General features: G+C 44.8%; 7 protein-coding genes and 3 pseudogenes across 14 annotated transcripts; 7 read left to right on the forward strand and 3 right to left on the reverse strand.

The window, feature by feature from the left end:
• Positions 1-4,750: 4,750 nt before the first annotated feature.
• LOC307102988 (leukocyte elastase inhibitor-like) lies at positions 4,751-79,196 on the reverse strand. Of its 2 annotated transcripts, none has more exons than XM_079776833.1 (8): positions 79,161-79,196; positions 13,352-13,422; positions 12,614-12,788; positions 10,791-10,928; positions 10,117-10,234; positions 7,357-7,499; positions 7,103-7,270; positions 4,751-5,687 (listed from the first exon to the last, which is right to left on the reverse strand). In XM_079776833.1, exons 3-8 carry the CDS (start codon positions 12,779-12,781, stop codon positions 5,286-5,288), a joined length of 1,137 nt encoding a protein of 378 aa, XP_079632959.1. In that variant the 5' UTR covers positions 12,782-12,788; positions 13,352-13,422; positions 79,161-79,196; the 3' UTR covers positions 4,751-5,285. The 2 variants fall into 2 exon arrangements, with proteins under 2 accessions (XP_079632959.1, XP_079632958.1); XM_079776832.1 differs by lacking the exon at positions 79,161-79,196 and adding an exon at positions 13,933-14,065.
• On the reverse strand, positions 70,917-79,196 carry LOC307102989 (leukocyte elastase inhibitor-like). 2 transcript variants are annotated; one of them, XM_079776834.1, is made up of 8 exons: positions 79,161-79,196; positions 78,578-78,648; positions 77,840-78,014; positions 76,018-76,155; positions 75,366-75,483; positions 73,506-73,648; positions 73,252-73,419; positions 70,917-71,856 (listed from the first exon to the last, which is right to left on the reverse strand). In XM_079776834.1, exons 3-8 carry the CDS (start codon positions 78,005-78,007, stop codon positions 71,455-71,457), a joined length of 1,137 nt encoding a protein of 378 aa, XP_079632960.1. In that variant the 5' UTR covers positions 78,008-78,014; positions 78,578-78,648; positions 79,161-79,196; the 3' UTR covers positions 70,917-71,454. The 2 variants fall into 2 exon arrangements, with proteins under 2 accessions (XP_079632960.1, XP_079632961.1); XM_079776835.1 differs by lacking the exon at positions 79,161-79,196 and adding an exon at positions 79,054-79,117.
• Positions 79,197-96,089: 16,893 nt separating this feature from the next.
• On the forward strand, positions 96,090-122,583 carry LOC307103768 (serpin B6-like). Of its 2 annotated transcripts, none has more exons than XM_079778277.1 (7): positions 96,090-96,871; positions 106,828-107,002; positions 109,549-109,698; positions 117,078-117,195; positions 119,268-119,410; positions 121,708-121,863; positions 122,081-122,583. In XM_079778277.1, the coding sequence occupies exons 2-7, from the start codon at positions 106,838-106,840 to the stop codon at positions 122,483-122,485; spliced, it is 1,137 nt and encodes a 378-aa protein (XP_079634403.1). In that variant the 5' UTR covers positions 96,090-96,871; positions 106,828-106,837; the 3' UTR covers positions 122,486-122,583. The 2 variants fall into 2 exon arrangements, with proteins under 2 accessions (XP_079634403.1, XP_079634402.1); XM_079778276.1 differs by lacking the exon at positions 96,090-96,871 and adding an exon at positions 96,934-97,129.
• On the reverse strand, positions 119,511-121,680 carry LOC307103773 (non-selective voltage-gated ion channel VDAC2-like). The gene is given in 2 exon segments (XM_079778282.1): positions 119,511-120,250; positions 120,252-121,680. Coding segments are annotated over 2 exon segments (882 nt in total). The 5' UTR covers positions 120,821-121,680; the 3' UTR covers positions 119,511-119,937.
• Positions 122,584-147,174: 24,591 nt separating the features above from the next.
• On the forward strand, positions 147,175-169,124 carry LOC307103770 (leukocyte elastase inhibitor-like). 2 transcript variants are annotated; one of them, XM_079778279.1, is made up of 8 exons: positions 147,175-147,232; positions 147,511-147,581; positions 148,145-148,319; positions 158,557-158,694; positions 159,260-159,377; positions 161,062-161,204; positions 161,291-161,458; positions 167,951-169,124. In XM_079778279.1, the coding sequence occupies exons 3-8, from the start codon at positions 148,152-148,154 to the stop codon at positions 168,350-168,352; spliced, it is 1,137 nt and encodes a 378-aa protein (XP_079634405.1). In that variant the 5' UTR covers positions 147,175-147,232; positions 147,511-147,581; positions 148,145-148,151; the 3' UTR covers positions 168,353-169,124. The 2 variants fall into 2 exon arrangements, with proteins under 2 accessions (XP_079634405.1, XP_079634406.1); XM_079778280.1 differs by lacking the exon at positions 161,291-161,458.
• Positions 161,465-167,992, forward strand: LOC307103765 (interleukin-6 receptor subunit alpha-like; annotated as a pseudogene). Its single transcript, XR_013815261.1, has 3 exons — positions 161,465-164,436; positions 165,469-165,523; positions 167,951-167,992. The product of XR_013815261.1 is annotated as an interleukin-6 receptor subunit alpha-like (transcript).
• Positions 169,125-173,840: 4,716 nt separating the features above from the next.
• LOC307102739 (serpin B9-like) lies at positions 173,841-179,103 on the forward strand (annotated as a pseudogene). Its single transcript has 3 exons — positions 173,841-173,865; positions 177,161-177,339; positions 178,695-179,103. The product of its transcript is annotated as a serpin B9-like (transcript).
• An 8,510-nt stretch (positions 179,104-187,613) lies between these two features.
• On the forward strand, positions 187,614-200,752 carry LOC307103771 (leukocyte elastase inhibitor-like). Its single transcript, XM_079778281.1, has 8 exons — positions 187,614-187,672; positions 187,903-187,973; positions 188,537-188,711; positions 190,398-190,535; positions 191,109-191,226; positions 192,904-193,046; positions 193,133-193,300; positions 199,790-200,752. Exons 3-8 carry the CDS (start codon positions 188,544-188,546, stop codon positions 200,189-200,191), a joined length of 1,137 nt encoding a protein of 378 aa, XP_079634407.1. The 5' UTR covers positions 187,614-187,672; positions 187,903-187,973; positions 188,537-188,543; the 3' UTR covers positions 200,192-200,752.
• On the forward strand, positions 193,307-196,284 carry LOC307103766 (interleukin-6 receptor subunit alpha-like; annotated as a pseudogene). The gene has a single exon. The product of its transcript is annotated as an interleukin-6 receptor subunit alpha-like (transcript).
• A 31,227-nt stretch (positions 200,753-231,979) lies between the features above and the next one.
• Positions 231,980-240,400, forward strand: LOC307103769 (leukocyte elastase inhibitor-like). Its single transcript, XM_079778278.1, has 7 exons — positions 231,980-232,128; positions 232,692-232,866; positions 234,554-234,691; positions 235,250-235,367; positions 237,299-237,441; positions 237,528-237,695; positions 239,102-240,400. The coding sequence occupies exons 1-7, from the start codon at positions 232,043-232,045 to the stop codon at positions 239,501-239,503; spliced, it is 1,230 nt and encodes a 409-aa protein (XP_079634404.1). The 5' UTR covers positions 231,980-232,042; the 3' UTR covers positions 239,504-240,400.
• The last annotated feature ends 7,465 nt before the right edge of the window (positions 240,401-247,865 follow it).

Genomic DNA, 247,865 nt, shown 5'->3' on the forward strand with positions numbered 1-247,865 from the left:
TTCTATATTTTTTTGTATAATTTTGAGGGCTTATTATTTGGTGCATACAAATTTAGAATTATTATATTTTCTTAGTGATCTGAATCTTTTTACCATATGAAGCGTCTGTCTTTATCACTAGAACAGGGAAACCTATTTTACCTAATATTCACAGCTATATCTACTTTTATGGTTAGTATTTGCATCATTCTTTTTTTTGTAATTCTATTTTTTTATGTTATAGATATATTTTCTGTAGACACCATACAATATTTTTTCAATCTAGCCTAACCATTTTTGTCTTTTAACTTGAGTATTTAGTCATTTCACATTTATTTTTTTTAAATATATCTTTATTGATTTAAGAGAGGAAGGGAGAGGGAGAGGGAGAGAGAGATAGAAACACCAATGATGAATCATTGATCAGCTGCCTCTGCACGCCCCCTACTGGGGATCAAGCCTGCAACCTAGGCAAGTGCCCTTGACCAGAACCGAACCTGGGACCTTTCAGTCCACAGGCCAACACTCTATCCACTGAGCCAAACCAGCTAAGGCTAGTCATTTCACATTTAAATAATTACTTAAATATTTGGGATTTAATGTGATGTTTTGCTATTTGTCATTCCTGTTCTGTGCATCTTTTTTCTTTCCCCTTTTTGGATTGATTGTGTAATTTTGTGGGGTTTTTCTCTTTGGTTTATTATGCAAATTATAAACCCTTTCACTATTCTTCTTTTGGTTATCTTAGTACGGAATACATCCTTGACTTATCAAAATCTAATATAATTGTACAGATATGTGCCACCTACCTTTGGGATATGTTTTAAGAAACATGTTGTTAGGCAAGTTTGTGGTAGTGCAAACATCATAAAGTGCACTTACACAAACCTAGACAGTACAGTCTACTCTAGACCTGGGCAATGTGGTGTAGCCTATTGTTCCTAGGCGAAAACTCTGTATAGCATGTTACTGTAAAAAACAGCATGAGATTAAGTCCAGCACAAGAGAAAATGATTCCATCAAGAAACACAATAAACACAAAATGTATGAGGCTGCTGCCATTGTAACATCCCATACTGTTTTACAGCACATTGTTCTTTCATAAATAGAAAAATTACCCAGTCTAAAATAATGAGAAAAGTTATAATATAATAACTACATTTACTATCATTATCAAATATCATGTACTGTGCATAATTTTATATGCTATGCTTTTCTATAGCTGGCAGTGCAGTAGGTTTGTTTACACTAGCATCACTACAAACACATAAGTAATGCCTTGCACTATAGTGTTATGGTGGCTACAACATCACCAGGCAATAGGAAATTTTCAGCTCCATTATGATCTTGTGGGACCACCATGGTAGATGCACTCTGTTGTTGACCAAAATGTCATTAAGCAGCTTGTGATGGTAATTGTACTTTTATTCTCTTCCAGAAAATGCAAGGACCCCAGAAATGTTACCGCTATTTTTCTTCCCCAACATCTATGGTATCCTTTATTTTGATTTTCTGTATGTTTGAAATTCTGCAGACATTATTACTATTGTTTTATATGGTCAATATTTATTTAAATTTATATTTAAATTTTTTCTTGCTCTTGTTCTTTTCTTACAGCTCTTATGTTTCTTTTGCATAAATAATATTGTCTAGAATTTTTTTAAGTCTCAGTTTTTGTTTGTCTGAATATATCTTAAGGACTATTTTTCCTGGGTATGGAATAATTCTGTATTGGCAGGAGTTTGGGGTGGTGTTTTCTCAGCATGTTAAATCAGTCTATAATCTCTGGTTCTCATAATTTCTGTTGATTTATGTATTGTCCTAACTGTTGCTCTTGTGAGGGTACTTTGTCTTTTCTCTTTGGCCTTTTTATTTCTTTCTTGATCATCTCTTTGGTTTTCTGTAGTTTCACTGGGATGTGAGTAGAGATGGATTTCTCTGTAGTATCCTGCTTGGGGGGGTGAGTAGGATTTCTAAAATCTGTGAATTGATGTTTTTAAATATAAGTTCTAGAATACATATTTTGAATGTTAGATCATTAAATGTTATTCTGCACCATATTGTCTCTTGCCTTATATTTTTCTGTTAAACATGTTCTTACTATTTTGACTATTCTTATCCTTCCTTTCATCTTTTCCATTCGTTTGTCCTTCTAGGCTTTACTCATTATAGTTGTTTTTCTGGAAGAAATTATGGGTAATTCTTTCTGGTCTGACAATTCACTTTTTTTCTGTTTAATTTGTTGATAAATTTATTTATTTAGTTTTTCATGCGTTGTATTTTTGAATTCTAGGATTTCTATTTCATTTTTGTTCTATTTTAAAAAATATTTTAAAATTAATTTCAGAGAGAAAGGGAGAAGGAGAGAGAAATAGAAACATCAATGATGAGAGAGAATCATTGATTGACTGCCTTCTGCACACCCCCAACTGGGTGTCAAGCCCATAACCCAGGCATGTGTCCTGACTGGGAATTGAAACTGACCTCCTTGTTCATAGGTCAACACTCAACCACTGAGCCATACCTGGCTGGGCTCTCTTTCATTTTTATTCAAATATGCAGTATCTTTTAAATTTTTAGTTATCTGCTGAAATGTTTAACCTTGGTTTTTATCAACTTGATAAAACAGTGTTGTTTTATAATTTGTGTATGATTATTCCAATATTTAGAGCCCCCGTACTTCTGTTGGCATTATCTGTTTTTTCGTGCTGATTTTTATTCATGTTGTCATAGCTCCTCTCCCATCCCAGATATCTTTGATTATGTGCTAAATAGTGTAGTTTAAAAAGCTGATTATAAAAATAACTAGTGGCCCGGTGAACAGATTCGTGCACATTGAAAGGGAAATAATTAGAAGAAATATTTTTTTAATATATTTTATTGATTTTTTTACAGAGAGAAAGGGAGAGAGTTAGAAACATTGATGAGAGAGAAACATCAATCAGCTGCCTCCTGCACACCCCGTACTGGGGATGTGTCCGCAACCAAGGTACATGCCCTTGACCAGAATTGAACTTGGAACCCTTGAGTCCGCAGACCGACGTTCTATCCACTGAGCCAAACCAGTTAGGGCAAGAAATATTTTAATATTGCTATTTGCCCTTTCTCCCTCAGCACCTGGGAACCAGGCAGAGGCTCTGCCACCCTCAACTTCAGCTTGTCACACCTGCCTTGGCCTGGTGCTTCCCACTCACCTGCTCCACCATCCCGCAGTGGTCCAGCTCTCGCTCTCCGCAGGGCCCATCAGAGCGGCAGTGCCTCCACTGCTGCCTGTTGCCAGTGCCACATGGCTGACGCCCACCATGTTCTGTGCTGCCCCCTGGTGGTCAGCGCACATCATAGCGAGCGGTCGAACTCCTGGTCTCCCAGGAGAACTCCTGGTGGAACCACCACCCAAGGGGAAAATTTGCATATTAGACTTTTATTATGTGGTATTTGAGATTTATGGGTAATCTTCCCCTAGGGATGATTTTGTTTGCTTCTTCCATATGCCTCTGGATAGTAGCAAACCAGAATAGATGTAATCCAATTCGAGGGACTGGAATTTGGGGGACTGTCCAAGGACTTACATCAGGGCTACATTCTGAGCTGCTTCAGTCATGCTCCTAGAGTGTAGTTCTTATGTTGCCAATTGAAAGCACAGGGTCACAATGGGGCCCCCATACTTGACAGGCCAAAATTCTGCCTGCCTGGCCTTGAACATCATCAAAATCCCTGCTTCATTCCCTTTTACCTCTGTGGGATTGGGAAATGCTCCTGGAGGAAAAGTGGCCCCAGTTTCCATAGTCACCAATATACCCCAGATTGCTGAGTACTTCTTCATAATCATGGCAGCTCCCTTGCCTTTGGACTCATGCTTGCTTGGTTTGGCTTTTTGGTTGTGTTAAAAGGTTTGAGTTACCTAGTTCACCATTACAAGAATTAGATGTTCTCCACATAAAATATTTATTGAATTCTAGTTTCTGCTCTGAAATTTACTAGTTGTTTTAACCTTCAATCAATTATTTATATTACACAAGCCTGTTCTCTCATATATAAAAAGGATTTGAGCAGAGTTGCATGAGGCCCTGCAGTTCAGTTTCTACCTGATTAGCACAATTTACTCTAAATCACTGAGTAGGATTTTATCATAAGAGCCCAAAGAGAAGGATTACAGAATGCAGTGACTTGCTTTTCTTGTTTATCCTATAGCTAAGAGAACCTTGAATATTGTAGAAGCCAGTACTGTAAGTATTTTAAGAAAAAGAGGAAGAAAAACTTGTTAACAGATTTCCTAAAATCTTCTTTTTCTTTCACGGAGTCACTGACTATTATCATGGATGTCAGTATTCTCAGTCCAAGAACCCCATTAGTCCTGTCTTTTCTGAGATCAGTTGGAAACAAGAAGAGGACTGAGATCAGTCTGGCTAGCAGAATCTTAGGAAATATTATTAGCTAGCCCACCAGCTTTGTGGGAGCAAGAAAATGCAGCATTTCAATCCCCATTCCAAGGAGTGCATTTGACTAAGTTTATAATGATCACAGAGCCCCTCCCCATCCAGCATTGCATAAAGCCATCCCATTGCTATCACAGTCTAGACTAGATGATGGAAATCAGGAGCCCTTATCAGAAAACACACAAGAAGCTGGTAACAGTGTGATCTTTGTATTCCCTCTTGCTTAACAGTCTCTCCTACTACACTTCCTTTTTTGTGGTTTCATGGCATCTTTTAAGATAAGACACTTACTTCTTCACTCCTTGTGATCCCACACAAACTACAAACCAGGTAGATAAAGGAAAATAAGCTCTTTACTAGTTTGAAGTCAGAGGGCCTATAATAGAATACTAATCCTGTAGAACAAAGGGTCAGAAACACTGGCCAAGGCAAATTTATCTTCATAATCCAACCCTTAATTGGGCTGCTCTCCTATATTTCAATTAAATGTCTGTTTTTAAACCTCCCTTCAACAATTAATGTCTCTCTATCATAGCTTCCAGAAGTCTATCTGTGAAATAAATTACAATATTATAATTTTTCTCATGGTTATCAAGAAAGTACAGCACTTTCTTAGTTTACTACACTGTCAATAATCTACATTTCTGCTTGGTGCATTCAAAAGCAATCACTGAATTTTTCAATATAAAGAAAGGAAAATAGATACCTATGCCAAAGTTAATGCGTGTAAACAGCCAACAGAGCTGATATTACAAAGGAAGTTAGAGATTTGTTGGGATGGTAGATTTGTTGCGGAAGATATATGAAAACTATCACCATTGAAAGGGCCAGTGATAAAGCTCTGAACTTGGCCTTGGATTTCCACAGTCTCTACGGAGAAGAAAGTCTGCCTAAGAACAGGATGTTAGTTGAGGGATTGTGTCGAATGAAAAAAATGAATGGATGGTCGGCCACAAAGTTTTCCTCTGGCATAAGCATGCAGAAGGTGGCAATTCCAGCTGTGGCAGCCGCTGCCTCTGTGCCCTCCTCATTTACTTCCACAAAAGACTTGTGGACAATTTTTGATATAAAAAGATCTCCGGCTCTTGACATGCCAGACAGATCAGCCCTGGTAGTAAAGAGATCCTCTATACCCAGGCTGGCCAGGTGAGAGTTGAGGTTGTAGCTCTCTTCCAGCTTGAACCTGGGCAGGTGGACGTTGACTTCAATGGAACTCAGATTCTCAGGTTTGGTCCACTCATGCAGTTTTTCTAAGGTCAATTGTTCTTCGATCTGAAATGAGAATGGGCAAAAGAAGAGGTGAGAACTACTTCACATAAACAAGGTAATAAACATTATTTACATGAATGGACTCATGTTATCAGTTGCTAATTAGTTTTTTTTATGTTTTGTACCAAAATAGATTCCATTTGGAGGATTTCATTTCTTTTCAGCAATTGGTGATAATAGAACAGAGCTGTGTTCCAAGCCATCAAGGGCCCAATTTAAAGGGACTTTGGACATCAAATGCTTCAACTACCCATCCATCCACCCACCCACCCACCCATCCATCAACCCAGGCTTTCCTAAACCCCTACCACACTGGATTACTGTGATAGGCCATGATGGCTGTTATTCCTTTAACTGGTTGATTGGTGCAAGGTAAAATTCAAAAGTTTTCTTCTATTTCTTCTATTCTAAACCCTACTGATCACTGTGGTTATCTGTGATCTCACTGTGCTGAAGTAATCTCTAATAGATTTAGCTTGTGGATAAAAAAAGAAAAGGTACTAGTTCCTCATCTAAAATTGGGAGAGGGTTAATAATAGTACCTACCTTATAGCATTGTTGTGAGCATTAAATGATTTAATGTGACACAGTAAGTGCCACAAGAATGTCAGCTATTATCATTAGCATATTACTACTACTATTGGACTAGAATGGACCCATCATTCTACTTGTTCTACTGCTGCTGATTATGTCTTTTATGAGGCTGGAGAATTTCTCTTTATAATCAGAGAAGAGACAAATATGAAAATACAATTAAAAGAAGAAACATACTGATTTTAATACAGACTTTATACATGCAAATAATTAATATTGGACCTCTTCCTGATAACAGTTTGGTTAGGGAGAGGGTAGAGAAAAACCACACAGCAGGCTAGAGACACTAAAGAAAACCATAATCTCCACAGATTTGCCTAGTCCTAGCCTGACAAGAAATGTCTTCGCCTTTAACTGAAATAAAATAGAAACATCATACAAAGTTCATATGAGAAAATAGGCTTAGCTTTCTTATGGGTCTTCTCTGCCATGTAGCTCTTAGACATTTAATTCACAACCTATATGAATTGTGATGAGAATGAGCAATGTAATAATAGGATCTCATAGTACAAGTTGAAGCTACGTACTATAAATTTTTAGGGATTTTTAATTTTAATAAATTTGTTTCAATAAAACAATTCTAATTTTACTGCACTTTCCCCTAAAGTTCATTTAAGAAAATTCCTGTGAGCTGCCACTGACATGTTAAATTTAACATAGATCCTTAGATGTCACCCACCACAACTGTTCACTGACAGTCACTGAAAAGTTAATCTTAGGGCTTCAGAGTAGCAAACATTTGTGGGCTACTACCACACAGTATACACACAGGCAGCACCGCTGGGTCAGACGGAAACATGAAGCATGAGCGTGGGAGCCGTTACCTTCTTCAGACCCGTGGCCTCGTCCTCGATGTCATCTGGCAGCAGGATGACCATGCTGAGCTCCCCGCCCTGGTAAGGCAGCTCCAGCACCCGGCACTTAAGGTCCTCGATGTAGCCAAATGGGAATGTGCTCTTCTGATACATCATTTTCACTGTTTTTGTGTCTTTCTGAACAGTCGAAAAAACCAAGTCACTCACATTATCATCTGCGTTCTCTTAGAGCAAAGAGCAATTTTGTAATTACATCATCTCACCTTATTCAATCTGAAAGGTGTATCGGTTGTGGCTTTTTGACTGAATTTCTCATGCCAGTTTCCTTTGAAATAGATGGCATTAACTAGCACAAGTTTAGTCATATTATCAACCACGCCTGGAGCCAACAATTCTGGAATTTTACCTAAAGAAATAAAGTAAGTTTTTTTTAAAAAATTCACATATCAGCATTCCGTTTTTGAACTGCATTGAAATGCAATTCAAATTCATACTTTTTATTTAATTCCCGTTAATGTATTAAGTTAAGGAAGCCCTTCCAGTGTGTTTCAACTGTAAATAAACCAACTAAAGGGTTTAAAAGCTGAAAACAGGAAATCTTCTCTGCATTATATGAGAAACAATGAGCCTTCTCAGTGAATGGCCATTCTTTGGCAGGCATAAAAAATATTTCTTAATGAAAATGATTTTTAAGTAAGTCATTTCTTCAAAGCCTCCAAGTGGAAGCTGCTCTCACAGAAAGTATTTTAACAGATATCCGAAGGTGAGGACAGTTAGTCCTCTGAAACACCAGTTCCCCTGTGACCACAGCATGGCCACGAAGAATGCCTTGGATGGGAGACAGGTGTTGGGTAAGCGCCTGGCCTCAGACCTTGATGAGGTTAGAGAGAGTTGTGGTGGAGAAACAGCTGAGATGGAGCCACCCCTGACAGCTTCGACAAGACATTTGCCATATACTTATGGCCACAGAAGTTTGTGTCACAAGTATGAGAATACTAGAGGCCCCATGTATGAAAATCGTGCAAGTGTCTCGCCCCCGCCACAGCAGCTGCCTCAGTCCCTGCCACCGTGGCTTTGTCCAGAAGGTCGTCTGGTCTAATTAGCATATTATGCTTTTATTATTATAGACTAGAGGCCCATTGCACAAAATTCGTACACTCAGAGGGGAGCAGGGGGAGTCCCTCAGCCTGTCCTGCACCCTCTTGCAGTTTGGGAGCCCTCGGGGGATGTCCAACTGATGGCTTAGGGACCCCCGACTCTCCATGGGGAGTGGGCCTAGGTCATTAGTCGGACATCTCTAGTGCTGCCATCGAGGCGGAAGAGGCTCCTGCTACTGCTGCTGCACTTACCAGCCATGAGCCCAGCTTCTGGCTGAGTGGTGCTCCTTGTGTGGGAATGCACTGACCACCAAGGGGCAGCCTCTTCGTTGAGCAGGATCGGGCCAAAAACTGGCTCTTTGGGCATTAGACTAGGCCGAGGGATCCCAACAGTGCACAATTGGGGCCGGGAAGGGATGCGGGAGGTTGGCCAGCCAGGAAGGGACCACAGGAGGGCGCCAGGGCATGTGTGGCCCATATCACTCAGACCTGATATGCCGGACCCCAGCAGCAAGCTAACCTACCGATCAGAGCTTCTGCCCTCTGGTGGTCAGTGCACATCATAGTGAGCGGTTGAGTAACCTTAGTATATCATTAGCATATTATGCTTTGATTGGTTGAACAGACGACCGACTGGATGACCAGACACTTTTCATATTAGGCTTTTATTATATAGGACTAGTGGCCCCATGCACAAAATTCATGCATGGAGGGGGGCAGCCAAGCCTGCACCCTCTCCAATCGGGGACCCATTGGGGGATGTCCGACTGCCGATTTAGGCCCGATCTCTATGGGCAGTCGGACATCCCTGTCACAATCTGGGACTGCTGGCTCCTAACTGCTCACCTGCCTGCTTGTCTGATCACCCCCAACTGCCTCTACCTGCCTGCCTGATCACCCCTAACTGTCCTCCCCTGCCGGCCTGATCTCACCTTCAATGGCTCTCCCCTGCCAGCCTTATCTTGCCCCCAACTGCCCTCCCCTGCCAGCCTGATCTCGCACCCAACTGCCCTTCCCTGCCAGCCTGATCACCCCTAACTGCCCTCCCCTGCCAGTCTGATCTCACCCCCAACTGCCCTCCCCTGCAGGCCTGATCTTTCCCCCAACTGCCCTCCTCTGCCAGCCAATTTGGTACTGATTGGTCTGTTTCTATGCCAGTCATCATCAAAAGATCTGCCTCCTAGGCAGTCATCGGTTCCTCACAGTTCACCCAGATTTGGTTCTGATTGGTCGGTTTTTATGCCAGTCAGCATTTCTGGGCCTACCAACAGGGTCTGATCAGGAAGACGGGGCTGATCAGCAGTCCTGGTGGAAGCCTGGAGAGAAATGGAGGCACGACTGCTGGCCAGGCCCAGAGAGAAAGAGAGAGGCAAGTGTTGATCAACAGCTGCCACAGAGGCTATGGATCAGACCCTGCTTCTCTCCTCAGGCCTCTCTCCAGGCCTGATTCTCAGCCCCCTCAGCAGTCAGTGCTGGGTCACCATGCCTGCAGCTATAGAAGTTAGTGCTGGGTCTCCACGGCAACACAGCGCTGACTGCAGGACTGACTTCTGCTTGGTTGAGCCTCCGGTCTTTGTGGATGTGATGGACCCAGGATTCTTTTCCATAATCTGGGCCAGGATGCATTTTCCTCAAAGCTTTATCCTTTTTATCCTACATTCAATGTTAGTTTTAATTTTAAAATGTGGTTTTGTGAATTTATGGGGAAAATATTTAGCTGCTTCAGTGAAAGCATGTTGAAGTTCCCACTTTGAGGAATTTTCACATTTAAAAGCTGTCTGGCTCTGGGCAGTGGCAGAGTTTAGCCCCAGCGAGAGGGTGAGGGCAGAGGAAAAGGGCAGGGAATCATCTGCAGGCTGGGAAAGTGGAAGGAGGAAAAGAACGGCCAGTGTGTCCTGAATGACTACATTCCGCCCACTCTCTTACCTTCAGTCTGCCCTTTGACCCACGCGTTTATCACCTTTCTTGCATCTTCAGAGGCTCGCTGAAAATCTACACTGGCCAGTTCTGCTCCATACATTTTCTGGGTTGAAGCTAAGAACTCCTGTTTAAAATAAAAAAGGTTAAAAAAAAAAAGAAGAACAACAACCCCCAACCCCCCAACGAATAATTTCTACTACATCCAGAAATGGTTTTATAAAATCCTTAAAAGCAATGGAAATTGTCCTAAAAGACATAAACTTCATTGTAACAAAAAGATTCTAACCCTTATACATTTTGCATCATAGTAAAAACCACATAACATTAAATTTACCACCTTAATCGTTTTAAGTGTACAGTTCAGTAGTTTTGGTGTTGCATAAAATTTACCAATTCTTTTCTAACATTTGGCTAACATTTTCAGAAATAAGTATACACTGATTGTTCTGGGAAGTGAATTATGGAATTCACTCTTGCTTTAGTAAAACAGCCAGGGTCAATCTTTTCCTGTGAAGACTATCAAATGAAATCAAATCTGTAATGGGGATACTGCCATATGTTTAAATTCTGTATTTTTTTCTGAATGTTTATAAAATAAAAACTGATGTCTGTGACTTGATTGTGCTGAAAAATGTCTGAACTGTTTCGTGAGTTTTAGAATGTGAAAGTAAAGTACTCACAGGGAGGATCTCATAGGTTTTCTCTCCATATAACCTGTTAGCAAGTTTCAGAATATAGGGAGCTCCGCGCTTGTTGATATCAGCATTCAGACTCTGGAAACTGGAATGAATCTCCTTAACCGCATCGAAGTGAAGAGTCTAAAATAGAGAAAACATTCTTTCTGCAGCCATTTATTTTGAAACAGATTCCTTGACATTTGCTCCTATCAAATTAAATTAATGCTTATATTACTAATTATCAATAATCCCAGCCCAATACTTTATTAAAATTTCATTGAAGAACAAAAGAATAGAAAATCTAAAATGTATAGCTTTGTGAGACATAATTACGTTATAAGGTCTTTTTATATCACTTCTTATTATAATAATAGTCCCATAAATATAAGTGGTTAATAGGCTAAGTATTTACCTATGTCTGCTTTTTCTCCAAAGAAAATCATAACTGATATATTCATATATAAGTTCTGTATCAAAGAGAGTTTTACTGAAAGTTCTCAGAAATAAACAGTAAAATTAAGAATCATCCCCTATGTGGGAACACAAAGATATTACAGAATTGAGGGGATTTTAAACTACGTTATCAGCATCAGTAACCTAAAAATAACATCTATAAAGTTAACATTCAGCAAAAGTTTAATTTTCATGTTACAAATCAAGAATCCCTTTATGGTTTTATGAGTCCTGGGCTGGTTCCTTATTTTACACACGAAGAATAAACTTACCCAATGTACAAAGTCCAGTTACTCACCAAGATAGGGAATGTTTGCACAGTTGCTGTGATAGATCTGCTTTAATGGAAAAGCAGGGGAACCCTTAAAACTATTTTCTGCAGAGGTACTACAGTGCCTGGATAAACCTCAAAATAGAAGCTGACATTACCCTGCAAGAAGCAACTAACCATTATTACTGGGGGTAAAATAAAAACTGGGCTTTGCAAAATATAAAAGTGCTTTCATGTCTGCAGTGGTAAAGAAGGTTGGTTGTTAAGATAATGCGGAAATAAAAGATTTGGAGCTGGAACAGATGGATAAACTTGAATCCAAGGCTGGACCTCCCCCGGTTACTGGTACCTTGTAATCTTTCCCCTACTTCAAGGAGAGCTGGAGTTCCCGTCTCAGAATTCAACAAAGACCACACAGCACAGTGGAGCGGCCCACACCCAGGAAGGCCAGGGGGAAGGCCAGGCATCACTGCTTCTTCTCGCTGTGACAGGGACCTGCCTTAGCACCCAGGGCTTGGCCCAGTCCCTGCAGCGGCCATACCTCACTTCTTTCCTCTCCTTCGGACCCTCCTACCCACACAGGCACTTGTGCCAGGCTCCGGGCTAGGCATCAGCATATACAATCCCACGATGGCCTGTTCCCTCAAAAAGGCAACACCGCCAACTTCTCCACTTGGTGCATTCCCTGTGTTACTTGTGCTGAAAGGTAACATTACAGAGCAGGCCTTTATTAATGAGTAGTGGGTTGCATGCAAAGCAGAAACTGGAAACTCTGAATGGAGACGAGATGCCTTCAAAGATTTGCCCACTGCAACAGAAGCAGCCACCACCGGGGCTTTCACAGCTTTCTTCACTGCTGTATCCTCAGCCAATCAAAAAACAGTGCCTGGCACATAGTATGTGCTCAGTAAGGACTCAATCATGAGTGAAAGCCTGCATGTAAATGAACTGTTCTTGGGGCTTTTCTGGAAGTCTGGCCTCATTGTGTGTAGCTGTGGAACACACAAGTACAGTGTTTAAAACACCCTGAAGAGCTCAAAGGCACGCCTTCTCAGTAGGGACTCACAGGGAACCCAGGCTCCTTTTGTTAGTTTCTGCTGACCTTGGACATCTGTGCCGCGGTCGTGCCTCTGGCCCCCAGAAAGACCATGGCCAGCGCCGAGGAAATGCTTATGGGGGAGATGAAGATGTTCCCGGAGGGGTTGTGGTCCTTCAGGGTGCGGAAGAGGTCCACTGCGAACCGGGTGTTGGCCAAGCTCAGCTGCTCCATGGTGAGGCTACAACACAGGACAGAGACCTAGCACACCAGCAAATTAGGCAATGACAGGTCTCCACATCTTCCCCGCCCTGAAACACCCGGAAACTTGTACTTCCTTTTCTTTTTCCAGGAGGGCAAGAGCACTGTCTCATGAGCTCACAGGTGGGAACTGGGCAAGGATCCATCAGAGACCCGGGACAGGACCCAGGGATCCTGGAGGGCTCTGACTTGCAGACTCAGCAGCCAGGACTGGGCCTTTCCTACTCAGCAGGGGAGCACACGCATTTCCCACCCTTTACCCGAAATGATACTTTTCTACTAGAAAATCATAGCTACCCACTCCGCATTAAAGCAAATTTCAGCAAAGTGATCAATTTTCCTCATTTTCAAGATTCAGTTGCGAATGTTTAGAGAGGTGAAGTGTCCCAAGTCTCAAGGCTGGTATAGGAAGTGAGAGATTGAAAACCCAGCACAGGCCTTAGGGTCGGGGTGCAGCCCACCAGGAGCAGGGGACAAGCATCCTCTCTGACACCCTCAGGTGCAGGTGACTGGCCTTCCTCCTCAGCCCAGAAGCCTGCTTACCAATCCTGACTTGTCTCACAGCTTGTTTCCACAGAGATGGGCAAGGAAAGATAGTTGTGCTGGCTGCTTCCCTAGAAGTAATACATTGAATTATTACTGTTGTTATTGGAAAGTAACCTCTAGGATCACATTGGCCTCCCCTCCCTCCCTCCATACCTTCCTCTCTCTCTCCCTCTCTCCCTCTCTTCCTCCCTCCCTCCACAGCAATGAAAAGCTGTGCCTCCAGGGCTGCCTAAAAACTCACAAACTGCTCAGGGAGGCAGGGAGTTGAGAAATAAATAAAAATATTATGATCTCAGGCTTGGCTCTGGCTTCCAGCCACAAGGCAGCGTCCAGTCCATCGCAGGCCCGCCAGCCTTTGCGCCCCCGGTTAGGGGGTGGGTGGAGGGTGTTTCCAGTGTTGCCTCCAGCTCAGATGAGCAGTGCAGGCAGCAATCCCAGCGAAAGGGCAGGGGCTGCGGGTACCCAGGGCACCGAAGGCCAGGGCTGAGCAAGGCGTAGGCAGCTGGCAGATCCCAGCCCTGGGCAGACCCCACCGGCTCAGTCCCACTTCCCTAATGGGCCTGGTGCCCGGACCTCACCGGTTGCTGGCTGCTTGGGAAGGACTTGGGATCTGGCAAAGCCTATAGCAGCAAGCACCGCCCTTATATAGTCCCTGAGGTGGGTGCAGCTCTGGGCAGGCAGGAGGAGGAACAGGGTGGGGGTTGGGAGGCAGTAGGGAAAGAGGAAGTAGGGCGGCGCTGGGGGGCGGGGTGCTGGGGCGGAGCGGCAGAAGGAGAGGGTGGGGCAGCAGGGCGGGCACAGCAGGAGTCTGGGCACTGCCAGTAGCAGCCTAGATGAGGGTGGACTACTCAGGAGATGAGCACCTTTTTGAGTCTCGGGAACTCAGATCTCTGGCAAGGACCTGATGGCCTAGTTCTTGCCTAAGTGTGAATCACTGAGATGACAATGTACCACCCCTTAGAGGGCAAACTAGCGCCTCTGAATCTCATCTGTATACTCCAAATTGGTTTTGTTTTTCTGTGCTTTCGTTTTTGTTTTGTGAGGTGGGGAGGGACCTCCAGTATAAGATAAAACAGTCCTGTCAGCTGATGGTCATCGGTGCCAGTTCAGTGCCACCAGGATTCCCCAATTTAGGGTGCAGTGAAGAAGGAAACTTTATTCAGTGCAAACATTTCAATTATGATGCAGCTCAGTTACTAGTATGAAGCAGCAGGTGGCAAGGTGGCAAGGTGGCCCTCTCTGGCTAGCAAGCTCTGCTCTGCTCTGGTCTGGTCTGCTCCACCTGCTCCATTCCATCTCTCTCTTCCTGTTTCTCCAGGAAACAATCTTGAGTGGAAAGAGAAAGTGTGCTCCCAGAGCCAGAAAGAAGCTGGCTTAAATAGAGAGAAGTCCCCATCCCTGGTCTCTGATTGGTTCATCCTCGTGCAAGACAAGACTCCAAGTCCTCAAAGTTTGATTGTCCAAAAAGCACTGTCCTGATTGGTCAGAATAGAGCTGCTCTGATTGGTTAGAGAAAATGCTGATAAGGATATAAGTGCACATTTCCAAATGAATGGGGAAAGCCTCAGTCTTAAAGACTGAAATCTATTCTAGGGACTCCTTTCTAAGGGCTGGCTCAGATGCAGGAGCACAGTGCAGGCAGGCAGTTCAGTGCAGTCTTCTCCTTGAAGTGCCCTCCTGGTGAGCCCCCTCCTCCCGTAGAAATGGCTGCAAGGGTCTGTCTTATCAATTTGAGTCGATTTAGCCAAAAGGAGTCCTTCTTGGTAGGTACCTGCTTTCTCAGGGTCCCCAGTTCCAAACAACAACCTTGATGTCACTATCTTTAGAAACCAACATGAATGTAGCCCCAGTATTCTTCTCACAGTGATGGCTACACCACTATTTCTGTGGGCCATTTGTTTGTTTCCCACTTTAAATGTCTGGGAATGTGACTTCACCAACCTTTATAGTGGTTGAGGGTCTGAAATATTTCTGCATTCATGAAACTTGTCCCCTATTTTCTTACAAATTTCAACATGAAACAGCAACAAAGAAAAAGTCCTATTGTGTGTGTGTGTGTGTGTGTGTGTGTGTGTGTGTTAGTATGGACAATATTGTGTGAAAGGGATGATAGATTTTTGTTTGTTTGTTTTTTACTCTGAGAACTTGTTTATCATGAGAAGAGTCAAGGAAGGTCCAATAATGAGTGATAAAAATATCTCCATAGATTTTCTTTTAAGCAGGAAGAGTTCAATAGTGAAGATTTTAGACTGATTTACAGCTTATTAAATAAAGAAACCAACACTCATTGAAAGCCACTTGTTGCTAAATTCTAGTGGTTTGATCAAACCTGTGAGCTCTCTGCCATTTCTCACAGAACCAGAGCTCCGCTCACCGGCTTCGACAAAGAGGTCAGTGTGGGAAAGTCAGGACAGAGAGGCTGCACTGAGAAGCTGTTAAATTAAAACCTGAGACATGTTAACTGAAGAAAAAAGTTTTCTGAATTTTATGTTTTCTCCTGGCATGTTGTATTTGGGTTAAATAGAAAACAAAGCCATTTCCGAAGTCAATGTGTATACTGTATATAAGGTTCAAACAAAATTGATCATTATACATCAATCAATCAGTACATTTGCTGTCTAGAGTTGAGGCAAAGTAACTGTTCCACCAAATAACATTGGAGTGTTCTCCTTGTGAATTTAAAATATAAATGGCCACAATCAAAGCTCAGAGATACTTACACCCTCAGGAAGGTAAGGTGTATCTGCCAAATGAGCACATGCTTACCTGAGCTCCCATCCAGGAATTTCCCCCCTGAGTGAAATGTGTGTTAGCATGGTCACCTGGAGACATGTACAAGAATGTTCATAGCCACATGCTTTGTGTTAGACCAGCATTTGGAACCCACTTAAATGCCCATCAGCAGAAGAGCAGTCTAGCTCAGTGGTCGACAATCTCATTAGACAACAGAGCCAAATATCAACAGTACAATGATGAAATTTCTTTTGAGAGCCAAATTTTTTAACCTTAAACTTCTTCTAACGCCACTTCTTCAAAATAGACTTGCCCAGGCCATGGTATTTTGGGGAAGAGCCACACTCAAGGGGCCAAAGAGCCGCATGTGGCTCGCAAGCCACAGTTTGCCGACCACGGGTCTAGTAAATACAACAGAATAATTTACAATAATAATAATGAGCAAACTACAGCAATGCACAGCATCTCACAGCGGCACTGTTGAATGAAAGAACAGCCACAAAAAGCTGTGTGGTTTGGTTATAGAAAGTTCAAAAACAGGCAGAACTAACCCTTAAGGTTTGAATCATGAGTGAGTTCTTTTGGGAGAGCAAGGGGGATTGTACTGACTGTGTTTTCTGTGTTCTCCGTGCTCTGGTAGTTGAGGCCTCAATTTTGGAGAGAGTGCTTCTACCAGCGCTAATTCCTAGAGATAGCGAATGGCCCCTGATGCCCCTGCGAGTGTACATTTGATATAAATTCAGTGACCACACTCTCAAATATCTCCTTTATCAAACTCTTACAGGCTAAGCCAATAGTCCCCCTACTCTAAACTACCCCCACACAGGTACCAAACCACTAGAGACCGCCTTTGTAGCCAGCTCACAGCCCCCAAATTATTTAAACTGTCTAATTTAAACCTAGTGTACCTGTCCTGCCATGCCCATTCCTTCCTGTGAGCATTCCAGAAGGCTGTGCCTTCACTCCTGCATGCCTCCTGGCAGACTGGGTGCTTCTCAGGTCCCATGTGGTGTGGTTTTGAATGCTTCTGATATTTAGGGATCTGTGAATATACATTCTTCCTTTGTGACAACCATTTCCATGTCAGATGTCTTTCTATACCTGATCAGGACAAATTCTGGGTCCATTTTTAACAGTGGGAATGGCTTCTGGAGTACTGATAATGTGCCATTTCTTTTTTTTTTAAAATATATTTTATTGATTTTTACAGAGAGGAAGGGAGAAGAATAGAGAGTTAGAAACATCGATGAGAGAGAAACATCGATCAGCTGCCTTCTGCACACCCGCCACTGGAGATGTGCCCGCAACCAAGGTACATGCCCTTGACCGGAATCAAACCTGGGACCCTTCAGTCCGCAGGCTGATGCTCTATCCACTGAACCAAACCGGTTAGGGCTGCCATTTCTTGTCATCTGTGGTTATACAAGTGTACTAGTTTTGTCATAGTGCATTGAGTTGTGCATATAATTTATTATTTTTCTCTAATTATTAAATAGTAGCAACAAAATATGTTAAACATGTCTGGCCTGTGAGATTCAGTGTTTGATCATTGATCTGTTAACCAGAAACGTCATGGTTGGATTCCCGATTAGAGCACATGCCTTGGTTTGGGGCTCAATAACCAGTAGTGACATGTAGGAGGCAGCCGATTGATGATCTTCTCTCATCATTTATGTTTCTATCTCTCTCTCCCTCTCCAATCCTCTCTGAAATCTATAAAATTTTATTAAAAATAAATTAAACATTAGTGATTGTTCTATTTCCCGTCTCTCCTTCCCCCTCCTTGCACACACACCCAACAGGATTAATAAGTTGGAAGCTACTGGGGCCCTTTGTGTCATCCAGCATGTCCACCCCTAACTCTGGTCAGTGGCTTGTGCTCAAATCCTTTCCTATATACTCTGAGTCTGGTGACACATCAATCACTGGTTCTAGGTATAGAATAAAGAAGATGCAGGATTAATTTGTCTCAGATCCACAGCTGGATTCATAAAATCCATTAGAAGGAGAAAATACCAAGCAGGCACTAATGGGTGTTTTTACACTTGCTATTGTCAAAAGTCCCTTAAACTATCCTTAGTTTTATTTCCTTGGTTAAGTTTATTGCTAAGTATTGCTGGGGGCTAATCCCAGCAGGTCATAAATGCAAGAAGTTCATCAAGAAGTTGGTGAACCTTGAGGTTTCAGCAGGGATGAAGATACATGTTATTGCCTGCTGCCAAACAGCTAAGGGCATTTCCCCAAACCTGAAAATCTACTTGTTATTACTTGATGCTGGCCAAATAGCTGAATAGCCAAAGGCAGTTTCCCCAACCTGATAATCTTACTGTTTACCAAACTTTACCTTTGATATGTACACCTGCTTTGCTATGGGCCAAAATGTGTGACTAAAAAGCCCTGGGTACAGAGATTCAGGGATAACTTGGTTACTGTAGCTAAGTCTCCTCTGGCTGCCCCCCCAGAATGCTTTCCAAATTTATATTTCATGTCTAGTCTCTTTACTAATTCACCACACCCCCTTCCCCAGATTCCTGAACCCTTCCAAATGCAGGATAACATCCCAGCATTAATGATGACTGAGACAAGGATGTCTGGAGAAGAAGTTTTACCTGAGCAAAGAAAAGAAATTAATCACTGGTAAAAGGTGGGTCACTGGTGAATACGGTGGGGAGATTCACTGCGTGTAAAGCTTGCACCAAGCCTTGGAGGTCATGAACCAAGGTGGACAAGAAAAGTCTTATGTTTTAAGCCAGACTATAATGGGGAAGAATTCGATTCAACAGCAAAAATATAATTGTAAATTTTTAGCCTATATGCTCAAGGATAAAGAAATTAGAATGTCAAAAGGTACATTCTAAAATCAGGCTCAAGGAAAAAGAGTGCTGTTATCATCTTTAACTATGTGGGTTCAAACTGTATTATGCCTAATTTTATCGGGGATAAAAGGTCTATAATAAGAAGAAAGCCTTGCCAGATCCTCTGCTTCTGGTGTGGAGAGCAGCTATAGAGGGTGGAGCTATCAGTTCTCTCACAGGGAGACTCTCTACTGCTTTGTTTAAAAATCACCATAGGACACGTTAGGACAGGCAGATCTTAGCAAAAATAACTTTAAAAGCTAGTCAATGCCATGGAGAGTGGAATAGGAAAAAATTCAGAATCTGACATTTTATTTCATTTAATATGTTTATTGTTATCTCTTAAGCATGCCTTTAATTTAATAAGAAAAGAAATTTGGCCAGGTTGCTAAACTTTACCAAAACAAACAGGATGTGGGGGAAGGGAGACACGTGGTGATCCTGTAAGATGGACGCCCACTCACGAGAATGCTATTTAAAAAGTCTCATATTCACCATTTTTTTTCCTTTTTCATAACTTAAAAGTTTTACAGAATTCAGGAATGTGTCTGGCATTTCTGTACTCATATAGAGTGAAAGCTGACTTAAGACAAACGTGCATTTGGATTTTAGATGGTTTTGAGCTAAACTTAACTCTCTTTATGGACACTACAGAATAAAACTCAAAGCTGTTTTTCCTGCAAAATAAAGAGAGAGGATATGACACAAAAGAAAGATACATACTGGTTCTAAGCAACAAGATTGGTGTTTCCATAATAGAGGGCAGTTTTGAATAATAATAGACTGCATTCCAAAGTTAACATTAAGACTGCCAAAAAGTCAGTAAATTATCTCTGTTACAGAATTTGCCAAAGTAAATGTCTTAGATAGTAATAATTAGCTTTAAAATCTCAAAATTGTCAAAACATCCTATATAATAAAGAGGTAATATGCAAATTGACCATCACTCCAAACAACAAGATGGCCACCACCATGTGTTCAAAGATGGCTGCCCCCCTGTGGACACAAGATGCCCACCACAAGACGGTCATCAGGGGAGGGCATTTGTGGGCCAACAGGCCAGCAGGGGAGGGAAGTTAGGGGTGACGGGGCCTGAAAGGGAGGGCAGTTGGTGATGATCAGGCCAGCAGGGGATGGCAGTTGGGGGCAACCTGTCCAGAAAGGGAGGGCAGTTGGTGGTGACCAGGCCTCCAGGGGATGGCAGTTGGAGGTGACCTGTCTGGAAAGGTAGGGGGGACCAGGCATACAGGGGAGGGCAGATGGGAGGGACAAGGCCTGCAGGGGAGGACAGTTGGGGGGGGGACCAGGCCTGCAGGGGAGGATAGTTAGGGGAAACCAGGCTGGCAGGGGAGGACAGTTAGGGGTGACTAGGCCAGCAGGGGAGGGAAGTTGGGGGCAATTGGGCCAGCAGGGGAGCAGTTAGGCGTCAATCAGGCTGGCAAGGGTGGTTAGGGGTGATCAGGCTGACAGGCAGAAACAGTTATGGGTAATCTGGCAGGCAGGCAGGTGAGTGGTTGGGAGCCAGCAGTCATAGATTGTGAGAGAGATGTCAGGCTGCTCGAGGGGTCCCAGATTGGAGAGGGTGCAGGCTGGGCTGAGGGGCACTCTGCCCCACGTGCAAGAATTTTGTGCACTGGGCCCCTAGTAGATATATAATATCCTATTTAATAAAAGGGTAACATGCAAATTGACCCTAAAGGCAGAATGACGGAACAATTGGTTGCTTTTAATGCGCACTGACCACCAGGGGGCAGACACTTAATGCAGGCACTGCCCTCTGGTGGTTAGTGTGCTTCCACAAGGGAAGCACCGCTCAGCCAGAAGCTGGCTCATGGCTGGCCAGCACAGCGGCGGTGGTGGGAGCCTCTCCCGCCTCCATGGCAGTGCTAAAGATGTCTGACTGATGGCTTAGGCCGCTTCCCCTGAGGAGTGGGCCTAAGCCATCACTCAGACATCCCCCACGAGGTCCCAGATTGTGAGAGGGCGCAGGCTGGGCTGAGAGATCAACTCCTGCCCCCCACATGCATGAATTTTCATGCACCAGGGCTCTAGTATTAATTATAAAGGTCTAAGTAGCCTAGAGAGAAACTGGCTTCACTCTTTGATAAAGGAAAGAGCTAGTTGCCCTTCCCCTTAGCAGAAAGAATGTGGCTATTTTACATTTAAATAGACCAGGCTAAGCCAAACCTATTTCGCCAGCTAGAAACGGGCTTTTTCCAGAACCTTTGGCAACGTAAAATTTTGGAGTTTACTGAATTAAATAATAAAACTTTTTAAATATCTGGGTATTTTGAAATGGCAAAATACTGAAATGTTAATCTGAATTTGCCTTGCATGAAAAAACTAGAGGATAGAATTGAATCTATTAATTAAATATGTCTTGTATTTCTTAAAATGTGAAGTTATTAATCTGAGAAATACTAAGCATTTAACTTGCCACCTAAAATTTAAGGCTTCTAAGAGTTTAAAGTTCAAATTAAATCAGGAGAAATCATATTGTGATAACAAAATGCATAATGAATAGAAATTTATTTTTGAGAAAATAATTCTTGTATTTTCACTAGAGAAATTAGTAATTCAAAATATATTGTAGTACGTTTGGTAAAATTTTAATCTAAGATATAATCCTATCCAATGAAAGAGTAATATGCAAATTGACTGTCACTCCAACACACAAGATGGCTGCCCGCATGTGGACACAAGATGGCCACCACAAGATGGCCAGCAGGGGAGGGCAGTTGGGAGGGACCAGGCCTGCAAGAGAGGGCAGTTGGGAGCAATCAAGCCTGCAGGAGAGGGCAGTTAAGGTTGACCAGGCCAGCAAAGGAGGGAAGTTGGGGGTATCCGGGCCTGCAGGGAAGGGCAGTTGGGGGGGACCCAAGCCTGTCGGGGAGAGCAGTTGGGGGGGACCAGGCCTGCAGGGGAGGGCAGTTAGGGGTGACCAGGCCTGCAGGGGAGGGCAGTTAGGGGTGACCAGGCCTGCAGGGGAGGGCAGTTAGGGGCAATCAGACTGGCTGGGGAGCAGTTAGGAATCAATCATGCTGGCATGGGAGTGGTTAGGGGGTGATCAGGCTGGCAGGCAGAAGTGGTTAGGGGCAATCAGGAAGGCAGGCAGGCAAGCAGTTGGGAGCCAGCAGTCCTGGATTGTGAGAGGGATGTCCCAGATTGGAGAGGGTGCAGGCTCGGCTGAGGGACAAACCTCCCATGCATGAATTACGTTCACCGGGCCTCTAGTATTTTATAGTGTCTAATTAAAAAAGGATTAATTCTATGGTCTCAACAAAATTTTAATATAAAAACCAGTTTAAATGTAATTGATATCTTTTAGAATAAAAAGTATATAATATAATCTTTGGGATATATATATATATATATATATATATATATATATATATATATGATGATCTTTCCAAGTTAAATATCAAGGCTTTAACCAAGGGATAGCTTTTGAAACATTTTATGGGCCCTGGAATGATTCAAAGAATTTATTCTCTCTTCTTAAAAGAAATATTTTTGAATTATGCTGATCTAATATACTTTAAATCATGTGGAAAGCTTTATCAAATTAAAATTAATAAATATATTTTATTTATATACATATATTTAAATGTTATAACCTTTTAACATCTGAAGGCAAGGCAAAGTTGCAGAACCAGATTTCTTTAGCAGCAGAATTAAAAAAAAAAAAAAGCAACAAAATTTTAAAAGACAAAAGCCCTAGAATTCTGCACTTCAAATAGGCTGGGGTTGGGGCAGCATTTGTGCCTCATGGATCAGACGTATAAAATTGCTTGTTTTGCTTTTTCTATAAAGATACCTACTTTAATTATTTAACAAATTAGCTTTACAAAATATAATCAAGGTCTCATATAAATTCAGTTATATGAGAAGCCAATATTTTTATAAGCAATTAGATTTAACAAAAGGCAAAGTACGCCCCTGGGTCCAGGTGAGGCTGGATCCCGGGACCGGGTGAGGCCGCACACACCTGGGTCCGGGTGAGGTCACGCGCCCCTGGGTCTGGGTGAAGCTGGATCCCAGGTCCAGGTGAGGCCGTGTGCTCCTGGATCCGGGTGAGGCTGGGTCCCGGGTCCGGGTGAGGCCTTGCGCCCCTGGATCCGGGTGAGGCTGGGTCCCGGGTCCGGGGGAAGCTGGATCCCGGGTCCAGGTGAGGCCGTGCACCCCTGGATCCTGGTGAGGCTGGGTCCCGGGTCCGGGTGAGGCCGTGCCCCTGGGTCCGGGTGAGGCCACGTGCCCCTGGGTCTGAGTGAGGCTGGGTCCCGGGTGAGGCCGTGCACCCCTGGATCCGGGAGAGGCCACGTGCCCCTGGGTCCGGTTAAGGCTGGATCCCGGGACCGGGTGAGGCCGCACACACCTGGGTCCGGGTGAGGCCACACGCCCCGGGGCCTGGGTGATGCTGGGTCCCAGGTCCGGGTGAGGCCACGCGCCCCTAAGTCCGGGAGAAGCCGCACCCCTGCATCCAGGCGAGACCAAACCAGAGGGAGTCGGACCTGCATTACCACCATTTGTCCACCATCCAGAGCTGAAAAGTCAGTGCCAACATGTACACATAAGGATCTGGTGGACATTGAAATTGGGTCTCAAAAGAACTGTTGGTCCAGAAAGAAACTTACTACAGACTGATTCATTTGCCTGTCAGCATAACTACTATTGCTCGTCTCACAGTCGGTTCTTATAAGTATATTTCTAGTAACACATGATCTCACTCATCTAGGGGAAATGATGAACAACATAGACTGATGAACAAGAACAGACCCAGAAACAAGGAGGCATCAATCGGACTGTCGGGCCTCAGAGGGAAGGTAGGAGAGGGTGGGGGGAGGGGGGAGAGATCAACCAAGGGACTTGTGTGCATGCATATGAGCCTAACCAATGGTTAAGGACAACAGGGGGGTGGGGGCATCCGTGGGGAGGGGTGGGGGATGGGAATGGGGGGATGAGGATAAATATGTGACACCTTAATCAATAAAGAAATTTTTAAAAAAAGCCAAAGTAAAAATTTGCATACCACCAGTCCTCTTAAAGTTACTGGGACTTCCCATGATCCCACTGTATATGCAAAATGAGTGCAAAAGAATGCTGTTTAAACGTAGATTTTTAAGCTTAATAAAAAGGAGAAATTTTTTAAATTTTTGGGATATTTCCCACTAGTATTTACAGGATAAACTGAAGGTTATTATTCAAGCTTTAAATCTAATCAATAGTAGTCACCATAACTATAAGAGAGTCACTTATATATAGGTATACGGCCACATCAGACAGCATCCAAGAAGCAGCCATGTAGGTTGCTTGGTGTAAAAGAAAGAAAAATGTTTTTAAAAGAAACTCTAAAGCTGAACTAGAAATTACTCTGGAAAGAAAGAAAGAGAGGTTTTCTTCAAATGTCTGGAAAACTGTAATTAAAAATCAATATATTAGGCCTCAGAAAAGAAAAATAAGTAACTTGTGTTTTTGCCTCCCTAAACAAAGCTTATGTAAAAATACTCAAAGACTGATAGGAGAAATTCAATTAGTATCATTTACTGTTCACAGCCAAGGACAGGTAAAATTAAAAAATAAGCCTTATTTCAGACTAATTTAAGTTGGCAAATTAAAATAAGTAAATATTCAGGGAAATTTAGTTGAACTAGGCAGGAACCTGTTCCTGAAACATTAACTAATATTTTTCTGGTGGTTTATCTTGTAGTAAAGCTGCTTACAATACAAGAAATCCAAAGCAGTCATATTTTTGTGCAGAAAATTAAAACTAAAAGCTATTAAAACTGCATTGCAAGATTTCCAAAAGCCTCCTAATAATATTTAAATTAAAAAGGGGGTGTAGTGGAATAATTCCCTGTACAAAAATTACATCAAGCCATAATTGCTTTAAGTTTTTCACTTTGAAAATTTTTTTCACTTGGTGTCAGAATAAGCTAAAGGAAAATAGTTTGGGCAACAATGAAAGAATCCCAAGACTAGTTTATAGAAAGGGTTCCTTTATTAACCTTTGGTTGAGAATATGCTTATATATTTCCAGAAAACTCCTCCAAGCCTATGTGGATTCCTGCAACAATGGATCAGAGAAAGGAACTAACCACACTACTCCAGCCACAGATAACAAGATTGGAGAAATAGTCCAGAGATGGAGGATGGTGTAGATGCCTTGCCATGGCTGCAGGTTGCCAAGGACAAGCCAAAGAAGGTCAGACCTGCATTGCTGTTTGTCCACCATCCAGAACTGGAATATCATTGCTGTCATATCATAGGGGACAGTAATTGGGAAGGGTACCCATGAAAAACAGTTGGACAATGATTGGAAAGAGGACTCAAAAAACTGTTGACCCAGAAAGGAGCTTACTGCAGACTGATTCCTTTGATGCCTGGCAGCAATTTAAAGGGACATGATAGAACTCTATCCTTTTCATTGCATTAAAAAATCTTAAAAGGACCCGAGCTCTGCAAATGACATACATTCTTGTTAAATTTATTAAAACAAAGAAGGGGGATATGCTGAGGTATAATCCCAGCAGGTCATAAATGCAAGATGTTCATCAAAAGGTTGGTGAACCTTGAGGTTTCAGCGGGGCTGAAGATACATGTTATTGCCTGCTGCCAGACAGCTGAGGGCATTTCCCCAAACCTGAAAATCTACTTGTTATTACCTGCTGCTGGCCAAACAGCTGAACAGCCAACGGCAGTTCCCCCAACCTGATAATCTTACTGTTTACCAAACTTTACCTTTGATATGTACACCTGCTTTGCTATGGGACAAAATGTGTGACTAAAAAGCCCTGGGTACAGAGATTCAGGGATAACTTGGTTACTGTAGCTAAGTCTCCTCTGGCTGCCCCCCAGAATGCTTTCCAAATATATATTTCATTTCTAGTCTCTTTATTATTACACCACAGCCCCTTCTCCAGGTTCCTGAACCCTTCCAGATGCAGTATAACACCCCGGCAAAGTATCTTAATTTTTTTGTTGCATTGGCAAATGGGATTATTTGTTTAGTTTGTCTTTCAGAGAATTCATTATTGGTGTACAAAAATGCCATTGATTTCTGAGTGTTAAGTTTTTAACCTGCTACATTGCTGAATTCCTTTATGAAATCTAGTATTTTTTGGTGACATCTTTAGGGTGTACAATATGATGTCATCTGCAAATAATGAGAATTTTATTTCCTCCTTTCCAATTTGGATGCCTTTTATTTCTTATTCTTGTCTGATCGCTGTGGCTAAGACTTCCACTACTATGTTGAATAAGAGTGGTGAGAGCGGACATCCCTGTCTTGTTTCTGTTCTTAGGGTTTTAGTTTTTTCCCATTGAGTATGATGTTGGCTGTAGGTTTGTCATGTATGGCCTTTATTATGTTGAGATATGGTCTTTCTCTTCCCCCTTTGCTGAGAGCTTTTTTCAAAAATGGGTGTTGGGACATTACCCATCTTTTCTTGCAAGCTGTCCACTTCTCCCTTACAACCCTTAGCATATTAATCTCAGTTATTTTAAATTCCTGTCCTGGGGTTGGAAAATGGCAGCCAAATAGGCATACATGCCATGCACCTCATCCCAGTGCGAGACTAGAAATACAACTAAATTGGAAAACATTCACCTGGAATTACTAACTGAGGTCCAGCCAAGGAGGAGGCTTATTTTTTTTTTGGGGGGGGGGGGGCGGGCTAGCAATCTGAATCTGTGCCAGTAACCTAATGTACATCCTTGATAGCCTATAATTAAGTCACTGCCCCTTTCTCCATAATCTGGTCTTGTAAGACCTGTTTACCTAAGTACTCCCATTTTACAGAGTCCACAAACCATGAACAATACACAACCCCCAGAGGGGGTTATCAGTGCTGACACCAGGCCAGGCCTTTAGGTGTGGTCTCATGACCCCCACCCCAACACATGGGGTTTTTAGAAAAGCCCGTGAGAGAACCCGAGAGGAGCCAAGATGGTGGCGGAGGTGAACGGCTGATCTGTTGCCTCGCATGGCAGTTTCGGAAATACAACTAAAAGATGGACTGGTGAGCGCGGCGACTCCTGCTCGCGTCTCCCCAGGCCGGGCGGCTGCTCCTCTCAGTTCAGCACCTCAGCCGGGGCCATGAGCTCGTGGGCGGCCGCGGCAGCTGCTGTGGCGGCGGCCGCGGACTCGGCGCAGTGGCTCTCGGTGACGGAAGAGACCATCTTTCTGCAGGACGGGCCCATCCGCGTCACCGACCTGGCCGAGCTACCCAGTGAGATCCTCGGGGCCCCGGTGGCCGCCGACACCGACTGAGAGGATTTTTAGGACTTCCCATCTTACATTCAAGTCCTTTAGCCATTTTGAGAGAGGAGAACCAAGAAGGCAGCAAAGTTAAACAAAGGAACTTTGCCGCGCACAGCAATTTCAAAAATACAACTGGAGGACAGAGCGTCTGCCACCCAGAACCACAGGAGAGCTGGCTGAATGGTGGATTTACAGCTAAGAGGGAAGAGGAAAGAGCGAACTCGGAGGGGATAAGATACAGAGGCGCGTGGGTCAATCTGGTGGCGGGGGAAGGGTCATGCGGCTTTTGTTCCAACCCTAGGGGAGATTAGCTCCCCATCACCCTGAAATCCAGCTTCTGGGGACGCGCGGGAGACCTAGACGCCTGCAGGGAGTGGCTGGACTCTCAGCCTTCGTGTCGGAGAGTATGAGTAACTTCCTTGCGGAGGTGCGCCCAGCAATCAGTGTTTGCTGCGCTGAAGTGCGGAAAGAGGGGGCTTAGAAACGTGGAAAGCAGAAAAAGCAAACTTGCAGCCATTGCGGTTCGCCACGCCATGGCCTGGTGGCGCCCTGAGTCCCCGCCCCGACCTGAGACCTGCCCTGCCCTGGGACCCACCCCGCACGTTTTGCAGACCCACCCCGCACGTTTTGCAGGCCCACCTGGGCTCCAAACAACGCCTTTTGCATGTGGGTGGCCTGCCCTGTGGCAGCTTGAACAGATAAACTGCGGTTCTAGTCGGACTGCTCCAGGGCCGCTCAGACAGGAGGAGGAAACTGCAGTTTTTGCTGTAATTCCTGCTGAGTGGCCTCAGGCAATAGCTGACCTACACTCCATTGGAGACCCAGAAATGAGGGCATCTAGTGGTCGGTGTGAGATGACACCAGATTTCAACCACTCACATAAGGGACACATTCAAGAGGCAGACTCAGTGAGCGCCAAAGCCTTGCTGCACCAAGACCCGGCCCATAAACGTGTCTCCTGCACAGCAACTCTTCCTTTATAGACACAGAGGGTCCGCATGGCCAATTGGCCTGGAGGACAATTCCTCCCAGTGACACCAACAACAATCAAGACTTAACTATACAAAGGAGGACCAAGATGGAGGCATAGGGCAGAAGCCTGATTGTTGCCTACCACAACAATTTTGAGACTACGATGGGAGAGCAGAGCAGACACCATCCAGAACCACCGGAGGGCTGGCTGAGCAGATGCTCTACAACTAGAATAAAAGAGAGGGGTACGCGGGATGATGCTGATGCCGGTGACCCAAAGATCACACTTTAAGAACTACGGCTCAGGCGACACAATGGCGGCCTGGAACGTGCTCGGCGCAGTTCCCCCAGCAGTCTCCGGCTGAGGGGACGGCTCCACTCGCTGCCGAGCACGGACAGACGAGCCCCTGGGAGACATGGGGTGGGAGATTCCGCGCTTGCTGACCTCCGAGTCCTTCAAGAATCTCAATGCCCCGGAAGCGGCCAGGTGCGCACGCTCGGCGACCGGCCACCGCTGCAGACCCAAGGGCCGACGCAGCCACCCCGGACCAGCCCGCTGCTGCCCACCGGGCACACTGGAGCTTCGCCGAGCCCGCCGCCCAACAAGTTCTGCGGCGGCTGCCCTGGAGCTCTGAGAAAATGGCCGAAGGAATTGTTGAGATGGAATTGACCAACAGGAATTGGGATCAAGAAGATGAAACCCCGCTGGGTCCCGGGTCCGGGTGGGGCCGCACGCCCCTGGGTCCGGGTGAGGCTGGGAACTGGGTCAGGGTGAGGCTGGGTCCTGGGTCCGGGCGGGGCCACATGCCCCTGGATCCAGGTGGGGCCGCGCGCCCTGGGTCTGGGTGGGGCTGGGTCTCGGGTCCGGGTGGGGCCGCCCCCCTGGTTCCGGGTGGGGCTGGTACCTGGGTCTGGGTGGGGCCGTGCGCCCCTGGACCCGGGTGAGGCCACGAGACCCTGGGTCTGGGAGAGGCCGCGCGCCCCTGGGTCCGGGTGAAGCTGTATCCCGGGTCCCGGTGAGGCCATATGCCCCTGGATCTGGGAGAGGCTGGGTCCCGGGTCCGGGTGAGGCCTCATGCACTTGGGTCTAGGTGAGGCCACGCGCCCCGGGGTCTGGGAGAGGCCACGCGCCCCTGGGTCTGGTTGAGGCCACACGCCCCTGGGTCTGGGCGAGGCCGTGTGCCCCTGGATCCAGGTGAGGCTGGGTCCCGGGCCCGGGAGAGGCCACACGCCCCTGGGTCCGGGTAAGGCCACGCACCCCTGGGTCCGGGGGAAGCTAGATCCCGAGTCCGGGTGAGGCCGTGTGCCCCTGGATCCGGGTGAAGCTGGATCCCAGGTCCGGGTGAGGCCATGTGCCCCTGGTTCCAGGTGAGGCTGGGTCCCGGGTCCGGGTGAGGCCATGGGCCCCTGGATCTGGGTGAGGCCACGTGACCCTGGGTCTGGGAGAGGCCACGCGCCCCTGGGTCCGGGTGAGTCCACGCGCCCCTGGGTCTGGGGGAAGCTAGATCCCAGGTCCGGGCGAGGCCGTGTGCCCCTGGATCCAGGTGAGGCTGGGTCCCGGGCCCGGGAGAGGCCACGCGCCCCTGTGTCCGGGTGAAGCTGAATCCTGGGTCTGGGCGAGGCTGTGTGCCCCTGGATCCGGGTGAGGCTGGGTCCCGGGTCTGGGTGAGGCCGTGGGCCCCTGGATCCGGGTGAGGCCACTCGACCCTGGGTCTGGTAGAGGCAACGCACCCCTGAGTCCGGGTGACGTCACGCGCCCCTGGGTCCAGGTGAAGCTAGATCCCGGGTCCGGGTGAGGCCATGTGCCCCTGGGTCCAGGTGAGGCCACACGCCCCTGGGTCTGGGAGAGGCCACGCGCTCCTGGGTCCGGGTGAGGCCATGCGCCCCTGGGTCCCAGTGAAGCTGGGTCCCGGGTCCAGGTGAGGCCATGTGCCCCTGGATCCGGGTGAGGTTGGGTCCCGGGTCCGGGGGAAGCCGTGCGCACCTGGGTCCAGGTGAGGCCATGCACCCGCTGGGTTCGGGTGAGGCCACGTGCCCCTGGGTCCGGATGAAGCCGTGCCCCTGGGTCTAGCCGAGACCCAACCAGAGGGAATCGAACCTGCATTACCACCATTTGTCCACCATCCAGAGCTGAGGGGTCAGTGCCGACATGTACACATAAGGAACTGGTGGACATTGATATTGGGTCTCAAAAGAACTGTTGGTCCAGAAAGAAACTCACTACAGACTGATTCATTTGCCTGTCAGCATAACTATTATTGCTCGTCTCACATTCAGTTCATATAAGTATATCTCTAGTGACACATGATCTCGCTCATCTAGGGGAAATGATGAACAACATAGACTGATGAACAAGAACAGAACCAGAAACAAGGAGGCATCGATCGGACTATTGGGCCTCAGAGGGAGGATAGGGGAGGGTGGGGGGAGGGGGGAGAGATCAACCAAAGGACTTGTGTGCATGCATATGAGCCTAACCAATGGTTAAGTTCAACAGGGGGTTGGGGCATCCGTGGGGAGGGGTGTGGGATGGGAATGGGGGGATGAGGACAAATATGTGACACCTTAATCAATAAAGAAATTAAAAAAAAACACAAATCGATTTATTGTCTAATTTTCAGAAAATTTGAGGAGATGAAAAGCAATGTAATAAATGCCCCTTATTGGAAAAAAAAAAAAAAAAGAAAAGCCCGTGAAAGGTCCGGAAGGCCCATCCATATTTGGGGGACAAAGAAACCAAAGGAGTATAAAGGGAGAGCTTCCTCCATACTGGGGGGCTCAGAAGTTGGTCAGAAACAGGCTCCCCTGAGTCACTGTACTAGTACATGTGGAATAGCTGAAAATAAATTGGTTTTTCCTGTATCTCTGGTACTCCTGTGTATTTTTTGGTTGCTTGGTAAATTCTGTAACAATATAAAGAAACTAGAGGCCCAGTGCACGAAATTCGTGCATGGGTTGGGGGCTGTCCTTCAGCCTAGCCTGCACCCTCTCCAATATGGGACCCCTCAAGGGGTGTCCAACTGCTCATTTAGGCCCAATCCCATCTAAATGGGCAGTTGGACATCCCTCTCACAAACCAGGACTGCTGGCTCCCAACTGCTCACCTGTCTGCCTGCCTGATTGCCCCTAACCTCTTCTGCCCGCAAGCCTGATCACCCCCTAACCACTCCACTGCCAACCTAATCGATACCTAACTGCTCCCCTGCCAGCCGATTGTCCCTAACTGCCCTCCCCTGCAGTCCTGGTCGCCCATAACTGCCCTCCCATGCAGGCCCGGTCCCCCACAACTGCCCTCCCCTGCCAGCCTGATCACCCCTAACTGCTGTCCCCTGCTTGCCTGGTTCCTCCCAACTGCCTCTCCTGCAGGCCTGCCCCCCCACAAACACCCTCCCCTGCATGCCTGGTCGCCTCCAACCACCCTCCCCTGCAGGCCTGGTCCCCCTCCAACTGCCCTACCCTGTAGGCCTGGTCCCCCCCAACTGCCCTCACCTTCAGGCCTGGTCCACTCGTAATGCCCTCCCCTGCAGGCCTGGTTGCCCCCAACTGTCCTCCCCTGCAGGCCTGGGTCCCCCCCAACTGCCCTTCCCTCCAGGCCTGGTTACCCCAAGCTGCCATCCCCTGCAGGCCTGATTGCCCACAACTGCCCTCCCTTGCAGGCCTGGTACCTCCCAACTGCCATCCCCTGATGGCCTGATCACCCATAACTTCCCCCCCGCCCTGCTGGCCATCTTGTGGTGGCCATCTTTGACCACATGGGGCAGCCATCTGTGTGTTGGAGTGTTGGTCAATTTGCATATTACTCTTTTATTAGATAAGATGACAGAAAACACCTGGAGGCCAGTAGGAAGGGCTAGGTTGTGAGAGGAGCCATCCCAGCTCTCAGACTTGGCAGACCAGCAGGCTGAGGGAGGAGGGAGCTCTTCTCACAACCTCCACAGCCCAGAGCACCACAGCCAAGACCCCCAGCACATATAACATCTAGTAGTGAAAGGCAAAGGGCTGCTGGCCACAGTGGAGTCTGGAGTCAGCAGAACAGAGTTGATGAGAGAGAAAGCTGCAGTTTAGGGGGAAAGGGGGATTGGTTGTTGCTTTGTTTTGTGTTTTTTTCCCCTCTGAACCCAGAACACAGGAATTTACATTTGCCACTGCTCACCTGAGGCTTTGGTGCAGGGAGGGAGGCACAGACATGAGGTGCTTGAGGAGAGGCTGGGGTGGGAAGCAGGACAGGGAGACGTGGACAAGCAGTAGCCAGGAGTCCAGCATTTGGTCGTTCACATGCAGTTTCAAAATGGCGATTTTTCTTGAGAGGAGCTAGCCCTGCTCCCCGTAACCCCAAGGCAGGTAATACATTCTGCCTCACCTCCAGGAGCCCTGCATGCCACACCCTGCATTTTGAGCTTTTCAGAGGAAACAAAGGCAGAGGCCAAGCTTGTGGGTCTGAACTGTCTTAGGAAGTCCTCAGTGACTGAATTGGAGGAGGGGCCATCCACCTCACTATTCTGAGACTCAGAATGATAAAAACTCCAGTTTCCCAGCTGACCCCATTGGTCTCCATACAATCTCTGTGCAGCCAAGTGCAGAGTACTAGTTTGGGCCAGTCTCAGCGGAGTAGCTCTGACACAGGAAAAAGTACCTGACTTATTCCCTGAAAGCTAAACAGCACCTCCCCAACCTAAAGCCCTTTCAGAAACAGACTTTTGAGTAAGATTGACAGCTGGCAGACGAGCAAAGGTGGGCAGAGGCGGAGCATGGGGACCAGGGGAAGTTTGAGGACCCAGCTCTGGGCTCCATGCTGCTAACAAACCTACTTTAGAGGACAGATTGGCCCCTCCTGCTTGCAGCCATGGCCTGTGCAGACAGACACAAGCAGTGGACTGGTGGGTCGCTTGGAGCTTCAAGCAGGTTGCTGAAAGCCAAAAGACAGTTCCTGGCAGTGGTTAGCAGCAAAGTACCTAACAGGAAGCCCAGAATTGGCAGAAGAGTGGGATCCAAAGTGAGTTCCCATGGGGCATTAAAAACATGGCTGAAACAAACACCACTTCACTTTCTTTTTTTTTTTACTTTTTTTCTTTTCTCTTTTTTTCCTCCCTTTTTTCTTCTCTTTTATTTTTCTTCGTTTTTCTCTTTTCCTTTTTTCCCCGTTTTTAAATTTATTGGTTTGTTTTTTTTATTGTCCTAAACTGTTAATTAGGTAAGAATTTTACAAACATTACTTATATTTGCAGTAACGGAGGAGCTGGAGAGTATTATGCCTTTTCCAAGCTGTATGGTGACAACCACCAATAGTATAGTATGGTGGAGTGTGTGGCCCTTCCCAAGGCACAGCTCTTGGGCCTGCAGATGTAAGGCCTCGCATCTCCCTGTGCTTGTGGACTGGTTTGGTGATCCATTAGGTGTCAGGATTTCTTCTGATAGCCTTATGGAAAAGAGCAATGAAGATAACCTCAAAAAATTTGTACATGGAATCTTGACAAACCCAGTAAGAATTCAGAGCCCCACAGTGGTGTCCAGCGCTCCTCAGCAACAGACTGAAGAGTTCAAGCAAACTTTAGCTGGTTACCACCATGACGGACAGGCTTGCAATAAGTTGCACTCATTGGAACAGGGCATTTGCAACCACCACAATGCACACTAATCCTGTATAATAAAAGGTTAATATTCAAATCAACCAAATGGCAGAACATGAGGCTCAACTCAGATGCTGCCCCCTGGTGGTCAGTGTGGTCGCATAAGGGGAGTGCTGTTCATCCAGAAACGGGGTTCATGGCTGGGCTGGAGAGTGCAGCGGAGGTGGCGCGAGCCTCTCCCACCTCTGCAGCAGCGCTAAGGATGTCCAACTGATGGTTTAGGCCTGTTCCCCTTGGGCATCCCTCGAGGGCTCCCAGTCTGCAAGAGGGACCCACTCCCCTCCCCATCGCCCCCCCCCCCCCGCCCCCAGTGCATGAATATCATGCACTGGCCTCTAGTCCAATATATGACATAATCTTGCTTGGCCTTTTACTTTTTCAAAAGTCAGTGTACTTTTTCAGGCTGGGTGGGGTGGGGATCCCTGTGGAGTGCAGAGAGCTGGCAGTACTACCGACAGCGCACCCTGAGAAGGAAGTGCATTACATCCAACTGCTTCTTCCTCTATAGTTCCTGGATGTACTAGTAAGTGCCCATTTGGGTTTACCTGCAGACATAAAGGAAGAGCTTCCATCCCACAATCCCCTTTGGTCTCTTTCAAATATATCTTCTTTATCTATCTACTTTATTGATTTGTTCTTATTCTAGTCTCTGTTGTTTCATTCATACATCTACATTTCCTCTTCCCTTTTCCTACTTAATTTTTCTTTCTTTTTTTTACTACACAATTTTTTTTCTCTTTTTTCCTTTCTCCTGCTTTCACATCTTTCTTCTTTTTCTTATTTGAGGTCTAAATACTTTCTCCTCTATTTTCCTTTTCAAACCATTTTTTCTTGTCTTTGCATTTCTTTTATCCCTCCTTTATTATAAACCATTTTCCTTCCCTTATTCCTCTAATTCTTTATTCTTATTTTCTTTATTTCAGCTCTGCACCTACATATTCTGCCTCCTCCCCATTTTCTTGTTGCTTTTGTTTGTGCTTTTCTGTTTGTTTGTTTTTACCTCAAACCTTTTTTTTTCTTTTTTTCCTATCATTCTTGCTCTCTTTTCTCTTTCCAAATTATCTCTCCTTTGTTGGTTGTTGTTGGTGGTGCTATAAAGGTCTTGTCTACATCTTTGTTTTGTTTCTACAGTTTTTTGTTTTCTCTTGTTGTATTTTGTTCTCTTTGGTCAGCATTTCCACAACAACTTGCAAGACATGGTTGTGGGTGAGCCACATAGCCAGCCAGCCTGAGAAGAGAATCCATCCACGAACAGGACAATAACATTTAAAACTCAACTACAACAGGAGCACACCATTAACTAAAGGGTCTTTCCTAGCGCATCCGTCTCAGGAGAACTAAGAGACTGTACCACTGGGTCTCACAAAACACCTACTACATAAGACCACCCCACAAAATCTGGGGGGCATAGCAGTTTGATCTAATACATAGAAACAAATACAAAGGGACAGTAAAATTGGAGAGACAAATAAATGAAACTCCCAAATGAAAGAAAAGGAGGAATCGCAAAAACAAACAAACAAACAAAAAAACTAAATGAAATGGAGGCAAGTAATTTGTCCGTAAAGAATTCAAAGTAATGGTTCTAAAAATGCTCAAACATCCGAGTGAGAATTTCAAGCAACTTAATGAGAATTATAAGAAGCTGAATGAGAAATATAACAGGAGTAAGAATGAAGAGGAAATGAAGAATGACATCGTTGTAATAAAGAACACACTGGAAGGATTCAACAGTAGACTAGAAGAAGCTGAGGATTGAATCAGTGAGTTAGAAGACAGGTAGAAAAAGACCCAATCAAAGCAGCAATTAGAAAAAAAAATTAAAAAGCAGGAGGAGAGTTTAAGGAAGCTTTGGCACAACATGAAACAAAACAACATCTGCATAATAAGGGTACTAGAAGGAGAAGTTGATCAAGTAATAGAAAACCTGTTTGAAGCAATAATGTCAGAAAACTCCCATGACTTGGGGAAGAAAAAAGTCACACAAGTCCAGGAAGCACAGAGTCCTAATCGACCTGAACCCAAAAAGGACCACACTAAGACAAATAATAATTAAAATGGCAAATGTTAAAGACAAAGAATCTTAAATGCTGCAAGAGAGAAACAGAAAGTTACCTACAAGGGAACTTCCATTAGACTGTCAGCTGATTTCTCAATAGAAATGCATCAGGCCAGAAGGGAGTGGCATGAAGTATGCAAAGTAATGAAAAGCAAGGGACTGAATCCAAAACTACTCTATTCAACAAGGCTATCATTCAAAATTGAAAGTGAAATTAGGAGCTTCACAGAAAAATAAAGGCTAAAGGAGTTTATTAGCACCAAACCAGCAATGCAAGAAATGCTAAAGGGATTGCTGTACTGAGAAGAAATTGAAAAGGATAGCGGAATACAGGTATCTATACTAATAAAAGGGTAATATGCCAATTAGACTGGACATCCTTCCAGACATCTTCCCAGAAAAAGCCACGGTGGCTAGGGCTGAGGCAGAGGTGGTTAGGGGTGATCAGGCCGGCAGGGATGACCAGGACTATCTAGCAATAACAGAGAATTTCAAACAGTAGTTTTTATACAAGATGGAGGTTACTATGCTTCACCTTCATTGTCCATTGTACCTGTCTTGGTCTTCTTGCTGAGTTTTTAATGCATGAGCTCATTTTCCAACTGGAAAATAGGGTCCAGATGTGTTGACCACTCAGGCCTGCAGTGCTTCTCTGTGTAATTACCCAGGGTTATAGCATTGCAGTTCTCTGTTCATGAAGTAGGGCCTTGCAGGGGTTCAGAAAAACTCAACCAATCTAACTTTTTCAGTGTCCTGGTTTAATAGGAAAATAATGAAATGCCAAGCATTATGATATGTTTTAAAATTTTATACTTAACAAATGAATGCTCTTTAAACTGCAGTGCAATATTGTTGTGCAATCCCCAAGCTAACTATAGGATTTATAAAATGTTGTCATGTAGTTTTTTATAGAAATCCAGTGCATGGATTCATGCACATTCAAAGGAAATTACTTAGAAGGTGGCCTGTGGGGCAGGACTGGTTGAGACAGGCCAAGCACACCCTGGAGCCAACCTCCCACGGTCCCTCCCAAACCAGCTGCACCTGGGGCGGCACCAAAGCTTGAAGAGCATCTGTGGAATGAGCAGGGTCCCTCTGGCAGGTGGGGTCCACAGCCTGGTGGAATCACCCAACCCCAGAAGGAATCTGGCTTCCTCCTCTCTGGTTCCAGGGTGCATCACCTGAGAACCACCACTGCCAAGTAACCTCAGCTGGGCAGCTCCTGCATTGAGCATCTGCCCCCTGGTGGTCAGTGCATATCATACCTACTGGCCAGTCGATAGTTGGACAATCGCTTAGCCATATCTATCTAATAATAGAGTAATATGCAAATCATCACTCCGCTACACTCACAAGCCACGCCCACCAGCCACGCCCCAGCCACGCCCACCATCCAATCTGAGTGAGTATGCAATTAAACTGAAAACATGGTGGCAGCCCCGCCCCCCAGCCTCTCCAGGTCTCTGGGAGTTGGAGAAGTCAGGCGCCAGCGCCTGAGGCTGGCTGCAGCCACAGAGACCAAGAAGCCGCCTGCCCCATGATCCCAGGCTGCAGCCAGCCTCAGAAGCTTCAGGTCCGCCTGCCCAACGTCCTGGGGAGACGGAGAAACTGGGCCCCAGCGCCTGAGGCTGGCTGCAGCCACGGAGACCAAGAAGCCACCTGCCCCATGATCCCAGGCCTCAGCCAGCCTCAGAAGCCTTAGGTCCGCCTGCCTCACATCCACCTGCCCCACGTCCTGGGAAGACGGAGAAACCGGGCCTTGCGCCTGAGGCTGGGTGCAGCCGGGAGACGAAGAAGCTGCCCGTCCCATGATCCCAGGCTGCAGCCAGCCTCAGAAGCCTCAGGTCCGCCCATCCCATGACCTGGGGAGACGGAGAAACTGGGCCCCAGCACCTGAGGCTGGGTGCAGCCACGGAGACCAAGAAGCTGCCTGCCCTGTGATCTCAGGCCTCAGCCAGCTGGAGAAGCGGTTCACCCCACGTCCTGGGGGAGACAAGAAACCAGGTGCCAGTGCCTGAGGCTGGCTGCAGCCCGGGAGACGAAGAAGCCGCCTGCCCTGTGATCCCAGGCTGCAGCCAGCAGCAGAAACCTCAGGTCCGCCTGCCCCACCTCCTGGGGGAGAATGAGAAACCGCGCCTCAGCGCCTGAGGCTGGCTGCGACCTGGGAGATGAAGAAGCCGCCTGCCCTGTGATCCCAAGCCGCAGCCAGCTGGAGAAGCCGCCCTCCCCACGTCCTGGGGGAGACAAGAAACCGGGTGCCAGTACCTGAGGGTGGATGCGATCTGGGAGACGAAGAAGCCGCTTGCCCTATGATCCCAGGCTACAGCCAGCTGGAGAAGCCGCCCACCCCATGTCCACCCGCCCCACGTCCTGGGGGAGATGGAGAAACTGGGCCCCCGTACCTGAGGCTGGCTGCAGCCCGGGAGATGGAGAAGCCGCCCACCCTGCGGTCCTGGGCACCAGCACCTGTGGCTGGCTGTGGCCTGGGAGACAGAGAAGCCGCCCACCCTGCTGTCCTGGGCACCAGTACCTGTGGCTGGCTGTGGCCTGGGAGACAGAGAAGCCGCCCACCCTGCAGTCCTGGGCGCCAGCACTTGCAGCTGCAGCACAGACGAAGCCCCCTGTCCACCATCTCCTAAGGCTGCAGCCAGCCTGGGCACCTATGGCTGACCAGAGGGAGGGAAGCCCGGATCCTGGGTGCCTGTGGTCAGCTGGAGGAGGGAATCCTGGGTACCAGGTGTGGGCCGAGGCAGAGGTAGTTAGGGGCAATCAAGCCAGCAGGGGAGCAGTTAGGGACAATCAGGCTGGTAGGCAGAAGCAGTTAGGGGCAATCAGGCAGGCAGGTGAGTGGTTAGGAGCCAGCAGTTCTGAATTGTGAGAGGGATGTCCAACTGCTGGTTATCCCATGTGGGGTCCCAGATTGGAGAGGGTGCAGGCCAGGCTGAGGGACACACTCCCCGCTGCCCCCCCCCCCCCCGTGCACGAATTTCGTGCACCGGGCCTCTAGTATATATATATATATATATATATATATATATATATATATATATATGAGCTTATATTTTACATTTTTTGGTATTTTAGTATTTTCTGTACAGCTTTTCAGTGTATCTATCTCTGTGATTTTACACATTATCTCATTAGAAATTAATTTCAGCAGTTTAACTTGGAGGCCCAAGATAAATGGCCCCTATCCACCAGCTTTGTTGTCTGGTATCTCAAGGCCTGGAAACTATACCAGGTCCCCAAGTTCCCTGCTGTAAGCTCCCATCAGCCACCTGGGCCCTACAGGCAGGTGTTGAGTTGTAAGTGACAGGTCAAAATAGAGTTGAAGTTAAAGAATATTTGAGTTTCTCATAACCCACAACTGGTTTAAGATGATGGCCAAGTTGATTTAAAATAGTTGGTTAGTTGCCCAGCCAGCATGGCTCAGTGGTTGAGCTTTGAACTATAAACCAGGAGGTCACGGTTCCATTCCCAGTCAGGGCACATGCCAGATTGTGGGCTCGGTCCCCAGTGGGGGTTGTGCGGGAGGCAGCCAATCAATGATTCTCTTTCATCATTGATGTTTCTGGCTTTCTTTCCCTCTCCCTTCCTCTCTAAAATCAATAAAAATATATTTTAAAAAAAATAGTTTACTAGTTAGCGATTGCTGTATAGCAGACAGTAAAGAATTTCTCATCTTCTTGAGCCTGTCACCTATTTGAGTAATTTTGAAGTGCTAAAAAGCTTTGTTCTTGGTATATTTTGTTTTATCTCAAAATGAAAACAAAACTTGGTCCCAAAAGTCTGTGCTATAATAAAATGGCCAAACAATTTATACCAGAAGGGAGCCAACTGAATTTTCAGGGGGAAAAACAATACCTAACTTTAAAATTAAACGCATAATGCATTTCCAGGAAAGAAGAGGTAAGAAGCCTACGTTTAGTTTGCTTACATAGATAATCTTCAAAGAGAGGCTGGTTGTTTTGGCTAAGCAAACATTGGAATGTTTTTGAAGTGTCCACAGAACAAGAGCTCCTCCTCAGAGCACAGGGGCACCTTTGAACTCCCTTAGACGCTGAGTTAGAGTTAGGGGGCTGAGGGAGACAGGTGAGTCCGCAGAAGGCGTGCTGCACAATCTTACGGGAAGAACTTGGTAGGGCTGTGCGGCTCAGTGTTTTGGGGAGGGCGAGGGATTGCAGGCTCTGGGCTGGTTTGGGGAAGCAGCAAAAGGGAACTGCCTTGCGGGAAGGTGAGGGTGGGAGGTGTGTGAAGAGAGGGTCTGCAGAAGAGATCATTGAAAAATGAGCAAAGTTAGCTGCACAAACATCTTTTAACAAAAGGGTCTCTAGCGAGAATTGGAAGAAACTGGACCCCTTGTACACTCTTAGTGGGAATGTAAATAATGCAGCTGCTATGGAAAACAGCAAGGAGCTTCCTCAGAAACTCAAATATAGAAGTACCATATGACCAGGACTTTCACTTCTGAGTATACGCCCTAAAGAATTAAAAGCAGGGTCTCAAAGAGGTGTTTGCACACCCACGTTTGAAGCAACATCATTCATGGTAGCCGAAATGGTGGAAGCAAGGCCAGTGTCCTCTGAAGGGGACGGACGAAATGTGTTGTACACATACAATGGAATGGTCTTTAAAAGGAAGGAAACGCTGACATACGCCATGACCTAGATGGACCTTGAGAACATTATGCTAAGTGGACTAAGCCAATAACAAAAGGACAATTACTCTGTGATTTCATTTTTATGAGGTTCCTAGAATAGTCAAATTCACAGAGACAGTAGACTGTTAATAGAAGGGTGGTTGCCGGGGGCTGGGGAAGGGGAGATGGGAAGTTAGTGTTTAATGGGCAGTTCAGTTGTGCAAGATGAAGATATTTCTGTGGATGGATGGTGGTGCTGGTTGCACAACCGTATGAATATACTTAATGTCTCTGAACTGTATGCTTAAAATTGTTAAGATGGTAAAAATTATGTTATATGCATGTATTTCACAATAAAAATTGGGAAAAAAAATCAAAAGATTAGTAAAGAAGAAAATAAAAGGGTTCTAAAGATGTGACCTCAGCCCTAACCAGTTTGGCTCAGTGGATAGAGCATTGGCCTGCGGACTCAAGGGTCCCGAGTTCGATTCTGATCAAGGGTATGTACCTTGGTTGCTGGCACATCCCCAGTAGGGGTGTGCAGGAGGCAGCTGATCGATGTTTCTCTCTCATTGATGTTTCTAACTCTCTATCTCTCTCCCTTCCTTTCTGTAAAAAAATGAATAAAATATATATTTTTTAAAAGATGTGACCTCAACTGTATCAGCCAAAGTATCTTCTTCTTACCCCTCCCATCCCCAAATACTATTTCCTGTTGTGTGTGGGGGGAGGGGCAGGGAGGGTGCAGCACTTGGTGTCATTGCTTCTGACCCTTCCCACTTGAGTCACCTGCAAAAGGCCAGGCTGGATGTGCCACAAGCCAGTGGCTGAGGTGGGGCCATGAGGCTGCCCAAGTCACTGTACTTCTGCCCCTCTGCCTAGGGCTGGCCCTTCTGCCACACTTTGTGACAGGACATTTTGTGGCTTGACTGCCAAAAAGCTACTTTTGAAAGTACCTCCTGCACACCCCACACTGGGGATCCAGCCCACGACCAGGTCATGTGCCCTGACTGGGAATTGAACTGTGACCTCCTGTTTCAGAGGTGAATGTTCAACCACTGAGCCACACAGGCCGGGCTCAACAGATATATTTCTTTTCGAGGTTTACACTACTTTCTTGTTTCTTTGCGGCTTTAGGATATTCTGCCTTATTATAGAATTTTAAAGGTTTGAGGTTGTAAGACATGTGAGCCTCTGGGGTGTCCACTCCAACTCCATTTTAAAGTGGCTCTGTTTATTTATCTTTTACAAGGAGAAGTGTTAATTCAGTGTTACTGATAAAAACAAAAAACACATGTTGTGCCAAGCCCTTCTTCAGTTTTGGACAAAATGGGTACTTTCTGCCTGTAGATCAGACAGCCCAGTGGGTGGGAATTTAAATGACCCTGTCATTGGTACAGACCACTCACTATAAGACATGGGAGGGAGCCCTAACCGGTTTGGCTCAGTGGATAGAGTGTCGGCCTGCAGACTAAAGGGTCCCAGGTTCTATTCCGGTCAAGGGCATGTACCTTGGTTGCGGGCACATCCCTAGTAGGGGGTGTGCAGGAGGCAGCTGACCGATGTTTCTCTCTCATCGATGTTTCTAACTTTCTAACCCTCCCCCTTCCTCTCTGTAAAAAGTAAATAAAATATATTAAAAAAAAAAAGAAATGGGAGGGAAAAGGGGGGATATATAAGTAAATTGTTTGGGGCCCAATCCAGCCAGGAAGTCTGGTGGGTCTTCCCGAAAATGTGTGTCAAGGAACAACAAATATAAACAAGAGGCTATAAACTACTTTTCTGTTTGCATGAGGGGATGGACATAGCCCAGAATTTCATTCCTGAGGTGGGAGGGGAGATTACTGCTGAAGTGGAAGAAAGGAACATGAAAAATTCCCCTTTTTAGGGCTCATCTGTATTTAGTCAACAAACCATGAATGATGTGGCTTCAAACGTGGGTTTCTTCCTATCTTTCCCTCCCTCCCACCTTCCCTCCATGTCTCTCCCTTTTTTCCTCCCTCTTTCTTTCCTTCCTTGCTCTCTCCTTCCCTTCTTCCCTTTCTTCCTCTTTTATTTTATATTATTTTTTTTTAAATCATGCAACTGAAAAAAAAAAGATAGTTCTGACTCAAGGTCTGCAAGAAATAGTTTAGTTAATTATGTTTTCTACAACTGACCACAGGCAGCTTCCTGGTCAAAACACACTGTCTTTTTGAGCAAACAAAGTGTTGTCAGTGGGTCCTTGCTGCATCACAAGGAAAGCATTCCAGGCGACCCACAGGGAGGATTGTGAATGCAAATTCAAAGGCGTTCCCTGGGTTCCCAATGTCCCATTGCTGTCCCTCCGTCGGAAAAGTTCAATCTTACCTTCATCAGGCCCAGAAATAGGGCCAGTGTCCAGATATTTTGCACCATGCCAAGGGTTTAGTCCAGTCCAGTCTTTTTCACCATCCGGCTAGCTTAGCCAGTGTTCCCAGCTGCACTTCAGCTGGGGACTGAGTTCCGAGTCCCACAGCCACTGGGGCTGCTGGCAGCTGCTAGTCCCACATGGCTGCTATGGAGAAAACATGCAGACAAATGGGACGAGAGCATTATTGGGTGAGAGTGAGAAATGGAAGGGCTTCTTCGTTAAGCTGATAATATTACCTCTGGTTTAGGATGGACCAGGTGTTTTTTCAAAATAACCAATCAACTTCCTGAGCTTTCCAGGTTTCTGATGGGTCCATGCCCTAACCAACCCACTCCTTCTAGACTGACAGGCCTCTCTGGGCACCATCTTGGTTTCTACTGCACATGTGTTCACCTGCCCCTTTATTGTTCTACTAGAGGCCCGGTGCATGAAATTCATGCACTTGGAGAGGGGGGGTCCTTCAGCCTGGCCTGTCCTCTCACAGTCTGGGAGCCCTCAGGTGATGTCCAACTGCCACGGAGATGGGAGAGGCTCCTGCCACCACTGCTGCGCTCGCCAGCTGGGAGCCTGGCTTCCCCCTGTAAGAGCGCACTGACCACCAGGGGGCAGATCCTGCATTGAACGTCTGCCCCCTGGTGGTCAGTGTGCATCATAGTGACCAGTTGTTCTCCCATTCAGTCGATTTGCATATTAGCCTTTTATTATGTAAGATCCCTTCCCCCAGTGATATGTTGAATGGTGGGTTTCTCTAGGGAGTGTGTGAAGCTGTAACTTCCTCCAGAACCAAGGAGGTTATACTCCTTAGGTTAATTGTACTTAATAATGTCTGATTCCCTTTGCTCCCTTCCTTTATTAATAACTAGCTACATATGCTAACAAAAGCACTATCAAGATGGATTTCCACTTCAGGTTCAGGCCCTCCTTACCTCTATGCCAATACCCACACCCACACCAACCTCTGTCCATTAGTGGATCATCCTCTGAACCAGGGCCTCAGTGGTTTTTACAATAAACATTCACAGTGCACTTTTGATCAACATATCAGGAATCAGGTGAGGTTTGAAAAAACAAGAATTAATAGTGGTCCAGCCTTCAAGGTTATGTTTCACCATTGACCATGAGCAATAGCCTGGAGTTAAGTACAAAGGCAGTATGATTGCAGCCTTTGCACCTTGGTCCTCATCGCTTCTCTGTCTCTTTGATTACCATTTCCTCTTTTCCTTTCCACACCATTGTCTTAGAACACTCTATTGGATGTTCAGCTCCTTAGTCTTTTTTCTGAGTTTTTCAGCTTAACCTCTATCTTCCTCTCTTGTTTGTATCTCTCTGTAATCAAACACCTACATTTTAGCCCTGAGTTCTGCCACTTACTATCTGCATTTTTTTAAAATTTATCTTTATTGTTGAAATTATTATAGATGCCCCCTTTTTCCACCATAAATCTCCTCCACCCAGCCCCCAACCTCCCCTAGCCTTCACCACATTATTTTCTTTGTCCATGGGTTATGCATATAAATCCTTAGGCAAGTTGCTAAACATTATTGTCCTGAATTCTTCTTTTTAAATTTTTTTTAAATTTATTTCAGAGGGGAAGGGATAGGGGAAGAGAGAGAGAAACATCAATGATGAGAGAAAATCATTGATCAGCTGCCTCCTGCACACCTCCCCACTGGGGATCGAGCAAGCAGGCATGTGCCCTGACTGGGAATCAAACTGTGATCTCCTGGTTCATAGGTCAATGCTCAAGGACTGAGCCAGCCCAGGCAGGCCTGAATTCCTCATTTTTAAATAAAGACAATGGTTCCTGCTTTGCCTATGGCCTGGGGTTGTTATAAAAATCATATATACATCCTAGCCATTGGGGCTCAGTTGGTTGAGGGTTGCCCCATGTACTAAGAGGTCACCTGTTCAATTTCTGGTGACCTTCATGTTTCCCACAGTTTCTAGCACATTTCAATAATCCTTCAGGCTTCATTCAGAGGATGAGCAGGGCCACAAGGTACCCACCTCCAAGGATAACATGCCCAACAAACATTCAATGTAAATGACACCCCCAGAGCTGTGCAGACAAATCAGGCCCTCACCTCCCTAAAACGAAGATCCTAATATCCCAGAAAATGACTAAGCCTTGCTCTGGCATGAGGGTAGTTGTATGTAATTTTTAAATAGTCTCTAACCCCCAAGAACAGGTACTCAGAAGGGGATGTTTTGTATGTAGGTATAGAGTAAGGTGACCAGATTTTAACATTGGTAAAGCGGGGCACCATTGACTGGGGGCGGGGGGGGGGGGGGTTCTTTTTTAAAAATATATATTTTATTGATTTTTTTACAGAGGAAGAGAGAGGGATAGAGAGTTAGAAACATCGATGAGAGAGAAACATCAATCAGCTGCCTATTGCACACCCCCTCATGCCAGAGCAAGGCTTAGTCATTTTCTGGGATATTAGGATCTTCGTTTTAGGGAGGTGAGGGCCTGATTTGTCTGCACAGCTCTGGGGGTGTCATTTACATTGAATGTTTGTTGGGCATGTTATCCTTGGAGGTGGGTACCTTGTGGCCCTGCTCATCCTCTGAATGAAGCCTGAAGGATTATTGAAATGTGCTAGAAACTGTGGGAAACATGAAGGTCACCAGAAATTGAATGTGCCCGCAACCAAGGTACATGCCCCTGACCGGAATCGAACCTGGGACCCTTGAGTCCGCAGGCTGACGCTCTATCCACTGAGCCAAACCGGTTTCGGCCTGGGGTGAGGCGGGGGGGGGAGGTTTCTTAATTAAAAATTTGGTCTATATTGTAATCGCTTTTGTTTTTTTTAATAAAAAGAAATTTACTTCTTAGATCATCGTTGAATTTGCATCCTCTTTTCTTACTCATTATGTTAAAAATCTAAAAAAAATAATTTAAAATTATATTATAAATTATTATATACATATTGCTTAAAAACACAGTAAGTAGGTATATAATTACATGAACATATTTTATTGTTAGTTTATAAATTAAATTAATTTGATTGTTATAAAGTAACTATATTTTAAAAATTATTTTAATCCTATATTTCTTTCTAAATAATAACAATACTAACTTGTATTATTTTTCCTCTGAATTTGCCATAACGTAAGAAGTAAGTGTCACTTTCAAGGCCGGCGCTAGACTTTTTGCCGTCACTATCTCTCTATATAAAAAGCCAGCGACTGGAATGCTGTAACAACCAGAACAACCGGTTGCTATGACGCCCACTCAGCCAGCAAACTGGCCTGATGGGGGGTTGGGCCACCAGCCAACCTTCCACAGCCCCTTCCCCCAGCTGGCCCTGCCCCTGATAAGCCTCTCCCACCCTGATCAAGGGGGGGTGGCTGGCCAACCCGCCGCAGCCCTTACCCCAGCTGGCCCCGCCCCGATGGGCACCCCCCCCCCATCAGCCTGCAGCCTCTCCCCCCGCTGGCTCCACCCCTGATTGCCCCACCACCTCGATCAGGGGCAGGGTCGCCAGCCAACTGCCTGTGGCCCCTCCCCCAGCTGACCCCACCCCCTATGGGCCCCACTACTCCAATCGACCTGCGGCTCCAATCTGCCCCAATTGGGGCTGGGCCAGCCAGACCCCATCCATGCACGAATTTGTGCACTGGGCCTCTAGTAAAATATAAATAATACGAGTACTAAATTCAAGAAAATTTATGTATTTATGAAATAAATTATTTACCTAAATTATCTGAATAGCTGATTTGTAATGACATCACTTGTTTAACTAGCTTACTAGCACGCAGTATGATGTGTATCGTCTGAGAGACAGTTACAAAATGTTTTCGTCGTTGCCAATCCCAAAAAATGCCATTGTTCATTAAGTCCAAACAATGGTGGTCGAATTCTAACAACTGATGGAACAATGCAAACTTTGATAAGCAGTTCTCAATAATCGGTTCTCAACAATTATTTGTTATCATTAAAGTTTAACATTATAAAATTAACAAAAATAATATAAAACTCATATCCTGGCTAAATAGCCACATGGCCGCCGAAAACCGTATATTCACTTCCCGTTCTCCCGCTGTTCCTTAGCTTGTCGTGCATTCTTTCCAAAAATCAGGACTTTTTTAAAACGCCGTGGGACGTGGGACAAATTGTTAAAAATCGGGACTGTCCCTCCAAAAGCGGGATGTCTGGTCACCTTAGTATAGAGAGCACAATTCCAAGTGATGACTCATGACATTTAATCCATATTGTTGTCAGAGAGGGGAATGATCGCACTCAACTTCCCAGCCACATGGGGAGCTGCAGGAACTGGGCCTGCACCTCCTATACATAAGACAGAAGAACCTGAGCTGCTGATATATCATCTCACCCATTTTTTCTAGTTCCAAAAGGAAGCAGATGTAATTGAAACCAGATGACTATGTATAAAAGAGGAGTTCTATGGGAGGTAACCTCACAAGTGATCTGATCATAATTTTTAATAGGGCAGATAAAAGTGGACATTTATGGCTCAGGGCTATAATTTCTTTAGTGAACATTTTTAAGCTAACCCTGTGTATGTTCTTGTGCATCTATGTTAACATATCTTAGAAATACCGGAAGTAATGTCCCTCAAAGGGGTAACCACCCTCAAGTGAACACATAACCTTAACTATCCTATAATGGATCCCTGCCTTGCTTTCTCTTACCTTTATGTAATCATCCTTACATTACATCCTTTATTCCAACTGTATAAAAGAAATTGCTAACTATTATTCTCTGAACCATCTGAGATCTTGCATTCTAACAATTGTCATTTTTTGCTCCAATAAACTCTTATAAAAATTTTCTAAAAGTTTGGACATTTCTCACATCAACATGACCACAAACACATGATCAAAAGGGGAAGGCAAAAGATCTGAACTTACGAAATATAATCTTGACCCAGAATATTTACATGATGTGGATAAAGAGAAAATCATCTATGTAGTTTAGGTACTCGTTTGCATTTTAAAAACCCAAAAGAAATCATTGTGTTTCCTGAAATCTGAATTAGTTTCTTGTGGCTGCAGAGTGGCTTAAACAACAGAAATATATTTTCCCACAGTTCTGGAGGCTGAAAGTATAAGATCCAGGTGACAGTAAGGTTGGTTCCTTGGAGGCCTCTCTCCTTGGTTTGTAGATGGCCATGTCCTCATGTGATCTTCCTGCTGTGTCTGTGTCCAAATTTCCTCTTTTTGATGAAAGCATCACTCATATTAGGTTAAGGCCCACCCATGTGACCTTGTTTTACCTTAATTACCACTTCATTCATTTTTAAAAATATTTTTGGGTGGTTTGATGATAAACTTCTTTTTTAAAACTAAATCTTTATTGTTGAAACTATTACATATATCTCCATTTTTCCCTTATTAATCCCTTCTAGCCCGCCCCAGGCCTTCACCACCCTATTGTCTGTGTCCTTGGGTTATGCATATTTGCATACAATTTCTTTGTTTGATCTCTTCCCACCCACCAACCCACCATGCCCCACATTCCCCCTAAGATACCGCAGTCTGTTCTATGCTTCTATGTCTCTAGATCTGTTTTTTTTTTGTCAGTTTATTTTGTTTATTAAATTCCACATATGAGTGAGATCATGTGATACTTGTCTTTCTCTGACTGACTTATATCACTTAGCATGATACTCTTCAGGTACCTCCATGCTGTCTCTCTTTTTTTTTTTCAAGGCAAACATACTTACTTCTACGTAGAAGGGTGCACACACATGGTCTGGAAGCACATGCACACCAAGAAAGTGGGCTGCTTGGGTTTATAATCCCTTATGCACCTGACATGTCCTTTGCTCTTGATTGGAGCTCAGGTGTACAGTCTTTCTTTATTTTTTTAAAAGAAATTTATGTATTTTTTATTTATTTTTTAAAATCTTCATTGTTCAGATTATTATAGTTGTTCCTCTTTATTTCCCCCCATAGCTCCCCTCCACCTGGTTCCCACCCCACCCCATCCTCTTACACCCCCCTCACTGTTCTCATCCATAGGTGTATGATTTTTGTCCAGTCTCTTCCCGCACTCCCCACACCTGTTTCCCCCTGAGGATTGTCAGTCCACTCCCTTTCTATGCCCCTGATTTTATTATATTCAACAGATTATTCTGTTCATCAGATTTTTAATTCACTTGATTTTTAGATTCACTTGTTGATAGATATATATTTGTTGTTCATAATTTTTATCTTTACCATTTTCTTCTTCTTCCTCTTCTTACAGAATACCTTTCAGCATTTAATATAATACTGGGTTGGCGGTAATGAACTCCTTTAGCTTTTTCTTATCTGTGAAGCTCTTTATCTGACCTTCAATTCAGAATGATAGCTTTGCTGGGTAGAGTAATCTTGGTTGTAGGTTCTTGCTATTCATCACTTTGGATATTTCTTGCACTCCCTTCTGGCCTGCATAGTTTCTTTTGAGAAATAAGCTGACAGTCATATGGATACTCCCTTGTAGGTAACTAACTGTTTTTCTCTTGCTGCTTTTAAGATTCTCTCTTTGTCTTTTTCTCTTGGCATTTTAATTATGATATGTCTTGGTATGGTCTGGTCCTCTTTGGATTCCTCTTGTTTGGGGTTCTCTGCACTTCTTGAACTTGTAAGTCTATTTCTTTCACCAGGTGGGGAAGTTTTCTGTCATTATTTCTTCAAATAGGTTTTCAGTATCTTGATCTCTCTCTTCTTCTGGCACCCCCATAATTCGGATGTTGGTATGCTTGAAGTTGTCCCAGAGGTTCTTTACACTATCTTCATACTTTTGGATTCTTTTTGCTTTTTGCTTTTCTATTTGGGTGTTTTTTGCTTCTTCGTATTTCAAATCTTTGACTTGATTCTTGCGATCCTCTAGTCTGCTGTTGGATCTCTGTATATTATTCTTTATTTCAGTCAGTGTATTCTTAATTTCTAGTTAGTCCTTTTTCATATCCTTGAGGGTCTCACTAAATTTATCGCCCTTTTCTAGAAAATTCTTGAAAACCCTTATAACCATGATTTTGAACTCTATATCCAGTAGTTTGCTTTCCTCCATTTCTTTCATTTGTGATCTGTTTCTTTGTCTCCACATTTTGGCTGCTTCTCTGTGTTGATAGAGTGGCTTTGTGTGTTAGGTGTCTTATAGGGCCCAGTGGCTCAGCCTCCCCAGTTACCTGAGGTGGACACTTTTGGTGCACCCCTTTGTGGGCTGTGTGCACAGTCTTATTGTAGTTAAGCCTTGATTGTTGTTGGTATCACTGGGAGGAATTGACCTCTAGGCCAATTGGCTGTGAGGGTCAGCTGTGTCTATGATGGGAGAACTTTTGTGCTGGAGACAACTTATGGGCAAGACTTGCTTCCGCGGGGCTTTGGTGCTCACTGAGTCTGCCCTCTGAGTGTGTCCTTTATGGATCTGAGGAGTTGTAATCTGGATGGTCCTACTCTCACCCCTGGGTACACTGGCTCTTGGATCTCTAAGGAAGTGCTAATTTAGCCTCTGCCTGAGGCCACCCAGCAGGAGCTACAGAGAGATCTGCAGATTCCTCTTCTTTGTTTGGGTTTTGGAGGTGCCCAGAGGAGGCCCAGCTGTGAAGCAATGCAAGCTGCTGTGGGGCCTTGGCCCATCTTTTGGATGTTCTGGGTCTCTCTGACTCAGCTGCAGTTTGATAGGTACCGTGTTTTCCAGCGTATAAGATGACTTTTTAACCCAGGAAAATCTTCTCAAAAGTCAGGGGTCTTATACGCTGGAAAATACGGTACCTGTATCCCCGCCCCCCCCCCCCCCCCCCCCCCCCCCCGCCAGTGCTGGAGCTGAGAGTGAGTACCGTATTTTCCGGTGTATAAGACCTCAGACTTTTGAGAAGATTTTCCTGGGTTAAAAAGTCATCTTATATGCTGGAAAATACGGTAAGTTTAGATTTCAAAAGACCAGGCCATTCATATGCAAAAGCCTTTGCACACAGCTTGGTTGGGACAGAGTCTCAGGGTGGAGCAAACAGCAATGGCTTCCCATCAGCCCTGCCCTAAGAGGCCCCTGGGTCTCAGTGTCCCTTGGTAATGGTTGTAAAGACCTCTGAGAGAAAGTCACCTTTGAGTTCTGCCAGCTGCAAGACAGACCAGTTTCTCCCTGTATGAGTCTGGGTCCCCAGAGTCTCGCCCAGAACTGGAGCTCAGAGCAGTCGGGAGCTTGTGTCTCCCTCTGGCTTGAAAAAGCCAGCTGCGTACTCAGTTGCCAGCCCTCTCCTTACGCGCGCTTCCATACCTCTGCACTTTACTTCTGCAGCTCCTCTGAGTCTCAGTGTGCTTTTCTCTTTCCTTTTGGTTGTAGAATTTCCACTTAGCCAGCCTTCCTGTGGTTCTGGATGATGCCTGTTTTGTCTTTAAGTTATAATTTTGAAGTGGTTTTGCAAGGCGGCAAGTTCGGGTGTTTACCTATGCTGCCATCTTGGTTTCTCTCCTCCATGCTGCCTCAAAGGGTAAAAGATTCTTATTTTTTTTACTTCTGCATAATATTCCATGGTGTAAATAAACCACAACTTTTTCATCCACTCACCCACGATGGACACTTGAGCTGTTTCCAGATCTTAATTACTGTAATTTGTGCTGCTATGAACATAGGGGTGCATACATTCTTTCTTATTGGTGTTTCGGATTGCTCGGGATATATTTCTAGAAGTGGAATCACTGGGTCAAATGGAAGTTCCATATTTAATTATTTTTTAGGAAACTCCCTACTGTCTTCCACAATGGCTGCACCAGTCTGCATTCCCACCAGCAGTATACTAGGATTCCCTTTTCTCCAAATCATTGCCAGCACTTGTCATTTGTTGATTTGTTGATGGAAGCCATTCTGACAGGTGTGAAGTGATACCTCATTGTAGTTTTAATTTGCATCTGATGATCAGTGACTTTAAGCATTTTTCATTTGTCTCTTGGCCATCTGTATGTCCGCTTTGGATAAGTGTCTATTTACGTCCTTTGCCCATTTTAAAAAATATATATTTTATTGATTTTTTACAGAGAGGAAGGGAGAGGGATAGAGAGTTAGAAACATTGATGAGAGAGAAACATCGATCAGCTGCCTCCTGCACCCCCCACTGGGTATGTGCCCGCAACCAAGGTACATGCCCTTGACCGGAATCGAACCTGGGACCTTTCAATCTGCAGGCCGACGCTCTAACCATTGAGCCAAACCAGTTTCGGCTTTTTGCTCATTTTTAAATTGGATTGTCTTCCTTTTGTTAAGTTGTAAGAGTTCCTTATGTATTTGAGATTTTAAGCCTTTATCAGATGTATCATTGCCAGATATGTTCTCACATGCAGTGGGCTCCCTTTTAATTTTGTGGGTGGTTTCTTTTGCTTTGCAGAACTTTTATTTTGATATAATTCTGTTTATTTTCTCCTTAGTTTCCACTGCCCTAAGATATGTATCCATAACATATTGCTATAAGAGATGTCTGAGATTTTGCTGCCTATGGCTTCTTATAGGATTTGTATGATTTCACAACTTATATTTAAGTCTTTCATCCGTTTGAGTTTATTCTTGTGTTTGGTGTAAGTTGGGGGTCTAGTGTACCTTTTTTGAAAGTATCTGTCCAATTTTCCTAACACCATTTATTGAAGAGACTGGCTTGACTGCATTGTATGCTCTTGCCTCCTTTGTCAAATATTAATTGAGCATAATGGCTTAGTTTGATTTCTGGGGTCTGTGTTTTGTTGGTCTATATGTCTGTTCTTGTGCCAGTACCAGGCTGTTTTCAGTACAGTGGTTTTGTAGTATAATTGAGACCTGGTATTGTGATTCCTCAAACTTTGTTCTTCTTTATCAAAATTGCTGTGGCTATTCAGGGTCTTTTTTTGGTTCCTATAAAATTTTTAAGTATTTGCTTAGATCTTTGAATTATGCCATTGGCATTTTAATAGTGTTTGCAGTGAGTCTAGATTGCTTTGGGTAGTATGGATATTTTAATGATGTTAATTGTATCAAACCATGAACACTTGTTTATATCTTTTCTATCATTTTTCAATGTCCTATCATTTTTTGAGTACAGTTTTTTACCTCCTTGGCTATATTTATTCCTAAGTATCTTTAATTTTTTTGTTGCAATGGTAAATGGGTTTGTTTGTTTAATTTCTCTTTCTGAGAATTAATTGCTGGTGTATAAAAATGCCATCAATTTTGGGGCGTTAATTATGTATCCTGCTACATTGCCAAATTCATTTTTAAACCTAGTAGTTTTTGGTGGAGTCTTTAGAGTTTTCTATATACCGTATCATGTCATCTGTGTATAATGAGAGTTTTACAACCTCCTTCTAATTTAGATGCTTTTTATTTCTTCTTCTTGTGTGATTGGTATTGATAGAACTTCCAGTACTATGTAGAATAACAGTGGTGAAAGTAGACATCCTTGTCTTGCCTTAGGGAAAATGGTTTTAGTTTTTGCCTATTGAGTATGATGTTGGCTGTAGGTTTGACATATATGGCCTTTATTATGTTGAGACATGCTCCCTCTATTCCCACTTTGCTGAAAGTTTTTATGAAAAATGGTTATTGGATTTAGTTGAAAGCTTTTTCTACATCTATTGATATAATCATGTGATTTTTTTCTTTCAATTTGTTTATATGATATATCATGTTTATTGATTTGCAAATATTATACCAACCTTGCATCTCTGGAATAAATCCAACTTGGTCATGGTGATGATCATTTTAATATACTAGAGGCCCAATGCACAAATTCGTGCACCAGTGGGGTCCCTCGGCATGGCCTGCAGGATTGAGCTGAAATCAGCTCTCTGACATCCCCCAAGGGGTCCCAGATTGCAAGAGGGCTCAGGCCAGGCTGAGCAACCCCACTGGTGCTTGATCAGGGCTGGGGAGAGACACAGGCGGTTGGCCAGCAAGGTAGGGACTGTGGGAGGGCTGCAGCGCATGTCCAGCCCAGTCTCTCTCTCACTCAGTCTCAATCATTCGAACTCCAGAAGCAAACTAACCTACCAATTGGAGCATCTGCCCCCTGGCAGTCAGCACACGTCATAGCAACTGGTCAACTGGTAAACTGTCTACCCCCTGCTGGTTAGTGCACGTCATAGTGAGTGTTTGAGTGACCTTTGCATATCATTAGCATATTACGCTTTGATTGGTTGAACGGCTGACCAGTCGACTGAACACTTAGCAAATTAGCCTTTTATTATATAGGATTGCTGGGTCTGACTTGCTGATATTTTGTTGAGGATTTTAGCATCTCTGTTCATCAGGGATATCCTATATAATAAAGAGGTGATATGCAAATTGACCTTCACACCCTCGCACAAGATGTCTGCCCCCATCTGGTCAAAGATGGCCACCACAAGATGGCTGACAAGAAAGGGCAGTTGGGGGCGACCAGGCCTGCAGTGGAGGACAGTTGGGGGCAACCAGGCCAGTAGGTGAGGGCATTTAGGGGCGACCAGGCTGAAAGGGGAGGGCCGTTGGGGGTGACCAGACCTGTAGGGGAGGGCAGTTAGGGGCAACCAGGCCAGCAGGGGAGGACAGTTGGGGGTGACTGGGTTGGCAAGGGAGGGCAGTTGGGGGTGACCAGGCCAGCAGGAGTGGGCAGTTAGGGGCAACCAGGCTGGAAGGGGAGGGTAGTTGGGGGCGATCAGGCCGGCAGGCAGAGTGGTTAGGGGTGATCAGACTGGCAGGCAGGTGAGTGGTTGGGAGCCAGCAGTCCCGGATTGTGAGAGGGGTGTCTGACTGCTGGTTTAGTCCTGATCCCTGAGGGATCGGCAGTCAGATATTCCCCGAGGGGTCCCAAATTGGAGAGGGTGCAGGTTGGACTGAGGGACACTCCCCCAGTGCACAAATTTTGTGCACTAGGCCTCTAGTTGGCCTATACTTCTCTCTCTTTGTAGTGTGTTTATCTGGTTTGGAATTAGGATAATGCTGGGAAGTGTTCCTTCTCTTTGATTTTTTGGAATAGTTTGAGGAGAATAGGTGTTAGTTCTTCTTTGAAGGTTTGGTAAAAATTCCCTGTGAAGACATATGGACAAGGCCTTTTGTTTGCTGAGAGTAATTTTTATTACTGCTTCTATTTCATCAGTTGTTATAGGCCTATTTAGGTTTTTTGACTCTTCCTGATTCAGGTTTGGAAGATTGTATTTTTTTAGGGACTAATTTCAGGTACATATAGTTAATACTTTAAATCAGTGCTCATATAAGGACATGATCCCTTCACTCTGAGATGTGGAATTTGGCAAGCTCAAAATCTCATTGTGGGTTCTTGTCCTACAAAGTTTGAAGAAAAAAATTCTCAAACTAAAAGATTTTTTTGGCAAAAGTGTGGAAATGTATTGTAATTTTATACAAACTACCCCTTGGGAGGGGTCCCCAAATTGGGAAACCCACACTGTCTCTAGTGGAAAAAAATCTAGTCCCCTGAGTTTCTTTGTCTATCAGTTTATGTATGTTGGTAACTTCTTTGTCTGAACATGATACTTTCTAATTGGATTCTTCCTTAATTTATGTCTTCCATGCTTTCCCAATTGGATACTTTCTCCTTATTCCTTACATGGTATTAGTTCCAAAGTTCATAGGTCACTCACTGCCCCGACCCCCTTTCTTCTTGCCCTTATCTTGTAACAATGCTGTGTCCTCTGTGAATGTAAGAGAATCAATCTGGTGACTTGGAGCTGTCTCTGCCCATTATGTATGTCTTCTACTCCCAAGGACCCCCATTCCCGAAAACGGCCTTTCCTGTCTCTAAAATTCCTTTCAACTCCACGGATGAAAGTGGTCACAGCCTATCCCTGACCAGCTCAGGGGAGGCCAATATGATGACCCTACAAACTATGAGATCAAAAGTAACCACTTGGCATAGTCTAAACATAAAAACTCCTAATTGAAAGTGGATCATGAGGGGTAGTCACATTCTAGGCCTTTAGCTTCCTTGACAAAGGCCAATTTTTGCCTTAAGTGAGCCTGTCTATTGTCTTTTTGAATCTAACTTAACATACCTTTGAAATGTCAGAGGAATCTCCTTTTCCAGACCCCTCAGGGCACAATTATTGCACCAGAGAACAAGAACTCCTCATTGTTATGTTGTTCTACAAATATCATCTCTATGTGCTATAAATGCTGTTAGCTATCCTGTACCCACCAATGTAATCATGCCTTCGTGATGAAACCTGCAGGAAAACTCCAAAATGACAAGGTTCAGAGAGCTTCCAGGTTGGTGAACATGTCAAGGTGCTGGGAGTGTGTTGCATGTGGAGGAATGTGGGAGCTCTGTGCAACTTTTCCCCAGACCCTATGTTCTATCACCAGCTGTTTCTGAGTTTGTCATTTATAAAAATCTAATAAGAGAAAGTAGAGCATTTTCCTGAGTGCTAGGACACTCTAACAAATTATTGAGCCTACAGAGAAGGTGTGGGAATCCCATTTACAGCTGGTCAGTCAGAAGTACACATGACAAACAAACTTGCAATTGGCATCTGAAATGGGGGAAGTCTCATGAGACTGAACCCTTAATCTGTGGGGTCTGAGCTAACTCGGGCAGTTAGTGTCAGAACTGACTTGACTTGTAGAACAACTAGTCAGTGTCTTGAGAACTAGCAAACTACTTGGTGTGGAAAAACGCTCACACTGGTGTCAGGAGTGTTGTTTAATAATGTAGAATGACACAGTGTTTCTCTTTGGTATGTATAAACTTCAATGCTTTACTTACATGCCATTCACAGTGTAGAGGAAAAAGTAGCGCGTACTATACCTGACAAGGTCATGTGAGGCCAGTATGGTGGGCGCTATAAACTCAGAGACAAGAAGTTGCCACACAGAATGGTATGAACATAAAAATTCCTGCCCTGGTAGGTTTGGCTCAGTGGATAGAGCATCGGCTTGTGGACTGAAGGGTCCTGGGTTCGATTCCAGTCAGAGGCACATGACTGGTATGCTGGCTCGGTCCCCAGTGGAGGGTGAACAGGAGGCAGCTGGTCAATGATTCTATCTCATCATTGATGTTTCTATCTCTCTCTTCCTCTCCCTTCCTCTCTGAAATCAATAAAAAATATATTTTTTAAAAAAATCCTAACTATAATCTGGTCATGGTGAATTGTCACATCCTGGGCTTGTAGCTTCCTTGACAAAGGTCAATTTTTACCTTGAGTTACCTGTTTATTCTATTTTTGCATCTATGATAACATACCTTTGAAATGACAGAGTAATCTTTTCTAGACCCCTCACGGCACAACCTATGGACCAGAGCACAGACTACAGAACCCCTCATTGTTATCTTGTTCCCCAAATACCATCTCTGTGTGCTGTAAATGTTAATTGTTACATATCCTGTACCCATCAAGGTAAAGGAAGTATATGTCTATTAATTTTACTTTTCTTTTTTAAAAAAAAACATGTTTTTATTGATTTCAGAGAGGAAGGGAGAGGAAGAGAGATAGAAACATCAATGACAAGAGAGAATCACTGATTTGTTGCTCCTGTATATCCCTTACTGGGATTGAGCCCTGAGCAGGGCTATAGTTTTACTTTTTGTCCAATCCCAGAGGTTTTCCTGCTCTGCTTTCTTTCACCTCCCTAATCTATCACCAGTGGATTTCATGAAACCCCTTTAAGAATCCTCTTTTGATTCTAACATATACATATTAATATTTTACCTTGTTCGTTTCTGTCTACTCTCCACACCTTTTTCAATAAAAAATAGAACAGATGCTCGGACAATTGAATAGCCCATATATAAAAAATAAATTTGGATCCTTATACTTAATGTCATATACATCAAAATAAATTAACATTCTAAATATAAAAGCTATAATTATAACAGTCCCAAACAAAACCATAGTTATAAATATTTATGGCTTTGAACTTGGCCACAAATTCTTAGATATGCCACCAAAAATATGAGCACCAACAAAAATGAATAGATACACTGGACACTAAAACCTTTTGTAGATCAAAGGGCATCCTAAAGCATGGAAGAGAATATTTGCACATGATATCTCTGATGAGAGCCTAGTACCCAATGGGGAAAAAAAAAAAGTGACACCAAAAAGATGAAAAACCCAATAAAAAATGGATAAATGACATGAGTACATTTTTCTCCTAAGAAGATATACAAATGGCCAAAAAGCACATGCAAAGATGTTGAACATTATTAGTCATGAGGAAAGACAAAACACCCAATAAAAAGAATTAATTTTTTTAAAAAAATACACAATGAGATATCACATCCTACCCTTGCCAGGGTTGACCAGCAGACTTTGACAGATGAAGGGATTACTCCAACACAACTATTTGCTGTGAAAGAGAGGGCTAAGGGACTGCCTGGCTAAAGGAACCAGACAGCCTTGATTGCCTGCCTTGTTAGGCTTTTACTGTAGCAGCAGTTTGAGATAAAGTTTATCTTTTAGATACAATCAGAGGGTAAGTAATCTTGGGAGGACACGTGTGTTTGCAGTGTGCTTTAAGCAAGGACACACAGATTAAGTATAAGGATCCCAGTAAACACCGGGGGTCTGCACATACACAGACTCGTGTGGAAAGGACAAGGAATCATTAGGGGCGCTGCCTTTGGCCCTCCCCTAAGTCAGAATTCTGATAAACAAGGTGGGCGGCCTTCCGTACACTTCCCTTTCCTCCGAATAGCCTCCTTACAAACTTTCCAACCAAGCCTCATACTTCTCCACACCCACCCACTAGGATGGCCATAAATTAAAAAAGAAAAATAAATAAAGGAAAATAACAAGTATTGGAAATGTTGCAGGGATGTTGGAACACTCATAGCTTGCCAGAGGGTATAAAATGGGTCAGCTACTGTGGAAAGTGGTTTGGTGATTCCTCAAAACGTTAAGCATAGAAGGACCATATGACCCAGCTATTCTCTCCTAATATATACCCAAAAAGAATAAAAAACAGTCCAGCCAGTGTGGTTCGGTGGTTGAACATGGATCCATGAACCTGGACGTCACAGCTCTATTCTTGGTTGGAGCACATGCCTGTGTTGGGGGTCGATCCCCAGTAGGGAGTGTGCAAGAGGCGGCTGATGGGTGATTCTCATAATTGATATTTCTCTCTCTCTCTCTCTCTCTCTCTCTCTCTCTCTCTCTCTCTCTCTCCTCCCTTCCTCTCTGAAATCAATAAAAATATTTATTTTAGAAATTTACAGAGCTCATCTATGACCGAATTACTTACCATGCACTATAAGTGGGACATAGATATACAAAATATAGTCTCAAACCTTGATGACCTTAAAGTCTAGTTAGAGAACAGAGATGATCAATAAATAAAGCAACTACAATAAGAGAAAAGTCCTTTCTTGTATCTAAAGAGAGGTCAAAGATGCATATCTGGTTATTCAGAAAAAGAATAATTTCTTGCAGAAGATGACATTGGAAATGAGTTTTTAAGAGTTGAATATTATTTTTATTGTTAGAGTTGTCATTGGAGAAACACAATAACATGAAGAGAGGTGTTTAATTACAAGGGGCTCACATGATATGTTTAATAACATCAGCTTGTCCAATTAGGTTGACATAAAAGCTATATAATTGGGGTGCAGGTAAGAATGACGAGGTGTCAAAGGATTCTACCTGTTTATGTCCCCACTTCCTGTTTGCACATACTTGATGATCAGGGAATGTCAATAAAAGATAAAATAAAAATGTACATTATAGAAACCTCTTAAGAAGTCCAAGCACTAGAAAAAGTATGAAACAGTAACAACAGCTCACAGGATATACTACCATGGAAGCAGTCTGACTAAGGCAAGTATGTGACAAGAAGCAAGTACAAGACAGAGCACAATGGGACAAGAATGCATTTCCAGTAGAATTAGTGAGAAATAGTCTGGAGCCATATAGGAAAACTTTGCATGCCATCCTATGGGGTCTGGCATGTATCATGAATAATATACTTGAAAACTTCAATATTTTTGCTCAACTCTAAGTCACACAATAACAGCAGTGGCACCAATGAGATTAATATGCATGTACTGTGTGAATGCATATTATAATAAGAGAAAAGCTGGAAATTCCCATATATCAAAAGGCTACTACCTTGCTGAAAACTGAAGCTATAAAAATGATTTACAAAAAAATCTTTGAAAATTCACCTGACTTAATACAACAGTGTTCACTGAAGTCTATTGCCCTATAATATTAAGTGGCATAATGAGTGGTTAGTACAGGGACAGCTGAGGGTGCAGAGGCATGGCCAATCATTCAGCCAGATGAGGCCTCTGCTCTCTCCTTTGCCCTGTGAATTGACTGAGCTGTAGAGTGAGATTTGAGGACACAGGAAGAGGGAAATGCTCACAGGCACAGTAAGTGCCCCCCTTATGGAGAGGAAAACCTGCCACAGAACAGAATGCAGTTGGCTTTGTTGTGCCTGAGGAAGAAAAGGAAGGGATGGTCTGTACAGAATCTTGCCGGGACAACACCACATTAGCTGATGGCCACGTCCGTGTCTGAGGCAGCTGCGGCCTCGGTGCCTTCCTCATTCACCTCCAGAAAACTTTTGTGCACAATGTTGGTCAGAAACAGCTCTTTCCTGACTGACACTGAGGGAAAGTCAGCTTTGTCCCTTGAAAGGCATCAGCTATTCCCAAACGCTGAAGCACAGGGGCCATGTCATAGCCCTCATCCAGCCCTCATCTTGGAAGGAAAACCTCAACGTCAGTGCTCCTCATCCAGGATGGCTTGGTCCAGGCTATGAATTCCTCAAAAGTGAGGTTTTTTTTTTTCCTCCTGAAAGACCAGAGTTTGCCTTTAGGATTCATACTTCAACACATATAAATATGCACACAGAAGCATTCACGTGCCCTTCCTCCTCCTATAGGTGGGTGCTGATGGTCACACAGGACTAGAGGCACCTTTACCTGCCAGGAGGGTTGTGAGATCTTGCCCTCGTGCTGTTACACATGTGGCTTCCATACCAAGCAGGGGCATCTCCAACCACCTAGAGGCACCGAGACCAGGCTGCCCTCCCCTTCCCAGGACTTCTGAGAGGCGTGCTCTCATCCCGACAAGAGTCGATGCCCAGCTGACTGTGCACTTGTTTCTTTTCACTCTGCTGATTCTTTTCTATTTTTAAAAAATATTTTTTATTAATTTCAGAGAGGAAGGGAGAGGGAGAGAGGGATAGAAACATCAATGATGAGAGAGAATCATTGATAGGCTGCCTCCTACACACCCTATACTGGGGATGCAGCCCACAACCTGGGCATGTGCTCTGACCTGGAATGGAACCTTGACATCCTGGTTCATAGGTTGACACTCAACCACTGAGTCACACCAGCAGGGAATGTGCTTATTCTTGAAGATGAAAAGACATTGCTGCGAAGCAACAAGATTGACTAATAAAGGGCTCACAGTACGTGCCCAGAGGGTAAGGTCAGCTCAGGGGATCCGCATCCTTGTGGAGAAGCAGCTTCACAGGAGAGGGACACAGGCAGAGCCAAGGGCTGCAGCCCCCTACACTCAGCCCTCAGGACACTGGACATCGCCCACCCAGGTGCTGGGCCAGAGCCTATTGGCAGTGGTGGATCCTCTCACCTGAAGACCTATGCTCACAGAAAACAAGGGCGGGGCGGGGGCGGGGGAGGGGGGGTGAGAGCCAGTGGGGACTGTTCCTGGCCCTGTGCCCTGAGCGCTGGCCCCGCCCTCCTCACCTCCCCCTCCTTAGGTTAATGCCTGAGCTTGTTCCCACCCACTGATTCAGGTTCTGAATAAAGACAAGGCCTTACTCTTTACAATATACCCCTAACAACAATGATCAGGTCACTGATAAGGATTCATTTAAAGTGGGCTTATCGCACAAGGCGATGTGCTAAGCTTGTCCGTGGATTACCCCCACTTCATCCTCATCAAAACCCTCAGGCAGACGTTCTTGTTCTGCCCGGTTCAGAGAGGAGAAAAGGGGAGCCCCTGAGGTAATAATTGGGAGAGGTCATACTGGAGAAGTGGGTCTTGAGTAGCAGGTAGAGTCCAAGCCCCCTGCTGCACACCGTGCTCCACAGCCTGTGGCCCCGTCACCAGCTTAAAGGCAGACACAGCTGGTGAGAGCTCTGTCCTGAGGAAGGGCACGGAGGGTGTCCCTGCTCACCTCACCTGGCTGAGGTCCACGTTGTGTTTAGGCAGCAGAATAAGCATGCTCAGCTCCTCGCCCCCAGAGGGCAGCTCCAGCACCCGGGCCTTCACCTCCTTTATGTAGGCGAGGTGGACCATGGCCTCCTGGAACACCATCTGCTCGGGGCTCTGCTCCTCCAGAGGGGAACAAACAGAGGAGCCTGAAGGAAAAGCACAGGTGGAGAAGGCAGTAACCTTCCCAGACGAGCGCAGACTCCAGGACAGTGCTTAGCAGCCGTGGTGGAAACAATATCCCTGCTCTAGGGAGCACTTCGGAAAGTCCCCCCTCCTTCCTCATGATGGCACGGCATCTGCTGTGAGCAGGTGTGGCAGCCCATGAGGAGATGTGTAATTCAGCAAGATCAGTGCGATACTCTGCATTTTCCAGAGGAACAAGCCACATTTTCCTTGTGTGAAATGTGCTCTGTAAATGTATTTAAGAAAACATGTGATCAAAGGATTCTATCTAGTCAGAAAAAGGGCTTCTGAAAAAGTGGGATGTAACTTCTAGTTTCACAGCATGTGACTGCAGTGTAGATGGACCTGCCCTGTCAGAAAATAGCCTCTTAGCCAGTACCCAGAACCAGATGTGTCTTCATGCATTTACATTCAATTTCCCAAGTCTGATACTCTACTCCCGGATGGTGATTTCTATATTATTGAAAGGTATATGCCTGCAGAAGTTAGTGGAAGTATTAGACTTATTAAACTGAATTTTTAAAGTTGTTATAGACCATCCACTATAAAAATTAACATAGTTTCTAAAGTCAATGCTAGAAAGTTTTCCACTCCTTGCTTTGCAACAAGAGAACTGATTATTTGAAGTACACCTTATCCAAAAAAGGTAAAAGAGGGGGATATTATCTGTACACATTTCCAATTTTCTGAAATGGTATTTTGCAGGGATTTCAGGATTGGTAAACTATTTCAATGTCTGCACTTATTGAGGATATTATATCTCAATGCAAGACTAAAGTCTTAGTTGTTATAATAGTAGCAATTTATAAATAATTTACAATTAATGATACATTAATTAACAGCAAGTCAAGTCTATACTTAAGTTTTAAAATACATGATTTAATGAATATGTTTTCACATTCACTCCCTCTATACCTCCAATGCACACAAGTATCATATTTCCTTACACCTGTGTGTTGTTGTTTTTTGCTTCCTATTTAACAACTTGCACATGAAGAAATACCTTAAGTTTCCAGAAACAGGTGGGAGCAATGAATGTATAAAAATTGACAGAGACAATAGGATGAGGAATGAAATGTAAAAAAATATTGTTTCCTTTAGTTCTGTTTTACTGAGTTTAAAATTCCACCCAGAAATGTGTTGTTTTTTACTATTTGAACCAATCATTCATGCTTTCACAAAATTAAAATTTTCCATTCAATTTTTCATCAAACTAGTAGGAATTTTGAAAGCTTCCCCACCTGGCTTATTTGAAAAGACATTTCCTTTGTGCATGTTTTCTGGAAGGTCCATTGCATCTTCCTTTGAAGTACATGGCGTTGACAAGAAGCAGCCTGGTCTCTTTTTTAATAGAGTTGTCTGGTAACAGGTTAGGAATTTTACCTTTTGGGAAAAGGAAAGAATATATCCAGTTGATTTTTATAAAGGCATGATGAATAAATCTGGATAACATTTATTGGCAGGTACTTTATTATTAGTCAAAAGCCGAACATTCTTTTTCATATTTGCAGAGTTTGCATTGTTACTTTCAGAAATGGAAAACAATGCATATGAGATGCATTCATGATCACCAATGCTCCAGGAACATCCACAGAGTTGATGGCGGTGAAAGTCTCCTGCATCACTCACGGAAACACACTGCCCCAGGCGGGAGGACAGGGAAGCAAGAACTGAGAGGTGGGCTGGAGGGGCCTGGGTTGTCACACTTGGGTAAATGGAGGCCTTTATCTAATCCCCCAAAGAGCAGTCCAGGGCCTCTCTCCAGGGAAGGCAGTGGTGATGGAGCCCAAGGGCACGACTCAGGGAAGATTTAACCATCAGTCTCCTTGCTACACAGATGATGGATTCACGCAGCATGCGAGAGATGCTGACCAAGTATGTTTCAGTGTAAGGTATAAAAAAGAAAATGGGGCCTAAGGGTTTCTTCAGATATTTACATCAGTCAAATAAATTCCTGAGAGAATGGACAAAAGTTACTCTCTGTTGTTGAAAACCTGAGCATGGGATTGGAACCTTGAGGAGTGGATAAAGTTCAAATATGCCACGCAGCCCAGCCCATCAACATTACTCTGATCATCTGAAACACTAGTAAAATCAGAGGAGCAGGAAGAGGGGGGAAGAAGGGAGAAGCGGGTGAGGATGAGGAGAAGGGAGAAGAGCAGGACTGGGAGGATGAGAGGGAGGAGGATGAGAGGGAGGAGGAAGAGGTGAAGGAAGAGGAGAAGCGAAGGGGGAGGAGGTGCGGGTGGTGCATGGGTGCTGACCTTCAGTCATCTTGGACACCAGGTGTTGATATGACTCCTGGCCCTTCTGCAGCTTCGACAAAGGGAAGCTGCTCCAGCTCAGCGTGATAGAACTGAAGACAGGACTCCTGAAAGGTCTTTGGAGACAAAAGTGTGTAACGAGGCTGCATTCCTAAAGAAAATATCAGCTAGTCTCCAAAAGAATCTGAATATTCCATCTTTTTATGAAAAGCAGCCTACATCTCATAAAGTGACTATATCTTATTGGACTAGGTATGAAAATATCAGAATTCATAAATGGGAAAGCACTAAGCCATGAATCGCCAGAAGTAGATAAATGCATTTTTTTGGAACTAGTCACATTTTAAACAACTCAAGGTACACTTAGAGAACTATGAATTTTTTAAAACTATGTTTACCATAAGTTTCTAGGGTTTCCTCTCAGACTCTATATTTTGAATACACCGTTTCTTGTTCTGCTGATTCAGCTTACTGAGAGGAATTCAAATGTCTTTTCTCCAAAGAGCCTGCTGGCCGATCAGAGCGGGAACTGAGAGCCTGGTCTGTTCACTTCCGCAAGAAGGGCGTGGAAACCCACATGAATGTCCTTCTCTGCGCTCAAGGACAGTGCCTGTGGAAGCATAACTTTAAATCATCAATATTCTCTTGTTGGTCTCAAAATGCTCCACAAAATTTTCCTTTGAAGGGCACAGCTTTTACATTTATTGCGTATTTAATACATGCTACAGAAACACCACCTCGTTGGGTGGAGGGAAGAATCAGAGGGGAAAAGACAGAGAGAAAGAGAGGGAGGGCAGGTGGGACGAAGAGAGAACACAGCAAAGGGGAGTAAAGGAGTTGGGTTTTCTGCCTCAATTGATCTATTTTGTTAGAACATGAGCAACAGGAAAAATGAAAAGGATGAGAGGGGTCCAGAAAGAGGTTCTTTTAAAATCTTGCATCCCAGGAAAAGCATAAGTATGCACTAAGTAGAAGAAAACATAGCCCTGAATTTTACCCCCAAAAATGCAATTAAAGTGTTAAAAAAATTGAAGAGAAATGGCCAAAGTACAGTAATTGTGGGAAAGACTGTGAGCCTCTGAGAGCTTAAACGGAATCCAAAGCTGATTTTGGATTCCCATCCGTGGTCTCCTGGGGCACTGGAGGGTCAGGAGCTCTGGTGTGGGAACCAGAGGTCTGGGTGCTCTAACCACTCCTGTGAGGCTCTCCGCCTTGTTCGCCTAAAACACCGGAAACCTCACTAGGTTTAAAGGACACCATAAACCTGCGCTCCTGCGTCCCATGCACCGGAAGGGATTTAAATGAGTGATTGCACTGAAGAGGATTCTCAGAGAGAAGGACCTCATATGGAAACAGAGTCCCACTGACCAACAGTCTACAGTGAAGGTGTGTGCATGGCCAGGAGCTCAGCTATGATGCCAGCTTGTAGGACTTGCCTCAGGCACCGCCTCCTGCCCCCCCCCACCCCCCCACACACCCCACCTTATAAAGCCCCAGGGAACAAACAGAAAGGAAACCTTCATCATTTTCAGATATTTACTGAGTATTTGCTAAACTCGCCTAACTAGCAGTTAGGATATCAGTATGTGTAATAAGTACATGATTTTCGCCATCTTTGCATATTTCTGTTTACACCCTTCCTGAGCTAGGAGGGCAAGTTGGTATATCAGTGACTTGAAGTAGACATTAATCTATCCTTCCTTAGCAAAGAAAAGTATAGTTCACAGTCTTTTATTCCAGAAATGAGATTAGATCTCAGCTGCTTAATGATTTCATTATCATTTTTTTAAATAAAGACAACATCATAGGAAAAGTTTTGATCATTTTACCAGGTTATTAATGAGAAACTTTTCCTAAAAATCTGAGGGATGGAAACCCCAGCCCTGCCCTTTGCATCTTCCCCCTGAGGCGTGAGGCTGGGAGACAACAGAGCAGAACACCTGAGAACTCAGGCAGCCGGTCCCCTGGCCACAGAGAGGCAGTTGACCTGGGCAATCTGGGCAGCGGTATTCCCTTTTGCCCCCGGGAGGACCAGGCCAGGGCCCAGGAGAGGCTGGCAGGAGAAAAGAGCCCGTTGTGAGAAGGGTTGTCTTCACACAGCATCTTGAAAAGGTGGAGGGCAAAGGTGCCATTTGCTTCAGAAACAGCATCCATGATGCAGGGTCTGGAGCCAGAGAATGAAGACAAGGTGGCTTCAATACCCCGCAGTGGTATGGCCCTGACACGCGTCAATTTTGAAGTGTATTTTTAAAAGAAATTTTAAAGCTCATGCATATTTCAGTGTAAGGAAAATCCATTTACTGTTCCTCTCCATCCCCAAAGTAAGCCCAAACTTTAAGGTAATGGGCTAAGTATGGCAGTGGCAGCAGATCAAACTGCTAAGCTCAAAGCTCCTTTAGTGAACTGGCTTCTACTCCACCTGGAGCGGCCCCCTGCTGCCACCCCTCGCTGCCCCCTGAAGCCTGCCAGCCCCACAGGGCACCTCTGTGCCCTGGAAAACACTCTACAGAGCCCTGACCCCTGTTCCCAGGTAGATGGCTCAAGCACCACATGCTCAGGGGGCACTGCTTCTTCCCCAGAGAAGGTGTCCTTTCACTCTTCCCCCTGTCCCAGCCTGGCCCCCCAGTCTTGGCCAGGATTCCTTCCTGCCTGGGATCACAGTGCATTCTGGCCAGGCTCCGCGCTCAGAAAGGAGGACCCGCGGGATGAATGTGCTGATGAATGAGTTCGGATGGACCAGCAGTGTTTGGATTTGTGAGTGGAAACTGGCTATTTAGCACAGAGACGAGGTGGGGCGGACATCATTCTGAGGGTCCCGGAACACAGAGGAGAGGTGAGAAAGTGGCGGCAGAAGGAACAGAGCTCTATACGGGGTGACCCCCTACAAAGGGGTGGTGACATGCATGGACGCGGCATCTGGAGAGCAGACAGAGACCCCAGAGGAGGGGTTAGTGAGGAGCAATCAAAGGACTGAGCAGCAGGCTGCATGGGGCAAGCAGGCCAGCAGCGGGAGATAGTCAGGAATGACCAGGCTGGTGGGAGGGCAGTGAGGGGCAACAATGCTGGCAAAGGGGGGCAGTGAGGGGTGATCCGGCTGGTGGAGGGGGGCAGTTGGACGTGACCAGGCCGTTGGGAGGGGCAGTAAAGGGTGACCAGGCCAGCGGAAGGAGTGCGGAAGGGGCAGTTGGGGGTGACCAGGCCAGCAGGGGGGGCAGTTGTGGGTGACCAGACCATCATGGGGGCATTTAGGGGTGATCAGGCAGGCAGGTGAGCAGTTAGGAGCCAGTGGTCCCGGATTGTGAGAGGGATGTCCAACTGGGATCAGGCCTAAACTGGCAGTCGGACATCCCCCAAGGGGTCCTGGATTGGAGAAGGTGCAGGCTGGACTGAGGGAGATATACCCCCTCCCGTGCCCGAATTTCATGCACTGGGCCTCTAGTCTAATATTATTGTACAGATATGTGCCACCTACCTTTGGGATATGTTTTAAGAAACATGTTGTTAGGCAAGTTTGTGGTAGTGCAAACATCATAAAGTGCACTTACACAAACCTAGAGAGTACAGTCCACTCTAGACCTGGGCAATGTGGTGTAGCCTATTGTTCCTAGGTGAAAACTCTGTACAGCATGTTACTGTAAAAAACAGCATGAGATTAAGTCCAGCACAAGAGAAAATGATTCCATCAAGAAACACAATAAACACAAAATGTATGTGGCTGCTGCCATTGTAGCATCCCATACTGTTTTACAGCACATTGTTCTTTCATAAATAGAAAAATTACCCAGTCTAAAATAATGATAAAAGTTATAATATAATAACTACATTTGCTATCATTATCAAATATCATGTACTGTGCATAATTGTATATGCTATACTTTTCTGTGGCTGGCAGTGCAGGTTTGTTTACACCAGTGTCACCGCAAACACATAAGTAATGCCTTGCACTATAGTGTTATGGTGGCTACAACATCACCAGGCAATAGGAAATTTTCAGCTCCATTATGATCTTGTGGGACCACCATGGTAGATGCACTCTGTTGTTGACCAAAATGTCATTAAGCAGCTAGTGATTGTAATTGTACTTTTATTCTCTTCACAGAAAATGCTAGGACTCCAGAAATTTTACCTCTGTTTTTCTTCCCCAACATCAATGGTATCATTTCTTTTATTGTTGTGTATGTTTGAAATTCTGCAGACATTATTACTATTGTTTTATATGGTCAATATTTATTTAAACTTATATTTAAACTAGAGGCCTGGTGCATGAAAATTCATGCACTGGAGGGGGTGGTCCCTCAGCCCGGCCTTCCCCCTCTCACAGTGCGAGAGCCCTCGGGGGCGGGAGGTGACCCAGTGATCAGAGAAAGGCGACACCCCATCATACCTCTGCTGCTGCCACTGCCAGCAGTGCAATCCCCAGCCTGCCCTGGTTACCTGAGCCTCAGGTGGCCCTGGGCAGCTGGGCAGCCACCATTGGAGGCTTATGTGCACCTTGGGCTGGCCCTGCACAACTGGGGGGCTGAGGGTACTGGGGAACTCTGGAGGCAGGCCGTTTGGAGCAGCCAAGCTGCATGCCTGCCATCCTGGTGGGGCTGAGGGGACTGGGCGCTGCCATCTTGTGGCTGTGGGCACCGCCATCTTTGAGGGCAGGGCAGTCAATTAGCATATTCTCTCCTTATGGGCTGTGGGCACTTCCATTTTGAGGGTGGGACAGTCAATTAGCATCCCACTTATCTTTGATTATGTGCTCAGTAGTATAGTTTAGAAAGCTGATTATAAAAATAACTATTGGCCCGCTGCACAGATTCATGCACATTGAAAGGGAAATAATTAGAATAAATATTTTAATATTGGTATTTGCCCTTTCTCCCTCAGCACCTGGGAGCCTGGTGTTAGTCCTGCCTCCCACCACCTCTGCTGGTCGCACCTGCCTTGGCCTGGTTCCTCCCATTCACCTGCTCCACCATCCCACCATGGTCCCGCTCTTGCTCACGTTGGGGCCCATCTGGGCAGTAGCCCCTCCACTACTGCCTGCTGCCACATTCCATGTTTCTCCCTGGTGGTCAGCGCACAGCATAGTGAGCAGTGGAACTCTTGGTCTCCTGGTCAAACCACCACCAGAGGGGACAATTTGCATATTAGAATTTTATTATGTAGGTTTCGAGGTTTATGGGTAACCTTCCCCTAGGGGTAATTTTGTTTGCTTCTTCCATATGCCTCTGGACAGTAGCAAACCAGAATAGACGTAATCCAATTCAAGAGACTGGAATTTGGGGGACTGTCCAAGGACTTACATCAGGGCTACATTCTGAGCTGCTTCAGTCATGCTCCTAGAGTGTAGTTCTTATGTTGCCAAATGAAAGCACAGGGTCACAATGGTGTCCCCATACTTGACAGGGCAAAATTCTGCCTGCCTGGCCTTAGGCATCATCTAAATCCCTGCTTCATGCCCTCTTTACCTCTGTTGGGTTGGGAAATGGTCCTGGAGGAAAAGTGCCCCAGTTTCCATAGTCACCAATTTACCCCAGATTGCTGAGTACTTCTTCATAATCATGGCAGCTTTCTTGCCTTTGGGCTCATGCTTGCTTGGTTTGGTTTTTTTGTTGTGTTTAAAAGTCTCAGTTACCTAGTTCACCATTACAGTAAAGAATTAGATGTTCTCCACATAAAAAAATTTATTGAATTCTAGTTTCTGCTCTGAAATTTACTAGTTGTTTTAATCTTCAATAATTAATTTATATTACACGAGCCTGTTCTCTCATATATAAAGAGAAGTATTTGAGCAGAGTTGCATGGGACCAGGCAGTTCAGTTTCTACCTGATTAGCACAATTTACTCTAAATCACTGAGTAGATTTTATCATAAGAGCCCAAAGAGAAGGATTACAGAATGCAGTGACTTGCTTTTCTTGTTTTTCCTATACCTAAGAGAACCTTGAATATTGTAGAAGACAGTATTTTAAGAAAAAAAAGGAAGGAGAGCTTGACAACAGATTTGGTAAAATCTTTTTCTTTCATGGAGTCACTGACTATCATCATGGATGTGAGTATTGTCAGACCAAGAATCCCATTAGTCCTGTCTTTTCTGAGATGAGATAGAAAGAAAAAGAGGACTGAGATCAGTCTGGCTAGCAGAATCTTAGGAAACCTTATTAGCTAGCCCACCAGCTTTGTGGGAGCAAGAAAATGCAGCATTTCAATCCCCATTCCAAGGAGTGCATTTGACTAAGGTTTATAATGATCACAGAGCCCCTCCCCATCCAGCATTGCATAAAGCCATCCCATTGCTATCACAGAGTGGACTAGATGATGGAAATCAGGAACCCTTACAGAAAACACGCAAGAAGCTGGTAACAGTGTGTTCTTTGCACCCCTCCTTGTTTAACTACTCTCCTACAATTCCCTTTTTGTTGTTTCATGGCATCTTTTAAGATAAGACACTTCTTCACTCCTCGTGATCCCAAACAAACTACCAACCAGGTGGAATGGAAAAATAAGCTCTTTACTAGTTTGAAGTCAGAGGGCCTATAATAGAATACTAATCCTGTAGAACAAAGGGTCAGAAACACTGGCCAAGGCAAATTTATCTTCATAATCCAACACTTAATTGGGCTGCTCTCCTTTATTTCAATTGAATGTCTGTTTTTAAGCCTCCCTTCAACAATGAATGTCTCTCTATCATAGCTTCCAGAAGTCATTCCGTGACATAAATTACAATGTTATAATTTTTCTCATGGCTATCAAGAGAGTACAGCAGTTTCTTAGTTTACTACACTACCAAGCATCTACATATCTGCTTTGTGCATTCAAAAGCAATCATTGAATTTTTCAATATAAAGAAAGGAAAATAGATACCTATGCCAAAGTTAATGCATGTAAACAGTCAACAGAGCTGACATTACAAAGGAAGTTAGAGATTTGTTGGGATGGTAGATTTGTTGCGGAAGATATATGAAAACTATCACCATTGAAAGGGCCAGTGATAAAGCTCTGAACTTGGCCTTGGATTTCCACAGTCTCTACGGAGAAGAAAGTCTGCCTAAGAACAGGATGTTAGTTGAGGAATTGTGTCGAATGAAAAAAATGAATGGATGGTCGGCCACAAAATTTTCCACTGGCATAAGCGAGCAACCCACGCAACTTGCAAATGTTGCAGCTGCTGCCTCTGTGCCCTCCTCATTTACTTCCACAAAAGATTGGTGTATAATTTTTGATATAAAAAGATCTCCGGCTCTTGACATGCCAGACAGATCAGCCCTGGTAGTAAAGAGATCCTTTATACCCAGGCTGGACAGGTGAGAGTTGAGGTTGTAGTTCTCTTCCAGCTTGAACCTAGGCAGGTGGACTTTGACTTCAGTGGAACTCAGATTCTCAGGTTTGGTCCACTCATGCAGTTTTTCTAAGGTCAATTGTTCTTCGATCTGAAATGAGAATGGGCAAAAGAAGAGGTGGGAACTATTTCACGTAAATAAGGTAATAAACAGTATTTATATAAATGGACTCATGTTATCAGTTGCTAATTAGTTTCTTTCATGTTTTGTGCCAAAATAGATTCCATTTTGAGGATTTCATTTCTTTTCAGCAATTGGTGATAATAGAACAGAGCTGTGTTCCAAACCATCAAGGGCTCAAGTAACAGGGACTTTGGACATTAGATGCTTCAACTACCCACCCATCCATCCACCCAGGCTTTCCTAAACCCCTACCACACTGGATTACTGTGATAGGCCATGATGGCTCTTATTCCTTTAACTGGTTGATTGGTGCAAGGTAAAATTCAAAAGTTTTCTTCTATTTCTTCTATTCTAAGCCCTACTGATCACTGTGGTTTTCTGTGAACTCACTGTGCTGAAGTGATCTCTAATAGATTTAGCTTGTGGGTAAAAAAAGAAAAGGGACTAGTTCCTCATCTAAAATTGGGAGAGGGTTCATAATAGTACCCACCTTATAGCATTGTTGTGAGCATTAAATGATTTAATGTGACACAGTAAGTGCCACAAGAATGTCAGCTATTATCATTAGCATAGTACTACTACTATTGGACTAGAATGGACCCATCATTCTACTTGTTCTACTGATGCTGATTATGTCTTTTATGAGGCTGGAGAATTTCTCTTTATAATCAGAGAAGAGACAAATATGAAAATACAATTAAAATAAGGAACATACTGATTTTAATACAGACTTTATACATGTAAATAATTAATATTGGACCTCTTCCTGATAAAATTTTGGTTAGGGAGAGGGTAGAGGAAAATGACACAGCAGGCTAGAGACACTAAAGAAAACCATAATCTTCACAGTTTTGCCTAGTCCTAGCCTGACAAGAAATGTCTTCGCCTTTAACTGAAATAAAATAGAAACATCATACAGAGTCCATATGAGAAAATAGGCTTAGCTTTCATATGGGCCTTTTCTACCATGTAGCTTTTAGAAATTTAATTCACAATCTATATGAATTTATGATGAGAATGAGCAGTGTAATAATAGGATCTCATAGTACAAGTTGAAGCTATGTAATATAAATGTTTGGGAATTTTAATTTTCATAAATTTGTTTCAATAAAACAATTCTAATTTTACTGCACTTTCCCCTAAAGTTCATTTAAGAAAATTCCTGTGAGCTGCCACTGACATGTTAAATTTAACATAGATCCTTAGATGTCCCCCACCACAACTGTTCACTGACAGTCGCTGAAAAGTTAATCTTAGGGCTTCAGAGTAGCAAACATTGGTGGGCTACTACCACACAACATACACACAGGCAGCACCGCTGGGTCAGACGGAAACATGAAGCATGAGCGTGGGAGCCGTTACCTTCTTCAGACCCGTGGCCTCGTCCTCGATGTCATCTGGCAGCAGGATGACCATGCTGAGCTCCCCGCCCTGGTAAGGCAGCTCCAGCACCCGGCACTTAAGGTCCTCGATGTAGCCAAGTGGGAATCTGCTCTTCTGATACATCATTTTCACTGTTTTTGTGTCTTTCTGAACAGTCGAAAAAACCAAGTCACTCACATTATCATCTGCGTTCTCTTAGAGCAAAGAACAATTTTATCATCACATCATCTCACCTTATTCAATCGGAAAGGTGTATCGGTTGTGGCCATTTTACTGAATTTCTCCTGCCAGTTTGCTTTGAGATAGATGGCATTAACTAGCACAAGTTTAGTCCTATCATCAACCACGCCTGCATCCAACAATTCTGGAATTTTCCCTAAAGAATAAAGTAAGTTTTTTAAAAAAATTCACATATCAGTATTCCATTTTTGAATTGCATTGAAATGCAATTCAAATTCATACTTTTTATTTAATTCCCATTAATGTATTAAGTTAGGAATGCCCTACCAGTGTGTTTCAACTGTAAGTAAACCAACTAAAGGGTTTAAAAGCTGAAAACAGGAAATCTTCTCTGCATTATATGAGAAACAATGAGCCTTCTCAGTGAATGGCCATTCTTTGGCAGGCATAAAAAATATTTCTTAATGAAAATGATTTTTAAATAAGTCATTTCTTCAAAGCCTCCAAGTGGAAGCTGCTCTCACAGAAAGTATTTTAACAGATATCCGAAGGTGAGGACAGTTAATCCTCTGAAACACCAGTTCCCCTGTGACCACAGCTTGGCCATGAAGAATGCCTTGGATGGGAGACAGGTGTTGGGTAAGCGCCTGGCCTCAGACCTGGATGAGGTTAGAGAGAGTTGTGGTGGAGAAACAGCTGAGATGGAGCCACCCCGACAGCTTCGACAAGACATTTGCCAAAATACTATGGTCACAGGAGTTTGTGTCACAAGTATGAGAATACTAGAGGCCCCAGGCATGAAATTCATGCAAGGGGCTCGGCCCCTGCTGCTGTGGCTGCGTAGGTCCCCACTGTCACGACTTCACCCGGTAGGTCTCCAGAAGGTCGCCTGGTCTAATTAGCATGTTATTCTTTTATTATTACAGACTAGAGGCCGATGCTCCAAATTCTGTCCCTCAGTCTGGCCTGCGCCATCTCGTAGTCTAGGAACCCTCGAGGGATGTCCGATTGCCAGCTTAGGGACCCCCAACTTTCCATGGGGAGTGGGCCTAAGCCATCAGTCAGACATCCCTATCGCTGCTTTGGAGGCGGGAGAAGCTCCCACTACTGCCGCTGCACTCACCAGCTGTGAGCCTAGCTTCTGGCTGAGTGGCGCTCCCCCTGTGGGAGCTCAATGACCACCAAGGGGCAGCTCCTGCTTTGAGTGGAATTGGGCCAAAACTGGCTCTCTGACATCCCCCAAGGGGTCCCGAATTGTGAGAGGGCATAGGCCAAGCGGATGGACCCCACCAATGCACAATGGAGGCTGGGGAGGGATGCAGGAGGTTGGCCAACCAGGAAGGGCCTGGGGGAGGTTGCCAGGGTGTATCTTCCCTCTCACCCTCTGTCCCAATCAACTGGACCCCAGCTGCAAGGTAAATAACCAGTCAGAGTATCTGCCCCCTGGTGGTCAGTGCACATCAGTCAGTGAGTGGTTGAGTGGCCTTAGCATATCATTAGCATATTACACTTGGATTGGTTGAATAGAAGACTGACTGGATGACCAGGCACTTTGCATATTAGGCTTTAATTATATAGGATTTATTTTTTCCATAATCTGGGCCAGGATGCATTTTCCTCAAAGCTTTATCCTTTTTATCCTACATTCAATGTTAGTTTTAATTTTAAAATGTGGTTTTGTGAATTTATGGGGAAAATACTTAGCTGCTTCAGTGAAAGCATGTTGAAGTTCCCACTTTGAGGAATTTCCACATTTAAAAGCTGTCTGGCTCTGGGCAGTGGCAGAGGTTAGCCCCAGCGAGAGGGTGAGGGCAGAGGAAAGGGGCAGGGAATCATCTGCAGGCTGGGAAAGTGGAAGGAGGAAAAGAACGGCCAGTGTGTCCTGAATGACTACATTCCGCCCACTCTCTTACCTTCAGTCTGCCCTTTGACCCACGCGTTTATCACCTTTCTTGCATCTTCAGAGGCTCGCTGAAAATCTACACTGGCCAGTTCTGCTCCATACATTTTCTGGGTTGAAGCTAAGAACTCCTGTTTAAAATAAAAAAGGTTAAAAACACACACACACGAATAACTTCTACTACATACAGAAATGGGTTTCTAAAATCCTTAAAGGCAATAGAAATTGCCCTAGAAGACATAAATTTCATTGTAACAAAAAAATTCTAACCCTTATACTTTTTTGCATTATGGTAAAAAACACATAACATTAAATTTACCACCTAAATCATTTTAAGTGTACAGTTCAGTAGTTTTGGTGTTGCATAAAATTTACCAATTCTTTTCTAACCTTTGGCTAACATTTTCAGAAATAAGTATACACTGATTGTTCTGGGAAGTGAATTATGGAATTCACTCTTGCTTTAGTAAAACAGCCAGGGTCAATCTGTTCCTGTGAAGACTATCAAATGAAATCGAATCTCTAATGGGGACACTGCCATATGTTTAAATTCTGTATTGTTTTCTGAATGTTTATAAAATAAAAACTGACTTCTGTGACTTGATTGTGCTGGAAAATGTCTGCACTGTTTCGTGAGTTTTAGAATGTGGAAGTAAAGTACTTACAGGGAGGATCTCATAGGTTTTCTCTCCATATAACCTGTTAGCAAGTTTCAGAATATAGGGAGCTCCGCGCTTGTTGATATCAGCATTCAGACTCTGAAAACTGGAATGAATCTCCTTAACCGCATCGAAGTGAAGAGTCTAAAATAGAGAAAACATTCTTTCTGCAGCCATTTATTTTGAAATGGATTCCTTGACATTTGCTCCTATCAAATTAAATTAATGCTTATGTTACTAATTATCAATAATCCCAGCCCAATACTTGATTAAAATTTCATTGGAGAAAAAAAGAATAGAGAATCTAAAATGTATACTTTGTGAGACATAATTACATTATAAGCTCTTTTTATATCACTGTTTTTATAATTATAGTCCCATGAACGTCAGTGGTTAATAGGCTAAATATTTACCTATGTCTGATTTTTCTCCAAAGAAAATCATAACTGGTATATTCATATATAAATTCTGTATCAAAGAGAGTTTTACTGAAAGTTCTCAGAAATAAACAGTAAAATTGAGAATCATCCCCTATGTGGGAACACAAAGATATTACAGAATTGAGGGGATTTTAAACTACATTATCAGCATCAGTAACTTAAAAATAACATCTATAAAGTTAACATTCAGCAAAAGTTTAATTTTCATGTTACAAATCAAGAATCCCTTTATGGTTTTATGAGTCCTGGGCTGGTTCCTTATTTTACACACAAAAAATAAACCTACACAATGTACAAAGTCCAGTTACTCACCAAGATAGGGAATGTTTGCACAGTTGCTGTGATAGATCTGCTTTAATGAAAAAGCAGGGGAACCATTAAAACTATTTTTCCTGAGGTAATACAGTGCCTGGATAAACCTCAAAATAGAAGCTGACATTACCCTGCAAGAAGAAACTAACCATTATTACCAGGGGGTAAAATAAAAAGTGGGTTTTGCAAAATATAAAAATGTTTTCATGTCTACAATGGTAATGACGATTGGTTTTCCATAAAATGCGGAAATAAAACATTTGGAGCTGGAACAGATGGATAAACTTGAATCCAAGGCTGGACCTCCCCCAGTTACTGGCACCTTGTAATCTTTCCCCTACTTCAAGGAGAGCTGGAGTTCCCGGCTCAGAATTCAACAAAGACCACACAGCACAGTGGAGCGGCCCACACCCATGAAGGCCAGGGGGAAGGCCAGGCATCACTGCTTCTTCTCGCTGTGACAGGGACCTGCCTTAGCACCCAGGGCTTGGCCCGGTCCCTGCAGCGGCCATACCTCACTTCTTTCCTCTCCTTTGGACCCTCCTACCCACACAGGCCCTTGTGCCAGGCACCGGGCTAGGCCTCAGCATATACAATTCCACGGTGGCCTGTTCCCTCAAAAAGGCAACACTGCCAACTTCTCCACTTGGTGCATTCCCTGTGTTACTTGTGCTGAAAGGTAACATTACACAGCCGGCCTTTATTAATGAGTAGCGGGTTGCATGCAAAGCAGAAACTGGAAAATCTGAATGGAGAGGAGATGCCTTCAAAGATTTGCCCACTGCAACAGAAGCAGCCCACCATGGGGCTTTCACAGCTTTCTTCACTGCTGAATCCTCAGCCAATCAAAAAACAGGGCCTGGCACATAGTATGTGCTCAGTAAGGACTCAATCATGAGTGAAAGCCTGCATGTAAGTGAGCTGTTCTTGGGGCTTTTCTGGAAGTCTGGCCTCGTCGTGAGTAGCTGTGGAACACACAAGTACAGTGTTTAAAACACCCTGTAAGAGCTCAAAGGCACGCCTTCTCAGTAGGGACTCACAGGGAACCCAGGCTCCTTTTGTTAGTTTCTGCTGACCTTGGACATCTGTGCCTCGGTCGTGCCTCTGGCCCCCAGAAAGACCATGGCCAGCGCTGAGGAAATGCTTATGGGGGAGATGAAGATGTTCCCGGAGGGGTTGTTGTCCTTCAGGGTGCGGAAGAGGTCCACTGCGAACCGGGTGTTGGCCAAGCTCAGCTGCTCCATGGTGAGGCTACAACACAGGACAGAGGCCTAGCACACCAGCAAATAGGGCAATGACAGGTCTCCACGTCTTCCTCGCCCTGAAACACCCGGAAACTTGTACTTCCTTTTCTTTTTTCAGGAGGGCAAGAGCACTGTCTCATGAGCTCACAGGTGGGAACTGGGCAAGGATCCATCAGAGACCCGGGACAGGACCCAGGGATCCTGGAGGGCTCTGACTTGCAGACTCAGCAGCCAGGACTGGGCCTTTCCTACTCAGCAGGGGAGCACACCCATTTCCCACCCTTTACCCTAAATGATAATTTTCTACTAGAAAATCATAGCTACCCTCTCTGCATTAAAGCAAATTTCAGCAAAGTGATCAATTTTCCTCATTTTCAAGATTCAGTTGCTAATGTTTAGAGAGGTGAAGTGTCCCAAGTCTCAAGGCTGGTATAGGAAGTGAGAGATTGAAAACCCAGCACAGGCCTTAGGGTCGGGGTGCAGCCCACCAGGAGCAGGGGACAAGCATCCTCTCTGACACCCTCAGGTGCTGGTGACTGGCCTTCCTCCTCAGCCCAGAAGCCTGCTTACCAATCCTGACTTCTCTCACAGCTTGTTTCCACAGAGATGGGCAAGGAAGGATAGTTGTGCTGGCTGCTTCCCTGTAAGAAATACATTGGGTTATGACTGTGGTTAATTGGAAAGTAACCTCTAGGATCACATTGGCCTCCCCTCCCTCCCTCCCTCCCTCCCTCCCTCCCTCCCTCCCTCCCTCCCTCCCTCCCTCCCTCCACAGCAATGAAAAGCTATGCCTCCAGGGCTGCCTAAAAACTGTCACAAACTGCTCAGGGAGGCAGGGAGTTGAGAAAGAAATAAAAATATTATGATCTCAGGCTTGGCTCTGACTTCCAGCCACAAGGCAGCATCCAGTCCATTGCAGTTCAGCATGGCCTCTAGTCCCAGATTAGGGGGTTGGGTGGGGGATGTCAGGTGTTGCCTCCAGCTCAGATGAGCAGTGCAGGCAGCAAGACCAGGGAAAGGGCAGGGGCTGCGGGTACCCAGCCCACCTTAGGCCAGGGCTGAGCCAGGAGTAGGCAGCTGGTAGATCCCAGCCCTGGGCAGCCCCCACTGGCTCAGTCTCTCTTCCCTAATGGGCCTGGTGCCTGGCCCTCACCCTTTGCTCACTGGTGTCTGGGAGGGGCTCAGGATCTGAAGATGCCTGCGGTGCAAGCACCGCCCTTATGTAGTCCCTGAGGTGGGTGCAGCCTGGGAGGAGCTTGGGAGCTGACAATGCCCACAGAGCAAGCTTTCCCTGAAGTGAGTCAGCTCTGGGCCTGAGGGAAGAGGAGAAGGGCGGCGCTGGGGGGCGGGGTGCTGGGAAGGAGAGGGTGGGGCAGCAGGGCGGGCAAAGCAGGAGTCTGGGCACTGCCAGTAGAAGCCTGGATGAGGGTGGACTTCTCAGGAAATGAGCACCTTTTTGAGTGGAACTCAAAAAGGGAACTCAGATCTCTGGCAAGGACCTGATGGCCTAGTTCTTGCCTAAGTGTGAATCACTAAGAGGACATAATGTATCACCTCTTAGAGGGCAAACTAGCCCCTCTGAATCTCATCTGTATACTCCAAATTGGTTTTGTTTTTCTGTGCTTTTGCTTTTGTTATGTGAGGTGGGGAGGGACCTCTGGTATAAGATAAAACAGTCCTGTCAGCTGATGGTCATCGGTGCCAGTTCAGTGCCACCAGGGATCCCCAATTTAGGGTGCAGTGAAGAAGGAAACTTTATTCAGTGCAAACAGTTCCATTGTGATGCAGCTCAGTTACTAGTATGAAGCAGCAGTTGGCAAGGTGGCCCTCTCTGGCTAGCAAGCTCTGCTCTGCTCTGGTCTGGTCTGCTCCACCTGCTCCATTCCATCTCCCTCTTCCTGTTTCTCCAGGAAACAATCTTGGGTGGAAAGAGAAAGTGTGCTCCCAGAGCCAGAAAGAAGCTGGCTTAAATAGAGAGAAGTCCCCACTCCTGGTCTCTGATTGGTCCATCCCCATGCAAGACAAGACTCCTAGTCCTCAAAGTTTGATAGTCCAAAAAGCACTGTCCTGATTGGTCAGAATAGAGCTGCTCTGATTGGTTAGTGAAAATGCTGATAAGGATATAAGTGCACATTTCCAAATGAATGGGGAAAGCCTCAGTCTTAAAGACTGAAATCTATTCTAGGGACTCCTTTCTAAGGGCTGGCTCAGATGCAGGAGCACAGTGCAGGCAGGCAGTTCAGTGCAGTCTTCTCCTTGAAGTGCCCTCCTGGTGAACCCCTCCTCCCATAGAAATGGCTGCAAGGGTCTGTCTTATCAATTTGAGTCGATTTAGCCTCCAGGAGTCCTTCTTGGTAGGTACCTGCTTTCTCAGGGTCCCCAGTTCCAACCAACAACCTTGATGTCACTATCTTTAGAAACCAACATGAATGTAGCCCAGTATTCTTCTCACAGTGATGGCTACACCACTATTTCTGTGGGCCGTTTGTTTGTTTCCCACTTTAAATGTCTGGGAATGTGACTTCACCAACCTTTATAGTGGTTGAGGGTCTGAAATATTTCTGCATTCATGAAACTTGTCCCCTGTTTTCTTACAAATCTCAACATGAAACAGCAACAAAGAAAAAGTCCTATTTTTTTTTTTTTGTGTGTGTGTGTGTGTGTGTGTGTTAGTATGGACAATGTAGTGTGAAAGGGATGGTAGATTTTTGTTTGTTTGTTTTTTACTCTGAGAACTTGTTTATCATGAGAAGGGTCAAGGAAGGTCCATTAATGAGTGATAAAAATATCTCCATAGATTTTCTTTTAAGCAGGAAGAGTTCAATAATGAAGATTTTAGACTGATTTACAGCTTATTAAATAAAGAAACCAACACTCATTGAAAGCCCTTGTTGCTAAATTCTAGTGGTTTGATCAAACCTGTGAGCTCTCCACCATTTCTCACAGAACCAGAGCTCCGCTCACCGGCTTCGACAAAGAGGTCAGTGTGGGAAAGTCAAGACAGAGAGGCTGCACTGAGAAGCTGTTAAATTAAAACCTGAGACACGTTGACTGAAGAAAAATTTTTCTAAATTTTATTTTTTCTCCTGGGTTGTTGTATTTGGGTTAAATAGAAAACAAAGCCATTTCCGAAGTCAATGTGTATACTGTATATAAGGTTCAGACAAAATTGATCATTATACATCAATCAATCAATACATTTACTGTCTAGAGTTAAAGCAAAGTAACTGTTCTGTCAAATAACATTGGAGTGTTCTCCTTATGAATTTAAAATATAAATGGCCACAGTCAAAGCTCAGAGATACTTTCACACTCAGGAAGGTAGGGTATATCAGCCAAATGAGCACATGCTTACCTGTGCTCCCATCCAGGAATTTCCCCCCTGAGTGAAATGTGTGTGAGCACCTGCACCTGGAGACATGTACAAGAATGTTCATAGCCACATGCTTTGTATTAGACCTGCATTTGGAAACCACATAAATGCCCCTCAGCAGAAGAGCAGGCTAATAAATACAACAGAATAATATACAGTAATAAAAATGAGCAAACTACAGGAATGCACAGGAACACAGCTGCATCTCACAGCGGCACTGCTGAATGAAAGACCAGCCACAAAAAGCTGTGTGGTTTGGTTATAGAAAGTTCAAAAACAGGCAGAACTAACCCATAGGGTTTGAATTCAGGAGAGAGTTCTTTTTGGAGAACAAGAGGGGTTGTACTGACTGTATTTTCTGTGTTCTCCATGGTCTGGTAGTTGAGGCCTTGATTTTGGAGAGAATGCTTCTACCAACGCTAATTCCTAGAGATAGCGAATGGCCCCTGATGCCCCTGCGAGTGTACCTTTGATATAAATTCAGTGACCACACTCTCAAATATCTCCTTTATCAAACTCTTACAGGCTAAGCCCATAGTCCCCCTACTCTAAACTCCCCCCACACAGGTACAAAACCACTAGAAACTGCTTTTGTAGCCAGCTCACAGCCCCCAAATTATTTAAACTGTCTAATTTAAACCTAGTGTACCTGTCCTGCCATGCCCATTCCTTCCTGCAAGAATTCCAGAAGGCTGTGCCTTCACTCCTGCATGCCTCCTGGCAGAATGGATGCTTCCCAGGTCCCATGTGGTGTGGTGTTGAATGCTTCCAATTTTTAGGGATCTGTGAATATACATTCTTCCTTTGTGACAACCATTTCCATGTCAGATGTCTTACTATACCTGATCAGGACAAATTCTGGGTCCATTTTTAGCAGTGGGAATGGCTTCCGGAGTACCAATAAGGTGACATTTCTTGTCATCAATGGTTACACCAGTGTATTAGTTTTGTCATAGTGCATTGAGTTGTGCATATAATTTATTATTTTTCTGTAATCATTAAATAGTAGCAACAAAAAATGTTAAACATGTCTGGCCCGGGAGACTCAGTGGTTGATCATTGATCTGTTAACCAGAAGGTTACGGTTTGATTCCTGATTAGAGCACATGCCTTGGTTTGGGGTTCTATACCCAGTAGCGGCATGCAGAAGGCAGCCGATTGATGGTTCTCTCTCATCATTGATGTTTCTATCTCTCTCTCCCTCTCCATTCCTCTCTGAAATCTATAAAATTTTATTAAAAATAAAATTAAACATTAGTGATTGTTCTATTTCCCGTCTCTCCTTCCCCCTCCTTGCACACACACCCAACAGGATTAATAAGTTGGAAGCTACTGGGGCCCTTTGTGTCATCCTGCATGTCCACCCCTAACTCTGGTCAGTGGCTTGTGCTCGAATCCTTTCCTATCTACTCTCAATCTGGTGACACATCAATCACTGGTTCTAGGTATAGAATAAAGAAGATGCAGAATTATTTTGTCTCAGATCCACAGCTGGATTCATAAAATCCATTAGAAGGAGAAAATACCAAGCAGGCACTAATAGGTGTTGTTACACTTGCTATTGTCAAAAGTTCCTTAAACTATACTTACCTTTATTTCCTTGGTTAAGTTTATTCCTAAGTATTACTGGGGGCTAATCCCAGAAGGTCACAAATACAAGAAGTATATCAATAGATTGGTGAACCTTGAGGCTTCAGCAGGGCTGAAGATACATGTTATTGCCTGCTGCCAGACAGCTGAGGGCATTTCCCCAAACCTGAAAATCTACTTGTTATTACCTGCTGCTGGCCAAAGAGCTGAACAGCCAAAGGCAGTTTCCCCAACTGGATAATCTTACCAAACTTTACTTTTGATATGTACATCTGCTTTGTTATAGGTCAAAATGTGTGAATAAAAAGCCCTGGGTATGGAAATTCAGGGAGAACATGGTTACTATAGATAAGTCTTCTATGGCTCCTGCCAACAATGCTTTCCAAATTTATATTTCATGTCTAGTCTCTTTATTAATTTACCACAGCCCCTTCTCCAGATTCCTGAACCCTTCCAGATGCATCTTGGAGGACCCACGGAATCAGTGTGTGCTGATGAATGAGTTCGGATGGACCAGCAGTGCTTGTATTTGCTAGAGGAGACTGGCTATTTAGCACAGAGATGAGATGGTGTGGACATCATTCTGAGGGTCCTGGAACACAGAGGAGAGGCCAGAAAGTAGTGGCAGGGGGAACCGGGCTCTATAAGGGGTGACCCCCGACAAAGGAGAGGTGACATGCATGGAAGAGGCACCTGGAGAGCAGAGACCATGGAAGAGGCACGTGGAGAGCAGAGACCAACTGAGGCTTGTTGGGGAGCCAGGAGTCGGGGTCCTGCGACCTGTCACAGGCAAAGCCCAGTTGTGCCGCTGACCACTGTGTCCCCAAGAGCCTGGGTTTCTGCCAACAAGAAGGCACAGCCCTGCCTTCTCGGGTTCGAGGTGGAGGAGATGGTCCTCTCTCTGTCCTCTCCTGTCTCTAAAGGGTCCTCTGAGGATTCTTCTACCGCAAACCCAGACCTGCCTGCGATGCCATACCTGCCCCCTCAGCACAGCCTCACTCTTCCTGCGCCCCCGGGGACCTGGATGCCAGGACCAGAAGTGCAGACTGGGCAACAGCACCTGGAAGCCAGCTTCCCTCCTGGGTCTGGGCCACCCACAGGCCTTATGGGGACTCTACACACCCCGCCCTCAATGTGCTGGCAGGGCAGGGCGGGGCAGATGTTGGTCAGCCAGGGTCTGGGGAGGCGGAGGCCACTCCCCCAGGGATAGGTCCTGGACTCCCACTCCAGGCTCTTCCAAGCCTGTGGACCCTCGCTGGACGTGGGGGCACCAGTGGGCTGGAGGCTCTCACTTCTCGCCCCTGCCAGGAGCGACTCTGAAATGGGATTCTGAAACGACAGCCGATTTATAGTGATTGCCCAGCGGGGCTGGAGCTCCAGGTGCCTGTGGTGTACCCGCTCTGCTTCCTCCAAATGAGGAAGTCACAGCCAGGAGGGGCTGGGAAGGTGCCTGAGCCCTTCGGAGCCTGGGCTTCTCTTCTTCCAGGGAGCAAACCGAGGTGGAGAGACAGCAGCCTGTTGGGAGCACTAGGTCCTGTGGACCATCAACACCCCTCTTATCTTACACAGATGAGGCAGCTGGAATGAGATTTCCTTTGGGGTCCCAGGACACATTAGCAGTGCTGAGCCAGACACAGAAGCCAGTTAGTTGTCTAGTGCCTGGGCCTGGGCCACTCCTGCCACTGGGCTTTGGTGCTCATGTGTGAGCAGCTCTCCAGGTGCCTGCACAGGGACAGAAACAGACACAAGTCAGATTGGCTTGGGGCCTGGGCTTCACAGGACAGTGGGCCTCTGGCTGCTTGAGGTAGGGCAAGGTTAGCAGGGTGACTAGGACCTTACTTAAGGGGGCATGCACTCTTAGGTGCCAATCCCTGCACTTGTGTGACTCTGAAAGTGAGTGCCTCCTTAAATTTTGCAACCTAGATGAATCAGTTCCCTTTTGAAAAATATCAGCTTTATTAGATAAAATGAACATCTCATAGTAGTCGCCCTGAAAGGCATACACTGTGGTTTTGAGTCTGTTCACGAAGTTGGTCAACTGTTGTCACTGTCTAGCTCCAGAAAATTTTCATCACCTCAAAAAGAAACAGTACACCTCTTAGCAATTATTCTCCATTTCCTCCTCTCCCAGTCCAGGGCAGCCACTAATCCATTGGCTGTCTCGACAGATGTGCCGACTGGCCATTTCATATTGAGGAAACCACACAATATGTTGTTGAGTTCTGTGAGGGCTTACTTTTGTTATAGGCAGTTAGACAGACTCAAGCACCACAAGGACAATGGGCCATGGACAGAAGGTCACCAAGTCAGAAAGCCCTGGGTGCCTAGCAAGGGGCAAAACTGGGAAAAGCAGGACCTTGTCCCCAGGGTTACCTTTCCTCCTATAGCATATCACTGGTCATGCCATTGGAACTCCTGGTCTTTCATATCACCATGCAGTTTAGGCCTCCTGACCTTATCCTCCCCAAGGACAGCATCTAGGCATCAGTTGTAGTTCAGCTCCAGACCTAGAAAAGCAGCAAAACCAGACAAGTGACACCCTGGCTGCCTCAGGACCAGCATTGACTAACGACCTTTGCTGACCAATCTGAGGACACTACGACCCTGAAAGAGCACACTGGGACAGCTGAGAATATTTTGCTGAGACCCTCCCCTAAGATTCCCACCTGCAAGAGAGAGAGAGATAAATACTCTCAAAACAAAAGACCCAGCCTCCTCTCTCCCCCAAGGGACTTTGCCCTCACCATTTCCTTTCTCGCTCTTCTCTATAAGGGACCCACGAGACTTGCCACCTGGGGAGCAATGGGCAGTGGCAGTTCACCCAGTCTAACCCCATGGACATGTCTCCACGGTGCCTTTTTTCTGACTTTCCAGGGAGCCAAAGCAGACAGCCTAGGCTCTCCCGTTGCTTCTTCTATGCCCTTCCTCGTTTCACTGTCCTACTTTGTTCTTGCTGCTGCCAATAACTTCTTGCTGGTTTGTGAGCCAATGCGCCTGGGCACTGACATCTGTTAAGGAGCCTGGTAGTGGTGGGAGGCCGAGCTTTGAGGTGATCACAGTGGAAAAAGCAGAAGGCTGGTCCTTGGGTCCCTGAGATGCTTCAAGCACACCCACAAGGTATGGGCGCAGCCTGGGCACACAGGGAGAGCAGAATCACTCAGGGCACCCCAAGTCCTCAAAAACATGCACACTCTTCTCAGCCCCACACTGCACATGTGTGAAGCTGCAGTCATTCCAGCAGCTCAGAGGTGCTCAACACAAACACGCACAACCACCCAGGTGCACACGCCTCTTTCTTTTGAACCACAGCAGGAATTTGGTCACCCAGATTTAAATTAAGGCAATGCACGCAGAAGGGAAAGGGGTGCATGGGCAGCAACCGGACCTCTTAATGGAGAAGAGACGCTGCCCGGTGAAGAGAAGGAAAGGGTGGTCTGTGAGTCTTGGTCCTGTTGTGCTGCACCCGGCATCCTGAGCACTGTGGCACCCCAGGCCTTCTTCACTGGCTCTGCCAAGCATTGTGCTTGACCCAGGACACATGCTTCTTAGTCAACATTCCAGAAAACTTGGCCTGGGCTTTCTTAAACACACCAGTTTCTCCTCCAGCTTTAATCTGGGGAGGAAACCTTGAACTTTACAGAGTTGTCTTTTCTGGATTTTTTCCAGGCTCCGTATTTCTCATAAGTAAGTGCTTTTCACACCTGGCAAAACAGAGTCAAATCTTACAGTCCAGATGCGCACCACCGCACGGATTACCTCACTGACTACGTCCCATCCCCACACCCTGATCCACTAGGTCAGTGATGGGCAACCTTTTGAGCTTGGTGTGTCAAACTTCGCCAAAAAACTGAGCATAACTCGGGTAGTGTGTCACTTTGAGGAAAAACTAACTCCAAGACTCTAGTCGCAAATGTTTCATCCTCAGGAGCAGCAAATGTTTCATCCTCGGCTTGCGGCCGCGTGTCATCAGAAATGGCTACGCGTGTCAGTGCTGACACGTGTGTCATAGGTTAACCATCACTGCACTAGGTGGTGAGTTCTGGTCCAAGACAATCCTCACTTTTGTTTTTTTTCCGCATAAACACACCAAGACTCTTCCCAAGTTCTCTTGGTTTCCCTTCCCTGTGGATACAAGACCACACAGCTAGAAAATATCTGAGACAACCAGAACTTTTTGAAAATACTATTTGCCCTAAACTCACTTAAAAGCTTTTTCAATTGAAAAGATTCTCATAACCAATTGGAGTATTTTGTAATACTCATAGTGTTCATCAGAAGATGGTTTGACAAAGGAGAGACAAAGATAAGGGCTCAGAACTCTGACTTCCAGGACAGGAGGGAATCAGGGACCATCTGCACAGGAAGAGTGTGTGCACGAGAAAGGGAAGAGCAGAAATGACAATCACAGGGCTGTTGCTTGGAATCCCTGTGTGCCCTCACACCCCACACTAGCTGCCTGCCCTGGAGTTAACCGTCAGTCCTCTAGCAGCCAGCACTCTTTCTATGTGTGCACAAGACAGAAAGAGAGGCAGGTGGAGAGGGGGCTTCCACTTGCACCCGCTCCTCCCCTCACCACCTGGAGCCCAGGTGAGTGACAGCTGTTTGGACACTCACTCTATCCCCAGCCTCTCCTTATTTTCCTCTTAAGTAGCTATGACAGATCTCATTTGAGATCCCATAAGGAAAGCTCCATCTGATCCCATGAGGGAGAGCAGGGAAATCAGGCAGGCCCACCTCAGCATTCTGTGCAGGGAGCTGGAGCTGGCTCCTACATGCAGCGAACATCATTCTTCTACTTCTTAGACATTCGCAAACCAGTAGTTAAACTCCTGGTAACCTAAAACCAGTCATGGTGAGAGTATGTGCACCAAGGGAACCCTCCAACTTCAAGAATGGGGCTTCCTCCTTTCCACCCTCCACATATCCCACCACCGTCTCTGGGTTTGCTGAGCCAGTTTGCAAGCAACACTGAGTCTACACCACCAACACAGGTGTTTACTTTCTCCTGTCCTGAATTCTCTACCTCTTCTCTGTGGCAAGAGTCCTCTCTCCTGTCTAAGGTAATATCTTATCTGTACTTTACATTTGTGCTACTCAAGGCGTAGCCCATGGTCCAGCCTCATCTGCATGATGTAGAATCTTGCTAGAAATAAAAACATTGAGCCCTAGCCAGATTGGCTCAGTGGATAGAGCATCGGTCTGTGGACTGAAGAGTCCCAGGTTTGATTCCGGTCAAGGGCACATACCTGAGTTGCAGGCTGATCAGATCCCCAGCCCTTATTGGGGCTCCTGTGACAGGCAACCAATCGATGTGTCTCTCTCACTTTGATGTTTCTCTCTGTGTGTCTCTCCCCTCTCTTCTACTCTCTCTAGAAATCAATGCCCTGGTGAGGATTAGCAAAAAAAGATAAAAACATTCAGGCCACACCCACACCTATTTTATAGATTTTCCATTTAACAAGATTCCAGGAGATTCCTATACATTAGTTGCTCAGGCTGTTATTACAGAAAAGCACACACTGAGTGGCTCAAACACAAAAATTAATTTTCTCACACTTCTGGAAGCCAGAAATAAAAAATCTTAGTGTCAGCTGGGTTGGTTTCTTCTGAAGTCTTTTTCCTTGCTTGTGGATGGGTGACTTTTACCTGAGTTCTCACATGGTCCTTCCTCTGTGCTTGTGTCCAGTCATACTGTCTTAGGGTTCAACCTAAAGACCTCCTTTTCACTTAGTCACCTCGTAAAGGCCTTGTCTCCAAATGCAGAAACATTGTGTGGTACTGGGCTAGGACTTCAACATATAAATTTTGGGGAACAAAACTCAGCCCATAACAATTCATATATACATTAATGTTTGAGGAGCTCTGCCTAGATCATCCCTACCCCACTGTGCAGGACTCCTGTTCAGTAATGATTGGGCTTTCAAGTATGCCATTTCTTCAAATAACGAATAATGTCCTTACAACTTTGGGACATTGTTAGGCCCATCAAAATGTCTCATTACCAACAATTCCACCCTTGGATACCCAAGAGAAACGAGTGTACATGTCTACCAGAAAACACCTAGTAGTGTTTATCTAGCACTATTTGTAATAACACAAACTTGGAAACTCTGTAAATGCTATCCAGTGGATGGATTTAAAGAAATGAGCTCAACCTCATTACTGGGTGCTTACCGTGGCCAGATGGGTGTTGTCATTGGGAAGCAGAATGGCCATGCTCAGGTCCCCCACCAACAGGTCCTGTCTATCTACCCTATTGTAAGCTTAGATTGGTTAAATATCAAATGAATTGTCTTTTCTCCTAATGAAAGCAGGAAATTAACACTAGATAGCTGAAGAAATGCAGACAGCTTACCAGAAAATTTATACATCTAACTTGAAGAATCCTTAAAGTAACAGATAAGAGAGTTTTTATGTCTATATGGTGATAAATATGAAATATTCATCAGTACATCCTAGTGTTGAGTACAACATGCTATTGTTCCCACAAATCACATATTATCTGGTGAGAGAGAATGGGTTGACAAATAGGGAGTCATTTAAGCTCTTTACAATAGTTTGGAAGGACTTGTGGATACTTTTTCTTTTGAGAAGTTGCATAGAGGAACACTCCCATGGACCTTCAAATTACTTCTCCAAATTTAGAGGAGAATCAAATAACATTCAGACACTTAGAAAGAAGATTATGGTTAGAAAAGACATTATTGGCCAGAGACATACATATATCCTGAAAAGCTGTCCCGTTATATCATTGGTTTTACATCTTTGGTGTTTTGGGGGAAGAGACATTGACAAGATGTGCAAAGTCAGCCAAATTGAAAGCTTGCATCAGGTATATTTATACTTTTATATCTTTGAGTAATATGTTGTTACTAGGGGCCCAGTGCACAAATTTGTGCACCTTGAAAGGTACTGTGGGCAACTAGGCTGTGGTGGGCACAGGGGCGGGTCTTGGCCCATCCTCTGTGCCCCTGCCTGGCCACTCCCTCCTCCGCTGCTCCCACTGTCCAACAGTTCAGGCCCCGCTCTCATCCCCTGACTGCATGGAGCGATTGGGGCCAGCGCCAGCAGTCGGTGCCAGCATGCTACCCCGATCACCCCTCAGGATCAGGGCGAGGTGGAGAAGCCCTCAGGGGTGATCAGGGCCCAGGGTCATCAGCTGCTGCTCACTGATGGCACTGAACAATTTGGACTGGTGCCGGGCACTGGCAGGGGGTGAGAGAGGTGGCTCCTGCGCTGGCTGCAGGTGTGAGCGGGACCGGCACAGGCAGTGGGTGCAAGGGGCGGCTCCAGCGCCAGCAGCAGGTGCGAAGGGGCAGTAGCTGGCAGTGGGTGTGAGAAGCGGCTGCCGGCCATGATCGCCCCTCAGGAACAGGGGGAGGTGAAGAAGCAATGAGGGGTGATCAGGGTCAAGTGATCTGGGCTGATGCCAGGCACTGGTATTGGGTGTGAGTAGCAGCTCTGGCTCTGGTGCCAGTTGTGGGTGTGAGCAGGGCCGGTGCCAGCAGGAGGTGCAAGCACCTGGCAGGACAGTGGCACGCGGAAGCAAAGTATTTTCTGTAACCACCAGTGGCTCGACCGGATGACAGAGACTGGAGCCCCAATCTGGTCTAGCATCCCCGCTCATCTGCTCCACCATCCTGCCATAGCCAACACCCACCATGTTCTGTGCTCTGCCACCTGCTGCAAACGCCCACCATGATCCACACGTGCCCCCTGGTGGTCAGCGTCATAGCAACCAGTTGTTCAGTTGTTTGGTTGTTCTGCCATTCAGTGTATTTGCATATTAGGGTTTTATATATATAGATTAGGTTGATGGAAGGCAAAGACATGCTACTGATGGCTACCATCATCACATTAAAAGGTAGTTTAGAAAGCGCAAAGTTAGCCTTCATAGCTGGGAACACTTTTTCCTTTTGTTCAGAATTACAGAACCATGAATTTTAAAGAAACAAATAGGCCTAGTTGTCACTGACATTTCCAGGAGGTGTCTGAGTAAATGAAGATCATGCATGATAGTATATTACAAAATGCTGGCTGCCTCTTGCTCCAAGTCTTACTAGAAACATCTAAAAAATTGAAATAATATCACCGGAGATAAAAGATACATTTGACTAAGGATGAAAAACAGAACTCTCATTATGAAAATGTTTGTAGTGATTTTCCCCACTACCCTCAATGAAAGATACACAGGTCCAATGAAGAGATTGTGAAATAAGCTATCTATTTTTTCAATCAAAATTGTTCCCATCTTGCCCAGCTGATGTGGCTCAGTTGGTTGAGCACACCCCCATGCATCAAGTGGTCACTGGTTTGATTCCCCTTCAGGACACATGCCTGGCTTGCAGGTTTAAACCCCAGTAGGGGGTGTGCAGGAGGCAGCCAATCCACGTTTCTCTCTCATCAATGCTTCTATTTCTCCCTCTTCCTTCCTCTTGCTCTAAAATCAATAAAAACATATATTTTAAAAAAAACTTTGCCATCTTATTTCTTTAAGTAGCCGTATATATAGAAATACTAGAGGACCTGCGGGGGTGTGTGGGGAGGAGTGTCCCTCAGCCCAGCCTGTACCCTCTCCAATCTGGGACACCTCGGGGGATGTCTGACTGCTGGTTTAGGCCTAATCCCTAAACCAGCAGTTGGACATCCCTCTCACAATCCAGACTGCTGGCTCCCAACTGTTCACCTACCTGCCTGACTGACTACCCCTAACTGCTTCTGCCTGCCAGCCTGATCACCCCTAACCACTCCCGTGCCAGCCTAATCGACACCTAACTGCTCCCCTGCCAACCTGATTGCCCCCAACTGCCCTCCCCTGCAGGCCTGGTCCCCCCAACTGCCCTCCCCTGCAGGCCTGGTCGCTCCTAACTGCCCTCCCCTGCAGGCCTGGTCTCCAGCAACTGGCCTCCTCTTCTGCAGGCCTGATCGCCCCCAATCGCCCTCCCCTGCTGGCCTGGTCGCCCTAACGGTCCTCCCATGCTGGCCTGTTCTCTCCTAACTGCCCTCCCCTGCTGGCCTGATTGCCCACAACTACTCTTCCCTGCCGGCCATCTTTGACCACATGGGGGCGGCCATCTTGTGTGATTGTGTGGTGGTCAATTTGCATATTACCTCTTTATTACATAGGATATTTCCTTATAAGGCTGATATAGATGGGTTTTGCCTGATAAAGGATAAAGGGGATTTCAAATAGAAAGCATTTTCCCGGATTTTCCAACAAGTTTAGAGGGAGAAAACTTAAGTATGTTTTCCAAAATTGCTATTTTATGACTCAGTTTGTAAGTTATAAAAAAGAATGAAATCTTGCCATCTGCAACAACATGAATGGACCTAGAGGTTGTTGAGCTGAGTGAAATAATTAACAGAGAAAACAAATGATGTGATTTCACTTATATGTCAAAACTGAAAAACAAAATAAATAATCAAGCAGAAAAGAAACAGACTCATAGATATAGAGAAGATTTTAATGGTTGCCAGATGGAGAGGGGTTGAACAGATGAGGAGAAGAGGTGAAGAGATTAAGAAATATAAAGTAGTAGCTACAGAATAGTATAGCACATAGGAGACCAAGTATGGCACAGGGGTATAAGTCAATAATCTATATATATAAAAGCCTAAGTGACCGTTATGACTGGTCGGCCAAACAACCAGTCCACCAGTCGCTATGCTGTGCACTGACCATCAGGGGGCAAACACTCAATGCAGGAGCTGCCCCCTGGTGGTCAGTGCACTCCCACAGCCAACCACCCATGGCCGGCCAACCTCCTGCAGTCTTCCCTCTGGCCAGCTGGCCAACCTACCGTGGTCCCTGCCCCTGGTGATTGGCCCCAATCAGGACTGGGCAAGAAGGCCCCGATCGCCCGCCAGGCTGAGGGACCGCACCCGTGCACGATTTCGTGCACCAGGCCTCTAGTACTGTAATAACTATGTATGTTTCAGATGGGTACTAGTTATATCAGGGCAATCAGTTTGTAGGTTATATATGTGTAATCACTGGTTTGTACACCTGAGACTTACATAATATTATATCTCAACTGTAATAGAACATTTTAAAAGTTATTTCAAAAATTACTATTTCATGATCTGACCAGCTCAAGAGTAAAAACAGAATTGTGGGCTGACCTGAACCCCAGGAAGTACACACACAAGCAGGTCTCCTCTAACCAGGTCACAGGGCCAACCTGAGGGGACGGCTCCCCACCTAGCTCAGCCCTGCCTTCCTAACTCTAAGTGGGCTGAGGCTGACCACTCACACTGTGCCTTTAGTAAAGGACATGCCTCCAGCTGTGCCTGAGGGAACTCGAACAGGATTCCTGCAGGCTTGTAAAACGCAAATCCTGAGATTGGTCCTATGATGCCAAAGTTCCCACAATTTTGAAAATATTTTTTTCCCTCTTAACATGTTTCTACCATAAATGCTTACACATGTCATGCTCCATTTAAAGACTCATAAACTAAGTCAACAAAAAAGTACTGACCCCCAGCCATGGGCCTGGCCCTGGCACCGAGCTGAAGACACGATCTCTGTCTGGGTGACACACAGTCTGATGAGCCTAAAAGTGCACAGAGGTACCTTTAAGGGTTCGCAGCCACACTCCAAACTTTCCAACAACATCCTGGTCAGACTCTTCACTTCCGTGTTAGCTTTCAGTTCAATCTTCTGTGTCCCCCACTAGACTGTAAGCCTTAGCACAGCCCGCTTCTCCTTTACTATTTTTGTATGAGTACCACCAACAAGTGGCTGAAACAGATTTGTTGAGTGACAGAGAGGCTTTGAGGTGATATGTGAATATCAAAAAATAGAATAGCTCTCCAATTAAATAAAGGTAATAACAGCATTTTATTTTATTTATTTATTTTAATATATTTTATTGATTTTTTACAGAGAGGAAGAGAGAGGGACAGAGAGCTAGAAACATCGATGAGAGAGAAACATCGATCAGCTGCCTCTTGCACACCCCCTACTGGGGATGCGCCCGCAACCAAGGCACATGCCCTTGACCGGAATCGAACCTGGGACCCTTGAGTCCGCAGGCCAACGCTCTATCCACTGAGCCAAACCAGCCTCGGCAGCATTTTATTTTTTGTTTGTATTATTTTGTTTTGTATAGTTTTGTTTTTAAATTTTATTTTTCATTACAGTTTCCATTGGATATTGTTTTGTATTAGTTTCAGGTGTGCAGCAGAGTGAGAAACAGCATTTTAGATCTGGATCCTGATGGTAACTGAGGAGAACAGAAAACAAAGAAGGTCCTCTGGGAATGGACGGGGATAGGTCTGCAGAGTGGGCTGTGTGTATGTGTGTGTGCGTGTGTGTAGGAGGGAAAGGGAGGCATTAGGAAGAACACATAGGCCTTAAAATGTAAGTTGGGGCCACATAAGGAAGCACCTGTACCCAATACTCTAAAACCCACTTATAATTTCCCTAGACACAATTACTTGGTTTCAGATACAAAGCGGTTGGCAATTGTCTCCCACTGTGCTCTCACCTCACATTCCCAAACATTTTACCTTCTCTAGAAGAAAGAGGAAGGAGAAAGGAGAGAAGCCAAACAACAAAGAAAGGTGACAGGTGGTTTCCTATGTCCCCAATATTTTCCAATATTAAAATATCAGGGTGATGTTAAACAAAATATTAATTAACCAGTCACCGCAGCCACCAAGGTGTTTTCATCAACACGGACTCCAGTCCCTTCACCACATTTTCAAGATGTGTCTTTCAGAGGATATGCATTTCTTTCTTTATTTTTTATCCTCACCTGAGGATATGTTTCCATTGACTTTTAGAGAATGTGGAAGAGAAAGGGAAAGACAGAGAGAAACATCAAAGTGAGAGGAACACCTTGATTGGTTGCCTCCTGCATGAGCCCTGATCTGGGCCCCGGCCAGGGAGGAGCCTGCAACCTAGGTTCATGCCCTTGATCAGAATCGCACCCAGACCCTGCTGTCTGCAGGCCGAGGCACTATCCACTGAGTCAAACCGGCTAGGGCAGGATATGACATTTCTTAGCCCTCCAGCAGCGGATCTTCATTTTTTTCTCCAGAAGTGTGGTGGAAAAACCCTAGACCACCTTTTTGGATTCTTATTACCCAAGTTACTAAGAATATTACCAGTGGCATACAGGAAGCTTAGCCAATGTGCAGTCAGAAAAGGTGTTTCCTCTATAGTTCACACCAATCGAGGGCTGGGCCCTGCTCAGGCCTAAAGCCTCTGGACGAAGCTTTAGGCCTGGGCAGGCCCCTCCAGTTCCCTCTGATCACCGGCTCAGCCCCTGCCCAGGCCTGCTCAGACCGAAAGCCTCTTGGGCAGGAGCGGACCCCCAGCTCCATGCGATCAATCGCAGGGGTTCCGCTCCTGCCCAGGCCGAAAGCAGACCCCCAGCTCCCTGCCCAGGCGATTGATCCAGACCCCCAGCTCCCTGTCCACTCTTGCACCAAGCCGAAGCAACCCCCAGCTCCCTGCGATCGATTGGATCAATTGCAGGGGGTCTGCTCCAGCACCAGGCCGAAGCGGACACCCAGCTCCCTGCGATCAATCGGAGGGGGTCCGCTCGTGCTCCAGGCCAAAGCCTCCGGTGGAGGCTTTCAGCCTGGTGCCAGAGTGGACACCCAGCTTCCTGCAATCGATCGCAGGGGGTCCGCTCTTGCACCAGGCCGAAGCAACCCCCCAGCTCCCTGCGATCGATTGCAGGGGGTCTGCTCTGGTACCAGGGCTTTCGGCCTGGTGCCGGAGCGGACACCCAGCTCCCTGTGATCGATCGCAGGGGTCCACTCTTGCACCAGGCCAAAGCAACCCCCAGCTCCCTGCGATCAATCGCAGGGGGTCCAGCAGAGGCTTTCGGCCTGGTGCTGGAGCGGACCCCAGCTCCCTTCGATCCGTTGCAGGGGGTCCACTCAGGGCGCCTAATGTATGCAAATTAACCGCCATCTTGGTTGGGTTAATTTGCATACCCACCCTGATTGGCTGGTGGGTATGGCTTGGGTGTAGCAAAGGTGCAGTCAATTTGCATATTACTTTTTATTAGGAAGGATTACAATCAAAAGAGAAGACTTGAGTTGGTTACATGAAATTCAAGGTAAAGATTAACCTTTGTCAGGGAAGATACGGGCCTAGGACATGACTACCTACCATATAAAGTTTTCATTTCAGACCATTCTTTGTGGTGATTTTAGGTTTCTGAGTTTGTATGGCTGCCAGGCAGGCCTCCCCTGAGGTTGTCAGTCTAGTATGTGGCTCCTTTTTGTCCCCAACAGCTTAACAAGACCAAACCGAATTTAATTTCAAACTATAGGAGCCCCAAAATAATGAGACTCAAGGACAAGTCCGGATTTCATAGCATTTGTATAATATTTCCGTCCCCTGGAAGCTAATTCACAGGCCAGAGGAGTGTGGGAGTCCTTGAATGCACCACAGCTTCGGGTGAGGTTTGCTCCTTTTAAACTTGTTCTGCGCTGTCAAAACTTAAGTCTGTGTGGGAGGAGCCGGCACTTTTCTGGTCACCGAGGGCATAATTTAGTTTCTGCAAAGCCACCACAACATGCTGGCGGGTCTCGCACTGTGGTCTCCGGATGGAAATCCTCGGGAGAGTCGGGACTTGCTTTGACGATGGTCTCCGGTGGCTCAGCGGGCGAGGTGACTACAGCCAGAGCAGAAGGACACGCGGCCCCTCCCGCAGGCGGAGCTGCTGGGTGCGGCTCCCGGTACCTGTGCTCACCCGGTCACCTCCGGCCCCGACCGGGTAGGGCCGCCCGGCTCCCGCCGCGGACTTCGCGCTGACTCGCCGCGCGACTCCGCCCCCCTCCCGGCGCCGCCGCTATTTGAGGCCCGGCGGCTCCGGCGCTCCCAGCCGCTGCTCCGCTCCCCAGGCGCCGACACTGCGGAGGGAACCCGCGGGAGGCCGGTGAGCGGAGTCGGGGCGGGCGCCGCGCGCGGGCGGTCCTGGCATGGGGGTGGGGAGCTTGCGGCTCGGGTTCCCTCTGCGAGCCCCGCGGCGGCTGCGGACGGGGACTCCACCGGCGAGTGGTGCGCGGCCGCCGGGCCCTGGAGGCGGAGTGTCGTTCCCTTCGGGACGCCCAGCACCGCCGCGGGGGAGGCGGCCGGCGGGCATGGGGACCGCGCGGAGCCTCGCCGGCTGCTGCCCGGGGGCCCCGGACCACAGGTGACGCCTGCGCACTGCCCCCCCCCGCCCTCGCCCGGGGCCGCAAGTTACCCCGCCCGCCCCTGGACCACAGGTGACCCCGCCCGCGCGGAGGACGCTTCCTGCGGGGTGCGGGTCGTGGGGAACCCGGAGGGTGGGGACGGGGCGAAGCAGGTTGGAGAAGGCGGGCGTGGGGCTGGGGCGCGCAGAGAAGCCGAGGGGTCGAAGCCGGAGGCGCCGCTCCCTCCGCGGCGCCCCGGCCTGGCCTCGCCCGCCGGGTGTGGCTCGCCCTGTGAGGTCATTCGGGCCTGCGCAGACAAAAGCGGGGACCATTCCAGATCTTGTCACGTCTCTGCCTTTTATTAAAATCACTGCGGGCAAAATATTACTGATTTGGTGTCTTCAGGGCTAAGAGGACTTGGGGAAACTTTTCATCCTACTTGGGGCTGTGGTGCTAGAAGTAATTAACACTTAAGCCGCTTTCTTCCCCCTCCTGCCCCTCTGCACCAGCTCCGCTTTGGAAAGGAGAAGTCTAGCAAGTTGAATTCGGATGCGCCCGGAATACTCGGTTGCTGCGGGGGGAGCTGGGTCCGCGCTGGGACGGTGCCTCCTGGGCCCCGTTGTACCTGATGACAGGGATGTGAGTCAGGGCTGCCTGCTCCTCCCCCGTGTGGTTTAGGGTTTATGTGGTGAGATGAGGATTGAAAAGTACCCTTTGGATTAACATCCTGCAGTGTTGTCTTGCTGGGCCAGGTAATGTGTACTGTGATAACAAGAGTTGCGGCTGTTATCAGTATTATGGGGTGTGTCCCAGTATTTCATGACTAGTGAGTAATTACGTCCTTCACTTTATGCCAGCACAGAGAGAAAAGGGTGCAATTGTAGTCATACTTGGGGCCAGTAGACCAAGTATTTACAATTATATGAGACCAATCCCAATCCAAGGAATTTATTACAATTCAGTTTATTACAGTTAACTCTAGCTAGTAACAGTAGAGTGCAATAAGAATGAATGAAATCAACATTGCTGTCTGTTTATACCAGCAATTTTCAACCAGCGTGCCCCAAGAATTTTTCAAAGATATTAGTCAGGGGTATCGACCTCTTTTCCCTTAGAATGTCAAATTAAAAAAATGACAACTGCCAACACAACAATAGCCTTGTGGTGTGAATACCCTGTCTTGAACCATAAATATATATAGGTCATATAATAGAGTTGCATCTTATTGGTCATGTCGCATAATAGGGTTGCATCTGATTGGTGAATTATTGGTACTAGAAATCTCTATATACAAATGTAGGCACCTGATTTTTTAAAAAGTGACTTTGGAGCAAAGAGGGTAGGTAATTACTGTTAGGGTCACCGTAGGAGGAATGCACGAGGCCAAAGGGGGTGAAGAATTATGAATTTATTGGGTCATCTGGAAAACCAGATGGGCTGAGCCCCAAAATGGCACCAGCCCCCAGGGACTGTGAGTCAGGTTTTTAAAGGCCTATAGCCAGGCTTTTTCTGGGTGGAGAATTCTCTGTGCAGGTGCGGATTCTGGGAAACTCTGGAGGGGAGAGATAACGGTCTTAGCAGGTGGAATGTGGTCTAAGCAAGTGAAATCTCCATTGTGAAGTGGCCTAAAGGTCAGTTCCCAGGGGGAAGGGGTATAGATTGAATTATTTGATCAGACCTAACAATTGCTATTATTGTTATTTTTTGTAAATCAAAATTATACCCATATTTTTTGTAACATTTTTTGATGTTGCAGAATTTTAGTAATTAGTTATGTGTGCCATGAGATGAGAAAGGTTGAAAATTACTGGTTTATACTCAGAAAACCCTATATCACATCAAACATATATTGTGTGACCCCCAGATGATCACATACCTTACATTCCCAAGTTTGCTGGACCTGAGATTAAACCTAGACATCAGAAGAAAGAAAATAATGTGTAATTTACCCACCATTTATTTACTACCCACTGTGTTAGGAATTAGTTTGTTTATTTAATGTTTATAGTAAACATAGACATAGAAGGAATCATCCTCTATTAACAGATTACTGCTGCTCAGAGAAGTTACACACACACACACACACACACACACACACACACACAAAACAAAGGGACAAAACAGGAGCCCAGGTCTCCATTAAACCAATCTTTGAATGGTTCAATTTTGTGGGACACTAAGGCATGCTTAATTCAAGAAGGCAAGAAGCACAATTAGTAACACCTTTAAAAAATTATTAAGACTTGATCAGTTGAATAAAATCAATTATGAACATAAACTGCTCCAAGTCACGAGTGGTGCTATAGGGAAAAATGGTGCTAGGGTAGATTTGTTAGACTTGTTTATATATAGTTGAAGTACTGAGGACATGCACATACATATATAAAATTGCTCATTAATAAAACCTTAATACCCAGTTTATATGCTTGTGAATAAAAGTTTTTAAAGTACTTTATGTAAGACCGGAGGCTGTATTAGGCAGTTGAGTTTATATGCCATCTGGATAAAGGCCAGAGTCTGGGATTTCCAAGGGAAAGCAGGCAATTTAAAGATAGATGAGAGCTCTGGCCAGTTTGGCTCAGTGATTAGAGCTTTGGCCTGCAGACCGAATGGTCTAGGGATGTGGTTCCCAACCTTTTCTTGGCCATGCCTCACTTAAGCCTTCCTGTGACATATAATTCTTATTCAAAAAGTGAACTCCTATTCACATGGAGGAAGCCTAAAAGGCCATTGACTTGGTCTAAAGAAGCTTCCAAAGAACACGGCATCCATGAAAGAGAAGAAAAAAGAACAAAAGGACAGTTGAAGTACTGAGGAAGAAATCACTAAGAAATTGTTAAAAAAATAATAATATGAAGTGATATGAAAAGATAACAAATAAAGTTTCAAAACATAAGAGAACTGAAATGCATAAATATGTCACAATATATATTTATATACTGTATATGAGGCTCCTAGAACCATAAGAAACACAAAATTTTCACTGTTAATAACTCTCAAATTGCCCCCCTTAAAAATCAAATTGCCCCCCCTGTGGGGCGTGTGCCCCCGGTTGGGAACCCCTCGTCTAGGGTTTGATTCCCGGTACCTTAGTTGCAGACTCTATCCCAGTTGGGTGCATTGGGAGGCAACCCATCAATGTGTGTCTCTCACATCGATGTTTTTCTCTCCCTCCTCTCTCCTCTCCCCTCTCTCTAAAAAAATATCAATGGAAAAAATATCCTCCGGTGAGGATTTAAAAATGAATGAATGAATGAATAAATAAATAAATAAATGAGAAAGAGCAAATATGTGGTAAGCAAATTCTTGCTGGGCCACCCAGAAACAATGGAGCACAGGGGGAGTCCCAACAAACAGGCTTTACTGGATCTCTTCCTTTGGTTTGTAATGTGGTGCTAAGGTGATGTTCCTTTTCTTTAAGCAGGTTTTTATATCTGAATTCCTACATATAGGTGAAAGGGCAAGGTTCAGAAGTTCTTTCTGAGTCATTTCTTTCTTTCTTTTTTTAATTCTCAACCCAAGGATATGTTTTACTAATTTTAGAGAGAGGAGAAGGAGGAGAGAGAAAAAAATATTGATGTATGAGAGAAACATCCATTGGTTGCCTCCTGTACGTGCGCCCACTGTGGATCAAATCCACAACCCAGGTGTGTGCCTTAACCAGAAATTGAACCTTTTGGTGCATGGGCCGACGCTCTAACCACTGAGCCGGCCAGGGTGAATCATTTATTTATCAATAAGCAGCTTAAAAATCAATATCCCAAAAGGCATATTTTGGGGTGGTAAAACTTTGGTCCCTCTTGACAGCATGATATATTAGGTAGTTGAAAAGGAAACTCCCCAGCTTTGTCACTGGTGTGGCCCAATGACAGCACCAAAACACTTAGGTTCCTTGAGGATTCAGGTCTTGTACTTTACAACCCCTCTATTAAAAGAAACCCAAGAGTTTCTTGATACCTTGTGTCTTTGGCCTAGAAAAAAATTCAAAATGGATGTGTAAGACCTTGCTGTTGCTGTAATGCAAGGATGTTTGAGAGCGCTACATCTCAAGATAAAGCAACAAATTAAAGAGAACCCCACCAGCCCAGTTATGACCACTTGAGAATCAAGGCGGAAAAAAAAAATAATCTAATTGAATTATTTATAAAAAGCCATGGGTCTATTAATAAGTTCAGATGAGGGGAATAGATATGCTTTAAAAAGGCACCAAAGAATTTTATGTTTCAGGAAATGCTGTGTGGTGATCCACCCATGTTTGCTATGTAAAAAGTTTGGTTATTCCAGTTTCCTAGGCTAATAAGCACAGTAGTTATACAAACTATCCTAAAGTCTGAAAAATTAAACTGAGGTTTGGTGAGATTTGTGTTTAGTTTAAAGCATTAAAAAGTTTTATCTATTAATATATGTATCCAGTACTTACATTTTTAAGAAAAAATAATTTATTTCTTTTTATTTTTTATTTTTTGTTAATCCTCACCTGAGGATATTTTTTCATTGATTTTTAGGGAGAGTAGAAGAGAGAAGGAAAGACAGAGAGAAACATCCATGTGAGAGAAACATTTAACTGGGGAGAGACAAATTTAAAATAAGGAAAATCAGTGTTAAGTGAAAGAAAGGAAATGCATTCTGAGTTATAAAGAGAATCTCGAATGGGAGAAGGGCGGGGGCAATTGATAAGACAAACTGTTCTTGTAGTATTGATATAGGCACTGTGTTTTGTTTTTGAAAATGTTGTTTTTTAAATACATTTTCATTGATTTCAGAGAGGAAGGAAGAGGGAGAGAGGGATAGAAACATCATTGATGAGAGAGAATCATCTATCGGCTGCACGCTCCCTACTGGGGATCGAGCCCACAACTCGGGCACGTGTCCGACTAGGAGTCAAACCTGCCACCTCCTGGTGCATGGAACTTCGCTCAAACAACTGAGCCGCACTGGCTGGGCGGTGGGCACTGATTTTTAAACTAAGTATATGTATATAATTTTGTAAAAAGAAATATCAACCAATCATCTAAAAAGAATTAGGAATGTTGTACAAAATGTGAACATGCAGAAAAATATAAAAAACTTGAAAATTTACTCATAAATCAGAAACATTTGGTATACAGTATTTCCATCCATTTTCTGTCTATAAATTATGCTTACATGTACTTTTCTTCCTAATTTAATTTACATAGAAAATATTTTGAAATTGTATTTCTAGTTTTATATTTTCTTTTAAAATTAATTTTATGTATTTCTTTGATACTAATATGATATTAAAACATTAATATCTCCATTAATATCCTATTGTGAATGTGACAAAATCTAAAGTGGTTCTCTGTTTGGGGGCACTTAAAGGTGTGTGTTTTCCCTGTAGCTTATGAAATACCTAATAGTTGTTTTTGTGCTTAGTATTGTTGCCAGTAAAAAATGGTTTCTTGTGGTGTGCGAGAAAGGAATTTCAAAGGGAGAAGTTTAAGCTAGTGCCAAGCTTTATTGGGTTGAAGGGAAATAATGCCCCCTTGGGGATGTAGAGGAGGGGCAGGCTCTAGTAGCAGCTGCTCTGAGAGTCCTTATAATGCTCCATAGATTTTCTTGGTTTTCGGGAATGAGTAGGCTTGCTTGCAAACTATTCAATATACTTCCTGGATATCTCCGGCTTGTGTTGGGCCCTCCCTCCAACCAGTCCTCTTTCCTGGATCCTCTGGGGTTCCCTGCCCTCATCTCCTCTGATCCTTTTCCCAGACTAGAGTCCACCCTTCTGTGTCACCATTTTGGCTCCCACTGCACATGCCCCAAAGATCTGCTTCACCATCTTGGCCTCTACTGTGCTCATATCTGGTAAAGGAATTTCCTTTGCTGTTTTATCCCTCCCCCTTGGCAGTCTCTGCTACTAGGCCAATTGACCCCTGGGGATATTGAAAAGCAGGAGGGGTGTTAATCCCCTTGGCAGAGATTTGGCTATCTGCTGGGGTGTCTGAAACTGTGACTTCCAGATTTAAGCCTGATTAAGTGTAACTTCCAGACTCTGTTGGGCCTAGCCAGTCTAGCTCTCTTCTCTTTTGTGAACTCTTAGCTGCTTAGGCTAACAGTATTTTCACCAGTACAATTTAGTGAAATTCCTAGTGGTGAAAGTGTGTGGGTGGTAAGAGTCTTGGATGGGGTAATGAGGGGACCTGTGGGATCTTTCCTTGGCTGGTTGAACTTGCAACAAACCTAATATGCACAGGGCCCTAAAACTCTGTCCTTTCTCAATTCACCTAGGAGCTAAAAAATGTAATACTTTCCTCCCACCTTCTAAGTTCTTCTGGCTGGGCGAATAATCAAGTTAACAAAGACAAATTAGCAGGAGAAAATCAAAGTTTTAATACATACTCATGGGGAATTCACATAGGCATGGAACTTCCAAAATGGGGCAAAATTTGGTATATATGTCATTTTGGACAAAGGGAATAAGAGGGGATGAGATCTTAGATATCAGATGTGAGAATTGATAGGTAGTTGAGGAAGAGAACACACATGGTAGGCAATTTTTTGCCTCAGTGGGACTCTGGGGTGATCTAGCTTCCAGGCCCCTGCTTGGTGCCTTTCTATACATCATATTTAATTCAGATTAGGCTGAGGTGAACACCCTGAGTTTCCTTCTTGACACAGCCTTTCCATCTGAATCTCTTAGGCAGAAAAGGTGGAGGTCAAAGGTGTTTTGTTTTTTTTTGAGTCTTTTGTTTATTAATAACCAGCTTAAAATCAATATCCCAAAAGGCAGCTTCTGGGTGGCAAAACTCTGATTCCCTTCACAGCTTTGGGGCCATATTCAGTGCCCACAGTTGTAACCAGCAAGGCCTGCTGGGAAGCATGGCTGATTCTGCAACCTCCACAGGCCTTTCGGCCAGGTGTCTCCTGCCTTCACCCTCCACTCCGTGGAAACAGCTGCTCTAGCCTTCCTCTCTCCTGGTCTGTCGGGCCCCACCCACTGCTCAGATGAGTAATTTCCTCAACCTCTGACTGGGAAATATGAGCTGGGTCAGTGTTTTAACTTGAGCTGCTCCCCACAGAGCCCCTCCTCCCTGGCCTGCTCTGCTGCACCTGCAACTCTGGACTGCCTGGGCCCCTCACCGCCTCTGTCCTCTCACCTGGCTCCTCCCAACACACTCCTCAGGCCCTTCCTCAAGTAATGGCTTTAGGGCAGCAGTCCAAAGACAGGGCATCGGCCCTGAGTTGAGCCTGTTCCTTAGCGTGTGACAAGAAAAATGTTGAGATATTCTAAATTAAAGTGACAGCAGTCGTAGAGTGAGAGAGACAGAATAGCGGGCCTATTAATAGCTGTGGCCAGCTCGACAAGAGACTGCTCATTTTCCTATGTATCTGTTGGAATTTAGGGTTAATTTCCAGGTGGCTATTTCTGAGATTATCCAAAAGAGAATAGCCAGGCCCCATCTCTCCCCTGGAACCTCCACTATCTTGACCTTAGGAGCCTCCACTTGTTATTTATTATTATAGAAAGAGGAAGGGAAAGAGAGAAAGCCCTGACTGGGTAGTTCAGTGGTTAGAGTGTCAGCCTGCGAACTGAAGGTTCGAGGGTTTGGTTCCTGGTCAAGGGCATGCACCTCGGTTGCGGGTTCGATCCCTGGCCCCAGTCAGGGTGCATGTGGAAGGCAACCAATTAATGTGTCTCTCTCACATCGATATTTATCTCTCTCTCTCTCACCCTCTCCTTCCCTCCCACTATGTCTAAAAAAATCAATGGAGAAAATATCGGCTGGTGATGATTAAAAAAAATAGAGAGAAACATCGATTTGTTGGTTCACTTACTTATGCGTTCATTGGTTGCTTCTTGTATGAGTCCTGAATGGGAGTCGAACCCACAAACTTGGTATATCTGGACAAACCTCTAACCACCTGAGCCAACTTTGCAGTCTGCTGCCCACAGCTCATTCATGGGAATGACACTTCCTTTCTGCCTCTGTGCCTTTCCCGGAGCTGGCCCCCTTCAGTTTCTCCCACCCCTTTTCTCTATGGTTAATGTCAGTCCTTTCACAATGGCTTACTACATCTCTGAAATGGAGTCTTCTCTTCTACATTATTAAAACATTCAACCAGCCTGGCAGGTGTGGCTCAGTGGTTGAGCATCGACCCATGAACCAAGATGTCCTTTGTTCGATTCCCAGTCAGGGCACATGCCCAGGTGGTGGCTCAAACCCCAGTGTGGGGCATGCAGGAAGCAGCCGATCGATGTGTCTCTCTCACTGATGTTTCTATCTCTCTATCCCTCTCCCTTCCTCTCTCTCTAAAACAAAAACATATTTTTTAAAAGCAAAATCCAATAAACAAAAACATAACTAAAAAACATTCAACCATATTTTCTTATGTAACTTGTGATTGTATTTGTTATTGGGGAAATTGGGATATCCCTTCCCCCCACTGAGTGCTGGGAGTGGAGTCCGTACAATATCTCAAGAAAAAGAATTTTCTGAGACTCACACGGGAGGATGAGTGATTTTTATTTGTATGGGATTATATTTCTGTGTTTCCAAAGTCCCATTTCAGTCATAGAAGAAGTGTAAAAGCAAAGCCAGTGTCCAGACTTTCCGTTCCATGTTGTAGCCAGGTCCAGTTCAGCATCCGGCTAGTTATGGTCCATTAGACATTGTGTTTGGGGGTTCACATGGGTGTGGGCCATGTAGACAAATGCCAGGGAGCAGGGGTGGGAGAGCTTGGTAAGCCTGGAGTCAAGTGCAACACACCAAGAGCAACCAAGGGTATAAGAGAGGAAGTTTTGTTCAGGAAATTAAGTATTCCAAATCTTCCTCCACTTACAGTGGCCATTCCCATTCTGGCCAATGACCTCTGTTCCCAAGTGTGACTGACAGACAAGTACCTTCCCCATGGCACCTCTACTTTACTGGGCATGTGTCTATCTCTCCTCCATTGGACCCCTGGGGAATGTAAAGCTTTAACTTCCTGGTGAAGCTGCCCAATGACATGCCTGTAATATTTGGCCTTCCCTTTGCTACTTTTCCGTTCTTAATAACATGGTATCATTATGAATGAATTTTAAATTATAAAGTAACTAGAGGCCCCGTGCACGTCAGAGGGGTCCCTCAGCCCTGCCTGTGCCCTCTCACAGTCCAGGAACCCTCGGGGGATGTTGGACATCCTTAGCGCTGCCCCAGAGGTGGGAGAGGCTCCCACCACAGCCGTGCTCGCCAGCCTGTGGGAGCACACTGACCACCAGGGGGCATCTCCTGCATTGAGCATCTGCCCCCTAGTGGCCAGTGCATGTCATAGTGATCAGTCATTCTGCCTTTCGGTCGATTTTCATATTAGCCTGTTATTATAGAGGATACATATAAGTTCACACAACACACCAAACAATGCAGAAATGGAACCAAAAGCCAATAACTCCTTTCCTAATGTCTCTCCCAGGAAGTAACTAGGTAAGAGGTTGAGTGTGTACTGTCCACACCTTCTCTGGGCTCACGGACATGTGTATAGATAGAAGTCCTCCTGCTTTCCCCCCACAAAACAGGATTCTATTATAAGCACAACTTCAATGTTTTTTCACTTAAAATTAGAAACACAATATAACTTTGAGGTTCCCCCAAAGGAATAGAGTTTTTTATGGGCACCTGTTTGCTGACTGAACCAGAGTGTCAGTGGTCACTGTTAACAGCGTGAAATGCAGTCAACTGTAAGCCTAGTTTTTGTGATACTGACGTTAAGTCCATCGTTTCAGACTCGCCATCATGGATACTCTTTCCGAAGCAAATGGCACTTTTGCCATAAACCTTTTGAAAAAGCTGGGTGAAGACAAATCGAAAAACGTGTTTTTCTCGCCCTTCAGCATCTCCTCTGCCCTGGCCATGGTCCTCATGGGGGCAAGTGGAGACACCGCGGCCCAGATAGTCCAGGTACGTGCTTGACGCCATTTCTGGGGAATAGGAAATACTGTTAATTTGTTAGTTAACTGGTCTTCCACCTTTCAAATCCCAAAGTACTGGCTCTCTATCAGTGTGACAGGGCTGTGGGTGGAATGCTGCCAGGGAAGGATGTGTCAGCCCTGGGCATATGCCCTGGGGCGAGTGCCTCTGACCCTCTACTTGGGAAAGCAATCAATTTCGCCAACCCCTGGTAGTGGTTTGTGCAGGACTTTGTGAGTAGACATAAAGCCACAGGGTCAGGTTGAATCTCACAGTAGTCTTTGGGTATTGTCAACTGCTTTTCAATTGTTAAAATTTTTTATTTTAATTTTCTTATTTAAGTGTACAATTTTTCAATGGTGTTTCAGTTCTTTGTTGTTGAGTGACTACCCCGAAAAAACTTAGAGCTTAAGGTGAAGATTTGCTCTGGGTGGACTGAACGGTGATCCTGTCCCGCTTGGCGGGGCTGTGTCACTGGTGTAGGCCTCAGGCCCCCTCCATGCAGGTGGCCTCCTCTGCGTGCTGCCTTGGCCTGGCCTCCCACATGGCCTCTCTTTGGCAGGGTGGCCTGGCCTGGCCTTCTGCATAGCACAGTTCCGAGCTTCCAGGAGGACAAGTGCTTTTCAAGCCTCTGCTCTGTCACACATCCTGATGCCCCATCACTGAAGCCAGTCCCAGAGTCTGCCTCCAGAGTGGTGTGCAGGGCCTCAAGACTAAGGCATTAGCTCATCGGGGTCCCTCCCTGATTGCCACAATCTGCCCGCTGGCTCCTAATGGTTCTCAGCCCTCCCATAGGAAAAGTACACTCACCCCTCCCACTGCCCCGGAGTCTGATTTCATCATGGGCCCGGTCCGGGTTTGAAGTCTAGGAAGAACAAGGCTATTGAGGCTCTTTGGTGTGGTTCCTGGGTGCAGAGCTTTGTGAACTAAAGACAAATTATTGCCCCCTCACCCCCTAATATACAGTGGTGACACAGGGTGGGATATCTGCAGTGGACACACCCTTCACACGTTGTAGGGCAGTGTCTCAATCTGCTACAGCTACCATAACAAGTACCACACACTAAGTGTTTGAAGCAACAGAAATTCATTTCCTCACAGTTCTGGAAGCTGGAAGTCCAAGAAAAGGTGTCGGCAGGTGTTATAAACAGTGGTGGGATATTGTATATATCAACCTAAATCTGCCTCCTTGAACAAAAGCACGTGCTGGGTGCCTGTTTGAGGCAGGACTCTGTGCTGGGGGACAGTGTCCTGAAGATGCTCAGAGGCTTCTCTGCCTAGCAGGAAGGTCTGTGTGGCACTTAATCTTTCTAAGGTGTTAACAAAATGAACTTTATTCTGCCCTTGAGGCCTAGCCCTTGAATTTACAATTGCCCTGAGGTCATATCTTACTAGTACTTTTAGAATCACTTGCCCACTGGAGAGGCTGGGAATAAGAAACATTTTTATTTTCTACCCCACAAATCCTAGGTTGGAAATACTTCCTTTAGATTTTGCTTGAAAATAAGCGATCTTTAGCTTACCTTTATGTTCCCAGGAACTGAAAGGAGCCACGTTCTTTCTGGACTTCTCCCAAACCAAATCTGGGGTTCACTAGCAAAATGTCTAACTTTTCCCATCATTGTAGATGACAGTCTGTCCAATTCTGCCAGTCCATGCCATGAGCTCCTTTCCTCCAGCCTCCAGTAAGAATTTCTTCACTGTCCTTCCAGCCTTTGCTCACAGTCTCCTTTCTTCCTTCCATCCAGCCTCTGACAGCTGCCTAAGTTCGAAACAAGTGCTATACACATATTAGATTTTTGTTATGGCATAACTTTATGTCTAGATTACAGTGTGGATTTTCTACTGCTGCAAAACAAACCATCCCAAACTTAGTGATTGGAAATAACAATGGTTGATTATTTTTCAGATTTTGTGGGCTGACTCCATGGTGTCAGCTGGGATCACTTATGACCCAAGAAAGGCTGCTGGCCGCGGGTGCCATTTGACAAGTAGCTCTCCCCCTGAGGTGTTGCTCTCCCAGGCTTTCCATGTGTCTGCCACAGGACAGCTTAGATATCCTTACACCATGGCGGCTGGGATCCAGGAGAGCAAATGTGGAGCTGCCAGGCCTTCGAAGGCCCAGTGTCCCTTCTCCTGTGCTCTGTTGGTCAGAACAATCACAGGGCCAGCCTGGATCCAAGGACTGGGGAGAGGCTGCAACTTTTGATATTAGGAGTGGCCTGTCTTCACTGAGAATTGGGGCCAGGCTGACAGCCTTATTTTCAGGCAGACAACAAGAGTGGAGCACCCAGAAGCTGGGTCTGCAAAGGGCATTTCTGCTCCTGCCAGTGCAGGCAGGGAGGGCTCTGACTCCTTGCAGGATGTGTTAGAGGGAAGAGTGACTTTCAAGATACTTCTGTCTTTAGTTGGATGACTATTCTTTTAGTCTGTAGTGAGGACCTGTACAGTTCTTAGGCAGAGTTGAGTGTTTTATCCAATTTCCTGAAGTCAAAGCATACTGAAGTTGTACATTTTTATTCTGTGTTCTATTTCAGGCACTTTATTTCAGTAAAAGTGGTGGCGGAAGTGCAGATGTCCACGAGGGCTTCCAGACGCTCCTCACCGAGGTTAACAGGGCTGGCACGCAGTACTTGCTTAGAACTGCCAACAGGCTCTTCGGAGAAAAGTCCTTTGATTTCAACTTAGTAAGTCGTAATTGCTGTTTTCACTAAGGAAGTGAAGACCACAGGCAGTGGGGAGGGGTCATGTGGTACAGCAGAAAGCTTGTGGGCTATAAATTCACACAGACGAGCATGAGCTCAGGTCTACTCACCTCTCAAACTTCCTTTAACTCTCATTCAGTTTTATACTCTGTAAAATAGGCCTTATAACAACTACTGTCCAAATACGAAGCTCAAGTGACTTATAAAAAAAAAGCTAACATGGAGCATAGTACAATTTAAGATGAATTGGCCAAAACAAAGAAATTATAAAAATGAATATTTCTAATCTTTTTTTTCTACATATTGGTAATTTTTTTGTGCAGTGTGAGGCATGTTTAATTTTTACACATATAAATATTTTTATTGTTTTTTCCAACACAGAATTTTCTAAAATTATATTTTTATTGATTTCAGAGAGAGGAAGGGAGAGATAGAAACATCAGTGATGAGAGAGAATCACTGATCAGCTGCCTCCTGCATGCCCTCTACTGGGGATCGAATCGAGCCCGCAACCCGGGCATGTGCCCTTGACTGTGTCTGCAGGCCAAGGCTCTATCCACTGAGCCAAACCAGCTAGGGCCAGAATATTTGTTTTAAGTGCTTATTTGTCTAAGTATATTGGTTCTCTTTATCTATAATGCTTTCCATGTTTTAAAAACCACTCAAGTGAATATAGTCGTGCACTGGTGGGGTCACTCAGCCTGGCCTGCGGGATCGGGCCTAAACTGGCTCTCTGATATCCCCTGAGGGGTCCCGGATTGCAAGAGAGTTCAGCCCAGGCCGAGGGACCCCACCGGTGCATGTTCAGGCCGGGGAGGGGCTGCGGGAGGGCTCCAGGGAGTGTCCGGCCCATCTCACCCAGTCCCAATCGGCCGGACCCCAGCAGCAAGCGAACATACTGGTCGGGGCATCTGCCCCCTAGTGGTCAGTGTGCATCATAGCAACTGGTCGAATGGTCGGACACTTAGCATATTAGTCTTTTATATATATGGATACTAAAGGAGGCAAAGAAAGAGCCCTTGCAGTTTCTTTTCTACAACCCATTGCTCCCTCCCCAGTGTAAGAGCTTTTAGAAATTTGAAGTGTATACCCCCATACATGTAGAAATTTGTTTTGTGGGGTTTTCCCCTATATAACATCATCATAACATCTTTTTTTTTTTTTTTTTTTTGTAATTTGTTTCTTTTCACTGAACACCATGACTTAAATTCTTTGCATCTCAGTATATGTGGATATACCTTACTCTTAATCTGGTATTCTTTTTCTGTTTTTGCTTTTTTTCTTAGTTTTTAATTTTTTTTTGTTTTCTTTCTTTCTATTATCTGGTATTATTAAATATGGATGTATTGTAATCATTCTCCCATTGACGGGCATTTAGGTTGGACCCAATCTGAACCATACAGACAGTAAATACCTATGATACTCCACTGTGGACTTGTAGAAGAAAGGAAGGGAGTAAAGTTTTAAGTGAATATTGTGAAATTACTGTCCAAAATGCTGTAGCCATGCCACAGTGTGATTTTTTTTTTATAACCTGCTTTACTTATTTTTATCAGTCTTAGCTACTTCCTAGGTTATCATTCTTTTATGAGCTTTAGATATAAAGAAAAAGAAAACTTTCAATAAAGACAAAGGGCTCCAAGATCATGTGTAATTACAACAACAAATTAAGGAATACACACAAACAGACACAACCAAAAGAAGTAAAAATAATGACAAAAACATAAATGTAGAGGGGGTGAGTAAAAATTGTAGTGATTTTAGAATGTGTTAGAACATAAGCCACCATCAACTAAAATGGACTGCTATTAACATAGCTTGGTATACATGAAGCACATCATAACCACAAACAAAAAATCTATACATGGTATACAAGAAATAAAGAGAAAAGAATCCAAACACAATATAGAAAGTCATTAACATAGAAGAGAAGAGAGCAAAAGAATAAGAAAGGAACAGAGAACTACAAAAACCATCAGAAAACAATTAAATGGCAATACCTATATACCCATGAAAAATTATTTTAAATGTAAATGGACTAAATGTGCCAATTAAGAGACATAGGGTGGCTGAGTGGATAAAAAACAAACAAGACCTGTACGTATGTTGCTTATAAAAGACCTGGCTCAGATTGAAAGACATACACAGACTGAAAGTAAATGAATGAAAAAAAATATTTTATGCTAATAGCAATTAAAAAAAGAAGAAGAGGTATTAATACTTGTATCACACAAAGTAGACTTTAAAACAAAGACTGTAATAAGAGACAAAAAAGGCATTTTCTTAATGATAAAACGATCAATCCAACAAGAGTCAATAACTTTTAAACATTTATACACCCAACATAGGAGTACCTAATATATGTCAAATATTGACAGACCTAAAGGGAGAGATCAACATTAATACAGTCATAGTAGGGGACTTGAACACCCCATTGACATCATGGGATAGTTCAGCCAGACCGAAAACTAACAAGGAAACAGTGGCCATGAGTGACACATAAACCAGATGAACTTAACAGATATCTTTAGAGCACTTCAGCAAAAAAAAAAAAAACACAAAAGAATATACATTCTTTTCAAATGAACATGGAACATTTTTTAGGATGGAACACATGCTAGGTCACAAAACAAGTCTCAACAAATTTAAGAAAATTGAAATCATGTCAAGCATCTTCTCTGGTCACTATGGTATGAATTTAGAAATCAGGTGTGAGAAGAAACTGAAAAACACACAAACGTGTAGATAATTAACATGCTACTCAACAATGGGTTGGTTAACAAGATCAGAGAAGAAATCAAAGTCTATCTTCAGAAAATGAAAATGAAAACACAATGATCTGAAGTCCTAGTCTGAGCAGTTAGTCAAGAAAAAGGAATAAAAGGCATTAGGAAAGGAAGAAGTAATACTGTCACTATTTGTAGATGATATAATATTACATAGAAAACCCTAAAGACTCTATACCAGCCGAAACCGGTTTGGCTCAATGGATAGAGCGTCGGTCTGCGGACTGAAAGGTCCCAGGTTCGATTCCGGTCAAAGGCATGTACATTGGCTGCGGGCACATCCCTGGTAGGGGGTGTGCAGGAGGCAGCTGGTCGATGATTCTCTCTCATCGATGTTTCTAGCTCTCTATCCCTCTCCCTTCCTCTCTGTAAAAAATCAATAAAATATATTTTTTTAAAAAAAGACTCTATACCAAAAAACTGTTAGAACTAATAAAGAATTCAAGAAGTTGGAACACATAAAATCAATAAACAAAAATTTATTGCATCTCTATACACTAAAAACAAAAAATTAGAAAGAAAGATTAAGAAACAATTCCAGCCCTAACTGGTTTGGCTCAGTGGATAGAGCGTTGGCCTGCGGACTGAAGGGTCCCAGGTTTGATTCTGGTCAAGGGCATGTACCTTGGTTGCGGGCATATCCCCAGTAGGGGGTGTGCAGGAGGCAGCTGATCGATGTTTCTCACCGATGTATCTAACTCTATCCCTCTCCCTTCATCTCTGTAAAAAAATCAATAAAATATATTTTAAAAAAACTATCTGTTCTTATAAAAAAAAAACAATTCCATTTACAAATGCATAAAATAGAACAAAATAATTAAGAATAAATGTATCCAAGGAGGTGAAAGACTTGTATCTGATAGCTATAAGACATTGATAAAAGAAATTAAAGAAGACACAAATAAGTCTAAAAATATTGCATTTTCATGGATAGAAATAATTAATATAGTTAAAATGTCCCCACTGCCCAAAGCAATTTATAGATTCAATGCAATCCCTATGAAAATACCAAGCACATTTTTCACAGAACTAGATCAAACAATCCTAAAATTTATATGGGACCACAAAAGACCCTGAATAGTCAAAGCAATCTTGAGAAAAACATAACAAAGTTGGAGGGAATCACACTCACTACCTGATATCAAACTATACTATAAGGTTATACTAATCAAAACAGCAAGGTTCTGGCATAAAAACAGACACATAGATCAAAGGAACAGAATAGACAGCCCAGAATGGTCAGTTAATTCACTATATGGTCAGTTAATCTATGACAAAGGAGACAAGAATATGCAATGGGGAAAAGACAAAAAACTGGACTGATACATACAAAAAAATGAAACTAGATCATTTTCTTACACCACGTGCAAGAATAAACTCAAAATGGAATAAGGACTTAAATGTAAGACCTGAAGCCCAAATAACTCCTAGGAGAAAATATAGGCAGTGAACTCCTTGACATCACTCCTGGCAATATATATATATATTTTTTGATACATCTCCTAGCACAAGGGAAACAAAAGAAAAAAATAAACAAATGAGACTACATCAAACTAAAAAGCTTCTGCACAGCAAAGGAAACAACAAAATGAAAAGACAACTAAATGGGAGAAGATATTCACCAGTGATACATTTGATTAGTGGTTAATATCCAATATGTATAAGGAACTCATACAGCTTAATACCAAAAAAAACAAAAAACACAAAAAAACCCCACACAAATCAAAACAAAAAACAATCTAATTAAAAATGGACAGAGGGCTTGAATAGACATTTCTCCAAAGAGGACATACAGATGACCAATAGACATATGAAAACATGCTCAACATCAGTAATCATCAGGGAAATGAAAATTAAAACCACAGTAATATATCACCTCACATCTGTCAGAATGGCTCTCATCAATAAATCCACAAACAAGTGTTGGTGAGGATGTGGAGAAAAAGGAATCCTTGTGTGAACCATGTCCAGCATGGCCAGGGTTGAACCTGAGGAGGGGCAGTAAAGGATTAAAGAAGACAGATAAGAGAATACAGTTGGGGTCAGATGGGACACTGTTCTTGGATGGAGAGACAGTGCCACAGCCTGCAAACTGTCTTTATTTTATAGTCAGATCCCAGGAGGCAAACAAAGGTGTGGTCAAGATGCTTACAATGTTCTTAATTAAATGCACCTGAGAACTCTATCCAGCTTTGTTTTGGCAGCACTTGCTGCACCTCCCGCAGCCTACATCACTCCACAGGTTCGGACCATAAGGTCAAGCTTACAACCATAGCCTTTGGCTATAATTGTGCTGGGAGGGCTTTGCCCTCCAAGCTGGGACCTGCACATGGCTTTGCCACGAGAGGACAGTGCCCTCTCATTAGTCCAAGGCTTGAACCTGTCCAAACGCTGTAGCCGCTCTCCACACTTGTGAACTGTTGGTGGGCTTCTAAATTGGTGCAGTCACTATGGGACACAGTATGAAGGTTACTGTTTAAAAATTTAACCATATGACCGAACAATTCTACTTCTGTGTATTTATCTGAAGGAATTCAGAACACTAATTTGAAAAGATATATGCTCCCCTGTGTTCATTGCAGCATTATTTACAATAGCCAACATATGGAAGCAATCCAAATGTCCATCTATAGATGAGTGAATAAAGAAGAGGTGGTACATATATACTATGTAATATTGCTCAGCCATAAAAAAAGAAAAGAAAAAACAGAATGAAACCTTGCCATTTGAGACAACATGAATGGAGCCTAGAGGGTATAATGCTAAGTGAAAGAAGTCAGACAGAAAGACAGATACCATATGATTACACATATATATGGAATCTAAAAAAATAGTAAATGAACAAACAAACAGAAATAAACACATAGATACAGAGAACAAAGTGATGATCACCAGATGTGTGGGGGTTGGGGGAATGGGTGAAATAGTTGAAGGGATTAAGAAATATAAATTGGCAGTTACAAAATAGTCGCAGGGATATAAAGTATAGCACAGGGAACATAGTAATACTGTAATAACTATGTATGATGTCAGATGGGTAGTAGACTTATGGAGGAATCACTTTGTAAGCTATATAAATGTCTAAATATTATGATGGACACCTGAAACTAATAGAATATTGAATGGCAACTGTAATTGAAAAATTAAAAACAACAGAGCAGTAAAATTGTTAAAGCATGAATTATGTGAATATTAAATGAAATATATCTAGATCATTTAATACAGTGTCTACAACATGCTAAGAATAGAATATTACATAAAACAGTACTAATGATAATTCATCTGGTCCTCACGGTGACCCTCTGAGATATAGGCACTGCTGTCTCCTCGTTTACAGGGTAGGTTAAGGAGGCTTAGGGGAGACTAAGCGGCTTTTTTAAGGGTGCGCAGCTAGTCATGGGACTTGTGTTCTAAGCTGTTGTGCCTCAGTGCTTCTCTTATGCCATTGGAAGGAGAAATGTGAAATCCTGTAATATAAAAACAAAACTGAAAAGTGGAATTAAGTATTATCTGCAATCTGTTAAAAAAAAAAGTTTGGGAAACAATTCCATAGTACACTGTCAACGAATTAGTTGTTCCAGTATATTTGTTTTCCATCAAATTGTCTACTTTTATTTGCCATAATGTAGGTGTTCATTAATATTATCATTTCATAAACTATATTAACAAAATATAGTTTAAACTTTTGGGAGGAGTTGCTTATGCTCTAGAACAATCCATCCAAAATGGTAGCCACTAGACAAATGTAGCTATTTAAATTTCAGTCTAATTAATTAAAGTGAAATACAGTTAAATATTCAGTTCCTTAGCAGAAGTAGCCATATTTCAAGTGCTCAGGAGTCACCTGTGGCTTAGATTTGGAACATTTCTAAAGTTGTGCTGGGAGTGGTTGTGTAGAATTGCACATTTTCTCCTCATTATATGGAACGATAGGCCCTGGTTCTGAAATGTAGAGGGAGCTGTGGCTCTTGCTGTGGGCAGAATGTCACTTAGCAAATGCAGTGGCCTTGGAGTGACACTGTCGTTTCTGCATCTAGTGTCTTTCTATTTATTTCACTGGTGCACAGCTAAACCCTTAAGGATCTAGCAATTTATGGTGTTTACTTGATATTCAGACCACTGTTATGGCCTGAATATCAAATGTAGGTGAAAATTGAGAAATTAAATTTCAGGTTAATTTCTCATTTACTTATTTCTCATATTATTTATTTATTCGTCAATATTTTTAAATTTAAAAAAGATATATATTTTATTGATTTCAGAGAGGAAGGGAGAGGGAGAGATAGAAATATCAATGATGAGAGAGAGTCATTGATCAGCTGCCTCCTGCCTGGGCATCAAGCCTGGGCATGTGCCCTTTACCGAATCAAACCTAAGATCCTTCAGTCCGCAGGCTGATGCTCCATCCACTGAGCCAAACCAGCAAGGGCACCTCAATATTTTTATTCCTTATATTTTTTATTCCTCGTATTACATATCATGAAATTATCTATGTTTTTTTTGTCACAGTTAGGAAGTAAGTTGGTGGTGTTGCTTGTTTTTGTGGCCATGCAATTGTGTTGTTGTCTCTCCCAGTCTTTCAAAGATTCCTGCCTCAAATTCTACCAAGCGGAGATGGAAGAGCTTGACTTCTTCAAAGCTGCAGAGGAGGCTAGAAAACATATCAACACCTGGGTAGCTAACAAGACAGAAGGTGAAAATACATTGTTATTCTATTTTATTAGTACTAGAGGCCCGGTGCACGAAATTCGTGCATGGGGGGGGGAGGTGTCCCTCAGCCCAGCCTGCACCATCTCCAATCTGGGGCCCCTCGAGGGATGTCCAACTGCCCGTTTAGGCCCGATCCCATCTAAACGGCCAGTCGGACATCCCTCTCACAATCCAGGACTGCTGGCTCCCAACCGCTCGCCTGCCTGCCAGCCTGATCACCCCCTAACCACTCCCCTGCCAGCCTGATCAATGCCTAACTGTTCCCCTGCCAGCCCAATTGCCTCTAACTGCCCTCCCTTGCCAGCCGGGTTGCCCCTAACTGTTCTCTCCTTCTGGCCTGGTCCCCCCTAACTGCCCTCCCCTGCAGGCCTGGTCCCCCCAACTGCCTTCCTCTGCCAGCCCGGTCACCACTAACTGCCCTCCCCTACAGGCCTGATTGTCCCCAACTGCCCTCCCTTGCAGGCCTGGTCTCTCCCAACTACTCTCCCCTGCTGGCCTGATCGCCCACAACTGCCCTCCCCTGCCGGCCATCTTGTGGTGGCCATTTTGTGTCCACATGGGGGTGGCCATCTTTGACCACATGGGGGCGGCCATCTTGTGTGTTGGAGTGATGGTCAATTTGCATATTACTCTTTCATTAGATAGGATTCTAATCGATATTACCATCAGTTTCTTCACAAGAACATCAAATGTAAACAAATGTTTTCTTCTCAAAATAAGAGTAAACTTTTAAAATCCACTTCTGAAATATTATCAATACACTAGGGGCCCGGTGCACGAAATTCATGCACTGGGGAGGGGTCCCTCAGCCCAGCATGCCCCCTCTCACATACTGGGAGCCCTCAGGGGATGTCCTACTGATGGCTTAGGCCTGCTCCCCATTGGGAGCGGACCAAAGCCGCAGTCTGGCCTCCATTTGCGGGAGGCGACCCGGCTGATCAGGGGAAGGCACCAGCCCCATCACCCTGCTGCTGCAGCCACTGCCAGTCACCACAGCCACCAAGGTGTTTTCATCAACACAAACTCCAGTCCCTTCACCATGAAAAAATGACAACTTTCTTTAGGCATTTTCAAGATGTGTCTTTCATAGGATATGACATTTCTTTCTTTATTTTCTTTTTTATCCTCACCTGAGAATATGTTTTCATTGATTTTTAGAGAATGTGGAAGAGAAAGGGAGAGACAGAGAGAAACATCAAAGTGAGAGGAACACTTTGATTGGTTGCCTCCTGCATGAGCCCTGACCTAGGGAAGAGCCTGTAACCTAGGTACATGCCCTTGATCAGAATTGAACCCAGACCCTGTAGTCGGCAGGCAGAAGCTCTATCCACTGAGCCAAACTGGCTAGGGCAGGATATGACCTTTCTTAGCCCTCTAGAAGCAGACCTTTGTTTTTTTCTCAGGAGTGTGGTGGAAAAACCTTAGATCACCTTTTTGGATTCTTATTACCCAAGTTACTAAGAATATTACCAGTGGCATACAGGGAGCTTAGCCAATGAGCAGTCAGAAAAGGTGTTTCCTCTAGTTCACATGGATAGCCAGCTTTGCCCCTGCCCAGGCCTAAAGCCTCCAAGCTGGGCGGGGCCCTCCAGCTCCCTCCAATCATGGACTCCAGCCCTGCCTAGGCTTAAAGCCTATGGCCTAGGCTTTAGGCCTGGGCAGGCCCCGCTCCCTCACTCCAATCCCTGGCTCCCTCTGATCGCTGGCTCCCTCTCCCTCTCCCTCCGACTGCTGGCTCCCTCTCCCTCTCGCTGGCTCCCACTCCCTCTCCCTCCGACTGCTGGCTCCCTCTCCCTCTCCATCCTGCACATATGATTTTGTTCATTTTATGTGTTTTATTTGTGATGGTATTTTTAAAGTTTGTTTTTTGTTTGTTTGTTTGTTTGTTTTTGCTGCTGTTGTTTTAAGGACCAGGATTCCTTTCCATGGTTATATTTGGGGGACAGTAAATTCCTTCATCTGTGTGCTTTGTCTACACAGGGAGATGGCCCTATCTGAATATTACCAAACCTCAGGACACTCGTAGCTAACTGGTTCTTTAATTCTTCTTTTCAGGTAAAATTACAGAGTTGCTGTCCCCAAATTCAGTTAATCCAGGTACTCCTCTGGTTCTGGTGAATGCCATCTACTTCAAAGGAACCTGGGACAGCCAGTTTAGCAAGCACCAAACCCAGGAGAGACCATTTAAAGTCAGCAAGGTGACTATTTTGCAATAACAAAGGAGGCTCTTGGAACCTGTCCCTGTGTCCAGGGGGCGTGCTTTCAGGTCTTGGGGGCATGCTCCCTGGGCCTGGTTTGCCCACAGACCCAGCAAGGGGCCCCTGTGGCTCTAGCTGTTGAGTGCAGGGAGATGGGAGCAGAGGGCATGGGGGACAAGCTCTTGTCACTATTGCAGGTTGCTTTAAGGACTTCAGTTTTCTTCTTTTTTTTTTTTACAGTTTTCATAAAGGTCTATTTCATTATGGGCGGGTAGCGCATTTAACAGTTAAATACATTAAATAACATATAGGTGACTGCAGGACTGCCGCATTGGTAACTAGATAACCAATTCAACTAGAAACCAGCTAACAAGCAACTGTCTACATACATATTTAAAATACAGCTCTTATTTAGCTCATCCTGTTTTGATCACCTTCTTGGAGGGAAAAAAGCCTGCTGGTCACACTGAAAATATATTAAGGCCAAATCTTCTGATATCCATTCCCAGAGGTTGCTTTCAGCTGGATTAAGCCTCCAACTCCAGGGCAAGCCCCAGTTTGTGGCCACCAGCATTAATGCTCTTCCCATCTACCAGAGCAGACAGTGTAAGCTTCATATCAGGCCTCAGAGTCTGAGGGTAGCCCACTCCAATTAAACAAGAGTTGTTGACTTTTGCAGAAATGGAAGCAGTAGGATCCAACTGATATTTAGCTGCAATACCAAAGCGAGTGCAGTTGGTACCCGAAGTCCAAGCAAGGTTTACTGAAGCGTCACAATCTTCACATACTTCCTGATAAATTGAGCCTCCAAATTCTGTCCCAACATTGACATTAGTGTGTCTGGAAGTCCCCAGTCCTATAGCCCACTGCAAAGTTATTCCTTGTAAGCTTTGATTTGGCACTGCCGAAGGTCATCTGGTATCCAGCAAGCCAGCCTTCGTAACCAAAGACAGCTGAACCATGGATTGCAGGTCCAGCAAAATCAAAGTCAACACCACATCCAAGGTTTATACATTCCCTCTTGTAAGAAGACTTGATTTTACCACTTTTCTTTCCTATGTTTGGTGAAAAGGTGGTATCAAATGTCAGTTTCAAACCTTGACAAATCTGGTCTTCAATTGCGATTTCTGTTCCCAGGGTGTTATCAGTGTTCCATTTCTCTGTGAAAGTCAGACCATACTCACACCATTTATATTTGGTCTCCAAGGTCCCAGTAACTTTACCAGTGTCTGTATTAGATGAACCAGATGTTGAGAATTTCACGCCACTGCATGACTTTGTTTTCACGTCCAGTTTCACCAACCCAAAACCAAATCCTTTGTTGAAAATATCTCTGGCAGCTTTGCCAAGGTCAGCATATGATGGAGGAATACACATTGGCCATGCGCAGCTCTGTCCGTAGGTCGCCATGGCGAGGCTGCTGGAAGAGTGGTCTAGTGATCTCCTGGGGGGGCCGTCCCACCGCTCCGCTCGCAGCTGAGGCCGCTTTGCTCGCTCGGAGTTGGGCGGCGGCTGCCCTGGTGGAGGGCGAAGTGAAGGAGCAGGACTTCAGTTTTCAGTCCCTGGGTGTGGAGGGGGAGCCACGGAAAGGTGGTCGGCCAAAGAGTGATGTGGTCTGATTGATGATTTGATTTGCCAGATCCCTCTAGCCACTGGGTGAAAAAATCACAAGGGGGAGGGGCCCTTAGGGAATGACTAAAGGTCATCCCAGTGAGCAGCACTGGCTGGTAGCAGTGCAGGTAGAAAGTACAAGTTGGATTTGCGTTATATTTTAAAAGTAGGGTCAAATGGTTAGCTAATGAGTCAGAAGTGGGGTGTGAAAGACAGGAATCAAGGGTACTCCAGGGTTTTTGACAGTGGAATGAAAGGCATCTATATCAGCTGAGGTGGGGAAAACTATAAATGGAACAGACTTGGAAGGGAATATGAGGAGCCCAGTGTGACATGGGACATTGGAAGTTCCTTTATGTCCAAATGCAGGTGTCAAGCAGTCAGTAAAATATATTAGTCTGGTGTGCAGGGGAGAGTTCCCAGTAGAAATAAAAGTTTGGGAATCCTAGTTAAAGTCACAAGACTGAATGACATCAACAGGGGAAAAGCAGTGTAGGATTTGAGCCCTGGATTCCCGTGTCTGGAGGTTGAGGCAGTGAAATCAAGCCGGCAAAAGAGGGGGCTGCTGTGGTCTTCTGGAGGCCAAAAAAGTATCTCCGGGGGCCCAGAGTGGCCAGCTCTGTTGATTTGTCCAGTGTGTAAACTGGTTCTTATTTCAGATTAACGTTTATCCTTTTTCTTTATAGAATGAGCAGAAACCTGTGCAAATGATGTTTAAAAAATCTACCTTTAATATGACCTACATCGGAGAAATATTCACCAAAATCCTGGTGCTGCCCTACGTTGGCAAAGAGCTGAACATGATCATCATGCTTCCTGATGAAAATGTCGACCTGGAAACGGTAAGAGTGCTGAGCCCTGATTGTGCTGGGAGGCAAGGGGATCACATTTGCTTCTCTGTGCAGCAGTTCTGAGCGTTGCCCAGGGAATGCTTCTAATGTTACATAACTTCCCATCACTGCCATCTCCTACCGTGCAGCAGCGAGCATTCACAGCGCAGCCCAGGTTCCACGGGGCAGCACTGTTCTAATCATAAACTCTTCAACCCTCCTCTTCTAGGTGGAAAAGCAGCTCACCTATGAGAAATTCATAGAGTGGACCAGGCCGGATATGATGGATGAAGAAGAGGTGGAAGTGTTCCTCCCTAGATTCAAACTGGAGGAGAATTATGACATGAAGAATGTCCTTTACTCTATGGGCATGACCGATGCCTTTGAGCCAGGCAGGGCGGACTTCTCTGGAATGTCGTCTGGGAGAGACCTGTTTCTGTCCAAGGTCATTCACAAGTCCTTTGTGGAGGTCAACGAGGAAGGCACGGAGGCTGCGGCTGCCACCGGCGCCATCATGATGCTTCGATGTGTGAGAATCACGCCGAGGTTCTGTGCTGACCACCCCTTTCTTTTCTTTATTCAGCACAGCAAAACCAACGGGATTCTGTTCTGTGGCCGATTCTCCTCCCCTTAGGACAATGGTCGGCCCTGCCTGTAGCCCTTCTCCTGTCTCCTCTGACACTTCACAGTGTGCCTGAACCCCAAAATAAAGGGCCTAGTTTTGAAGTTCCATGTTCAGAACTCCTTGTATATTTGTGTTCCACGTGTCAATGTTTTCTAGGGCCTGAAATTGCCGTTCGGGAGGGCCTGAGGTCACACTGGCAGGCTCAGTACTGGCTCTGAGAAGTGTCCTCCCATCTTCACTCTGGGCCCAGTGCTGCGCTCACGCTGGCCGAGCTGCTTTCCTCCAGGCACATGGGATCGGCGGCGCTCCTCTCCCTTCTGCACACATGGCACGATTAGTGTGATAATCAGGTGAGGAACTGTGGGAAGCAGGTCTCATGTCCTCAGCAGGGAGAGTTCGATTCCAAAACTTGTGAGCTCCCCAGAACCAGCACAGGAGCTGGGAGAGCAGTTAATTGGAGCCTCCAGGGAAACCAGTCCCATTTCCCACGCGTGTTTCTGCTCTTATTGTAGTTTGCATTCGTGATCTGTGGTCACATACCTGATAAAATACATAGCCATGCCTTTCCCTGAAATAGCTAAATTGCTACTAGGGGCCAGAGGTAGACAGGCCCGTTCACAATGATATAATTTAGGACAGTTTCATGAGTATACAGGCGACTTTCTATTTTACTGCAGGTATTAGGAAAGAGGCGGCTAAGGTTTCTGCAGCCACTTGTGCTACTGGCTGGAAATGTGATCCCTGTGCTCAGTGATACAGAAGCCAATTGACCTGTGAGGTTCAGTGGGAGCGCTGTGCTGTTTTGGGGACAGCCACCGGGACATCCACACTGGCCTACTTGCAGCCAGCAGGAGCCTGGTCTCCCTAGACCTGAACTGCTGTGATGCGTATTTGCATTGTGTCGCTGGTGCACTTTCTCAGCCACTTCGCCTTGGGAGTGACTGGGACTGAGGAAACACTGATACTGTGTGTGGGATGGGAAGAGGAAAGGGTTGTGAGGGGGGTGGCTGGTTTTGTCACCCGCCTCTACTCAGCATTAAGCATATTTGCCGTGTGCAGTGCAATAGTCCTCAGCATGCAGGTCCCTCAGCCTGCAGGTCTCAGGCATCTGTCTGCCCTTTCCCTGGATGGGAAGCTTCAGGTACATCAGTGGTAAGCTCTGAAAATGAAAGCCAGTAGTTCTGTTACAGACCTGTAGACAGGTAAGAACTTCACTGTGAAAAAGAAAACATAATGTGCGTAGAATAAACAACACGTTCTGCTCCAAGAGGCAATTTGGGTCTCATTGAGCTGTTTTACTTTAGCTGACTGTTACAGTGCCTTTGAAGAGTTATCACTTGATGCATGATTTTATTAAAAGGCACCGTCACCTGAATAAGCTTCCACATCTTTGATGAGATCGCAGCAGAGTACACAACTGTATGTTGTGCCAGGTTTCTACAAAACACAGTCCTCCCAGGGTAATGCTGGGAGAAAGTCGTCTCACCCATTCACAAATGTGTCCTGAGCACCTGCTTAGCATTAGTGCTTTCACTAGATGATTTTATTTAATCCCCAGCAGTGAGTAAACCCAGGAGGGATCTGAGGTCCTGGGCTAGCCTGAACAAACTTCTGGAAGCTAGCAAAGGGGTACAACCAGGGTCTACGGTCAGTACTGATGACTGTGAATCTCGCCTTCCTTTTGAGGGGCTGTGCCTTACCCTGAGCATCTGTATGAGAGGCTGAGTGGAGAAACCACACCTCCCACCAGTAAGACAGTTGTCAGCAAAGCAGAGCAGGAGAGATCCCTGTATTAACAGGAGTCTCCTTTCTCTGCTGTTTCCCATCTGAAAGGTGGGTCTCGAGCTGGACCCAGAACAGGGCTCTGGGTGTGGATCTGGGGCCCAGAGCAGCAGAGGCTCTTAGAAACCGAGCCACAGGGCAGTGCCAGAGGGAGGGAGGTGCTGTGAGCCTGGCCCCGCTGATCCCATTGCCATTCTCAGAGGAGGGGCACCAGGGTGACAGAGATAGATGGATGCCTGGCACCTGGATGTGTGGAGGCCCAGGGTCTGGGAGGAAGGGGCTGGGGCAGGAGGCCCATGCTCAAGCTCATGCATAACCTGATCTCATATGCTGGCTAGTGGGCAGCAGGGAGCCGGGGTATCAGGACTTGCCCCTGGGTGTCCCTGCCAGGTGGGTGTGGGACCACGAGCTGGAATGTGGACGCACCTCCAGAGGCCTCCCGAGCCTGAGCCCAGATGGGCTCCCTTCCTAGTGGGGGTGTCACTGAATTTATAAAGGTTTGTTCCACAGTGGACAGGACCCAGGATCTGGCTGCTGGAAGCATGTTGAGCAGTGATCCACAATCTCATTGGCTCCCAGGCACTAGACGAGCTGCAAGGCATCTAAACTCTGATATGTTTAAAGGAGGTTTCAGTATTGGGGGTAGTTTCTGCTTAATTATTTTGATAAATATAGTATGTTTAAATTTTTCTACAATGAACTGGTATTCTTGTACAATAAAAAATATTAAAAACCTATAGGAAATAAAAGCTTTCTGCTATATTTAAATATTGTGGGTGGGGTCTGTTCTTTTCTTTTCTTTTTAAAATGTAGTCACCATTGCCCTGCTGGCGTGGCTCAGTAGTTGGGCATCAACTTATGAACCAGGAGGTCACAGTTTGATTCCCGGTTGGGGCACATGCCCAAGTTGTGGGCCCAATGCCCAGTAGGGGGTGTGTAGGAGATAGCTGATTAATGATTCTCTCACCATCAATGTTTCTATTTCTCCCTCTTCCTCTCTGAAATCAATAAAAATATTTTTAAAAATAAAATATAATAACCGTGCTGTACATTACATTCCCAGGAATTATTTATCTTATACTGTAACTAGAAGTTTGTACCATTTGACCAGCTTCACCCATTTCACTCACCCACCCGCTCCAAGCAATCTGTTCACTGTATCTATGAATTTTTTGTTTGTTAGTTTGTTTTAGATTACACATAAAAGTGACATCACATAGTATTGGCCTTTCTTTGTCTAACATAATTCACTTAGCATAATGCCCTCAAGATCTATCCATGTTGTTGCAAATGGCAGAATTTCCTTTTATATGGCTGGATAATATCCCATTATATATATCACATCCCCCTTATCCATTCAACCACGTGGGCACTTAGGTTGCTCCCACGTCTTGGCTATCTATAATAATAAAAGCGTAATATGCTAATTAGACTGGACAGCTGAACAACTTTCTGGACGTCATTCTGGACGTCTTTCCAGATGAAGCCACTGTGGCAGGGTTGAGGCAGAGGTGGTGAGGGGTGATCAGGCAGGCAGGCGAGCAGTTAGGGGTGATCAGGCAGGCAGGCAGAGTGGTTAGGGGCAACCAGGCAGGCAGGTGAGTGGTTAGGAGCAATCAGGCAGGCAAGCAGAGGGGTTAGGGGCAATCAGGCAGGCAAGTGGTTAGGGGTGATCAGGCAGGCGAGTGGTTAGAGGTGATCAGGCAGGCAGGTGAGTGGTTAGGGGCAATCAGGTAGGCAGGCAAGGGGTTAGGGACAATCAGGCAGGCAGTCAGGCAGGTGAGTGGTTAGGAGCCAGTGGTCCTGGGTTGCGAGAGGCAGTCGGACATCCCCTGAGGGGTTCCAGATTGCGAGAGGGTGCAGTCCAGGCTGAGGGACCCCCCACCCCCATCATGCACAAATTTCATGCACTGGGCCTCTAGTCCTATATAATAAAAGCCTAATATGCTAAGTGTCCGGTTGTCCGGTCAGCCATTGAACCAAAGTATAATATGCTAATGATATGCTAAGGCTGCTCAACCACTCGCTATGATGTGCACTGACCACCAGGGGGCAGATGCTCTGACCAGTAGGTTAGCTTGCTGCTGGAGTCCGGATGATCGGAACTGAGCAAGATGGGCCAGACATGCCCTGGAGCCCTCCTGCGGTCCCTCCTCAGCTGGCCAAGCTCCTGCATCCCTCCCCAGCCCCAATCCTCCCAATTCTGCACCAGTGGGGTCCTTCGGCCTGGCCTGCGCCCTCGCACAATCCAGGCTGAGGAAACCGCCCCCCTCCATTGAGTGCATGATATAATAAAAGGCTATATAATAAAAGGCTAATATGCAAATCAACCGAACGGCAGAATGACCAGTCACTATGACCACACTGACACTCAATGCAGGAGCTGCCCCATGGTGGTCAGTGGGCTCTCACTACTGGCAGCAGTAGTGGTGGGAGCCTCTTCCACTCTGCAGCAGTGCTAAGCCGTCAGTCAGACATCCCCCGAGGGCTCCCGGACTGCAAGAGGGCACAGGCCAGGCTGAGGGACCCGCCCCAAGTGCAAGAATTTTGTGCACCGGGCCTCTAGTTGTAAGTAATGCTACAATGAACATGGGAGTCCCAGATATTTTTTCAAAATAGTGATTTCATTTCCTTCAAATAAATACCCAGAAATGGAATTGCTGGATCATATGGTTGTTCTAACACCAATGTGCATTTCCACCAACAGTGCACAAGGGTTCCCTTTCCTTCACCTCCTCACCAACACTGAATGTGAGAACAAGAAAAAAAAAAAAAAGGCCTTCCTTTTTCCTTGCTGTAGCCTTCCACAATTTATGAGAAGCACCTGGTAATTAAACTCCAAGATTGTTAGCTCCTCTGGTTCAAACAGCCCTTCTGTTCAAACTGCAAGACAAGATAAACTACTTTCAAGGCTACATTCTTGCATACCCCTCCTCCCTTCGGGTTTAATGACTCCAGGGAAATAGGGGTCTTGTTCATAGAAGGGCTCTACTCCCTCCCTTTCACACTCAAGCTGCTCACCTTTTGAACTCTTCATAACTTTCACTCTAGGAATGTTTACAAGTGCACAGCTGGCATGGCTTTGTGCTTGAGTGTTAACCTATGAACCAGGAGGCCAGAGTTCGGATTCCCGGTCAGGGCACATGCCTGGATTGTGGGCTGGAATCCCAGTAGGGGGAGTGCAGGAGGCAGCGGATAGATGTTTCTTTCTCATTGATGTTTCTTTCTCTCTCTCTATTCCTCTCCCTTCTTCTCTCTCTAAAAAAAAAAAAAAAAAAAATCAATAAAAACATTTTTAAAAATTATCCTTTCACAAGGTCCAATTTAACATATTAGTGTAAATTTTTGAAAATTTAAAGTATATTAATTCTCTAAATGTTTATAAATGAGCAGAATAATTATTGGTACACATTTAGATATTTTAATCTGTTTCTTAGCTGAATCTGCTTGTAATAAATATAACTGGTATTTTCTTAAAAATATTTTTTCAATATGTTCTTTTTAAAATTTTAAAATAAATTTGCCTGTACAATATTTCATGCATTGCATTGTTATCATCATCAATGACTCCTCCTGTCTGTTGACCAGAATTCTTGGCTTCCCAGGCATGTGACCTTTGTAGTCACCATTCAGGACCCTCTCAGAAGGGCTACATTTGGTTGAATTATCTTTTCTCATTGTCTTGAAATTCTTAATAATTTTTGAACACAGGTTCCTGTGTTTCCATTTTTGCACAGACCCTGCAAATTATGCCACCAGTCCTGCATAAACTAGAGCCCTTTTCAGTGAGGAAGCACTCCTTTTTCAGATGCTGAGGGACCTGGGAAGCTCACAGCAAATTCTGAGAAATGAAAGCTCTTCTTGATTGTATATTTTTTGTATTAAAATGTATAAATATTTGTCAGAATATTTTCATAGTTGTAGTCTTCTTGCCTCCACCCAGCATGTTTATTTTCCACATACTTTTATTGGACAAAACATATAAAATAATTTATCTATATAATTCTTTTGATATTTACACCAAATTTATATGCTATTTTTTTCCTTTTTTAGTTTTATTGCATTCTAATATTGACTGTAGATTTACCCAGTTATAAATAGGAACTCTATCTAAAGAGTCAAGATATTAAAAAATTCAATGATACAATTTTAGGATTAAGTCCTGTATACCATTGAGCTCATGTTATTCAATTTGTTTTCTTTCTCTCTTGTTTTGGTAGGTACAACTTTGTCTTCCTGTTCCCACATTTTGTTTTTTAAGATTTAGAAATCATTGCGAAATTAAAATTTGGGTACTTCACTCTTTGAATATTTTGATTCATTATTTTAATTGATTTTTAATAAAATGCACCTAGAATTTAAAGGACTCAGTTCAAAGAAGGTTTTCATCATAGAATATTTAGGCTAATTTCAAATAATTTTGCAAAAGTGCACACATAACTATATTCAATTTGTTCATGGGCAACAAAAAGGAAAGCATATACTGACATGTAGACATATTTTTTGTATTAACCAGCAGTTTCATCACAGATATTTTGTGATTGTAATTATATAAAGAATATTTGCAAATCTGGACAACTATGGATCCTAACTTGAGTGGAAGAATAATGCAAACAATGAATGCAATCTGAATTGTGTGTACATCGAAACCAACTCCAATGTTGCTTCCTCTCCAGAGGTTTTTAATTTACTAAGAATATTGCTTTTAAATAGGATTGTGTTCCAACAACATTGGACTCATTGTCATTACAAAATCTTCAGATGTACATTTTCGCTGAATTTATAACAATTTCATTCACTAAATATTACATATTTCACCTCTGAAAGAGCCAACTTCCAGAAGCTCAACTTTTATTTTATCCATGAATTAAATGAACAACTTAAATTACTTTTTTATTTGAAGCACTTGATGAAACTGGATTTAGCAAAATGTTAAGTTTTCCTTCTGCAAATGGAGCCAACACTTTCATGCATTGCTTTACTTTTTGAAAATGACAGAAAATAACTTAGAATAACAGTGAAATGAACTTTGTGCTTCATGTTGGTGTGTAAATGCACCCCTGTAGCTGCACTTGTTAGATTGTTGTCTTTGCATAGAATTTTCTTAAAATAACTGTTAACTTTTGCAGGAGATAGTGGTAGTCCCTTATAGAGTTACATCTTCTGGTCTTCACGTGGTGAGAGATAACACTATGCTACCAGTGGTGGGGGGCAAAAAACATTTAATGCACATTACACATTCTATTTCTTGAGATATGAAAATTCAGTACCTAATTTTGAGCTAATATTTGCTAAAAGGACTTATTGCAAAATAAAAAAGTATAACCAAACACTAAAACAAATGAATGTCTATTGATTTTTTACTCTACAATGACTGATGAATCCACTGTTGCCAAAGAGTTTAGATTTTTTCCTAGAATCCTCTATTAATGAATCGGCCATCCTCTATTTCCCTGTACATATTGTACATATGCCTAAATTATAATCTTACAACTTTTTAAAAATCTTATATCTTTTCAATTGATTCTGCCAAGTGATGGCTTCTACTAGACACAGCACAGACCATGACACAACCAAGTGGCTGCTGGGGAAAGCAATGTCAAATACTTCTCCCACCAACATGGAGTCCAGCAATTAGCTGTCCCTGGCTGCTGGGAACTAGCACATGTCGTTTATTCAGTAACTTAGTTCCTTATATGCTGTCCTTGAGAGGGGCGGGTTCTGCAAAGAAAGAGAAACCAATTCTCCTTTTCAGGTTTAACCCAGGAGAAAGTGAGAAATCTGCACTGCTTTGTCAGTGATCAGTGTACTCTCTCAGCTCTACTGGATCCACCTTTCTCTGGTACACTCTGCAATAATAGAGCTAGGCCCTATAAACATCCCAGTCAGCCCTTGGTATCTGGGGTTCTACAGTGGCTCCACCATCTCTGGATCAAAAATTTTGGGGGATGGTGGCTGGGGATGGGGATGGTGCTAATCCTCCTACAATCATAGGACATCCCTTCAAAGAAGGGCCATCTGACCCAATGTAAACAGTGCTGTGGTTGACAAAACCTGGGCTAGAATGAAATCAAACTCCTTTTTCATGTGGAACCCACATAATTTATAATTTTCTTTTTTATTCAACAAGAAATAATTTTTTTATTTTTTTGCATTGTTAATTTTATTTATTTATTTTTAAATTTTATTTTGTTGCTTAAAGTATTACAAATAGTAGTACATATGTCTCTTTTTTCCCCCCATTGATCTTCCCCCAGCTTCCCCTACCCCCTGTACATGCCCTCACCTCCTACCCCCCAGTGTCTGTGTCCGTTGGTTATGTTTATATTAATGCATACAAGTCCTTCGGTTGATCTCTTACCCCCTCCCCCAACACTCCCCAGCCTTCCTGCTGTAATTTGACAGTCTTTTAGATGCTTCTCTGCCTTTGTATCTATCTTTTTGTTCATCAGGTTATAATGTTCTTTATTATCCATAAATGAGTGAGATCATGTGGGGTTTTTTTTTCACTGCCTGGCTTATTTCGCTTAGCATAATGCTCTCCAGATCCATCCATGCTGCTGCAGATGGTAAGAATTCCTTCTTTTTTACAGCAGCATAGTATTCCATTGTGTAGATGTACCACAGTTTTCTAATCCACTCATCTGCTGATGGGCACTTAGGCTGTTTCCAAATCTTAGCTATTGTAAATTGTGCTGCTATGATCAAAGGGGTGCATATATCCTTTCTGATTGGTTTTTCTGTTTTCTTGGGATATATTCCTAGAAGTGGTATTACTGGGTCAAATGGCAGTTCCATTTTTAAATTTTTGAGGAAACGCCATACTGTTTTCCGCAGTGGCTGCACCAGTCTGCATTCCCACCAGCAGTGCACGAGGGTTCCTTTTTCTCCGCATCCTCGCCAGCACTTGTCCTTTGTTGATTTGTTGATGATAGCCATTCTGACAGGTGTGAGATGGTACCTCATTGTTGTTTTGATTTGCATCTCTTGGATGATTAGTGACTTTGAGCATGTTTTCATGTGTCTCTTGGCTTTCTGAATGTCCTCTTTTGAAAAGTGTCTATTTAGGTCCTTTGCCTATTTTTTTATTGGGTTGTTTATCTTCCTTTTGTTAAGTTGTATGAGTTGCCTGTAAATTTTGGAGATTAAACCCTTATCAGGGATAACATTGGCAAATATGTTTTCCCATGCAGTGGGCTTTCTTGTTGTTTTGTTGATGGTTTCTTTTGCTGTGCAGAAGATTTTATTTTGATGAAGTCCCATTTGTTTATTTTCTCCTTAGTCTCTCTTGCCCTAGGATCTGTGTCTGTAAAGATATTGCTATGACATATGTAGCATTTTTATGGTTTCCCATCTTACATTCAAGTCCATTAGCCATTTTGAGTTTGTTTTTGTTTATGGTATAAGTTGGTGATCTAGTTTCATTATTTTGCATGTATCTGACCAAATTTCCCAGCACCTTTTATTGAAGAGACTGTTTTGACTCCATTGTATGCTCTTGCCTCCTTTGTCAAATATTAATTGAGTATAATGGCTTGGGTCAATTTCTGGGTTCTCTATTCTGTTCCATTGGTCTATATGTCTGTTCTTGTGCCAGTACCAGGCAGTTTTGAGAACAGTGGCTTGGTAATATAGCTTGATGTCTGGTATTGTGATCCTTCCAACTTTGTTCTTTCTCAGGACAGCTGTGGCTATTCAGGGTCTTTTTTTATTCCAGATGAATTTTTGGAGAGTTTGTTCTAGATCTTTGAAATGTGCCATTGGTATTTTAATAGGTATTGCATTAAATCTATAGATTGCTTTAGGTATTATGGACATTTTAATGATGTTGATTCTACCAATCCATGAACATGGTATGTTCTTCCATTTCTTTATGTCTTCCTCTATCTCTTTTTTACAATGTCCTGTAGTTTTCTGAGTACATGTCTTTTATGTCCTTGGTTAAGTTTATTACTAGGTATCTGAATTTTTTTGGTGCAATGGTAAATGGGCACTGGAGGCTTCTGAAAGGCCTGGTGCACCAGCAGACAGGCACCCAGCTCCCCCGTGATAGAAAGCAAAAGCATGTAGGGGACCCTACACATGCATGATTCAATCATGCACTGGGCCTCTAGTTGGTGTATAAAAAGGCCATAGATTTCTGGGTGTTAATTTTGTATCCTGCTACAATGCCAAATTCATTTATTAGGTCTAGTAGTTTTTTGATGGAGTCTTTGGGATTTTCTATGTATAGTATCATGTCATCTGCAAATAAGGACAGTTTTACTTATTTTCAAATTTGGATGCCTTTTATTTCTTCTTCTAGTCTGATCGCAATGGCTAGTACTTCTAGTACTACGTCAAACTGGAGTGGTGAAAGTGGACATCCTTGTCTTGTTCCTGTTCTTAGGGAAATGGGTTTAGTTTTTGCCCATTGAGTATGATGTTAGCTGTATGTTTGTCATATAGGGCTTGTATTATATTGAGGTATGATCCCTCTATTCCCACTTTGCTGAGAGTTTTTATCAAGAAAGGGTGTTGGATTTTGTCAAATGCTTTTTCTGTCAATTGATATGATTATGTGATTTTTGTCTCTCAGTTTGTTTATGTGATGTATCACATTTATTGACTTGCAGATATTGTACCATCCTTGCATCCCTGGAATAAATCCCACTTGGTCATGGCGTACGATTTTTCTAATGTATTGCCGAATCCAATTTGCTAGAATTTTGTTGAGGATTTTAGCATCTATGTTCATCAAGGATATTGGCCTGTAGTTCTCTTTTTTTGTGGTGTCTTTATCTGGTTTTGGGATTAGGGTAATGCTGGCTTCATAGACAGAGGTTGGAAGTGTGCCTTCCTCTTGAATTTTTTGGAATAATGTGAGGAGGATAGGTTTTAGTTCTTCTTTGAATGCTTGGTAGAACTCCCCTGTAAAGCTGCCCGGACCAGGGCTTTTGTTTGCTGGAAGACTTTTGATCGCTGTTTCAATTTCTTCAGTAGTTATCGGCCCATTCAGGTTTTTTTATTCTTCTTGGTTGAGTTTTGGGAGCTTGTATTTTTCTAAGAATATGTCCATTTCATCTAGGTTGTCCTTTTTGTTGGAATAGAATTCTTGATAGTATTTTTTCATAATTGTTTGTATTTCTGTGGGGTCGGTTGTTATTTCACCTCTTTCATTTCTAATTTTGTTTATTTGGGTCCTCTCTCTTTGCTTCTTGGTGAGCCTGGCTAGAGGTTCATCAATCTTGTTTATCCTTTCAAAGAACCAGCTCTTGGTTTTGTTGATCTTTTGTATAGATTTTTTTTTGTGGGGGGGGGGTCCTCTATTCTGATCTTTATTATTTCCTTCCTTCCGCTTACACTGGGCTTTTCTTGTTGCTCTCTTTCTAACTGTTTGAGTTGTAGGGTTAGGTAGTTTATTACCATTGTTTCTTGTTTTTTGCAGTAGGCTTGAAGAGCTGTGAACTTCCCTCTCAAGACTGCTTTCACTGTGTCCCATAGATTTTGGATTGTTGTGTTTTCATTGTCGTTTGTTGCCATGATGCTTTTTATTTCTTCTTTGATCTCTCTGGTAATCCAGTCATTGTTTAATAGCATGCTATTTAGCCTCCAGATGTTTGATTTTTTTATTGTTTTTATTGTAGTTGATTTCTAGTTTTATGCCACTGTGATCTGAGAAGATGCTTGATATGATTTCTATCTTCTTGAATTTGAAGAGACTTTGCCTGTGACCCAATATATGGTCTATCTTTGAAAATGACCCATATGCACTTGAGAAGAATGTATATTCTGAGGCTTTGGGGTGAAATGTTCTGAAGATGTCAATTAATTCCATTTGATCTAGTGAGTCACTTAGGATTGATGTTTCTTTGCTGATTTTTTGTTTAAAGAATTTGTCCAATGATGATAGTGGGGTATTAAAATCCCATACTATGACTGTATTGCTGTCAATATCTCCCTTAATATTCTCCAGACATTTTTTGTGTGTATTTGGGTGCTCCCGTATTGGGTGCATATATGTTTACCAAAGTTATTTCTTCTTGTTGGATTTCTCCCTTTAGTATTATGAAGTGGCCTTCCTTATCTCTTGTTATGTCCTTCACTTTGAGATCTAATTTGTCAGATATAAGTATTGCTACCCCAGCTTTCTTTTTCATTTCCATTCACCTGAAAAACCTTTTCCATCCCTTCAGCATCAGTCTGTGTGAGTCCTTTGTTCTGAGGTGGGTCTCTGTTAGACAGCAGATATATGGGTCATGTTTTTTTATCCACTCAGCTACCCTATGTCTTTTGATTGGGGAATTTAATCCATTTACATTTAAAGTTATTATTGATAGGTACTTGTTTGTCACCATTTTTATTCTTTACACCTGTGTTCCTTCTTCGCTTCATTTTTCTTCTTTTTACAGCAGACCCTTTAGCATTTCTTGCATTGCTGGTTTAGCATTTCTTTAGCATTTCTTGAAAAACTCCCTTAGTCCTTTTCTGTTTGTGAAGCTCCTGATTTCCCCCTCTATTTTGATTGATAGCCTTGCTGGGGACAGAATTCTTGGATTCAGACCCTTCCTTTGTATGACTTTATATAATTCATTCCATTCCCTTCTGGCCTGATGTGTTTCTGTTGAGACATCAGTCACTAGTCTGATGGGGGATCCTTTGTAGGTAACTTTCTGTCTCTCTCTGGCTGCTTTTAAGATTCTTACTTTGTCGTTGGTGTTTGCCAATTTAATTATAATGTGCCTTGGTGTTGGTCTTTTGGAGTTCATTTTGTTTGGGACTCTGTGAGCTTCTTGGATTTGTGTGGGTTTTTTCTTCCCTATATCAGGGAAGTTTTCTGTCATTATTTATTCAAACAGGTTTTCTATTTCTTGCTCAGTTTCCTCTCCTTCTATTAAGTAGATGTTGTTTCATTTCATGTTGTCCCAAAATTCCCTTAGGCTCTCCTCCTGTTTTTTAAGTGTTTTTTTTCTAGATGCTGCTCTACTTGGGTATTTTTTCCTACCTTGTCTTCTAGCTCACTGAGGCGGTCCTCTGCTTCTTCTAGTCTACTGTTGATGCTTTCTATTGAGTTCTTCATAGCAGCAATGTCATTTTTCATTTCTTCTTGGTTCTTCTGCATTTCCTCTTGGTTCTTACACATATTGTTGAATTTGTCTTCCATTCTTTTCAGCGACCTTATGACCATTTCTCTGAATTCTTTCTCTGACATGTTGCTTGCCTCCATTTCATTTACTTCCTTTTCTGGTGATGCCTGCTTTTCTTTCATATGCGGGCTGTTTCTTTGTCTCCCCATGATCTCTCTTCTCTGGATGTCTGGATATGTAGCTTTCTCTCCTGCATTGATTTAAAGGCACAAAGTAAAACACAACAAGGCACAATGCACAAGGCACTGAATACAAATGTATTCACAATACTAATAACTCCAAATAAAGGTAATCACCAGAGAAAATAGAATTAGGGGATAAGAAAAAAAGGGGGGGGATTGTAACAATGATTTTGAGAAAAGGAAAAAAGTAAGAGAAAAAACAAAGAGAATTAAAAAAGAAGGGGGTAAAACTATTTGTATGGGGAGAAAACTCCAACAGAACAACCACTAGTCCCAAAAAATGCAAACAACAAACACCCAGAGATGAATACAACTACAAACAACAACTAATAACAAGTGAGGAGAGGTAAAACAGAAGCAAAAAACAAACAAACAAAAACAAAAAAACAAACAAAAAAAGAGAAACAATCTCACAAACAAGCACACAAAAAAACCAATCTAATCAACAATCAAGCAAACAACAACAATAGGACAGAAAGAAAGCAAGGCAAAACAAAACAAAATAAAACAAAAATACCTAGAACAAAACAAAACAAAAAACAATAACAACAACAACAACAACAACAAAAACACAAATAAAAAGGAAGAGAGAAAAAAATTTGGATAGTGAAGAAAGAAAAGAGAGAGGTGTATATGGACTTAAAGCAGGGGATAGGAAATTAGATATACATACAAGTAGGATGAATTTTTAATAGGGGCAAAATGAAGGAATAGGAAAAATCTAAAGCAGGCATTGGGTAAGAGAAACAGGACAACAAAAGGGGAAAAGCGAGGAAGAGAGTGTTGGTATAAAGGTAAAGTTGAGATAGAGTGAAATGATGCTAAAGGAAAAATGAAAATAGAATGTAGAACACTAATCCCAAAATAAAATAAAATAAAGAGAAAATAAAATGACACTTTAAAAAAAGGTAAAATAGTAGTAGTAATAATACTGATTAAAAATAAAAACATAATAATTAAAAAGGTAAAATCAAGTGAGGAAAAAGAAAAAAATTAGTTTCTTCAGTAACAGATAAAAAAGTTAAAATGTGCAGTAGTGAAGGTCATTCACTTCCTCTACTGTTCTGTTTGGCATGCCTGTTTCCTGTCAGGTAGTCAGGACAGTATTTATGTTCCCTGCATTCCACTGCTGCCCTGTGTTGTAAGCTACAGTCCTGATTTTCAAGCAGGCAGTATTTCTTTGTTTCTTAGACTCCTTTATTTGTGTTTACACAAGAGTCAATTTGTGATTCAACCCCTGGGTGGCAGCATTTCTGGATTGACCTCTGGGGCTATAAGTCCTCTCTAGCCAATATTTAGATTTTTTTTTTCCCCTGTGGCACTTAATACTGGTTTGGGAGAATGGACTGCCCCTAAGCTGGTTCTCTGATCCTTACTCCCCACTCTGATCCTCAGGTTCTACAAAAACAACTTTCCCCTGCAGTCTCTTAGAGTGTCCACAATTGGGTGATCCTATGTACTAGGCTTAGTAATCAAAAGCAAGGATTTAAAGAGAAAGAAAGAGCCAGAGTAAGTGTGTGAACTTGCGACGTTTACCTTCCAACACTGCGCGCAACTCTTTGAACCTCTCTGTGCACATCTTTTTTCCCTGGCTCTCAGCAGCTGGCACACTGGTAAAATTTCAGGTTGCCTTTTTGCTCCCAGTCCAGCTATGGGTTGATTTTTAGAGTTCCCTTCTGCCAGCAGCCCTGCGGATACCCTTCCACATATGTGGATCACACTAGCCCCAAAGGCCACAGATTTTGTGGGGCGCAGACTTCCCCCGAACCTCTAGATCCCACGCATTTCTCTCTCCAGCCTGGATCGCAGACCTCATCTTTCCCTAGGCAAAACCTGACCTTTCCGTGAGAAGGTGCAGAGCTCATCCGAGTCCGAGTCCGCGTATTCACGCTCCTTGAGATCTGGCGTTCCTGGGTATGCAGCTGGTCCCTGGGTAGTGTGGTTGGAGAGCCCCAGGATGTATAGGCTTCCGATAACAGCCACTCTCCCCTTCAAGATGACGTGGTCTCCGCGGCAAAGCTGGGCACTCCAGGAGAGATTTCAGTAGCAGTGGAGGCTGCCCTGTCAAGGGAGCCTGGTCCACCAGTCCCCAACAGTCCCTTGGAGTATAGCTGTCCCTTACCCACAAATATACACTCACCACACCACACGTCCACACACTCTCCTTTCGTTCTCTCACTCACACACTATCTTGCAGTCTGCCTTCCCGTCGGCAGCCATCTTCCTTGCACGCCATAATGTTCAGTCAGGCATTTGTTTGGAGGTCACTCCTGGGTATTAGAATGCAATGTTCAAAGTTGGGGGTGTTGTTTTTTGTTAACAGGCACTTTGTGTAAGCACAGGTGGGTTGTTCACCAAGGTTCCAGTCTGTTCTCAAGGAAGTTAACAACATGGCACGTAGCATTCTTAGATGAGCTGACAAACCCTTGGAGAACAAAAGTGGCATTTCCTTTCATTAAGTGGTATTAACACATTGATGAAAATAAAATAAAAGGGAAACTACAGGAGGGAAGACAGTGAATTATAACTCTCCTGCCTTAAAAATGGCTTAGAAATACAGTTTTATAATTTTGAATTTTAATATGCTTCATAATCATGTTGCTTTTCATTATTTCTGAAATATTTCTCCCTGGTGTCAGTCCCAATATGTCCATTCGCTGCACCCTAACCTGCCTCTGCCCATTGACTCCCTACTTTGCATCATGATGCAGAGGCAGAAGATCAGCCCTCCTGGGTCCTCCACGGTCTCCTCTCTGGATGTCAGGCTGGTTCCCTCTCAAGGTTCTTAACTTGCCCCTTTTCTGAGTTATCCTGCTATTGCCTGGGTTTACAGTCTCACCATATCTTCTCCACTATCATTTTAACTGCTTCTTAACTGGTCTCTCCAAGTCCAGCCTGGCCCTTTTCTCTGTCTCATAAATCCTCACCACTGACAGAATAGCCTTTCCAAATAAAATCTGTTTGTGAAACCAAGATGTTTTTGTTTTGTTGTTTTGTTAATCCTCACTTGAGGATATTTTTTTCCATTTTTTCTTTTAGAAAGCATGAAAGATTGAGAGAAACATTGAGGTGTGAGAAGCACATCAATTGGTTGCCTCTGCACACACCCCAACCAGGGCCTGGGCCAAGGAAAAGATTGCAACTGAGGTACATGCTCTTGACCGGAATCTAATTTGGGACTTTTTGGTCCACAGGCCAAAGCTCTATACAATGAGCAAAACCAGGTAAGGCTGAAACCAAGGTAGAGAATTCAGGACAGGAGAAAGTAAACACCTGTGTTGGTGGTGTAGACTCAGTGTTGGTTGCAAACCGGCTCAGCAAACCCAGAGACGGTGGTGGGATATGTGGGGGGTGGAAAGGAGGAAGCCCCATTCCTGAAGTTGGAGGGTTCCCTTGGTGCACATACTCTCACCATGACTGGTTTTAGGTTACCAGGAGTTTAACTACTGGTTTGCGAATGTCTCAGAAGTAGAAGAATGATGTTCGCTGCATGTAGGAGCCAGCTCCAGCTCCCTGCACAGAATGCTGAGGTGCGCCTGCCTGATTTCCCTGCTCTCCCTCATGGGATCAGATGGAGCTTTCCTTATGGGATCTTGGATGAGATCTGTCATAGCTACTTAAGAGGAAAATAAGGAGAGGCTGGGGATAGAGCGAGTGTCCAAACAGCTGTCACTCACTGGGCTCCAGGTGGTGAGGGGAGGAGCGGGTGCAAGTGGAAGCCCCCTCTCCCACCTGCCTCTCTTTCTGTCTTGTGCACACATAGAAAGAGTGCTGGCTGCTAGAGGACTGATGGTTAACTCCGGGGCAGGCAGCTAGCGTGGGGTGTGAGGGCACACAGGGATCCAAGCAACAGCCCTGTGATTGTCATTTCTGCTCTTCCCTTTCTCGTGCACACACTCTTCCTGTGCAGATGGTCCCTGATTCCCTCCTGTCCTGGAAGTCAGAGTTCTGAGCCCTTATCTTTGTCTCTCCTTTGTCAAACCATCTTCTGATGAACACTATGAGTATTACAAAATACTCCAATTGGTTATGAGAATCTTTTCAATTGAAAAACCTTGTAAGTGAGTTTAGGGCAAATAGTATTTTCAAAAAGTTCTGCTTGTCTCAGATATTTTCTAGCTGTGTGGTCTTGTATCCACAGGGAAGGGAAACCAAGAGAACTTGGGAAGAGTCTTGGTGTGTTTATGCGAAAAAAACAAAAGTGAGGATTGTCTTGGACCAGAACTCACCACCTAGTGTATCAGAGTGTGGGGATGGGAAGTAGTCAGTGAGGTAATCAGTGCAGCGGTACGCATCTGGATTGTAAGATTTGACTCTGTTTTGCCAGGTGCGAAAAGCACTTACCTATGAGAAATACGGAGCCTGGAAAAAATCCAGAAAAGACAACTCAGTAAAGTTCAAGGTTTCCTCCCCACATTAAAGCTGGAGGAGAAACTGGTGTGTTTAAGAAAGCCCAGGCCAAGTTTTCTGGAATGTTGACTAAGACGCACGTGTGCAGGGTCAAGCACAATGCTTGGCAGAGGCCAGTGAAGAAGGCCTGGAGTGCCACAGTGCTCAGGATGCCGGGTACAGCACAACAGGACCAAGACTCACAGACCACCCTTTCCTTCTCTTCACCGGGCAGCGTCTCTTCTCCATTAAGAGGTCCGGTTGCTGCCCATGCACCCCTTTCCCTTCTGCGTACATTGCCTTAATTTAAATCTGGGTGACCAAATTCCTGCTGTGGTTCAAAAGAAAGAGGCGTGTGCACCTGGGTGGTTGTGCGTGTTTGTGTTGAGCACCTCTGAGCTGCTGGAATGACTGCAGCTTCACACATGTGCAGTGTGGGGCTGAGAAGAGTGTGCATGTTTTTGAGGGTTTGGGGGGCCCTGAGTGATTCTGCTCTCCCTGTGTGCCCAGGCTGCGCCCATACCTTGTGGGTGTGCTTGAAGCATCTCAGGGACCCAAGGACCAGCCTTCTGCTTTTTCCCCTGTGATCACCTCAAAGCTCGGCCTCCCACCACTACCAGGCTCCTTAACAGGTGTCAGTGCCCAGGCGCATTGGCTCACAAACCAGCAAGAAGTTATTGGCAGCAGCAAGAACAAACTAGGACAGTGAAACGAGGAGGGCATAGAAGAAGCAACGGGAGAGCCTAGGCTGTCTGCTTTGGCTCCCTGGAAAGTCAGAAAAAAGGCACCGTGGAGACATGTCCATGGGGTTAGACTGGATGAACTGCCACTGCCCGTTGCTCCCCAGGTGGCAAGTCTGTGTGCTCTTTCAGGGTCGTAGTGTCCTCAGATTGGTCAGCAAAGGTCATTAGTCAATGCAGGTCCTGAGGCAGCCAGGGTGTCACTTGTCTGGTTTTGCTGCTTTTCTAGGTCTGGAGCTGAAATACAACTGATGCCTAGATGCTGTCCTTGGGGAGGAAAAGGTCAGGAGGCCTAAACTGCATGGTGATATGAAAGACCAGGAGTTCCAATGGCATGACCAGTGATATGCTATAGGAGGAAAGGTAACCCTGGGGACAAGGTCCTGGTTTTCCCAGTTTTGCCCCTTGCTAGGCACCCGGGCCTTTCTGACCTGGTGACCTTCTGTCCATGGCCCATTGTCCTTGTGCTGCTTGAGTCTGTCTAACTGCCTATGACAAAAGTAAGCCCTCACAGAACTCAACAATATATTGTGTGGTTTCCTCAATATGAAATGCCCAGTCGGCACATCTGTAGAGACAGCCAATGGATTAGTGGCTGCCCTGGGCTGGGAGAGGAGGAAATGGAGAATAATTGCTAAGAGGGGTACTGTTTCTTTTTGAGGTGATGAAAATTTCCTGGAGCTAGACAGTGACAACAGTTGACCAACTTCATGAACAGACTCAAAACCACTGTGTATGCCTTTCAGGGCGACTACTATGAGATGTTCATTTTATCTAATAAGCTGATATTTTTCAAAAGGGAACTGATTCATCTAGGTTGCAAAATTTAAGGAGGCACTCACTTTCAGAGTCACACAAGTGCAGGGATTGGCACCTAAGAGTGCATGCCCCCTTAAGTAAGGTCCTAGTCACCCTGCTAGCCTTGCCCTACCTCAAGCAGCCAGAGGCCCACTGTCCTGTGAAGCCCAGGCCCCGAGCCAATCTGACTTGTGTCTGTTTCTGTCCCTGTGCAGGCACCTGGAGACCTGCTCACACATGAGCACGCAGCCCAGCGGCAAGAGTGGACCAGGCCCAGGCACTAGACAACTAACTGGCTTCTGTGTCTGGCTCAGCACTGCTAATGTGTCCTGGGACCCCAAAGGAAATCTCATTCCAGCTGCCTCATCTGTGTAAGATAAGAGGGGTGTTGATGGTCCACAGGACCTAGTGCTCCCAACAGGCTGCTGTCTCTCCACCTCGGTTTGCTCCCTGGAAGAAGAGAAGCCCAGGCTCCGAAGGGCTCAGGCGCCTTCCCAGCCCCTCCTGGCTGTGACTTCCTCATTTGGAGGAAGCAGAGCGGGTACACCACAGGCACCTGGAGATCCAGCCCCGCTGGGCGGTCACTATAAATCGGCTGTCCTTTCAGAATCCCATTTCAGAGTCGCTCCTGGCAGGGGCGAGAAGTGAGAGCCTCCAGCCCACTGGTGCCCCCACGTCCAACGAGGGTTCACAGGCTTGGAAGAGCCTGGAGTGGGAGTCCAGGACCTATCCCTGGGGGAGTGGCCTCCGCCTCCCCAGACCCTGGCCGACCAACATCTGTCCCCACCCGCCCCGCCCCGCCCTGCCAGCACATTGAGGGCGGGGTGTGTGGAGTCCCCATAAGGCCTGTGGGTGGCCCAGACACAGGAGGAAAGCTGGCTTCCAGGTGCTGTTGTCCAGTCTGCACTTCTGGTCCTGGCATCCAGGTCCCCGGGGGCGCAGGAAGAGTGAGGCTGTGCTGAGGGGGCAGGTATGGCATCGCGGGCAGGTCTGGGTTTGCGGTAGAAGAATCCTCAGAGGACCCTTTAGAGACAGGAGAGGACAGAGAGAGGACCATCGCCTCCACCTTGAACCCGAGAAGGCAGGGCTGTGCCTTCTTGTTGGAAGAAACCCAGGCTCTTGGGGACACAGTGGTCAGCGGCACAGCTGGGCTTTGCCTGTGACAGGTCGCAGGACCCCGACTCCTGGCTCCCCAACAAGCCTCAGATGCAGCCCCTCCTCCGTGGTCTCTGCTTTCCAGGTGCCTCTTCCATGCATATCGCCTCCCCTTTGTCCGGGTTCACCCCGTATAGAGCCGGATTCCCCCTGCCACCACTTTCTGGCCTCTCCTCTGTGTTCCAGGACCCTCAGAATGATGTCTGCCCTACCGCATCTCTGTGCTAAATCGCCAGTCTCCTCTATCAAATACAAGCACTGCTGGTCCATCTGAACTCATTCATCAGCACACACTGATTCTGTGGGTCCTCCAAGATGCATCTGGCCTTCCTTTAGGAATCTGAAGAAGGGGCTGTGGTAAATTAATAAAGAGACTAGACATGAAATATAAATTTGAAAGCATTCCTGGGGGGAGCCATAGGAGACTTAGCTATAGTAACCAAGTTCTCCCTGAATATCCATACCCAGGGCTTTTTAATCACACATTTTGGCCTATAGCAAAGCAGAGGTACATATCAAAAGTAAAGTTTGGTCAGATTATCCGGTTGGGGAAACTGCCTTGGGCTGTTCAGCTGTTTGGCCAGCAGCAGGTAATAACAAGTAGGTTTTCAGGTTTGGGGAAATGCCCTCAGCTGTCTGGCAGCAGGCAATAACATGTATCTTCAGCCCTGCTGAAACCTCAAGGTTCACCAACCTTTTGATGAACTTCTTGTATTTATGACCTGCTGGGATTAGCCCCCAGCAATACTTAGCAATAAACTTAACCAAGGAAATAAAAATAAGTATAGTTTAAGGGACTTTTGACAATAGCAAGTGTAACAACACCCATTAGTGCCTGCTTGGTATTTTCTCCTTCTAATGGATTTTATGAATCCAGCTGTGGATCTGAGACAAATTAATTCTGCATCTTCTTTATTCTATACCTAGAACCAGTGATTGATGTGTCACCAGAGTGGGAGTAGATAGGAAAGGATTTGAGCACAAGCCACTGACAGAGTTAGGGGTGGACATGCAGGATGACACAAAGGGCCCCAAATAGCTTCCAACTTATTAATCCTGTTGGGTGTGTGTGCAAGGAGGGGGAAGGAGAGACGGGAAATAGAACAATCACTAATGTTTAATTTTTTTTTAAATAAAATTTTATAGATTTCAGAGAAGAATAGATAGGGAGAGAGAGATAGAAACATCAATGATGAGAGAGAACCATCAATCAGCTGCCTTCCGCATGCCGTTACTGGGTATAGAACCCCAAACCAGGGCATGTGCTCTAATTAGGAATCAAACCGTAACCTTCTGGTTAACAGATCAATGATCAACCACTGAGTCTCACGGGCCAGACATGTTTAAAGTTTTTTGTTGCTACTATTTAATGATTACAGAAAAATAATAAATTATATGCACAACTCAATGCACTATGACAAAACTAATACACTTGTGTAACCACAGATGACAAGAAATGTCACATTATCGGTACTCTGGAAGCCACTCCCACTGCTAAAAATGGACCCAGAATTTGTCCTGATCAGGTATAGAAAGACATCTGACATGGAAATGGTTGTCACAAAGGAAGAATGTATATTCACAGATCCCTAAATATCAGAAGCATTCAACACCACACCACATGGGACCTGGGAAGCATCCATTCTGCTGGGAGGCATGCAGGAGTGAAGGCACAGCCTTCTGGAATTCTCGCAGGAAGGAATGGGCATGGCAGGACAGGTACACTAGGTTTAAATTAGACAGTTTAAATAATTTGGGGGCTGTGAACTGGCTAAAAAGGCGGTCTCTAGTGGTTTGGTACCTGTGTGGGGGTAGTTTAGAGTAGGGGGACTATTGGCTTTACCTATAAGAGTTTGATAAAGGAGATATTTGAGAGTGTGGTCACTGAATTTATATCAAATGTACACTCGCAGGGGCATCAGGGGGCCATTCGCTATCTCTAGGAATTAGCGTTGGTAGAAGCACTCTCTCCAAAATCAAGGCCTCAACTACCAGAGCACGGAGAACACAGAAAATACAGTCAGTACAATCCCCCTTGCTCTCCAAAAAGAACTCTCTCCTGAATTCAAACCCTATGGGTTAGTTCTGCCTGTTTTTGAACTTTCTATAACCAAACCACACAGCTTTTTGTGGCTGGTCTTTCATTCAGCAGTGCCGCTGTGAGATGCAGCTGTGTTCCTGTGCATTCCTGTAGTTTGCTCATTTTTATTACTGTATATTATTCTGTTGTATTTATTAGACTGTTATTCTGCTGATGGGCACTTATGTGGTTTCCAAATGCGGGTCTAATACAAACCATGTGGTTATCAACATTCTTGTACATGTCTCCATATGCACATGCTCACACACATTTCACTCAGGGGAGAAATTCCTGGATGGGAGCTCAGGTAAGCATGTGCTCATTTGGCAGATATACCCTACCTTCCTGAGGGTGTAAGTATCTCTGAGCTTTGATTGTGGCCATTTATATTTTAAATTCACAAGGAGAACACTCCAATGTTATTTGACAGAACAGTTACTTTGCCTCAACTCTAGACAGTAAATGTATTGATTGATTGATGTATAATGATGAATTTTGTCTGAACCTTATATACAGTATACACATTGACTTCGGAAATGGCTTTGTTTTCTATTTAACCCAAATACAACATGCCAGGAGAAAAAATAAAATTCAGAAAACTTTTTTCTTCAGTTAACGTGTCTCAGGTTTTAATTTAACAGCTTCTCAGTGCAGCCTCTCTGTCTTGACTTTCCCACACTGACCTCTTTGTCGAAGCCGGTGAGCGGAGCTCTGGTTCTGTGAGAAATGGTGGAGAGCTCACAGGTTTGATCAAACCACTAGAATTTAGCAACAAGGGCTTTCAATGTGTGTTGGTTTCTTTATTTAATAAGCTGTAAATCAGTCTAAAATCTTCATTATTGAACTCTTCCTGCTTAAAAGAAAATCTATGGAGAGTATTTTTATCACTCATTAATGGACCTTCTTTGACCCTTCTCATGATAAACAAGTTCTCAGAGTAAAAAACCAACAAAATCCACAATCCCTTTCACACTATATTGTCCATACTAACACACACACACACACACACACACACACACACACAAAATAGGGCTTTTTCTTTGTTGCTGCTTCATGTTGAGATTTGTAAGAAAATAGGGGACAAGTTTCATGAATGCAGAAATATTTCAGACCCTCAACCACTATGAATTTTGGTGAAGTCACATTCCCAGACATTTAAAGTGGGAAACAAACAAAGGACCCACAGAAATAGTGGTGTAGCCATCACTGTGAGAAGAATACTGGGGCTACATTCATGTTGGTTTCTAAAGATAGTGACATCAAGGTTGTTGGTTGGAACTGGGGACCCTGAGAAAGCAGGTACCTACCAAGAAGGACTCCTTTTGGCTAAATCGACTCAAATTGATAAGACAGACCCTTGCAGCCATTTCTATGGGAGGAGGGGGCGCACCAGGAGGGCACTTCAAGGAGAAGACTGCACTGAACTGCCTGCCTGCACTGTGCTCCTGCATCTGAGCCAGCCCTTAGAAAGGAGTCCCTAGAATAGATTTCAATCTTTAAGACTGAGGCTTTCCCCATTCATTTGGAAAAGTGCACTTATATCCTTATCAGCATTTTCTCTAACCAATCAGAGCAGCTCCATTCTGACCAATCAGGACAGTGCTTTTTGGACAATCAAACTTTGAGGACTTGGAGTCTTGTCTTGCAGGAGGATGGACCAATCAGAGACCAGGGGTGGGGACTTCTCTCTATTTAAGCCAGCTTCTTTCTGGCTCTTGGAGCACACTTTCTCTTTCCACCCAAGATTGTTTCCTGGAGAAACAGGAAGAGGGAGATGGGAATGGAGCAGGTGGAGCAGACCAGACCAGAGCAGAGCAGAGCAGAGCTTGCTAGCCAGAGAGGGCCACCTTGCCACCTGCTGCTTCATACTAGTAACTGAGCTGCATCACAATTGAACTGATTGCACTGAATAAAGTTTCCTTCTTCACTGCACCCTAAATTGGGGATTCCTGGTGGCACTGAACTGGCACCGATGACCATCAGCTGACAGGACTGTTTTATCTTATACTGGAGGTCCCTCCCCACCTCACAAAACAAAAGCAAAAGCACAGAAAAACAACCAATTTGGAGTATACAGATGAGATTCAGAGGGGCTAGTTTGCCCTCTAAGAGGTGATACGTTATGTCCTCTCAGTGATTCACACTTAGGCAAGAACTAGGCCATCAGGTCCTTGCCAGAGATCTGAGTTCCCGAGACTGAAAAAGGTGCTCATCTCCTGAGTAGTCCACCCTCATCCAGGCTGCTACTGGCAGTGCCCAGACTCCTGCTGTGCCCGCCCTGCTGCCCCACCCTCTCCTTCCCAGCACCCCGCCCCCCAGCGCCGCCCTTCTCCTCTTCCCACAGGCCCAGAGCTGACTCACTTCAGGGAAAGCTTGCTCTGTGGGCATTGTCAGCTCCCAAGCTCCTCCCAGGCTGCACCCACCTCAGGGACTACATAAGGGCGGTGCTTGCACTGCAGGCATCTTCAGATCCTGAGCCTCTCTCAGACAACAGCCAGCAAAGGGTGAGGTCCGGGCACCAGGCCAATTAGGGAAGTGAGACTGAGCCGGTGGGGGCTGCCCAGGGCTGCAGTTTGTGACAGTTTTTAGGCAGCCCAGGAGGCATAGCTTTTCATTGCTGGGGAGGGAGGAAGGGAGAGAGGGAGGGAAGGAGGGAGGGAGGGAGGGAGGGAGGGAGGGAGGGAGGGAGGGAGGGAGGGAGGGAGGAAGGAAGGGGAGGCCAATGTGATCCTAGAGGTTACTTTCCAATAACAACAGTCATAACTCAATGTATTACTTCCAGGGAAGCAGCCAGCACAACTATCCTTCCTTGCCCATCTCTGTGGAAACAAGCTGTGAGACAAGTCAGGATTGGTAAGCAGGCTTCTGGGCTGAGGAGGAAGGCCAGTCACCTGCACCTGAGGGTGTCAGAGAGGATGCTTGTCCCCTGCTCCTGGTGGGCTGCACCCCGACCCTAAGGCCTGTGCTGGGTTTTCAATCTCTCACTTCCTATACCAGCCTTGAGACTTGGGACACTTCACCTCTCTAAACATTAGCAACTGAATCTTGAAAATGAGGAAAATTGATCACTTTGCTGAAATTTGCTTTAATGCGGAGTGGGTAGCTATGATTTTCTAGTAGAAAATTAGCATTTCGGGTAAAGGGTGGGAAATGCATGTGCTCCCCTGCTGAGTAGGAAAGGCCCAGTCCTGGCTGCTGAGTCTGCAAGTCAGAGCCCTCCAGGATCCCTGGGTCCTGTCCCAGGTCTCTGATGGATCCTTGTCCAGTTCCCACCTGTGAGCTCATGAGACAGTGCTCTTGCCCTCCTGGAAAAAGAAAAGGAAGTACAAGTTTCCGGGTGTTTCAGGGTGGGGAAGACGTGGAGACCTTTCATTGCCTAATTTGCTGGTGTGCTAGGCCTCTGTCCTGTGTTGTAGCCTCACCATGGAGCAGCTGAGCTTGGCCAACACCCGGTTCGCAGTGGACCTCTTCCGCACCCTGAAGGACAACAACCCCTCCGGGAACATCTTCATCTCCCCCATAAGCATTTCCTCGGCGCTGGCCATGGTCTTTCTGGGGGCCAGAGGCACGACCGCGGCACAGATGTCCAAGGTCAGCAGAAACTAACAAAAGGAGCCTGGGTTCCCTGTGAGTCCCTACTGAGAAGGCGTGCCTTTGAGCTCTTACAGGGTGTTTTAAACACTGTACTTGTGTGTTCCACAGCTACACACGACGAGGCCAGACTTCCAGAAAAGCCCCAAGAACAGCTCACTTACATGCAGGCTTTCACTCATGATTGAGTCCTTACTGAGCACATACTATGTGCCAGGCACTGTTTTTTGATTGGCTGAGGATACAGCAGTGAAGAAAGCTGTGAAAGCCCCGTGGTGGGCTGCTTCTGTTGCAGTGGCAAATCTTTGAAAGCATCTCCTCTCCATTCAGATTTTTCAGTTTCTGCTTTGCATGCAACCCGCTACTCATTTATAAAGGCCTGCTCTGTAATGTTACCTTTCAGCACAAATAACACAGGGAATGCACCAAGTGGAGAAGTTGGCGGTGTTGCCTTTTTGTGGAACAGGCCACCGTGGGATTGTATATGCTGAGGCCTAGCCCGGTGCCTGGCACAAGGGCCTGTGTGGGTAGGAGGGTCCGAAGGAGAGGAAAGAAGTGAGGTATGGCCGCTGCAGGGACCGGGCCAAGCCCTGGGTGCTATGGCAGGTCCCTGTCACAGCGAGAAGAAGCAGTGATGCCTGGCCTTCCCCCTGGCCTTCATGGGTGTGGGCCGCACCACTGTGCTGTGTGGTCTTTGATGAAGTCTGAGCCGGGAACTCCAGCTCTCCTTGAAGTAGGGGAAAGATTACAAGGTGCCAGTAACCGGGGGAGGTCCAGCCTTGGATTCAAGTTTATCCATCTGTTCCAGCTCCAAATCTTTTATTTCCGCATTATCTTAACAACCAACCTTCTTTACCACTGCAGACATGAAAGCACTTTTATATTTTCCAAAACTCACTTTTTATTTTACCCCCGGTAATAATGGTTAGTTTCTTCTTGCAGGGTAATGTCAGCTTGTATTTTGAGGTTTATCCAGGCACTGTATTACCTCAGGAAAAATAGTTTTAATGGTTCCCCTGCTTTTCCATTAAAGCAGATCTATCACAGCAACTGTGCAAGCATTCCCTATCTTGGTGAGTAACTGGGCTTTGTACATTGTGTAGGTTTATTCTTTGTGTGTACAATAAGGAACCAGCCCAGGACTCATAAAACCATAACGGGATTCTTGATTTGTAACATGAAAATTAAACTTTTGCTGAATATTAAGTTTATAGATGTTATTTTTAAGTTACTGATGCTGATAGTATAGTTTAAAAATCCCCTCAATTCTGTAATACCTTTGTGCTCTCAAGGGGATGATTCTGTTTATTTCTGAGAACTTTCAGTAAAACTCTCTTTGATACAGAATTTATATATGAATATACAAGTTATGATTTTCTTTGGAGAAAAAGCAGACACAGGTAAATATTTAGCCTATTACCAACTTACATTCATGGGACTATTATTATAAAAAGAAGTGATATAAAAAGAGCTTATGATGTAATTATGTCTCACAAAGCTATACTTTTTAGATTCTCTATTCTTTTGTTCTCCAATGAAATTTTAATCAAGTATTGGGCTGATATTATTGATAATTAGTAATATAAGCATTAATTTAATTTGATAGAAGCAAATGTCAAGGAATCTGTTTCAAAATAAATGGCTGTCAGGTCCAGCCTGACGATTGAACCGGGCTGAGGTAGGGAGGTGGGATTTGAGAAGAGAAAGAAAGACAGGACAGCGGGATTCAGGAGGACCACAGCTCTCGAGAAGCTCTGGCAACTTTTATTAGTAATACAGTGCTTTTTATACATAAGACACTAAGCAGGTAATCACTCACAAGGAAAACATTCTTTGTTTCTCTAAAATCACTATGGGAGGGATAAATTGAAGGACAGGTTTGTTGTTACAATAAATCTCACTAGTTGAATACATATTTCTTGGTAAGCCATGAAAGTAGCTCTTATCCTACTGATAGCAGTCATATAAACAAACCCTGGGAAAGCTCTGTAGGCAGGGGCTGCTCTCATTATACTGATTAATTGCCGTCCAAACAGGCCTGGGAAATCTGTGCGGGTAGGGTGCCAGCCTTGCTAGCCCCTACAGGTGCAAGGACCGTGTCAGCTTACAGCCCGTTCCCCACAGATCCCCCTTCTCTGTCTTTTAAGCAAAGTTCATGTAGTCCTATTTGCAGGGACGGGATGCTGGATCCAATGGTTCGGAAGCAGACTGGAATTAAACAGAGAATAACGAGAGCAAGGATAACAATAATTGACAGAGACCAGATAAATGATTGTAATCTATGAAAAGACATAAGGCTTAGAATTTTATCAAAAATATTCTGTGCCACTTTGCTAGGAGGCAACAGAGCAGAACCTGTATCATTAATAGCTTGAATCTCTCCATGTAATCTACTGATGTCTGTTTTTTAGGCTACTAATAATAAAAGTAAAATTTAAATATCAATAACAAAGCTCTAATATTAAAACAATGCCAATGCAAAATTAAATTATATACATGTTATCATTTTTAAAACTTGAATGTTAAGAGCAAAACTATGGCTATTAAATAATAATAAAATAATAAGAGAGAAATCAAAACTATGGACATATTAATATTTTTAGCTACTAAATGAAAGAAAGTCTCTTTTGCTGCTGGTGTTCCTGGTGTATATTTACTTAGAGTCTTTTGTTTGCCTGCGTAAAACTTTGCAGAAGACTGGCAGCTAATAGATGCTAGCATGAGCAGGAACATGGTTGAAGAAGTAGCTTCAACTTCTTGCTTTTCCATAATCTGCTGCACTTCAGTTGTTAACTTCTTCAGATGACTCTATGTTGGCACCTCAGTCCCTTGCATAGCTTTCAGTTTTCTTCTTCCTCTGCTTTGCTGTCATTAGGGCAGTACTTAGTCCTTTTGAGTGAAGGGATACAGGAGCTTGTCTGAGTCCATTTCGGTGACACACATAACTCTCTGGCACCCGAATTGGCTGCATTGCTCCTTCTGGAAAGATATAAAACACAACCTCTTCCCCTTTTTTGTTTTTTAGTAAATGATTGTAAGAGTATGAATGGTTCTTTCTACAATTGAGTGACATTCTTCTGCTAGATATGATTAGGTTTAAGTCCTTGGGGATTTACCCCTAAAGTTGGTATAGGAAGGTGGATAATATACTGAGAACATTACTTCTAATAAAATATAGAAATTGTTATTGTTAAATAATATTTTAAAGGCTGAAAATTAAATGAAAAATTCTTGTAAATTAGTGTGCCTTATAGTAGCTGTTTTAATAATTTTTGCTATACTTACTATATAAGTACTATTACTATAGGTTGATGGGCTTCGTAGTAAAATCTGTTAAGGCATAAATAAGAGCTTGTATTTCTACTGAAATATAAGGGGTTTGAAGGACCTTTGTTCCCCTGCTGTAGTAGATCTAGCCTTTCTAGAACTGGATCTATCTGAAAAAATGGTTAATGCCTGAGGTATAATATTTCTTTTAATGTGGTAGTTAATACTATTCCCTATGTTAGAAATAAAGTAAGCCTGTAAGCCAGGGTTCCCGGTAGAATATAAAATATTAAATATTTTGACTTTTATGTAGAAGGGTGTGTACATAAGATCTGGAAGTACGTATACTGACCTTCCTTGTCCTTGGTCCTGGGCAACCTGTAGCAATGTACAGCTGCTGATTGCTAGTATGGCAAGGCATCTTCACTATATTTATTTCTGGACTATTTTACCTTTGTTCTTGTGGGCCACTGCCTATTCTGTGGCTGGATTTAGATATAGGGCAGCTGCTGTTAGCCATGTCTCTGTTATCTGGGTCCTGATCTGAGCTAGGCCAAGTCTCTGTCTGTTACCTGGGTCCCAATCTGGGCTGGGCGTGGGAAGCACGAAGTATCTATGGGGGCAGGAGACCTCCCTCAGAAGGAGCTAGAGTTCAGGCCCCTGTAATGGTGGGGGGGGTGAGGTTCTGTGCCCTACCTCTGTTGACCCCCAAGTTCTCTCCTGATGGCCCCTCTGCGACTGTGCCTGTCTTAGGTTGTTCCTCCCTTGAGGAATCTTACCTGTCTTTGACTAACCAGCCATCCTCCGGGGCCAAGCAGGGTGATGTGAGGTTCAGTTCTGTCTCCTTGGTAGCTTATGCCCCTATGGCCTCCATGCCCAGCACCTGCCTTGGGATCCCTTCGCCTGCTGGCGGGGCCCCGGCATTGATCACATATCTTGGGGAACCCAGGTTTCTTCTCTAGAGAGGGCCGAGCTCACGCCATTGGGCAAGAGATAGATCTATGGTACCAGCCACTATGAGGCTTTAGCCTTAGTATGAATAGAGAGCTCGGGCAACAGCTGCGGGCAATTACATTGTGAGAAGAGGGTCCCTCTTGGTAAAAAGAGCAAGAAGGGCCAATATAGAATGCTCAGGTGCCTTTCTAGGGGGCCCTCCATATAGTGGAAGGGATTAAATCCTTTTATGTCCTTTTAAATTGCTGCCAAACATTCAAAAAATTAGTTTGTAAGTTTGTTTGGGATAAATGTATAATATGCTGTTGTAAAATATTAAAAAATTATAATGACATTGTAGAATAATATTATGTAAGGATATACTTTGCTCTAGGTATGGTAATTTAATTTTAAACTGGCTGTTAATTTCTTTTTGTATAGACAAGGCCTTAGTAACTTTCTTAGAATACTTAATTAAATTGCTTATAAAGATATTGGCTTTTCTTTAAGCTAAAAACCTTGATTATAATTTAATAAGCTAATATTTTTAAGTAATTAAAGTAGGTATCTTTATTTAAAATAAAGTAAATTACGTCTGATTTTATAAACTGTAAATGTTGCCCCGCCTCTAGCTTAATGTAAGAGGCTACATAAAGTTAGGTAGTAAGTAAATGGTGGCTTCTGATCTGTTCCTAGATTTTACTTGTATTTAATTATTTAAACATTAGTTTCTTATGTAACTTAATTTATATGAGATCTTGATTATATTTTAAAAGGCTAATTTATAAAGTAACTTAAGTAGGTATCTTTAATTAAAAAGTAAAGAAACTTATTTAGTAAAACTTATAGGTTTGATATTTTATTGGTCTGATCTAAAAGTATGGCTTTTGTCTTTTTAGAAATTCTACTGCTGTTGAAAAGTTTGGCTATATTTAAGCAATATATTGTTTTTGCCCTTCTTATAGGCAAAAACCTTTGTAACATTTAATATATATGTATAAGTAAAAAATCTTAATTTTTATTTGATAAAGCTTTCCATGTGATTTCAAGTATCAATTGGTTTAATTAAAAAAATATATTTCTTTTAAGAGAGAACAGACTTTTGAACATATCGGGGCCCTATGAGATGCTCAAAAATCACTCTTAGTCTTGAAATAACTTGGAAAGATTAAATATATATGCATATATTTATATATATGCTTTAAAAATTATATACCTAAATTATCTTAAAGAATATTAATTATATTTAAACTGGATTATAGAATTAATCCTCTTTTAAAATCAGACCAATAACTAATATATTTGAATTCTTAATTATTAGAGAAAACATAGCATTTTATTTTCTCAAACATATCTTACCTTATAATAGAGAAACATGCAAATTGACCGCACCTCCGCTATGCCCACGATTGGGCCGGCAGGAGGCTGGGGGCGGGACTCCGGGTGGCATATCCGCCTTTGAGAAGATCAAGATGGCGGTGCCCAGTGGCCGGGCCCATGCCGCCGCTCCCGGGGGTGCCTGGGCGATCGGCACCCCCGGGGGGCGTGGCCGGGCCCATGCCGCTGCTCCCCGGGGTGCCTGGGGCGATCGGCACCCCCGGGGGGCGTGGCCGGGCCCATGCCACAGCTCCCCGGGGTGCCTGGGGCAATCGGCACCCCCGGGGGGCGTGGCCGGACCCATGCCGCCACTCCCCGGGGTGCCTGGGGCGATGGCACCCCGGGGGGGCGTGGCCGGGCCCATCGGCACCCCGGGGGGCGTGGCCGGGCCCATGCCGCCACTCCCCGGGGTGCCTGGGGCGATCGGCACCCCAGGGGGCGTGGCCGGGCCCATCGGCACCCGGGGGGGCGTGGCCGGACCCATGCCGCTGCTCCCGGGGGTGCCTGGGGCTATCGCACCCCGGGGGGGACGTGGCCGGGCCCATGCCGCCCCTCCCGGGGGTCCCGGGTCGATCGGCCACCCGGGGGGGCATGGCCGGGCCCCTCCCGCCCCTCCCGGGGGTCCCGGGGCGCAATAGGCCACCCGGGGTGCGTGGCCGGCCCCTCCCACCCCTCCCGGGGGTGCGGCCACCAGGGGGGGCGTGGCCGGCCCCTCCCGCCCCTCCCAGGGGTCCCGGGGGTCGATCGGACACCTGGGGGGGCGTGGCCAGCCCCTCCCGCTGCTCCCGGGGGTCCCAGGGGCCGAGGCTTTCCGGGCCTTGGTCACCAGCGGGGAGCTTGCACCGATCGCTGAAAACCACTGGGGGTCGGCTCCTGTGATCGGTAGCAGGGAGGCTGGGTGCGGCGAGCCCAAGGCCAGGAAAGCCTGGGGCGGAGGCTTTCCCGGCCTTAGGCACCAGTGGGCAGCCTGCACGGATCGCAGGAAACCACTGGGGGTCGGCTCCTGCAATCCTTAGCAAGGATGTTGGGTGCCGCGGAGCCCAACGCCACCGCCCGGGGCCAAGCCCCGACCCTGAAAAAGGCAGAAGGCAGTGGCCACAGCCAAGGCCTGGGTCCCTGGTGCCGGCAGAAAACTGGTGCAGGCAGCCAGGTGAATGAAGGTCTATTGCACGAATTTTCGTGCAAACGGGCTACTAGTATTTTTATATATTAGGTAATATAATTACTATATTTATAATTTCTCCTAATTTAATCTGTACTTTGAACTTTTAGAGTTTGTAAATTAAATATTTTTAGTAGTTCTTAGATTGATGACACTTTTATATTTCTAAGAGAAATACAAGACATAATTAATGGCTTTAATTCTGTCCTCTAGATTTTTCTTATGAGGTAAATTTAAATTTTACTTTTTATTTGCTAGTAACTCTGCTGGGGGAAGGGCATCTACCCCTTCCTCTATTAACAAAGGGTGTAGTTAGTTATCTGGGCTACTTAGATCTTTATAATTAATATATTATTTATATTTTAATAATTTCTGAGATTCAAATCCAATTCTAATTATTTTAAAGTATTTATTTTGAATAAATTCTATGACAGAGATAAATTTACTTATATTTTTGAAGGCTTTAAAAGTCAACCTTTTAACACACTTTATTAGTATTTTAAAAACAGCTCTTTATTATGGAAATGCGAATCTTGTTGCTGGAATTAGCTTGAATTTCTTTTAAGAAGACTTTTTCGCCGTTTCTCTTAGGAAAAATAACCAGTTCTGGGTTTTTAATTTTCTATAGCTTTTGCAGAGAGATTCCAGCTGAAGACAATCTAAATGTCTGAAATCAGACTATGCGCGCATTCTGTCTTACAGCTAAGTTCTCTCCCCACCAGCACAGAAATTCTAGACACATTTCTAAATTTTTAAGGCTTTTTCATGGCGAGAAAGGAAACTTTAAATGTGTATACTGGGAGAGTGGGCATCCATATTGGATCGTCACGTGTCTCTTCCTTCCCCCATATCCTGCTTACTTCAGGGGAAATATTAGTAACAGATCTAGCCAAATTTCTGTTTATGCTTAAAAGAAAGACAGATCTCAAATTTTTTCTTTCTTTTATGCTTTCTGAAGTAATAACTTATACCTAATTTAGCCAAGATTCGAATTTCCCTGTAAGTTCTTTTATAATTCTTAAATGTAACTTTAAGTAATCTTATTGTAAGTAATCTTATTGCGGGAGAGCATATAGCCCTGCCCTCTCCTGCCACTCCTGGTGTAATCCTTTTATAGTTAAACTGCTTCTACCTAGTAAAAGGCTAAACATCCCTTCAGGAGTAGGTCTATATACCCCTGTAAGGATGGCTTGTGGTCCCAATTCTGGAGTTAATACATATCGCCTTATGGATCCAAGGTCCACGCCGGCACTTCCAGGGGTTGCTCGGAATAACTCTAGTATCCGTTTTGCTCCTGGGGCAGGCTGGATGCTGCGCAGCCAGCTGGCCTTGAGGCGGCACAGGGGCAGGAGGGTAAACAGATAGAGCCTCCATTATTTGCTGGGGCTGAGCTGGCCACTTTCGGGAGTTTCCCGACTGCTGCTGAGGCAAGGGATTTCCCTGGATATCTGTCTTAGATTTACACTCATTTGCCCAATGTTTTCCTCTTTTACATTTAGGGCACAGTCCAGGTTGTTTGGGACCTCTGCCATTTCTTTTATTAACCCCTTTATTAGAGGGACACTGTTTTGCCATGTGTCCTGTTCCTCTACAAGTGAAACACTTGTGTGTTTGACTTTTCCCTGTGCTGAACTGTTGCTGAAGAATTCCTTCAATGGTGGTTCCCTTTAATGCGGCTGCAATAGCGACTCCTTGTATATACGAGGGACCAATATCTGCGCAAATGCGGATATAATCGGAGAGAGTCCCCTTTCTTTGATAGGGCCGCAATGCAGCTTGACAGGCAGTGTTAGCATTTTCATACGCTAACTGTTTGACTATTAACATGCCAGCCTCTCCATCCACCACTACTCGGCCAACAGCCTGTAACAGCCGAGAGACAAAATCCTGATACTTTTCATCTGGCCCTTGAACAATCTTTGAGAGCTCCTCTGTTTTTTGACCAGAGGTGGGAAGCTTTTTCCAGGCTCTGATCCTAGCTCTATTAATTTGCCCATAAGCTTCCTGGGGGTATTGAATTTGATTATGGGTATCAGCATAGGCTCCTTCTCCTACTAGCATTTCATAAGAAATATTAATCTGGGCTGCTCGATTACGAGCAGCTTGCTCCTTAGCCTTTTCATCATATTCTGATTTCCACAAGAGATAATCCCCTCCTGATAAACAACCCTTGGCAATAGCTCTCCAATCATTAGGTGGGAGAGCTTCTGAGGCTATAGTTTCCAAGATAGTTAAAGTATAAGGAGAAGTAGGCCCATACTGAGCACAGGCTGTTTTTAACTCCTTCAGATTTTTAAAAGGAAGCGGGTCATAAGTACGCTCACGCTGTCCCGTGTTAGGGTTCACCCGTTCCATAACGGGGAAGGCGTGAATGCCTAAGTCCTCACCAGCCTTTCGTGCCTCCTGCAAAGCCATCTGGAGAGGGGAGAGTGGAACTGGCGCTGCACAGGGCAGCGGAGAGCCGCGGGACCGGCCCCCACGGCTTCTCTTTTTCTTGCCAAGACGCTTTAATACTTCTAAAAATTGTTCTAACACATCTTCCACATCACTACCCTCTTCAGTTCCAGCAGAAAAATAATCTTCCTCCTCTTTTGCCTGAACAACACCTGTATCATCATCTTTTTTAGACCCCTTTTTTGTGCCAGTACACTGCTTCTCTTTCTTTCCTGGCTTAAGAGATGGTTGATTATGTTCATGCCTGGGATCTAAACAATCCCGTATCAAATTCCATAAGGAAAATGCATCCTGAATGAATTAAAAAAATTTTTTTACTTGCTTGTCATTAACTTTAGTTTCTTTACTGTTGAGCATAGACTTTAACATTTGCCCATAAAGGGCATTTTCTCTAGATTCTAACTGTCCCATGCTTTACTCCCGACTATCAAAAAAATGCTCCTCCCTTACCTTATCGAGTGCACTCTTTATCTGGAGGAGTTCCTCACCTTCTGCTTCCCAAGTCCTCAGGTCCCTGGTCGGGCGCCAATTTGTCAGGTCCAGCCTGACAATTGAACCGGGCTGAGGTAGGGAGGTGGGATTTGAGAAGAGAAAGAAAGACAGGACAGCGGGATTCGGGAGGTCCACAGCTCTCGAGAAGCTCTGGAAACTTTTATTAGTAATACAGTGCTTTTTATACATAAGACACTAAGCAGGGAATCACTCACAAGGAAAACATTCTTTGTTTCTCTAAAATCACTATGGTAGGGATAAGTTGAAGGACAGGTTTCTTGTTACAATAAATCTCACTAGTTGAATACATATTTCTTGGTAAGCCATGAAAGTAGCTCTTATCCTACTGACAGCACTCAAATAAACAAACCCTGGGAAAGCTCTGTAGGCAGGGGCTGCTCTCGTTATACTGATTAATTGCCATCCAAACAGGCCTGGGAAATCTGTGCGGGTAGGCGCCAGCCTTGCTAGCCCCTACAGGTGCAAGGACCGTGTCAGCTTACAGACCGTTCCCCACAAATGGCTGCAGAAAGAATGTTTTCTCTATTTTAGACTCTTCACTTCGATGCGGTTAAGGAGATTCATTCCAGTTTCCAGAGTCTGATTGCTGATATCAACAAGCGCGGAGCTCCCTATATTCTGAAACTTGCTAACAGGTTATATGGAGAGAAAACCTATGAGATCCTCCCTGTGAGTACTTTACTTTCACATTCTAAAACTCACGAAACAGTGCAGACATTTTCCAGCACAATCAAGTCACAGAAGTCAGTTTTTATTTTATAAACATTCAGAAAACAATACAGAATTTAAACATAGGGCAGTATCCCAATTAGAGATTCGATTTCATTTGATAGTCTTCACAGGAAAAGATTGACCCTGGCTGTTTTACTAAAGCAAGAGTGAATTCCATAATTCACTTCCCAGAACAATCAGTGTATACTTATTTCTGAAAATGTTAGCCAAAGGTTAGAAAAGAATTGGTAAATTTTATGCAACACCAAAACTACTGAACTGTACACTTAAAATGATTAAGGTGGTAAATTTAATGTTATGTGTTTTTTACTATAATGCTAAAGTATAAGGGTTAGCATTTTTTTTGTTAAAATGAAATTTATATCTTTTAGGACAATTTCTAATGCTTTTAAGAATTTTAGAAATCCATTTCTGTATGTAGTAGGGGTTATTTGTGGGTTTTTTTTTTTTTTTTTTTGTGTGTGTGTGTGTGTGTTTTTTTAACCTTTTTTATTTTAAACAGGAGTTCTTAGCTTCAACCCAGAAAATGTATGGAGCAGAACTGGCCAGTGTAGATTTTCAGCGAGCCTCTGAAGATGCAAGAAAGGTGATAAACGCGTGGGTCAAAGGGCAGACTGAAGGTAAGAGAGTGGGCCGAATGTAGTCATTCAGGACACACTGGCCGTTCTTTTCCTCCTTCCACTTTCCCAGCCTGCAGACGATTCCCTGCCCCTTTCCTCTGCCCTCACCCTCTCGCTGGGGCTAACCTCTGCCACTGCCCAGAGCCAGACAGCTTTTAAATGTGGAAATTCCTCAAAGTGGGAACTTCAACATGCTTTCATTGAAGCAGCTAAATAATTTTCCTATAAGTTCACAAAACCATAGTTTAAAATTAAAACTAACATTGAATGTAGGAAAAAAGGATAAAGCTTTGAGAAAAATCCATCCTGGCCAGATTATGGAAAAATCCTATATAATAAAAGCCTAAAATGCTAAGTGCCTTGTCATCCAGTCAGTCGTCTATTCAACCAATCAAAGTGTAATATGCTAATGATATGCTAAGGCCACTCCACTGCTCACTATGATGTGCACTGACCACCAGAGGGCACACACTCCAACCGGTTGGGACTGAGGGAGACAGGCAAGATATGCCCTGGCAGTCTCCCCCAATCCCTTCCTGGCTGGCCAACCTCCTGCATCCCTCTCCGGCCCCGACTGTGCATCGATGGGGTCCATCGGCTTGGCCTATGCCCTCTCACAATCCAGCACCCCTTGGGGGATGTTGGAGAGCCAGTTTTGGCCCAATTCCACTCAAAACAGGAGCTGCCCCTTGATGGTCATTGAGCTCCCACAGGGGGAGACCCACTCAGCCAGAAGCTAGGCTCACAGCTGGTGAGTGCAGCGGCAGTAGTGGGAGCTTCTCCCGCCTCCAAAGCAGCGATAGGGATCTCTGACTGACGGCTTAGACCCACTCCCCATGGAAAGTTGGGGGTCCCTAAGCCGGCACTCGGACATCCCTCGAGGGCTCCTGGACTGCAAGATGGCGCAGGTCAGAACGAGGGACTGAATTTGGTGCACCGGCCTCTAGTCTGTAATAATAAAAGCATAATATGCTAATTAGATGAGACAACCTTCTGGAGACCTTCCGGGCGAAGCTGTGGCAGTGGGGACCTAGGCAGCCACAGCAGCAGGGGCCGAGCCCCTTGCATGAATTTCGTGCATGGGGCCTCTAGTATTCTCATACTTGTGACACAAACTGCTGTGACCATAGTATTTTGTCAAATGTCTTGTCGAAGCTGTCGGGGTGGTTCCATCTCAGCTGTTTCTCCACCACAACTCTCTCTAACCTCATCAAGGTCTGAGGCCAGGCACTTACCCAACACCTGTCTCCCATCCAAGGCATTCTTCATGGCTATGCTGTGGTCACAGGGGAACTGGTGTTTCAGAGGACTAACTGTCCTCACCTTCGGATATCTGTTAAAATACTTTCTGTGAGAGCAGCTTCCACTTGGAGGCTTTGAAGAAATGACTTATTTAAAAATCATTTTCATTAAGAAATAATTTTTATGTCTGCCAAAGAATGGCCATTCACTGAGAAGGCTCATTGTTTCTCATATAATGCAGAGAAGATTTCCTGTTTTCAGCTTTTAAACCCTTTAGTTGGTTTACTTACAGTTGAAACACACTGGTAGGGTGTTCCTAACTTAATACATTAATGGGAATTAAATAAAAGGTATCAATTTGTATTGCATTACAATACAATTCAAAATTGGAATACTGATATGTGAATTTTTTTATAAAAAAAAACTTACTTTATTTCTTTAGGTAAAATTCCAGAATTGTTGGCTGCAGGCGTGGTTGATGATAGGACTAAACTTGTGCTAGTTAATGCCATCTATTTCAAAGGAAACTGGCAGGAGAAATTCAGTAAAATGGCCACAACCGATACACCTTTCAGATTGAATAAGGTGAGATGATGTGATGATAAAATTGCTCTTTGTTCTAAGAGAACGCAGATAATAATGTGAGTGACTTGGTTTTTTCGACTGTTCAGAAAGACACAAAAACAGTGAAAATGATGTATCAGAAGAGCACATTCCCACTTGGCTACATCGAGGACCTTAAGTGCCGGGTGCTGGAGCTGCCTTACCAGGGCGGGGAGCTCAGCATGGTCATCCTGCTGCCAGATGACATCGAGGACGAGGCCACGGGTCTGAAGAAGGTAACGGCTCCCACGCTCATGCTTCATGTTTCCGTCTGACCCAGCGGTGCTGCCTGTGTGTATGCTGTGTGGTAGTAGCCCACCAATGTTTGCTACTCTGAAGCCCTAAGATTAACTTTTCAGCGACTGTCAGTAAACAGTTGTGGTGGGGGACATCTAAGGATCTATGTTAAATTTAACATGTCAGATGCTGGCCGTCCGCTGCGCGCTGCTCACCGCCCCGCTGGCCGTGCCGGGGATGCGGCGGCCCCGTGGCGCTGTCCGTGCTGGAGGTGGAGAGCGATGTGCTGACCAGCAGGCCCGGCGCCAACGTTACCCTGCCCTGTCCAGGCGGGAAACCGGGAGACAATGCCACGGTCCACTGGGTGCTCAGGAATCAGGGGACAGGCTCGAGCCACGACTGATGGGCTGGTCTGGGAAGGAGGCTGCTCCTGCGATCTGTGCAGCTCAGCGGCTCCGGGAACTGTTCACGCTACCAGGACGGCCTCCTGGTTGGAACCAGGCGCCTGCTGGTGGCGGGTCTTCCCGAAGAGCCCCGTCAGCAAAGTCGTCTGTGAGGGGAGCCCGCAGAGCCCCCGTACCGGAGCACCAGGGCCGTGCTGTTGGTGAGGAAGTCCCAGCACGGTCCTGCGGGAGACTCCCAGGAGCCGAGCCAGTATTCCCGGGAGTCCCAGAAGTTCCCCTGCCAGCTGGCAGTCCCCGAGGGAGACAACGCTTTCTACAGCGTGTCCCTGTGCGTGGCCAACAGTGCTGGCAGCTGGTCCAGCAGACCCCACACATTTGAGGGTTACGGAATCCTGCGACCCGACCCACCCGTCAACATCACGGTCACCGCCGTGGACCGAAACCCCCGCTGGCTCACTGTCGCCTGGCAAGACCCGCCCTCCTGGAATTCCTGTTTCTACAGGCTGCAGTCTGAGCTCCGATACCGGGCCGCACGCTCCAAGGCTTTCACAACACGGATGGTCAAGGAGCTCCAGTATCACTGCACCGTCCGTGCTGCCTGGACTGGCAGGAGGCACGTGGTGCAGCTGCGCGCCCGGGAGGAATTCGGGCACGGCCTGTGGAGCGAGTGGAGCCAGGAGGTTCTGGGCACCCCCTGGACAGAACCCACGAGCTTTTCAACTGCGCCCACGGTGGAGGTGTCCTCCACGAAGGCACCTACTACCAAGAAAGACGACGACAACATCTCCTCAAACTATCCCGCAAATGCAAGAAGCTTCCCAGTGCAAGAGTCTCCAGGACCACTGTACACACTCCTGGTGGCCGGAGGAAGCCTGGGCTCGGAGCGCTCCTCTGCATGGGCGTTGTCCTGAGGTTCAGGGAGACGTGGAAGCTGCAGGCCCTGAAAGAAGGCCAGACCAGCATGCACCCACCGTGTTCCTTGGGACAGCTGGTCCCCGAGAGGCCGAAGCCCACGCCAGTGCTGGTCCCCCACATCTCCCCGCCGGTGTCCCCCAGCAGCCTGGGGTCGGATAACACCTCGAGGCACAGCCAACCCCATGCCAGCGGCTCACGGAGCCCGTATGACATCAGGAACAGAGATTACTTCTTCCCCCAGTAGCTGGCTGGCTGGCGCCTGGCGGGCTGGGCTGTCAGACCCGCTGAAATGTGTGGATGACAAAGCACAAGCGGCTTCTCAGCGTCGTTTCAGCTCATCTCAGGTGCGTGGGGCCTCTGGCTGCGCTGTCACCGAGGGGCCTCACAGAAGGTTCTGGGTGAACACAGGTGTGCTGGCCTGATCAGAAGGAAGAGGTGGTTGAGTTTTTGAACCCCTCTTTCCCACAGCCCTGCCTGCAGGGGTTACAATGAACGTGGGCCCCATGCAGGGAGCGCTGTCGAGTCCACTGGACACTCGGGCGGGCAGAGCCGGGCGTCTGCAGAGGCCTCGGACCCTGGGCTTCGTGTGGACAAGCTGCCGGCCCCCTGCTCACCTGACCTGGCTCCACATGCCGCACCCTCAGGAGGTGGTATGGATTTCCAGCCAAAGACACCCCCCACCCCGAGTCACCTATCTCCTGGCCCACGGCACAGTTTCACCTTCTAGCTCAAACTCTTGAAGCCCAAGTGCCTTTGCAATTCAGTTTCCTAGGCCTGAGGCCGGCGTTTCTTCAGTCGCCCAGGCTGGGGGAGCTCTCCACTGTCTTGCCTCTCCTCCCCACACTGGATACAGCTGAGGGGGGCGTGAGTAGCATCTCAGGACCAGGTGGTTTGAAGTGGAATTGCAATGAGCTCCTCATTAGCATGTTGCTCAATGTGAATGTTAACCTTAAGCACCTGCTGAACCCAGAAGCCACTGCACTGACTCAGTTTCCCTCTCTGGATCCCAGGACATGAGGGGGAGAGAAACAGAGAGGGAGTAGGGGCGTGGCGACAAGGTCTCCACTCACAGTAACGGTGCTGGGTGAGACGCAGCCTCTGGAAACCACTACTCTCCTTCCTCTGTGCCCCCCCCCCCCCCGCCCTGAAAGGAGAACAGCATTGGGGGAGGGCTCCCGCCATGGGGTGGGCGGGGGTGCCAGGGAGACCAAACTGTTGGACTCAAACTGTTTATTGTGTTTTCACCTGAGCCTGAGTACCGAGGAGAGAACGTATTTATGTGAAAAGACATAAGAACCGGCAAGAATGTATGTGAACTTGGTCTTTACAGAAGCACTGACGTTTTCCCTGAGAGCACGGAAGGTCCGTGCCGGTGAGGGTCTGTAGGTAAACAACTCGGGCAGAAGCCCTCACTGTGTTTGGCACAAAACTGAGTCAAATGAGAAAGAGGAGGCGAAAAAAGAAATGATTTTCCCCTCTTAGAGAAGAGACTCTGGTTTCATTCTAAATTTTGTTTTTGTCTTAAAAGTGAAAGAAATTGCCTGCTGCTTCTCTAATTTAAGGGAAGAGCAGCTGTGACTCCTCCCCTCCCCGGAGGTTGGGAAGGACCGGCTTCCGGGTTGGTGTTGGGAAGTGGCCTCCCAGGGCTGCCCAGCAAGGTCAGTTGCAAACCCCCACCCACGACAGCCAGGAGCCCTGGTTATCCGGGGGCAGGGGGATTCATTGCTGCCCGCCCTCAACCCGTGCCTTCCTCTTCTTTAGTTCCTTGAATTTGATTCAGTTCAGCTAAATGTCTAGCCGTGACTCTGAGACTAACCCACTTCAGCTCACTTTTCTGTCCGGGCTTTGAAAATTCAGTGATGAGCGGGGTTCCCCAGACTAGTACCCTCCAGCATCATGGGGTGTCCCAGAATGAGGCTGTGATTAAAATCCGTTGGGTAACTGAGGACCAAAAATTTACCAGACCACAACCTTTTCTAGGAGTCTGCCCTTTCAGAAAAACAACCACCAGCACCGGGCAGGTGGCAAAGGATGAAATGACCGCCTTTTATTTGCTGTTTGCTGGGTTCAAACTGTTACTATGTTGGGCAAGTGGTGATTTTCATTGCTGGCTTTGACTCAAGTGTCAGACCCCATTGCTGCCTTAGGCAACTCTCTTAAGTGTGACTGAAGGCAGGCAGTTGTGTGTGTTTCTATAAAGTTTCTTTGAGAACAGCATGTTAAAGGGAAATATTTTAAAAAACAAACAAACAAAAAAAAATGAGACTGCCTGAGAAAGGGTGATTCTGCCCCTGGTTCTTTAATACTTTATAAAGGTTTTAACCACAACCTCTATTACCAGAGCCAGTAGGAGCCATGCTAGTGGGAGATGTGAAATCAGATAGCTCCTGATGGCTGAGAGCGAGGCAGCTTTGATCTCCAAATTGTTATTACTTTCATTATTATTGTAACGGAACTGCTTTTTTTTTTTTAATTGAAGAGAGTTTTTTTTTTCTTTACATTTTTATAAGCTAGTGTACATGAAGGAAAAGTGTTTGTCTTCTCTGGGTTGTGGGCTGTGCTCAGTGGACACAGGTGTACACCCTACGCTTTCTCTGTCCTCGGATCTATGGCCCGTGACCCTGTATTTTCAGCTCACGGGTCATTCTCACCTGTGTTTCTGCAGCTCACGCGCTGCCTTTTATCCTCAGCAAAGATGCTCCTCACCCAGTGCCCGCAGCAAGCTGCCACAGCCAGATGTGAAAGGTGGGCATGCTGACAATGGATAGTAAACATGACAACTTATCCTTCTGGGTTGGAAAAGTTACAAATATGCTGGTTCAAGATCTTAACTAAAGTGGTCATTAATTCGTGTAGCATTAAGAAACTGTTTGTTCAGATGTCCAGGGGGTGGCATTGGCTGTGCCTATGAAGCCATTGGTCACTCAGAGAGCTCTTTGCTGGGATGGGGCCCAGGCCCCGCTGGTTTTCTGCCAGGCTCTGGGCTCACTCTGTGTTGATTTCCCTGCTCTCCTGGGGAGAGAGGGTCGAGGCAGGAAAAACCTTCATTAGGTGTGGAATCTGCTGCTGGGACTGGGGCGGCAGTCCACCTGGTGGCGAACAGAGCCCTGTGGAGCAGGCCGGGAGTGACCATGGGGTGTGGGTCTCCTGCAGAATGCCCAGGAACGTCTTGCCCTGCTGCTTGGTGCTGAGCTGTATTGCCCCCTCTAAGGTTGACTCTGCTGGGGAGGAAGCTGGCATCCAGCTCCAGGTGGAGTTGGTGAGAAATTTCTGGTACCTTAATTTGGAGAAGCAGGGGCAACTGTTTGGTCTTTCAGACCATGAGCATGGAACCCAGTTTTCCCATGTGGGCAGCGGGGCTGTGACTGGAAGGCCTCCTGGCTCCGGTCCTGCACCAGACGCTCCTGAGCGTCCCCTAGAGGTCCTGCCAGCATCATATGCGTTCTGTGGTCTGGTGCTAGTGCAGGTGTGTTTCTATGGCAACCTTAATGATTTTTTTAAATTTGCTAATTTTTATTTTATTTTATTTTCGATTATGGCTGGCATTCAATATTATTTTGCAACCTTAATGATTATTAAGGAACATTGTCAGTTGTATGAACATATGCTCGAACCAAGATCTGCTTTAGAAGGAACGGATTGGAACAGCATGTAGCAAGGCTGTTAATTAATAGAGAAACCATTTTTGGATGGGGATCACACAACTGTTAAATACCTCACCTTTTCTTTTGGAGATGAAAATAATAGTTTTAAGTTTTTATTTTTTTTACCTAATTACCTAAGAGCAAATACCAAAGGCTGATGTCTGTATATGGGGCAAAGCGTCAGTATAATATGTATTTCAATGTTTTATTGTTTTATCAGCTATTTTGCATTTAAAGTGAAAATTGTGTTTGAAATAAATAATTTCTAAAGCTGAAAAAAAAATGTAACATGTCAGTGGCAGCTTACAGAAATTTTGTTAAATGAACTTTAGAGGAAAGTGCAGTAAAATTAGAATTATTTTATTGAAACAAATTTATTAAAATTAAAAATCCCTAAACAGTAATAGTACGTAGCTTCACCTTGTACTATGAGATCCTATTATTACACTGGTCATTCTCATCACAATTCATATAGATTGTGAATTAAATTTCTAAGAGTTACGTGGCAGAATGACCCATATGAAAGCTAAGCCTATTTTCTCATATGAACTCTGTATGATTTTTCTATTTTATTTCAGTTAAAGGCGAAGACATTTCTTGTCAGGCTAGGACTAGGCAAATCTGTGGAGATTATGGTTTTCTTTAGTGTCTCTAGCCTGCTGTGTGGTTTTTCTCTACCCTCTCCCTAACCCAACTGTTATCAGGAAGAGGTCCAATATTAATTATTTGCATGTATAAAGTCTGTATTAAAATCAGTATGTTCCTTCTTTTAATTGTATTTTCATATTTGTCTCTTCTCTGATTATAAAGAGAAATTCTCCAGTCTCATAAAAGAGATAATCAGCATCAGTAGTACAAGTGGAATGATGGGTCCATTCTAGTCCAATAGTAGTAGTACTGTGCTAATGATAATAGCTGACATTGTTGTGGCACTTACTGTGTTACATTAAATCATTTAATGCTCACAACAATACTATAAGGTGGGTACTATTATTAAACCTCTCCCAATTTTAGATGAGGAACTAGTCCCTTTTCTTTTTTTACCCACAAGCTAAATCTATTAGAGATTACTTCAGCACAGTGAGTTCACAGAAAACCACAGTGATCAGTAGGGCTTATAATAGAAGAAATAGAAGAAAATATTTGAATTTTACCTTGCACCAATCAACCAGTTAAAGGAATAACAGCTATCATGGCCTATCACAGTAATCCAGTGTGGTAGGGGTTTAGGAAAGCCTGGGTGGGTGGGTGGGTGGGGGGGTGGGTGGATGGATGGATGAGTAGTTGAAGCATCTGATGTCCAAAGTTCCTGTTATTTGGGCCCTTGATGACTTGAAATACAGGTCTGTTCTATTATCACCAATTGCCGAAAAGAAATGAAATCCTCCAAGTGGAATCTATTTTGGTATAAAACATGAAAAAAAACTAATTAGCAACTGATAACATGAATCCATTCATGTAAATAATGTTTATTACCTTGTTTATGTGAAATAGTTCTCACCTCTTCTTTTGCCCATTCTCATTTCAGATCGAAGAACAGTTGACCTTAGAAAAACTGCATGAGTGGACCAAACCTGAGAATCTGAGTTCCACTGAAGTCGAAGTCTACCTGCCCAGGTTCAAGCTGGAAGAGAACTACAACCTCAACTCTCACCTGGCCAGCCTGGGTATAGAGGATCTCTTTACTCCCAGGGCTGACCTGTCTGGCATGTCAAGAGCCAGAGATATTTTTCTATCAAAAATTATACACCAATCTTTTGTGGAAGTAAATGAGGAGGGCACAGAAGCATCGGCTGCCACAGTTTTAATTCTCAAGGGTTGCTCGCTTATGCCAGTGGAAAATTTTGTGGCCGACCATCCATTCATTTTTTTCATTCGACACAATCCCTCAACTAACATCCTGTTCTTAGGCAGACTTTCTTCCCCGTAGAGATTGTGGAAATGCAAGGCCAAGCTCACAGCTTTACCACTGGCCCTTTCAATGGTGATAGTTTTCATATATCTTCCGTAAGAAATATACCATCCCAAACAAATCTCTAACTTCCTTTGTAATGTCAGCTCTCTTGGCTGTTTACACGCATTAACTTTGGCATAGGTATCTATTTTCCTTTCTTTATATTGATAAATTCAGTGATTGCTTTTGAATGCACCAAGCAGATATGTAGATGCTTGACAGTGTAATACACTAAGAAACTGCTGTACTCTCTTGATAGCCATGAGAAAAATTATAACATTGTAATTTATTTCACAGATGGACTTCTGGAAGCTATGATACAGAGGCATTAATTGTTGAAGGGAGGCTTAAAAAAAGACATTTAATTGAAATAAAGGAGAGCAGCCCAATTAAGGTTTGGATTATGAAGATAAATTTGCCTTGGCCAGTGTTTCTGACCCTTTCTCCTACAGGATTAGTATTCTATTATAGCCCCGCTGATTTCAAACTATTAAAGAGCTTATTTTCCATTCCACCTGGTTTGTAGTTTGTGTGGGATCACAAGGAGTGAAGAAGTAAGGATCTTATCTTAAAAGATGCCATGAAACTACAAAAAGGAAAGTGTAGTAGGAGAGACTGTCAAGCAAGAGGGGGTGCAAAGTACACACTGTTACCAGCTTCTTGTGTGTTTTCTGTAAGGGCTCTTGATTTCCATCATCTAGTCCAGACTGTGATAGCAATGGGATGGCTTTATGCAATACTGGATGGGGGAGGGGCTCTGTGATCATTATAAACCTTAGGCAAATGCACTCCCTGGAAGGGGGTTGAAATGCTGCATTTTCTTGCTAACTCAAAGCTGGTGGGCTGGCTAATAAAGTTTCCTAAGATTCTGCTAGCCAGACTGTTCTCAGTCCTCTTATTCTTTCTATCTGATCCCAGAAAAGACAGGACTAATGGGGTTCTTGGACTGACAACATTGACATCCACGATGATAGTCAGTGACTCCATGAAAGAAAAAGATTTTAGCAAACTTGTTGACAAGCTCTCCTTCCTTTTTTTCTTAAAATACAGTACTGGCTTCTACAACATTCAAGGCTCTCTTAGCTATAGGAAAAACAAGAAAAGCAAGTCACTGCATTCTGTAATCCTTCTCTTTGGGCTCTTATGCTAAAATCTACTCAGTGGTTTAGAGTAAATTGTGCTATTCAGATAGAAACTGAACTGCCTGGTCCCATGCAACTCTGCTCAAATCCTTCTCTTTATATATTAGAGAACAAGCTCGTGTAATATAAGTAAATTATTGAAGGTAAAAACACCTAGTAAACTTCAGAGCAGAAACTAGAATTCAGTAAATATTTTATGTGGAGAACATCTAATTCTTTACTGTAATGGTGAACTAGGTAACTCAGACCTTTTAACACACACAAAAAAAAAAACAAAAAACAAGCAAGCATGAGCCCAAAGGCAAGGGATCTGCCATGATTATGAAGAAGTACTCAGCAATCCGGGGTAAATTGGTGACTATGGAAACTGGGGCCACTTTTCCTCCAGGACCATTTCCCAATCCAAGAGAGGTAAAGAGGGCATGAAGCAGGGATTTTGATGATGTTCAAGGCCAGGCAGGCAGAATTTTGGCCTGTCAAGTATGGGGACACCATTGTGACCCTGTGCTTTCAATTGGCAACATAAGAACTACACTCTAGGAGCATGACTGAAGCAGCTCAGAATGTAGCTCTGATGTAAGTCCTTGGACAGCCCCCAAATTCCAGTCCCTCGAATTGGATTACATCTATTCTGGTTTGCTACTATCCAGAGGCATATGGAAGAGCAAACAAAATCACCCCTAGGGGAAGATCACCCATAAACCTCAAAACCTACATAATAAAAGCCTAATATGCAAATTGGCCCCTCTGGTGGTGGTGTGACCAGGAGACCAAGAGTTCGACTGCTTGCTATGCTGTGCGCTGACCACCAGGGAGAAACATGGAACACGGCATCTGGCAGTAGTGGAGGGGCTACTGCCCAGATGGGCCCCAACGTGAGCAAGAGCGGGACCATGGTGGGATGGTGGAGCAGGTGAGTGGGAGGAACCAGGCCAAGGCAGGTGGGGTGGCGGGGGGCGGGACTGCCACCAGGCTCCCAGGTGCTAAGGGAGAAAGGGCAAATACCAATATTAAAATATTTATTATAATTATTTCCCTTTCAATGTGCATGAATCTGTGCACCAGGCCACTAGCTATTTTTATAATCAGCTTTTTAAAATACACTATTTAGCACATAATCAAAGATAAGTGGGATGGGTGAAGAGCTATGACAACATGAATAAAAATCAGCACGAAAAAACAGATAATGCAAACAGAAGTACGAGGGCTCTAAATATTGGAATAATCACACACAAATTATAAAACAACACTGTTTTATCAAGTTGATAAAAACCAAGGTAAAGCATTTCAACAGATAACTAAAAATTTAAAAGATACTGCATATTTGAATAAAAATGAAATAGAGCCCAGCCAGGTATTGCTCAGTGGTTGAGAGTTGACCTATGAACCAGGAGGTCACGATTCGATTCCCAGTCAGGGCACATGCCTGGGTTATGGGCTCGACCCCCAGTTGGGTGTGTGCAGGCAGCCAATCAATGATTCTCTCTCATCCTTGATGTTTCTATTTCTCTCTCCCTCTCCCTTTCTCTCTGAAATTAATTTTAAAGTATTTTTAAAAATAGAACAAAAATGAAATAGAAATTCTAGAACTCAAAAATACAACACATGAAAAACTAAATAAATAAATTTATCAACAAATTAAACAGAAAAAAAGTGAATTGTCAGACCAGAAAGAATTACCCATAATTTCTTCCAGAAAGACAGCTATAATGAGTAAAGCCTAGAAAGACAAAAGAATAAAAAACATAAAATGAAGGATAAGAATAGTCAAAATAGTAAGAACATGTTTAACAGAAAAAGATAAGGCAAGAGACAATATGGTGCAGGATAACATTTAAAGATCTAACATTCAAAATGTGTATTCTAAAACTTATATGTAAAAACATCAATTCACTGATTTTAGAAATCCTACTCACCCCCAAGCAGGATACTACAAAGAAATCCATCTCTACTCACATCCCAGTGAAACTACAGAAAACCAAAGAGATGATCATGAAAGAAATAAAAAAGGCCAAAAAAAAAAAAAAAAGACAAAGTACCCTCAGAGGAGAAACAGCTAGAAGGACAATACATAAATCAACAGAAATTATGAGAACCAGAAATTATAGACTGATTTAACATGCTGAGAAAACACCACCCAAATCTCCTGCCAATCCAAAATTATTCTATACCCAGGACAAATAGTACTTAAGATATAGTCAGACAAACAAAAACTGAGAGAGACTTAAAAAAAATCCTAGAGCATATTATTTATGCAAAAGGAACATACAACTTGTAAGAAAAGAAGAAGAGCAAGAATATGTTTGTATATTTTCAGAAAACAACTCCGAGACCATGTGGATTCCAGCAACAGAGAGGACTCGACAGGACTATTCCAGCCATGAAGAAAGAAGAGAAGCAGTACAGAGATGGAAGACGCCAACGTCGCCTTGCCATAATAGCAGTTAACAGCTGTGCGTCACTACAGGTTGCCCAGGACCAAACCAGAGAGGTTTGGACCTGCATCACCACCATTCGTCCACCATCCAGAACTGAAATGTCATGGCTCACATGTACACATAAGGAACTGTTTGACATTGAAATTGGGTTTCAAAAGAACTGTTGACCCAGAAAGAAACTCACTACAGACTGATTCATTTGCCTGTCAGCATAACCATTATTGCTTGTCTCATTTTTGGTACTTATAAGTGTATTTCTAATAGCACATGATCTCACTCATCTAGGGGAAATAATGAACAACATAGACTGATGAACAAGAACAGACCCAGAAACAAGGAGGCATGGATCAGACTGTCGGGCCTCAGAGGGAGGGTAAGAGAGGGTGGGGGAAAAGGGGAGAGATCAACCAAAGGACTTGTGTGCAAGCATATGAGCCTAACCAGCGGTTAAGGACAACAGGGGCGTGGGGGCATCTGTGGGGAGGGGTGTGGGATGGGAATAGGGTGATGAGGACAAATATGTGATACCTTAATCAATAAAGAAATATTAAAAAAAAAGAAGAAAAAATCCTCCTATCTAATAAAGAGGGAATATGCTAATTGACTGTCCCACCCTAAAAGATGGCGGTGTCCACAGCCCATAAGGAGGGAATATGCTAATTGACCGTCCTGACTTCAATAATGGCAGCGCCCAGAGCCAATAAGGAGGGAATATGCTAATTGACTGCCCCGCCCTCAAAGATGGCAGTGTGCACAGCCACAAGGTGGCAGCACCCAGTCCCCTCAGCCCTGCCAGGATGGCAGGCACACAGCCCGGCCGCTCCGCACGGCCTGCCTCCTGAGCTCCCCAGTCCCTTCAGCCCCTCAGCTGCCCAGGGCCGGCCCAAGGTTCAGGTAAGCCTCCAATGGTGGCTGTCTAGCTGCCCAGGGCAGCCCAAGGCTCAGGTAACCAGGGCAGGCTGAGGAATGCACTGCTGGCAGTGGCAGCAGCAGAGGTATGATGGGGCATCGCCTTCCCCTGATCGCTGGGTCACATCCCGCCTCTGAGGGCTCCTGGATTGTGAGAGGTGGCAGGCAGGGCTGAGGGACCCCCCCTCCAGTGCATGAATTTCCATGCACCAGGCCTCTAGTTTAAATATAAATTTAAATAAATATTGACCATATAAAACAATAGTAATAATGTCTGCAGAATTTCAAACATACACAACAATAAAATAAATGATACCATTGATGTTGGGGAAGAAAAATAGAGGTAAAATTTCTGGAGTCCTTGCATTTTCTGCGAAGAGAATAAAAATACAATTACAATCACTAGCTGCTTAAAGACATTTTGGTCAACAACAGAGTGCATCTACCATGGTGGTCCCACAAGATCATAATGGAGCTGAAAATTTCCTATTGCCTGGTGATGTTGTATCCACCATAACACTATAGTGCAAGGCATTACTTATGTGTTTGCGGTGACGCTGGTGTAAACAAACCTACTGCACTGCCAGCCACAGAAAAGTATAGCATATTCAATTATGTACAGTACATGATATTTGATAATGATAGTAAATGTAGTTATTATATTATAACTTTTATCATTATTTTAGACTGGGTAATTTTTCTATTTATGAAAGAACAATGTGCTGTAAAACAGTATGGGATGTTATAATGGCAGCAGCCTCATACATTTTGTGTTTATTGTGTTTCTTGATGGAATCATTTTCTCTTGTGCTGGACTTAATCTCATGCTGTTTTTTACAGTAACATGCTGCACAGAGTTTTCACCTAGGGACAATAGGCTACACCACATTGCCCAGGTCTAGAGTAGACTGTACTGTCTAGGTTTGAGTAAGTGCACTTTATGATGTTTGCACTACCACAAACTTGCCTAACAACATGTTTCTTAAAACATATCCCAAAGGTAGGTGGCACATATTTGTACAATAATATTAGACTAGAGGCCCAGTGCATGAAATTCGTGCATGGGATGGGGGGGCGGGGGGAATGTCTCCCTCAGCCCAGCCTGCACCCTCTCCAATCCAGGACCCCTCGGGGGATATCCGACTGCCAGTTTAAGCCTGATCCCAGTCGGACATCCCTCTCACAATCTGGGACCACTGGCTCCTAACTGCTCACCTGCCTAACTGCCTGATTACCCCTAAATGCCCCCCTGATGGCCTGATCACCCCCAACTGACCCCCCTGCGAGCCTGGTCACCCCCAACTGCCCCTTCCGCCGGACTGGTCACCCTTTACTGCCCCTCCCCCCCCGCTGGCCTGGTCGCCGAACTGCACCCCTCCAACAGCCAGATCGCCCCTCACTGCCCCTATCTGCCAGCATTGTTGCCCCTCACTGGCCCCCTACCAGCCTGGTCATTCCTAACTATCCCCTGCTGCTGGCCTGGTCGCCCCACGCAGGCTGCTGCTCAGTCCTTTGATTGCTCCTCACTAACCCCTCCGCCGGGGTCTCTGTCTGCTCTCCAGGTGCCGCTTCCATGCATGTCACCACCCCTTTGTCGGGGGTCACCCAGTATAGAGCCGTGTTCCCTCTGCCACCACTTTCTCACCTCTCCTCTGTGTTCCGGGACCCTCAGAATGATGTCCGCCCCACCTCGTCTCTGTGCTAAATAGCCAGTTTCCACTCACAAATCCAAACACTGCTGGTCCATCCGAACTCATTCATCAGCACATTCATCCCGCGGGTCCTCCTTTCTGAGCGCGGAGCCTGGCCAGACCTCACTGTGAGCCCAGACAGGAAGGAATCCTGGCCAAGACTGGGGGGCCAGGCTGGGACAGGGGGCAGAGTGAAAGGACACCTTCTCTGGGGAAGAAGCAGTGCCCCCTGAGCATGTGGTGCTTGAGGCATCTACCTGGGAACAGGGGTCAGGGCTCTGTAGAGTGTTTACCACCCGCACCTCCTCCCCCTTCACTTCTCCTCTTCCTTCACCTCTTCTTCCTCCTTCCCCTCTTCTTCCTCCTTCCCCTCCTCCTCTCTCTCTTCCTCCCAGTCCTGCTCTTCTCCCTTCTCCTCATCCTCACCCTCTTCTCCCTTCTTCCCTCCTCTTCCTGCTCCTCTGATTTTACTAGTGTTTCAGATGATCAGAGTAATGTTGATGGGCTGGGCTGCGTGGCATATTTGAACTTTATCCACTTGTCAAGGTTCCAATCCCATGCTCAGGTTTTGAACAACAGAGAGTAACTTTTGTCCATTCTCTCAGGAATTTATTTGACTGATGTAAATATCTGAAGAAACCCTTAGGCCCCATTTTCTTTTTTATAAGTTACACTGAAACATACTTGGTCAGTATCTCTCACATGCTGCATGAATCCATCATCTCTGTAGCAAGGAGACTGATGGTCAAATCTTCCCTGAGTCCTGCCCTTGGGCTCCATCACCACTGCCTTCCCTGGAGAGAGGCCCTGGACTGCTCTTTGGGGGATTAGATAAAGGCCTCCATTTAACCAAGTATGACAATCAGGGCCCCTCCAGCCCACCTCTCAGTTCTTGCTTCCTGTCCTCCCGCCTGGGGCAGTGTTTTTCCCTGAGTGATGCAGAAGGCTTTCACCGCCATCAACTCTGTGCATGTTCCTGGAGCATTGGTGATCATGAATGCATCTCATATGCATTGTTTTCCATTTCTGAAAGTAACAATGCAAACTCTGCAAATATGAAAAAGAATGTTCGGCTTTTGGCTAATAATAAAGTACATGCCAATAAATGTTATCAGGATTTATTCATCATGCCTTTATGAAAATCAACTGGATATATTCTTTTCTTTTCCCAAAAGGTAAAATTCCTAACCTGTTACCAGACAACTCTATTAAAAAAGAGACCAGGCTGCTTCTTGTCAACGCCATGTACTTCAAAGGAAGATGCAATGGACCCTTCCAGAAAACATGCACAAAGGAAAAGCCTTTTCAAATAAGCCAGGTGGGGAAGCTTTCAAAAATCCTGCTAGTTTGATGAAAAAATTGAATGGAAAATTTTAATTTTGTGAAAGCATGAATGATTGGTTAAAATAGTAAAAAACAACACATTTCTGGATGGAATTTTAAACTCAGTGAAAAAGAACTAAAGGAAACAATATTTTTTTACATTTCATTCCTCATCCTATTGTCTCTGTCAATTTTTATACATTCATTGCTGCCACCTGTTTCTGGAAACTTAAGATATTTCTTCATGTGCAAGTTGTTAAATAGGAAGCAAAAAACAACAACACACAGGTGTTAAGGAAATATGATACTTGTGTGCATTGGAGGTATAGAGGGAGTGAATGTGAAAATATATTCATTAAATCATGTATTTTAAAACTTAAGTATAGACTTGACTTGCTGTTAATTAATGTATCATTAATTGTAAATTATGTATAAATCGCTACTATTATAACAACTAAGACTTTAGTCTTGCATTGAGATATAATAACCTCAATAAGTGCAGACATTGAAATAGTTTGCCAATCCTGAAATCCCTGCAAAATACCATTTCAGAAAATTGGAAATGTGTACAGATAATATCCCCCTCTTTTACCTTTTTTGGATAAGGTGTACTTTAAATAATCAGCTCTCTTGTTGCAAAGCAAGGAGTGGAAAACTTTCTAGCATTGACTTTAGAAACTATGTAAAATTTTATAGTGGATGGTCTATAGCAAGTTTAAAAATTCAGTTTAATAAATCTAATACTTCCACTACTTCTGCAGGCATATACCTTTCAATAATATAGAAATCACCACCCGGGAGTAGAGTATCAAACTTGGGAAATTGAATGTAAATGCATGAAGACACATCTGGTTCTGGGTACTGGCTAAGAGACTATTTTCTGACAGGGCAGGTCCATCTACACTGCAGTCAAATGCTGTGAAACTAGAAGTTTCATCCCACTTTTTCAGAAGCCCTTTTTCTAACTAGATAGAATCCTTTGATCACATGTTTTCTTAAATACATTTACAGAGCACATTTCACACAAGGAAAATCTGGCTTGTTCCTCTGGAAAATGCAGAGTATCGCACTGATCTTGCTGAATTACACATCTCCTCATGGGCTGCCACACCTGCTCACAGCAGATGCTGTGCCATCATGACTGACAGAAGGAGTGGGGACTTTCCGAAGTGCTCCCGAGAGCAGGGATATTGTTTCCACCACGGCTGCTAAGCACTCTCCTGGAGTCACTGCGCTCGTCTGGGAAGGTTATTGCCTTTTCCACCTGTGCTTTTCCTTCAGGCTCCTCTGTTTGTTCCCCTCTGGAGGAGCAGAGCCCCGTGCAGATGATGTTCCAGGAGGCCACGGTTCACCTCGCCTACATAAAGGAGGTGAAGGCCCAGGTGCTGGAGCTGCCCTATGGGGGCGAGGAGCTGAGCATGCTCATTCTGCTGCCTAAACACAACGTGGACCTCAGCCAGGTGAGGTGAGCAGGGACACCCTCCGTGCCCTTCCTCAGGACAGAACTCTCACCAGCTGTGTCTGCCTTTAAGCTGGTGACGGGGCCACAGGCTGTGGAGCACGGTGTGCAGCAGGGGGCTTGGACTCTACCTGCTACTCAAGACCCACTTCTCCAGTATGACCTCTCCCAATTATTACCTCAGGGGCTCCCCTTTTCTCCTCTCTGAACCGGGCAGAACAAGAACGTCTGCCTGAGGGTTTTGATGAGGATGAAGTGGGGGTAGTCCACGGACAAGCTTAGCACATCGCCTTGTGCGATAAGCCCACTTTAAATGAATCCTTATCAGTGACCTGATCATTGTGGTTAGGGGTATATTGTAAAGAGCCTTGTCTTTATTCAGAACCTGAATCAGTGGGTGGGAACAAGCTCAGGCATTAACCTAAGGAGGGAGGGGGTGAGGAGGGCGGGGCCAGCGCTCAAGGCACAGGGTCAGGAACAGTCCCCACTGGCTCTCATCTCCCCCCCCCCCCGCCCCCGCCCTTGTTTTCTGTGAGCATAAGTCTTGGGTGAGAGGATCTACCGCTGCTAATAGGCTCTGGCACAGCACCTGGGTGGGCGATGTCCCGTGTCCTGAGGGCTGAGTGTTGGGGGCTGCAGCCCTTGGCTCTGCCTGTGTCCATCTCCTGTGAAGCTGCTTCTCCATAAGGATGCGGATCCCCTGAGCTGACCTTTCCCTCTGGGCATGTACTGTGAGCCCTTTATTTGTCAATCTTGTTGCTTCGCAGCAATGTCTTCTCATCTCCAAGAATAAGCACATTCCCAGCTGGTGTGACTCAGTGGTTGAGTGTCAACCTATGAACCAGGATGTCAAGGTTCCATTCCAGGTCAGAGCACATGCCCAGGTTGTGGGCTGCATCCCCAGTATAGGGTGTTTAGGAGGCAGCCTATCAATGATTCTCTCTCATCATTGATGTTTCTATCCCTCTCTCCCTCTCCCTTCCTCTCTGAAATTAATAAAAAATATATTTAAAAAAATAGAAAAGAATCAGCAGAATGAAAAGAAACAAGTGCACAGTCAGTTGGGCATTGACTCTTGTCGGGATGAGAGCACGCCTCTCAGAAGTCCTGGGAAGGGGAGGGCAGCCTGGTCTCGGTGCCTCTAGGTGGTTGGAGATGCCCCTGCTTGGTATGGAAGCCACATGTGTAACAGCACGAGGGCAAGATCTCACAACCCTCCTGGCAGGTAAAGGTGCCTCTAGTCCTGTGTGACCATCAGCACCCACCTATAGGAGGAGGAAGGGCACGTGAATGCTTCTGTGTGCATATTTATATGTGTTGAAGTATGAATCCTAAAGGCAAACTCTGGTCTTTCAGGTGGAAAAAAACCCTCACTTTTGAGGAATTCATAGCCTGGACCAAGCCATCCTGGATGAGGAGCACTGACGTTGAGGTTTTCCTTCCAAGATGAGGGCTGGATGAGGGCTATGACATGGCCCCTGTGCTTCAGCGTTTGGGAATAGCTGATGCCTTTCAATGGGACAAAGCTGACTTTCCCTCAATGTCAGTCAGGAAAGAGCTGTTTCTGACCAACGTTGTGCACAAAAGTTTTCTGGAGGTGAATGAGGAAGGCACCGAGGCCGCAGCTGCCTCAGACATGGACATGGCCAACAACTACTGTGGTGTTGTACCGGCAAGATTCTGTGCAGACCATCCCTTCCTTTTCTTCGTCAGGCACAACAAAGCCAACTGCATTCTGTTCTGTGGCCGGTTTTCCACTCCATAAGGGGGGCAGTTACTGTGCCTGTGAGCATTTCCCTCTTCCTGTGTCCTCAAATCTCACTCTACAGCTCAGTCAATTCACAGGGCAAAGGTGAGAGCAGAGTCCTCATCTGGCTGAATGATTGGCCATGCCTCTCCACACTCAGCTGTCCCTGTACTAACCACTCATTATGCCACTTAATCAATATTATAGGGCAATAGACTTCAGTGGTCACTGTTGTATTCATAATACATGCCAGACCCCATTGGATGGCATGCAAAGTTTTCCTATATGGCTCCAGACTTATTTCTTACTCATTCCACTGGCAATGAATTCTTGTTTCATTGTGCTCAGTCTTGTACTCGCATCTTGTCACATACTTGCCTTAGTCAGACTGCTTCCATGGTAGTATATGCTGTGAGCTGTTGTTACTGTTTCATACTTTTTCTGGTGCTTGGACTTCTTAAGAGGTTTCTATAATGTACATTTTTATTTATAAATCTTTTATTGACACTCCCTGATCATCAAGTATGTGCAAACAGGAAGTGTGGACATAAACAGGTGGAATCCTTTGACACCTCGTCATTCTTACCTGCGCCCCAATTATATAGCTTTTATGTCAACCTAATTGGACAAGCTGATGTTATTAAACTTATCATGTGAGCCCCTTGTAATTAAACACCTCTCTTCATGTTATTGTGTTTCTCCAATGACAAGCCTAACAATAAAAATAATATTCAACTCTTAAAAACTCATTTCCAATGTCATCTTCTGCAAGAAATTATTCCTTTTCTGTATAACCAGATGTGCATCTTTGACCTCTCATTAGATACAAGAAAGCACATTTCTCTAATGGTAGTTGCTTTATTTATTGATCATCTCTGTTCTCTAACTAGATTTTAAGGTCATCAAGGTTTGAGACTATATTTTGCATATCTATGTCCCACTTATGATAAGTAATTTGGTGATAGATTAGCTCTGTAAATTTCTAAAATAAATATTTTTATTGATTTCAGAGAGGAAGGGAGGAGAGAAAGAGAGACAGAGAGAGAGAGAGAGAGAGAGAGAGAGAGAGAGAGAGAGAGAGAGAGAGAAATATCAATGATGAGAATCACCCATCAGCTGCCTCTTGCATACCCCCTACTGGGGATCGACCCCCAACACAGGCATGTGTTCCAACCAGGAATAGAGTTGTGATGTCCAGGTTTATGGGTCCACGTTCAACCACTGAGCGACACTGGCTGGACTGTTTTCTATTCTTTTGGGTATATATTAGGAGAGAATAGCTGGATCATATGCTCATTCTATGCTTAATGTTTTGAGGAATCACCAAACCACTTTCCATTTTATACCCACTGGCAAGCTATGAGTGGCTGACCCATTTTATACCCTCTGGCAAGCTATGAGTGTTCCAACATCCCTGCAACATTTCCAATACTTGTTATTTTCCTTTTTTTATTTTTATTTTTTAATTTATGGCCATCCTACTGGGTGGGTGTCGGAGACCTGCTCAGACAGAGAACAGGGTAATCCTGAAAGTAGGAGACGGTGACGAGGAAAAAGAAAGAGAGAGAAGCAAAAGCGGGGGTCAGGAGGACCAACAACAGTGATGCTGCTGAAGGCAAGTTTATTCACAGAGAGCAGTACATTTATATCCCAAATTTTGGCTCCCCTCCCGAACTCCCGGGCGTCGTGCTATAAGTCTGGGCAGCGAGCCACACGCACCTCCTTGTGGAGACAAAGCAATCCTTGAGTCATGGACTCTCAATCCAATCTTCCTTGAGCAAAGTTCACTCCAAAAACACTTAATTTCAATATCTGTTACTATTACAGTTTGCTTAAATAACATTCATTTGACCCCTTTCCAAGGACAGGCAATCACGCAGCTGCCTTGGAATAAGAACACCAGTTAGAGACAGACCCTTTTCAAGGCCCGTCTATCCAGTGCCCTTATAGGGAGCCCCATGAATTTTCCCACAATTCCCCCTTTTTAATTTATTATAAATGAAGAAAACTTTGCTCCTTTTCTTGCTGCAGTTGCAGCCTTTTCATACTAATCATGATGTTAGCAACCTGAGTTGAAATCTATCTGCAGCCCCAAGGGATAAGACATAGCATAAGTATAACCCTTAAGCCACGTCGGGATTTCGTCGACCTTGACTGCTGTGGAGGTGGTCCTTTCCAGGTAGGAGTCAGTCAGAGTCACCAGGGTGGAAGGATGGACCGGATCAGAGGTTGGTATACATGCTTCTGGACTGCTTTCTGGGTAGACTGTAAAGCCTGTAAGAACTTGAGTAAAGATTGGTTATGGATTTTAGCTTTTCTAGATTGGGTTTCTATGTAAGCTGGTGAGGTGGGTAGGTCAGGGTTTGGAAAAGTTACTAGAATCTGTAGAGGCCCCACTGGTTTTAGGGCAGCTTCCCGGGCTGCTTCATCTGCAGCCTCGTTCCCTCTTGCTTCTGGGGAGTCTCCTTGTCTCATATAGGTAGAGATGGAAAGACTCAATTGCATCTGGTAGTGCTAGTTGGCCCATTGTCCTTGTGCTGCTTGAGTCTGTCTAACTGCCTATAACAAAAGTAAGCCCTCACAGAACTCAACAACATATTATGTGGTTTCTTTGACATGAAAAGCTCACAGTAGGCACATCCATAGAGACAGCCAATGGATTAGTGGCTGCCCTGGGCTGGGAGAGGAGGAAATGGAGAATAATTGCTAAGAGGGGTACTGTTTCTTTTTGAGGTGATGAAAATTTTCTGGAGCTAGACAGTGACAACAGTTGACCAACTTGGTGAACAGACTCAAAACCACTGTGTATGCCTTTCAGGGCAACTACTATGAGATGTTCATTTTATCTAATAAAGCTGATATTTTTCAAAAGGGAACTGATTCATCTAGGTTGCAGAATTTAAGGAGACACTTACTTTCAGAGTCACAGAAGTGCAGGGATTGGCACCTAAGAGTGCATGCCCCCTTAAGTAAGGTCCCAGTCACCCTGCTAGCCTTGCCCTACCTCAAGCAGCCAGAGGCCCACTCTCCTGTGAAGCCCAGGCCCCGAGCCAATCTGACTTGTGTCTGTTTCTGTCCCTGTGCAGGCACCTGGAGAGCTGCTCACACATGAGCACCAAAGCCCAGTGGCAGGAGTAGACCAGGCCCAGGCACTAGACAACTAACTGGCTTCTGTGTCTGGCTCAGCACTGCTAATGTGTCCTGGGACCCCAAAGGAAATCTCATTCCAGCTGCCTCATCTGTGTAAGATAAGAGGGGTGTTGATGGTCCACAGGACCTAGTGCTCCCAACAGGCGGCTGTTTCTCCACCTCGGTTTGCTCCCTGGAAGGAGAGAAGCCCAGGCTCCGAAGGGCTCAGGAGCCTTCCCAGCCCCTCCTGGCTGTGACTTCCTCATTTGGAGGAAGCAGAGCGGGTACACCACAGGCACCTGGAGCTCCAGCCCCGCTGGGTGGTCACTATAAATCGGCTGTCCTTTCAGAATCCCATTTCAGAGTCGCTCCTGGCAGGGGTGAGAAGTGAGAGCTTCCAGCCCCCACGTCCAGCGAGGGTCCCACAGGCTTGGAAGTGCCTGGAGTGGGAGTCCAGGACCTATCCCTGGGGGAGTGGCCTCCGCCTCTCCAGACCCTGGCTGACCAGCATCTGTCCCCATCCGCCTCGCCCTGCCCTGCCAGCACATTGAGGGCGGGCTGTGTAGAGTCCCCATAAGGCCTGTGGGTGGCCCAGACCCAGGAGGGAAGCTGGCTTCCAGGTGCTGTTGTCCAGTCTGCACTTCTGGTCCTGGCATCCAGGTCCCCGGGGGCACAGGAAGAGTGAGGCTGAGGGGGCAGGTATGGCATCGTAGGCAGGTCTGGGTTTGCAGTAGAAGAATCCTCAGAGGACCCTTTAGAGACAGGAGATGACAGAGAGAGGACCATCTCCTCCACCTCGAACCCGAGAAGGCAGGGCTGTGCCTTCTTGTTGGCAGAAACCCAGGCTCTTGGGGGCGCAGTGGTCAGCGGCACAGCTGGGCTTTGCCTGTGACAGGTCGCAGGACCCCGCCTCCTGGCTCCCCAACAAGCCTCAGATGCAGCCCCTCCTCCATGGTCTCTGCTTTCCAGGTGCCTCTTCCATGCATATCGCCTCCCCTTTTTCCGGGTTCACCCCATATAGAACCGGATTCCCCCTGCCACCACTTTCTGGCCTCTCCTCTGTGTTCCAGGGCCCTCAGAATGATGTCTGCCTGGATGTTTACCTCATCTCTGTGCTAAATCGCCAGTCTCCTCTATCAAATACAAGCACTGCTGGTCCATCCAAACTCATTCATCAGCACACACTGATTCTGTGGGTCCTCCAAGATGCATCTGGCCTTCCTTTAAGAACCTGAAGAAGGGGCTGTGGTAAATTAATAAAGAGACTAGACATGAAATATAAATTTGAAAGCATTCTTGGGGGGAGCCACAGGAGACTTAGCTATAGTAACCAAGTTCTCCCTGAATCTCCATACCCAAGGCTTTTTATTCACACATTTTGGCCTATAGCAAAGCAGTTGTACATATCAAAAGTAAAGTTTGGTAAGATTATCCATTTGGGGAAACTGCCTTGGGCTGTTCAGCTGTTTGGCCAGCAACAGGTAATAACAAGTAGATTTTCAGGTTTGGGGAAATGCCCTCAGCTGTCTGGCAGCAGGCAATAACATGTTATTGTATCTTCAGCCCTGCTGAAACCTCAAGGTTCACCAATCTATTGATGAACTTCTTGTATTTATGACCTGCTGGAATTAGCCCCCAGCAATACTTAGGAATAAACTTAACCAAGGAAATAAAAATAAGTATAGTTTAAGGGACTTTTGACAATAGCAAGTGTAACAACATCTATTAGTGCCTGCTTGGTATTTCCTCCTTCTAATGGATTTTATGAATCCAGCTATGGATCTGAGACAAAATAATTCTGCATCTTCTTTATTCTGTACCTTGAACCAGTGATTGATGTGTCACCAGAGTGGGAATAGATAGGAAAGGATTCGAGCACAAGCCACTGACCAGAGTTAGGGGTGGACATGCTGGATGACACAAAGGGCCCCAAATAGCTTCCAACTTATTAATCCTGTTGGGTGTGTGTGCAAGGAGGGGGAAGGAGAGACGGGAAATAGAACAATCACTAATGTTTAATTTATTTTTAATAAAATTTTATAGATTTCAGAGAAGAATGGAGAGGGAGAGAGAGATAGAAACATCAATGATGAGAGAGAACCATCAATCGGCTGCCTTCTGCATGCCGCTACTGGGTATAGAACCCCAAACCAAGGCATGTGCTCTAATCAGGAATCAAACTGTGACCTTCTGGTTAACAGATCAATGATCAAACACTGAGTCTCACGGGCCAGACATGTTTAACATTTTTTGTTGCTACTATTTAATGATTACAGAAAAATAATAAATTATATGCACAACTCAATGCACTATGACAAAACTAATACACTTGTGTAACCATAGATGACAAGAAATGTCACATTATCGGTACTCTGGAAGCCACTCCCACTGCTAAAAATGGACGCAGAATTTGTCCTGATCAGGTATAGTAAGACATCTGACATGGAAATGGTTGTCACAAAGGAAGAATGTATATTCACAGATCCCTAAAAATCGGAAGCATTCAACACCACACCACATGGGACCTGGGAAGCATCCATTCTGCCAGGAGGCATGCAGGAGTGAAGGCACAGCCTTCTGGAATTCTCACAGGAAGGAATGGGCATGGCAGGACAGGTACACTAGGTTTAAATTAGACAGTTTAAATAATTTGGGGGCTGTGAGCTGGCTACAAAGGCGGTCTCTAGTGGATTGGTACCTGTGTGGGGGTAGTTTAGAGTAGGGGGACTATTGGCTTAGCCTGTAAGAGTTTGATAAAGGAGATATTTGAGAGTGTGGTCACTGAATTTATATCAAAGGGACACTCGCAGGGGCATCAGGGGGCCATTCGCTATCTCTAGGAATTAGGGCTGTTAGAAGCACTCTCTGCAAAATCAAGGCCTCAACTACCAGAGCACGGAGAACACAGAAAATACAGTCAGTACAATCCCCCTTGCTCTCCAAAAAGAACTCTCTCCTGAATTCAAACCCTATGGGTTAGTTCTGCCTGTTTTTGAACTTTCTATAACCAAACCACACAGCTTTTTGTGGCTGGTCTTTCATTCAACAGTGCCGCTGTGAGATGCAGCCATGTTCCTGTGCATTGCTGTAGTTTGCTCATTTTTATTACTGTATATTATTCTGTTGTATTTATTAGACTGTTATTCTGCTGATGGGCACTTATGTGGTTTCCAAATGCGGGTCTAATACAAACCATGTGGTTATCAACATTCTTGTACATGTCTCCATATGCACATGCTCACACACATTTCACTCAGGGGAGAAATTCCTGGATGGGAGCTCAGGTAAGCATGTGCTCATTTGGCAGATATACCCTACCTTCCTGAGGGTGTAAGTATCTCTGAGCTTTGATTGTGGCCATTTATATTTTAAATTCACAAGGAGAACACTCCAATGTTATTTGACAGAACAGTTACTTTGCCTCAACTCTAGACAGTAAATGTATTGATTGATTGATGTATAATGATGAATTTTGTCTCAACCTTATATACAGTATACACATTGACTTCGGAAATGGCTTTGTTTTCTATTTAACCCAAATACAACATGCCAGGAGAAAAAATAAAATTCAGAAAACTTTTTTCTTCAGTTAACCTGTCTCAGGTTTTAATTTAACAGCTTCTCAGTGCAGCCTCTCTGTCTTGACTTTCCCACACTGACCTCTTTGTCGAAGCCGGTGAGCGGAGCTCTGGTTCTGTGAGAAATGGTGGAGAGCTCACAGGTTTGATCAAACCACTAGAATTTAGCAACAAGGGCTTTCAATGTGTGTTGGTTTCTTTATTTAATAAGCTGTAAATCAGTCTAAAATCTTCATTATTGAACTCTTCCTGCTTAAAAGAAAATCTATGGAGAGTATTTTTATCACTCATTAATGGACCTTCTTTGACCCTTCTCATGATAAACAAGTTCTCAGAGTAAAAAACCAACAAAATCCACAATCCCTTTCACACTATATTGTCCATACTAACACACACACACACACACACACAAAATAGGGCTTTTTCTTTGTTGCTGCTTCATGTTGAGATTTGTAAGAAAATAGGGGACAAGTTTCATGAATGCAGAAATATTTCAGACCCTCAACCACTATGAATTTTGGTGAAGTTACATTCCCAGACATTTAAAGTGGGAAACAAACAAAGGACCCACAGAAATAGTGGTGTAGCCATCACTGTGAGAAGAATACTGGGGCTGCATTCATGTTGGTTTCTAAAGATAGTGACATCAAGGTTGTTGGTTGGAACTGGGGACCCTGAGAAAGCAGGTACCTACCAAGAAGGACTCCTGGAGGCTAAATCGACTCAAATTGATAAGACAGACCCTTGCAGCCATTTCTATGGGAGGAGGGGGCTCACCAGGAGGGCACTTCAAGGAGAAGACTGCACTGAACTGCCTGCCTGCACTGTGCTCCTGCATCTGAGCCAGCCCTTGGAAAGGAGTCCCTAGAATAGATTTCAATCTTTAAGACTGAGGCTTTCCCCATTCATTTGGAAATGTGCACTTATATCCTTATCAGCATTTTCACTAACCAATCAGAGCAGCTCCATTCTGACCAATCAGGACAGTGCTTTTTGGACAATCAAACTTTGAGGACTTAGTCTTGTCTTGCACGAGGATGGACCAATCAGAGACCAGGAGTGGGGACTTCTCTCTAAGCCAGCTTCTTTCTGGCTCTGGGAGCACACTTTCTCTTTCCACTGAAGATTGTTTCCTGGAGAAACAGGAAGAGGGAGATGGGAATGGAGCAGGTGGAGCAGACCAGAGCAGAGCAGAGCAGAGCTTGCTAGCCAGAGAGGGCCACCTTGCCACCTGCTGCTTCATACTAGTAACTGAGCTGCATCACAATGGAACTGTTTGCACTGAATAAAGTTCCCTTCTTCACTGCACCCTAAATTGGGGATTCCTGGTGGCACTGAACTGGCACTGATGACCATCAGCTGACAGGACTGTTTTATCTTATACTGGAGGTCCCTCCCCACCTCACAAAACAAAAGCAAAAGCACAGAAAAACAACCAATTTGGAGTATACAGATGAGATTCAGAGGGGCTAGTTTGCCCTCTAAGAGGTGATACGTTATGTCCTCTCAGTGATTCACACTTAGGCAAGAACTAGGCCATCAGGTCCTTGCCAGAGATCTGAGTTCCCGAGACTCAAAAAGGTGCTCATTTCCTGAGTAGTCCACCCTCATCCAGGCTTCTACTGGCAGTGCCCAGACTCCTGCTGTGCCCGCCCTGCTGCCCCACCCTCTCCTTCCCAGCACCCCGCCCCCCAGCGCCGCCCTTCTCCTCTTCCCACAGGCTCAGAGCTGACTCACTTCAGGGAAAGCTTGCGCTGTGGGCATTGTCTGCTCCCAAGCTCCTCCCAGGCTGCACCCACCTCAGGGACTACATAAGGGCGGTGCTTGCGCTGAGGGCATCTTCAGATCCTGAGCCTCCCCCAGACATCAGCCAGCAACGGGTGAGGTCCGGGAACCAGGCCCATTAGGGAAGGGAGACTGAGCCGGTGGGGGCTGCCCAGGGCTGCAGTTTGTGACAGTTTTTAGGCAGCCCAGGAGGCATAGCTTTTCATTGCTGGGGAGGGAGGGAGGGAAGGAGGGAGGGAGGGAGGGAGGGAGGAAGGAGAGGCCAATGTGATCCTAGAGGTTACTTTCCAATAACAACAGTAATAACTCAATGTATTACTTCCAGGGAAGCAGCCAGCACAACTATCCTTCCTTGCCCATCTCTGTGGAAACAAGCTGTGAGACAAGTCAGGATTGGTAAGCAGGCTTCTGGGCTGAGGAGGAAGGCCAGTCACCTGCACCTGAGGGTGTCTGAGAGGATGCTTGTCCCCTGCTCCTGGTGGGCTGCACCCTGACCCTCAGGTCTGTGCTGGGTTTTCAATCTCTCACTTCCCCTACCAGCCTTGAGACTTGGGACACTTCACCTCTCTAAACATTAGCAACTGAATCTTGAAAATGAGGAAAACTGATCACTTTGCTGAAATTTGCTTTAATGAGGAGTGGGTAGCTATGATTCTCTAGTAGAAAGTTATCATTTCGGGTAAAGGGTGGGAAATGTGTGTGCTCCCCTGCTGAGTAGGAAAGGCCCAGTCCTGGCTGCTGAGTCTGCAAGTCAGAGCCCTCCAGGATCCCTGGGTCCTGTCCCGGGTCTCTGATGGACCCTTGTCCAGTTCCCACCTGTGAGCTCATGAGACAGTGCTCTTGCCCTCCTGGAAAAAGAAAAGGAAGTACAAGTTTCCGGGTGTTTCAGGGCGGGGAAGATGTGGAGACCTGTCATTGCCCTATTTGCTGGTGTGCTAGGCCTCTGTCCTGTGTTGTAGCCTCACCATGGAGCAGCTGAGCTTGGCCAACACCCGGTTCGCAGTGGACCTCTTCCGCACCCTGAAGGACCACAACCCCTCCGGGAACATCTTCATCTCCCCCATAAGCATTTCCTCGGCGCTGGCCATGGTCTTTCTGGGGGCCAGAGGCACGACCGCGGCACAGATGTCCAAGGTCAGCAGAAACTAACAAAAGGAGCCTGGGTTCCCTGTGAGTCCCTACTGAGAAGGCGTGCCTTTGAGCTCTTACAGGGTGTTTTAAACACTGTACTTGTGTGTTCCACAGCTGCACACGACGAGGCCAGACTTCCAGAAAAGCCCCAAGAACAGCTCACTTACATGCAGGCTTTCACTCATGATTGAGTCCTTACTGAGCACATACTATGTGCTAGGCACTGTTTTTTGATTGGCTGAGGATACAGCAGTGAAGAAAGCTGTGAAAGCCCCGGTGGTGGCTGCTTCTGTTGCAGTGGGCAAATCTTTGAAGGCATCTCCTCTCCATTCAGATTTTCCAGTTTCTGCTTTGCATGCAACCCGCTACTCATTAATAAAGGCCTGCTGTGTAATGTTACCTTTCAGCACAAATAACACAGGGAATGCACCAAGTGGAGAAGTTGGCGGTGTTGCCTTTTTGAGGGAACAGGCCACCGTGGGATTGTATATGCTGAGACCTAGCCCGGAGCCTGGCACAAGGGCCTGTGTGGGTAGGAGGGTCCGAAGGATAGGAAAGAAGTGAGGTATGGCCGCTGCAGGGACCGGGCCAAGCCCTGGGTGCTAAGGCAGGTCCCTGTCACAGCGAGAAGAAGCAGTGATGCCTGGCCTTCCACCTGGCCTTCATGGGTGTGGGCTGCACCACTGTGCTGTGTGGTCTTTGTTGAATTCTGAGCCAGGAACTCCAGCTCTCCTTGAAGTAGGGGAAAGATTACAAGGTGCCGGTAAGTGGGGGAGGTCCAGCCTTGGATTCAAGTTTATCCATCTGTTCCAGCTCCAAATCTTTTATTTCCGCATTATCTTAACAACCAACCTTCTTTACCACTGCAGACATGAAAGCACTTTTATATTTTCCAAAACCCACTTTTTATTTTACCCCCGGTAATAATGGTTAGTTTCTTCTTGCAGGGTAATGTCAGCTTCTATTGTGAGGTTTATCCAGGCACTGTATTACCTCAGGAAAAATAGTTTTAAGGGTTCCCTTGCTTCTCCATTAAAGCAGATCTATCACAGCAACTGTGCAAGCATTCCCTATCTTGGTGAGTAACTGGGCTTTGTACATTGTGTAGGTTTATTCTTTGTGTGTAAAATAAGGAACCAGCCCAGGACTCATAAAACCATAAAGGGATTCTTGATTTGGAACATGAAAATTAAACTTTTGCTGAATATTAAGTTTATAGATGTTATTTTTAAGTTCCTGATGCTGATAATGTAGTTTAAAAATCCCCTCAATTCTGTAATACTTTTGTGCTCCCACATAGGGGATGATTCTCAGTTTTACTGTTTATTTCTGAGAACTTTCAGTAAAACTCTCTTTGATACAGAATTTATATATGAATATACAAGTTATGATTTTCTTTGGAGAAAAAGCAGACACAGGTAAATATTTAGCCTATTACCAACTTACATTCATGGGACTATTATTATAAAAAGAAGTGATATAAAAAGAGCTTATGATGTAATTATGTCTCACAAAGTTATACTTCTTAGATTCTCTATTCTTTTGTTCTCCAATGAAATTTTAATAAAGTATTGGGCTGATATTACTGATAATTAGTAATATAAGCATTAATTTAATTTGATAGAAGCAAATGTCAAGGAATCCGTTTCAAAATAAATGGCTGCAGAAAGAATGTTTTCTCTATTTTAGGCTCTTCACTTCGATGCGGTTAAGGAGATTCATTCCAGTTTCCAGAGTCTGAATGCTGATATCAACAAGCGCGGAGCTCCCTATATTCTGAAACTTGCTAACAGGTTATATGGAGAGAAAACCTATGAGTTCCTCCCTGTGAGTCCTTTACTTTCACATTCTAAAACTCACGAAACAGTGCAGACATTTTCCAGCACAATCAAGTCACAGAAGTCAGTTTTTATTTTATAAACATTCAGAAAACAATACAGAATTTAGATATATGGCAGTATCCCCATTAGAGATTTGATTTCATTTGATAGTCTTCACAGGAACAGATTGACCCTGGCTGTTTTACTAAAGCAAGAGTGAATTCCATAATCCACTTCCCAGAACAATCAGTGTATACTTATTTCTGAAAATGTTAGCCAAAGGTTAGAAAAGAATTGGTAAATTTTATGCAACAGCAAAACTACTGAACTGTACACTTAAAACGATTAAGGTGGTAAATTTAATGTTATGTGTTTTTTACTATAATGCTAAAGTATAAGGGTTAGCATTTGTTTTGTTAAAATGAAATTTATGTCTTTTAGGACAATTTCTAATGCTTTTAAGAATTTTAGAAATCCATTTCTGTATGTAGTAGGAGTTATTTGTGGGTTTTTGTGTGTGTGTGTGTGTGTGTGTGTGTGTCTGTGTATGTGTGTTTTTTAGCTATTTTATTTTAAACAGGAGTTCTTAGCTTCAACCCAGAAAATGTATGGAGCAGAACTGGCCAGTGTAGATTTTCAGCGAGCCTCTGAAGATGCAAGAAAGGTGATAAATGCGTGGGTCAAAGGGCAGACTGAAGGTAAGAGAGTGGGCCGAATGTAGTCATTCAGGACACACTGGCCGTTCTTTTCCTCCTTCCACTTTCCCAGCCTGCAGATGATTCCCTGCCCCTTTCCTCTGCCCTCACCCTCTCGCTGGGGCTAACCTCTGCCACTGCCCAGAGCGAGACAGCTTTTAAATGTGGAAATTCCTCAAAGTGGGAACTTCAACATGCTTTCACTGAAGCAGCTAAATATTTTCCCCATAAATTCACAAAACCACATTTTAAAATTAAAACTAACATTGAATGTAGGAAAAAAGGATAAAGCTTTGAGAAAAATCCATCCTGGCCAGATTATGGAAAAATCCTATATAATAAAAGCCTAATATGCTAAGTGCCTTGTCATCCAGTCAGTCGTCTATTCAACCAATCAAAGTGTAATATGCTAATGATATGCTAAGGCCACTCAACTGCTCACTATGATGTGCACTGACCACCAGAGGGCAGACACTCCAACCGGTTGGGACTGAGGGAGACAGGCAAGATATGCCCTGGCAGTCTCCCCCAATCCCTTCCTGGCTGGCCAACCTCCTGCATCCCTCTCCGGCCCTGACTGTGCATCGATGGGGTCCATCGGCTTGGCCTATGCCCTCTCACAATCCGGGACCCTTGGGGGATGTCAGAGAGCCAGTTTTGGCCCAATTCCACTCAAAACAGGAGCTGCCCCTTGGTGGTCATTGAGCTCCCACAGGGGGAGTGCCACTCAGCCAGAAGCTAGGCTCACAGCTGGTGAGTGCAGCGGCGGTAGTGGGAGCTTCTCCCGCCTCCAAAGCAGCGATAGGGATCTCTGACTGACGGCTTAGACCCACTCCCCATGGAAAGTTGGGGGTCCCTAAGCCGGCACTCGGACATCCCTCGAGGGCTCCTGGACTGCAAGATGGCGCAGGTCAGAACGAGGGACCGAATTTGGTGCACCGGCCTCTAGTCTGTAATAATAAAAGCATAATATGCTAATTAGATGAGACAACCTTCTGGAGACCTTCCGGGCGAAGCTGTGGCAGTGGGGACCTAGGCAGCCACAGCAGCAGAGGCCGAGCCCCTTGCATGAATTTCGTGCGTGGGGCCTCTAGGATTCTCATACTTGTGACACAAACTGCTGTGACCATAGTATTTTGTCAAATGTCTTGTCAAAGCTGTCGGGGTGGCTCCATCTCAGCTGTTTCTCCACCACAACTCTCTCTAACCTCATCCAGGTCTGAGGCCAGGCACTTACCCAACACCTGTCTCCCATCCAAGGCATTCTTCATGGCCAAGCTGTGGTCACAGGGGAACTGGTGTTTAGAGGACTAACTGTCCTCACCTTCGGATATCTGTTAAAATACTTTCTGTGAGAGCAGCTTCCACTTGGAGGCTTTGAAGAAATGACTTATTTAAAAATCATTTTCATTAAGAAATAATTTTTATGTCTGCCAAAGAATGGCCATTCACTGAGAAGGCTCATTGTTTCTCATATAATGCAGAGAAGATTTCCTGTTTTCAGCTTTTAAACCCTTTAGTTGGTTTACTTACAGTTGAAACACACTGGTAGGGTGTTCCTAACTTAATACATTAATGGGAATTAAATAAAAGGTATCAATTTGTATCGCATTACAATACAATTCAAAATTGGAATGCTGATATGTGAATTTTTTAAAAAAAACTTACTTTATTCTTTAGGTAAAATTCCAGAATTGTTGGCTGCAGGCATGGTTGATAATATGACTAAACTTGTGCTAGTTAATGCCATCTATTTCAAAGGAAACTGGCAGGAGAAATTCAGTAAAATGGCCACAACCGATACACCTTTCAGATTGAATAAGGTGAGATGATGTGATGATAAAATTGCTCTTTGCTCTAAGAGAACGCAGATGATAATGTGAGTGACTTGGTTTTTTCGACTGTTCAGAAAGACACAAAAACAGTGAAAATGATGTATCAGAGGAGCACATTCCCACTTGGCTACATCGAGGACCTTAAGTGCCGGGTGCTGGAGCTGCCTTACCAGGGCGGGGAGCTCAGCATGGTCATCCTGCTGCCAGATGACATCGAGGACGAGGCCACGGGTCTGAAGAAGGTAACGGCTCCCACGCTCATGCTTCATGTTTCCGTCTGACACAGCGGTGCTGCCTGTGTGTATGCTGTGTGGTAGTAGCCCACCAATGTTTGCTACTCTGAAGCCCTAAGATTAACTTTTCAGTGACTGTCAGTGAACAGTTGTGGTGGGTGACATCTAAGGACGTATGTTAAATTTAACATGTCAGATGCTGGCCGTCCGCTGCGCGCTGCTCACCGCCCCGCTGGCCGTGCCGGGGATGCGGCGGCCCCGTGGCGCTGTCCGTGCTGGAGGTGGAGAGCGATGTGCTGACCAGCAGGCCCGGCGCCAACGTTACCCTGCCCTGTCCAGGCGGGAAACCGGGAGACAATGCCACGGTCCACTGGGTGCTCAGGAATCAGGGGACAGGCTCGAGCCACGACTGATGGGCTGGTCTGGGAAGGAGGCTGCTCCTGCGATCCGTGCAGCTCAGCGGCTCCGGGAACTGTTCAGGCTACCAGGATGGCCTCCTGGTTGGAACCAGGCGCCTGCTGGTGGCGGGTCCTCCCGAAGAGCCTCCGCTCTCCTGCTTCCCGAAGAGCCCCGTCAGCATCGTCTTCTGTGAGGGGAGCCCGCAGAGCCCCCGTCCCGGAGCACCAGGGCCATGCTGTTGGTGAGGAAGTCCCAGCACGATCCGGCGGGAGACTCCCAGGAGCCAAGCCAGTATTCCCGGGAGTCCCAGAAGTTCCCCTGCCAGCTGGCAGTCCCCGAGGGAGACAACGCTTTCTACAGCGTGTCCCTGTGCGTGGCCAACAGTGCTGGCAGCTGGTCCAGCAGACCCCACACATTTGAGGGTAACGGAATCCTGCGACTCGACCCACCCGTCAACATCACGGTCACCGCCGTGGACCGAAACCCCCGCTGGCTCACTGTCGCCTGGCAAGACCCGCCCTCCTGGAATTCCTGTTTCTACAGGCTGCAGTCTGAGCTCCGATACCGGGCCGCACGCTCCAAGGCTTTCACAACACGGATGGTCAAGGAGCTCCAGTATCACTGCACCGTCCGTGATGCCTGGAGTGGCAGGAGGCACGTGGTGCAGCTGCGCGCCCGGGAGGAATTCGGGCACGGCCTGTGGAGCGAGTGGAGCCAGGAGGTTCTGGGCACCCCCTGGACAGAACCCACGAGCTTTTCAACTGCGCCCAGGGTGGAGGTGTCCTCCACGAAGGCACCTACTACCAAGAAAGACGACGACAACATCTCCTCAAACTATCCCGCAAATGCAAGAAGCTTCCCAGTGCAAGAGTCTCCAGGACCACTGTACACACTCCTGGTGGCCGGAGGAAGCCTGGGCTCGGAGCGCTCCTCTGCATGGGCGTTGTCCTGAGGTTCAGGGAGACGTGGAAGCTGCAGGCCCTGAAAGAAGGCCAGACCAGCATGCACCCACCGTGTTCCTTGGGACAGCTGGTCCCCGAGAGGCCGAAGCCCACGCCAGTGCTGGTCCCCCACATCTCCCCGCCGGTGTCCCCCAGCAGCCTGGGGTCGGATAACACCTCGAGGCACAGCCAACCCCATGCCAGGGGCTCATAGAGCCCGTATGACATCAGCAACAGAGATTACTTCTTCCCCCAGTAGCTGGCTGGCTGGCGCCTGGCGGGCTGGGCTGTCAGACCCGCTGAAATGTGTGGATGGCAAAGCACAAGCGGCTTCTCACCGTCGTTTCAGCTCATCTCAGGTGCGTGGGGCCTCTGGCTGCGCTGTCACCGAGGGGCCTCACAGAAGGTTCTGGGTGAACACAGGTGTGCTGACCTGATCAGAAGGAAGAGGTGGTTGAGTTTTTGAACCCCTCTTTCCCACAGCCCTGCCTGCAGGGGTTACAATGAACGTGGGCCCCATGCAGGGAGCGCTGTCGAGTCCACTGGACACTCGGGCGGGCAGAGCCGGGCATCTGCAGAGGCCTCGGACCCTGGGCTTCGTGTGGACAAGCTGCCGGCCCCCTGCTCACCTGACCTGGCTCCACATGCCGCACCCTCAGGAGGTGGTATGGATTTCCAGCCAAAGACACCCCCCACCCCGAGTCACCTATCTCCTGGCCCACGGCACAGTTTCACCTTCTAGCTCAAACTCTTGAAGCCCAAGTGCCTTTGCAATTCAGTTTCCTAGGCCTGAGGCCGGCGTTTCTTCAGTCGCCCAGGCTGGGGGAGCTCTCCACTGTCTTGCCTCTCCTCCCCACACTGGATACAGCTGAGGGGAGTGTGAGTAGCATCTCAGGACCAGGTGGTTTGAAGTGGAATTGCAATGAGCTCCTCATTAGCATGTTGCTCAATGTGAATGTTAACCTTAAGCACCTGCTGAACCCAGAAGCCACTGCACTGACTCAGTTTCCCTCTCTGGATCCCAGGACTTGAGGGGGAGAGAAACAGAGAGGGAGTAGGGGCGTGGCGACAAGGTCTCCACTCACAGTAACGGTGCTGGGTGAGACGCAGCCTCTGGAAACCACTATTCTCCTTCCTCCGTGCCCCCCCACCCCCCGAAAGGAAAACAGCATTGGGGGAGGGCTCCCGGCTTTCGGGGGGCGTGGGTGCCAGGGAGACCAAACTGTTGGACTCAAACTGTTGATTGTGTTTTCACCTGAGCCTGAGTACCGAGGAGAGAACGTATTTATGTGAAAAGACATAAGAACCGGCAAGAATGTATGTGAACTTGGTCTTTACAGAAGCGCTGACGTTTTCCCTGAGAGCACGGAAGGTCCCCAGCCAGCTGAGGGTCTGTAGGTAAACAACTCGGGCAGAAGCCCTCACTGTGTTTGGCACAAAACTGAGTCAAATGAGAAAGAGGAGGCGAAAAAAGAAATGATTTTCCCCTCTTAGAGAAGAGACTCTGGTTTCATTCTAAATTTTGTTTTTGTCTTAAAAGTGAAAGAAATCGCCTGCTGCTTCTCTAATTTAAGGGAAGAGCAGCTGTGACTCCCCCCCCCCCGCCCCCCAGGTTGGGAAGGACCGGCTTCCGGGTTGGTGTTGGGAAGTGGCCTCCCAGGGCTGCCCAGCAAGGTCAGTTGCAAACCCCCACCCCCGACAGCCAGGAGCCCTGGTTATCCGGGGGCAGGGGGATTCATTGCTGCCCGCCCTCAACCCGTGCCTTCCTCTTCTTTAGTTCCTTGAATTTGATTCAGTTCAGCTAAATGTCTAGCCGTGACTCTGAGACTAACCCACTTCAGCTCACTTTTCTGTCCGGGCTTTGAAAATTCAGTGATGAGCGGGGTTCCCCAGACTAGTACCCTCCAGCATCATGGGGTGTCCCAGAATGAGGCTGTGATTAAAATCCATTGGGTAACTGAGGACCAAAAATTTACCAGACCACAACCTTTTCTAGGAGTCTGCCCTTTCAGAAAAACAACCACCAGCACCGGGCAGGTGGCAAAGGATGAACATGACCGCCTTTTATTTGCTGTTTGCTGGGTTCAAACTGTTACTATGTTGGGCAAGTGGTGATTTTCATTGCTGGCTTTGACTCAAGTGTCAGACCCCATTGCTGCCTTAGGCAACTCTCTTAAGTGTGACTGAAGGCAGGCAGGTGTGTGTGTTTCTATAAAGTTTCTTTGAGAACAGCATGTTAAAGGGAAATATTTAAAAAAACAAACAAACAAAAAAAAACGAGACTGCCTGAGAAAGGGTGATTCTGCCCCTGGTTCTTTAATACTTTATAAAGGTTTTAACCACAACCTCTATTATCAGAGCCGTGCTAGTGGGAGATGTGAAATCAGATAGCTCCTGATGGCTGAGAGCGAGGCAGCTTTGATCTCCAAATTGTTATTACTTTCATTATTATTGTAACGGAACTGCTTTTTTTTTTTTTTAATTGAAGAGGGTTTTTTTTTTCTTTACATTTTTATAAGCTAGTGTACATGAAGGAAAAGTGTTTGTCTTCTCTGGGTTGTGGGCTGTGCTCAGTGGACACAGGTGTACACCCTACGCTTTCTCTGTCCTCGGATCTATGGCCCGTGACCCTGTATTTTCAGCCCACGGGTCATTCTCACCTGTGTTTCTGCAGCTCACGCGCTGCCTTTTATCCTCAGCAAAGATGCTCCTCACCCAGTGCCCGCAGCAAGCTGCCACAGCCAGATGTGAAAGGTTGGCATGCTGACAATGGATAGTAAACATGACAACTTATCCTTCTGGGTTGGAAAAGTTACAAATATGCTGGTTCAAGATCTTAACTAAAGTGGTCATTAATTCGTGTAGCATTAAGAAACTGTTTGTTCAGATGTCCAGGGGGTGGCATTGGCTGTGCCTATGAAGCCATCGGTCACTCAGAGAGCTCTTTGCTGGGATGGGGCCCAGGCCCCGCTGGTTTTCTGCCAGGCTCTGGGCTCACTCTGTGTTGATTTCCCTGATCTCCTGGGGAGAGAGGGTGGTGGCAGGAAACACCTTCATTAGGTGTGGAATCTGCTGCTGGGACTGGGGCTGCAGTCCACCTGGTGGCGAACAGAGCCCTGTGGAGCAGGCCGGGAGTGACCATGGGGTGTGGGTCTCCTGCAGAATGCCCAGGAACTTCTTGCCCTGCTGCTTGGTTGCTGAGCTGTATTGCCCCCTCTAAGGTTGACTCTGCTGGGGAGGAAGCTGGCATCCAGCTCCAGGTGGAGTTGGTGAGAAATTTACCTTAATTTGGAGAAGCAGGGGCAACTGTTTGGTCTTTCAGACCATGAGCATGGAACCCAGTTTTCCCATGTGGGCAGCGGGGCTGTGACTGGAAGGCCTCCTGGCTCCGGTCCTGCACCAGACGCTCCTGAGCGTCCCCTAGAGGTCCTGCCAGCATCATATGCGCTCTGTGGTCTGGTGCTAGCGCAGGTGTGCTTCTATGGCAACCTTAATAATTTTTTTAATTTGCTAATTTTTATTTTATTTTCAATTATGGCTGGCATTCAATATTGTTTTGCAACCTTAATAATTATTAAGGAACATTGTCAGTTGTATGAACATATGCTCGAACCAAGATCTGCTTTAGAAGGAACGGATTGGAACAGCATGTAGCAAGGCTGTTAATTAATTAGAGAAACCATTTTTGGATGGCGATCACACAACTGTTAAATACCTCAACTTTTCTTTGGAGATGAAAATAATAGTTTTAAGTTTTTATTTTTTTACCTAATTACCTAAGAGCAAATACCAAAGGCTGATGTCTGTATATGGGGCAAAGCGTCAGTATAATATGTATTTCAATGTTTTATTGTTTTATCAGCTATTTTGCATTTAAAGTGAAAATTGTGTTTGAAATAAATAATTTCTAAAGCTGAAAAAAAATTTAACATGTCAGTGGCAGCTCACAGAAATTTTCTTAAATGAACTTTAGAGGAAAGTGCAGTAAAATTAGAATTATTTTATTGAAACAAATATATTAAAATTAAAAATCCCTAAACATTTATATTACGTAGCTTCAACTTATACTATGAGATCCTATTATTACACTGCTCATTCTCATCACAATTCATATAGATTGTGAATTAATTTCTAAGAGCTACATGGCAGAGAAGACCCATATGAAAGCTAAGCCTATTTTCTCATATGAACTTTGTATGATGTTTCTATTTTATTTCAGTTAAAGGAGAAGACATTTCTTGTCAGGCTAGGACTAGGCAAAACTGTGAAGATTATGGTTTCTTTAGTGTCTCTAGCCTGCTGTGTGGTTTTTCTCTACCCTCTCCCTAACCAAACTGTTATCAGGAAGAGGTCCAATATTAATTATTTGCATGTGTAAAGTCTGTATTAAAATCAGTATTTCCTTCTTTTAATTGTATTTTCATATTAGTCTCTTCTCTGATTATAAAGAGAAATTCTCCAGTCTCATAAAAGAGATAATCAGCATCAGTAGTACAAGTGGAATGATGGGTCCATTCTAGTCCAATAGTAGTAGTACTATGCTAATGATAATAGCTGACATTCTTGTGGCACTTACTGTGTCACATTAAATCATTTAATGCTCACAACAATGCTATAAGGTGGGTACTATTATTAACCCTCTCCCAATATTAGATGAGGAACTAGTCCCTTTTCTTTTTTTACCCACAGCTAAATCTATTAGAGATTATTTCAGCACAGTGAGTTCACAGATAACCACAGTGATCATTAGGGTTCAGAATAGAAGAAATAGAAGAAAACTTTTTAATTTTACCTTGCACCAATCAACCAGTTAAAGGAATAACAGCCATCGTGGCCTATCACAGTAATCCAGTGTGGTAGGGGTTTAGGAAAGCCTGGGTGGATGGATGGGTGGGTGGGTGGATGGATGGGTAGTTGAAGCATCTGATGTCCAAAGTTCCTGTTACTTGGGCCCTTGATGACTTGAAATACAGGTCTGTTCTATTACCACCAATTGCTGAAAAGAAATGAAATCCTCCCAATGGAATCTATTTTGGTATAAAACATGAAAAAAAACTAATTAGCAACTGATAACGTGAGTCCCTTCATGTAAATAATGTTTATTACCTTGTTTATGTGAAGTAGTTCTCACCTCTTCTTTTGCCCATTCTCATTTCAGATCGAAGAACAATTGACCTTAGAAAAACTGCATGAGTGGACCAAACCTGAAAATCTGAGTTACACTGAAGTCAACGTCCACCTGCCCAGGTTCAAGCTGGAAGAGAACTACAACCTCAACTCTCACCTGGACAGCCTGGGTATAGAGGATCTCTTTACTACCAGGGCTGATTTGTCTGGCATGTCAAGAGCCAGAGATATTTTTCTATCAAAAATTATACACCAGTCTTTTGTGGAAGTAAATGAGGAGGGCACAGAAGCATCAGCTGCCACCGATTTAATTCTCATGAATTGCTCGCTTATGCCAGAGGAAAATTTTGTGGCCGACCATCCATTCATTTTTTTCATTCGACACAATCCCTCAACTAACATCCTGTTCTTGGGCAGACTTTCTTCCCCGTAGAGACTGTGGAAATCCAAGGCCAAGCTCAGAGCTTTATCACTGGCCCTTTCAATGGTGATAGTTTTCATATATCTTCCGCAACAAATCTACCATCCCAAACAAATCTCTAACTTCCTTTGTAATGTCAGCTCTGTTGGCTGTTTATACCCATTAACTTTGGCATAGGTGTCTATTTTCCTTTCTTTATATTGAAAAATTCAGTGATTGCTTTTGAATGCACCAAGCAGATATGTAGATGCTTGACAGTGTAGTAACTAAGAAACTGCTGTACTCTCTTGATAACCATGAGAAAAATTATAACATTGTAATTTATTTCACAGATAGACTTCTGGAAGCTATGATAGAGAGACATTCATTGTTGAAGGGAGGCTTAAAAACAGACATTCAATTGAAATAAAGGAGAGAAGCCCAATTAAGGGTTGGATTATGAAGATAAATTTGCCTTGGCCAGTGTTTCTGACCCTTTGTTCTACAGTGTTACTGACCCTTTCTCCTACAGGATTAGTATTCTATTATAGCCCCGCTGATTTCAAACTATTAAAGAGCTTATTTCCCATTCCACCTGGTTTGTAGTTTGTGTGGGATCACAAGGAGTGAAGAAGTAAGGATCTTATCTTAAAAGATGCCATGAAACTACAAAAAGGAAAGTGTAGTAGGAGAGACTGTCAAGCAAGAGGGGGTGCAAAGTACACACTGTTACCAGCTTCTTGTGTGTTTTCTGTAAGGGCTCCTGATTTCCATCATCTAGTCCACTCTGTGATAGCAATGGGATGGCTTTATGCAATGCTGGATGGGGGAGGGGCTCTGTGATCATTATAAACCTTAGTCAAATGCACTCCTTGGAATGGGGATTGAAATGCTGCATTTTCTTGCTCACTCAAAGCTGGTTGGCTGGATAATAATATTTCCTAAGATTCTGCTAGCCAGACTGTTCTCAGTCCTCTTCTTTCTATCTGATCCCAGAAAAGACAGGACTAATGGGGTTCTTGGACTGAGAATACTGACATCCACGATGATAGTCAGTGACTCCATGAAAGAAAAAGATTTTAGCAAACTTGTTAACAAGCTTTCCTTCCTTTTTTTCTTAAAATACAGTACTGGCTTCTACAACATTCAAGGTTCTCTTAGCTATAGGAAAAACAAGAAAAGCAAGTCACTGCATTCTGTAATCCTTCTCTTTGGGCTCTTATGCTAAAATCTACTCAGTGGTTTAGAGTAAATTGTGCTATTCAGATAGAAACTGAACTGCCTGGTCCCATGCAACTCTGCTCAAATCCTTCTCTTTATATATGAGAGAACAGGCTCGTGTAATATAAATAAATTATTGAAGGTTAAAACACCTAGTAAACTTCAGAGCAGAAACTAGAATTCAATAAATATTTTATGTGGAGAACATCTAATTCTTTACTGTAATGGTGAACTAGGTAACTCAGACCTTTTAACACAACAACAACAAAAAAAACAAACCAAGCAAGCATGAGCCCAAAGGCAAGGGATCTGCCATGATTATGAAGAAGTACTCAGCAATCCGGGGTAAATTGGTGACTATGGAAACTGGGGCACTTTTCCTCCAGGACCATTTCCCAATCCAAGAGAGGTAAAGAGGGCATGAAGCAGGGATTTTGATGATGTTCAAGGCCTGGCAGGCAGAATTTTGGCCTGTCAAGTATGGGGACACCATTGTGACCCTGTGCTTTCAATTGGCAACATAAGAACTACACTCTAGGAGTATGACTGAAGCAGCTCAGAATGTAGCCCTGATGTAAGTCCTTGGACAGTCCCCCAAATTCCAGTCTCTTGAATTGGATTACATCTATTCTGGTTTGCTACTGTCCAGAGGCATATGGAAGAAGCAAACAAAATCACCCCTAGGGGACGATCACCCATAAACCTCAAATTCTACATAATAAAAGCCTAATATGCAAATTGTCCCCTCTGGTGGTGGTTTGACCAGGAGAATGAGAGTTCGACCGCTCACTATGCTGTGCGCTGACCACCAGGGAGAAACATGGAACACGGCATCTGGCAGTAGTGGAGGGGCTACTGCCCAGATGGGCCCCAACGTGAGCAAGAGCGGGACCATGGTGGGATGGTGGAGCAGGTGAGTGGGAGGAACCAGGCCATGGAGGTCCCACAAGATCATAATGGAGCTGAAAATTTCCTATTGCCTGGTGATGTTGTAGCCACCATAACACTATAGTGCAAGGCATTACTTATGTGTTTGTGGTGACGCTGGTGTAAACAAACCTACTGCACTGCCAGCCACAGAAAAGTATAGCATATTCAATTATGCACAGTACATGATATTTGATAATGATAGTAAATGTAGTTATTATAACTTTTATCATTATTTTAGACTGGGTAATTTTTCTATTTATGAAAGAACAATGTGCTGTAAAACAGTATGGGATGTTACAATGGCAGCAGCCTCATACATTTTGTGTTTATTGTGTTTCTTAATGGAATCATTGTCTCTTGTGCTGGACTTAATCTCATGCTGTTTTTTACAGTAACATGCTGCACAGAGTTTTCACCTAGGGACAATAGGCTACACCACATTGCCCAGGTCTAGAGTGGACTGTACTGTCTAGGTTTGTGTAAGTGCACTTTATGATGTTTGCACTACCACAAACTTGCCTAACAACATGTTTCTTAAAACATATCCCAAAGGTAAGTGGCACATATTTGTACAATAATATTAGACTAGAGGCCCAGTGCATGAAATTCGTGCATGGGATGGGGGGGGGGGGGAATGTCTCCCTCAGCCCAGCCTGCACCCTCTCCAATCCAGGACCCCTCGGGGGATGTCCGACTGCCAGTTTAAGCCTGATCCCAGTCGGACATCCCTCTCACAATCTGGGACCACTGGCTCCTAACTGCTCACCTGCCTAACTGCCTGATTACCCCTAAATGCCCCCCTGATGGCCTGATCACCCCCAACTGACCCCCCTGCGATCCTGGTCACCCCCAACTGCCCCTTCCGCCGGACTGTTCACCCTTTACTGCCCCTCCCCCCCGCTGGCCTGGTCGCCGAACTGAACCCCTCCAACAGCCGGATCGCCCCTCACTGCCCCTATCTGCCAGCATTGTTGCCCCTCACTGCCCCCCCTACCAGCCTGGTCATTCCTAACTATCCCCCGCTGCTGGCCTGGTCGCCCCACGCAGCCTGCTGCTCAGTCCTTTGATTGCTCCTCACTAACCCCTCCTCCGGGGTCTCTGTCTGCTCTCCAGATGCCGCGTCCATGCATGTCACCACCCCTTTGTCGGGGGTCACCCAGTATAGAGCCGTGTTCCCTCTGCCACCACTTTCTCACCTCTCCTCTGTGTTCCGGGACCCTCAGAATGATGTCCTCCCCACCTCGTCTCTGTGCTAAATAGCCAGTTTCCACTCACAAATCCAAACACTGCTGGTCCATCTGAACTCATTCATCAGCACATTCATCCCGCGGGTCCTCCTTTCTGAGCGCGGAGCCTGGCCAGACCGCACTGTGAGCCCAGACAGGAAGGAATCCTGGCCAAGACTGGGGGGCCAGGCTGGGACAGGGGGCAGAGTGAAAGGACACCTTCTCTGGGGAAGAAGCAGTGCCCCCTGAGCATGTGGTGCTTGAGGCATCTACCTGGGAACAGGGGTCAGGGCTCTGTAGAGTGTTTACCACCCGCACCTCCTCCCCCTTCACTTCTCCTCTTCCTTCACCTCTTCTTCCTCCTTCCCCTCTTCTTCCTCCTTCCCCTCCTCCTCTCTCTCTTCCTCCCAGTCCTGCTCTTCTCCCTTCTCCTCATCCTCACCCGCTTCTCCCTTCTTCCCTCCTCTTCCTGCTCCTCTGATTTTACAAGTGTTTCAGATGATCAGAGTAATGTTGATGGGCTGGGCTGCGTGGCATATTTGAACTGGGGGCGAGGAGCTGAGCATGCTCATTCTGCTGCCTAAACACTACGTGGACCTCAGCCAGGTGAGGTGAGCAGGGACACCCTCCGTGCCCTTCCTCAGGACAGAGCTCTCACCAGCTGTGTCTGCCTTTAAGCTGGTGACGGGGCCACAGGCTGTGGAGCACGGTGTGCAGCAGGGGGCTTGGACTCTACCTGCTACTCAAGACCCACTTCTCCAGTATGACCTCTCCCAATTATTACCTCAGGGGCTCCCCTTTTCTCATCTCTGAACCGGGCAGAACAAGAACGTCTGCCTGAGGGTTTTGATGAGGATGAAGTGGGGGTAATCCACGGACAAGCTTAGCACATCGCCTTGTGCGATAAGCCCACTTTAAATGAATCCTTATCAGTGACCTGATCATTGTGGTTAGGGGTATATTGTAAAGAGCCTTGTCTTTATTCAGAACCTGAATCAGTGGGTGGGAACAAGCTCAGGCATTAACCTAAGGAGGGAGGGGGTGAGGAGGGCGGGGCCAGCGCTCAGGGCACAGGGTCAGGAACAGTCCCCACTGGCTCTCATCTCCCCCCACCCCCCGCCCCCGCCCTTGTTTTCTGTGAGCATAAGTCTTGGGTGAGAGGATCCACTGCTGCCAATAGGCTCTGGCCCAGCACCTGGGTGTGCGATGTCCCGTGTCCTGAGGGCTGAGTGTTGGGGGCTGCAGCCCTTGGCTCTGACTGTGTCCATCTCCTGTGAAGCTGCTTCTCCATAAGGATGCGGATCCCCTGAGCTGACCTTTCCCTCTGGGCATGTACTGTGAGCCCTTTATTTGTCAATCTTGTTGCTTCCCAGCAATGTCTTCTCATCTCCAAGAAGAAGCACATTCCCAGCTGGTGTGACTCAGTGGTTGAGTGTCAACCTATGAACCAGGATGTCAAGGTTCCATTCCAGGTCAGAGCACATGCCCAGGTTGTGGGCTGCATCCCCAGTATAGGGTGTGTAGGAGGCAGCCTATCAATGATTCTCTCTCATCATTGATGTTTCTATCCCTCTCTCCCTCTCCCTTCCTCTCTGAAATTAATAAAAAATATATTTTAAAAAAATAGAAAAGAATCAGCAGAGTGAAAAGAAACAAGTGCACAGTCAGCTGGGCATTGACTCTTGTCGGGATGAGAGCACGCCTCTCAGAAGTCCTGGGAAGGGGAGGGCAGCCTGGTCTCGGTGCCTCTAGGTGGTTGGAGATGCCCCTGCTTGGTATGGAAGCCACATGTGTAACAGCACGAGGGCAAGATCTCACAACCCTCCTGGCAAGTAAAGGTGCCTCTAGTCCTGTGTGACCATCAGCACCCACCTATAGGAGGAGGAAGGGCACGTGAATGCTTCTGTGTGCATATTTATATGTGTTGAAGTATGAATCCTAAAGGCAAACTCTGGTCTTTCAGGTGGAAAAAACCCTCACTTTTGAGGAATTCATAGCCTGGACCAAGCCATCCTGGATGAGGAGCACTGACGTTGAGGTTTTCCTTCCAAGATGAGGGCTGGATGAGGGCTATGACATGGCCCCTGTGCTTCAGCGTTTGAATATAGCTGATGCCTTTCAATGGGACAAAGCTGAGTTTTCCTCAATGTCAGTCAGGAAAGAGCTGTTTCTGACCAACATTGTGCACAAAAGTTTTCTGGAGGTGAATGAGGAAGGCACCGAGGCCGCAGCTGCCTCAGACACGGACATGGCCAACAACTACTGTGGTGTTGTACCGGCAAGATTCTGTGCAGACCATCCCTTCCTTTTCTTCGTCAGGCACAACAAAGCCAACTGCATTCTGTTCTGTGGCAGGTTTTCCTCTCCATAAGGGGGGCACTTACTGTGCCTGTGAGCATTTCCCTCTTCCTGTGTCCTCAAATCTCACTCTACAGCTCAGTCAATTCACAGGGCCAAGGTGAGAGCAGAGTCCTCATCTGGCTGAATGATTGGCCATGCCTCTCCACATTCAGCTGTCCCTGTACTAACCACTCATTATGCCACTTAATCAATATTATAGGGCAATAGACTTCAGTGGTCACTGTTGTATTCATAATACATGCCAGACCCCATTGGATGACATGCAAAGTTTTCCTATATGGCTCCAGACTTATTTCTTACTCATTCCACTGGCAATGAATTCTTGTTTCATTGTGCTCAGTCTTGTACTCGCATCTTGTCACATACTTGCCTTAGTCAGACTGCTTCCATGGTAGTATATGCTGTGAGCTGTTGTTACTGTTTCATACTTTTTCTGGTGCTTGGACTTCTTAAGAGGTTTCTATAAAGTACATTTTTATTTTATTTTTTATTGACACTCCCTGATCATCAAGTATGTGCAAACAGGAAGTGGGGACATAAACAGGTGGAATCCTTTGACACCTCGTCATTCTTACCTGCGCTCCAATTATATAGCTTTTATGTCAACCTAATTGGACAAGCTGATGTTATTAAACTTATCATGTGAGCCCCTTGTAATTAAACACCTCTCTTCATGTTATTGTGTTTCTCCAATGACAACTCTAACAATAAAAATAATATTCAACTCTTAAAAACTCATTTCCAATGTCATCTTCTGCAAGAAATTATTCCTTTTCTGTATAACCAGATGTGCATCTTTGACCTCTCATTAGATACAAGAAAGGACATTTCTCTAATGGTAGTTGCTTTATTTATTGATCATCTCTGTTCTCTAACTAGATTTTAAGGTCATCAAGGTTTGAGACTATATTTTGCATATCTATGCCCCACTTATGATAAGTAATTTGGTGATAGATTAGCTCTGTAAATTTCTAAAATAAATATTTTTATTGATTTCAGAGAGGAAGGGAGGAGAGAAAGAGAGACAGACAGAGAGAGAGAGAGAGAGAGAGAGAGAGAGAGAGAGAGAGAGAGAGAAATATCAATGATGAGAATCACCCATCAGTCGCCTCTTGCACACCCCCTACTGGGGATCGACCCCCAACACAGGCATGTGTTCCAACCAGGAATAGACTTGTGATGTCCAGGTTTATGGGTCCACGTTCAACCACTGAGCCACACTGGCTGGACTGTTTTCTATTCTTTTGGGTATATATTAGGAGAGAATAGCTGGGTCATATGCTCATTCTATGCTTAATGTTTTGAGGAATCACCAAACCACTTTCCATTTTATACCCACTGGCAAGCTATGAGTGTTCCAACATCCCTGCAACATTTCCAATACTTGTTATTTTCCTTTTTTATTTTTATTTTTTAATTTATGGCCATCCTAGTGGGTGGGTGTGGAGAAGCATGAGGCTTGGTTGGGAAGTTTGTAAGGAGGCTATTCGGAGGAAAGGGAAGTGTACGGAAGGCCGCCCACCCTGTTTATCAGAATTCTGACTTAGGGGAGGGCCAAAGGCAGCGCCCCTAATGATTCCTTGTCCTTTCCACACAAGTCTGTGTATGTGCAGACCCCCGGTGTTTACTGGGATCCTTATACTTAATCTGTGTGTGTCCTTGCTTAAAGCACACTGCAAACACACATGTCCTCCCAAGATTACTCACCCTCTGATTGTATCTAAAAGATAAACTTTATCTCAAACTGCTGCTACAGTAAAAGCCTAACAAGGCAGGCAATCAAGGCTGTCTGGTTCCTTTAGCCAGGCAGTCCCTTAGCCCTCTCTTTCACAGCAAATAGTTGTGTTGGAGTAATCCCTTCATCTGTCAGAATCTGCTGGTCAGCCCTGGCAAGGGTGGGAAGTGATATCTCAATGTGGTGTGTTTTTTTTTAATGTAATTTTTTTTATTGTGTGTTTTATTTGTCTTTCCCTCGTGAGTAATAATGTTCAACATCTTTGCATGTGCTTTTTGGTCATTTGTTTATCTTCTTTGGAGAAAAATGTATTCAAGTCATTTATCCATTTTTTTTATTGGGTTTTTCATCTTTTTTGGTGTCACTTTTTTTTTCATTGGGTACTAGGCTCTCATCAGAGATATCATGTGCAAATATTCTCTTCCATGCTTTCGGATGCCCTTTGATCTACAAAAGGTTTTAGTGTCTAGTGTATCTATTCATTTTTGTTGGTGCTCATACTTTTGGTGGCATATCTAAGAATATGAGGCCAAGTTCAAAGTTATAAATATTTACAACTAATGTTTTTGTTTGAGGCTGTTATAATTATAGCTTTTATATTTAGAATGTTAATCCATTTTGATGTACATGACGTGAAATATAAGGGTCCAAATTAATTTTTTATATATGGGGTATCCAATTGTCCCAGCATCTTTTCCATTTTTTATTGAAAAAGGTGTGGACAGTAGACAGAAAGGAGTAAGGTAAATTATTAATATGCATATATTAGAATCAAAAGAGGATACTTAAAGGGGTTTCATGAAATCCACTGGTGATAGATTAGGGAGGTGGAAGAAAGCAGAGCAGGGAAACCTCTGGGATTGGACAAAAAGTAAAACTAATAGCCCTGCTCAGGGCTCAATCCCAGTAAGGGGTATACAGGAGCAATGAATCAGTGATTCTCTCTCATCATTGATATTTCTATCTCTCTCCCTCTCCCTTCCTCTCTGAAATCAGTAAAAACATATTTTTAAAAAAAGTAAAATGAATAGACATATACTTCCTTTACCTTGATGGGTACAGGATAGCTAACAATTAAGATTTACAGCATACAGAGATGGTATTCAGGGAACAAGATAACAATGAGGGGTTCGGTAGTCTGTGCTCTGGTCCATAGGTTGTGCCCTGAGGGGTCTAGAAAAGATTACTCTGTCATTGCAAAGGTATGTTATCATAGATGCAAAAACAGAATAAAGAGGTAACTCAAGGTAAAGATTGACCTTTGTCAAGGAAGCTACAGGCCCAGGATGTGACAATTCACCATGACCAGATTTTAGTTAGGAATTTTTAAAAATATTTTTTATTGATTTCAGAGAGGAAGGGAGAGGAAGAGAGAGATAGAAACATCAATGATGAGAGAGAATCATTGACCAGCTGCCTCCTGTTCACCCTCCACTGGGGACCGAGCCTGCAACCCAGGCATGTGCGCCCGTCTGGAATCGAACCCGGGACCCTTCAGTCCACAGGCCGATGCTCTATCCACTAAGCCAAACCTACCAGGGCAGGAATTTTTATGTTCATACCATTCTGTGTGGTAACTTCTTGTCTCTGAGTTTATAGCGCCCACCATACTGGCCTCACATGACCTTGTCAGGTATAGTACGCGCTCCTTTTTCCTCTACACTGTGAATGGCATGTAAGTAAAGCATTGAAGTTTATACATACCAAAGAGAAACACTGTGTCATTCTACATTATTAAACAACACTCCTGACACCAGTGTGAGCGTTTTTCCACACCAAGTAGTTTGCTAGTTCTCAAGACACTGACTAGTTGTTCTACAAGTCAAGTCAGTTCTGACACTAACTGCCCGAGTTAGCTCAGACCCCACAGATTAAGGGCTCAATCTCATGAGACTTCCCCCATTTCAGATGCCAATTGGAAGTTTATTTGTCACATGTACTTCTGACTGACCAGCTGTAAATGGGATTCCCACACCTTCTCTGTAGGCTCAATAATTTGTTAGAATGTCTCAGAACTCAGGAAAATGCTCTACTTTCTCTTATTAGTTTTTATAAATGACAAACTCAGAAACAGCTGGTGATAGATATATAGGGTCTGGGGGAAGTTTGCACAGAGCTCCCACATTCCTCCACATGCAACACACTCCCAGCACCTTGACGTGTTCACTAACCTGGAAGCTCTCTGAACCTTGTCATTTTGGAGTTTTCAGGGAGGTTTCCTCACATAGGCATGATTGATGATTAACTCAATCTGTAGCCCCTTTTACATTGGTGAGTACAGGATAGCTAACAGCATTTACAGCACATAGAGATGGTATTTGGAGAACAAGGTAACAATGAGAGTTCTTGTGCTCTGGTGCAATAATTGTGCCCTGAGGGGTCTGGAAAAGGAGATTCCTCTGACATTTCAAAGGTATGTTAAGTTAGATTCAAAAAGACAATAGACAGGCTTACTTAAGGCAAAAATTGGCCTTTGTCAAGGAAGCTAAAGGCCTAGAATGTGACTACCCTTCATGATCCACTTTCAATTAGGAGTTTTTATGTTTAGACTATGCCAAGTGGTTACTTTTGATCTCATAGTTTGTAGGGTCATCATATTGGCCTCCCCTGAGCTGGTCAGGGATAGGCTGTGACCACTTTCATCCGTGGAGTTGAAAGGAATTTTAGAGACAGGAAAGGCCGTTTTCGGGAATGGGGGTCCTTGGAAGTAGAAGACATACATAATGGGCAGAGACAGCTCCCAGTCACCAGATTGCTTCTCTTACATTCACAGAGAACAGAGCAACGTTACAAGATAAGGGCAAGAAGAAAGGGGGTGGGGACACTGAGTGACCTATGAACCTTTGGAACTAATACCATGTAAGGAATAAGGAGAAAGTATTCGATTAGGAAAGCATGGCAGACATAAATTAAGGAAGAGTCCAATTAGAAAGTATCATGTTCAGACAAAGAAGTTACCAGCATATATAAACCAATAGACAAAGAAACTCAGGGGTCTAGATTTTTTTCCATTAGAGACAGAGCAGGTTTCCCGATTTAGAAACTCCCTCCCCAGGTGTAGTTTGTATAAAATTACAATAAATTTCTACACTTTTGCCTAAAAATCTTTTAGTTTGAGAATTTTATTCTTCAAACTTCATAAGACAAGGACCCACAATGAGAGTTTGAGCTTGCCAAATTCCACATCTCAGAGTGAAGAGATTATGTCCTTATATGAGCACTGATTTTAGGTATTAACTATATGGACCTGAAATTAGTCCCTAAAAAAATACAGTCTTCTAAAACTGAATCAGGAAGAATCAGAAAACTTGAATAGGCCTATAATAACTGATGAAATAGAAGAAGCAATAAAAATAATTCCCAGCAAACAAAAGGCCTAGTCCATATGTCTTCATAGGGAATTTTTATCAAACCTTCAAAGAAGAACTAACACCTGTACTCCTCAAACTATTCCAAAAAATTCAAGAGGAAGGAACACTTCCAACCTCTTTTGATTAGCCCAGCATTGTACTAATTCCAAACCATATAAGCACACTACAAAGATTGAGAATTATAGGCCAACTAGAGGCCCAGTGCACAAAATTCTTGCACTGGGTGGGGATGTCCCTCAGCCCACCTGCACCCTCTCCAATCTGGGACTCCTCGGACATCCCTCTCACAATCTGGGAATGCTGGCTCCCAACCACTCGCCTGGCTGCCAACCTGATCACCCCTAACCACACTGCCTGCTGGCCCTATCTCCCCCAACTGCCCTTCCCTGCTGGCCATGTAACCCCCATCTGCCCTCCCCTCCTGGCCTGGTTGCCCCTAACTGCCCACTCCTGCAGGCCTGGTCCCCTGCAACTGCTTTCCCCTACTGACCTGGTCGGCCCTAACTGCCTTCCCTGCTGGCCTAGTTGCCCCTAACTGCTCACTCCTGCTGACCTGGTCCCTCTCAACTGCCCTCCCCTGCAGGCCTAGTCCCTCCGCACTACCCTCCCCTGCTGGCCATCTTGTTGCGGCCATCTTTGACCACATGTAGGTGGCCATCTTTGACCACATGGGGTCAGCCATCTTGTGTGAGGGTGTGAGGGTCAATTTGCATATTACCTCTTTATTATATAGGATATCCCTGATGAACATAGATGCTAAAATCCTCAACAAAATATTAGCAAGTCAGACCCAGCAATCCTATATAATAAAAGGCTAATATGCTAAGTGTCTGGTCGACCGGTAGGCCGTTCAACCAATCAAAGCGTAATATGCTAATGATATGCTAAGGCCACTCAACCGCTCGCTATGATGTGCACTGACCAGCAGGGAGCAGACAGTCTACCAGTCGACCAGTTGCTATGATGTGTGCTGACCACCAGGGGGCAGACGCTCCAACCTGTAGGTTAGTTTGCTGCTGGGGTCTGAACAATTGGGACTGAGTGAGAGAGACTGGGCCGAACATGCCCTGGAGCCTTCCCAAGGTCCCTCCCCTGCTGGCCAACCTCCTGTGTCTCTTCCCAGCCCCGATCATGCACTGGTGGGGTTCTTCAGCTTGGCCTGCGTCCTCTCACAATCTGGGACTCCTCGGGGGATGTCAGAGAGCTGGTTTCAGCCCGATCCCGCAGGCCATGCCGAGGGACCCCACTGATGCACGAATTTGTGCACCAGGACTCTAGTATATTAAAAAGATCATCACCATGACCAAGTCGGATTTATCCCAGAGATGCAAGGTTGGTATAATATTTGCAAATCAATAAACATGATACATCACATAAACAAATTGAAAGACAAAAATCATGTGATTATATCAATAGAAGTAGAAAAAGCTTTCAACTAAATCCAATAACCATTTTTGATAAAAACTCTCTGCAAAGTGGGAATAGAAGGAACATGTCTCAACATAATAAAGGCCATATATGTCAAACCTACAGCCAACATCATACTCAATAGGCAAAAACTAAAACCATTTTCCCTAAGAACAAGAACAAGACAAGGAAGTCTACTTTCACCACTGTTATTCAACATAGTACTGGAAGTTCTAGCCACAGCAATCACACAAGAAGAAGAAATAAAAGGCATCTAAATTGGAAGGAGGTTGTAAAACTCTCATTATATGCAGATGACATGATATTGTACATAGAAAACTCTAAAGACTCCACTAAAAAACTACTAGGTTTAAAAATGAATTTGGCAATGTAGCAGGATACATAATTGATACCTCAAAATTGATGGAATTTTTATACACCAGTAATTAATTCTCAGAAAGATAAATTAAACAAACAATCCCATTTACCATTGCAACAAAAAAATTAACTTAGAAATAAATATAGCCAAGGAGGTAAAAAACTGTACTCGGAAAACGATAGGATGTTGAAAAATGATAGAAAAGATATAAACAAGTGTTCATGGCTTGATATAATTAACATTATTAAAATATCCATACTACCCAAATCTATAGACTCACTGCAAACCCTATTAAAATACCAATGGCATATTTCACAGATCTAGGCAAATACTTAAAAAATTTATAGAAACCAAAAAAAGACCCTGAATAGCCACAGCAATTTTGATAAAGAAGAACAAAGTTTGAGGAATCACAATACCAGGTCTCAATTATACTACAAAGCTGCTGTACTGAAAACAGCCTGGTACTGGCACAAGACCAGACATATAGACCAACAAAACACAGACCCCAGAAATCAAACCAAGCCATTATGCTCAATTAATATTTGACAAAGGAGGCAAGAGCATACAATGCAGTCAAGCCAGTCTCTTCAATAAATGGTGTTAGGAAAATTGGACAGATACTTTCAAAAAAGGTACACTAGACCCCAACTTATACCAAACACAAGAATAAACTCAAAATGGATGAAAGACTTAAATGTAAGTTGTGAAACCATAAAAATTCTAGAAGAAACCATAGGTAGCAAAATCTCAGAGATTTCTTGTAGCAATATGTTTATGGATACATCTCCTAGGGCACAGGAAGCTAAGAGAAAATAAACAAATCGGATTACATCAAAATAAAAGCTCTGCAAAGCAAAAGAAACCACCCATAAAATGAAAAGGGAGCTCACTGCATGTGAGAAAATATCTGGCAATGATACATCTGATAAAGGCTTAATATCTAAAATACAAAAGGAAGTCATACTACTTAACAAAAGGAAGAAAATCCAATTAAAAAATGGGCAAAGGACCTAAATAGACACTTCTCCAAAGTGGACATACAGATGGCCAAGAGACATATGAAAAATGCTCAAAGTCACTGATCATCAGATGCAAATTAAAACTACAATGAGGTATCACTTCACACTTGTCAGAATGGCTACCATCAACAACTCAACAAATGACAAGTGCTGTCAAGGATATGGAGAAAAGGGAATCCTAGTATACTACTGGTGGTAATGCAGACTGGTGCAGCCATTGTGGAAAACAGTAGGGAGTTCCCTAAAAAAAAAAAAAAAAAAATTAAATATGGAACTTCCATTTGACCCAGTGATTCCACTTCTAAAAATATATCCTGAGCAACCCGAAACACCAATTACAAAGAATGTATGCACCTCTATGTCCATAGAAGAAAAATTTACAGTAATTAAGATCTGGAAACAGCCCAAGTGTCCATCATGGATGAGTGGATAAAAAAGCTGTGGTTCATTTACACCATGGAATATTATGCAGCAGTAAAAAAGAAGAATCTTTTACTCTTTGAGACAGCATGAGGAGACCTGAAGAGTATCATGCTAAGTGAAATAAGTCAGTCAGAGAAAGACAAGTATCACATGATCTCACTCATATGTGGAATCTAATAAACAAAATAAACTGACAAACAAAATAGATCCAGAGACATAGAAGCATGGAACAGACTGTGGTTTCTTAGGGGGAATGTGGGGGATGGTGGGTTGGTGGGTGGGAAGAGATCAAACAAAGAACTTGTATGCAGATATGCATAAGCCAAGGACACAGAAAATAGGGTGGTGAAGGCCTGGGGCGGGCTAGAATGGGTTAATAAGGGAAAAATGGAGATATATGTAATAGTTTCAACAATAAAGATTTAGTTTTTAAAAAGTTTATCATCAAAACCCCCCAAAAATATTTTAAAAAATGAATGAAGTGGTAATTAAGGTAAAACAAGGTCACATGGGTGGGCTTTAACCTAATATGAGTGATGCTTTCATTAACAAGGAGGAAATTTGGACACAGACACAGCAGGAAGACCACATGAGGACATGGCCATCTACAAACCAAGGAGAGAGGCCTCCACGGAACCAACCTTACTGTCACCTGGATCTTATACTTTCAGCCTCCAGAACTGTGGGAAAATATATTTCTGTTGTTTAAGCCACTCTGCAGCCACAAGAAACTAATTCAGATTTCAGGAAACACAATGATTTCTTTTGGGTTTTTAAAATGCAAACGAGTACCTAAACTACATAGATGATTTTCTCTTTATCCACATCATGTAAATATTCTGGGTCAAGATTATATTTCTGTAAGTTCAGATCTTTTGCCTTCCCCTTTTGATCATGTGTTTGTGGTCATGTTGATGTGAGAAATGTCCAAACTTTTAGAAAATTTTTATAAGAGTTTATTGGAGCTAAAAACGACAATTGTTAGAAAGCAAGATCTCAGATGCTTCAGAGAATAATAGTTGGCAATTTATTTTATACATTTGGAATAAAGGACGGAATGTAAGGAAGATTACATAAAGGTAAGAGAAAGCAAGGCAGGGATCCATTACAGGATAGTTAAGGTTATGTGTTCACTTGAGGGTGGTTACCCCTTTGAGGGACATTACTTCTGGTATTTCTAAGATATGTTAACATAGATGCACAAGAACACACACAGGGTTAGCTTAAAACCTTTCACTAAAGAAATTATAGCCCTGAGCCATAAATGTCCACTTTTATCTGCCCTATTAAAAAATTATGATCAGATCACTTGAGAGGTTACCTCCCATAGAACTCCTCTTTTATACATAGTCATCTGGTTTCAATTACATCTGCTTCCTTTTGGAACTAGAATAAATAGGTGAGACGATATATCAGCTGCTCAGGTTCTTCTGTCCTATGTGGAGGAGGTGCAAGCCCAGTTCCTGCAGCTCCCCATGTGGCTGGGAAGCTGAGTTCGATCATTCCCCTCTCTGACAACAATGTGGATTAAATGTCATGAGTCATCACTTGGAATTGTGGTCTCTATACCTACATACAAAACACCCCTTCTGAGTACCTGTTCTTGGGGGTTAGAGACTATTCAAAAATTAAGTACATCTACCCTCGTGACAGAGCAAGGCTTAGTCATTTTCTGGGATATTAGGATCCTCCTCTTAGGGAAGGGAGGGCCTGATTTGTCTGCACAGCTCTGGGGGTGTCATTTACATTGAATGTGTGCTGGGCATGTTATCCCTGGAGGTGGGTACCTTGTGGTCCAGCTCATCCTCTGGATGAGGCCTGAAGCATTATTGAAATGTGCTAGAAACTATGGAAAACATGAAGGTCACAGGAATTAGACAGGTGACCTCTTAGTACATGGGACAACCCTCAACCAACTGAGCCCCACTGGCCAGGCTGTATATATGATTTTTATAACAACTCCAGGCCATAGGCAAAGCAGGAACCATTATCTTTATTTAAAAACTAGAGGCCCGGTGCATGAAATTCATGCACGGGGGTCCCTCAGCCCGACCTGTACCCTCTCCAATCCGAGAGCCCTCAGGGCATGTCCTGCTGACGGCTTAGGCCCGCTCCCTGTGGTTCTCTGCTCTCTGCGGGGCTTGCTTGCGATGGGCAAGCAAGCCCTGCTGGGTGCTGCCTGCAGCTGCACTTGTCTGCTTCCTGGTCACCGCGGCAACAGCCAAGCAGGCCCTGCTGGGTGCTGCCTGCAGGCCCACTTGCCTGTTGTGGGGCGGCAGCAGCTACAGCCAAGCAGGCCCTGCTGTCTGCTGTCAAGCTGCGCCGCTGGACCCACCCCCAGGCCCACCCTGAGGTTGCCTGTCCAGCCCTGCCTGGCTCCCCGGGTCCCACAGCAGCTGCGGCCGCTGGGGTCTAGCCCTGCCTCCCTCTTTGGCCCTTGAAGCAGCCTTGGCGGCTGATGACCAGGCCCTCCCCCAGTGCAGGTGCATGGAGGCCACCCCCCCCCCCAGAGAGACCCCTCAGCGTTCGCGGGTCGGAGTGGTGGCAGCGGTGGTGGCGCCCCCAGACACACAAATGTTGATGGGGGCCGGTCCGGGCGCCGCCGCCGCCACCACCACCACCACCGCCCCCGGAGAGACCCCTTAGCGTTCACGGGTCCAGGGGAGCCACCACTGCCGCCACCGCTCCGACCCGCGAACGCTGAGGGGTCTCCCTTCAGCGGCGACGGATCCGGCCATTGAGAGGCCACCCTAAGTCCCGCCCCCCAGCCTCCCGCTGCCCAATCGTGGGTGTAGCGGAGTGATAGTTATTTGCATATTACTCTATTATTAGATAGGATGAGGAATTCAGGCCTGCCTGGGCTAGCTCAGTCCTTGAGCATTGACCTATGAACTAGGAGATCACAGTTTGATTCCCGGTCAGGGCTCATGCCTGGTTGCTCAATCCCCAGTGGGGAGGTGTGCAGGAGGCAGCTGATCAATGATTTTCTCTCATCATTGATGTTTGTCTCTCTCTTCCCTTCTCCCTTCCTCTCTGAAATAAATAAATAAAAATTTTTAAAAAGAGGAATTCAGAACAATAATGTTTAGCAACTTGCCTAGGAATTTATATGCATAACCCATGGACACAGAAAATAATGTGTTGAAGGCTTGGGAAGGTTGCAGGTTGGGTGGAGGAGATTAATGGTGGAAAAAGGGGACATCTATAATACTTTCAACAATAAAGATAAATTTTAAAAAATTGCACAGATAGTAAGTGCCAGAACTCAGAGCTAAAATTTAGGTGTTTGATTACAGAGAGATACAAACAAGAGAGGAAGATAGAGGTTAAGCTGAAAAACTCAGAAAAAAGACTAAGGAGCTGAACATCCAATAGGGTGTTCTAAGACAATGGTGTGTAAAGGAAAAGAGGAAATGGTAATCAAAGAGACAGAGAAGCGATGAGGACCAAGGTTAAGGTGACCAGACGTCCAGCTTTTGGAGGGACAGTCCCGATTTTTAACAATTTGTCCCGCGTCCCGTGGTGTTTTAAAAAATCCCGATTTTTGGAAAGAATGCACGACAAGCTAGGGAACGGCGGGAGAACAGGAAGGGAATATATGGTTTTCAGCAGCCATGTGGCTATTTAGCCAGGATATGAGTTTTATATTATTTTTGTTAATTTTATAATGTTAAACTTTAATAATAACAAATAATTGTTGAGAACTGATTATTGAGAACTGCTTATCAAAGTTCGCATTGTTGATCAGTTGTTAGAATTCGACCACCATTGTTTGGACTTAATGAACAATGGCATTTTTTGGGATTGGCAACGACGAAAACATTTTGTAACTGTCTCTCAGACGATACACATTGTACTGCGTGCTAGTAAGCTAGTTAAACAAGTGATGTCATTACAAATCAGCTATTCAGATAATTTAGGTAAGTAATTTATTTATTTATTTCATAAATACATAAATTTTCTTGAATTTAGCAGACAGTACTTGTATTATTTATATTTTATAGTGGCGGCAAAAAGTCTAGTGCCAGCCTTGAAAGTGACACTTATGACTTACGTTAAGGCAAATTCAGAGGAAAAATAATACAAGTTAGTATTGTTATTATTTAGAAAGAAATTTAGGATTAAAATAATTTTTAAAATATAGTTACTTTATAACAATCAAATTAATTTAATTTCTAAACTAACAATAAAATATGTTCATGTAATTATGTACCTACTTACTGTGTTTTTAAGCAATATCCTACCTAATAAAATGGTAATATGTAAATTACCATCACTCCGCTACGCCCACGATTGGGCCAGCGGGAGGCACAGGGGGCGGGACTTGGGGTGGCCGGGGTAGCTGATTGGGCCAGCGGGACGCTGAGCTCACGTCGCCAGCGGCGGCGCGAGCTCAGAGTCTGCGCCATGGCTGTGCTGCAGAACAGAAGGGGCCTCTGGGGCAGCGAGCTCACATCCCGCAGTGGACCATCAAAAGCGTGGGAGCTGGGTGCCTGTCCGCTCCGGCACCAGGCACCCAGTTCCCCCGCAATCGAAAGCGAAAGCATGTAGGGGACCATACACATGCATGATTCAATCATGCACTGGGCCTCTAGTGTATATAATAATTTATAATATAATTTTAAATTATTTTTTTAGATTTTTAACATAATGAGTAAGAAAAGAGGATGCAAATTCAACGATGATCTAAGAAGTGAATTTCCTTTTATTAAAAAAACCAAAAGCGATTACAATATAGACCAAATTTTTAATCAAGAATCACCACACCCCCACACCCCCGGGCAGAAACCGGTTTGCTCAGTGGATAGAGCATCGGCCTGCGGACTCAAGGGTCCCAGGTTCTATTCCGGTCAAGGGCATGTACCTTGGTTCCGGGCACATCCCCAGTAGGGGGTGTGCAAGAGGCAGCTGATCGATGTTTCTCTCTCATCGATGTTTCTAACTCTCTATCCCTCTCTCTTCCTGTCTGTAAAAAATCAATAAAATATATTTTTAAAAAAAAGACACCCCCCCACCCCTCTCAACGGTCAATAGTGTTCCGCTTTACCAATGTTAAAATCTGGTCACCTTATTCTTAAGACAGTTCAGACCCACAAGCTTGGCCTCTGCCTTTGTTTCCTCTGAAAAGCTCAAAATGCAGGGTGTGACATGCGGGGCTCCTGAAGGTGAAGCAGAATGTATTACCTGCCTTGGGGTTACTGGGAGCAGGGCTACCTTCTCTCAGGAAAAATGGCCATTTCGAAACTGCATGTGAACGACCAAATGCTGGACTCCTGCCTACTGCTTGTCCATGTCTCCCTGTCCTGCTTCCCACCCCAGCCTGTCCTCAAGCACCTCACGTCTGTGCCTCCCTCCCTGCACCAAAGCCTCAGGTGAGTAGTGGCAAATGAAAATTCCTGTGTTCTGCGTTTAGAGGGAAAAACAAAACAAAACAACACCAATCCCCCCTTCCCTTGAAACTGCAGCTTTCTCTCTCAACAACTCTGTTCTGACTCCAGACTCCACTATGACCAGCAGCCCTTTGCCTTTCACTAGTAGATGTTATATGTGCTGGGGGTCTTGGCTGTGGTGCTCTGGGCTGTGGAGGTTGTGAGAGTAGCTCCCTCCTCCCTCAGCCTGCTGGTCTGCCAGGTCTGAGAGCTGGGTCGGCTCCTCTCACCACCTTGCCCTTCCGACCGGTCTCCAGGTGTTTTCTGTCATTCCTTTATATTGTTACAGAATTTACCAGGCAACCGAAAAATACACAGGAGTACCGGAGATACAGGAAAAACCCATTTATTTTCAACTGTTCCACAAGTACTAGTACAGTGACTCAGGGGAGACTGTTTCTCTCCAAATCCTGAGCCCCCCAGTATGGAGGAAGCTCTCCCTTTATACTCCTTTGGTTTCTTTGTCCCCCAAATATGGATGGGCCTTCCGGACCTTTAATGGGCTTTACAAAAAGCTCCGTGTGTTGGGATGGGGGTCGTGAGACCACACCTAAAGGCCTGGCCTGGTGCCAGCACTGATAACCCCCTCTGGGGGTTGTGTATTGTTCATGGTTTGTGGCCTCTGTGAAATGGGAGTACTTAGGTAAACAGGTCTTACAAGACCAGATTATGGAGAAAGGGGCAGTGACTTAATTATAGGCTATCAAGGATGTACATTAGGTTACTGGAACAAATTCAGATTGCTAGCCCCCCGCCCCCCAAAAAATAAGCCTCCTCCTTGGCTGGACCTCAGTTGGTAATTCCAGGTGAATGTTCTCCAATTTAGTTGTATTTCTAGTCTCGCCCTGGGATGAGGTGCATGGCATGTATGCCTATTCGGCTGCCATTTTCCAACACCAGAACAGGAATTTAAAATAACTGAGATTAATATGCTAAGGGCTGTAAGGGAGAAGTGGACAGCTTGCAAGAGGAGATGGGTAATGTCCCAACACCCATTTTTGAAAAAAGCTCTCAGCAAAGGGGGAAGAGAAAGACCATATCTCAATATGATAAAGGCCATACATGACAAACCTACAGCCAACATCATACTCAATGGGAAAAAACTAAAACCCTAAGAACAGAAACAAGACAGGGATATCCGCTCTCACCACTCTTATTCAACATAGTAGTGGAAGTCTTAGCCACAGCGATCAGACAAGAATGAGAAATAAAAGGGATCCAAAATTGGAAAGGAGGAAATAAAATTCTCATTATTTGCAGATGACATGATATTGCACATAGAAAACCCTAAAGATATCACCAAAAAATACCAGATTTCATAAAAGAATTCAGCAATGTAGCAAGTTACAAACTTAACACCCAGAAATCAATGGCATTTTTATACACCAATAATGAATTCTCTGAAAGACAAACTAAACTAATAATCCCATTTGTCAATGCAACAAAAAAATTAAGATACTTTGCTGGGGTGTTATCCTGCATCTGGAAGGGTTCAGGAATCTGGAGAAGGGGCTGCGGTGTATTAATAAAGAGACTAGAAATGAAATATATATTTGGAAAGCATTCTGGGGGGCAGCCAGAGGAGACTTAGCTACAGTAACCAAGTTATCCCTGAATCTCCATACCCAGGGCTTTTTATTCAAACATTTTGGCCCATTGCAAAGCAGGTGTACATATCAAAGGTAAAGTTTGGTAAACAGTAAGATTATCAGGTTGGGGGAACTGCCTTTGGCTGTTCAGCTGTTTGGCCAGCAGCAGGTAATAACAAGTAGATTTTCAGGTTTGGGGAAATGCCCTCAGCTGTCTGGCAGCAGGCAATAACATGTATCTTCAGCCCTGCTGAAACCTCAAGGTTCACCAATCTATTGATGAACTTCTTGTATTTATGACCTGCTGGGATTATCCCTCAGCATATCCCCCTTCTTTGTTTTAATAAATCTAACAAGAATGTACGTCATTTGCAAAGCTCGGGATATTTTAAGATTTTTAAATTTAATGGAAAGGACAGAGTTCTATCATGTCCCTTTTGCTGCCAGGCATCAAAGGAATCAGTCTGCAGTAAGCTCCTTTCTGGGTCAACAGTTTTTTGAGTCCTCTTTCTAATCATTGTCCAACTGTTTTCCATGGGTACCCTTCCCAATTACTGTCCCCTATAATATGACAGCAATGATATTCCAGTTCTGGATGGTGGACAAACAGCAATGCAGGTCCGACCTTCTTTGGCTTGTCCTCGGCAACCTGCAGCAACGCACAGCTGCTGACTTAGCATGGCAAGGCGTCTTCACATCCTCTATCTCTGGACTGTTTCTCCAATCTCATCATCTGTTGCTGGAGTAGTCTGATTAGTTCCTTTCTCAGATCCATTGTTGCAGGAATTCACACAGGCTTGGAGGAGTTTTCTGGAAATATATAAACATATTCTCAACCAAAGGTTAATAAAGGAATCCTTTCTATAAACTAGTTTTGGGATTCTTTCATTCTTGCCCAAACTATTTTCCTTTAGCTTATTCTGACACCATGTGTGTCTTTCCATCAGCATTACAAGTGAAAAAAAATTTCAAAGTGAAAAATTTAAAGCAATTAAGGCTTGATGTAATTTTCATACAGGGGATTATTCCACTACTCTCCCCCCCCCCTTTTTTTAATTTAAATATTATTAGGAGGCTTTTGGAAATCTTGCAATGCAGTCTTAATAGCTTTTAATTTTAATTTTCTGCACGGAAATATGACTGCTTTGGATTTCTTTTTTTTTTTTAATATATTTTATTGATTTTTTACAGAGAGGAAGGGAGAGGGGATAGAGAGTTAGAAACATTGATGAGAGAGAAACATCGATCAGCTGCCTCCTGCACGCCCCCCACTGGGGATGTGCCCGAAACCAAGATACATGCCCTTGACCGGAATCGAACCCAGGACCTTTCAGTCCACAGGCCGACGCTCTATCCACTGAGCCAAACCGGTTTCGGCTGGATTTCTTGTATTGTAAGCAGCTTTACTACAAGATAAACCATCAGGAAAAAATAGTTAATGTTTCAAGAACAGGTTCCTGCCTAGTTCAACTAAATTTCCCTGAATATTTACTTATTTTAATTTGCCAATTCAAATTAGTCTGAAATAAGGCTTTTTTTAAATTTTACTTGTCCTTGGCTGTGGACAGTAAATGATACTAATAGAATTTCTGATATCAGTCTTTGAGTATTTTTACATAAGTTTTGTTTAGGGAGGCAAAAACACAAATTACTTACTTTTCTTTTTGAGGCCTAATATATTGATTTTTAATTACAGTTTTCCAGACATTTGAAGGAAACCTCTCTTTGTTTCTTTCCAGAGTAATTTCTAGGTCACCTTTAGAGTTTCTTTTATTTTTTATTTTATTATTATTTTTTTTTCAATTTTTTTATTAAGGTATTATATGTGTACATATCTTACCATTGCCCTCCCCACACCCCCCTCCCATATATGCCCCCACCCCCCAGAGTTTTGCATCCATTGGTTATGCTTATATGCATGCATACAAGTCCTTTGATTGATCTCTTATCTCCCCCACCTCTCCCTAACCTTCCCCTTGTAATTTGACAGTCTGTTTGATGCTTTACTGTCTCTGTATCTATCTTTTTGTTCAAGATTATAATGTTCTTTATTATCCATAAATGAGTGAGATCATGTGGTATTTTTCTTTCATTGACTGACTTATTTCACTTAACATAATGTTCTCCAATTCCTCCCAGGTTGCTGCAAATGATGAGAATTCCTTCTTTTTTATGGCAGCATAGTATTCCATTGTGTAGATGTACCACAGTTTTCTGATCCAGTCATCTGCTGACGGGCACCTAGGCTGTTTCCAAATCTTAGCTATAGTTTATTTATTTATTTTTTAAAAAAAATTTCTTTATTGATTAAGGTATCACATATTTGTCCTTGTCCCCCCATTCCCATCCCGCACTCCTCCCCACACATGCCCCCACCCCCCTGTTGTCCTTAACCGCTGGTTAGGCTCATATGCTTGCACACAAGTCCTTTGGTTGATCTCCCCCTTTACCCTCACCCTTCCCTACCCTCCCCCCGAGGCCCGACAGTCTGATCCATGCCTCCTTGTTTCTGGGTCTGTTCTTGTTCATCAGTCCACGTTGTTCATTATTTCCCCTAGATGAGTGAGATCATGTGCTATTAGAAATACACTTATAAGAACCGAAAATGAGACAAGCAATAATGGTTATGGTGACAGGCAAATGAATCAGTGTGTAGTGAGTTTCTTTCTGGGCCAACAGTTCTTTTGAGACCCAATTTCAATGTCCAACAGTTCCTTATGTGTACATGTCAGCACTGACATTTCAGTTCTGGATGGTGGACAAATGGTGGTAATGCAGGTCCAACTCTGTCTGATTTGGTCCTGGGCAATCTGCAGTGTTGCACAGCTGCTAACTGCTAGTATGGGAAGGCCACATCAGCGTCTTCCGTCTCTGGACTGCTTCTCTTCTGTCTTCATGGCTGGAGTAGTCCTGTCGATTCCTCTCTTGCTGGAATCCACATGGTCTCGGAGTTGTTTTCTGAAAATATACAAACATATTCTCGACCAAAAGTTAATAAAGGGATATTTTCTATAAATTTGACTGGGGATCCTTTTTCAATTTTTGCCCAAATGATTTTCCTCTGGCTTGTTTTGTCACCTTGTGTGTTTTTCATGGGTGTCTTGCTTTTAGCCTTACAATTAATTTTCTAAAGTATTAATTTTCTAGATGTAATTTACTTACAGGATATTTTTCCTTACATGATATTCCTCTACTATCCCCTCCTTTTTTGATTTAAATGTTAGGAGGCTTTTGAAAATTTTATAATGTAGTCTTGATGGCTTTTAAATTTTAATTTTTTGCACTATACTATTACTGTTTTAGGTTCATTATATGGTGCACAATTTTATCATGAGATGAAGTACCAATAAAAATTTTAGTTAACACTTTAGGAACACCTTTTTGTCCAGTACAATTAATTTTTCTAGAATATTCGCTTGTTTCAACTAGCCAATTTAAATTTGCCTGAAAACTTGACTACTATTTTACTGTCAAATTTATTACTCTAACAATAATCTTGTTTTACCCTGTAAATATTGGTGGAAGGGATTATTTGCCTTCTTGAGTAGGTCCTGAGCATTCCTGGTGGTAGGCTGGATTTAGATATTGTAAACCCACTTCCCCACACCATGGGTACAAGACAACTCAAACAATTCTTGTTGCAGTGAGAGGGCAGCTGCTGTCGGCCAAGTCTCTGTCGGTCACCTGGGTCCTGATCTGAGCTGGGCATGGGAAGCATGAAGCAGCCATGGGGGCAGGAGACCTCCCTCAGAAGGGGCTAGGATTCAGGCCCCTGCAATGTTGGGGGTGTGAGGGTCTGTGCCCCACCTCTGTTGATCCCCAAATTCTCTCCTGATGGCCCCTCTGCGACTGTGCCTGTCTTAGGTTGTTCCTTCCTTGAGGAATCTTACCCGTCTGGCTAACCAGCCATCCTCTGGGGCCAAGCAGGGTGACGTGAGGTTCAGTTTTGTCTCTTTGGTAGCCTATGCCCCCGTGGCCTCCATGCCCAGCACCTGCCTTGGGATCCCCTCGCCTGCTGGCGGGGCCCCAGCACTGATCACATATCTTTTGGAACCCGGGTTTCTTCTCCAGGGAGGGCTCAGTTCGCCCCACTGGGTGAGAGACAGATCCATGGCACCAGTCATCACGAGACTTCAACCTCTACATGAACAGAGAGCTCATGCAACAGATGTGAGCAATTGAATTGTGAGAAGAGGGTCTCTCTTGGCCTAAAGGGTAAGAGGGACCAATATAGAATGCTCAGGTGCCCTCCCAGGAGGCCCTCTACACAATTAAAAGGGTTAAATCCTTACATGTCCTTTTTAAATTGCTGCCAGACATTCAAAGAATTAGTTTGTACGTTTGCTTGGGATAATTGTATATTATGCTGTAGTAATTCTAAAGTATCAAGAGATGTGTTAAGTTTGTCTCCAAGCACCAAACAGATGACTTTTTTTTTTTTTATCCCCAAGGGTGCGAGGAACTATTATAAGTACTGGGGGTGATCCAAATCTGGGAATAAATTTTAATGATAGTGTAGAATAATATCAGGTAAGGATATTCTTTGTTCTAGTCCATGGGAATTCCCTTTCAAACTGGCTGTCCATTTCTTTTTATATAGACAAGGTCTTAGTTACATTTTCTGCACCTCTACCAGGGGCACGTAGTGATAGTAATGACACCCTTTCTTTGGTGTCCACACAAGCCAGAAACCTCTCTTTAATTGTACACACAAAGGGGCATTGTTTTGATTTCGTGTCATACAAAAGGGAAGCTGGGTGGAGACCCCTGTGTATTTATACTTTCTTGCCCCACCCATGGACCTCCTAGATGTCCAGGGTGTTTGGTATTATTGGTAACTACATTAGTCAGGGGATCAGCCCACGTAAGGGGTCTTACCCATGAAGGGTCAGGAGCATAAGATCAAAATACTTACTTCTTGTCCCAGGTAAAATTACCGTACATCTGGTGATTGCTAGCGTGGCTAGAAAGGTGTTCTCAGGCATTCTTGGGTTTCTGGTTACCTCACAATTTCTTCCCTGAGGTTTGACATTCTGATTGATGTTTCTCTGTTTCTGGATCTATTCCCCGCCCCCCCCGCCCCCCATCAGTTTATGTTGTTCATTATATTCCACAAATGAGTGAGATCATGTGATATTTATTTTTCTCTGCCTGGCTTATTTCACTAAGCATAGAGTTTCTTTTAAAAACATTTTGCTTTCTTTTACCCCAAGCAACTTACATGGCTGCTTCTCAGATGCTGTCTGATGTGGCTGTATACCTATATTTAAGTGACTCTCTTTATATTTATGGTGACTACTATTGATTAGATTTAATGCTTGAATAATAACCTTCAGTTTACCCTGTAAATACTAGTGGAAGAGATTCCAAAATTTTAAAATTTCTCCTTTTTATTAAGCTTAAAATCTACTTTTAAACAGCATTCTTTTTCACTCATTTTGCATATACAGAGGGTTCATGGGAAGTCCCAGTAACTTTCAGAGGACTGGTGGTATGCAAATTTTTACTTTGGCTTTTGTTAAATCTAATTGCTTATAAAAATATTGGCTTCTCATATAACTTCATTTCTATGAGACCTTGGTTATATTTTGTAAAGCTAATTTGTTAAGTAATTAAAGTAGGTATCTTCATAGAAAAAGCAAAGCAAGCAAATTTATACGTCTGATCCATGAGGCACAAATGTCACCCCACCCCCAGCCTATTTGAAGTGCAGAATGCTAGGGCTTTTGTCTTTTAAAATTTTGTTGCTTTTTTTTTTTTTTTTAATTCCACTGCTAAAGAAATCTGGTTCTGCAACTTTGCCTTGCCTTCAGATGTTAAAAGTTTATAACAACCTTACCCTGGACAGATATCTTGCCTCTTGTACTCCTGCGGGTACGCTGTACTCCAAGGCCAGGGTAGGTTTCTCCCCCTTTGAAATTCTATACGGTAGACCCCCTCCCTTAATTCGGCCAAAGGCAGATTTGGGGAAAATAGGGAATTTAGAAATCCAGAAACAACTACAAGGACTTGGAAAAACTGTCTTTGAGGTCCACAGGTGGGTTATTGACAGACTACCCATCTCTCTAGGAACAGCTGTACATCCTTATAGACCTGGAGACCAGGTTTGGGTAAAGGATTGGAAAAAGGAGCCCCTCAAGCCTACTTGGAAGGGACCCTATCCTGTCATATTAACCACCCCCACAGCTCTTAAGGTTGCAGGACTAAACACCTGGATCCACCACTCCTGGGTGAAGGCAGCCCACCAGCCGAGTGACATCCAGTCTGAGTGGAAGGTGATCTCTGACCAGAAGGATCACCCCCTGAGGATCACCCTCAAGAAGACAGCAGACCTGGCCGAGCAACTGCTCCAAGGAATTTAGATAACACCCTGCTGAATTCTCCCTAACACTAATCTTTCTTTCTTATCTCCTCCTAACGTAACATGCTCTAGTATTTCTGGAAAATCACTGGTTTTATCTAATAATTATTATTTTGTTTTTTATGAGTGCCAGCAGAATCCGAGACTAGTACCAGGAGGAGAACTCATGCTGGGACACAGAAGCACCATAAAAATTACTGCTCCCCACACAACAAGGAAACAAAGGCCTTATCATAAATTGTTGGATTACACCTTGTCATGCCATCCTTTGCTCCTTGCTTAGAAACTCGCTAGCCAAGTACGTTAGACCGGGTAGTCCACGAGAAAGCCCAATCAAGCCAGATTTTTGTTAGCTATACTTATCAGCCTGCGGCATGTTACGATTCTACTACCAAATGCACTTGCGGGGGGGGGGGGGGGGGCACGTTGTATTGGACGGAAAAAATAATAATAGGACCTGCACGGCCAATGGGCAGCTAACTAATATTGCTCCTATTTGTTTCAGCAGTACGCAGGGCCAACATCCAACAGGTCACCTCCCAGATGAACTATGCAACGCTACCCCATAGGCTGAAAACACCACCTACCCCTGGTGCCCCCTGAAGGAACATTCTATGCTTACCTCTGCCTGCCTGCCTGCAAACTGGACGGGAATGACTTTAAACTTCAGATGGTCCTACAAACCAGAAGAACTCCCTACAAACCCCTCTGAGAGGAAGAAGCGGGATGCTAACCCCTTAGTCCTCGTCCCTTTCCAGCAGGAAGTAGCTAAGAGTGGTCATCACCCCTGTTCATCATAACATCCTGTGGTTGTTGCTCCACAGGCTAAAAGAAGCTTGTGGGACAAGGGTGGGTAATGAGGAGGAAACTGGTCTTGCAAGGTGTGTCAGGCCATAAAAACTGTGAACAATGCACTGCCCTGGGGGGGGGGTCGTTATTGCTGGCCCCAGGACAGATCATCGGATATGGCCTGGGGACCCCCAACACCTGGGGGCCTTCCTGTAAGCCCACGAAAGGGGGCGGAACCATATCTGCGAGACAAAGACCCCAGAAGGTTATAAAAAGTGAAGCCCTCTGCGTGTTTCTTCACTCTGATTTGGAAATTATTCCCTGAGTCCACTAGTGTTAATAAACGGGGTCCCTCCCTTTCTCTAGGAAGCGTGCTTGGTATTTCTTTGGTCTTCTGCAACAGATATACCCTACCTTCCTGAGTGTGTAAGTATCTCTGAGATTTGATTGTGGTCATTTATATTTTAAATTCACAAGGAGAACATTCCAATGTTATTTGACAGAATAGTTACTTTGCCTCAACTCTAGACAATAAATGAAGTATGGTAGCAACCATACTTAGGTAAAAACTGCTGTTTGGATTTTAACCCTGCTATTCTGGCTTCTGCACGCACTTGCTTGCTTGGACAATAGGGTGGTTACCTCAGCTTCCAGACTGAGACCTGGAGACACAGAGGTAATTTTCCTGTGCCTGTGGACCAGAATCACAGGAGATTGATTCCCACTGACTCAGTAACTCCAGGAGTAGAAAATGTAGATAACCTTTAGAGATTACTGACTCCGCTTGGTTCTGCTTCTGTAAAAACCTGCTTTCGCAAGATAGGGCCACATTCCAATAATGTCCTGCAGGATGTTGCCGGGAGCGGCTCTGCGGGCTGTTCCCGGCCTTTAGAATTTAGAATTTAGAACAAAGGAAAATTTTTGTGGTTTGGACCTTTAAAAGGACTGCCTACACCTGAAAAGGCCCGGTCGTGAGGGTGGCCACCTGCGTGTGGTGCCCTAGCGGCCATCCTGGCCAGTTCAATAAATCCTTGCCTGCTTTTTTTTAATCAATCAGCAGCCTCCGGTGGTCTTATTTTTTACTCCAGTGTTCGACCCCACAACAGTAAATGCGTTGATTGATTGATGTATAATGATGAATTTTGTCTGAACCTTATATACAGTATACACATTGACTTCGGAAATGGCATTGTTTTCTATTTAACCCAAATACAACATGCCAGGAGAAAAAATAAAATTCAGAAAACTTTTTTCTTCAATTAACGTGTCTCGGGTTTTAATTTAACAACTTCTCAGTGCAGCCTCTCTGTCTTGACTTTCCCACACTGACCTCTTTGTAGAAGCCAGAGTGGTGCTCTGGTTCTGTGAGAAATGGTGGAGAGCTTACAGATTTGATCAAACCACTAGAATTTAGCAATAAGTGGCTTTCAATGAGTGTTGGTTTCTTTATTTAATAAGCTGTAAATCAGTCTAAAAATTTCATTATTAAACAATTCCTGCTTGAAAGAAAAGCTATGGAGAGTATTTTTATCACTCATTAATGGATCTTCCTTCACCCTTTTCATGATAAACAAGTTCTCAGAGTAAAAAACAAACAAACAAAAATCTACCATCCCTTTCACACTATATTGTCCATACTAACACACACACACACACACACACACACACACACAAAATAGGACTTTTTCTTTGTTGCTGTTTCATGTTGAAATTTGTAAGAAAACAGAGGAGAAGTTTCATGAATGCAGAAATATTTCAGACCCTCAACCACTATAAAGTTTAGTGAAGTCACATTCCCAGACATTTAAAGTGGGAAACAAACAAACGGCCCACAGAAATAGTGGTGTAGCCATCACTGTGAGAAGAATACTGGGGCTACATTCATGTTGGTTTCTAAAGATAGTGACATCAAGGTTGTTGTTTGGAACTGGGGACCCTGAGAAAGCAGGTACCTACCAAGAAGGACTCCTTTTGGCTAAATCGACTCAAATTGATAAGACAGACCCTTGCAGCCATTTCTATGGGAGGAGGGGGGTCACCAGGAGGGCACTTCAAGGAGAAGACTGCACTGAACTGCCTGCCTGCACTGTGCTCCTGCATCTGAGCCAGCCCTTAGAAAGGAGTCCCTAGAATAGATTTCAGTCTTTAAGACCGAGGCTTTCCCCATTCATTTGGAAATATGCACTTATATCCTTATCAGTATATAACCAATCAGATCAGTTCCATTCTGACCAATCAGGTCAGTGCTTTTTGGAGCAATCAAACTTTGAGGACTTGGGGTCTTGTCTTGCACGAGGATGGACCAATCAGAGACCAGAGGTGGGGACTTCTCTCTATTTAAGCCAGCTTCTTTCTGGCTCTGGGAGCACATTTTCTCTTTCCACTCAAGATTGTTTCCTGGAGAAACAGGAAGAGGGAGATGGAATGGAGCAGGTGGAGCAGACCAGAGCAGAGCAGAGCTTGCTAGCCAGAGAGGGCCACCTTGCCACCTGCTGCTTCATACTAGTAACTGAGCTGCATCACAATGGAACTGTTTGCACTGAATAAAGTTTCCTTCTTCACTGCACCCTAAATTGGGGATTCCTGGTGGCACTGAACTGGCACCGACAACCATCAGCTGACAGGACTGTTTTATCTTATACCGGAGGTCCCTCCCCACCTCACAAAACAAAAACGAAAGCACAGAAAAACAACCAATTTGGAGTATACAGATGAGATTCAGAGAGGCTAGTTTGCCCTCTAAGAGGTGATACGTTATGTCCTCTCAGTGATTCACACTTAGGCAAGAACTAGGCCATCAGGTCCTTGCCAGAGATCTGAGTTCCCGAGACTCAAAAAGGTGCTCATATCCTCAGAAGTCCACCCTCATCCAGGCTGCTACTGGCAGTGCCCAGACTCCTGCTGTGCCCGCCCTGCTGCCCCACCCTGCTCCTTCTGCTGCTCCGCCCCAGCACCCCGCCCCCCAGCGCTGTCCCCTCTTCCCTCAGGCCCAGAGCTGACTCACTTCAGGAAAAGCTTGTCCTGTGGGCATTGTCAGATCACAAGCCCCTCCCACTCAGCACCCAATTCCAGGATTATTTAAGGGCGGTGCTTGCACTGCAGGCATCTTCAGATCCTGAGCCCCTCCCAGACACCAGCCAGCAACGGGTGAGGCATCAGGCCCATTAGGAAAGTGAGACTGAGCCAGTGGGGGCTGCCCAGGGCTGGGATCTGCCAGCTGCCTACTCCTGGCTCAGCCCTGGCCTTTGGTGGGCTGGGTACCCGCAGCTCCTGCCCTTTCACTGGTCTTGCTGCCTGCACTGCTCATCTGAGCTGGAGAGGACACCTGACATCCCCCACCCCAACCCCTAATCTGGGGCTGGAGGGCCAGCTGACCTGCAATGGACTGGACACTGCCTTATGGCTGGAAGACAGAGCCAAGCCTGAGATTATATTTTTCTTTCTTTCCCAACTCCCTGAGCAGTTTGTGACAGTTTTTAGGCAGCCCAGGAGGCATAGCTTTTCATTGCTGGGGAGGGAGGAAGGGAGGGAGGGAGGGAGGGAGGGAGGAAGGAAGGAGGGAGGGAGGGAGGAAGGAAAGAAGGAAGGGGAGGCCAATGTGATCCTAGAGGTTACTTTCCAATAACAACAGTAATAATTCAATGTATTACTTCCAGGGAAGCAGCCAGCACAACTATCCTTCCTTGCCCATCTCTGCGGAAACAAGCTGTGAGACAAGTCAGGATTGGTAAGCAGGCTTCTGGGCTGAGGAGGCAGGCCAGTCACCTGCACCTGAGGGTGTCAGAGAGGATGCTTGTCCCCTGCTCCTGGTGGGCTACACCCCGACCCTAAGGCCTGTGCTGGGTTTTCAATCTCTCACTTCCTCTACCAGCCTTGAGTCTTGGGACACTTCACCTCTCTAAACATTAGCAACTGAATCTTGAAAATGAGGAAAAGTGATCACTTTGCTGAAATTTGCTTTAATGCGGAGTGGGTAGCTATGATTTTCTAGTAGAAAGTTATCATTTCGGGTAAAGGGTGGGAAATGCGTGTGCTCCCCTGCTGAGTAGGAAAGGCCCAGTCCTGGCTGCTGAGTCTGCAAGTCAGAGCCCTCCAGGATCCCTGGGTCCTGTCCCTGGTCTCTGATGGATCCTTGTCCAGTTCCCACCTGTGAGCTCATGAGACAGTGCTCTTGCCCTCCTGGAAAAAGAAAAGGAAGTACAAGTTTCCGGGTGATTCAGGGCGAGGAAGACGTGGAGACCTGTCATTGCCTAATTTGCTGGTGTGCTAGGCCTCTGTCCTGTGTTGTAGCCTCACCATGGAGCAGCTGAGCTTGGCCAACACCCGGTTCGCAGTGGACCTCTTCCGCACCCTGAAGGACAACAACCCCTCCGGGAACATCTTCATCTCCCCCATAAGCATTTCCTCGGCGCTGGCCATGGTCTTTCTGGGGGCCAGAGGCACGACCGCGACACAGATGTCCAAGGTCAGCAGAAACTAACAAAAGGAGCCTGGGTTCCCTGTGAGTCCCTACTGAGAAGGCGTGCCTTTGAGCTCTTACAGGGTGTTTTAAACACTGTACTTGTGTGTTCCACAGCTGCACACGACGAGGCCAGACTTCCAGAAAAGCCCCAAGAACAGCTCATTTACATGCAGGCTTTCACTCATGATTGAGTCCTTACTGAGCACATACTATGTGCCAGGCACTGTTTTTTGATTGGCTGAGGATACAGCAGTGAAGAAAGCTGTGAAAGCCCCCGTGGTGGGCTGCTTCTGTTGCAGTGGGCAAATCTTTGAAGGCATCTCCTCTCCATTCAGAGCTTCCAGTTTCTGCTTTGCATGCAACCCGCTACTCATTAATAAAGGCCTGCTCTGTAATGTTACCTTTCAGCACAAATAACACAGGGAATGCACCAAGTGGAGAAGTTGGCGGTGTTGCCTTTTTGAGGGAACAGGCCACCGTGGGATTGTATATGCTGAGGCCTAGCCCGGAGCCTGGCACAAGGGCCTGTGTGGGTAGGAGGGTCCGAAGGAGAGGAAAGAAGTGAGGTATGGCCGCTGCAGGGACTGGGCCAAGCTCTGGGTGGTACGGCAGGTCCCTGTCACAGCGAGAAGAAGCAGTGATGCCTGGCCTTCCCCCTGGCCTTCATGGGTGTGGGCCGCACCACTGTGCTGTGTGGTCTTTGTTGAATTCTGAGCCGGGAACTCCAGCTCTCCTTGAAGTAGGGGAAAGATTACAAGGTGCCAGTAACCGGGGGAGGTCCAGCCTTGGATTCAAGTTTATCCATCTGTTCCAGCTTCAAATCTTTTATTTCCGCATTTTATGAAAAATCAATGGTCGTTAGCACTGCAGACATGAAAGCATTTTTATATTTCCAAAACCCACTTTTTATTTTACCCCCGGTAATAATGGTTAGTTGCTTCTTGCAGGGTAATGTCAGCTTCTATTTTGAGGTTTATCCAGGCACTGTATTACCTCAGGAAAAATAGTTTTAATGGTTCCCCTGCTTTTCCATTAAAGCAGATCTATCACAGCAACTGTGCAAATATTCCCTATCTTGGTGAGTAAATGGGCTTTGTACATTGTGTAGGTTTATTCTTTGTGTGTAAAATAAGGAACCAGCCCAGGACTCATAAAACCATAAAGGGATTCTTGATTTGTAACATGAAAATTAAACTTTTGCTGAATATTAAGTTTATAGATGTTATTTTTAAGTTCCTGATGCTTGATAGTGTAGTTTAAAAATCCCCGCAATTCTGTAATACCTTTGTGCTCCCACATAGGGGATGATTCTCAGTTTTACTGTTTATTTCTGAGAACTTTCAGTAAAACTCTCTTTGATACAGAACTTATGTATGAATATACCAGTTATGATTTTCTTTGGAGAAAAAGCAGACACAGGTAAATATTTAGTCTATTACCAACTTACATTCATGGGACTATTATTATAAAAAGAAGTGATATAAAAAGAGCTTATGATGTAATTATGTCGCACAAAGCTATACATTTTAGATTCTCTATTCTTTTGTTCTCCAATGAAATTTTAATAAAGTATTGGGCTGATATTATTAATAATTAGTAATATAAGCATTAATTTAATTTGATAGAAGCAAATGTCAAGGAATCCATTTCAAAATAAATGGCTGCAGAAAGAATGTTTTCTCTATTTTAGACTCTTCACTTCGATGCGGTTAAGGAGATTCATTCCAGTTTCCAGAGTCTGATTGCTGATATCAACAAGCGCGGAGCTCCCTATATTCTGAAACTTGCTAACAGGTTATATGGAGAGAAAACCTATGAGTTCCTCCCTGTGAGTCCTTTACTTTCACATTCTAAAACTCACGAAACAGTGTAGACATTTTCCAGCACAATCAAGTCACAGAAGTCAGTTTTTATTTTATAAACATTCAGAAAACAATACAGAATTTAGACATATGGCAGTATCCCCATTAGAGATTCATTTTCATTTGATAGTCTTCACAGGAAAAGATTGACTCTGGCTGTTTTAGTAAAGCAAGAGTGAATTCCATAATTCACTTCCCAGAACAATCAGTGTATACTTATTTCTGAAAATGTTAGCCAAAGGTTAGGAAAGAATTGGTGAATTTTATGCAACACCAAAACTACTGAACTGTACACTTAAAACGATTAAGGTGGTAAATTTAATGTTATGTGTTTTTTATTATGATTCAAAAAGTATAAGGGTTAGAATTTTTTTGTTACAGGAAATTTATGTCTTTTAGGACAATTTTTATTGCTTTTAAGGATTTTATAAAACCAGTTCTGTATGTAGTTAGAATTATCTGTGATTTTGATTATTTATTTTGTTTGTTTATTTATTTGTTTTTTTATTATTATTTATAAACAGGAGTTCTTAGCTTCAACCCAGAAAATGTATGGAGCAGAACTGGCCAGTGTAGATTTTCAGCGAGCCTCTGAAGATGCAAGAAAGGTGATAAACGCGTGGGTCAAAGGGCAGACTGAAGGTAAGAGAGTGGGCCGAATGTAGTCATTCAGGACACACTGGCCGTTCTTTTCCTCCTTCCACTTTCCCAGCCTGCAGATGATTCCCTGCCCTTTTCCTCTGCCCTCACCCTCTCGCTGGGGCTAACCTCTGCCACTGCCCAGAGCCAGACAGCTTTTAAATGTGGAAATTCCTCAAAGTGGGAACTTCAACATGCTTTCACTGAAGCAGCTAAATATTTTCCCCATAAGTTCACAAAAACCCATTTAAAAATTAAAACTAACATTGAATGTAGGATAAAAAGGATAAAGCTTTGAGGAAAATGCATCCTGGCCCAGATTATGGAAAAAAAATCCTATATAAAAAAAGCTTAATATGCTAAGTGTCCGGTCATCCAGTCCTCTGGTCAACAATCAAAGTGTAATATGCTAATGATATGCTAAGGCCACTCAACCATTCGCTATGATGTGCACTGACCACTAGGGGGCAGACACTCGGTCTGGTAGGTTAGCTTGCTGCTGGGGTCTGGCAGACTGGGACTAAGCAAGACTGGCCGGAAACGCTCTGGCGCCCTTCGAAGGTCCCTCCCTTGCTGGCCAACCTCCCGCATCCCTCTCCGGCCTCGATCTTGCAACCATGGGGTCCATCGTCCCGGCCTAGGCCCTCTCACAATTCCGGTACTCCTTGGGGGATGTCGGAGAGCCTGTTTTGGCCCTTTCCCTCTCAGCGCAGAAGGTGGTCAGTGTGCCCCCACAAGTGGAGCGCCACTCAGCCAGAAGTGGGACTCATGGTTGGTGAGCACAGCGGTAGTGGTGGGAGCCTCTCATGCCTCCATGACAGTGCTAGGAATGTCAGACTGACAGCTTAGGCCCACTCCCCATGGAAAGTCAGGGGTCCCTAAGCCGGCAGTCAGATATCCCCCAAGGGATCCCGGACTGGAAGAGGGCGCAGGCTGGGCAGAGGGGACCCTCACACCCTGAGTGCACCAATTTTGTGCACTGGGCCTCTAGTCTATAATAATAAAAGCATAATATGCTAATTAGACTGGACGACCTTCTGAATGAAGTTGTGGTGGCCGGGGCGGAGGCAGCTCCGCGGGTTGGGGCCGAGCCCCTTGCACGAATTTCGTGCATTTGGCCTCTAGTATTCGCATACTTGTGACACAAACTTCTGTGGCCATAAGTATTTTGGCAAATGTCTAAGCTGTCAGGGGTGGCTCCATCTCAGCTGTTTCTCCACCACAACTCTCTCTAACCTCGTCAAGGTCTGAGACAAGGCACCTATCCAACACCTGTCTCCCATCCAAGGCATTCTTCATGGCCATGCTGTGGTCACAGGGGAACTGGTGTTTCAGAGGACTAACTGTCCTCACCTTCGGATATCTGTTAACATATTTTCTGTGAGAGCAGCTTCCACTTGGAGGCTTTGAAGAAATGACTTATTTACAAATCATTTTCGCCGAAACCAGTTTGGCTCAGTGGATAGAGCGTCGGCCTGTGGACTGAAACGTCCCAGGTTTGATTCCAGTCAAGGGCATGTACCTTGGTTGCGGACACATCCCCAGTAGGAGGTGTGCAGGAGGCAGCTGATCGATGTTTCTCCCTCATCGATGTTTCTAGCTCTATATCCCTCACGCTTCCTCTCTGTAAAATATCAATAAAATATATTTTAAAAAATCATTTTCATTAAGAAATATTTTTTATTCTGGCCAAAGGGTGACCATTCATAAAAGAAGGCTCATTGTTTTTCATATAATGCAGAGAAGATTGTCCTGTTTTTAGATTTTAAATCCTCTAATTGGTATATTTACAGTTGAAACACACTGGAAGGGCTTTCCTAACTTAATACATTAATGGGAATTAAATAAAAATTATGAATTTGAATTGCAGTTCAATGCAATTCGGAATGCTGATATGTGAATTTTTTTTAAAAAAACTTACTTTATTTCTTTAGGGAAAATTCCAGAATTGTTGGCTGCAGGCATGGTTGATGATAGGACTAAACTTGTGCTAGTTAATGCCATCTATTTCAAAGGAAACTGGCAGGAGAAATTCAGTCAAAAGGCCACAAGCGATACACCTTTCAGATTGAATAAGGTGAGATGATGTGATTATAAAATTGCTCTTTGTTCTAAGAGAACGCAGATGATAATGTGAGTGACTTGGTTTTTTCGACTGTTCAGAAAGACACAAAAACAGTGAAAATGATGTATCAGAGGAGCACATTCCCACTTGGCTACATCGAGGACCTTAAGTGCCGGGTGCTGGAGCTGCCTTACCAGGGCAGGGAGCTCAGCATGGTCATCCTGCTGCCAGATGACATCGAGGACGAGGCCACGGGTCTGAAGAAGGTAACGGCTCCCACGCTCATGCTTCATGTTTCCGTCTGACCCAGCGGTGCTGCCTGTGTGTATGTTGAGTAGCCCATCAATGTTTGCTACTCTGAAGCCCTAAGATTAACTTTTCAGTGACTGTCAGTGAACAGTTGTGGTGGGTGACATCTAAGGATCTATGTTAAATTTAACATGTCAGTGGCAGCTCACAGAAATGTTCTTAAATGAGCTTTAGAGGAAAGTGCAGTAAATTAGAATTGTTTTATTGAAACAAATTTATTAACAATACAAATCCCAAAACATTTATAGTATGTAGCTTCAAAATGTACTATGAGATCCTATTACTACACTGCTCATTCTCATCACAATTCATATAGGTTGTGAATTAAATTTCTAAGAGCTACATGGTAGAAAAGAACTATATGAAAGCTAAGCCTATTTTCTCATATGAACTCTGTATGATGTTTCTATTTTATTTCAGTTAAAGGCGAAGACATTTCTTGTCAGGCTAGGACTAGGCAAAACTGTGAAGATTATGGTTTTCTTTAGTGTCTCTAGCCTGCTGTGTGGTTTTTCTCTACCCTCTCCCTAACCAAACTGTTATCAGGAAGAGGTCCAATATTAATTATTTGCATGTATAAAGTCTGTATTAAAATCAGTATTTCCTTCTTTTAATTGTATTTTCATATTTGTCTCTTCTCTGATTATAAAGATAAATTCTCCAGCCTCATAAAAGACATAATCAGCATCAGTAGAACAAGTGGAATGATGGGTCCATTCTAGTCCAATAGTAGTAGTACTATGCTAATGATAATAGCTGACATTGTTGTGGCACTTACTGTGTCACATTAAATCATTTAATGCTCACAACAATGCTATAAGGTGGGTACTATTATTAACCCTCTCCCAATTTTAGATGAGGAACTAGTCCCTTTTCTTTTTTTACCCACAGCTAAATCTATTAGAGATTATTTCAGCACAGTGAGTTCACAGATAACCACAGTGATCAGTAGGGTTCAGAATAGAAGAAATAGAAGAAAATATTTGAATTTTACCTTGCACCAATCAACCAGTTAAAGTAATAACAACCATCATGGCCTATCACAGTAATCCAGTGTGGTAGGGGTTTAGGAAAGCCTGGGTGGGTGGGTGGGTGGGTGGGTGGGTGGATGGATGGGTAGTTGAAGCATCTGATGTCCAAAGTTCCTGTTACTTGGGCCCTTGATGGCTTGGAACACAGCTCTGTTCTATTATCACCAATTGCCGAAAAGAAATGAAATCCTCAAAATGGCATCTATTTTGGCACAAAACATGAAAGAAACTAATTAGCAACTGATAACGTGAGTTCATTCATGTAAATAATGTTTATTACCTTGTTTATGTGAAGTAGTTCTCACCTCTTCTTTTGCCCATTCTCATTTCAGATCGAAGAACAATTGACCTTGGAAAAACTGCATGAGTGGACCAAACCTGAGAATCTGAGTTCCATTGAAGTCAATGTCCACCTGCCCAGGTTCAAGCTGGAAGAGAACTACAACCTCAACTCTCACCTGGCCAGCCTGGGTATAGAGGATCTCTTTACTCCCAGGGCTGATCTGTCTGGCATGTCAAGAGCCAGAGATCTTTTTGTATCAAAAATTGTCCACAAGTCTTTTGTGGAAGTAAATGAGGAGGGCTCAGAGGCAGCGGCTGCCACAGCCGCATATTTCGTGTATTACTCATTTACGCCAGAGGAAAATTTTGTGGCCGACCATCCATTCATTTTTTTCATTCGACACAATCCCTCAACTAACATCCTGTTCTTAGGCAGACTTTCTTCCCCGTAGAGACTGTGGAAATCCTAGGCCAAGATCAGAGCTTTACCACTGGCCCTTTCAATGGTGATAGTTTTCATATATCTTCGGAACAAATCTACCATCCCAAACAAATCTCTAACTTCCTTTGTAATGTCAGCTCTCTTGGCTGTTTACAAGCATTAACTTTGGCATAGGTGTCTATTTTCCTTTTTATATACACATATATATATATAGTTTGAAGTATTTCAAATAGTAGTACATATGTCTCCTTTTTTTTCCCATTGACCTCCCCCCCCGGCCTCCCCTACCCCCCAGTACATGCCCTCACCTGCCACCCATACCCCCCCCCCCCCGTGTCTTGTATCCATTGGTTATACTTATATGCACGTGTACGATCCTTCGTTGATCTCTTACAGCCGCCCCCCCACAACCTCCCCTGCCTTCCCGCTGTAGTTTGGCAGTCTGTTCAATGCTTCTTTGCCTCTGTGTCTATTTTTCCCCCATTTCTTTCCTTTAAAATATCTTGCCTCTGCAGACTAGAAATAAACATACAATAACAAAAAAATGTTTGAGTCCCAATTTCAATCTCCAACAGTTCTGAGTCCCCGTTTCAATGTCAAACAGTTTCTTATGTGTACATTTCAGCAATGATATCTGGATGGTGGGCACATGGTGGCAATGCAGGTCCGACCCTCTCTGGTTTGGTCCTAGGCAACCTGCAGCGACGCACAGCTGCTGACTGCTAGCATGGCAAGGTGTCATCAGCATCTTCCATCTCTGGACTGTTTCTCCTCTTGTCTTTGTGGTTGGAGCAGGCCTGTCAATTCCTCTCTGTTGCAGGAATCCACATGGTCTTGGAGTTGTTTTCTGAAATATATACAAACATATTCTCGACCAAAAGTTAATAAAGGAATCTTTTCTATATAATTGATTTGGGATCCTTTTTATTTTTGCCCAAACGATTTTCCTTTGTCTTATTTAGACACCATGTATGTTTTTCATGGGTGTCTTGCTGTTAGCATTACAAATGAAAATTAATTTTGTAAAGTAAAAATTTTCTAGATGTAATTTACTTATAGGATATTTTTTCCTTACATGATATTACCCTACTATCACCCCCCTTTTTTTTTTTATTAATGGAGGCTTTTGTAAATTTTATAATGCAGTCTTGATAACTTTAAATTTTAATATTTTGCACAAAAATATGACTGCTTTAGGTTCATTGCATGATCAGGAATTTTACCATGAGATGAACTACCAATAGAAATTTTAGTTACAGCTTTTTGTCCAGTACAATTAAATTTTTATTTTCCTTTCTTTATATTGAAAAATTCAGTGATTGCTTTTGAATGCACCAAGCAGATATGTAGATTCTTGACAGTGTAGTAAACTAAGAAACTGCTGTACTCTCTTAATAGCCATGAGAAAAATTATAATACTGTAATTTATTTCACAGAGACATTCATTGTTGAAGGGAGGCTTAAAAACAGACATTCAATTGAAATATAAGAGAGCAGCCCAATTAAGGGTTGGATTATGAAGAAAAATTTGCCTTGGCCAGTGTTTCTGACCCTTTGTACTACAGGATTAGTATTCTATTATAGCCCCTCTGATTTCAAACTATTAAACAGCTTATTTTCCTTTATCCACCTAGTGTGTAGTTTGTGTGGGTAAACAAGGAGTGAAGAAGTGTCTTATCTTAAAAGATGCCATGAAACCACAAAAAGAGAAGTGTGGTAGAGAGACTGTAAAGCTAGAGGGAATACAAACATCACACTGTTACCAGATTCTTGTGTGTTTTCTGAAAAGGACTCTTCATTTCCATCATCTAGTCCAGACTGTGATAGCAATGGGATGGCTTTATGCAATGCTGGATGGGGGAGGGGCTCTGTGATCATTATAAACCTTAGAAATGCACTCCCTGGAAGGGGGTTGAAATGCTGCATTTTCTTGCTAACTCAAAGCTGGTGGGATGGCTAATAAAGTTTCCTAAGATTCTGCTAGCCAGACTGTTCTCAGTCCTCTTCTTTCTATCTGATCCCAGAAAAGACAGGACTAAGGGTTCTTAGACTGACAATACTGACATCCATGATGATAGTCATTGCCTCCATGAAAGAAAAAGATTTTAGCAAATCTGTTGACAAGCTCTCCTTCCTTTTTTTCTTAAAATACTTACAGTACGGGCTTCTACAACATTCAAGGTTCTCTTAGCTATAGGAAAAACAAGAAAAGCAAGTCACTGCATGCTATAATCCTTCTCTTTGGGCTCTTATGCTAAAATCTACTCAGTGATTTAGAGTAAATTGTGCTAATCAGGTAGAAACTGAACTGCCTGGTCCCATGCAACTCTGCTCAAATACTTCTCATTATATATGAGAGAACAGGCTCGTAGACTATAAATAAATTATTGAAGATTAAAACAACTAGTAAATTTCAGAGCAGAATTCAATAAATATTTTATGTGGAGAACATCTAATTCAATAAATATTTTATGTGGAGAATATCTAATTCTTTACTGTAATGGTGAACTAGGTAACTGAGACTTTTAAACACAACAAAATAACCAAACCAAGCAAGCATGAGTCCAAAGGCAAGGGATCTGCCATGATTATGAAGAAGTACTCCGCAATCCGGGGTAAATTGGTGACTATGGAAACTGGGGCCACTTTTCCTCCAGGACCATTTCCCAATCCAACAGAGGTAAAGAGGGCATGAAGCAGGGATTTTGATGATGTTCAAGGCCTGGCAGGCAGAATTTTGGCCTGTCAAGTATGGGGACCCCATTGTGACCCTGTGCTTTCAATTGGCAACATAAGAACTACACTCTAGGAGCATGACTGAAGCAGCTCAGAATGTAGCCCTGATGTAAGTCCTTGGACAGTCCCCAAATTCCAGTCCCTCGAATTGGATTACATCTATTCTGGTTTGCTACTACTCAGAGGCATATGGAAGAAGCAAACAAAATCATCCCTAGGGGAAGATTACCCATAAACCTCAAATTCTACATAATAAAAGTCTAATATGCAAACTGTCCCCTCTGGTGGTGGTTCGACCAGGAGACTGAGAGTTCGACCACTTGCTATGCTGTGTGCTGACCACCAGGGATAAACATGGAACATGGTGAGCATTGGCCATGTGGTGCTGGCAGCAGGCAGTAGTGGAGGGGCTACTGCCCAGATGGGCCCCAACATGAGCAAGAGCGGGACCATGGTGGAATGGTAAATCAGGTGAGTGTGCGGCACCAAGCCAAGGCTGGTGCGACCAGCTGAGGTGGCAGGGGGCAGGACTGCCACCCGGCTCCCAGGTGCTGAGGGAGAAAGGGCAAATACCAATATTAAAGTATTTATTCTAATTATTTTCTTTTCAAATATTCATGAATCTGTGCAGCAGGCCAATAGTTATTTTTATAATCAGCTTTTTAAAATACACTATTTAGCACATAATCAAAGATAAGTGGGATGGGTGAAGAGCTATGACAACATGAATAAAAATCAGCACGAAAAAACAGATAATGCAAACAGAAGTACAAGGGCTCTAAATATTGGAATAATCACACACAAATTATAATACAACACTGTTTTATCAAGTTGATAAAAACCAAGGTAAAGCATTTCAACAGATAACTAAAAATTTAAAAGATACTGCATATTTGAATAAAAATGAAATAGAGCCCAGCCAGGTATTGCTCAGTGGTTGAGAGTTGACCTATGAACCAGGAGGTCCCGATTCAATTCCCAGTCAGGGCACATGCCTGGGTTATGGGCTCGACCCCAGTTGGGTGTGTGCAGGCAGCCAATCAATGATTCTCTCTCATCCTTGATGTTTCTATTTCACTCTCCCTCTACCTTTCTCTCTGAAATTAATTTAAAAATATTTTTTTAAAAGAACAAAAATGAAATAGAAATCCTAGAACTCAAAAATATAACACATGAAAAACTAAATAGATAAATTTATCAACAAAATTTATCAAAAAAAAAAGTGAATTGTCAGACCAGAAAGAATTACCCATAATTTCTTCCAGAAAGACAGCTATAATGAGTAAAGCCTAGAAAGACAGAATAATGAAAAACATAAAATGAAGGATAAGAATAGTCAAAATAGTAAGAACATGTTTAACAGAAGAAGATAAGGCAAGAGACAGTATGGTGCAGGATAACATTTAAAGATCTAACATTCAAAATGTGTATTCTAAAACTTATATGTAAAAACATCAATTCACAGATTTTAGAAATCCTACTCACCCCCCAAGCAGGATACTACAAAGAAATCCATCTCTACTCACATTCCAGTGAAACTACAGAAAACCAAAAAGATGATCATGAAAGAAATAAAAACAGCCAAAGAAAAAAGACAAAGTACCCTCAGAGGAGAAACAGCTAGAAGGAAAATACATAAATCAACAGAAATTATGAGAACCAGAGATTATAGACTGATTTGACATGGTGAGAAAACACCACCCAAATCTGCCAATCCAGAATTATTCTATACCCAGGACAAATACTCCTTAAGATATATTCAGACAAACAAAAACTGAGACTTAAAGAGAATTTTAGAGCATATTATTTATGCAAAAGGAACATACGAGATGTAAGAAAAGAACAAGAGCAAGAAAAAATCCTCCTATCTAATAGAGAGAATATGCTAATTGCCTGCCATGCCCTCAAGGATTGCAGTGCCCACAGCCACAAAATGGTGGCGCCCAGTCCCTCATCCCTGCCTGTGGGGCAGGCTTGCAACCCAGCCACTCTGTGGGGCTTGCCTCCGGAGAACCCCAATCCCCTCAGCCCCCAAGCCCCCCAAGGCCACCCCAAGGCATAGGCAAGCCCTGGATGGCAGCTACCCAGCTGCTCAGGGCCACCCGAGGCTCAAGTAACCAGGGCCGGCCGAGCCTTGTGCTGCTGGCAGTGGCAGCAGCAGAGGTGTGATGGGCCGTCGTCTTCCTCTGATCACTGAATCACGTCCCACCACTGAGTGCTCCCATACTGTGAGAAGGGCAGGCCGGGCTTAGGGACACCCCCTCCAGTGCATGAATTTCCATGCACCAGGCCTCTAGTATAAATATAAATTTAAATAAATATTAACTATATAAAACAATAGTAATAATGTCTGCAGAATTTCAAACATACACAACAATAAAATAAATGATACCTTTGATGTTGGGGAAGAAAAACAGAGGTAAAATTTCTGGAGTCCTTGCATTTTCTGCGAAGAAAATAAAAATACAATTACAATCACTAGCTGCTTAATGACATTTTGGTCAACAACAGAGTGCATCTACTATGGTGATCCCACAAGATCATAATGGAGCTGAAAATTTCCTATTGCCTGGTGATGTTGTAGCCACCATAACACTATAGTGCAAGGCATTACTTATGTGTTTGCGGTGACGCTGGTGTAAACAAACATACTGCACTGCCAGCCACAGAAAAGTATAGCATATACAATTATACACAGTACATGATATTTGATAATGATAGCAAATGTAGTTATTATATTATAACTTTTACTAGAGGCCCGGTGCACGAAATTCGTGCACAGAGGGGGGTTGTCCCCCAGCCTGTACCCTCTCCAATATGGGACACTTCAAGGGATGTCCGACTGCCCTCTCACAATCCAGGACTGCTGGTTCCCAACTGCTTGCCTGCCTGCCTTCCTGACTGCCCCTAACTGCTTCTGCCTGCCAGCCTGATCACCCCCTAATCACTCTGCTGCCAGCCTGTTTGCCCCCAACTTCCCTCCTCTGCCAGCCTGGTCACCCCTAACTGCCCTCTCCTGCAGAGTTGATCATCTCCAACTGCCCTCCCTAGCAGGCCTGGTCCTTCTCAACTGCCCTCCCTTGCAGGCCAGGTGCCTCCCAACTGCCCTCTCCTGCTGGCCATCTTGTGGTGGCCATCCTGTGTCCACATGGGGGCAGGATCTTTGACCACATGGGGGCAGCTATATTGTGTGTTGCAGTGATGAGCAATCTGCATATTACTCTTTTATTAGATAGGATAGAGGCCTGGTGCACAGGTGGGGGCCAGCTGGTTTGCCCTGAAGGGTGTCCCGGATCAGGTGGGGGTTCCCTTGGGGCATGGGGCGGCCTGAGCGAGGGGCCTGTGGTGGTTTGCAGGCTGGCCACACCCCCTGGCAACCCAAGCGGAGGCCCTGGTATCTGGAATTTATTTTCCTTCTACAATTGAAACTTTGTAGCCTGGAGTGGAGCCAAGCCTGGGGCTCCCTCTGAGGCCGGCAGCCATTTCTGTTGGGGTTATAATTGAAACTTTGTTGCCTTAAGCGGGTGGGCCCGGCCAGGGTGTGCGGAAAGCTTTGCTTCCCCTGTTGCCGGCGGCAACCCTGGCCTGCTCTCTCAAGCTCCATTCTGCCGCCATTTGTTTGAATTTGTTTACCTTCTATAATTGAAACTTTGTAGCTTGAGTGGAGGCTTAGGCCTGGCAAGGGCAGGAGGAAAGCTTGGCTTCCTCTGTTACCTAGGAAACCTTGCTCTCTGTGGCTGTAGCCATCTTGGTTTGGGTTAATTTGCATGCTCGCTCTGATTGGATGGTGGGCGTGGCTTGTGGGCATGGCTTGTGGGTGTGTCGGAGGTATGGTCAATTTGCATATTTGTCTATTATTAGGTAGGATCATTATTTTAGACTGGGTAATTTTTCTATTTATGAAAGAACAATGTGCTGTAAAACAGTATGGGATGTTACAATGGCAGCAGCCTCATACATTTTGTGTTTATTGTGTTTCTTGATGGAATCATTTTCTCTTGTGCTGGACTTAATCTCATGCTGTTTTTTACAGTAACATGCTGTACAGAGTTTTCGCCTAGGAACAATAGGTTACACCACATTGCCCAGGTCTAGAGTAGACTGTATTGTCTAGGTTTGTGTAAGTGCACTTTATGATGTTTGCACTACCACAAACTTGCCTAACAACATGTTTCTTAAAACATATCCCAAAGGTAAGTGGCACATATCTGTACAATTATATTGGACTAGAGGCCCGGTACATGAAATTTGTGCACGGGGGGTCAGGGGGTGGGAGGTGTTCCTCAGCCCAGCCTACCCCCTCTCCAATCCAGGACCCCTCAGGGGAGGTCCGAATGCCGGGTTAAGCCCGATCCAAGTCAGACATCCCTCTCACAATCCGGGACCACTGGCTCCTAACTGCTCACCTGCCTGCCTGATCATCCCTAACTTCTCCCCCCCTATGGCCTGATCACCCATAACTGCCCGCCCTGATGCCTGATCACCCCCAACTGCCCCTGCCCCGCCAGGCGGGTTGCCCCTCACTGACCTCCTCTGCCAGCATGGTTGCCCCTCACTGCCCCCACTGCTGGCCTGGTCACTCTTAACTAACCTCCCTGCTGGCCTGGTCACCCCACGCAGCCTGCTGCTCAGTCTTTTGATTGCCCCTCACTGACCGCTCCTCCGGGGTCTCTCTCTGCTCTCCAGGTGCCTCTTCCATGCAGTCGCCTCCACTTTGTCCAGGGTCACCCTGTATAGAGCCCTGTTCTTCCTGCAGCCATTTTCTCACCTCTCCTCTGTATTCCACGACCCTCATTATGCTGTCTGTCCCACCTTGTCTCTGTGCTAAATCGCCAGTTTAAACTCACAAATCCAAACACTGCTGGTCCATCTGAACTCATTCATCAGCACACACTCACCCCGCGGGTCCTCCTTTATGAGCGCAGAGCCTGGACCGCACTGTGATCCCAGGCAGGAAGGAATCCTGGCCAAGACTGGGGGGCCATGCTAGGACAAGGGGCAGAGTGAAAGGACACCTTCTCTGGGGAGGAAGCAGTGCCCCCTGAGCATGTGGTGCTTGAGGCATCTACCTGGGAACAGAGCTCAGGGGTCAGAAGAGTGTTTTCCAGGGCTCAGAGGTGCCCTGTGGGGCTGGAAGGCTTCAGGGGGCAGCGAGGGGGTGGCAGCAGGGGGCTGCTCCAGGTGGAGTAGAAGCCAGTTCACTAAAGGAGCTTTGAGCTTAGCAGTTTGATCTGCTGCCACTACCATACTTAGCCCATTACCTTAAAGTTTGGGCTTACTTTGGGGATGGAGAGGAACAGTAAATAGATTTTCCTTTCACTGAAATATGTGTGAGCTATAAGATTTTTTAAAAGCTTACTTCAAAATTGACACGTGTCAGGGCCATACCACTGCGGGGTATTGAAAGCCACCTTGTCTTCATTCTCTGGCTCCAGACCCTGCATCATGGATGCTGTTTCTGAAGCAAATGGCACCTTTGCCCTCCACCTTTTCAAGATGCTGTGTGAAGACAACCCTTCTCACAACGTGCTCTTTTCTCCTGCCAGCATCTCCTGGGCCCTGGCCTGGTCCTCCCGGGGGCAAAAGGGAATACCACTGCACAGATTGCCCAGGTCAACTGCCTCTCTGTGGCCAGG

Source organism: Cnephaeus nilssonii (genome assembly GCF_951640355.1).
Source record: "Cnephaeus nilssonii genome assembly, chromosome: 7".
NCBI classification, from domain to species: Eukaryota; Metazoa; Chordata; class Mammalia; order Chiroptera; family Vespertilionidae; genus Cnephaeus; species Cnephaeus nilssonii.

What these genes read in the sequence shown, in the direction of transcription:
- LOC307102988 (XM_079776833.1), bottom strand. Translation starts at nt 12,781, where the DNA reads ATGGAGCAGCTGAGCTTGGCCAACACCCGGTTCGCAGTGGACCTCTTC. An exon ending in CCGCGGCACAGATGTCCAAG is followed by an intron (nt 10,929 to 12,613) that starts GTCAGCAGAAAC and finishes TCTCTATTTTAG; the next exon opens with ACTCTTCACTTCGATGCGGT. An exon ending in CACCTTTCAGATTGAATAAG is followed by an intron (nt 7,271 to 7,356) that starts GTGAGATGATGT and finishes TCGACTGTTCAG; the next exon opens with AAAGACACAAAAACAGTGAA.
- LOC307102989 (XM_079776834.1), bottom strand. Translation starts at nt 78,007, where the DNA reads ATGGAGCAGCTGAGCTTGGCCAACACCCGGTTCGCAGTGGACCTCTTC. An exon ending in CCGAGGCACAGATGTCCAAG is followed by an intron (nt 76,156 to 77,839) that starts GTCAGCAGAAAC and finishes TCTCTATTTTAG; the next exon opens with ACTCTTCACTTCGATGCGGT. An exon ending in CACCTTTCCGATTGAATAAG is followed by an intron (nt 73,420 to 73,505) that starts GTGAGATGATGT and finishes TCGACTGTTCAG; the next exon opens with AAAGACACAAAAACAGTGAA.
- LOC307103768 (XM_079778276.1), top strand. Translation starts at nt 97,077, where the DNA reads ATGGGGACCGCGCGGAGCCTCGCCGGCTGCTGCCCGGGGGCCCCGGAC. An exon ending in CCGGGGGCCCCGGACCACAG is followed by an intron (nt 97,130 to 106,827) that starts GTGACGCCTGCG and finishes CCATCGTTTCAG; the next exon opens with ACTCGCCATCATGGATACTC. An exon ending in GGTAGCTAACAAGACAGAAG is followed by an intron (nt 117,196 to 119,267) that starts GTGAAAATACAT and finishes TCTTCTTTTCAG; the next exon opens with GTAAAATTACAGAGTTGCTG.
- LOC307103770 (XM_079778279.1), top strand. Translation starts at nt 148,152, where the DNA reads ATGGAGCAGCTGAGCTTGGCCAACACCCGGTTCGCAGTGGACCTCTTC. An exon ending in GGTCAAAGGGCAGACTGAAG is followed by an intron (nt 159,378 to 161,061) that starts GTAAGAGAGTGG and finishes TTATTTCTTTAG; the next exon opens with GTAAAATTCCAGAATTGTTG. An exon ending in CACCTTTCAGATTGAATAAG is followed by an intron (nt 161,205 to 161,290) that starts GTGAGATGATGT and finishes TCGACTGTTCAG; the next exon opens with AAAGACACAAAAACAGTGAA.
- LOC307103771 (XM_079778281.1), top strand. Translation starts at nt 188,544, where the DNA reads ATGGAGCAGCTGAGCTTGGCCAACACCCGGTTCGCAGTGGACCTCTTC. An exon ending in CCGCGGCACAGATGTCCAAG is followed by an intron (nt 188,712 to 190,397) that starts GTCAGCAGAAAC and finishes TCTCTATTTTAG; the next exon opens with GCTCTTCACTTCGATGCGGT. An exon ending in CACCTTTCAGATTGAATAAG is followed by an intron (nt 193,047 to 193,132) that starts GTGAGATGATGT and finishes TCGACTGTTCAG; the next exon opens with AAAGACACAAAAACAGTGAA.
- LOC307103769 (XM_079778278.1), top strand. Translation starts at nt 232,043, where the DNA reads ATGTATTACTTCCAGGGAAGCAGCCAGCACAACTATCCTTCCTTGCCC. An exon ending in CCGCGACACAGATGTCCAAG is followed by an intron (nt 232,867 to 234,553) that starts GTCAGCAGAAAC and finishes TCTCTATTTTAG; the next exon opens with ACTCTTCACTTCGATGCGGT. An exon ending in AGGCCACGGGTCTGAAGAAG is followed by an intron (nt 237,696 to 239,101) that starts GTAACGGCTCCC and finishes TTCTCATTTCAG; the next exon opens with ATCGAAGAACAATTGACCTT.